The sequence below is a fragment of the Dermochelys coriacea genome, chromosome 3 (assembly GCF_009764565.3).
Source record: "Dermochelys coriacea isolate rDerCor1 chromosome 3, rDerCor1.pri.v4, whole genome shotgun sequence".
In the NCBI taxonomy this organism is placed as follows: Eukaryota; Metazoa; Chordata; order Testudines; family Dermochelyidae; genus Dermochelys; species Dermochelys coriacea.
Window position 1 is genome coordinate 93858802 of NC_050070.1, and position 288358 is coordinate 94147159.

General features: G+C 40.8%; 1 protein-coding gene across 12 annotated transcripts; it reads right to left on the reverse strand.

Moving 5' to 3' along the window:
- Positions 1-16560: 16560 nt before the first annotated feature.
- TBC1D32 (TBC1 domain family member 32) lies at positions 16561-216034 on the reverse strand. Of its 12 annotated transcripts, none has more exons than XM_043510889.1 (35): positions 215878-216034; positions 211595-211749; positions 204964-205125; positions 196844-197021; positions 189786-189857; positions 188253-188378; positions 186133-186211; positions 185893-185996; positions 185746-185807; positions 182624-182768; positions 181389-181448; positions 177951-178050; positions 177418-177555; positions 176634-176726; positions 176364-176372; positions 176136-176278; positions 174913-175040; positions 164841-165042; positions 159400-159482; positions 156721-156859; positions 155898-155985; positions 151041-151159; positions 149644-149760; positions 144910-144998; positions 117335-117457; positions 115855-115963; positions 114803-114896; positions 99707-99832; positions 82594-82677; positions 48369-48438; positions 47078-47193; positions 38828-38982; positions 37004-37144; positions 31389-31577; positions 16561-16886 (listed from the first exon to the last, which is right to left on the reverse strand). In XM_043510889.1, exons 2-35 carry the CDS (start codon positions 211747-211749, stop codon positions 16782-16784), a joined length of 3903 nt encoding a protein of 1300 aa, XP_043366824.1. In that variant the 5' UTR covers positions 215878-216034; the 3' UTR covers positions 16561-16781. The 12 variants fall into 12 exon arrangements, with proteins under 12 accessions (XP_043366824.1, XP_043366827.1, XP_043366822.1 ...); XM_043510892.1 differs by lacking the exon at positions 215878-216034 and adding an exon at positions 215588-215765 and having other exon boundaries at positions 31401-31577; XM_043510887.1 differs by lacking the exon at positions 215878-216034 and adding an exon at positions 215588-215763.
- Between the last annotated feature and the right edge of the window lie 72324 nt (positions 216035-288358).

Below are 288358 nucleotides of genomic sequence, written 5' to 3' on the forward strand. Positions count from 1 at the left end.
TGTACATGGAGCCTTTACCAATAACTTTTTTTTTTACATTGGTATAAGGCTATCAGGTTCCAACCAGTTTTGATTTTTCTGTTCTGTCTGTTCAGGCTGGTTAACACTGTTATGCAATTCAAATCCTACATTTTTTATATACTGTAACTGTTATTTTGAAAAATGTGTATCATCTTTACCATCCAACATAAATCCTTTTGAAAATATGTTCCAGCTACCATTAGCTTCTACCTTGTCCTGCTCCTATTTTGTTAGAATTTCACAAAAAATGTACTGGGAGAATAAGTGTAGACGTCACTCAATCAACTCTAAGCTATTTTGATAGCCATTTTTAACAGATTTGGATAGTTTTAAGGCCATAAAAACCAATCATTATTTAGTCTGACCTCCTGCATAACTCAGGCCATACGCTATCACCTAGTAATTTCTGTGTTACACCTGTAACTTCTGTTTGGCTCTCTCTCTAAAATATACTGTATGCTCTAGCCCAATCTTGATTTAAAGACTTCAAGGCTCAGATCCACAAAGAGATGTAGGTGTTGCAACATGGAGCATTGCAATGCCTAACTTTTAAACGCCTAGAAAATCACTGGAATAACAATAGGATCCATAAAGCTTGAGTTAGACATCTAGGCTCCCTATACAATGAACGAGGAGAGAGAAGCAACTAAATGGGATTCACAAAAGCCAGCATGCTAGGCAGCTCCTTGCCTAAACCAGCCAATGGGAGATGGTAATGAGAGGGTGTATCCTCAGCTCTGCCCCACTCATGGAAGTAGTTGCCTCTGGGCTGCAAGGCTGCACCTATCTAGCGATCCGCTTCTGGCAACCCCTCTCTCTGAGTCAGGCAGCTTAGGTATTAAGTCATTTCTTGGGGGGGCAGGGAAGGTGGTGACTCCCTTATCATTTTTAGCCCACGCAAGAGGGCACTCACCTGGCATGTGGGACACCTGGGTTCACTTTCCCCTCCTGCCTGCTGGGGAGAAAAGACTTTAAAAGGGGTCTTCAACATCTCATGCGAGTGCCTTAACAAATGGGCAATGACACAATCTGAGGTGGGGCTCTCTCAATCTCACCTATTGAAGCTGTTCCACTGTGGATAAATTCTTAGAGTCAAAGGATCAAAAAGAGAAAGACTGAGAATATTTCTGTAGCTTGATGCTTCGGGCACTTACCTGGGAGGTGGGAGACCCAGTGCCCAGTCCCCCTCCTCCAAAGACTCTTAATTATTTATCCAATATGGAAGCAGCTTCAACAGGAGAGACAGAAGGAGCCCCACATCAGACTGTCCTTCTGCCTAGTGCAGGGTTGCCAACTTTCCAATTGCAGAATACCAAACACCCTTTCCCTATCCCTTCCTGAGGCCCTGAGCCTGCCCTGCCCTTTCTCCAAGGCCCTGCTCACTCGATCGCTCACTCTCCCCCACCCTGGCTCATTCGCTCAGTTTCACCAGGCTGGGCAGGGGATTGGGATGTGGGAGGGGGTGAGAGCTCTGGCTGGAGGTGTGGGCTCTGGGGTGGGGCCAGAAATGAGGGTTTTGGAAAGTGGTAGGGGGCTCTGGGCTGGGGCAGGGGAGTAGGCTGTGGGGGTATGGGCTCTGGACTGGCGGGCTTCAGGGTGGGGCTGAAGGATTGGTGTGCGGGAGGAGGTGTGGGCTCTGGGAGGGCGTTTGGGCGTGGGAGGGTGCTCAGGGATGGGGCAGGAGGTTCAGGTAAAGGAGGGGGCTCAGGGCTGGAGCAGGAGATTGGGATGCAGGAGGGGTGTGAGCTCCAGGTGGCATTTACTTCAGATGGCTCTCGGAAATGGCTGGCATTTCCTTCTGGTTCCTAGGCAGAGGTGTGGCCAGGCTGCTTTGTGTGTTGCCCCCACCTGCAGCTGCCATTGGCCAGGGTTCCCAGCCAATGGGAGCTGTGGAGTCAGCACTCGGGGCATGGGCAGCGCACAGAGCCCCCATGGCCACGCCTATGCCTTGGAGCCAGAGGGAAATAGCGGCTGCTTCTGGGAGCTGCGTGGAGCCAGGGCAGGCACAGAGCCCACCTTAGCACTGCTGCGCCACCCAACTAGATTTTTAATGGCCCGTCAGCCATGCTGATCAGAGCCACCAGGATCCCTTTTTGACCGGGTGCCTCGCAACACTAGCCCAGTGGTTAAAGCACACTCCAGCAAGGTAGGAGATCTTTGTTCAAATCCTTTCTCCCCTCAGGCAGAGAGGTAATTGAGGCTGGATTTCTCACATCCTGGTGGAGTATTGTATGCACTGGGCTGAAATTATAAGGGAGGAGGCAGTACCTTCCTCTCCGTGGATTTTAAATGTGGCCCAATCCAGTTGGTATGCTCTGAGTACACTTACTAGATCAGATGGGATAGGCATTTGTCACAACCCAACGGTCTCCTCCCTTAGCGGGTCCCCTGGGGAGGAAAATTAGCATTGTATGTTGCTAACGCTGTTGCAAGCATTACAAAGCATGTTGGGGAAGGGTCAAAGGTGTGAGTGTGGAGTGGAAGATTCCTTTGCAGGTTGTGAGATGCCAAAAGGAGGAGGAAGGAAGAGAGCAGAGAACGGGTTAACTCGACACCTCAGCTAGCTCCGTCTGAAGATAAGACGCTGGCCCCAGTCCAAGGTCCGGGATTCGACAAGAAGTCGGCAGCTGCATTCACATCTTTACCCACCCCTCTGCCAGCCCTGAGAAGTGGAGAACTAAACAGAGCAAGGCTGCAGAGATTACAGTGAGAAAGAATGAGAAGGCAAAGGCCAACGGGCGGGGGGGGAAACAAAGTTTCTGGAGCGGGTGTGTTTTGGGAAAGCCGAGGGGAGGCCACAGTGAGCTGGTTTGGACTGGTACAAAGAACACCAGGAACAGAAGCCACTGAATGAAAACACTCGCCAAAAACCCCAGGACTTAAAAACCCTCCTGAGCCACAAGTCAGAGATCACAGCAGACCCTTGACGACCTGTGCACGGGGCAAAAACTCCCGTCCACCCTTCCTCCCCCTCTTCTCCTTACTTTACACCCAGTCTTGGCCAGCCTCAGGTTGTGCATGTGTGAGTATGAAAGTGGGTTAGGGCTGGGCTTTCTTTTTTTTCCTTTGAGTGATGTGGGAGCAGTCCCAACACTCACCGCTGATATTTTATTATTTTATTAATAAAGCTTTGAAACTTAGACACTTTGTGTGCTCCGTTGTCTCCTCCCGTAAAGATCCTGCGGCCTCAGCCTGATCACCTGATGCCCCAGGCAGATTGTTAATAAAAATCTGTCACACATTCCCTGCCTACTGTCCCCTGGATTGAGGATCGTGCTGTGTCTCAGATGGGAGATAGACATCCTGTCACCTAAAGTGATGCACCTAGGGGATGTTTATGGCAAAAATATAGACACTGAAGGAGTTTAGACCCCCACAGACTTAGTCAGCAGCAAAGGGAGTTTAGGCCCTTCCTAGTGCTTTATGGATCTGGGCCCAAGTGAAGGAGAATCCACCACATGCCCAGGTAAATTATTTCAGTGGTTAATCATCCTCACTATTAAAATAGTTTGGCTTATTTTGAGTCCCAGTTTATCTGGATCTTATTATGCCTTATTCTAGATCAAAGATCAGTCTACTATCAAAAAATCTATGTAGGTACCTGTAGACCATGATCAAGTCATCTCTTAACCTACTCTTGAATAAACTAAATAGACTGAACTTCATAAGTCTCTCATTATAAAGCAGGTGTTCCAACTGTCTCATCAATCTTGTAGCTCTTTTCTCACCTAGCTTTTCAACCTCCTTTTAGAAGTGTAGATGCCGGAACTGGACATAGAAAAGGGGTCACTGATGCCATAAATAGTGGTAATACTCCCTCCCTACTTCTACCTGACATTTCCCTGCTTATATAGCCAAGGATTGCATTCATCGTTTTAGCTATCATACAACACTGGCAGCTCAGGTTCAGTTTGTATACACTCCTGAGTCACTACAATCCAGGATACTTTCTCTTATCTTGTAAGTCTGACCTATATTCTTTGTTCCTTGATGTGACATCTTGCATTGGGTTGTATTAAAACATGTTGTTCCAATTAGTCCACCTTACCAAGTGATCCAGATCAATCTGAATAACCATATTGCCATCATTATTTACCACTCCAATAATTTTTGTGTCATTTTCAAATTGTACCAGCAATGAGTTTATATGTTCTTCCATATCATTACTTTTGTGACAATCCTCCCCATTGAGGCCTAAGAATTCTGTACACATGCTTTTACATATCCTTGTCCATGTGGGATAGATAAGACTGATTAGCTGCCCTTTTCCTTAAGAAATGCAGCTTGAAATAATTGCTTCTAATGAATGGTTCCAGCAGTGACATTCAGTGACTTATGTTTTGCTCTACCACTGACAGAATTCATTTCCTTCCCTTGGGAAGAGCTATTGATCTAACTCATATGGATGATCTAGGGCCCCACTGTAATCTCATCAATGTCACTTTGATAGGGATAGATGATCCAGACCTCTGGAGCCCATCTTAAATCTCGGAAGGAGCCATCTCTGCTCCTCCCACCAAATTCCTTGCCAATTTTGTAATGTCATCTCTATGTATAAAGAAATAGTGATGCAAACAAATAACTAGCATATCATACAGCTCTATTGCTTCTAGCTAGATGAGGAGGAAAGGATGATGCAGAACTTGACCAGATACAAAGGAATTGGAAATGAACCACTATGTCATCAATTTGCAGCATATCAGGGTAGAAGCTTTCCCTGTAGGCTTGCTATTGCAACTCTCTCACTACTGCCAAGGCAGATTTCCCTCTGCCCTCACTTTGAATGTGGCTTGGGCTCCTCCTCTTAGTGAGAACATAAAATAGAAACAAACTGCCCATTTTTTTTTAAAGTGTGTATACTGAATTTAAGCTCAGTAGGTGGGATTTTTGAAGGAGCTCAGTGTTGGCCTAATACTTCGCCTTCTGAAGTCAGTGAGAGTTTTATCAATTTACTGGGAGCAGATTGAGACCAAGGCTGAATGTGCTTTATAATCTCAGTTTCCATTGCCCTAAACAATGCTTACCTTGAACATCTTAAAATATTGACAAATCAGATTTTACAATTTAAAAATCTGACCTCAATGTTATTTTCTCCATTGAATTTAAGCTGCCATTTAAAGTGTTTATAATGATTTCTGTGTCGCCTTCACAATATAATTTGACTAGTGTTTCTTCATTCTAATATTATTATTTAATTCTTTTCATTTATAGAGCTCTCTGGGGTTATAGGTAGGGCAGAAGAATTCATCATACCCATATCCGTTTACCCACCAGCACCTGCTGTTAATGCCTTCATGTCCTTCCTTCTGGATTCTGGGGGCATGACTTCACCCTCTTCTCTGGTTTGAGCCAGAGGCATTTGTCCTGGTCAGCAAACTTCTGTTGCCCCAGCTTTGCAAATTTTACAAATTTTTAATTTTACAAATGTCTTAGTCTCATTTTATAGACAGGGTATCTGAAGCAAACATGGGTGAAGTGACTTGACAAAGGCAAGAGCAAATCTGAAACAGCTGGAGATAAACGTCAGGTGTCCTGACGCCTAATTCTATACCCTCTCCTCATGGCCACACTGCTTCACTAATGTAGTCTTTCAGCCAAAAGGCTGCAAAGAAAGGGCAGCAGACAGAAGCCTACTATTATAGAATTAGGTAGTCCTGTTCACAACTAGCAACTCTTGCATGGAATCCTTGCTGAAGAGGGTAATGTGTTATGCTTTAGGGCCTGATCCAAAGCCCACTGAACTCATTGGAAAGGATCCCATTAACTTCAGTGGGCTTAGGAACAGGCCCTTAAATGGCAAAAGTTGGGAGGATGAGGTAAATTAAAAGATATTTATTATACATGAGGAAGGGGAACATTTCAAGATGTGGACAAACTGGAGATAGTCCAGAGATGAGCAACAAAAATGATTAAAGGTCTAGAAAATGATATATGAGGAAAGATTGAAAAAAATTGGGTTTGTTTAGTCTGGAATTGAGAAGACTGAGGGTGAACACAATAGCAGTTTTCAAGTACATACAGGGTTGTTACAAGGAGAGTGAAAGTGTTCTTGGTAACCTCTGAGGATAAGACAAGAAGCAATGGGCTTAAATTGCAGCAAGGCTGGTTTAGACTGGAGACTCGGAAAAGCTTCCTGTCAGGGTACTTAAGCATTGGAACAAATTGGTTGTGAAATTGCTGTCTTTGGAGGTTTTTAAGAACAGGAGATAAACACCTGTCAGGAATAGTCTAGGTATTATGCAGTCCTGCCTTGAGTGCAGGGGAGTGGATAGAGTGACCAGTCAGCAAGTGTGAAAAATCGGGGCAGAGGGTGGGGGGTAACAGGAGGCTATATAAGACAACGACCCAAAAATTGGGACTGTCCCTATAAAATCAGGATATCTGGTCACCCTAGGAGTAGACTAGATGACCTATTGAGGTCCCTTCCAGTCCTACACTACTATGATTCTATGTCTGGGCCTCTTTATATGCAAAGATGGCTTCCAGTTAATGAGATGTGGGGTTGGTAGGGTTCTGTATTCTTTTTATGGACTTGAACAGTTGATTAATAAAATTGCAGGCTTCTGCCATTGATGTTCATTCTGATGCATATTCTGCGAACAAAACACTGACATAGAAATCAAAACACTTTAAAACAAAACAGTCTTTCTACAATCAAAGGAAGAGTCTGGGTTGGCTAAACATAGTTGTGGGGCAGGAGTGATGCAGGGGACAGGGAGCCAGGAGAACTGGGGCCCATGGGAAGGAAATAATAGAGGTAAAAGCCACTTGGTTAGAAGAGAGGATGAGACAGAGATGAGAGAATGATAAAAGGGGAAAACTGATACAGAAGAAGAAAAAGAAAATATGAAGATGAAAGCGAACAATAGCAAGGGAAGAGGAGAGAGGAGTGGAAGGACGGCACCAGAGAGAGAAAAAAAAACCACAGAGAAAAGGCAACACTCAACTATAAGGTTGGAAAACTGTATTTTATTTCCTTATTTTCCTGCATTTCAGTTCTAGAAAAGGGGAATCTGAGTGGAGAGCAGAACTATTTTTAAACCCACCAGGGCTGGAGGGAGGAATATTGAAGCTGAATTTCATTCAGGGCGTGGGTGTATCTTCTGATGTTTGTGGCCCAGGTGGTGTTGGAGGAGTGTTTTAGGCTGCTCATAGCCTAGAGGACGTATCAGCAGTTTTTCCCCTTAGTTCAAGCTCTGCTTTCCTCTGTCCCATAGTTGGATGCATGTCAGTGGTGCTGTGTCTTATTCATACAGTGCTGTGGAATCTTTTTGATTTTATACTGTCAGATATTAATACTTAGCTCTTATACAGCACTTTTCATTTTCTGAGTGCTCTAAAGATATTTCCTAATTAATAATCACAACACCCATATGAAATGACTTTTATTGTTCTCATTTTACAGATGAGGAAATTTGAAGTTAACTGACTTGCCCAAGGCAACACAGCAGGACTCTGTCAGAATTAGCACTGGCACTCAGGAACTCCTGGATCTTGGCTCTGTACTCACACTTCACCTGTCTTTCTGATTATTTAATGTATTTTTGAAGTACTGTATCTTTTAACTCCTTCAAGTCATCCACTATGTTTTACGAGCAGCTGTCTTTCAATATATAAACCTTATTATTCCTGATGATTTGAAGATGTGGTGGTGATGCTGAAAGGTATTTTTGCATTGGTGGCTTTATGTATAAATGGTGTTTTAATGACCTCTTTGCAATGCCCATTATTTGTGCGTGGGGGTGGTTACTGATAAACTGGTAAGAGTCCCCTGCATGTCCCAATGCCTGTGGCAGGAGACATTAATTTCTGTATTGCATATTTGCCAAGGATATTTGGATTAATAGTTATATAATTGATGAGTAATATAATAGCTATCATCCTCAATATATCCCAAATGCACCACTTTGCTAAATATTCACATTTTAAGAGCCTAGCACTCAACAACTGCCTGGACATTTGCTAGCTGGCATAGGTATTGAACACTGTGGCAATGAAGTTAGGTATTTTTAAAATTAAATTAGAGACAGCACTAGCATTGAAAACATAGATTTGATAAATATGTGGTAGCATTAACTATTGCCATAATTCTTTTATTTCACTCTAGAGTACACATAACTAACATGTGAAATCCATCCAGCAGTTTAAGAAAGACAAACTATTTTAATCAAGTTTAAGAGTTTCAATTTCTTTCTATTAAGCAACCCCTATCAAACACATTTTTATAGACAGAAAAAAGAAGCATTAATGGAAAATGTCAGTAATTTCTGGCACATTCTCAAATTTACATGTAGAAAAAAACAAACCAAAAATTCAAACCTGAAAAACCCAGCACTACTGAATGCAAGTATGTTAATATTTTACCTTTGAGTGTGCGCATATGTATGTATTCATTTCAAACCAGTGAAAATATAGGGCAAAAAAACAAGAGCCATTACGAGTGGAATTAACTGTCCCCAAACAGACAGTACTACTTCATTTACATTACGAGAAAGTGTTGTGATGACATTGGGTAACCTCAAATACAGCACAGACAGTATTTATAGAGCTGAGATGCTTTATTTTTTTCCACCATAGATTTCAATTTTAAAAAATTCTGATGAAGCCACACCTAATTTGTACAGCTAGCTAGCTAGCTAGCTTTATTCATAGGTGGCAATCCCTTAGTGCATTGCAACATGTTCTGTAAAAAGGTACTTCCCTAACTTAAACTTCCCCGAGCATCCCATCTCACCTGGTAATTCTGCCCACGTATACAGGAGGCACTAAGGTAGTTTATATTGCTTTGCTGCTGGAACTAACCATAGCATGCCCTTTGTTCCCAACATTTCTGTTTTCTTAAGGGTGAACTATTATGCTGGATACTTGCACCTATCAAAATAGAAAATCTTTGTGGAAAGCCTCTATACTCTAGCACAGTAACTTAACTTAGATTTCTTATTGCAAAAAGGAAAATGTAGTGGAAACTATCAGACATAATTTGTGCCTTCTTGTTATTTTAGAGACTGTATTAAGAATGGCAGCAATAGAAGCTGCCACCACGAATATCACACACACAATCCATCACTTAAATGGGGAATAAAACCCCATTATAGGGTGCCGACATTAGCCACACACACAGATCGACTTAGACAAGCCACATCATTTTTCTTCCATTCTGAGACATTACTGTAATAGATGGTGGCATAAGAACAACTTTGGTCTCTTGCAGTATACTGAATTCTCTCTTTGTGGTTTTGATTTTTGGCAGATAGTACGCAATTATCTTGAACTGTCTATTCACATTTAAAGTTCACAGTCAATATAGCCCATCCAGGTATTGTAAAGGTTAGGTTTCTACTTGAAATTTTCTTCTTGAAATTTTGATAAACAGATTTGATAGACAACATGGCATCATCCTGTGACCTTTTAATCTTTTCAGTGTCTACCTAAATCCTTTGCTGATTTAGCTAAATGCCCACCTGTTTGCTAACAGTACAATAATTTTGAGTGAAATACAAATCTGATCTGTAACTGTAACTGTTACTAGTGGGACTACGGCAGTGTTCAGCTGGAACATGATGTCACCTAGCTGCTAATGTTTCTTATCGACTCAACATCCTGCTCACTGCTGCAAGACTTGGCTTCAGAAAGGTGACTGAAATTAGTGCACAAAGATGGTACTGCTTTCTTTTTAAAAAAATTCCAATTTTTAGGGCCAGATTATGGCTTATGTGAAGGGGCAGGGGAAAGAGGGTTCTGGGAATCTTTCCCAAGCACACCCACACAATTGTCTCCCAAACCAATTCTTCAAAGTCAATGAAGGAAGACAGGATGCAATTCTGGCCTCAATGACGTCAATGGGAGTTTTGCCACTGATTTCAGTGGAAACAAGATTTCACCAATAACGTGACGGTTTCTAGTAGTCCTTTCACTGATGAGAAGCAATAGGAGATGAAGCCCCTTCTGATGAGATTTCTCTCCATCCTGAAGAAGAGATGGAGAGTGGTGCTGCTTCTTATTGGAGGGGAGAAATTGGGGTGTGAAGTCCCTCTAAATGAAGAGAATCAGCTTTTGTCACTTGATCATAACCCCAGCCAAGAAAAAGTCAGTAGCAGATGTCTCCTTCTCGTCCGCTGAAGCACAGACTTTGTAAAGGGTAAGAGGTAGTTTTCTTAAGTCTGACTCCTTGTGGTTTGATGGATTTAAAGATGTGATTATGCTCCAGATCATCTTTCAACATTTCACATTAGTTGTCTTAGTGTTTAATATGTTGTTTAAAAAAGAATAATAACCTTTCTGCATTTACTCTGTATTTAGCCTACAACAAAACAATTTGATCAAAATTGTTACTGGCTCTGTATTGTCTCAGGAACATCTAATGAAAAAAGAATGCATATACAAGTGCTCAAAACTACAGTGTATAAATAAATAGCTGTGGCTGAGATCACAAATGCACACAGCCCTCACTCTGCTAAAGCAGGGAACAGTTTTTGGAGGTAAACAGGTAAGTACATCATCCATAGTTATAAGACTAAGAGTTGTCTGTCAGGGAAGGAAAACTGGAACAAGATACAAACTATTGGATCTGGAATAAATCAGTACATTCAAGTTACATTTCTGAATTTAAATGTGATAAAATAATGACCTCCTCCTACTGATGATCAGAAATAAAGTTCCAATTGGAGTTCATCTTCTGCATATGCAAGCACATACATGCATATATGCATATTCATCGGATGAAGTGAGCTGTAGCTCACGAAAGCTTATGCTCAAATAAATTTGTTAGTCTCTAAGGTGCCACAAGTACTCCTTTTCTTTTTGCGAATACAGACTAACACGGCTGCTACTCTGCACAGAGCACAAATCTGTATATCCCAAATTCAATGGAACGGCTGAACAGTGCTCTGCTTTGTCTCCTCCCTTTGATATCTGGGACAGCATCCCAGCTGTGAGAGCCTTTGGGATCTTACCAGAATGTAATGACTGAAAATCCAATTCCTTTGCTGTTCCAGGAAAGCACAACCCTTCGTTCATAACTACATGGCACTTAAGTCTTAGAAATCCAAGAAACCACTGGACATTCATTTTTGGTCTTGACTCAGTTGTTAAAATCAGAGACTGTATATGGCACAAAATTAAAGGTGAAAAGACTCTCAGTTGGCACAGCTTACAACTGTTATCAACTAATCAAATTGTTGTATATTTAGTCACAAGACTTTCTCTAAAAAAGAAAAGGAGTACTTGTGGCACCTTAGAGACTAACAAATTTATTAGAGCATAAGCTTTCGTGAGCTACAGCTCACTTCATCGGATGCATTTGGTGGAAAAAACAGAGGAGAGATTTATATACACACACACAGAGAACATGAAAGAATGGGTTTATCATACACACTGTAAGGAGAGTGATCACTTAAGATAAGCCATCACCAGCAGCGGGGGGGGGGAAAGGAGGAAAACCTTTCATGGTGACAAGCAAGGTAGGCTAATTCCAGCAGTTAACAAGAATATCAGAGGAACAGTGGGGGGTGGGGTGGGAGGGAGAAATACCATGGGGAAATAATGACAGGTTTCAGAGTAGCAGCCTTGTTAGTCTGTATTCGCAAAAAGAAAAGGAGTACTTGTGGCACCTTAGAGACTAACAAATTTATTAGAGCATAAGCTTTCGTGAGCTACAGCTCACTTCATCGGATGCATCCGATGAAGTGAGCTGTAGCTCACGAAAGCTTATGCTCTAATAAATTTGTTAGTCTCTAAGGTGCCACAAGTACTCCTTTTCTTCATGGGGAAATAGTTTTACTTTGTGTAATGACTCATCCATTCTCAGTCTCTATTCAAGCCTAAGTTAATTGTATCCAGTTTGCAAATTAATTCCAATTCAGCAGTCTCTCGTTGGAGTCTGTTTTTGAAGCTTTTTTATTGAAGTATAGCCACTCTTAGGTCTGTGATCGAGTGACCAGAGAGATTGAAGTGTTCTCCAACTGGTTTTTGAATGTTATAATTCTTGATGTCTGATTTGTGTCCATTCATTCTTTTACGTAGAGACTGTCCAGTTTGGCCAATGTACATGGCAGAGGGGCATTGCTGGCACATGATGGCATATAGCACATTGGTAGATGCGCAGGTGAACGAGCCTCTGATAGTGTGGCTGATGTGATTAGGCCCTATGATGGTATCCCCTGAATAGATATGTGGACAGAGTTGGCAACGGGCTTTGTTGCAAGGATAGGTTCCTGGGTTAGTGGTTTTGTTGTGTGGTGTGTGGTTGCTGGTGAGTATTTGCTTCAGATTGGGGGGCTGTCTGTAAGCAAGGACTGGTCTGTCTCCCAAGATCTGTGAGAGTGATGGCTCGTCCTTCAGAATAGGTTGTAGATCCTTGATGATGCGTTGGAGAGGTTTTAGTTGGGGGCTGAAGGTGATGGCTAGTGGCGTTCTGTTGTTTTCTTTGTTGGACCTGTCCTGTAGTAGGTGACTTCTGGCTCTCCTCGTGGCTGGATTTTACAAAAACTAGACAAGCCATTTACAAAACACACTTTGCTTCCATATAGAGTGGAAATCTGTCAACTTCATGAAAAAACTCGACTCTCATAAAGAACCAACCTTCCACACAAACTTCCTCGTGGCTGGACTTTACAAAAACTAGACAAGCCATTTACAAAACACACTTTGCTTCTCTACAAAAGAAAAAGGACACTAAGCTATCTAAACTACTATATGCCACAAGGGGCCACAACAATGGTTCCCGTAACCCACCCAGCAATATTGTTAATCTATCCAACTATACTCTTAGCCCAGCAGAAGAATCTGTCCTATCTCGGGGCCTCTCCTTTTGCCCCTCCACCCCCACGAACATGATACAGTTCTGTGGTGACCTAGAATCCTATTTTCGACGTCTCAGACTCAAGGAATATTTCCAACACACCTCTGACCAACATATTAACCCACAGAGACCTTCCTGCCAACACTACAAAAAGAAGGATTCTGGGTGGACTCCTCCTGAAGGTCGAAACAGCAGCCTGGATTTCTACATAGACTGCTTCCGCCGACGTGCACGAGCTGAAATTGTGGAAAAGCAGCATCGCTTACCCCATAACCTCAGCCATGCAGAACACAGTGCCATCCACAGCCTCAGAAACAACTCTGACATCATAATCAAAAAGGCTGACAAAGGAGGTGCTGTCGTCATCATGCATAGGTCGGAGTATGAACAAGAGGCTACTAGGCAGCTCTCCAACACCACTTTCTACAAGCCATTACCCTCTGATCCCACTGAAAGTTACCAAAAGAAACTACAGCATTTGCTCAAGAAACTCCCTGAAAAAGCACAAGAACAAATCCGCACAGACACATCCCTGAAGCCCCGACCTGGGGTATTCTATCTACTACCCAAGATCCATAAACCTGGAAATCCTGGACGCCCCAGCATCTCAGGCATTGGCACCCTGACAGCAGGATTGTCTGGCTATGTAGACTCCCTCCTCAGGCCCTTCGTTACCAGCACTCCCAGCTATCTTCGAGACACCACTGACTTCCTGAGGAAACTACAGTCCATTGGTGATCTTCCTAAAAACACCATCCTACCCACTATGGATGTAGAAGTCCTCTACACCAACATTCCACACAAAGATGGACTACAAGCCGTCAGGAACAGTATCCCCGATACTGTCATGGCTAACCTGGTGGCTGAACTTTGTGACTTTGTCCTGACCCACAACTATTTCACATTTGGTGACAATGTATACCTTCAAATCAGCGGCACTGCGATGGGAACTCGCATGGCCCCACAGTATGCCAACATTTTTATGGCTGACTTAGAACAACGCTTCCTCAGCTCTCGTCCCCTAATGCCCCTACTCTACTTGCACTACATTAATGACATCTTCATCATCTGGACCCATGGAAAAGAAGCTCTTGAGGAATTCCACCATGATTTCAACAATTTCCATCCCACCATCAACCTCAGCCTGGACCAGTCCACACATGAGATCCACTTCCTGGACACTACGGTGCTAATAAGCGATGGTCACATAAACACCACCCTATATCGGAAACCTACTGACCGCTATTCCTACCTACATGCCTCTAGCTTTCATCCAGATCATACCACTCGATCCATTGTCTACAGCCAAGCGCTACGATATAACCGCATTTGCTCCAACCCCTCAGACAGAGACAAACACCTACAAGATCTCTATCATGCATTCCTACAACTACAATACCCACCTGCTGAAGTGAAGAAACAGATTGACAGAGCCAGAAGAGTACCCAGAAGTCACCTACTACAGGACAGGTCCAACAAAGAAAACAACAGAACGCCACTAGCCATCACCTTCAGCCCCCAACTAAAATCTCTCCAACGCATCATCAAGGATCTACAACCTATCCTGAAGGACGAGCCATCACTCTCACAGATCTTGGGAGACAGACCAGTCCTTGCTTACAGACAGCCCCCCAATCTGAAGCAAATACTCACCAGCAACCACACACCACACAACAAAACCACTAACCCAGGAACCTATCCTTGCAACAAAGCCCGTTGCCAACTCTGTCCACATATCTATTCAGGGGATACCATCATAGGGCCTAATCACATCAGCCACACTATCAGAGGCTCGTTCACCTGCGCATCTACCAATGTGATATATGCCATCATGTGCCAGCAATGCCCCTCTGCCATGTACATTGGCCAAACTGGACAGTCTCTACGTAAAAGAATGAATGGACACAAATCAGACATCAAGAATTATAACATTCAAAAACCAGTTGGAGAACACTTCAATCTCTCTGGTCACTCGATCACAGACCTAAGAGTGGCTATACTTCAACAAAAAAGCTTCAAAAACAGACTCCAACGAGAGACTGCTGAATTGGAATTAATTTGCAAACTGGATACAATTAACTTAGGGTTGAATAGAGACTGGGAATGGATGAGTCATTACACAAAGTAAAACTATTTCCCCATGGTATTTCTCCCTCCCACCACACCCCCCACTTTTCCTCTGATATTCTTGTTAACTGCTGGAATTAGCCTACCTTGCTTGTCACCATGAAAGGTTTTCCTCCTTTCCCCCCCCTGCTGCTGGTGATGGCTTATCTTAAGTGATCACTCTCCTTACAGTGTGTATGATAAACCCATTCTTTCATGTTCTCTGTGTGTGTGTATATAAATCTCTCCTCTGTTTTTTCCACCAAATGCATCCGATGAAGTGAGCTGTAGCTCATGAAAGCTTATGCTCTAAATAATTTGTTAGTCTCTAAGGTGCCACCGGTACTCCTTTTCTTTTTGCGAATACAGACTAACACGGCTGCTACTCTGAAAGACTTTCTCTGGTGACATAAAATTTGGCCTCTCAGCATAAGATGAATTCAGATTTCTGCAGTGTAATTGTTACCTTCTTCATCTTTCTTCAGATCCCAATCAAGACAGGGAGACGATGTTTCAAAATTAATTTATAGCCCCTTTTTTCTATTCAGTTTTTCCTGTTATTGTGATGCAGCTTTTTAAAAACAGTAACAAAGCACAGCAAGATTCTCTACATCAAATATAATAACTCACCAGCATAATGGGAAGAAAGGGAACCATAAACTTATATTATACATTGGGAAACAAGTTTGGAAAATGTAATTTTAAAGTAGTTCTTGTGCTTTTAGTACCATTTTTAGGACTCTTCTGTTAAATTCCTATCAGTTGGGGCAAAAAGTCCAGTATGTCAAGCTAACTTACTAAATTTCTTTTATAGACTTGCCATGCTATTGTAATAACAGAACTATAGGTTACATTGTAATGGAATTATTTTTATATACTCCAATTTTTAAGTCAGTATTTTAACTGTCTGAAGTCACAATGAACAGAAAAGATAAAACAAGTAAATGAACCTTAATGAACATTTGTTTTGCAAAAAGTATTTTAGATTACTTGCCATTTTATATAACAATTATTTTGACTTATTTTATGTTTCAGAAACCCAGGCTTATATGCACCAAAACACACATTTAAGAATGTTGAAATCATTTATTTACCTCAGAATTATCTTGCTTTTACAGGTGCAAGTTTTTTATATAATGGCAATATGTACAAATCAAGCCAATCAATAAAATGACTGTACTGAATAATGCATATTTTAGTAATCTGCCTTCCCATTTATCCATTCTGAAAATATAAAATTAGCATATAAGATTGCAAATATACATTTATGGTATAGACATATTTTTAAAATCATTATGGCTGAGGGCAGTATCAATCCCTTGTTCCACTTGGATGTAACTATTCCTCGTCAGCCAAACCACAAGGTCAGATCAGCTGCACACTGAAAAGCTGCTTTGCTTTTGCTCATCCCCATTCACATAAATACAGGATACCCAAGTGATTATTCTCAGTACTGCTTCTTATTGCCAGACCTGTGCAGAATTTTAAAGTTTTAGGTAAGATGGTGTGAGTAGGAGATGACCAAAATGTATTAGTTTGGGAACAGCTTCCAGAGAATACAAACAAGACCCCTAAGTTAGCTAAGGGCAGATTTTCAAGCAATCTACCAAATAAAAATAAGGCAATACATTCAGTATAGCTGGAAAAATTATTTATTTTTCAGTTGATCCAGTTCAGATGATGTCCCCTTGAAAAACTTATATTCTGAAAACCTTTATTATTGATTTTAATGTATGTATATTTCCACAGCATGACTTTTTATGGAGACTGATATAAAACAATCAGCATTCCCTTTCAGAACTTAACTAAAGCTTGAAGATGAAATGCTTGTTTGCTTGATCTATGTGCTCTGCATTCAAATGTTCCTCATGTCTCTCAACAGCACTGGCCTGTAGGTTGCCTCCAAGCTTTTCATGTATTCTAAATAATCACTCACTCGAAATCTATGGAGTGCTTCTTCCTGCACAAATACACACAAAAAATTATTAGTTATGAAAGAAGATGCACTATTACAGTGTAATGAATTTTAGATGTTTGAAGGTAGCTTATTTTACTTTTGCATGTCACTGCCTTGGTGTTTTATGGTGCAAACAGATACTTTATTATCTTTTGTTTAAAAGTGAAAAATCAGTGTGCTCATGTTCAGACAGCTCTTCCTAATTAGAAATTTGATAACAAATGGCTTTTTCTGACTGAACCCATTTCTTCACTCTTAGGAGGGCATGCCATTTGATGATTTCAAGGAATACAAAATAAGCCTTAAATAGCAAATGACAGGTTACAAAAACAGTCTTTTCTCAAAGTGTATACGAGCTCTGGAAGCCCTAAGGTTGTTAATGTGCTAGGTATAATGAATAGGTTCCCAGTACATTGATCCATTCTTTTTGCTAACAGCCAGCTAGGAGAATAGCACTGGTTATATATTTTAAAAACCAATTATGAACACTGATCTTCAAAGTATGCTCTTTTAAAGCAGGCTAAGATACTTTTGCTTCATTGTCATTGTAAACAACGATGAACATTCTATAAAGCTCTGGATTTCATGTCCATATTTAACAGGGCAAAATAAGTCTGACCGCAAAAAAGACAATCAGGCCAAATCCTTCCATGGGACTGACAAGGTAGACATGGGAGAAGAATGCTGGCAGATGTATCATCTGCAAAAAGAAACCAAGAGTAGAGCTGGATTCAAAAGGGAAACCAAGAAAAAACTCTCTGGTACACTTTGATACTCCTTTGAGCAGGAACAACCTGTGTGCTGACCATCTGCTGAGCAGTGTTACTGCTAAAGCAGCATATGCTGTAACAAGCATTTAGGAGCTAGACAGTGCTCTAGGGCACATGGTATACAGGCTGGTGCATTAGCTGAGCATCTCCCCTAACTAGCAGTCTGCTGAGCTTAGAGTGACCAGATGTCCTGATTTTATAGGGACAGTCCTGATATTCAGGGTCTTGTCTTATATAGGCACCTATTACCTCCCAATCTCTGTCCTGATTTTTCACACTTGCTATCTGGTCACCCAAGCTGAGCTCATGGAGCACAATTTCCTACCTTCGGAAAGTCTGCTCATCCCTTTTTGAATGAGGGTCTGAGGACGTCCCTACCCTTTTCCTCTTCTCCTCACAAGTGCAAACAAGGGCACAATTTTGTCCTATTTTGGGGAATCTTTTTTGCATATCTGGAATGGGAGAGGATTGATTACACTAGGCATTGGAGGAAAAAGAGCATGTGGTAGGAGGAGTTAACTCCCGTTTTCAGGCAGCCAAGTTTGTATTGATTAAATGTGTGTATGCTCTATAATGTATGTTTAATAAAAATAAAATAAAATAATTGCATATGTTATTAATTATTCCAGCTAGTGTTTATTTCAGCTATCTTTAAAACAGTCTGCAAAATTGTTCTGAGTTCCTCTGCATATTTTATGTAAGGGAGAATAAGAAACCAATTAAAGTATCTACTGACCACATAGAAGAGAAAGAAGGTGCTACTTCATGGCCATATTTGACTTTGAAAATAAAACGGTTCCTGAGTTAGTTAAACTCCTTTTACATTCCCAAGTAGGAACCCACTTAGTTCCTTAAAAAGACGAAAGAAAAGGTACCTGATATATTGCCTCTCCAGATCCACATTATAGAACCTCTTTGTTGCATGACAAGACCCATGAAACATCCTAAAGCAGTTTGACTATTAGAGGATGCACACACATCAATACAAAGAACCAACATATTGGTAAAAGCTGACCAACTGTGATTACAAAGGCCCCATCCCTGTAACCATTCCCAGTTCCCCTCTGCTTCATCTAAACTAGCTATAATACACCACAGATTTAGAAAAGGATGGAGAGTAAATGTGGATTTGCAGAGGCAGTGGGCTAGAGTACCCAGTCCCTCATGTGATGGATGGAAATAGGAAAGGTACAAGGAGTTTTGCCCCAGCCCCCATGCAAGGACCAGTGATAAATCACAGACCTTGCACTTAAGGAAGCACCACAAGACCTGTTGATTCTAGTAGTTCTGGGGCTGCGAGATACCTCAAAGAGAGAAGAGACATAGCCTTCCCCAACAACATGCTGGCCAGTGGATCAGCTAGACACAGAGAAAGGAAAATGCTGTACTATCCTAAGGGAAAGTGCAGCATGCACAATCCCCAAGTGCTCGCTGGAGACACAATCCCTCTCAAAGCTCTCAGCTTCATAATGCCCCCCCGAATACAGTTTTATAATTATACAATCTTCTGGAGAATTCCAGTTACTAAGTACACTTTGTTTCTTCCTGAAGAACTCCACTGTAGGCAATGGCAAACAGAAGCCATTCCCGGGGGAGGGTTAAGGAATGTTTAACTCAAGAAGGCTGCCTGCTCAAACAAACATCCAATTTAGCTTCAGAATCAGAGAACATTGCTGAATAAAAGTGTAAATTTAACCCCAAATGGTGATTTGAAGCCTTACAAATCTCAGACATACAGCAGCAGCCAATAAAGTCAACATCTGTCACAAGTTACTATAAACTGGTATCTTAGCTACTCAAGTTACTTCCTTGTCTAAATAGGGACAATAACCTCAGTATCTCAGATACCAATGTGTGATACATTCTTGGAAAACACTGATCTTCTAACAAAATGAACCTAATGTGGATATATTATGGAGACGAGCCTTGGAGGGGACTATTCCTCTGACAGAATGGACTCTAAATGGATCTATTTTAGGATTATGTATTGGAGCCCTTCCCCATAATAATCTCTGTCTTTCTGGAATGAACCTCAGCTAGCTAGATTTCAATTTAAGCCTCTCTGTTGGCTAGACTCTTTAAGGGATGCTCCTACGTGACGTCAAGTAGACAGAAAATGAAGCCTTATGTCCCAAGAGCCATAAACAGTAAATTGAACATTAGGGCCTATACCTGAAAAATTTGTTCCCCATATGACTGGGGAAGATTTGGGAAGGATTTGCACATCTTGCAAATGTAAAGAAACTGGAGTCCCTGAATCCTGGGAAGTAGGAGAGAGACTGATCAATATGAATGGCCTTGGTGTTAGGTTGCACCTAAAGAAGGGAAGATTTTCATAACAAAGGCTCTGATTCAACAGAGGTGGTTCTGGATGGATGAAGCAGAAATTAGTGTCTTGGAGCTGAGCAGCTATGCTTTGTCTCTAGATCTAAAAGCATACGTAGGAGCCAGAGAATCCTTCCAGTTTGGTGAGTGTTAGATCAAAGGGACCTCTCAAGAAACCTTCCTGATCTCATTGACAACTCCACAAATGGTGACTAGGGTCTTTAAAGGCATCAAATGCAAAACTTCCTCCCATACCTAACATACACATTGGCACTCTACATTAAACAGTGGCTAAATCCCTCATAATCAATAAAACTGAATGTACTGAACCACTTCACATCCCTAAACCACACCTGCAAAAAGAAATTCCCTGTTTGCCTAGATTTAGAGCTCTTCTTGAAAATCACTTTCATAGTGAAACGGAGTCTTGAGTACTACTTCTTTTTGAATAAAGATTCTAGGTTTCTTTCGCTAATCTATTCACATAGGTGGTAAGTATTTATGTTGGGACCTAGAATAAGTTAGTGGAAGACAAGGTTACTCACTTTGTGTAGTAACTGAGGTTCTTCAAGATGGTTGTCCCTGTCGGTGCTCCATTTTAGGTGCCCTGCGCTTGTAATTGGAGATTTGTGGTAGCAGTACCTGGTTGGGCTGTGCATGTGCTGTAGCCATCTCGTGCCACTCCGAGCAGTTACATAGTGGTGCACAGCCAATCGTCCCCATGTTCCTTCTCTACCTCAGATAATCGGCCTGAAATTCTGAAGTAGAGGGCAGGAGAGGGTAGTGGAGCACTCACAGGGACAACCATCTCAAAGAACCTCAGTTACTACACTAGATGAGTAACTTTCTCTTGTTCTTTGAGGAGTGTCCCTCTGGGTGCTCCACTTTAAGTGACTGTGGAGCATTGCCCCTCAGTAGAGGCGAGGGGCTTCAGAGTTGCTCTATTGATGGTGCATAACACAGTAATTCCAAAATGAGCATCTGACACTGATTGTTGTTCTAAGGCATAGTGTTTAATGAAAGTATGGACTGATGCCCAGGTAGCTGCTCTGCAAATATCAGTGACAGGGACGTTATTGAAAAGGGCCAAAGATGCTGCCATTGCTCTGGTGGAGTGTGTGCAAATTCCTGGAGAAGGTTGTAGATTGTTTTTTTGGTAGCACAAATGGATACATCCTGATATCCATTTGGATAGTCTCTGTTTTGAGATGGTTTGACCCATTGAGCAGTCTGTTATGGAAACAAATAGTCTAGATGATTTTCTAAATGTTTTTATTCTTTCAGTGTAGAAAGCTAATGCTCTGAGAACATCCAATGTGTGGAGTGAGGCCTCCTTTCCATCCATATGCGGCTTAGGAAAAAATACAGATAAGTAAATGGGTTGGTTTAAATGAAAGGGAGAGGTGACTTTATCTTTAAAGAATATTGTATAAGGTGGGTGTGCCATTAGGGCACCTAATTCTGCCACCCGTCTGGTGGACGTGATGGCAATGAGGAAAGCCCCCTTCATGGATAAGTGCAACAAAGAGCAAGTTGCAAGGGGTTCAAGAGGCTTTCCCACGAGTCCTCGTAGAACAAGGTTGAGGTCCCACATGGGTGTAGGGTTTATCATTGTGGGATAAGTGTTTTCAATGCCTTTAAGGAAGTGTTTAATCATCGGGTGAGTAAATATGGTGACCCCATCCACCTTTTTATGAAACGAGGTAATAACAGCCAAGTGTACTCTGATGGAGCTTGTGGATAGTTGGGGATTGGTCCTGCTTTGAGCAGGGGGTTGGACTAGATGACCTTCTGAGGTCCCTTCCAACCCTGATATTCTATGATTCTATGATAGTTTGCCATCTGATGCAAGTATAGGCACCATGCCTGTCTGGGCCATGTGGGCGCTATGAGAATGACCCTGGATTTATCCTGCTTGATCTAGTGAATGACTTGTCTTAGGAGTGGGGTCGGAGGAAAAACATACATCAGTGGTGCCTCCCATTTTATGAGAAGAGCATTGCCTAGGGAGTGGTATTCCAATCCTGCTCTGGAGCAATATTGTGGGCACTTGACATTCTGAGCTGTTTCAAATAGATCTATGGTGGGGAACCCCCATTGTTTTAATATGGATTTGAGAACTTCAGGATCCATCTATGACTCGTGGGTTTGTGAGAAATCCCTTCTTAGTACATCCGCTGTTGTATTCTGACATCCCGGCAGATAGGATGCCAATATCTCTATGTTGTTGGTGATGCACCATTTCCAAAGGCATATCATCTCTGTACATAGGGAGTATGAACATGCTCCCCCTTGGCAGTTTATATAAAACATGCATGCTATATTGTCCATGAAGATCTTGATTGTATTGTTCTTGATTAGAAGGAGAAAGTGATCACATGCATTTCGGACTGCCCTTAGTGCCAATAAGTTTATGTGTAGGTTGGACTCTGCTGGGGACCAGTAGCCTTGGATCATATTGTTGAGTAAATGTGCCCCCCAACCTATTAGGGAAACATCTGTCTTGATTGTCATGGTTGGAGTTCTTTATTGGAAAGGGACTCCTGAACAGATGTTCTTTGGTTGTGTTCACCATGTTAATGAGCCTTTTACTCTGCGTGGCATTATGAGGCACCTGTTGAGAGAGTGTTTGTGCGGTATATACACTGTTCGAAGCCAGGCCTGTAAGCATCTCATGTGGAGTCTGGCATGCTTAACAACAAATGTTGTTGCCGACTTGTGCCCCAAGAGTTGTAAACATGTTCTGGCGGATGTTTGTGGGCTTTCCCTCACCACTGAAATTAGGTTGATGAGGGTGAGGAAGCGTTGTTGGGGTAGCGTTACTATTGCTGTAAGACAGTTGAGACAAGCTCCTATGAATTCAAACTTTTGAACAGGACTTTTGCACATTTATTTGCAATCCTAGGTTTGTAAGGGTTATCGTGCTCTGTGTGGCATTTATTGCTTCTTGCCGTATTGGTGCGAGTATGAGGCAGTCGTCCAAGTATGGAAATATCATTACTCCATGTCTGCACAGGTTAGCTGCAATGACAGCAAGAACCTTGGAAAAAAAACCCTTGGGGCAGTGGAGAGGCCGAAGGGTAGTACTCTATGGTGGAAATGAATCACAGAATATCAGGGTTGGAAGGGACCTCAGGAGGTCATCTAGTCCAACCCCCGTTCAAAGAAGAACCAATCCCCAATTAAATCATCCCAGCCAGGGCTTTGTCAAGCCTGATCATGAAAACTTCTAAAGAAGGAGATTCCACCACCTCCCTAGCGAACACATTCCAGTGCTTCACTACCCTCCTAGTGAAAAAGTTTTTCCTAATATCCAACCTAAACCTCCCCCACTGCAACTTGAGACCATTACTTCTTGTTCTGTCATCTGCTACCACTGAGAACAGTCTAGATCCATCCTCTTTGGAACCCCCTTTCAGGTAGTTGAAAGCAGCTATCAAATCCCCCTTCAGTCTTCTCTTCCGCAGACTAAACAATCCCAGTTCCCTCAGCCTCTCCTCATAAGTCATGTGTTCCAGTCCCCTAATCATTTTTGTTGCCCTCCGCTGGACGCTTCCCAATTTTTCCACATCCTTCTTGTAGTGTGGGGCTCAAAACTGGACACAGTACTCCAGATGAGGCCTCACCAATGTCGAATAGAGGGGAACGATCACGTCCCTCGATCTGCTGGCAATGCCCCTACTTATACAGCCCAAAATGCCATTAGCCTTCTTGGCAACAAGGGCACACTGTTGACTCATATCCAGCTTCTCATCCACTGTAACCCCTAGGTCCTTTTCTGCAGAACTGCTGCCTAGCCATTCGGTCCCTAGTCTGTAGTAGTGCATGGGATTCTTCCGTCCTAAGTGCAGGACTCTGCACTTGTCTGTGTTGACCCTCATCAGATTTCTTTTGGCCCAATCCTCTAATTTGTCTAGGTCCTTCTGTATCCTACCCCACACTCCAGTGTATCTACCACTCCTCCCAGTTTAGTGTCATCTCCAAACTTGCTGAGGATGCAGTCCATGTCATCCTCCAGATCATTAATGAAGATATTGAAATGCTGTTTCCCTAGGATGAATTTCAGGAATCTTTTGTGTGATGGGTGGATAGTAATATGAACATAAGCATCCTGAAGGTCGAGGGCTGAGAGTCAATCTCCTTTCGCTAATGCTGGAATTATTGTGCTTAGAGTCACCATTTTGAAACATTGTGTTCTCAAGAATTTGTTGAGTTTTTGTAAATCCAGGATGGGTCTCCACCTAGTCGTCTTTTTCTGAGTTAGAAAGTAATGTGAATAAATACCTCTTCCTCTGTGTTGTAAGGTACAGGTTCCACGGCACCTAATTGTACAAGGTGGTTTATTTCCTGTTGTAACAGGTGCGTATGAGAGGCAATGGCGTATTAATGGCTAGGCCAACAAAGCCTAGGCCTAGGGCGGCAAATGTGCAGGGGTGGAAAATTTATAAAAGCAGCCAGAGGCTGCTTCCCTTGGCGCTGCTTCGCGCCCTCCGCTCCTGGCCCCGCCCCAACTCCACCCCTTCCCCACCCCCTCCCTGCCCCCTATTGGTCCCTTCCCCAAATCCCCGCCCCGGCCCCGCCTCCTCTCCTGAGTGTGCCGCGTTCCCCCCTCTTTCCACCCCCTTCGTGAATCTCTTTCGTGCACAAGCACTGGCAGGGAGCGGGGAGAAGCAGGACCCAGCATCGCACTCAGGGGAGGAGGCGGAGGCAGAGCGGAGGTGAGCTGGGGCAGGGAGCTGCTGTTAGGGGGGTGGCAATTATTTCAGGACCTACGGGCAACAAAATCATTAATCCGCCACTGGTGAGAGGGGTCCCTGAAGAGGGATGAGGACGGAGGGTGGGTAGGTGGGATAGAAATAAAGGGGATAGAGTAGCTCTTCTGGATAATCTCTGAAACTCATTTTTCTGTTGTGATGATGTTCCAGACTGGGTAGTACAGTGACAGATGGTCTCCGAATGGGTGTGGGACTGTTTCTGGTTCCAGAGTCAGAGAGTGTGGAGGTTTCTGCCCTCGACCACACCTTCAAAATAATCGTTTAGAGGTGGATTGTTGAGATGTCGAAGACTGATCTTGTTTCTGCTGATATCTGTTCTGTCTTTGTTTATGCTGTTGGTCACACTGTCTTTGGGACTAAGAGTATGGCATAGACTGGAATCTCGGATTTTAAAACCTGCTCAGTTTCTTTTTGTTTGCAGGTATGTAAATGCCACAGGTTTTTAAGGTTGCCCTTGAGTCTTTAAGGGTGTGTAATGAAACATTGGTTTTGTTTGCAAATAGTTTCCGCCCCTTGAAGGGTAAGTCCTCAACTGTTGCCTGGACCTCCCTTGGGAACCTGGAGAGGTGGAGCCCATGACCACAGATATCACAATGGATCATGCTGCTGTGTCTGCAGAGTCAAGGGAGGACTGGAGGGCCATCCTGGTGATGAGAGACCCTTCAGAAATGTTTGCCTTGTACTGTTCTTTTTTGTCATCTGATAAATTTTCAAAAAAAGTTGACATTTTGGCGAACAAATTGTGTGTATATTTGGCTAGCAGGGCACATAGTTGGCTATGAGGAGCTGAAGTGTACCTGAAGAATAAGCTTTTCACCTGAAAAGGTCTAGCCTTTTCCAGTCCTTATCATATGGGGTTGTTCGAGACTGGTGTTGTTTCCCCCTTTGGTTGACCGCCTCTACTACTAAGGAGTTTGGTGTGGGGTATGTAAATAGGAACTCAGCCCCTTTTGCTGGCATATTTTTGTCAGATCTTTTACATGAGGGTAGTACGGCAGCACGTGTCTGCCAGACTATTTTTGAAGGCTCCATGATTGCATCATTAATTGGCAGAGCTATCTTTGCCGATGGGGATGCCTGGAGTATGTTTGTGAGCTTGTGTTGGGCTTCTGGTAGCTGAGTCAATGAAATGTCCAGAGATTCAGCAACCCTTATGAAGAGGTCCTGAAAGGATTTGAAATCATCATGGTGTGTGTGTGGGGGGGTGGCATTATAGTTTTGTCTGGTGACAAAGATGAGAGGTGAGTAGGCAGCGAAGTGTCATGTTCGGCTGTGTCTTTAGGTTCCTCAGTGTCTTCCTCTTGTGTTTCTGAGGGTGTCGGGACAGCTGAGGAAGGAGACCAGGATGTTCTGGACTTAGGCAGGCTAGGGGGGATGTGGTTTTGAGCACTATACATTTCCCATAGATCCCAGTATGACCAGTATGGTGGGAATGATATGCGAGGTGGTGCCCATGGGTGACCCTACCATCCTCGTATATCTGCAAGTGTTTGATGATGAGATGGTCTTGGCTTGGGTGAGGAGTCGTGAAGAGTATTTATTACTGCATCATCCTCTACTTCCTCATCACCAACCACCTGCAGATATACAGTGAGGGGGCTGAGCTGCAAGGAGTAGTCAGCTGGCTTACTACTGATCTGGATGCGGTACCCTTGGTGCCAAGTAGAGGAGATTCAGGAATTAAGGCGACTATCAGGTCCACATGCCTCACGAATTGCTGTGGAACTGTGAGGCTTGGTGCCAGAGACGGCGTGGTGGACAGCCCGGAAGCATGAGCTGAAGCTGCCAGTGCCGAGGATTTAGAGCTGTGCAGCACAGATACAGCAGTGGCGCTATTGTAACGCTCAGTGCTGAGATTTTCTTCAGCTCCGTGAGTGCCAAGCTGGAAGATTTCACGTTAGTGTGTGAACCTCCATTACAGCTTGCTGGCATAGGGTCTTTAGCTCTTTGGGAACTCTCGGTGCCAGAGGTTCCCAGTGCCTCGTGGTCCAGTGCTCTTGGTGCCATCAGTACTGGGGCAGATTTTTCAACTGGAGATCGCTTTCTTTTAGGCGATTCTTGGTGTGGGGATGTCTGCAACTGCTTTTTGGTAGGCTTTCTAGGAGCAGGCTCCTTGGTAGCCATTGTTGAAGTGGAGCCCCTGTCAGAGGCTGCCGCTGGCAACCCTTGGCCAGAGGGTGACCTGAACTCAGGGTTGGAGGCTGGCTTGAGGGATTTCTCCATCATGAGGTGATTCAGTTGAAGATCCCTGGCTTTTCCTGTCCTAGATGTCAGTTTTCTGCAGTACAGGCACTTTTGAGTAAGGTGTGTCTCACCAAGGCAGCGGACACACTGAGCATGATCGTCAGAGACCAGTATGGAGAGTCTGCAAATCAGATAGCATTTAAAGCCAGGTGAGCTGGGCATGCTTGAGAGTCGGTCTCTTAGAGAGAGAAAAACAAGGGTAAACCCTGTTTGAGACTAAGACTGTATGCCTGCGAGAGAGGCAGGAGTAGATAGGGAAAATAAAGGAACTCTTTTTTTTAATTTTAAAGAAATTACAGTAATGCAAGGGGATAGGGGAACTAAGTACAACTAAGCTAACACTATCACTATGAACTAGCTATTATAAATCTTATCTGAGGTAAGAAAGGGTGCTGCTGATTGCTCTGACTCAAGCCAACGGAGGTAGAGAAGGAACTGGGGGACGGTTGGCTGTGCACCGCTATGTAACCATTCAGAACGGTGCAAGACGGCAACGGCGCATGCGAAGCCCAACTGGGCACTGCTACCACAAATCTCCGATTGCAAGCGCAGCGCATCAAGGCCCCTAAAGTGGAGCTCCCACAGGGAAACTCCTTGAAGAAGAACCCAGAGTTTTTTCCTTTCTTTTCAGTGATTGATGTACTGGCATCTGTCGTCTCCAGCTTTTTGATATAGACGGTTGAACAAATAAGGCCTCCTCCAAAAGGATAAAGTCTCTCTTGCTTCTTGCCTGCGCCACTTCCCTCAGCTCCCATTGGCCGGGAATGGCGAACTGCGGGCACTGGGAGCTGCGGGTGGCTGTGCCAGCGGACAGTCAATGTAAACAAACTGTCTGGATGGTTGATGTAAACAAATTGTCTCACAGCCCACCAGTGGATTACCTGACAGGCCGCATGTGGCTCGCGGGCTGCAGGTTGCCTACCACTGATCTACTTTATTATTTTATTAATTCAAGTTCAGCAATTTTATGGACTGTCAATAGGGTTAATTAGGTTTAATACCCATAATGCTGTTGGTCAATGATTAGTTTTCTTGAAATTTACAAGTCCAGGTTTGAGTTTTAACTTCTCAGTGCAGGGATTATCCACTTACTGTACTGAAACAGCATTCATAAAATGGAAGTCTAAAAGTTTCTGCATGCATAGTAATTGCAAAAGAAGTTGAATATACATTTTCCCATTTCTTTAGATGTGCTACATCTCCTCCATTTCTTATTAATAGGAGTCATTTGATATGTATAGAATCCCCAACCCTCTCTATCATATACAAAGATATGGTATAGTGCTTGATGGTTGTATATTTTATTTTTTTACCTGCTGCCACTTATATTTTCTAAAGGAAAGGATCATGATTTGTCAGCAAAAAATTATTTATCTTGCTTATAACCACCGCAGTCAGCAAAAAAAAAAAATATTTTGCTTATAACTATCACTGTCTTTCCATACTGACCTACCTTACTATTCCAGTTTAAAAAAAATTCTTTAAAATATGAGGACAATTTCATTTGCACATAAAAAAGAAGCTACAGACAAGCATTACATTCAGCACCAGATAATATTAACCCTAACTCTTAAAATTCTCTAAATAGTCACATGTACCCTTACAGGGTTCAAGAATCTTTTCCATTATACAATAAAAGAATAGGAGCTAAAATGTGAGAGAAATTTTTAAAGTACCTTAGTCCGATGATTTGCCCCTTCTCTAAAACCCTAACCACTTTCTTTATGTCTCTAAATAATAAGATGGACTGTTCCTGACATAAGATTTATTTTTTCTTTTGCCGCTCTCTTCCTCCTTTGTTGTCTTGGCATCTCCTTTTCTTTTCTTCATCCCTTTGACTTTCCCTCAAAGCACTTACAATCATACTCCCCTCCAAACACAAATCAGCACTGGATACCCAGTGTGGCATGCGGGTGGCACTTCTAGTGTATAAGAGAATCTTCATTTTATGAACACCAGTACTACAAATGATGAGTTATATGAACCATTTTTCCTGATTAAAAAAAATGATATAACAAAGGTGATGTTGATGATGAACAAGTCAACATCCCTTCACATTCTAATACCTTTAGTACACTTGAAATGCCTTGCCATGGTTTGAAAAACAAGAAAGCAATTACTCCTGACAGAATTCATATAGCCCCCACTTTTCTGTGCCCCCTGCACAGAAAAATGAAAAAAAAATCTGCCAGCAATACCTGGTTTTTCTGAGGTACCTCAACAGGAGCTAAAATTGTAAGGAAAAGATTGTGCCTGAAACTATTCCAAGTCAACCTATTTTTTGTTGACTTCCAAGTGTTTTGACTTTCAATGACACAGAGAATTCCAGTTATCGCCAAACTGGCCTTGAATTGCATAAGTGCTGTCTCAAATTCTGCAGATGAAGAGAGAAGTTTTTCACTGTACAATTTGATCCTTTCAAGCAGGAGAAAATCACTAAGTGACAAAAACTTGAAGGCTCCATTTTCTGTACTATAATTTAAATGAAAATACTGGATTGCACAGAAATGAGGGATAATGATTAGCAAAACTATACGACTTTCATGTGTGAAAGTCTGAGCAATTTAAAACAACACTCTCTCTTTTTTTTTTTTTCTTTTTGGTGTTCTATAATGTAATTTAAATGAAATTCCAGAATTATAACTGGAATGCAGGGTATTAGTTATTAACTCTTTGTTACTAACTTTCATCTGTTTAAGAAATGCTAAATAGTTATTATGACTTTTTTCTGTTTTGTAGTTGAAATAAATTACCCAAACAACTGAAACTGGTGTGAGTACATTGCATTATTTTGACAAATAAAATATGCAGAATTTTGAATTTTTTGGAGCAGAATCCCTCCAGGAGTAAGCAATACAGTACATCATACTGAAACTTATGTATCATACCTACTGTAATATTGTAAGACCCCTACAGTATAAGTAAATGACAAGTGAAAAAAGGATCATATTGTGAAGCTACCAAAGAAAAGAGACTTCAGTAAGGGTAAAAACTGGGGAAGCTGCTGTCTATTTCAACTAAGGTATTTAAAGGTATTATTCTCGACAGAATAAAGAAAGTGGTAGGGTCACAGTTTCAACAACAGGTATTGTTCAAACAAGAGAAATCATGTATAGATCAAATAGTAACCCTATGTGTCATCATAGAACTGCTGATCAAATGGCATTTACCACTTCATATTGATTTTATAGATTTCCAAAAAGCCATACAGAGGATAAAACTCTTTTATGGAAGTTGCTGTGCCATTATGGAAATTTCCCTTAGAAATATTTGAACATCATTCAGAGCTTTTATGAAAATATGACGTGCCAAGTAATACATAGAAGTGAACTGATTAAATCATTCAAGACTACTACAGGTGTCAGACAAGATTGTTTTATGTCACCTATGATCTTTTTTACTGGTAGGGGACTGGGTAATGAAAAAGACTACAGGATCAGATAATGGACTGTCACACAAGTTAACAGGACCTTGACTTTGCAGATGACATCAACTTGCTATACCATACCAACAGAGACATGAAAGCTCAAACGTACGATTGCCAGGCCTCTGCACAGTTAGTAAGGTTGAAAAATCAACACCAAGAAAACTAAAACCATGAGAATCAACACACAACACGAAACACCAACAGAAATTTCCGAGACTGACAAAGAAGTCTGCTATTTCAAATATCTTGGCAACACTGTAAGTACAATGGGTGAAACAGATGAAGACTTTAAAACCAGAAGAGTAAAAGCCAGACATACGTTTGTAACTCTAAAGCCAATCTGGAGAAACAGAAATCTTTCCCTCCAAACTAAACTTTGAATATATAACACCACTGTACAGTTGGTCTTACTATGTGGCACTGAAACTTGGAGACTTATTATGAGTATATTATTTAAATTCCACATTTTCATTAACAGCTGCCTTAGACAAATCCTCAATATCAGGTGGCCAGAAAGAAAGTCACAAACAAACAACTCTGGAGAATGACGAAACAGAAGCCAATAGGAAAGAAAATTACATTAAAAAATTGAGATGGCTAGGACATAAATGGAGGAAAGATCTGAATAACATAGCAATAGAGGCCCTGGACTGGAATTCCCAGGGGAAGAGACAATGAAGTAGACGAAGGATAACATGAAAATACACAAAAGAAGCAGAACTGAAAGCTATCAGAATGACATGGGAACAAGCTAAGAATGCAGCAGGAGATCAGCAAACATAGTAGGCAGGGTGAAGGCCCTTTGTTCCTCATGGAAAACAGACATGAGAGAGGGGGGAGAGAGAGGAATGAGACTAAAATAAAACCAATACTAGAAATTCAGTTGTTTGGCAAAATAGTATCTCTTTTCAGTCTGGAAAGTGTAGCTTTCCTCTAATCTGGTAATCTAAAGAAAAAACATTACTTTGAGAAAAACCTGTAGATCTTGGGTCTGTGTGTGCTGCAGAATATCTTGCTGAAGATGTTTGAACACAGATATACACATATAGATCTGATAATCAGGACCAAGGAAAATACATGTAGCAATGTAGTGACAGATCTCGCTCCAGTCCACGTAATTCCAGAAACACTGAGCTAGCCACTGCTGACAAATCTAGGGAAATATAAAAACAAATTCAATTTCTTACAGTAATTCACCGATAAATTAATAACTTTTCTATACCACAAACCCCTTTTCAACACCAAGACCATCCTATGCCCCCTTCTCATCCAGCCAGGATCTAGCCAGAACCCCTAAACAACCCATAGGTTGGTGGTCATGACTAACAGGCAGAGAACCCCGGCTTACTATATGCATTTAAAATGGATACACTATGTAGTTGGTATATTGAATAAAAAAATATTATTTACCAGAGTAACTGTGGTTCTTGAAGAGAGGCCTGTGTAGATCCCCACTCTTAAGAAAAGTGTGCCTCTAGTGCACAAACCCAAAAGTTTGTAGCAAGCAGTGTTGGTCTTAAATTCTTCCCTTGTACTGGGATGTAAGAGCATAAAAGAGGTGTGGCTCCCAATGCCCTTTAGTCATTCCCATATATTCAAGACTCCCTCACCTGACGCTCTAAAGAAGGTACACAGTGAGTTTGAATTCCTGTGGGCAACCATCTCAAAGAACTGCAGTTAGCACATGAAGGTCAGTAACCATTGTTCTCCTTTGAGAACTTCCCATATGGCTCACACCTCTTGGGAGGTTTAAAAGAACAAGTGACTCTCCAAGAGGTGGTCTGAGAAGGATAAGATCAAAAATAATTCAAAGCCAGCTACTGGCTTCAGACATGTTGGTCTCAATATTGTGTAGCTTGGAACAATGCAAAAGTGATACATAACAGTGCTGCCCTAACCAACAAAGTCAATCCAACAAAACAAACTGACCCATAAAGTGAAAAAACCTCCAGATTAAGTGTCCTAAACGTATTCTCTTCTTAACAACTATTGTTCTGCTAACAGGAAAAAGGGGTTTCGAAAAAGGATAATGAAGTGAGCTTTGAAGTTTGACCTCACTGCTTACGATAGTCAAAAAGAACTGAGGTGCAGGAGGGAGCATGATCCTCATTTGATATCATTCCTGAAATAATGCATGTTCAGCCCCAATTGACACTGCTATATAGAAGAACCCAATACATGTAATCCAGTAATGTACATCTATACAGGCAATTGGGATATTGTGTGCAGTTCTGGTCTCCCATGTTTAAGAAGAATGAATTCAAACTGGAACGGGTACAGAGAAGGGCTACTAGGATGATCTGAGGAATGGAAAACTTGTCTTGTGAAAGGAGACTCAAGGAGCTTGGCTTGTTTAGCCTAAGTAAAAGAAGGTTGAGGGGAGATATAGATTCATAGATTCATAGATACTAAGGTCAGAAGGGACCATTCTGATCATCTAGTCCGACCTCCTGCACAGCGCAGGCCACAGAATCTCACCCACCCACTCCTATGAAAAACCTCACCCATGTCTGAGCTATTGAAGTCCTTAAATCATGGTTCAAAGACTTCAAGGAGCAGAGAAGCCTCCCTCAAGTCAACCATGCTACAGAGGAAGGCGAAACATGTTATTACATGATGGCTTCATTTTAGAGATGCCAGCCAGCTGGACTTCTTCTCAGGCCATGGTGACCCTTCTCACGTACTCTCTCTCTCAATGCTAGCAGCTCAGAAGGAATCTGGCCCTCATCCGAAGGTTAGAAAGGCTCAGTGACTCTGCTGATATTAGCCCTAGCAGGATGGGACACATATGGCAGTTGGACTGGGAAGAATCAGAGCAAGGGGTTGGTTGTCCTCATGTCTGTTATGAAGATGCCGGGGCAGTGGGGGAAGAGGGTGAAGGGAAATATGCATAGGCTTCTGTGGCTGTGGAGCCAAATTGGACCATGCCAACTACTGTGGAATTTGCATAGTGGAAATAGAAGAATTAACATATTAAGGAAAGACCCAGATCCAGGGTCCATAACTGGGAAATACTCTTAATCGGCAACTGAACATGTAGCTCCAGAATTTGACCTCTAGAGTATAGTTGTTATGAAAGTGGGTCTGATTCCTGAGATATGATTGCCTTCTATAAATATATCAGAGGGATAAATACCGGAGAGGGAGAGGAATTATTTAAGCTCAGTACCAATGTGGACACAAGAACAAATGGATATAAACTGGCCACCAGGAAGTTTAGACTTGAAATTAGACGAAGGTTTCTAACCATCAGAGGAGTGAAGTTTTGGAATTTGGAATTTCCAAGGGAAGCAGTGGGGGCAAAAGACCTATCTGGCTTTAAGATTAAACTCAATAAGTTTATGAAGGAGATGGTATGATGGGATAACATGATTTTGATAATTAATTAATCTTTAAATATTCATGGTAAATAGGCCCATTGGCCTTTGATGGGATGTTAGATGGGGTGGGATCTGAGTTACTACAGAAAATTCTTTCCTGAGTATCTGGCTGGTGAATCTTGCCCATATGCTCAGGGTTTAGCTGATCACCATATTTGGGGTTGGGAGGGAATTTTCCTCCAGGGCAGATTGGAAGTGGCCCTGGAGGTTTTTCGCCTTCCTTTGTAGCAAGGGCACGGGTCACTTGCTGGAGGATTCTCTGCTCCTTGAAGTCTTTAAACCACGATTTGAGGACTTCAATAGCTCAGACATAGGTGAGAGGTTTTTTGCAGGAGTGAGTGGGTGAGATTCTGTGGCCTGCGTTGTGCAGGAGGTCAGACCAGCTGATCATAATGGTCCCTTCTGACCTTAGTATCTATGAATCTATAATTGTTTAAGTTGAAACACAAATTTCAAAGTTTAATGACAGAAAAAATAAACTATTCTTTATGTATTGAATTTTCTTAAGATTTTTTTAAATGGTATGGATGTCTTTGAAAGTATACTTAACGTGTGTTTCCCTTTAAATTAAAGAATTTATGTGCCTTGTAAATGAATGGTAGGTCCTTCCCTGAGGCACCATTGGATTTAATTGAATGGTATGGGAGACACAGGATTTAGCAGCTTGTTTTTTTTTTCCATTTCTAAATCACCATTTGTTGCCTAATCCCTTGTGTACAGCACACTTCATTTAGCTCTAGACCACAAATCCGTTGTTAATCAGCCCCAAAGTGTTGAAAAATATGAAGAAGCAGAAAGTACTGTCAAAAGAAAAGGAGTACTTGTGGCACCTTAGAGACTAACAAATTTATTAGAGCATAAGCAAGAGCATCGGATGCAATGCATCCGATGAAGTGAGCTGTAGCTCACGAAAGCTTATGCTCTAATAAATTTGTTAGTCTCTAAGGTGCCACAAGTACTCCTTTTCTTTTTGCGAATACAGACTAACACGGCTGCTACTCTGAAACCAGAAAGTACTGTGTTACTAATTAGATTACAATGACTATGCTTTAGAATGAGATTGCATTCAGTTGTGTATTCCTATACACTGACATTTATATATGTTAAAGTTGCTTTCATAGTTAAATGAAGCATTATTTTTTGCAATAAAATAACACAATAATGTAGCCAGAGGATGTGTGCGTATTACAGTGGTGTCCATTCTAGTTATGTGTTTCCATTAAAAATTTATTCTTGCCATGGGTATTACTGTGAATTGTGATAAAACTTAGCATACAAATTATATCACATATTTTTCTAAAGACGGATTATTTATTATTATTAAAAGTAAATGCAGTGTTTGTGAGAGTGAGATCCCTGGAGGGAAAGCCTCTATTCCACTTAATAGTGTGCGTTATTCTGCTTGTGCCGTACCTTTCTCTATATGGCCCCATCAGTATGCCTCAACCCTGACCCTGGAGGGACTGTATGGAGGTCTAGTTCAATCTCCATGTTCACTGAGTTTTTAACATCCCTGCTGAGACTTCCAATAAGGGTGTTAATGCCAATATTGATTTATTTAGTTAATAGGTTGTTCAACTGCTCATCGCTGTAGTATTTCAACACCTCACGTACAATGATTTTATCCACAAAACACCCCTGTGGAGGTAGGGCAATATTACTACCTCCACTTAACAGATGGGGAACTGAAGAATAAAGAAATTAAGGAACTGATTTTCAGATGAGTTGAGCAGCAACAACTCTCATTGACTTGGGAATTCTTGATCTCAACACCTTTGATAATGAGGCCTTAAAGTGACTTGCTCAAGATTGCACAGAAAGGCTCTGAATCCCAGTCCAATGATTTAATACTAAGACATTCATTCCCTTTATCTGAGCTTTTCTGTGATAAGAGCATCTGTCCTGTAGGAATGAGAATCCAGTGGGAGTTGGGAATGCTCAGCATCTCTGAAACTCAGGCAATTAACCTTTATTGGGGCCAGATCCTGCTCTCTATGCTTGTCTAAAGGACGATAAAAAGTGTGTTGTAAGGATAGGTTCATTAACAGGTACTAACAACAAATTTTTAATCCTGAACTAGACAAGGACAATTGACTTCAACAACAGCTGGATCAGGCCGTGTGTGAATTGATGCCTTGTGCTATTATACTTCCTCCCCTTTCTCATTTTAAAAAAACAGTCCGTTCCTTTCACTTTGAAAGGCAGCTTTTTCTTATATTTTAAATTTTATCCTTTATGGGTAAGACTGAGCAGTATACATAAGGAAGTAGAATCAAATTCAGACATTGTAAATCTTGATGAGTTCATGTTTTCTCTCTTTTAATCAATTCTTGCATCACATCCACATCCATTCCCATAAAGAACACACTTGAGCCCCCAAATCTTGGCACAAAATGACCCTTTTAATGGGTTAAGCCCAGTGCAACTGTAAGACTTTTTCTTGATCTTTCCCAGCACTTAAGAAGACCCTTCCCCACCCGTAAGGTGGTGAAGAAGAGCCTGTGTGTTTGTTCATCCATAGCCTTGAGTAAATCTCTAGAAGCAACAGCACTTACATGGGACTTTACATCTTCAAAGCACGATAGAAACACGCATGAGAGGACCTACAGTTGCTGTGTTTGAATAAAATCTCAGCCTTAATATTACATTAATATATGGATTTGGGCTTGCTTTTTCACCTAATTGTAATGATTGGTTGTGATATCAGGAACTTTAACTCCAATATAAGCTGAATTGTCTTATACCATACAAATGTACTACAGAATTTAGCCTCCTACTGGAAATGACCATGCCATTGAGATTTTTTTACCCCTTCTGATTTCATTAAAAAATCCAGCACATTTTGGTCAAGCTTTTGCATAAAATAGGAAGGAGCAGCTCCTCAGCTGAAGTTAATTGGCATAGTTCCATTGAAGTCAACTGTTTTCCATTTTAAAATGTTTTAACTGTATACTTTTAGTCCTAAACATAAAAATCTATATTAAAAAGCCTACAAAATGAATAGTTATCTGATTTTCACACCAATTTACTTTGTGTGGCTGAAGACTAAAACTTTATTCTTTAGTCATTTTATTGTGGCTGGGTTTTATAGCTTGTTACATACCTGAGCCATAGTAGCTTCAACCTTCTCTGAATATCCTTGATTTTGTGGATTTAAGTCGAACATTTAACAATGCTTTAATATGCTTTTGTAAATTACCTGTGATGGAGTGAAACCAGACATGTGGAAAGCTGAAAAGACAAGTGGCAACTCAGCCTTCAGCAACATCTCAACGTAGTGAGCACTGCAAAAATAGATGGGGTGGATGCCAGATTCTGCTGTGTCAATAGATAGGTGTACCTGACCAACAAAGCAAACAATAAATAATAATTGTTACTTACTTCAGAAGAAAATGTATGATTTTACTTTAAAAGACACTACTAAATAAGTAAATATTCGTTGGTACCAGAAGCAGGAGAAAAGTGTGGTAAAATGTGTGGAAAACTGTAAAGAGAGAAACTGTTACAAAAAAGTTTACCAGCTATTTCTCTTGGTTGACAGCCCAATTCCTTATTACATATATGGTTTAATAAATGTTAACTTTGTGAGTAGGAAGGGTGAGATTCCCCCTCCCCATTCATTGCCCAAGTAGACACATAGAGACTGTTGTTTATAAATGAGGGAGTGGAGAATAGGAGACAGATGTTTTTTGCAATCCTATATAGTGGATAAAGAATTGGATGGAGCTGTCATGATTTGCCCAGGTGTGGTGTGTGTATGTGGAGGAGAATATATATGGAGGGTAGAAGTGAAGTTCTATTTGAATGGGAGAATGGGGAATGAAAGGTTACCAGCGTGGAATGTGCTGGGCAGATCGGTGTGTGGTTTGTAAGTAATGTGTTTTTGGCTTGGTGAAGACGTGCATTCCTTTGAACTTTTCCTTCTTTTTCCTTTGGGTCCTGGCTTACAGGAGGTTGCATGTATAATACAACCTCCCACTTCATATAGGACACCTCAGTTGGGACTGAGAGTTACATAATGGGAGAAATTAAGACTCCTGTTTGGGGCAAAGAGGAGGTAGAGGTGAGTTCTGGATTGTACATATTAATGTTTTGGTGGAACTAATTAACATTTAATGTGGGGGATCTTTAGCCTAAAACTGCTTTATACTTTTGCCTGGAGGTTTCACACTTGTTAATTTAGCTATGAAGGATGAACTTCAGTATGGAGGATGGTCAGCACAAACAGACTCACAAAATGAAGCCAACCTTCTCAGTGCTGGAACAGCAGCAGAATTGGACCAGGAGCTGTTCATACGGTATGTACTGCAAGTACGAATATACAAACACCCTCTTGAAAAAGAGCTAGAGAATCATCTAATAAGCCCACAATTTTCTAGTGACTGACTATAGCTGATAGTTTAATTTACACCAGTCACAGAACCTGACAAAGTACAATACCAAACAAAAGAGATTTTTTAAAATAGATGACATCATATTTAACAAAGCATGAAAATTATGGAGCTTGTGTAACTAGCTTGATTTAAATACCAGCCATTTGATTTAAATACGAGCCATTTGAAATATGGAATTATTCAGTACTTGGTCAGTACGGAAGTTTCTAATTAATAGAGCATTTTAGTATTTTTCTGTACAACTCTGATATTTTGTGCCTTTTATTGATTTTATAATACAACAAAGCTAATAATCAAAACAATGAACTTGCACAGTGTAATAATAATAAAAAGGCCACTCAATAGTACCTTCTCCCTACACAAAGAATTTAACACAACTAATAAAGTTTATTTTATTGCCAACTTTAACATTCAATAACACTGCCATAAGTCTACCCGTTATTTCACTGCCTTTAAACAACCATTTGAACAAATGTCAAATCTATATTTTTCTGAGAGAATTTTTAAGGGACAAGCAGTTAGTTAGAGGATCTTAATGAAAAGTGAAACAATAACTCAGTGAAACTGATAAACATTCCTTTAAAAAATTTCAAAACCACCTTTAAAAAGAAAAGCTTTTAAAGTCTTACGGAAAGATGCAGTCTTCGCAGCCAGAGAAATGCTGAGATAAGAAGATTGGAAAATCGTTGAAGAAATGTTAATGTTTTCTCTCTCTCTCCTGACATTATTAGAAATACAGAAGACGCAAACCAGTCATAGCCAGCATAACCTTCCTGCAGACAACCTGTAGGAGAACGTTAAGGAACTCTGACAAACAACAAACTATTGCTGGCATAAAAGCATGTTTCTTTTCTCCAAGAAACAAAGAATCAGCAAAATAATAATAAAAATAATTAGATTGTGAATCACAACAAATCAGGTACTTTAAGAAATGGGAATCTGAAAGTTAATATAATAATCCAAACATAACAATGTCAAGATGTGTAGACCCAGGGTTCTATTGTAGCAACTCCAGTGTTGCATCAGTGTAGCTACACTGAAGATGGTTTCATGAACATAAAAAGTCCATTAAATTTAAATCAGTATAAAACTGGAGTAAAATTCATTGTGATAAATTAGGCCCTTAGACTTTGAACTAATTTTCCTCTCTGCAAAGTCCACGTAATTCTTCCATGACCCTTGGAAAAACACAAACAAAAACACCAAAACCTAGGTGCTTTAATGATTATTTTAAGTTAAGACGAATAGCCCAACACCCATAAGTACTTTATAACAGTAAACAAATACGTGCATCTGTTAAGGTTCCTTCCCCACTCTGAACTCTTGGGTACAGATGTGGGGACCTGTATGAAAACCCCCTAAGATTATTTTTACCAGCTTAAGTTAAAACTTCCCCAAGGTACAAACTCTTTTACCTTTTGCCCTTGGACTTTATTGCTGCCACCACCAAGAGTCTAACAGATATATAACAGGGAAAGAGCCTGCTTGGAAACGTCTTTCCCCCCAAAATCCTCCCCAAACCCTACACCCCCTTTCCTGGGAAAGGCTTGATAAAAAATCCTCACCAATTTGCATAGGTGAACACAGACCCAAACCCTTGGATCTTGAGAACAATGAAAAAGCAATCAGGTTCTTAAAAGAAGAATTTTAATTGAAGAAAAAAAGTAAAAGAATCACCTCTGTAAAATCAGGATGGTAAATACCTTACAGGTACCTTTACAGATTCAAAACATAGAGAATCCCTCTAGGCCAAACCTTAAGTTACAAAAAGACACAAAAACAGGAACATACATTCCATTCAGTACAGCTATTTTATCAGCCATTTAAACAAAACAGAATCTAACGCATATCTAGCTAGATTACATACTAAGTTCTAAGACTCCATTCCTTTTCTGTTCCCAGCAAAAAGCATCACACAGAAGAGAGAACCTTTGTTTCCCCCCCCCGCCCTCGCAGCTTTGAAAGTATCTTGTCTCCTCATTGGTCGTTTTGGTCAGATGCCAGCGAGGTTATCCTAGCTTCTTAACCCTTTACAGATGAAAGGGTTTTGCCTTGGACCAGGAGGGATTTTAAAGGTGTTTACCCTTCCCTTTATATTCATGACACGCCCCCCCAAATCACAGATAGGGTGAAATGCTGGCTGTGATTTCTTCCTGGAGCTCTATGAGAAAACAGAGTTAATAAGACACATGCACCTCTAAATATACAACCAAGTATATAAAGACTAACAATATTTTCCACATCTCAAGGACGATTTTTAACCAGTTGATTCTGCGAAACTTTCACAGGAGATTGCATCAGCCACTTTGTTAGAAGCTCCTGAGATGTGTTGGATGTCAAAATCAAAATCTTGGAGAGCTAAACTCCACCAAATAAGTTTTTTGTTATTTCCCGTGGCGGTATGAAGCCACTGTAGCGCAGCATGGTTGGTTTGCTGGTGGAAACGCCGTCCCCAAACATATGGGCATAGCTTTTCCAGAGCGTAGACAATGGCGTAACATTCTTTTTCATTGACTGACCAGTTGCTTTCCCTCTCAGACAGCTTCTTGCTGAGAAACACTTCAGGGTGGAATTCTTGATCCAGTCCTTCCTGCATTAAAACTGTTCCCACACCACGCTTGGACGCATCTGTGGTTACTAAGAACGGTTTGTCAAAGTCTGGGGCCCTTAGTACAGGGTCAGATATGAGTGTCGCTTTAAGCTGGTTAAAGGCCTTCTGACGCTCTTCGGGCCACTGAACGGCAATTGGCTGTTTCTTTTTGGTTAGGTCTGTCAGTGGGGTGGTGATTTGGCTGTATTGTGCCTGTAATAACCGGCCAAGCCTAAGGAGGATTGAACCTGTTTCTTTGACTTTGGGACAGCCCACTTTTGGATAGCATCCACTTTGGTCTGTAGGGGGTTGATAGTTCCTTGACCCACCTGGTGTTCAAGGTAAGTCACTCTGTTTAGGCCTATTTGACACTTCTTAGCCTTAACAGTTAGTCCTTTCTCCCTTATGCGCTCAAAGACTTTTTGTAGATGTTCCAGGTGTTCTGCCCAGGAATCCAAAAATATGGCCACATTGTCAAGGTAGGCAACTGCATATTCTCCTAATCCCGCTAGGAGACCATCTACAAGTCTTTGGAACGTGGCGGGTGCATTCCGCAGCCCAAAAGGGAGTACATTAAATTTATACAGCCTGACATGTGTGGTGAAGGCTGACCTTTCCTTGGCGGATTCATTTAGCAGTACCTGCCAGTACCCCTTGGTTAAGTCCAAGGTAGAGATGAACTGGGCCTGTCCCAGTTTCTCTAATAGTTCATCTGCGCGTGGCGCTGGATAATTGTCTGGGCGAGTTACAGCATTTAGCTTATGGGTAGTCCACGCAAAAATGTATCTCCCCATCTGGTTTGGGAACTAGAACCACTGGAGATGCCCATGCACTGACAGAGGGGCGGATTACACCATCTGTAACATATCCTGGATCTCCCATTCTATAGCAGTTTTAGCTTGAGGAGACACCCGGTAAGGTTGTACTTTAATCGGGTGAGCATTACCTGTGTCAATGGAGTGGTATGCCCGTTCAGTCAGTCCTGGGGTGGCTGAGAATGTTAGCATGTAGCTAGTGCACAGCTCCTTGATCTGCTGTCGCTGCATACGCCCAAGGGTCATGGAGAGGTTCACCTCTTCCACACCACCAGCACTTTTCCCTTCGTAGTAGACATCTTCAGGCCACTCAGCATCATCTCCTCCCTGGGCTGTAAACTGACAAACCTTTAATTCTCTGGAATAAAAGGGCTTTAGAGAATGGTACACCTTAGGCTTTCGGTTTGAGGTGGGGAATGCTATGAGATAATTAACAGCTCCCAGGCACTCCTGGACAGTGAATGGCCCTTCCTACGATGCTTCCACTTTATGGGCCTGGAGCGCCTTTAAGACCATAACCTGGTCCCCTACTTTGAAGGACCATTCTCTGGCACGTTTATCATACCAGGTTTTTTGCTCTTTTTGAGCATCCTGTAAGTTTTCTTTAGCAAGGGCTAGAGGGGTTCGGAGGGTGTTTTGTAGGTTGGTTACAAAGTCCAGAATGTTAGTTCCTGGAGAAGGTGTAAATCCCTCCCATTGCTGCTTCACCAACTGTAATGACCCCTTAACCTCGCGGCCATATACAAGTTCAAATGGTGAAAACCCTAAACTGGGATGTGGTACAGCTCTGTAGGCAAAGAGAAACTGCTGCAACACTAGGTCCCAATCACTGGAGTGCTCATTTACGAATTTACGTATCATGGCCCCCAAAGTTCCATTAAACTTCTCCACCATGCTATTTGTTTGATGGTGGTAAGGAGTGGCAACCAAGTGATTTACCCCATGAGCTTCCCAAAGGCTTTCCATAGTTCCTGCCAGGAAATTAGTTCCTGCATCTGTAAGGATGTCGGAGGGCCAACCTACCCTGGCAAAAATGTCTGCTAGTGCCTGGCACACACTTTTAACCCTGGTGTTGCTTAGAGCTACTGCTGCTGGCCATCGGGTGGCAAAATCCATGAAAGTCAGTATGTACTGCTTTCTTCTGGGTGTCTTTTTTGGAAAAGGATCCAGAATATCCACAGCTACTCGCTGAAATGGAATCTCAATGATGGGGAGTGTCTGGATAGGGGTTCTGACCTGGTCTTGGGGTTCTCCCACTCTTTGACATGCCTCACAAGACTGAACACAGGTAGAAACATCCTTGCCCAGTCCCTCCCAGTGGAATGACCTCACCAAACAGTCTTTGGTCCTGTTCACCCCAGCATGGCCACTAGGATGATTGTGAGCTAAGCTCAAGAGCTTGACCCGGTACTTAATTGGAACTACCAGCTGTCTCTGAGGATGCCAGTCTTCCTGGTGTCCACCAGAAAGAGTTTCCTTGTATAAAAGTCCTCTTTCTACAACAAACCCGGATCGATTAGAAGAGCTGAGAGGTGGTAGGTTGCTCTGGGCTGCTGTCCAAGCTCTCTGGAGGCTTTCATCTGCTTCCTGTTTGGTCTGGAATTGTTCCCTTGATGCTGGAGACATCTGTTCCTCATTGGATTGTGGACGTAGGGTTGGTCCCTCTGGAAGCGATATAGGGGGTGGAGCTGTTTCCGTTGACTATGAACCGCTCTCCGCCGGTGCACTATGTTGAGGTTCAGGCTCTGGCTGAGCCTCTGGTGTAGGGTTATCGGCTGCTGCCAGTTCAGGTTTGCTGGGGCCCTCTGGTGTTGGGGTTGCAAGAACTGGATTCAGTGCTGGCAATGGGTCTGGTGCTGGTTGTTCTGCCGGTTCCGGTTCTGGAATTGGCTCTGTCTGGGTCTCTGGGACTGGATCCACTACTGTTGTTGCAGACATTGGCCTGGGGTCCAGGTCCATCACTTCTGACCGGGTCATGGTAGAAGTTTCCGGAACAGAGCTAGGCGTGACGGCTTGTTTAGCCTGGCTGTGGGTGACCATTCCCACCCTCTTGGCTAGCTTCATATGATTGGCCAAGTCTTGCCCCAACAGTATGGGGATGGAATAATCATCATAGACTGCAAAAGTCCACGTTCCTAACTAGCCCTTGTACTGGACAGGCAACTTGGCTGTAGGCAAATCGAAAGAGTTTGACTTGAAGGGTTGAACCATCACTTGGATCTCTGGGTTGATTAAATTGGGGTCCACCAAGGAAGCATGGATAGCTGACACTTGTGCTCCGGTGTCCCTCCACGCGGTGACTTTCTTCTCACTCACACTCACAGTTTCCCTCCGCTCCGAGGGTATCTGGGCCTGAGGACCTCTGGTGTGATTCTGGTGCAATGAACTGAAATTTGTTGGGGTTCTTGAGGCAGTTGGCCTTTACATGCCCCGGCTCATTACGTTTAAAACACTGTCCAGCTGACAGGTCACTCGGGCGAGGTGGGTTGCTGGAGAATGGTGTGGCAGGACGATAAGTTGTCTGGAAGGTTCCTGGGGGGTAGTTGGGGCCTTGGGCTGCCCCCGGTAGTAGGGTGTGGTGTGAGGTTGTCCCTTCTGGTATCCACTCCAACTGCAACCAGTTTTTTTCTTTTCTGCCACCTCCACCCATTTGGCAGCAATCTCTCCCACCTCAATTACAATTTTGGGCTTCCCATCTATGATGCATCTTTCTATATCCTCAGGAACACCCTCTAAGAACTGCTCCACTTGCATTAGGAAGGGCAAATCCTGCTGGAGATTTAACACTTGCTCCTGATATCCAGGTGTCCCAATGTTTCACAATGTGGTAGGCATGTTGGGTAAATGGCACGTCTGGTTTCCACCTTAGGGCCCTGAACCGCCGACGGGAATGCTCGGATGTTAGCCCCATTCTGACTCTCGCCTTGGTTTTAAACAGTTCATACTTGTTCATGTGTTCCTTAGGCATTTCAGCCACCACCTCAGCTAAGGGTCCACTGAGCTGCGGCCTCAGCTCTACCATGTAGTGATCTGTAGAGATGCTGTACCCAAGGCAAGCACTTTCGAAGTTTTCTAAGAAGGCCTTGGTATCATCGCCTGCCTTGTAGGTGGGGAACTTTCTGGGATGGGAAGAGGTACTGGGACAAGGATTGCTAGGGTTTGTTGGTATATTCTGCTGAGCCTTTGCCTTCTCCATCTCCAGTGCATGCTTCCTCTCTTTTTCCTCCTCCTCCAGTTCTTTGTCCCTTGCCTCCATAGCTCTCCTGTGGGCAGCCTCTTGGGTTTTTTTCTGCCTCTTTCGCTGCCTCCATTTCTTTGTCCTTTGCCTCCATCGCTCACCTGTGGGAAGCTTCTAGGGCTTTTTCTGCCTCTTTCACTGCCTCCAGTCTGATTAACTCCAATTTGTGTTGTGTCTTGGTTTCTGTCATCTTTGCCTCTCTGTTTTTAACTAACTTTACACCCGAGAGTTAGAAATAAAACAAACAAACAAAAAAACTTGGCTTGTAAAATTTTGCTATGCTGTAATATGATACCTATATTCTCTGATAATGATTGTCAGCCAACAGAAAAATCCTTAAAAAAACCCAAACAAACCTAACACGTCTGTCTCTAGGCAAATAGACAGAAAACCCCTCTAGTTGCTCTTAGGTTAAAAAAAAAAATTCTTAAGGTCTGTGAAGACTTGTGAATTTCCCTGCAGGAGGTTAACTACCCTGCCTCTAGGTAGAGAAAACTCCAGCTCACAAAAGACAATTCCCTTTTCTCTCTGCTCTGGCCCTCAAGCAGAGACCAAAAACAACCTCTAACTGCTTTCAGCTTAAAACCAGCTTTCCCGCAGCCCAAAGGAAAAAAAAATTCCTTTTAAAATCTGTGCTTCTGGTTCAAAAAAATCTCAAATTGATCTCAAAATGATTTCAGGTTAATCCCACCGCTCTGCCACCATGTCAAGCTTCCTTCCCCACTCTAGGGTACAGATGGGGGGACCTGCATGAAAACTCCCTAAGATTATTTTTACCAGCTTAGGTTAAAACTTCCCCAAGGTACAAACTATTTTACCTTTTGCCCTTGGACTTCATTGCTGCCACCACCAAGCGTCTAACAGATATATAACAGGGAAAGAGCCCGCTTGGAAATATCTTTCCCCCCCAAATCCTCCCCAAACCCTACACCCCCTTTCCTGGGAAAGGCTTGATAAAAAATCCTCACCAATTTGCATAGGTGAACACAGACCCAAACCCTTGGATCTTGAGAACAATGAAAAAGCAATCAGGTTCTTAAAAGAAGAATTTTAATTGAAGAAAAAAAGTAAAAGAATCACCTCTGTAAAATCAGGATGGTAAATACCTTACAGGTACCCTTACAGATTCAAAACATAGAGAATCCCTCTAGGCCAAACCTTAAGTTACAAAAAGACACAAAAACAGGAATATACATTCCATTCAGCACAGCTATTTTATCAGGCATTTAAACAAAACAATCTAACGCATATCTAGCTAGATTACATACTAAGTTCTAAGACTCCATTCCTTTTCTGTTCCCAGCAAAAAGCATCATACAGAAGAGAGAACCTCTGTTTCCCATCCTCCACCCCTCCAGCTTTGAAAGTATCTTGTCTCCTCATTAATCATTTTGGTCAGGTGCCAGCGAGGTTATCCTAGCTTCTTAACCCTTTACAGATGAAAGGGTTTTGTCTCGGGCCAGGAGGGATTTTAAAGCTGTTTACTGTTCCCTTTATATTTATGACAGCATGTAATAAAGAGGAGGGTGGATACAAAAATTTCATTAAAAAAACAGGTTGTCGCTTTCAAACTTCCAAGGAGGTATAAAACAATAGTAAACATAAAAAAATTAAAGGCTTTGAAAATGAAGTATAGTTTGCCAGCATCCTTAAATATTGTATAAAATAATAAACGAAACACATTACTAGGTAGGATAGCCTGTCAAAGGGCTTTTTTGTGTTTTTTTTAATACAAACAAGTAAAATACACGATTATATGAAAAAATATTAGTAAAAAACCGTAGTGCAAATCAAATTATAACTGCAGATGACTAAATGATCAATATTAATAATATTATCATCAATATTATAGAAGAAACTAGCAGACCTAATGGGGATCAGAGCTAATTGCTCTGGGCACTGTACAAACATATTGAAAGACATGATTCTGCCCCAAAGTGCTTAAAATCAAAACCAGAGAAGACACACAAGCAAGTTTAATAATCAAATGAAAGGGAAGGATGAGGGTTACTGTCAAAGACCATATAGTTATTCTGTCAAGTACACATTTTAGTGATATAAAGGTTTCAGAATAATGGATTTTTCTTTTATGTATGCACAAAATGTAATGAAAAATACTATGTAGTCTGCACCACCACTAGGAATTCAAAGAACAAGATAAATGAAAAATTTCTTTGACAGTTCAACTGTCACTAATGTCTTGGTCAATCTAACTTGTGTCATCTAAAAAGGATACGAAGTGAGGACTTTACAGATGTTTGCTGTTGTTTCAGAAATTTGTCACAGTGCATTAACACCAGGCACAGATCATTTTCAGCACCATCTTTCAGCAAATTTAAATATTTACCATACCTAATAAAATAAAGTGTAAACAAATTTAGACACTTAAGTTTAAATAAAAGTAAAACATAAAAGTCTGTTCTTTAAAAATAAGAACACATTTTACTGGATGCATTTAATACAGTTCTAGGATTTATGAAAAGTTAAGAACTCATAGCCCTATATGTAATTAAGCGTATACTGTGGTTAGGGCTGGGGATTCAGTCTGGTGACAGTTCGGGAAGCAACTGGTGAACTGGTTTAGATTCTACTGAAGGAGCACAGCAGACATTTGTTACTAAGGTTTGCAACCTGTCATAGGAGTCTTATTATGTCCTCAGCTGTCCCTGGACATTCAGACTGCAGCAGATGCCAACACTGTATTTTTTTAAAATCTGCACTGTGCTAGAAGGCCTCAACCATTTCTTTCAGACACAGACCTTGCTTCCATTATCCATGTCTTTGTGATTTCAAGATAAGATTATTGTGAAGTCCTACATGTGAGGCAATTCTTTAAGATCATTTGGAAATTTAGGCCTCAAACCTGCACACACTTATGCAACCTCACTCACATGAGCTCTTCTGTTGACTTTAATAGGATTACATGCATTTAAAGTTAAGCATGGGTGTGATCCTTTGCAAGGTCAGGGTCTGAAATTCCTGTAGAAAGTGATATAGAAATTTGGTGAAGAAATAATCTGCTTAATCTGCAACAAGGAAGATTTAGGTTAGATATTAGGAAAATATTTCTAATAGAAGGATAGTTAAACATTGGAATAGGCTTCTAAGAGAGGCTGTGAAACCTCCATTGTTGGAGGTTTTTAAGAACAGGTTAGACAAACTCCTGTCAGGGATGTTCTTTGTTCTATCTCAGAGCAGGGGATGGACTAAATAACCTCTCGAGGAACTTTACAGGTCTATATTTCTAAGATTCTATAATGTATGGTTAGCTGTAAATCTTGCTAAACAAGTTGCAATTATCCCTTAGAACAATAATGAATAATAACCTATTTAATTTGTTGCAGATAATTTAACCATGTACTAATACCTTTTTCATCTTTAAAGTAAATATTCATTCTCTCAAAAATGTTCTTTAGATTTAAATGGTACAAAACGTTGAGCTGATGGATTAAATATCATTAAAGTCATTGCAAGGAAATCAAACAAACTCTAGAAATACACAAGAGAAATATTTTAATGCAATGTACCTGACTGTCATTTTAATGCCAAGCTGCTGCACAGATGAAAGGCTTTCATTCTTCACATTTGCATCATGAGCTAAAAACAAAAGCAAATATAAATATAAATATGTAAAAAGTCTGCATTATAATGATGATTTTAATTGAAAATGGGATGAAGGTAATATTTTTACATATTTTAATGCCAAATCCAGAACATTGTTTGTATCTGAAGTGCTGTCACTAATCTCTGCAAAGATTATTACAGGAAACTATATACAACTGAACCCTCAGCTTTTTTAAAAGATGTTTGAAAACAAAAAGCAATTATGCACGTTTCTCATGGTCACAACCAGCCTTCAGCACAACCAGAACAGGCAACTAGCTGGGGCCTCCATTCTCAGCATAACATCTTCTCTCTGGCAGGTGAAACAGACAAAACTGTAACTCCTGGCCCAATTCCCTCCTTTCCAGCAGTTTGGACCTCATGAGTGTAAAGCCAACCTTGTTTACATATACCGTTTTGTAAATCTCATCAAATATATTGAAAATATTGAACTGAAAGGGACCTAAAAGTACTTTCCTCACTTATTGTTCTGTATGACTGTAATGTATGTCTCTACTTTACACACTTTGTATTGAATTTAAAAGCTGTAAACTAGACTGTGGCAAGCCTCAGCTGTTTTTACCCTTGGTGACACGGGTTGGGGTAAAACAGTCCCTCTTGGCTGCACAGGGGCATTACGTCCTTCCCTCAGCCAGTGTTTTGGGCTTGTTTTTCTCGATTATGGGAGGAAATACAGTCTCCCCTCCTGGAGAGGCTTGCTCCCATGCTGCTACTCGCCTGGTAGCTTGACTCCTTTCCAACCAAGGGTGGCCTGGGACCTTTTTAAATTCTCCCTGGCGGGCGGAATCAGCTGATCCTAATTGACCTCAGGTATCTCCCTCTCGGCTGATCCTAACTGATCTCTCGTAACCCCTTCTCAGCTGAACCTGATTGACCTGTAGTTACCCCTCCCCAGTTGATAGGGAGGAGAGCCTTTTAACTTTCTGGGACTGTTTTCTACCCCTCTCCCCCTCGCAGCCATTTGTCCTGAGTTTATCACAAGAGCAAAAAATTAATAAATCTGATGCATTAAAACTAAGCATCCTCTATAAATATTTTTTATCACACATTTAAATCCTAAATGCAAAAGACGTAACAAAAGGATATTATCTCTCATACACATTATATTCAAAGATAAGTATAGAGTCCTCAGCAAATTATTAACACATAATAAATGTTCTGAGTTGTCGGGGTCCAGGGTCTGACAGGTTCTAATTTTCATTTTCTAGTTTAGTTTCTGGTCCTGGCTAGTAAGTACTAATAAATTGACACTAAGCAAGTTTTTGTCATCTATCTAGTGGATGGCACGATTTTGTTAAAATAAGTGATCAGTTTTCACATTTTTAACATATATATTCAGCAGAAACCAAAATATACCATTTTCCCAGGATGTAAGTGATAATTCTGTGACAGATCAGCTCACTTTCTAATTTAATGGTATTTTCTCCCATCCCACTTGAACAGACATAAGAAACCAAACTAAAGGAACTACTTACTCCAATTCAAGTGAGCTCTCTAGTTTCCTTGTTTGCATACAAGCCATGGATACCATTGCACTAAAGATAAAATATTTACAAGCTGCGGGAGGTGAAGTCCTGGCTGGAATGAAAAAGGTTAACAAAAGCAACTAAGAGAACAAGCCCTCCATTTGGATCACATGAAATAGATCAAAATGTTATTGAAATAATAAAGAAAACAATAATACATGAAAATTACATTTAACAAAGAAGAGAGAAAGTTCAACAGTAGAACAGTGATAAGAAAACACAAGCTGTGTGTGACGGGTTGGATCACAGAAACCCCTTTGGGGCTGCCAAGTGATGTGCCAAGACTACTTCTGCCCCTGCCTTTCCTGCCAGCTTGGAAATCCAGAACCCTGCCTGATTGTGCCAGATATGCTTGCCGCCACAAACACAGACCCAGGTCTGAACCATGTCCCACAAACTGCAAGCTTAACTGAAAGCAGCTTAAGCTTAAGAAGTGTTCCTGTCTTTAGCACTCAGATGCCCAACTCCCAGTGGGGTCCAAACCCCAAATAAATCCATTTTACCCTGTATAAAACTTATACAGGGTAAACTCATAAATTGTTCGCCCTCTATAACACTGATAGAGAGATATACACAGCTGACCCCCGGTATTAATACATGCTCTGGGTTAATTAATAAGTAAAAAGTGATTTTATTAAATACAGAAAGTAGGATTTAAGTGGTTCCAAGTAATAGCAGACAGAACAAAGTGAATTACCAAGCAAAATAAAATAAAACACACAAGTCTATGCCTACTCCAGTAAGAAAACTGAATACAGATAAGACCTCACCCTCAGAGGCGTTCCATTAAGCTTCCTTTTACAGACTAGTCTCCTTCTAGTCTTGGTCCAGCAATCACACACACTCCCTGTAGTTACTGTCCTTTGTTCCAGTTTCTCTCAGGTATCCTTGGGGGTGTTGAGGCTATCTCCTTATCCAGCTGAAGACAAAATGGAGGGGTATCCCAGGGGTTTAAATAGACTCTCTCTTCTGGGTGGACACCCTTCCCTCCCCCTGTGTAGAATCCCAGCTACAAGATGGAATTTTGGAGTCACATGGGCAAATCACATGTCCATGCATGACTCAGAACTTACAGGTAGCAGCCATGCTTCAAATGCTACCTTGAACATACTCAAGCAGACTTCTTATGTGGATTGGAGCCTTCCAAGATCCATTGTTCATTAAGTGTTTCTTGATTGGGCACTTAATTTGACCATTCCTTTCTCAAGAAGCTGACCAAATCCTTATATTCATAATTTCAAATGCAAAAATGATACATGCATACCAATAGGATGAATAGATTCACTAGATCACAACCTTTACAGATATGTGTTACATGGTATATGTAGCATAAAACATATTCTAATTATGTCATATATACATTCATAAGCATATTTCTATAAAGCCTTCTGGGATGCACTGTCACACTGTGTATTAAAACATTAATAAGATATAACCATCAAAGAATTAAGGTAATTAGAAACTGACCTTGTCCATCTGAGAAACACCATTTATAGATAAGAAAAATCACTTGTTCTCTGAGCAAGACAAGGTCTTTCTCTAAGGGCTCTAAATAGCAAACCCACAACAATATGGAGGAATTATTTTTCCAGGCACCCAAGTTAGAATGCCTTGTGAAATGAGAGGCTTGTATGAAAGACTAACTGCAACTTACAGATCTGTTAAAAAGGAAGCACTTGCTTACTGAAGATAGGAGGGTGGCCTTTACTCCTCAGAGTGAGCTCTGATCCCCATCAGGAAAGTATGATGCGGAACAGTGTAGGAATCATGGTGTTGCATTTTGATTGTTTTGGATAATGCTTTCTCCCTTCCAAGCAAATGATCATAGTTTCACGGAAACTAAACTCCTGAACATTCATAACCTTTCATTAAGGGAAAGGAGTACATTTTTCAGTTTTGAAAAATTTCTTTGTGGACAAGGAGCAGGATCATCATCAGCGGAAGAGCCCCAACTTCTGGGCACCGTGGTTTGGACCTATTGGATATTTTCTTCTATGGAACAAACTGTCCATGATACAAAAAGCCTGTTTCACCTAAATGCCTCGGCTACTTGAATAACCAATGGCAAAGCAGTTTCTGAGCCGACAGAAAATCCCCTCCTCCCCTCCCGCCCTGTAATGGGGTGAAACTCATCTGGCTGGTTGTGCTGGTATTAGGACCAGAATCGGCCAATGATACTATGAAAAATGACTGCATCACAGCCCACAGTCCGAGACTCTTTTTCAATTTTACAATACTGAGTTGTTATTGTCCACTTGGTATTCAAAGAACATAATTGATTTCATTGATTTTATTTGCCTTTTATTCTCCATTGTAATAATTTCTTAGTTGCTGGAAAATATTTTTCCCTTTATCATATTCCCTTTTATATTTTTCTCTGCATTTTGAAGGAAGATAAAATTAACATGGGGTTTGAATTTAATAACAATTCCACATTATGCAGTACCTTGTCAAGCCAAAAACTCTTGCTTTTTGGCTTCGGAATGCATCCGATGAAGTGAGCTGTAGCTCACGAAAGCTTATGCTCTAATAAATTTGTTAGTCTCTAAGGTGCCACAAGTACTCCTTTTCTTTTTGCGAATACAGACTAACACGGCTGCTACTCTGAAACTCTTGCTTTTGTGTACTAGTATATCTGATGTAATCATAGCTATGAACATAGTGCAGGTTAACTGCAAATCCAGAGCTAGCAAAGGAAACATAAAAATTGTACTTTTCACCTTATGTAAAGAGTTATGACTTTTCATTTTGTTTTTCAATTAATGGACTGGAAATGAAGATTTAACAAAACAAAGCAAAACAAAATATTTAGAATCCAGAGGAATATTACCATGTACTTAAAAAAACTGAAGCTACAAAACCTTAGTGTTCCTTTAAGATTACCAAAAAATGTTATGGGATATTTAAATATTGTAGATCACAATCCATGGAAAACAGGTGGATTTTTGTTCTTGGGAAGAAAGATTGACTGTGATTGTAATGAATTCCAAACTATGTCTGATTCAATATGCACAATTTAATTCTCCACAAAACTGATCTGACATTTATCAATAAAACTGTAATGTTTAATTGTCTTGAAACATTATGGTTGTCAATACTCAAGCACAAAAGATCAATTTTCTCAATAAGAACATGATTTCTCCTCAAACAAAAGGCAGAACATCTCTGAACTGTCAATTAGATGGAGAGGTGATGCAGGTACCGTAATTAAACAGAAGAAAATAGGCTATGGCAGCATTTTCCCATATGTCAAATCCCGCAAAAGAATTAAACGTAAGGGACAGAATCACTTTCCTCTCACAGCTCACAGGAAACAAAGAAGTATACTGAACATGTGTAATCCTATTTTTAAAAAGAATGAAATGCAAAATAGATGTTTCTTAATTCATATATAATTTCATGATTTGATGGATGTCAGGAGTCCACACATTTACCCTTTAAAAAGTCATACTGAAAATAATACAATATATGGCAATAAAAAGAGTAAGATAATCTTTCCCACTGGAAAAGACACAGACTGAACAATTTAGTAGTAGGGGAAAGAGATTTTTTTAAATATATATGTTACCTGCTCTTTGGTTGAAAATATCCATTATTTAATGCAATCCAGTTCATTAAAAAAATACAGTTTTCTTCAGAATATCTTTATAAGCCAAGGACAAAAGTCATTCTGGCAACGAATAATTTAGCAGCAACCAGAAAAGAGGGATAAATTCTAAAAGAGAATTTTTCCTGCCTTTTTTAAAATCTGAAAATACTTTTAATGTCTGGACCCCTCAAATTTAATTTCTAAGAATACTATGTCTTTTTCTTTCTCACTACAGATTCCATTCTTTGGATTCCCAAACCTTTCCAATATATTTTTTTTGTTGCCTTAATTTCTTTACCTCTTTCTTTTCCGGGGACTTCTGAGTGAGCCCAATTTCTTTTCTTTTGTCTTCCATTAGCTATTTTCTTCTCACTATTTTAGATCTCTTCCAATTTACTGCAGAATATTTAAGTAATGATAGAGACAAAATATAGCCATTTTGTGATAACAGAAACTGGCTAATAAAGTGATGTAACTGTGCAAACAAAATAAAAAACATGAACTACTAGCAACAGTCAGATAGAGAGAGAAAGCAGGATGACTGTACTTACAGGTCTGGCATGAAAAAACAAGCAAGAATAGTTTGTAACAAAAATTCTTGGTGATTTAAGGATTAAACTGATAGAAATGGCAGTTTGTGCCATTAAACTGCCTGAACTGGAGACCTAGGCTGAAGACCTTGAGATTTATCTCTTAGTTTAGTGGAAACTAATCAAGTTATAAAGGTGCCAACCACCACATCCCTTTTTAGCACACTGCAGAGGTCAATTAATTGAATATGAATAAATCCAGTTATTCATTAAGTTATGCATGCTAGTTTTCTAAAGAAGCTGCAACAGCAGTCAGGAGCCTAAAGAGCTACAGAACCAAGTAGCAACGGAGATCATGCTTGGATACCAGTCTCCTTGCTGATAAAAATATAGTTAGTAAAACTGATAATGATTGAAAGACAAGAACTTTGCAAAATTATAATAATAATTTCTGAATGAAACTGTGCAATAAATATGGACGAATTGTATTTTAGTGCTGTGGAAAAACAGAAAGTTTACTGTTTAACTTACATTAATATTAATTTCCGTTTCATATCATTCTGCTTCATAACATCTTCACTAGTCTATCTCCTCTAGAGGTAAACTGGAAAAACCTCAAGTTCAACAAAGCTGTTCGTTGCATTGACAGCCATTGCTAATGCAACTCAGACATTCTGAACCAGATTATCACATAGTGTAAACTGGCACAGCTCCACTGATTTCAGTGGAATTACACCAATTTACCCCAGATAAGGATTGGCTCTCTTTCCAGCAGGAGGACCACATGGTGGCAGCAAGCTTACTGTTGCTGCTAGCAGGCTGGCTCACAGGACAACTGAAACAGTTGCTGGTAAAAAGCACTTTATTTCCCTTCCCACAGCCATATATATACAGCACTTGTTTATTCCTTTTCTGTTGTTTATCACCCAATGTTCTCATCATTCTTATCTTTGGGTTCCATTATCTTGTGGTGGTAAAGACTCTCAGGTGCTGCTTATATCATTAGTCCTTAGTTCAGCCAAAGTTTAGTCCTCAGTCCAGCCAAAATCTTCTGGCCTTGTCCTTCAACTTGTTACCCGCAGCCCCGCCTCTTGTACTGTTCTTTTCCATTACTTGGTACACATTTCTAAAACATCTGATACTCAGCATTTCCCACATCTCCCCCTTTTTGTTTAAAAGCAGCTTGAATCATCCGTGACATTCCCCAACGCATACATTGAACTATATATGGACCACACAAACAAATTATACCAATACAGATACCAATTAATAAAAGAGTGTGCTATAATGATGTTATTCATATTTTGTTCTAATTTTGCAAGTAACTCATGAACAGAGTGAGAATGATCTGACAAATTAACACAACACATACCCTCAAAATCTTCACATCCGTGTCCATGTGCTAATAACAAAAATTCAATTGCAGCACTATTGTATAAAACTGCATGAAAATACTATCTATATCGATTAATAACTCAGTTAATATTTCAAAAGTTAGATTAAACTGTTTAATACTCCAACACACTAACTTCTCTAAATTAAAAGCATTTTCCATAATAGCAACACCAAGGGCAAAAAACGCTGCAAATGGGTCAGCCTGTAGCTACCTCTCAATAGTTCACCAAAAGTTCATTAAAAATTCACCGCGGTCCCAACTAGCTCACAAATACACCATGTTCCCACATCTCGCCCCTTATTATTACATGACACACGAACCACCGGCTATTTGCATAGTTCCATCCAATTTTCATTCATCAGCAGGGGCGACCCAACAGGAGCGGAGCGATGCATTTCACAGAACATATTGAACAAGGAGGGGAGACATTGCAAACAGCAACATAGGCAAATAAGGCCAATACATACAAAAACTATAATTCCAAATAATTGCCGAAGCCACCCCAAAGAAGGCAACCACCCTGTAAGCCAATCCCAAAATCCCGCAAACCCGGTATCCTGACGAATGTGCTCAGTGAGGGAAGTTAACTCATCCAGGCGCTCCTCAATGGATCGGCTATTATCCGTAAGATTAAAACAACACGTGTTTAAAAGATTCACATCCCATATGATACTTAAGCAATAGAAAATCAATCACAGCTCGATTATCTAAAATGGCATCTCTTAATTCCTGTTGTTCCATACTTAAAAGAGCAATTGCCTGTGATGTAGCATTAAGCGCTTTAACAGCAAAACAAGCTAATGCATTCAAAGTTTGCACCGTATAATACGTTGAAAAGCCAGGAATGCCTGCAACAGCATTCAGCAAAGCCAAATATTCTGAGTGACTATATAAGGTAACATCGGCGGAACACGTATTTTGCAGGGCCGTGCTTCGCCGATTTCGCTGCTGATTCTTTCCGGGCAACAAAAGGGTCATTCGGCTAAGACAGCACAAGGTATTATCACTTAGATTAGCAGGAATATAACTAAAGGTTCGTGCGCCGCAGGTAAAAAACCAACCAGACAGCAAAATAATATGTCCATAATTAAAAGAAACATTAACCGCATTAGTACAATTCAAAAGGGGGGCACTTACGGTTTGGCAGCCCATGGGTATTTTTGCGCGTGTGCAATTAACCACTCGCGCACACGTTACATTATCTGCCCCGGCTGGGTACGGGGTATGTAAAGATAGGGCCCCAGGGGGCAAGGAGTAATTGGCAGGGCCCCAATTTGCCATATTCGAATACTGTAAAGACAAATTGGCATAAGCTGCAAGCATGGTGTGACTGCCAATTTCTTCGGGATGATGACATATGGGCACAAGACAAGTGCCCAGTAGTTCCCCGGCTGCCACAGAATCAGACAAACAAAAGTGTGTGACATTGGCTATCAATGCTAGACGTTCCCATAGGTTAAACGTCATTCGCACGCGTAGGGGTACAAGGAGTCCCCCCTGTACCCCAAGCAATAACACTATAACAATATCGATAACCCACATCCTCATTCTGGAAATAAACAGGATATGGCTGCAAGCACAACCTCCTCTGCTGCTCCCTCTCCAAGCGCGGGATCTTGTTCTCCAAGCGCCGGGTTCAAGGGCGAGCGAGGTTGCTGTAGCCACGGCTGCACCCACTTAGCAGGTATCCACCGAGGACCTTCATCAAGGGAGACACAAGCATAACCCCGTCCCCAGGTTAGCAATTGTGCTGGCCCCTTCCATTGTTGAGAGGCATAATCAAACCATTTCACCTTAGGTTTCTTCTGCTCATGTTCTATCCTAATACTTCCTAGATGTCTTTGCATTGGAACATGATTGTTATCAGCACTACTAGGTTGCAACCAATTAAGGACATATACCGCTTTAGCTGATCGCCCAGCTGGTGTCTGAACTACTGCATCCTGTCCAGTTTGTGCCTGCTTATCCAACATTCCTTTCAAAGTACTATGAGATCGTTCAATAATGGCCTGGCCTGTCGAATTGCCTGGCACTCCTGTTTTGTGTATTATCCCCCACATTTGCAAAAAGGTTGTGGTGCGCCTGGCCACATACCCAGCTCCATTATCTGTTTTTATCGATCGGGGCACCCCTAATGCAGCAAAACATGCCTGCCAATGTTTTATCACATCCTTGCTGCCTGTGGACACGTGGGGTGTAGCCCAGATAACTCCAGAGAAGGTGTCTACTGACACATGGATGTATTTCTGCTTTCCGAATTGGTTATATTGGATGACATCCGACTGCCATAATGTTAAAGCCTCTAGACCTCGGGGATTGACCCCGGCGGGAAAGGTAGGTGTCAACCTATTACATTCTGAGCAAGAGGCTACAATACTTCGGGTTTGGGATATAGATAGAGAGAATTGTCGCGCTAGGGCTTTCGCAGATTGATGGAAAAATCCATGAGACAGGCGAGCTTGCTCAAACCGATTGGGTACTACCACGGATCCCACCAGTGCATCCGCCTGATCGTTGCCCGTGCTTAAGTATCCAGGCAGGCCAGTATGGCTCCTTATATGGCCTACAAAGTATGGATACTTTCTTTCATTGAGTCGATGCCAAAGGCGCAAGAGTATCTGTTGCAATGCTGGATTATGAACCTTTCCCAGCATAGCTCTCTCCAACCTGTTTACTAACCCCACGGCATACTTAGAATCGCTCATCACGTTGAGCGATTCTTGGTTCCAGTGATCAAATGCCAAAAGTATAGCTAGGACTTCTAATATCTGTACCGACCCCTCACTAATAACCTTATGGGCCCAAGTATGTCCATCCCACCAGACTACCCCTGCTCTCCCTGTTCGCCCCGCCGCATCGGTAAATACTGTTATTCCTGTCACTGGATTCTCCTGTCTCATAAGGTGTTTTTCCAACTGCAACGGGGAAGAAAACAGGTGGTGGGGAGGGTAATGACAACTCAATTGTCCCTGATAATTTGCTAGGGCAACAGCAAACACAGTGTTATACATCAACAGATGTGCAATCATCGTTTTTGAAAATGGCAACAAAATCTGATGCGGATCAAGTCCTGTCATTACAGTTACTCTTTTCCGTGCTTGCACTATTAGCATGGCTATTGCTTCAATTCTGGAAGTTACCGTACGCACATTTTTACACGGTGGAAATATCCATTCCAAACTGACTAGGGGGTCTTTATCCCTTGTATCCCACTGAAATAACAGCGCTTCCAATACTGCATCTAGGCTAAAGACCGCTACCACGAAGGATAAGTTTTCCCGATATCTCCCGGAATAACCCTCCCACACCTTCTGTCCTATTCGTTGTAATGCTTGCTTCTGTAGTACCGACAGTTGTCGTTTATCTCCAGGGGCTCTCCCCCCTTCTAATAAGGGAAGAAGAGGAGTTATATCCTGATTTGTGATGCCACAAAGGGGGCGAAGCCATTGCAGTTCACCTAGCAGTTTCTGTGCATCATACAGTGTGCGCACATGAGGAGAGATTTTCAACTGCTGGGGGCGTACGGTGCAGTCAGTGATCCGAAGTCCCAAATACAAAAAAGGGGCTTTAGTTTGAACCTTTTCTGGGGCCACAAACAGACCAGCTTCTGCTAACGTGGAGGTGATCTGTGTTATAATCATGGGTTCAAAGGCTACGGGTGCCGCAAATAAAAGATCATCCAGGTAATGATACATTTTCCATTGGGGATATTTCACTCGGATTGGGCGTATTGCCCATGCAACAAAGAGCTGGCAGATGGTAGGGGAATTTTTCATTCCTTGGGGCAAAACCTTCCACTGATACCGTACGGAAGGTGCTTCACGATTTACCATCGGAATAGAGAAAGCAAAGCGCTCTCTGTCTCTCGGGTGTAATGGAATAGTAAAATAACAATCCTTCAGGTCAATGATTAGTAATGGCCACCCCAATGGGAGCATGGATGGGGCAGGTAAACTGGGCTGTAAAGCACCCATGTCGACCATAATAGCATTAATGGCACGCAGATCTTGGAGCAAGCGCCATTTTCCTGATTTCTTTAGGATAGTAAATACAGGTGTATTCCATGGACTAACTGAGGGTTCTAGATGGTCAAGACGTACTTGCTCCTCTACTAGTTTTGTTAATGCGGCAAGTTTTTCTGTTGGCAGCGGCCACTGAGCAACCCAAATCGGCTCATCGGATTTCCATTCCAATGCCAGGGTTGGCTGCTCCTCAGTGGCCGCTACTAGAAAGGGGGGGAGCTGATCACCACCCCCCATTGACTCAAGCAATCCCTCCCCAACAGCCAAATAGTCATATCGACAAGGTAAGGGCGGACTGACCCCTTCAATGCATTGTCGGCAGCATCAATAACGTCAATAAAAAATTCACTTAGCATAGGCTCACACCAATGCCCTGAAGAGGTGTAGTTACCGGTCAAAGTGGCCATGTCACCGGCCAACCCTGCAGGGGCAACACCGTCACATCTGCCCCAGTATCAATAAGGACCTGATGCTCGAAAGAATCACCATCTGGGCCCTTAAATTGAACTAATCTAGTGGGACGATCTTGTCCCACTGACAAAACAAATGCCGTTGTTAGTGGTGTGGGGTCTACCTGACTGGACGACCCGAAGCCCCCAGTTCCTCTTATCTGGGGTGACTTCACAGGAACATTCGCACGAAAGGGTATTAATTGTGCAATTTTGGTTCCGGCCATTATTGTAATAGGCGGGCATATAGCTCGTACCATAATCCCAATGTTCCCTCTATAATCAGCATCAATCAGCCCTGGAAGCACAAAAAGCCCCTGTAAGGAGGCGGATGATCTACCTATTAACAATGAGCTTAACCCATACCCCAACGGTCCAGATGCCACCGATGGAACGAGCGTCACCCTATCATTTTCTAGGGAGATGGCGGTGGCGGTGGCCAAATCAACTCCGGCACTGCCGGAAGTTGCCCCGTGGAGGCTGTCCAAGCAGCCGGCGTATTGTTTGTCCTCACGCCCTGCCGGCTGGCACTCCGCGAGGCATTTCCCGACCCCGACAAAGGGTCCCATCTTTTTTAAACCGGGAGTGACACTCAGTAGCTTTATGACTGAATTTTTCACATCGATTACATGTCCCGGGAAATGGGGAGGGAAGTGCATTGTTGTGTGGCTGACCTCTTTTCTTGGGGCAATCCCGTTTTAAATGACCCATCTTTCCACACTGATAACAAGCCCCGTCCCTTCCTCTACGCCAATTTGACTTAGAGGTATTCAAGGCTACCGCCAAGGCGCGTGCATGAATCTTTGCCTTATCCTCCTCCTCCACCAAAGGAGCACGAGTGCAGGCTTCAATCATGTCGACTAGGGAGGCCGATTTTGGTAAAGTCACCAAAATCTTCTTACACATGGGGTTAGCATTTTGAAGGGCTAAATCTACCCCCAATGCTGATCTGGCGTCTGGTGTTAAATTAGGGGCCCTATCCAATGCCGTCCTTAGGCGGTCCAAAAAGAGGGCAAAAGATTCACCCACTCCCTGCGTGACTTTTAAATAGGGAGGTGACGGGGCGCTCAAATCAGGGAGCTCTTTGAATGCCTCCAATGCTAGAAGCTGAGACTGTTGTAATATTTGGGGTACCAATCGCGCCTGTAGCTGAGGCTCTTCAAATCGCCCCTGTCCCAACAACATGTCTATAGTTGCTACATGGAGAGGGTCGTCCTGGGGTCTATCTAAATTAAGCACTGCCGCGTGCTCAGCCTTCTTTCTCCATGAATCCTTCCATAATAATCTCTGTGTGGGTGTTAACAACATATCTGCAAATTTCTGGGCGTCAAAGGGACACATCGCTTGCCCCGAGAATATTTGTTCTAATAACGCTTGTACATACGGATTTTTCAAGCCGTACGCCACAATAGCTTTCTGAGCCTCCCTCATCAATTTCCAGTCTAATGGCACCCAAGATTTAACCCCCTCCCTTGATACCGATACCGGGAAAGTAGCCGGCATGGCATCCAAAAATTCCCCTTCAATTATAGCATCCTTTATCAATCCATGCCAGCGCTTAATTGGGTCAGGAGATCCCGCTCCTCCCCCCCCATTCCTCCAAATCACCCCCGTTCCCCGTTCTTCTTGCCCTCGTCCAATTGAAGAACACGTAGGTGGCGGAGGTTTCACTTTTGGTCGAACCGGTTGCATAGCGGAGGCATAAATCTTGTGATATTCTTCTTCTGCTGTCGGTCGCAACTCTCCCTCGGGAGTGAGGTGCTCCGTACAACCATAATACCCACACAACCTACAAATATGGGGCAAATGTGAGTGGTCAGGTATGCCGTGCTCTTGAAGCTGTTGTAGCAGATGTGATCGTGACGATCCTTGCGGTCTGTTTTCCTTTCTATCCAGCTCATCCATCATCTGTTGAGCTGCAATACCTTCCTTATATAACCACCGAATTATCTGGTCCTGCGTCAAGTTATCAAACTCTCCAGTTTTAGGCAAGTCAGTAATCCGAACGTGTCGGGGAGGGGCTGGTGGCACAACCGTGAGCGGCAATCCTGACCCCCCTTGTAACGGGTTCTTTGGATTGCCCGATGACGATTCCCCCGACACCGGCTGATCCACGGCCATTGGTTCGCCCCGATCTGAGTCGTCATCCTCCAAGGGCAACGGTACCTCACTGGGGTCCAACGGCGCCAAAGGAATCATAGGCGTTGTTTTATCAAAAAAGTCTTTCGCTCCTACCGTGAAGGCCCCTTTCGCTGATGATTCTAATGCCTCGCGTAAGGCAATACGCGCCCCTGCCTGAGCCGCTGCGGTGGTAACGGCTTGATGAACAGTCCGCCAGATAGAGCTCAAGGCAGTAGCTTCTTTATTTCCGACCCCCACAGAGTCCCACAGGTCTTCCCCCACTGTTTTCCACACCGAGGAGTCAAACACATTCTTTGCATTAACCAGGAAACCCCGTCGCTTTCCCCACCAAAGCAATTTTTGCAGAGCTTCTGGGGAAAATTTTTCTCCCTGGTTATTAGGCAGATTGCTTAAGACCTTAAACACGGCCTGCTCATCTGTTGATGCTGCCGCTCCCATTATGAGAGATATTCCCCGCCGCTCACCTTTCAGTGGCAGCTCCCCCGCCTCTTGGGCGTCCCGGTTCCTCACCCGAACGGAGGACACCGGCAGCGGCGGTCCCTGCTATTTCTTCCTCTGTCCGTGGTACCAAATTCACAGAATTCTATCACGTCGGGGTCACCATTTGTTGCTGCTAGCAGGCTGGCTCACAGGACAACTGAAAAAGTTGCTGGTAAAAAGCACTTTATTTCCCTTCCCACAGCCATATATATACAGCACTTGTTTATTCCTTTTCTGTTGTTTATCACCCAATGTTCTCATCATTCTTATCTTTGGGTTCCATTATCTTGTGGTGGTAAAGACTCCCAGGTGCTGCTTATATCATTAGTCCTTAGTTCAGCCAAAGTTTAGTCCTCAGTCCAGCCAAAATCTTCTGGCCTTGTCCTTCAACTTGTTACCCGCAGCCCCGCCTCTTGTACTGTTCTTTTCAATTACTTGGTACACATTTCTAAAACATCTGATACTCAGCATTTCCCACAGCTTACCACTGTGGTTTATTAGTACAATTTAATATTGATAGTACAGGAGTGCCAAGATAGCTCAGTCAGAAACCGGGCCCAATATCTTGGTTCTGTATGTAGACAAATATGTTCATGGCCCTACCAAATTCATGGCCTCAAAAAACGCGACACAGTCCATCAAATCTGCTCTCCCCCCGTGATATCTCATCATTTGTGTGTGCTTTTACCTTATACTATACAGATTTCATGGGGGAGACCAGCGTTTCTCAAATTGGGAGTCCTGATCCAAAAGGAAGTTGAAGGGGGGTTACAAGGTTATTTTATGGGGGACCACAGTATTGCCACGCTTACTTCTGTGCTGCCTTCAGAGCTGGGTGGCTGGAGACCAGCGGCTGTTAGCAAAGCACCCAGCTCTGAAGGCAGCACCCCGCCAGCAGCAGCACAGAAGTAAGGGTGACCATACCATACCATGCCACCCTTACTTCTGTGCTGCTGCCTGCAGAGCTGGGTGGCCGGAGAGTGGTGGCTTCTGATCGAGGCCCCAGCTCTGTAGGCAACAGCACAGAAGTAAAGATGGCAATACCTTACCATGCCATCCTTATTTCTGCACTGTTGCTGGCAGTAGCTCTGCCCTCAGAGGTGGGCTTTTGGCTAGCAGCTGGCACTCTCCAGCTGCCCAGCTCTGAAGGCAGCACCGATGCCAGCAGCAGTGCAGAAGTAAGGGTAGCAGTATCACAGCCCCCCAGCCTCCGCAATAGCCTTCTGACCCCCGTCCCCACCCCCGCACAACTACTTATGGGTCAGGACCCACAATTACAACACCGTGAAATTTCAGATTTAAATAGATGAATTAATGAAATTTACAATTTTTAAAATCCTATGACTGTGAAATAGATCAAAAAGGACCGAGAATTTGGTAGGGCCCTAGATATGTTTCCTGACATCAAGAATTTGTAATCTAAGACAAACAACATAAGAAAGTCTGTGCAGTTGCAGTTTAACATATATTTGTATTTTTTATTTTAAACAATTATAAATAAAGGGCCAACCCCCTTCCCAATCTGTCAAGCTATCATTAATTGGCTGATTTCTTATAGACATTATTACATAATCCATATTCATGTTTGAATTTTACCTCTTGTAATACAAATAGAGATTTTATTGTATATGTGGATTGATTATTTTGGTGGGTTGCTGGAACTCTCTTTATTGACACCCCTCCTCTTTTCCCACTATGCAACACCATGACAGAGCTCACAAACAAGCACAACTCTGAGGCAAATAAGAGTTCCATTTGTGAGGCAGCTACTGAATCCTCAGCGAACACAGAATTATGCCTACCCTGTTCTCAGCTCATGAACCCATAATCTGCCAAAGAAAAGAGTCCCAAGTTTGATGTAGAATAGGGCCTCCTCCATGCAGCATAGCCAGGATTCAACAAAACAGTACAAGGAACACTCAGGGCAGTCTCTGCTCAGATTGGAGTTACACATAGGACTAGTCTACATGGGGGAAAAATCCACAGTAGGTGCTGTGCAGCAGCTCCCTGCACAGTCACAGTGTGCACGTGGGGAGTTAGTGCAGAGAAGCTAACAGACTTAAGGGCACTGAGGGCACACTCCAAAGTGCCTTAAACTAATGATTTAAAGTGCATTTCTGCGAAAATCTCTATACAAAAGTACAGCAAGGAGCAGAAAGATTCCCCCAGATCTTCAAGTGGGTACTATGTAATCTTGACAAACAGACAAGCATCCACTCTGAATCCCAGAAGGAACTGCCTGACTTAAAAGGTTTTCCACCAATATTTGTTAGTTGCATATCTCACAATAATTTAAGAACTAAGCAAGTCTCTTCTCATTTCAGATCTGGGGTATTGGGACACTTTTAGAAAACACAAAGCCTGCCCCATCTCTGAAAGGTCTGTGGTACCACTTAAGACATAAAAACAAACAAACAAACAAAATCTAAAAGCACCCATAAAATAAGAAAAAAAAATCTATAGAACTATTCCTCCTCAATTAGCTCCTTCCCCAAAGTGGACAGCTTTTCCAGTTCTGAGCATAAGCAGATATAACTAGACAGAGGATTTTTTCCGCTCCCAAACTTGTAAACAATATGCTAAATGGTGATTGCTGCTTAGACATCTTGCTGGCAACATTAAAAATCAAAGGGAAGAAGAGAAAAGATTAAAACCAAAATGAAAACAACTAGGTTTTTTAGGTAGTTGTTTTTGTAGTTTTTATAAACCATTATTTACTTCAAAGTTAGAAAACCTAGATCAAAACCAAAAGAGAAAAACAGTTAATTACATTTGATAAGTTTCAGGATCTCAAACTCTGATGGCCAAGGCCACTAAGGTCAAGGATCAGTTTCAATGGAAAAGGAAATGACCAATACCATCTGAAAGAGATTTTCCCCCAACCATATCTCTTGACTGAAAATGCTAAGCATACTCTGAAGCACAAGTGACTGGTATCTCTGGCAAGAATCAGATTCACAATTTGTCCTGATGCAATGACTTAAAGAACACAAACTTTGAACCAACACGAATTCCTATCAGTAGTGAAGGAAATTGGTTGTATTCTTACTAACTGTAAAGGTTTATTTACTAAATTAGGTTAACATTAAACATAAAACTGAAATTAAACTGATGTTAAATTTTGTGCAAGGATTATGTTTAGCTGTCTGAGTATTAATAGGACGTGACAGGGCTAAATGGACAAATTGCTAATCAACATCTTCAGACACTCCCATTCACCTCTACAGAAGGGAGGCAACCAAGTATTTTGGACTAATGGACTATGTTAAAAACAGAAAGAAATGATTAGATAATAAACTTTACCTCATACTCTATGGGAGGGGTGGGAAAACTTTTTGGCCCGAGGGTGAAAAGGTATGGAGGGCCAGATAGGGAAGGCTGTGAAAAGGTATGGAGGGCCAGGTAGGGAAGGCTGTGCCTCCACAAACAGCCTGGTCCCTGGCCCCCATCCGCCCCCTCCCACTTCCTGCCCCCTGACTGCCCCCCTCAGAACCCCCAACCTATCCACCCCCCTGCTCCTTGTCCCCTGACCACCCCCTCCCAGGACCCCCTACCCCAACCGCCTCCACAGGATCCCACCCCCTATCCAACTCTCCCTGCTCCCTATCCCGACTGCCCCGACCCCTATCCACACCCCCGCCCCCTGACAGGCCCCCCAGACCCCCAACCCATCCAATCCCCTCCACTCCTTGTCCCCTGACTGCCCCCTCCCGGGACCCCCCGTCTCTAACTGCCCCCTCAGGACCCCACCCCCTATCCAACCCCCCTGCTCCCCATCTCTAGACCACCCCCCTGAACCTCTGCCCCATCCAACCGCCCCGTCCCGACTGCCCCCTGACACCTCCTGCCCCTTATCCAACATACTTCTCTCCCCCACCCCCTTACTATGTCACTCAGAGCATCAGGATAGGCTTACTGGAAAGCCTGGGAGGTGGGCGGGTGGAAGCTGTGCTGCCAGTGTGGCTGCGGGGAAGGGGGGACAGCGGGGGAGGGGCCAGGGGCTAGCCGCCCCGGCCGGGAGTTCAGGGGCCTGGCAGGATGGTCCCATGGGCCGGATGTGGCCCACGGGCCGTAGTTTGCCCACCTCTGCTCTATGGTATTCACTCTAACGTCTCCCTTAATCATTCAGCATCAAATCAGGTCTATACAACAAAACTTATGTTTCTGTTTCAATATGCCCCTTCCCTTTGCTCCATTTTGTTTTTCCTTCATTCTTTTCACTCACCATAAAGAGATAAAAAGGCTGTTGTTGCAGCCACTGCATCATTATTCATGTTTTATTTTTCTCCCCAATGAAGTTGACTAGACATCTAAAGGGCATTTTTTAATTAACAGTAAAATAATTCAAGTTTAAGAAAAACTATTTAAAGTGTTGGCAGATTTAATACCACATCAGATATGTATAGATTTCTGTAGTTTAAGATGAACATTGTTCTATCTACACATCTCTCATTTAATTAGATATGGGATTATGAGATATGCCATGCAGTTTAGAAGTTAACCTTTAATTTTTGGATTACTTAAACTCCACCGACAACTCTTTTAGTAAAAATACAAGATTGCCCATTTTATGGCTAATCTAAGAACTTGCTCTAGAAAAGAAAAAAATGCATAAAGAAACAAACGTATAAACTGACAAATGGATTTTAATATAAAGCCAGGTGTCAGGCTGAAGCCTTGTCAAATGTGAAATGAATTGTACGTTCTGCTTTTGTATGATTGAGCATTTGTACGATTGCTATCAGAAGGCTTTTGCAGTTGTACATTATTGAGCTTGGGCAGCCCTCTCTGCATATTCTCACTTGTGGGATGCACCTTCTGTGCTGCTGTGTTTCAAGAACCTTCTTGCGAAGCTTGGACCATTGTGACTCATGGCATGAACATTGGAGTAAAAGCTAGCACAAATGTCCACCCTCCACCCCCTTTCACAGCCTCAGAGGTAGGGAAACATTGTTCCAGCAGTGGAAAGAAACCCCTGGTGCCACTTTAAGGATTGCTCCCTTTTCCCTCCCTCTCCTCATGGACTTGGAGTGGAGGAACAGTGGGGAAAAGGGGACTCCCTAGATGATTGGCAACACTGAAGGGTGCAGCTCTGTGCACCCAAGGTGAGGATTGAAAACCTCTTTACCATTCTGGGGCACCATTCTGCACCCTAGTTCCAAAGTTTCTCCTCATTCCCCTGTTACAGTCCTTGGGTAGGATGCCTCTTCTGAGACCCTCTCCTAGTCCCATGAGTGAACATCTTTCAAGAGGTAGGCCCATGCCTCCACTTCTTTTTGGGGTGGATCCCTAGAATCCAACCAAGCTCCAACTGCATCTCCAGCTTACACTTCCCAAGTTGCCAGCTGTATTACCTAGTAAGTCTAAGTGGGGTTGGACCAAAGTTCTACGTTAGGAGCCTCTGATCAGTAATAGTAACCAGTGACACAGAAGCAGTTTCCCCAAAACAAAATAAAATTTATTTTGTCAGAATGGTACACAGAGCTTAGAGAATTAGGTTTAAAATAACAGAGACCTATATGCATATTGTCTTACCTATGCTGTCATTCCCCTCAAACCCCTAGGTAGTAACAGCTGTACCTTGGTACCCCTCCATTCTCTTTGGGCATCAAGTTACAGCTTGCAAGTTGCAGACTCTGATTCTCAGGCAGTCTCTGTGTCAGCCTACAGCATTCTGATTCTATCTCTTTCTGCCAACTTGCGGCTGAGCTATTTCCCCCCTCCCTCTTTGCCAGAGGTACCTTTTAACAGACCCCCCCGTGTCTTTTGATCTCTCTTCTCAGCATTGGCTGAACAGCCCTGCCACAAGAGTTGAGTCTCAGGGCTATAAACTTGGCTAATGCATTTGAGGTGATGTCCTTTATCTGGACATTGCTTTATTCTTCTTGCCTGGTTCCTTAACAACCCTGTTTTACAGCCTCCTTGGAATGCACTATATGCATTAAGGCATGTAACAATATCAAATTGAACAGGGAGTTGAGGTCATACATAATATTAATAAGAAATAACACATATTTTCTTGATTTGTAACACTTTGCAATTTGAGTAGGGCCAGATTTCTGGACTTAACCATTGGCATCACACTAGTCATGCTTTTGAGGCTGGGAAGGATTTTTTTTTTTTCCCTACTGGCCTGGTTGGTATGGGTTTTTCCACCTTCCTCTGAGCAGTCCAGAGACCTGGTAGGAGGTTGGATGGTTAGGTGTTCATGCTATTCCAATCTAGCAAATGTCTGGTGCAGATTAATGTGAATAAGGGGTCCAGTTCCTTGATAAACTGGAAGTGGAATTAGTATTAGAGAGCATCCCCAAAAGTAGGGGTGGGTATAATGTCTGGTACAGCAAGAGGCCACACCTTTCTCCCATTGTCTCAACCCTCATATGGAGGACTGACCAGTGGTATCCTAGCAACTATAATGGAACCAGGTAAAGGGCTTGGAGCGGAGGGGTTGGGGGCAATTCTCCCCCCAGGTAATATGGCTCACAGAAGGAAAGCTGGCCCACACTGGATGAGTTATTACTAGCTAGTTTCTCAGATGTGTGAATAAAGTTGTGACTTGTTAAACCACATTCCTTGTGTCTTGTCTTGTTTCCATTGGTGTCTGGGACAATAGTACATCTATCTTGCAAATAACCTTTTCCAATGGCCTAGAATCAATCCATCTAAACTAACTAAAGAAACAACTGCAACAAACATAAACAAATTAAACAGAACATTTGGTCAGAAAAAAGTCTCTCTGGGCACAGAGCAAAAGGTCCCTATGCTAGCAGCGAGCCATGAAAAGGAAGCACATACCCACTATTTATCACACCTCTGGAAAGGTCACCCTTTGGGTTGTTCTTCTACCATGCCTTCACATCTAGCCCAAGTTATGAAGCTTGAAGTTATGTATGTCGTGCATGCACAGTGCATTTGTAATGATAGCTTGATATGTAACAGCAATCTGACAACATTGCTCTTAGAATGCATCTCAGGCGAACTGAATTGTGTAGAGGACAAGCTGATCAGTTAAGATGTATAATGAACGACGCAATACTCCATAAATTCAAGGATTTATACCTGTTTACAGGGACATATTTAGGTCTAATCTACACTTCTAATTTTAAACATATTGTATCCATGTCAGGCAACTATTGTGGTGTAACCAAGGCCATTCTCTCTGTTATATTTTGTGACAAAGTTCCTCCTTTACCTTGGTGGGTCTTGCGCTTATTGGCGGAATTGCTCGCCTTGGAGCTTCACAGCAGCCCTCAGTTTGGCCGTTTTCATGAACTCACAATCCAGGTCAACTCCTCCTGTGTCTGACCAGGAGTTGGGAGGTTTGGGGGGAACCTGGGCCCGCCCTCTACTTCGGGTTCCAGCCCAGGGCCCTGTGGAATGCAGCTGTTTAGAGTGCCTCCTGGAACAGCTGTGCAACAGCAACAACTCCCTGGGCTACTTCCCCATGGCCTCCTCCCAACACCTTCTTTATCCTCACCATAGGACCTTCCTCCTGGTGTCTGATAATGCTTGTACTCCTCAGTCCTCCAACAGTATGTGTTCTCACTCTCAGCTCCTAGCGACTCTTGCTTCCAGCTCCTTACTCGCGCACCACAAACTGAAGTGAGCTCCTTTTTAAACCCGGGTGCCCCAATTAGCCTGCCTTAATTGATTCTAGCAGCTTCTTGCTTGGCTGCAGGTGTTCTAATCAGCCTGTCATCTTAATTGTCTCCAGAAGGTTCCTGATTGTTCTGGAACCTTCTCTGTTCCCTTACCCAGAGAAAAGGGACCTACTTAAACTGGGGCTAATATATCTGCCTTCTATTACTCTCCTGTAGCCATCTGGCCTGACCTTGTCACAATTTGTATGTTGGGCTTTAGGTCTTAATGCAAAACGTGGTGAAGTGATTTTTTTTTCTCTATCTTAAAAAGTAGCATATTCTATCTTGCATTTGGACACTAGGAATATGTAAGAACAAGAATAGAACAAGAAAAATAGGACAGATGTAAAAAAATGGCTGTCATCGTATCTATCTAAAAATCAGTCAAATTACCTCCTCCCTTATGTGACTTTTTAATTAATAGGACACTAAGGCTATGTCTCCACTTATGGTGGAGCATTGAGTTCAGGCACTACATGTGTAGCTACACACCACAGTGAAAAGCAGGCTACCTATAGTATCACTGCAGATGGGAAAGTCTCCAGCAGGGAGGAGGTAGCACGGAACTCTCCAGGAGCAGGGAAGCAGCAGGGAAAAGCTTCCCTGTACCAGAGCCTTTCCTCGCTGCCTCCCCACTGCCAAAACCTTTCTTTGCTGCTGTAGCCTTTGGCTGAGGCAGGAAAATGCTTTGACAATGGGTATGCAGAGGGATTTAAATAGCCTGTTAGTGTGGGAGACACTGCTTGAGCATGTAGAAAGCCATGTAGGGTACATCCAATAAGGGTTCAGATGTTTCCACTCCACTCACCAAGCTGTCTCTCACCCTCTAGGTTGCTATTTATACCCAAGCTAGCTGTCTGCACTCTATAACTGTAGCCTTTTGCATCAAATTGTATCTGCTTCTGAGCACGTAGGAGAGGGAGAGGAACAGAGGACTGGCTCTCAACTCCTCAGCAACTGTGATGGAGACAGCTATTATGAGGTTGCTTGTACTTCCCGCATGTAAGGAGAGGCTGCTAGAGCTACTGGCATATTCCAAGAAGGGCACGTGTGGTTGGGCTGGGAAGACAGCATTGGGACAAAGGGAAAACTACATCTGTACTACAAGTATAGGAAGTGTTTATTTCAAGACTGGGTCTCCCTTCCCTTCTAGAGATGCTATACCTCCCCCTCCATCACCACTGTAGTTTCCCATTCCTTGCCCTGCTCAGTGCTCCATTTGCTATCAGAACCATGGTTTAGCTTTAGGACTATTCCTTTTTTAGGTCAGACAAAAAATAAAAGCAAACAAGAAAGTACCAATGGCAGGAGGCAGATAGAGAGAATTCATTAACTTGAAATGCCCACAGTATGTGCATGTGCTCTCATCTGAGTACAAATCAGAGTCAATTTTCAGTGCTGATAACAGAAAGTTAACTTCAGTTAAGATTTGTGTTGCTGTTCATAATTAAGTATTGCAGCTGCATAAAGATTTATCAGTTATTTTTTCTCCTCTGATCTTTAAAGGGATAACAACCCAATCTAATTTGATTTTTTTCAGATTTGCAAATTTTACAATAGATTGAAATCCCAAGGGAGTCTACAACAGATGGATGATTGTGTTATTCTAATTTCAGCTACCTAAGGGCTGTCATTTTTTTTTAAAGATAATACATTTCTTATTTCAAGGAACATGATAAACACTGAGTATCCATGCATTGTACTGAAACTACTTTCATACAAATTATAGCTTCTGTTTATTAAAATAAAACATCTGGCATCTGTTAAAGCCTCTGTTGTTCAAGAGACTGTTCAAATCACAAGGAGTAATGTCAGAGGGAGGATGGAGGATGCTCTGTGAGCTTCTTTGGAGGTGGATGTGGGAGAGGTGCTGGGGAAGAGATGTGGTCCTAAAATCTACTTATACATTATTGGTTAAATATTACATATTAAATCATGTAGAAGGTCTGTCTTATTATATTTTTGTTTCTGTAGATTGATTTGTTTTTGTTTTGGGCTGATTCTGTAAAACATGGGCTAATTCCTTAATAATGCACGAGCTGGTAATTTTTTTTATTAAATATTAGTATTTATAAGACTTGGCTGAGATTACATAAACAGGCTAGTGAAGGAAAGCCAATATCATGTAACACAAGCAATACAATTAGTCTTGGTCAAGAATCAGTTGTCCTCTTTCTTAGAGAAATCCTTTCATAAGACTCTTGGATAGAAGATCTTGGAAAGGCTGGGTATTAAGGCAGTCATTCATTATCAGATCAAAAATCAGAGAGTGACAAACTTGATATCCAAGAAATAAGGAAACTCAGTTCCTATTGATCATGGGTTTCTATTTTTATTTCATTATTTTGCTGCTGGAACCTAACATTTAAATTTGGCCTGGAAGCATAGATCCTGATTTCCATTTCATTCAGTACTGGAACAAGAACAAGTTCAAAATCTTGCAAGCTTTCAAGAAACAGAATTGTTTCTGGCTGGCCCTACTCATTTCACAGCATATGAGGGGGAAAGGGTTTATCTTTATTTTTTGCCCTTAAGAGTATTCGTTTGTAAGAAGGCTCTGAAAGAGTTCTCCCCTAACAGCTAGTTGGGAGGGGAAGAGAATTCAGGAGCAAATTGTATTTATGAATGAATCCCACCTTTCCAACAGAATCTAGGACTTACATCTAGCTCTGAAAGATCTTGAGACAAAGAACTTTAAATTCATGAACATACCTACTCTGCCTAGACATCCAGCAGATAGAGCAGTGTTGCTCAAAGTGATCAACTTTGGCTGGTGTTGGGTTACAAATCATTTTAGTACCGAATGCAGGGATAGTGAAATGTTACGAGGGTTTTGTCTTTACGGTATGAATAAAGTGGAGCAGAACTGTGCTTAACCTGTACCAAAGGGGGGGGAGGGGTGTCACCCTTAGCTGAAAGGACCTCATTAAGCAAGGTGCTCTAATGCCAGACCCCATGAAAGTAAGAGGGGTGGGGACAGGTATCCCAGCCAGGAGGAGCAGTCTCTGCCTAAGGATCTCTGGTCTGGTTTTACCTGTTCCTCTCCACTGTTCAAAGATAGAGCTAAACAGACTCCATTAGGAGCCTTCTTTTATTTTAAGTGCTCAAAAAAGCTGACAATCACTTGTGGTGGAACAGCATATCTGCCCAGCCTAAGAACTGAAAATCACTGAGAGCTGGGTGAAACCTCAAGAGACTGACCTGCAGAGGTCATAGCAGAGAGGCAGCAGGGCGGCCAGCGGAGAGGAACTGCAGCTAGTGGGGTGGTCAGCGGAGAGAAACCATGGCTGGCTCAGATGGAGGAGCAAGCAAGTTGCCTTCTTCCCCAAGTGGAAGGTGAACTCACACAGATGCACCTTTGACTCCTGGCTCCTCACTGACCAAGGACAACCATTGTGAATGAGGCATGAGGAGGGAATAGAGAGGTGCACAGAAAAGGAACTTTTGGCTGTAGATCTCAGGAACATGAGGCAGAAGACACTTCCCTACGTACTCTGGGGTGGGTGTCCCGCTCACAGTTTTATGATTATGAACATGGTTGTGGCATTTTCCCTAATTAATGTCAGGTGACTTCACTCCTTTCAATTAAAAGTTTCTTTTCTACACTTAGACTCTGTGCTTGCGAGTGAGAAAGTATTGTCTCTCAAAGGCACCTCAGGGTGATGTGTAATTTTCCCAGGTTACCGCGTGGTGACTGAAGCTGGTTCTGTGTTGTACTGATGAAAAGGAACCCCTACATATTGAACCTAGCCCTGGTTGCTGCCCGCTCCACCTGGCAGAAGGGTTACACGTTACTTTCAAACTTCTGTATGTCACAATACTGTCTAATACTAGCTTCTTCATAATCATAACAAATATATTTGTTTTATGACCTAGATTGAGTGGAGGACTTTATACAGGGCAAGAATAAAAAATCTAGTAAGATTAGGGATATCACTATTTGTGACAATGGCACAAATACAACTGTGGAAAAGAGACTGATAAGAACTAATGCTTTACCGATTAATGAATTCTCAGAGGGCCTGCTACCAGTAATGTCAAGAAACAACACAATATATACTGGAATGTTTATTCTGAGAACTGAACATTCAGTCATGTTCCAATAATGTGTGTCCAACTTTGCTTTGTTAATAAGGATGATTGGGTTAAAATACTGCTGAAAAATTCTGAAAAGGGCTATCATGCAGCCTAAGTTGTTTACCATGGAAAGAGGAAGTGTAAAACCCAAGGTAACCAAGAAAAGAGGCCTTTGCTTTTGTCAGTTTTGTTTTGTTGCTGTGTCCATTTCTATGTCCATGTCCACTTCTTTACTTTTTCCAGTTCTGAGAAATGAGGCTAATGGGTATAAAGTCTACTGAATATTGAAGCTGGGTGTTTCCCAAGCCTAACATGTATCCTAACGTTTTCCTTGCCTATTCACGCTTTCTGCTGTAGTTGACATGTGCAGGAGAAACTCCAGCTTATCTACAAATTGAGCAGAATTGGGCTTGTCTTCTGATCTGGCTTTCTAGCCTCCCACACTTCAGAGGGACCAGAAAGCAGTGCCTGCTTGAAGGATCTCTCTCTCAGGAGGAAGCTGGTAACTATTATTCAAACCTCTTTCATTCACAGCTTTATTGTAGGGTTTTGAAAATAAAGCTTAAAAGGTATGATTTTGAGTGGATAATTAAATTATGTTGCAATCCTGGTATTTCTGTTCAAAGTAATACAAAATCATGCAGTAATTCCACATGCCTTTACATAATTCTATTCATCATTAAAACTGTGTTTGGAATCCAAGAATATAATATATTTATATAGACAATACAAAAGTGATAAATTGGTTAGGCTTGTACAATTTTTCACATGCTTATAGCTGTATCACTTGCTTACTAACACCTGGATTTATTCTAACATTTCAAACTCCTAAGCAGCTTTTAATGTGTGTCATTTAAAAAAGAAAATCAATCCATCAAGGAAATATTTCTTCTTTCTCTCCAGAAATGTAAAACAACCCTCTCTTCTTCCACCAGCCCAAGGCGAGAACAGGCAAGATTGGGTGTGTCTACACTGCAATTAAAAACCATAGCTGACCCGTGCCAGCTAAGTCAGGCTTCCAGGGCTCAGGCTAAGGGGCTGTTTAATTGCGGTATAGATCAGAGAATCATAGACTTTAAGGTCAGAAGGGATCATTATGATCATCCACTTATATATACATAAATATATACATACACACACACAAATGTACGATATAAATATATGCATACACATGCGCATGTGTGCACACACACAAAATTAGAGATATTCATATAGAAGTCATAGAATATCAGGTTGGAAGGGATCTCAGGAGATCATCTAGTCCAACCCCCTGCTCAAAGCAGGACCAATCCCCAATTTTTGCCCCAGATCCCTAAATGGCCCTCTCAAGGATTGACGTCAAAACCCGGGGTTTAGCAAACCCTAATGCTCAAACCCTATCGTTATCCCTGGGAACAGATTTATAATACAAGTGAGGAAGAAAAGTAAGACCTTCAAATCATGTAAAGATTTTATATTACCCTATATACTATGTGCATATGCTGCCCTCATGCTGCACGCAATAAAAAAATGTAAAAACAACTTTAAAATCATAGACTTTAAGGTCAGAAGGGACCATTATGATCATCTAAGTCTGACCTCTTGCACAATGCAGGCAACAGAATCTCACCCACTCACTCCTGTAACAAACCCCTAACCTATGTCTGAGCTACTGAAGTCCTCAAATCGTGGTTTAAAGACTTCAAGGTGCAGAGAATCCTCCAGCAAGTGACTCATGCCCCACGCTGCAGAGGAAGGAGAAACACCTCCAGGGCCTCTGCCAATCTGCTCTGGAGGAAAATTCCTTCCCGACCCCAAATATGGCGATCAGCTAAACCCTGAGCATGTGGGCAAGACTCACCAGCCAGACACCCAGGAAAGAATTTTCTGTAGTAACTCAGATACCACCCCATCTAACATCCCATCAAGGCCATTGGGCATATTTACCGCTAATAGTCGAAGATCAATTAATTGCCAGAATTAGGCTATCCCATCATACCATCCCCTCCATAAACTTATCAAGCCTAGTCTTGAAGCCAGATATGTCTTTTGCCCCCACTGCTCCCCTTCGAAGGCTGTTCCAGAACTTCACTCCTCTGATGGTTAGAAACCTTCGTCTAATTTCAAGTTTAAACTTCCTGATGGCCAGTTTATATCCATTTGTTCTTGTGTCCACATTAGTGCTGAGCTGAAATAATTCCTCTGCCTCCCTGGTATTTATCCCTCTGATATATTTATAGAGAGCAATCATATCTCCCCTCAGCCTTCTTTTGGTTAGGCTAAAGAAGTCAAGCTCTTTCAGTCTCGTTTCATAAGACAGGTTTTCCATTCCTCGGATCATCCTAGTAGCCCTTTTCTGCACCTGTTCCAGTTTGAATTCATCCTTCTTAAACATGGGAGACCAGAACTGCACACAATATTCCAGATGAGGTCTCACCACTGCCTTGTATAACGGTACTAACACCTCCTTATCTGTACTGGAAATATCTCTCCTGATGCATCCCAAGACCACATTAGCTTTTTGCACAGCCATATCACATTGGCGTCTCATACTCATCCTGTGATCAACCAATTCTCCGAGGTCTTCTCCTCCTCTGTTACTTCCAAGCGATGCGCCCCCAGCTTATGACAAAAATTCTTGTTATTAATCCCTAAATACATGACCTTGCACTTTTCACTATTAAATTTCATCCTATTAAAATTACTCCAGTTTACAAGATTATCCAGATCTTCCTGTATGATATCCCAGTCCTTCTCTGTATTGGCAATACCTCCCAGTTTTGTGTCATCTGCAAACTCTATTAGCACATTCCCACTTTTTGTGCCAAGGTTAATAATAAAAAAATTAAATAAGATTGGTCCCAAAAACGATCCCTGAGGAACTCCACTAGTAACTTCCTTCCAGCCTAACAGTTCACTTTTCAGTATGACCTGTTGCAGTCTCCCCTTTAATCAGTTCATTATTCACCTTTCAATTTTCATACTGATCCCCATATTTTCCAATTTAGTTAATAATTCCCCATGTGGAACTCTATCAAATGACTTTGAAATGGAGGTAAATTAGATCCACTGCATTTCCTTTGTCTAAAAAAATCTGTTACCTTCTCAAAGAAGGAGATCAGGTTGGTTTGGCACGATCTACCTTTTGTAAAACCATGTTGTATTTTGTCCCAATTGACCTCAATGTCCTTAACTACTTTCTCCTTCAATTTTTCTTCCAAGACGTTGCATACTACAGATGTCAAATTAACAGGCCTGTAATTACCCGGATCACATTTTTTCCTTTCTTAAAAATAGGAACTCTGTTAGCAATTCTCCAGTCATACGGTTCAGCCCGAATTTACAGATGCATTAAAAATTCTTGCTAATGGTCTTGCAATTTCATGTCCCAGTTCCTTTAATATTCTTAGATGAAGACTATCTGCGGCCCCCGATTTAGTCCCATTAAGCTATTCAAGTTTGGCTTCTACCTTGGATGTGGTAATATCTACCTCCATATCCGCATTTCCATTTGTCGTCCTAATCTCCTCATTAAAGAGTGAGGCAAAGTATTTGTTTAGATATTGGGCCATGCCTAGATTATCCTTAACCTCCACTCCAACCTCAGTGTTTAGTGGCCCCACTTCTTCTTTCTTTGTTTTCTTCCTATTTATATGGCTATAGAACCTTTTACTATTGGGTGTTAATTCCCTTTGCAAGGTCCAACTCTACTCGACTTTTAGCCTGTCTCACTTTATCCCTACATGTTCTGACCTCAATAAGGCAGCTTTCCTTGCTGATCCCTCCCATCTTCCACTCCTTGTAGCCTTTCTGCTTTTTTTTAAATCACCTCTTTGAGGTGCTTGCTCATCCAGCTTGGTCTACGACTCCTGCCTATGAATTTTTTCCCCTTTCTTGGGATGCAGGCTTCTGATAGTTTCTGTAACTTTGACTTGAAGTAATTCCAGGCCCCCTCCTCCTTTAGATCCACAAGTTTTTCAGTCCAATCCACTTCCCTAACGAATTTCCTTACTTTTTTAAAGTTAGCCCTTTTGAAATCAAAAAGCCTTGTCACAGATCTATTTTTGTTTATCCTCCCGTTTAGTATGAACTGAATTAGCTCATGATCGCTTGAACCAAGGTTGTCCCTACCACCCTACCACCATTTCTTCTATGAGGTCCTCACAATTCACCAAAACCGAATCTATAATGGCATCCCCCTTGTTGGTTCAGCTTGGTGAAGAAATCCATCAGCTATTGCATCCAGGAAAATCTGAGCCCTATTATTGTTACTAGCACTCGTCCTCCAGTCTATATCTGGGAAGTTAAAGTCTCCCATGATCACACAATTCCCATTAGTATTTACTTCATTAAAAACATTGAAGAAGTCTCTATCCATATCCAAATCAGATCCCGGTGGTCTATAGCACACCCCAAACACTATCCCAGGGGAGGCTCTAGTAGCTTTCTTCCCCAATGTGATTTTTGCCCAGACAGACTCTGTCTTATCCATTCCATCACTTCTTATTTCTTTACAGTCTACGTCATCACTGATATACAATGCTACTCCACCTTTGCCTTTCTGTCTTTCCTAAACAGCACATACCTTTCAATACCTGTACTCCAGTCATGACTATTATTCTACCATGTTTCTGTTATACCTATAATATCTGGTTTCACTTCCTGCACCAGTAGCTCCAATTCTTTCATTTTGTTACCTAGGCTCCTCGCATTAGTGTACAAACATCTTAATTTTTGCTGTTTGGCTTTGCTTGCATTCTTTACCTGATTAGACACAGATGTTCTACCGCCAGTATCACCTATTAGACTGGTATCTACACTACCCTTCCTCCTTATGTCCATTCTCCTAACCACGACTGTATCCTTTCTTATTTCATTTTCTTCCCTTTCAATGTTAAAATCCAGAGTAGAGATTACCTGGACAACTTCCAACCATCTCCCCCAAATTCCTGGTTTAAAGGTCTCTTAATCAGTTGTGCCAGCCTCCATCCTAGAAGTCTATTTCCCTCCCTACTCAGGTGAAGTCCATCCTGAGAGAACAGTCCTCTGTCCATGAATGCTTCCCAGTGGCCATACATACCAAAATCCTCCTTATAGCACCACTGCCTGAGCCATCTGTTGAGCATCATAATCTTGTCACACCTTTGTTGTCCTTCTCTAGGAACAGGCAGAATCCCACTGGAGATCACCTGAGCCTCAATTTCCTTAAGCGTCTCCTCCAGCCTGGCATAGTCTTCCTTGATACGTTCCAGCGAGAATCTAGCCGTATCATTTGTTCCCACAAAGGACAATCTGTGGATTCCTTTCCTGCTCCAGTTAGGATCCTCCTCAGCCTCAGGTCCACATCCCATATCTTAGCAGCTGGCAGACCGCACACCCTTCTGTTCTCTGGATCAGCTCTAGTTACAGGCCTGTCCATTCTTCTCAGTAAGAAGTTCCCAATCATGTAGACCTGCCTTTTCCTGGTGATGGTATGATTCTCCAGTCTATCCCCTGTTCCCTCTGGCTGCAAGTCCTCTCAATTCCTATTGTCCCTTGCAATCATCCCGTATCACATCCCCTATCATCCCAGGAATCATATTTGGTGTTGTTATCTCCATTAACTCTTCCCCTCTTCCTCCAGGACTAGCTTCTTTTCTCTTCTTCCTTGCCCTCTCACCTTCAGTGACCACCTGCTGTGCCCCTTCTTCATTTTCCAACTCCGCAAACCTGTTCCTGAGCACTATTTCTCCTTCACTAGCCTGTCTTTTCCTCTGTCTGATTCTCTTAGTCACACACTTCCACTGTCCACTTTCCTCACCCTGCAGTCTCCCCTCAGAGTTCTTTGGTCCTGCTTCCATCTGCAAGTCTGCGCTTTTCCCTTCAGCCTCCTCATGTCTTTGCTCTATCCCCTTTCTAAACTCAACCAGTTTCCACCTGCATCTCCAATCCTTGGATCTTTTCTTCCATCAGCTCTATCAGGCAGCACTTCATACAGAAGAAACTCTTTTCAGGTACCCCCTCCAGGATCATGTACATGCTGCAGCTTCCACATCCAATCATCTTCATTGTGTCTTCCACTGCTTGGGTCACTACCACTACTGCTTCAGTATCTGTCATAGCCTTCTCACCTAAGTCCTGTTAGTCTGGGAAACAAAACAAACCAAAACACCACCACCTACAGCAAAACAAACCCCCAACGAGCACCAAACACTGCCAGGACACCACACACTTCTTTCACAAGCTTGTCTGTTCCTCTGCAGCCCAATGGGATTCTCCCATCTTGCAGGGTTCTAGAGCCCAGGCTCCAGCCTGAGCCTGAACGTCTACACCACAATTATAGAGCCCCTTAGCTTAAGCCCGGGAGCCCGAGTCAGCTGGCATGGGCCAGTCACAGGTTTTTCATTGCAGAGTAGTCATACCCATTAAGACCTGGCCCAGGTTTTCTATACATACAAATGTCACAACTCTGAATTCTGATACCTTGCATCCCTACAGGGCTATACATGTAAGTTTTATACCATTAGAAAGTAGGCTGAATCCCACCTTTTCAACAGAATCTAGGACTACATCTAGCGCTGAAAGATCTTGAGACACAGAACTTTAAAATCATGATATTTTTGATCTAGAAAAAATATTTCTACTTATGTTTAGAAATGTTTTACATTTATTATTTTTTATTTTCCTCAATCTCTGAGCCAGCACAGTTGAACACGTGGTAAATAAGAGAATAAGAAACAATCTCGATGTGTTTTAAAAATCTCAAAAAACCCCCTCCTAAAGTAGTTAGTATATGTAAAATACATGATAATATGACGTGGAAAGAGATTTGGGGCCAACTGGAGCTAGGGAAATTTACATTAACCAAGTATCTGTTCCTTTACCTGCATTGATTTGGGCTGATGATAAAATTTTCCGAAAAACCTAAGTTTCTTAGGAGGCTAAGCTAGATTCATTTTCAATAGGACACAGGCACTTTTTAAAATTTTACTTCATAAAACTCATTCATGAATAACAACTACCTTAAGCTCACAAAAAATAAATGGAGCTGGGCAGAAAATGGTAATTCAATTTCATGGAGGATCTGAAGTTCTGTAAATTTAGCTTTGCTCTAATTTGGAATAAAACCAAACATTTTCAAAATTCTTTGAAAAACTTTTCTCCACACAGCTATACAGGGAGCCCTAGCTCCAGGGCAGTCTGCCTGGGTTCTGTCAGAATTTAAGCAAAAGCAAACCATTTCTGCAACATATTTAGATTTCAACAAGTTGGCAAATTCTGATACAAAATGTCTTACTTAATTTTTTCTGACCAGCTCTCAATCAACCTTTATGCTATACTACATATTTTGTAATGATAAAAATGCTGTTAATCTGGAGAGCCAGGTGATAAATTTTATTTATCCTTTATCTTTGACTAACTCACCTGCACTCTGCTCACTAATCTATATGCATCAATATTTATTCAAACATTAGTAACTTCTGAGTAGTTTCCGAGAGCTGCAATTAAACAAAACAAAACCCCTTATAAAAAAAGCCTTTCTTCCTTCAGTAAGTTCTCCCTATGAATTTGTACTGAGGTTCCAGATGGACAACATTGCACAAGAAACAGATTTAAGATATCTCCTGATTTAGTAGGGATAGAAAAAGGAGCTTAAGACCATTCAAAATGGGAAGATTACCAGGTTTCCAATAGGACACAAAATATTTCCTTCTAGTATGGAGAAAACTGAATTATAAAGTGTTGGCATGTACGGGAAAGTTAGTTTGGGTCATTCTTATGAGTTTTAAAAAGTGTGTTAATTGTATTTTTAGTTCCCTGACACATGTAGAGGGACTCACAGTAACTAAAAGGGAGGGCTGGCATTAAAAAAAAAAAAAAAACAGCCCTCACTTGCAATTAAACTAAGACATTTCTAAAATAGCTGTTGGTTAAATGTGTAACTTATAAACAATACATAATGGGTTTTACTGGCATTTGTTTGGGATGGCAGTATTACTCATTCACCTATGTAATTAATTCCTAAATAAGCATCCATAAAACCTTTATACCATACCATCATTTATTATGTATCTCTCTTTATGTACCATACATATATTACAAGAAGGTTCAAAATTCCATTAACATTAGTCACACTGTGCTTCAACAAAAAGGCCCTGTTCCTGAAGGACACCAAATGTTCCCCATGATTTGAATAATGAATACATGAACTGTTAAACAAAGAATATTAAAAACGTCTAGCTACTTTTTTAATAGTCAAAAAGCTATGGATATATTATTATTTTTCTAAATTCAAATATGAAGTGCCTGCAGACTTACCTTCATATTCTCCAGTGCTGAAGTAACATTCTGATGGGTTTTCAGAAAGATGCAACACAAACTTTTCTATTAATTCTGCCAAAACTGTAATAAGCAAAAACCCATTAAAACATTAGCGATAATGAATGGAATGTGGAACTACACTACCCAACAAAATTACAACATGTGGACAACTAAAGCAATTTGAACTCCTGAATGTTTATGCACATTTGTATGAGGAAACAATTTAAAATATTGTGTTTTTGTATTCATAACATTCCTGATTCAAATTAAAATTTTAATAGCTTCACTGAGAATCTATTTAGTGTTAACTGAAAGGGAATTATTTATCATCTCTAGATCCTCCAAGGATTACTTCAGAATTTGTTACATGGTTTCAAATTACAAAGAAAATTAACTCTAATTAGGCTACAATACCTTACCTTACTGCATTTACATATTGTGTGAATAGACCCATCGAGCTAACAGGTGGTGGAGGCAAACCCTATATTATCACAACAGAGGAGGAAATTTTTAATGTTCATTAAGTTGCACCGGAGGGGGCAGGAACTAAAATAATTTACATTTTAGCAGACAACTCCAGGAGGGGAAGAAGCAACAGAAAACTTCCCTCAAGACAGACTCCATGTAGCCTACCTCACGGCTGGGAAGAGACTTATCTGGACATATCCTTCAGAAGAATCCATTTCAAAGATTTATTGGACTATAAAAGAGAGGGGCCAAAAAATCCTAAGTTATCTATCACCTAAGAAGACAAAGGTACCAGCCCTTTGACATGTGGGGAGATAGATTCTGGCCCAAGGGTTCGGTCAGCCATCTTGGTGAAAGCGCATGGTGAGGATTTTACCTTGAATCAAGTCTAGTTTGTTAAGTTTTAGTTGCCAGAAGGCATTTTATCTTTATTTCTCCTGTAACCATTTTTGACTTTAATCCTTGTACTCATTTAATAGCCATCTCTTTGGAATTAAATAAACCAACCCAGTGCTGTGTTTGAACTGAACTGTTTGGTAACTCCAGTTAAAGTATCAAACTGTTGTATACTGACTCTTCAAAGGAGCAACAAACCTTATCATTGCTCTGTTGTTCCATGACAAGGTTGGGCATTCCAGAACACCTTTTGGGGAAAAATTCAGGGCAGGGGAGAGTGTGAAGTCACCTTATCAGTTGTTAACCAAGGCAGGTGGGGACCAGTGGAAGTCTAGTCAGGCTCCAGAATCCAAACCATTGGACCGGGCTGCCCAATACATAAAGTACATGCTTGTTGCTGTCTGTGGGCATCCCAGGCAGAGGGCTACAGTAGCAAGACATTGTGAGGCACTCTGGGTTACAGGGTAAGAGGTGATAATTCCTCACTGATCTGTATTTCACCCCAGAATGTGACACTACACAAGGAATTGTACCTACCTCCTTTGTAGGATAATAGCCAATAACTTAGTGCTTACCCTGTCAGCATTAGCTTTCCCTACTTTTCTTGATCATGTAGAAGGCGTCCTGAAGAACAGCTAAGGGATTGAGAGCCACTGCAATTGCACAGGCTCTTCTCAAACTTAAAATTACCTGTAGGTTTGGGGATGCTGCATCCCTTTATACTTCTGTAGCTGGGCAAAGAACATCACTACTTTAAACAGAAGAATGCAAATGAAGCCTTCCCATCTCCTCTATGGGAATATCCCATGTAGGGAACAATAATGACCTAAATTCAGAACTCAAGGTAGCACCAGTGAAAATGTAATAAAGAGAACATGACCCAAAGTCAGGTATCACCACCAAGACAATTCAGATTTCAAAAGGCTCTGATCTTGCCCTCAGTTTACAATACCGCCTCACCACACCTAAGAATAACAATTAAAAATGCATAAAGACAATCATGTTTACAGTTTCTCCAGCCACTGTTTAACCTAATCTATTGTCATTAAATTATACACACTGCTGGTTTAATTGTCCAAAAGGTTCACAGGAATCACATTTTTACAGATCCAATCTATCAAAAATGCCTTAATTAAGGAAGAAAAATGCCACTAAGAAAGACCGTAGACTGTCTATTTTTGCATACAGAAATCTATGTCTTGTCAATCCACAGTTGTAAATATTGTAGGAAACTGCTGGGAGATTACAGACTCTACTCTGTATTCCGGAGTTTTCCCCACTGGGGAAACAGAGACATAAGGAACTGTTGGATCACATTAAAGAAGTTCTGTATTAAAATCACAAATGAGTTTGATTCCCCATAGTTTAAATTCCAGGGTATTACTAATTAAAAGGTCTCTTGGTTTTTGGTACTGTTTCTCTCCCTCTACGTGTGAAACTTGCAAGCTGCTAATTGTGTTAGTAAATTCTCAGACAGAGTCTGTTCTCAAAGCAATTCTTTGTAACAACAACTACTCACACAGAGAAAGACTCAAAGCAATACTCTGTAACAACAGAAACAGCACCCAGAGACTCCCCGCCCTTTTGTTGTATTCATCTCGATTTGTTAACAATTGTGATTAAAATAGAGATAGAGGATGTATGTGGATGGATACTTGGTGTGGATAATAACTGAATGATCAGGGAGGTGCCAGCCTAAGAATCCAGTGTCCATCGGCTGAAGAAGGCGTCAAGTGGAAATAACCAGAGGACCCCCAGAGGGCAGACTGGAATCCACCCAACAGCCTCAAGAATGGGAGAACCAAAGTACAAGATAACATCTGGCAGCACGGAGCCCTCAGGAATGTGCCATCTGTTGATTGATTCAGCAACAGCATGATGAAGCAATTCCCATAGACTGGCATAGGAAGAAATTCCTATAAAAATGGACTCTAGAAAGTGAGAACTTTGGGGTCTGATTCTGCAAACCAACTTCCAGGAACATCAGATGAGCATCTGAGGCCCTGCTCCCTCCTCATGTCCAGGCCACCTGGCCAGTGGCTTGGCATGAGCAACTCTAAGGCTGGTAACTATGATAAAAACCTTGCAGAATCTGTGTGTGTGTGTGTGTATATGAATGAATGTGTGAATAATTGAATTTGTGTGAGTAAATGAAATTGAATGGAATATTATAGCTATAACTAACTGCTTACTATGATTCTTTCTGTATTCACAATAAATGTGGCATTTTGCCTTTCCCCCTTTAATAAGATCCTGCTGGTTTTTTATTTTATTGGTATAACAGAACTTTAATGCATAGGAATCAGCTCAAAAGAAGTCTTCAAGAATTTTAATTATACCACTATTGATTTCACTGCAGTAGTAATAAGGAGAGTATATGCAGTGGCAGTTGGTATAGAAAATGATGATTGTTGCAACACCAAGTTCACATTGAGAAGCATTACATTTTTACCGAGAAAGATCAGTCTCTTGCTACATCAAAGCAATAGAGAGATCACAGAAATTGGGTTATTTCCCTCTTCTGTTTGAATAGGACTGTTGAATATATTTAATACCATTCTTTTTTTCCCTAAAATCTGTTAGGATATAGATAATCTAGCCTATCTGTAAAAACCTATACTTTAAGAATTTAGGTATATGTTTATCATTTAGCTAGTTATAGAAGTATAAAACAAAGAATCTGTGTAAGGGCCTTCTCACACTGTGACAGTCTGAGGCCCTGTTCTTAGGCTAAGGCCTTTGGCTAAGCAGCAGAGGCAGTCATAAGCTGGGAAGCGACCGGTCATATCCTCACATTCCAAACTAGTCATATTGAAATACGGCAATCTGGGGCTGTTGGAAAGGTGATCCTATCTATCACCTCCCAGAGAAAGGGAAGAGCCTAGAAGATGTAAAAGGAAATTTAATTTGATAGTTTTCTGTCTGGTAAGAACTCACTTATCAATAGACACAGCTGGGAAACCCTTATGTCTTTATAGATGTACTTGTAAAATCCTCACTTCTGTATTGTTTTGTTATTATAGGTTCCCCCTTTACTATTGTTTATTTGCATGGTCTCTGTCTGGTTCTGTGATTGTTTCTGTCTGCTGTATAATTAATTTTGCTGGGCGTAAACTAATTAAGGTGGTGGGATATAATTGGTTAGCTAATCATGTTACAATATGTTAGGATTGGTTAGGTAAATTTCAGTAAAATGACTGCTTAAGGTATAGCTGAGATTGCTACTATATAAATTCGGGGAAAACAGGAAATAAGTTGGGATTCAAAAATAAGGAAAAAGGAACTTGGATTTAAGCTTGCTGGAAGGTCACCCCAATAAACATCAAATTGTTTTCACCTTTGGACTTCGGGTATTGTTGCTCTCTGTTCATGCGAAAAGGATCAGGGAAGTGAGAGGGTGAAGGAAGAAGTCCCCTAACAAAGTCATACCTTTATAAAAATTAATGTAGATAGCACAAGCATATTTATTCTATGGGACTCATTAAAGCACAACCTTATGTTCATTTTGTCGGTACCTGAAAAAAAATTAGTTTAGAGACTGCAATATTTTCTAGTCCAGAGCAGAGGAGTTTGGATCCCTGAGGATGGCAAACTCTGCCAAACTGTTGCTTGTTCAGGATATTTTTCAAAAGAAATACTATTTTCATAATTATCATATAAAAGCCCCTTCTGCTGCTGTCACAGTTCAGCCACTCTGTGATGCAGCATTGCTGTTGAAATTAGACATTTGTAAAAGTCTTCTTCTTTTTCCTCTTCTTGGATTCAAGTAAATCCTCCGTATAGATTAACATGTTAATATTTATGTAGCAGCATGGCCCCACTCTTGAAAAAATATATGCATGTGTTTAACTTTACATTCTGAGAGTAACGCTACTGTTGTACTTAAGCCTTTGTATAATTGGGGCCACAATTAGCATAACATAATTAAAACAAGAAAAAATTACTGCTTAGACTAAGACATGGAAACTAAAGAGCTTCTCTTGGGAAAACTTGCAGTTCACTTGTAACAGTACATTTAAGATATGACTGTTCACATTCAGATCAATGAAATATGTCATGCTCGAATAATAAATAGGAGCAATGTCACAAGCTTAAAATATTGCATAATTCACAAAATTTAAAGTCAATACGGAATATTTTAATTTGATCTTTTTTATTGGAAGGCATCCACATGCTTGACCCAACAGCCAAATACTTTAGTTCAGTAATTGAACTAATGGAAAAAGTGACAGTTCAACTGCTAAGCAGGTTTTTTTTTTTTTTTTTTTTTTTAATTCTAGAACAAAATTGATTCCAGCCATCTGTAAGTATTCATCTAAGTGTCCAGCAGGGGTCTGTGAAAACACAATCAAGTTTATGAGAGAAAAAAATACCCAAGTGGAGTGTATTGAAATAAACTTGGTTGTGAAGTAAATTGAGGGCTTTCACAGGACAAGACATTTCTTTTGAGATATTATTTATGTAAAATGATAGGCTGTTCTAAGTTGCTGTAGTTTGTGTGCTTTAATACCTAAAAGTTTACTTTAGCTACATATGCTGATGCTACTTTCAATTGGGCTCTTTCTGGAATCCAGAGCTCTCTAGTTTTGGAAGTAAAAAATATTGCAGAGCAAAGTAAATCTTCATTAAAATGAAAATCAACTGAGTGATTGGTCATTTTTTTCAACCAGATCAAAAAGAAAATTGTGGCATACTCATGGCATACAAACTCAGGATTGCTACAGTACTGCAAGTAATGCAGTCTACTGCAAGACACAACCATTGTTCCATTGCTGTCCGTCATGGTACTGTCCGTAGAACTATACCTGGACAGAAAGTTTTATACACTCCCTTCTCTAAATTCACTTAAAAACTCAATGTTTGTGGCTCTTGTTCACCTTCATAAAAAAAAAAGGAAAAAACAAATAATCCTAATAAATTTATCTACTCATAATATACATGCTGAGCAAACATCATACCAAGTCTCCCATAAAATATATTTTATTAAAAACCAAGCGTTCCCAAACCAACGCAGTTAGCTGGAATTTTGCTGTTTCTGAAATAGTCCCATTCAGATCTACTGCATTTGAACGAGAGCTTTTAGCACCTTGGGGTTAGCAGTACCTTCCTCAGTTAAAGTATTATTTTGTGGTAGTATTTTTGGGAATAATTAAATTGCTTTTCAAATCATTCAGTTTCCATTGCTGTAATGCTCTCTTCCTGTACCATAACACTTCTTTATGCTTTTCCAGAATCCATGTGATATACAAACATGCTTTTATGGGTACTTTCTTGCTTAGCTATTCCCCATGCTGTTCAATGCAAATATATTTATTCAATAAACATCTTTTGGATTCATGTTAACAAAATGCAATATTTGCTTTAAATTCTCAGTTGTCACTTTTGATATCTTTTCAATGATGGTATGGAAAATAATGCACATCAGCTTTTGACATTGGATATGGCCCACTACAAAGCACAAAAGAATAAATCTCTGTTCTTTCCTTTGGAAACTCACTGTTTTAAACATCAGGTGTTCTGTTTTCAGATTTAAATTGTTTTTCTTCACAATTGCTTGTTTCTTTTTATACTCGGTAGGATACACTGACAATTTTCAACACTAATTTCATAATGCCCAAGCAAAGAGAGCAAACTAGTAAAAATGCTGCATACATATAAACTGATTATGCACACATTCTAATTATTTCATATTCTGCATGATACACAACTTTTAAGAAAAATTGTTTAGAAGGTTGGGAGGTCAATCTGAGAGATGCAAGAAAGTAGGTGTGAAAAAATCAGCATATTTTTATGCTAGAAAAAAATCTATTTTAAAATGTATTATATTTCAATTTATCTTTATTATACTGACAGAAGTTCATATAAAATACACTTACTGGTTTGAGTTGTGGACCTCAATTTGTTTATCCTTTCTACAGAGTGCTTGGGAAAGAAAAACCCTGACTCTCAGTGAACTACAGTCATCAAAAACTATAAACTCATTACACAGAGTTTATGAGAATAAAAAGTCCTGAGAATTTAGCAACTTTTGCTAAATTGGCTGACTTGAGCCACATTAACACAAACTAGTAGTAGAAAGTTCCTTATTTCATAATCTTTACACTGAATCTCTTCCTTTACAGATTACTTACTAAGTTTTCTGTTACTTTGGCACTAAAGCCCCTAGATTACTTTACCTTATAAGTAAAGGTGAAATTCTGGTCCCCTGGGTTGCACAGTCTTTCTGTAAAGGGAACGCATATCGGCTTTCCTCTAAGCTTTCTTATGTTTGTTAGTTATATTGACCACCTTTCTAAAGTATGACATACTTTGAAAAGTGAAAAGAAAAGGAGTACTTGTGGCACCTTAGAGACTAACAAATTTATTAGAGCATAAGCTTTCGTGAGCTACAGCTCACTTCATCGGATGCATTTGGTGGAAAATACAGTGGGGAGAATTATATACACACACAGAGAACATGAAACAATGGGTTTTATCATACACACTGTAAGGAGAGTGATCACTTAAGATAAGCCATCACCAGCAGCGGGGAGGGGGGGGGGAAGGAGGAAAACCTTTCATGGTGACAAGCAAGGTAGGCTATTTCCAGCAGTTAACAAGAATATCTGAGGAACAGTGGGGGGGGGAGAAATAACATGGGGAAATAGTTTTACTTTGTGTAATGACTCATCCATTCTCAGTCTCTATTCAAGTGCTTCCGCCGACGTGCACGAGCTGAAATTGTGGAAAAGCAGCATCGCTTGCCCCATAACCTCAGCCATGCAGAACACAATGCCATCCACAGCCTCAGAAACAACTCTGACATCATAATCAAAAAGGCTGACAAAGGAGGTGCTGTCATCATCATGAATAGGTCGGAGTATGATCAAGAGGCTACTAGGCAGCTCTCCAACACCACTTTCTACAAGCCATTACCCTCTGATCCCACTGAGAGTTACCAAAAGAAACTACAGCATTTGCTCATGAAATTCCCTGAAAAAGCACAAGAACAAATCCGCACAGACACACCCCTGGAACCCCGACCGGGGGTATTTTATCTGCTACCCAAGATCCATAAACCTGGAAATCCTGGAAGCCCCATCATCTCAGGCATTGGCACCCTGACAGCAGGATTGTCTGGCTATGTAGACTCCCTCCTCAGGCCCTAGGTTACCAGCACTCCCAGCTATCTTCGAGACACCACTGACTTCCTGAGGAAACTACAGTCCATTGGTGATCTTCCTAAAAACACCATCCTAGCCACTATGGATGTAGAAGCCCTCTACACCAACATTCCACACAAAGATGGACTACAAGCCGTCAGGAACAGTATCCCCGATACTGTCACGGCTAACCTGATGGCTGAACTTTGTGACTTTGTCCTCACCCATAACTATTTCACATTTGGGGACAATGTATACCTTCAAATCAGCAGCACTGCGATGGGTACCCGCATGGCCCCACAGTATGCCAACATTTTTATGGCTGACTCAGAACAACACTTCCTCAGCTCTCATCTCCTAATGCCCCTACTCTACTTGCGCTACATTGATGACATCTTCATCTGGACCCATGGAAAAGAAGCCCTTGAGGAATTCCAACATGATTTCAACAATTTCCATCCCACCATCAACCTCAGCCTGGACCAGTACACACAAGAGATCCAATTCCTGGACACTACGGTGCTAATAAGCAATGGTCACATAAACACCACCCTATATCGGAAACCTACTGACCGCTATTCCTACCTACATGCCTCTAGCTTTCATCCAGAGCATACCACACGATCCATTGTCTACAGCCAAGCTCTACGATATAACCGCATTTGCTCCAACCCCTCAGACAGAGACAAACACCTACAAGATCTCCATCATGCATTCCTACAACTACAATATCCACCTGCTGAAGTGAAGAAACAGATTGACATAGCCAGAAGATTACCCAGAAGTCACCTACTACAGGACAGGCCCAACAAAGAAAACAACAGAATGCCACTAGCCATCACCTTCAGCCCCCAACTAACCCAACCCCAGCCCCCTCTCCAACGCATCATCAAGGATCTACAACCTATCCTGAAGGACGACCCATCACTCTCACAGATCTTGGGAGACAGACCAGGCCTTGCTTACAGACAGCCCCCCAATCTGAAGCAAATACTCACCAGCAACCACACACCACACAACAGAACCACCAACCCAGGAACCTATTCTTGCAACAAAGCCCGTTGCCAACTCTGTCCACATATCTATTCAGGGGACACCATCATAGGGCCTAATCACATCAGCCACACTATCCGAGGCTCGTTCACCTGCGCATCTAACAATGTGATATATGCCATCATGTGCCAGCAATGCCCCTCTGCCATGTACATTGGCCAAACTGGACAGTCTCTACGTAAAAGAATGAATGGACACAAATCAGACGTCAAGAATTATAACATTCAAAAACCAGTTGGAGAACACTTCAATCTCTCTGGTCACTCGATTACAGACCTACGAGTGGCCATCCTTCAACAAAAAAGCTTCAAAAACCAGACTCCAACGAGAGACTGCTGAATTGGAATTAATTTGCAAACTGGATACAATTAATTTAGGCTTGAATAGAGACTGGGAATGGATGAGTCATTTCACAAAATAAAACTATTTCCCTATGTTATTTCTCCCCCCCACCACCCCCCACTGTTCCTCAGATATTCTTGTTAACTGCTGGAAATAGCCTACCTTGCTTGTCACCATGAAAGGTTTTCCTCCTTTCCCCCCCCCTGCTGCTGGTGATGGCTTATCTTAAGTGATCACTCTCCTTACAGTGTGTATGATAAACCCATTGTTTCATGTTCTCTGTGTGTGTGTATATCAATCTCCCCTCTGTTTTTTCCACCAAATGCATCCGATGAAGTGAGCTGTAGCTCACGAAAGCTTATGCTCTAATAAATTTGTTAGTCTCTAAGGTGCCACAAGTACTCCTTTTCTTTTTGTGAATACAGACTAACACGGCTGCTACGCTGAAACCTTTGAAAAGTGACTTTCTGAAAATGCCACCTTTTTACTCAACAGTTCTGTTCCTCTGTGAGTTGTATCCATTCCTACTTTAGTGGCAAAAATACTCCTCTTTAATCTCATCAGCACAGAATGAGATGGATTCCACTCCTTTTTGTGCATTACCAACACAGATGTTTATATTCCCATCAACTCTCATTCATCAGCCTTCTGAGTTCGTAATATTTCCATGGTGGAGAGAGATTTCATCGGGTTCGAGGCTTTCTTCCATAGCTTCACCAGGCCATTGTTTAACAAGCCCTAGTGATCTACAGCTTTGTGGACTGCAACCATGGCTTGGTAAAAATGACACAAAAAAAATCCCAATGCTGAAGGTCACGGTTTTGGGTGCAGCACCATGAGAACAGCCTACCTTCTCTCCAGCCATCATTATTTCCAACAACAACCTTTTGTGCTGAAGGTAGGAGAGACAGCCAATTACCTGGTCAGGGTGGACATATTTTTTTCAATTGCAAATGCTAATGTATGGCCAGAGGAACATCTCAATGCTGAAGCTTGAAGAATTTGTAGCCTAGTGTGACTTAGCTAAATTGATGAGCACATATTGCATCTGGAATCACTGTCTCCAACCCAAGAATATGAATGAACAATAGGAACACCCATTACCATCAACTTCCAAATATTAGGGCTCAGTGTGTTGAGTAGCTTATATTTGACAAAGACCTTGACTTCAAACAAGGAAGTGTGGAATATTTCCATGAGAAAGCTGCTCCATTACTATTCCCAGAGGGAAAGTGGGGTTTGGTAGTGACACTGACTTACAGGTAATCGGGTGTCTGGGCTGACTCCTACTTCTGTTTCAAGGATTTATCCTTCAAAATATTCTGGGGCAGCTTCATCCTGGACATAGTGGAAACTGCTTGGGGTGTCCTGAAAAGGGATTGGAGACATTTATCATTCTTTCATGAAGCTCAGGATCACATCTGGAAGCGAACCTGGCATCCTTTGATTTTGTGGTCAATTCCCAGATGATAATGTAATGATTTTGTAGTCAGTCATTGGCATAGTCTGCTGCCAAACACAGGCACCAAAGGCACTAAGGCAGGCTAGCACAGTTACAGGTGAGCTGCACTTTAGATCTCTTTTCAATCCTTCTCAAATGCACTTGCCAGGTGACAGGCTTGGCTTCCTTCACTTCTTTTAAGGGTCGAAGCCACTCTTAGACCAGATATCTCAGTTGCATCTCCCAGTTTCCCAAATGCGGCTCCTCTGGCAGGTACTTTTGACCTTGGTTCCCCACAAGATTTCGCTTTTGGTCACCAGCAGCTGATTAAAGTGACTCAAAATAGATTCAAACAAACAAACAAAACTTGTTTCATCACCCAAAGGAACCACAAACCTGGGTCTTACCTAAGCCTTATTCTTTCCTTGCAAGTTTTGTAAATTCCAATTAGCTAAGCCACTCCTATATCTGGACTGGGATATTGTTTCCTCAGCTCCCTTGAAATTCTTTATCTAGAAATGGATTATCACTGACTATTGTTTAATTTCCTGCTTCTTTCCTAACAGTCCCTTATTAAACTGAACTAGTTCATTCACACATTTCAATAATCTAAAATGGCTATTGGAGTGGGCATCTGCCCCACTCCAGTAAAACAGAGGTTAAAAGCAGACAAGCTAGGCTGATTGGGGAAGCAGCTACAGCTGTGGCCAGCTTAATTAAGGCCCAGCTGGCCTTGATAAGAGGACTGTGGGCCAGAAGCTGGAGAAGTCTCACTCTATCCCTGGAGTGGGAAGGGCTAGCTGCCTGGGAACAAGGTACCTGAAGCGTAGCAGTGCTGGGGAAGGGCAAAGGAGCTGGGGAGCTCCAGCCTGGTAAACCTCCAGGCTGCAGGCCTTGTTGAAAGCCTATCAAGGGTACTGGGTCTACAGAGGTACAGACCAAGATAGGCAAAGACAGCAGGTCCTAACCCCTTGCCAATGATGAATGGCCATTACAGACTGCAGTCTGCCCCAGTGAGCAAGGGCTAGATGATGACTGGCAGTAGCCACTGAAGCGAGGTGGGTTTAGAAGGTTGGGAGGTCCCCTGGGAGGGGAGACCCAGGTCGTATGGGGGTACTGCTGGGGCAGAACACTGATGTAAAGGGCACTTGAGTCTGGGAGGGTCACGGGGCCAGCAGCAGGCGAGACACTGGCCAGCAGAGAGCGCTCCGTGCGCTGGAAAAGAGCTAATTCCCAGATGACCAACCGGAGGCGCCGCACCGGTGAGTCCTCGCCTCACTACACTATACATGATTACCTTAATAACTAGATCACATATTCATAAAAGTATTAGAAATTTTAAACCCATGTTCTTCACACAGGCACTGGAAAACCCTCATATCAGAAGTGCAAGACAGATGTGGGAACTCCTTGAAACACTGGTATCAAAACATCATAAAAAGTCAGAAAAAAGAGCCTGGTCCCAAACATTGAAAATGATCACAGCTAGTGCACTGAGGAAGGTATTGGAGTTAACAAAACTGGAAGAAGAAGATTAAGACGGATATATATGCAACAGAGCACTGACAACACAGGTACCAAAGCACAGGAAGAACTGAATGACCTTGAAGACTGAAGTAATGCAAATGGGATGAAATTTAATAGTAGTGCAAGGTCATCCACTAAGAATCTCATAATATCTCCCTGACCCTGGCTCTGCTATAAAACAGGGGCTCATCAGTTGGAAGTTACTGAGGAGGAGAGAGACCTGGCTGTGTCGGTTGATCACAGCATCACTATGAGCCACTATAATGTGGCTGCGAAAAAGGCAAATGTAATCCTAAGATACATCAGGTGAGGCATTTCCTGTAGAGACAAAGAAGTATTAATGCCATAGTACAAGGCACTGGTAAAATCTTATTTGGAATACTGTGTACAATTCTGGTCATCCACTTTCAAAAAAGATTAATTCAAACTGGATAACTGCAGAGAAGAGGAGATCAGGAGGACTTATTTTATTACACTAAAAAGAGATTGTTTGGCTTAGCAAAATGAAGGCAGAGAGGGGATATGCTTGCTCTCTATAAATACATCAGGCTGATAAACATCAGGGAGAATGAAGAGAGAGGTATTTAATCTAAAGGATAATTCTGGCACAAGAACAAGGAGTCGTGGGGGCAAACAACTTAATTTTTTTAAAGAGAGAACTGAACAAATTTATGAGTGCAATCATATAACCATGTTGCTTGTAATGGTGAGAGAAGGGCTCAGCAGTCCTGGGCCCTTCTGGTTCATGTCAGATGTTCCTAAAATCTTATGCTTCAGGGGTTCAGTCGGTCACCTGCAGGGGTGAATCTGATGGTTCTCAGGGTGCCCAGAACTGAGAATCACCTTGTTACCTCCCTGACTCCAGACAGAGAGATTTGCTGGTGCTTAACTGGGTGTTAGCTCCCTGACCCTCCTGAGGTCTGTTACCCAAACAATCTTCTCTGAGCTATGCCAGCCCTTACTTTGCCTTGCAAGTTACCAAACGGTGCACCCCAATTCCCTAGTCCCTGTGAAGCATTCCCCCTGTAGTGTTCAGCCCATTATGCAGTGATCACACACAGTAAAACCAGGTATGCTGTTCCCAAAGGAACAGTGTACTTACCAGCTTGAATGATTCAACATAGGATCAGCTCTTTGTATAAGACCAGAGCATTGAGTTACATTTATAATGAAAACAATCATAAATTTATCATCAGAGATTAAGATTTAAGAGATAGAGATTAAGGATAATGGAAACAAAAGGGTTGCATATAAAACAATCATAAGGTTCTTAGATACTAAACTTAAGCTACTTTAGACAGATGGTTAGCTTGTTAAAGTTATCTCACCCCAAATGTCCTTTGCAGCATTTTCAAGCAGGGCTGGATGGGATGCCCTTTTTGTAAATGTAAACATGTTATCCATTTACTTGCTTAGTGCAGAACTAGGTGCTTTTTTGTCTCTCTTAAATTCCCCAAAGTTCACTGTCTGCCTCATGAGACAGGGCAACCCCCTATGGTTCAATTTCATGCGTCTTGTCTCCCTATTGACTTCCCACACTCCTGTTGACTTCCCATGTAAATGGGGCTTCACTGTGCTGGCTTACAATGCTTAATTTACATTTTGACAGATACACATTTTACCTCCTGTCTGGAAGAAAGCTATTTTTCTCTTTGGTTAGTGATAGACTTTAAATCAGATTTTTTAGTACATATACACAACTTCTTAAATATTATTTGTACATGCAGCTTGTTATGATTATGAGGATCAGTATGATAAAAGCTTTTATTAGAGACTTCACATGACAGAGCCTGTAAGAGTGAGCTGTAGCTCACGAAAGCTTATGCTCAAATAAATTTGTTAGTCCCACAAGTACTCCTTTTCTTTTTGTAATAGGGCAGGACTAAGCGGTCAAAGCCAAGGGTAGAATCAGGGTCATGGTTGGGAGTCACACCAAACTGAAAACCAGAGTCAAGAGGCCACACCAAGTCTCAAAGCCAGAGTCATGCTAAGGATTAAGCTGTAGTCAGACTCAAAAGTCACATCAAAGGTCAAGGATGGAGACAGCTGCAGGGGTCAAGGAAAGGAATCAGAAACAAAGAGCAGGGCATGGAAGGAGAGGAGATGAGGGGTGGTGAAAGGAACAAGGAGTAGAAGCCAAGCAAAGAAGCAAGAACTTGGTCTCAGAGAGCTCGGTGGTAAGAGACCTAGCAACTAGTTGTTCAGACAAAGGGTGGGATAGGAATAAGATGATTTATGCCAAGTGGGGTCAAAGCAGTCTGCTTCTAGTCACTTGATCCCACTGATTCAGCAGGTGTAGCCTCTGGTAATGAGGTCTCAGTTGCAGTTTCCTCATCTGACCTTGCAATGTTATGGCACAGAGGGTAAGGTTTTCACTCAGCAACCTTGTAGGCCTAGGTTCAAGACCTAAGGAGTCTGACAACATCATTTATGGGCAAATACCATGACAGTGATACGTCAGGTACAGTGAATTTGTCAGGCCCATTAGGAGTTGCTGTTTGTGTTAGGAGTTGTTGACCTACTAAGTGTGATATGTAATCTATCACTTAATTCAGCCTCTGCACCAGATGACTGGAGGATAGCTAATACCACCAATTTTTAAAAACGTCTCCAGAGGCAATCTTGGCAATTACAGGCTGGTAAACCTAACCTCAGTACCAGGCAAACTGATTGAAACTACAGTCAAGAACAAAATTATCAGACACACAGATGACCACAACTTGCTTGGGAAGAGTCAACATGGCTTTTGTAAAGGGAAACCATGCCTCACAACTCTATTAGAATTCTTGTAATTAGAATTCACGTAGACAAGGGTGATCCAGTGGATATAGGGTAATGGATTTTCAAAAAGCCTTTGACAAGGTCCCTCATCAAAGGCTCTTTAGCAAAGTAAGAAGTCAGAAGATAAGAGGAAAGGACCTCTCATGGATCAGAAACAGGTTAAAAGACAGAAAAGAAAGGGTAGGAATAAATGGTCACTTTTCACAATGGAGAGAGAGAAATGGTCAGGTTCCTCAGGGATCTGTACTAGGACCAGTGCTGTTCAACATATTCATAAATGTTCTGGAAAAAAAGGGGTCAACAGTGAGATGGCAAAGTTTGCAGACCACACAAAACTATTCATGATAGTTAAGTTCAAAGAAGACTGTGAAGAGGATCTCACAAAACTGGGAGACTGGGCAGGAAAATGGCAGATCCAATTCAATGTTGATGAATGCAAAGCAGTGCACTTTGGAAAACATAATCCCAACTACACATACAAAATTATGGAGTCTAAATTAGCTCTTATCATTCACTAAAGAGATCTTCGAGTCTTTGTGGACAGGCCCAACAAAGAAAACAACAGAACGCCACTAGCCATCACCTTCAGCCCCCAACTAAAACCTCTCCAACGCATCATCAAGGATCTACAACCTATCCTGAAGGACGAGCCATCGCTCTCTCAGATCTTGGGAGACAGACCAGTCCTTGCTTACAGACAGCCCCCCAATCTGAAGCAAATACTCACCAGCAACCACACACCACACAACAGAACCACTAACCCAGGAACCTATCCTTGCAACAAAGCCCGTTGCCAACTCTGTCCACATATCTATTCGGGGGATACCATCATAGGGCCTAATCACATCAGCCACAATATCAGAGGCTCGTTCACCTGCGCATCTACCAATGTGATATATGCCATCATGTGCCAGCAATGCCCCTCTGCCATGTACATTGGCCAAACTGGACAGTCTCTACGTAAAAGAATGAATGGACACAAATCAGACGTCAAGAATTATAACATTCAAAAACCAATTGGAGAACACTTCAATCTCTCTGGTCACTCGATCACAGACCTAAGAGTGGCTATACTTCAACAAAAAAGCTTCAAAAACAGACTCCAACGAGAGACTGCTGAATTGGAATTAATTTGCAAACTGGATACAATTAACTTAGGCTTGAATAGAGACTGGGAATGGATGAGTCATTACACAAAGTAAAACTATTTCCCCATGGTATTTCTCCCTCCCCCCCCACTGTTCCTCTGATATTCTTGTTAACTGCTGGAATTAGCCTACCTTGCTTGTCACCATGAAAGGTTTTCCTCCTTCCCCCCCCCTGCTGCTGGTGATGGCTTATCTTAAGTGATCACTCTCCTTACAGTGTGTATGATAAACCCATTGTTTCATGTTCTCTGTGTGTGTGTATATAAATCTCTCCTCTGCTTTTTCCACCAAATGCATCCGATGAAGTGAGCTGTAGCTCACGAAAGCTTATGCTCTAATAAATTTGTTAGTCTCTAAGGTGCCACAAGTACTCCTTTTCTTTTTGCGAATACAGACTAACACGGCTGCTACTCTGAAACCAGTAATAAAAATGGTACTGAGTGCATTAGTCCACCAGTATTTCCAGTGCTGCAGCATCTTTCCCTGATGTTATATTTTAAGGTGTGACAAAGTGGTAGCCTTTACATCTGAATGTTAATGTATGACAATGCTAACCTGAGATCACAAGCAAAATACCAATCCCTGTTCTTCCTAAACAGTGTTGTTAAAAGAAATGAAACTTTTCTCATCCATTTGGTCCTTTTCTAAAATGTATTGGCTGAACCTTGAGAAACAGTAATTTGCTGATAGTAAGGGAAAAAAAATAACCAATGTCAATGCATAATTAGATACGGTAAAAGCAATGCAGTCCTCAGTGAAAATGTGAAAAACAGTTGTTTACCAGTGCCTAATGGGAAAAAATATATACTCACTGGTTCCATTGATGACATCAGGTTTGGCTTTCATGATTTTGCAAAATTGTCTTCTACAGTTTTCAATCCATACTAGCTGTTTATCTGGATTTTTTAAGGATGCCAACAGCTTGTTGAGATCACTATCTAAAATAAAAATGAAACACACATTGTGTTTTTTGTAACACAAATCAGCTTTATCATAGCAACATTTTTTAAAATAAATAGTAAAAAAGCTACAAGCTACAGATAGGCCTGAGGGCTATTGCTCCTTAGCTGCACAGGGAATGAGTACAGACACTAGTACTGTTCAGAGAGGAACAGGAAACTCAGCTGACTCCTCCATCTCTTTGCTATCATCTTAGCCAGTGTTTGAGCAGTCCTCAAATGCTCTCATGAAAAGAAGATTGTTCAGCACTCCATAAATAACAATCATGAATATCCCATGCTGGCTGTTCACCATCACATGGGGGAAGTAACCAATCCAACTGTGGAGATAGGAAGCAGGATTTTTTGTGCTTTATCCCAGGTCTTTATACCCACCACGTCTGATGGGGGACTCTGGGTCATGTCTCACCTCCAGAATTCCCACACCACCTCCTACTGAGAATGGGGAAGTGCCTTGATATTGGCATTCATAAGTGCTCCATGTGGCTACACTTTGTATATTTCTGACAAGTTATTAGTACATGACCGCTCTTTCCTTCCCAGCAGCAACAGTACTACCACAGTTAGGTATCTGTGGTCCAGTAGACCTGAAGTACCTAAAGAACAGGAACTGAATAGATATTCTAATCTACAGCAGCACTGCAAACCCCAACATTCAAAAATCAAAAGTCATGTTCCAAAGAATAATAAGGTTGGCTTAAAACTCATGAGGTTTATATTAATTAATTATTATTTGGGGTTATTTTTATTTGCCTTGTGTTTTTCTGAGTCTTTTATGTGCAGTTGGATCACATTTTAAAATCTTTTTGCACAACCATGAAGGCTAGAAAAGAGAGAAAGAAAAATCACAGAACTGCATGATTCTAACACCAAATATTGTCAGACTCATGCTATAATTATGAGAGTTGGCAGCACTGATATGGGTTTGTGGAACACTTAACAGTACAACAAGATGAAGCATGTGAGGTGGCACAGGCTGCAATGCCTGTAGTTAAGATGGACTGTCATTTGCTATTATAAAACCCTGTTTTCAGCTCCTAATAACTTTGCCAAACTTTTTGGGCTGAAATTTCACCTGATGGGTATGTGCCCCATGATTAATTTGAAAAAAAAAAAAAATCAGCCATTTCTGAGAACGAGATTAGGGAAAAATATATTGTTCTTGCCCACGTTAAAAAGAATTCCTACATTCATTTCATAGGGAAGCGCTAGCATGTCTGTGCTTTAGCACTAGGGCTTGAAATCTGGCAGGGAGGGTTGTGCTGATGCCTTTTGCTAGTATGAAAATATGCCCAAATTTGGCCAATTTATGAGCTTCTGGAAAACTGCAATTTGCACGTTGTCAGTAGAGACTTGTTAGAGTTTGGCAGCTAAAGTCTCTGAACATTATATGTGTACTGAGTATGCTCCAGTCCAGCGCTGCATGACTTTCCCTGCAATTGATGCTCTCAGATACTGGGAGCAACCTTAATTCTCACATTCCTAACTTCTGAGTGCTTGATTTGCAACTTAATGTAACTTTAACATAGATTTTTCCATAGAATATTGGTATATGTTAACTAAAATCATAACCAGGTTCAGCTTTCATTATGAATTAATTTTAGCTTTAAAAACAAATTTGTACAATAGTTCACAGATATTTATGCAAGAATTCTTCCTAATGATAAGAAAGGCAGTTCCAAAGACTGTTCTTTACTGTTCCTTTTGGCTTGTTATTAAAGCCAATTTCCCTCTCTCTACTATACAAAGGAGAGAGAGTCTCATTAAAATTAAAACTGACAATTTGTGTCATGACAAAATAAGATTAATTGTGCTCTATCTATGATTAGATTCTCTCAACTGTAAAATGCTGCTTCTCTTTACTTTTTACAAAAAGTTATGGCAAATTACATCGGTTTTGCCACTTTTTCTACAGTGCAATAGCACAAACTGACAGCACTTCCATATTTCACTAGTAATCATTTCTAACTTTGGCTTCAAAAACTGAAGAACTAGAGTGATAAATGTTCCCAACATGAAATATTTACAGCAGAAACTCTGTAAGGGTTAGCCACCTTCAGTGTCATCCCAACACTCAAAATTCTATGATTTTTTTTCTTTAAATATGGCATCCTCTGAAAACCTTTAGACCAGGAAACAAAAATTATTTCTTGGGATTTAGGCAGAGTGATAAACAGTAGAAAGCCAGTCTGACACACAACACAGTATATCTAAGCAAAGCAGCAATTAAAAGAACAATGGATATATACACCTGAGCAAAATAAAGGGGGGAATGATTTCTTCCCACAAGTGCAATTTGTTAAAAGATTGGGTTCTAAACAGCTGTTTACAGGTGGTTAAACTGACTGCCATTTCAAACATAAGGTCATGTTATAGAAAAATTATCAACTACCACTGGCTGAAAGTTTACTGATGAAACAGCCTACCTGCTTATCTAGCACCCTGCCAGCCCATTCTGCTCCCGTGCTCTGCTCATGGACTGCTACACTGCCCATCTCCCTGGCTGACTAGCTTGCAGACTGCTGTGCTGCGCTGCTCCCAGCTTCCTTGAGCTGCCTGGGTCATGGTTTGCCAGGATCCCCAGCAGCTGGCATGGTGGGATACCGGGTTCCATCGGATTTCCAGTCCTCTAGGAGACCTCCTACCTGGGTCGCCAGCTCCCCAGGCTGCCTGAATCCCTGGACAGCTGGCTCCCTGGGCTTCCCAACTACCTGGGCAACCAGCTCCCCAGGCTCCCCTGTGGGAATCAAGCTGGCAATGGTGTTTTTTGTTTTGTTTTTTTAATTTTTTTTTCAATCTAAAATTTTCAAAAAGATGTGAAACTGTGTTTTCCAGCCAGCTCTATCACCAATCTTATCAAAGTTATTAGAGGCTAGTTAAATCCCCGATCATGCCATTAAATGAGCATAGGCGCATGTGTGTGTTGAGCCCTGTTGAAGACTATTTGTTTTTTTTTCCAGGAGTGCACCTGAGCCTGGACACATCTTACTAAAGGATCAGGGCCTTGATAATCCCCTTTCGAGGTTTTAAAAGTAACTCTTCAGAAATGAAGTCAAGCAATTGCAATTGACTTTTATTTTTAGGAATCAACAAGCTATCTTGTTTCTTTTAGCAAGAAAATTACCTTTTACGAATTTTCTTATTTTTTACTTCTTAATAAGATCTTAATATTCAAATTTAAATGATCCTACAACAAACACACCTCTTGCAAGTAACCTTATTGCTTTGAACTGAGCGAGAATATTTTCTTTTTGGTTTTCACAGAATTATTACATTGTACATCATTTATTTTAAACCAGTCTCAGGATTTTAACAGTTTACTCATTATAAATTGTTTCCTTGTCACTGGGATTTATTTAACCAATTCAGAATAAATCTGAAAAGCTGATTACACTACTTAACTATTAACATTAATAATTCTTCCAAATTAATTAACAAGGAAATTCCCTTGTTATCTCCAAATAATTAAATCCTCAGTCAATGTCTTTCCGAATAATATGTGCTGACTTTAATAGTTTCTCAATATTTAATATGAGGCAGGATTATAGGACTTACATTTGTTTCTTTCCCCTTTGCTGTAATATATTGCAAAGGCTAGGTTTAAGATCATTTCAGAACAGTGCCGAAGTATCACTTTACAAGTTAATTAGTTATTTTGCTTTACAAAGTCCTCTGGTGGAATTAAAGTTGGCAACTAAGGATTAGATGTTATGTAGTTATACCCAGATGTACAGACGCTCTTTTCTTAACCTGTGTATTATGTAATCTTTTAACATTAGCTTTAATAACAATTTTAAATCTGAGATTTTTGTTGCAGGAGAACAAAATAAAAGATCAAGGTGAAATCCTAACTCCATTGAAGTCAATGGCATAATTCCCAATTACTTCAACAGAGCTAGGATTTCATCCATTTCATCATCTCTGCTGGTTCCTCCTGGTCTCAATCTGATCTTTTGTCTTTTATCTCTCTTCACATAGTTACTCAGTCAGTCTCAATGGCTTTTTCAGTAATGTTTTTCCACTTTTTTGTTTTATTCCTGTCTCTCGCCTATAGTCTTTACAACAATTGGGTCTTCACTGTGCTTAGGTTATGCCTCCCAGTACTCTGCCTCCACTTTATATCCACACAGTCTCTTCACCAGTCACATTCAATCATGCAGATAAAGTTTAGTACCAAACTCATCCCTGGAACTTCATTCCCCAAAACACTTCATCTGATCCTGCAAAAGCAGCTAGCATCTGGCTTGCTCATGTCTCATACAGCTGATATGCACAAGAAGTACCAGTGGAGTCAGTGGACACAGGGCCTTGCAATGTAACTTTTTTGGGGGTGTAACATTTTGCAATTCTATGTCACATGATCAGGGGGAAAAAAAGACCAGATTCTAATCAGCATTCCTGTATATAATACCCTTATTTCTCTCAGTGCTTGGAAAGAGTCCGTACGTTGGACAAGCACCTTTCTGAAGATACTATCTTGTTCTCTAGAATATCAACTTTCTTTATTTTATTTTTTTTTAAAGTAAATCTCCAACTGGAAAGAAAATCTCAAAAATGTGAACAAAGTGTAGCTGATGTAGAGATGCCTACTTGAGTCTGCAGAGGGTCTGGAAAGGTGAATGGCTCTGAGAGGTGTAAATTGCCCCATTTCACCTCATTGAAGTGTTAACTTGGACAAAGATTATAATTTATATGTCAACATTGTAAAAACTGTCATTTCTCATGTAATGAAGGACAGATCTGAACAATTCATTGTGAGTGACATCTAATTTTGATGCTACAAATGGATGGTGTTTGGGGGATACCCCCCCCCCCCAAATAAAACAGTGAAGAAACCAAACCCAAGGAGGCTAGCACAGCTCAGAGGCATATTCAGGTTCCACCAATGGGGAGCCAACCTCTAGGAGCCAAGAGGCACACACAATCATGTTTTAATATCTGCATTATATACTGTGAGAACGGTCTCATTTTGGCACATGGATGGAATTTATTTTATAGAAAGATTTCAAGGATTATCACGGCCTCTTTTCCTTCACCCAGGCTTTTCTTAACAGTTTGTAGTTCAATAGAGAATGTCATTTCTTCCAACCTAGAATGTAAAATATATTTCAGTTGATTCTGTAATAAACCAATGTATCTTGATTTAAATTTTGAATTGCAATGGTTACCTCCAACAGAACTTGTGAGAAAATAGTTAAGTTTCAGAAGTTGCTAGGCAAGAATATACTGCCCTAAGGGTATGATCAGTCAGTTAGAACTCCAATTACATAATGCATCTATGATGTGCTCTATTGGTTAAGTGGGTTAGTACTTAATTTCCTGCAGTGCATTTGTATATGTACCGTTTCTCTGAAACTGGTCTGAACCAGAACATTGTAGCTCTTCTAAAGTTAAATTAATCTCTCTCCATAAAAGAAACTACTTTCTCATTCTCCTCCAAACTCTACTATTACTCAGATAGCTTTTGTGTCTAAAGTGTCTTGGCATGAACTAGGGAACATAAATGCCACAAGCCTTTATATCTGATTGCTTTTATTGTGAAAATCTGAATGAGTTTCTATTGCATTCCAGGGACAATAGCAAATTCTCACTGTGATCAATTTAAAACCTGCAAATTCACATGGATAATAACCAAAATAAGAAGCCTAATGGGCAAAGTGTCCAATTTATAATTCACAAGCTACTGAATACAAATCCTATTAAGGCTATATATTTTAATTAAAGACTTTATACAAGGTTTTTCTCTCAGTGTCAACTGAGTCATCATTTAATTATTTTTATCAGTGTTCTTAAAATGGTGGACAAAGAATGAAAGCAGGGAAAGAAGACCAAGTCATTGAAGAGAAATGCAGGTGAGAAAAACAATTGTGTCCAGCATTTTGAGCAGGGCACCAGGAAGACAGATGTAGCTGGTAACTGGAGTGAGGGAGGAAAGGAGCAGGACAGCTTGATGATAGGATTGAGGAGTATGTAAAGGATGGGTAGAGAAGGGAAGCAGAATCCAAGAATGGCAAGTCCTTGGAGCAGTAGGTGCTCCCCACCCGAAAAGATGAAGGAAAAGCTCTAGATAGAGGGAGGGTAAAGCTCAGGGAACAAGGGCTGAGGGGGTGTACGGGTAAAAGTTTCTGAGTGGAGAAACAGGGTTGGGAACAGGGTCTGAAGAGGTCTGTTGTGGGGATTCTAGGCTTTGGGAGGCAGAAAAAGAAGGAAGCTTTGGGAGCAGGGGCTGATGAGGTCAGTGTACATGGAAGGTCCTGAGCTGTGGGATTGCTGCTCTAGGAACTTCATGAACTCTATATGGCTGAATTTCCAGTCTTGCACAGGTCCTGAACTATACTTGAGGCCTTAAGCTCCCATCTTGCATAGTTCCTTAGCTAGTGAGGAGAAAGTGGCAGTGGGGTCTTTCAAGCAATAGAGGAGCAAATGTTACTGTAAACAACATGAGGATATTGTGTACTCACAATGGAAAAACAGGAAAGTTGGGAGAGGAGGTGGTCCACACAATTCTAAATAGAAAAGAAGTTTCAAAGAGATAACCTCCTCATGGAGAAACTATCTGCACTCAAGAAACTTTGAGACCCCCTGATCTTTATCATCAAAACACACTGCTCTTGAAGATTAGACAACAATACATTTATTAAATGTAATTTTGCATGCGACAAGAAATACAAAATGCAAATTAAAAGAATAAATCATGATAAGTTAATTTCATTAATATAATTTTGCTTTGAATAACCTATGGTATTGTTAATACCACAGATAAAGAAATCTCACTTATTTTTAATATGATATTGCCCCTAAACAACAAGAGGACTGTGTGTATCATTCTTTGAAGGGCACTAACCATTTACCCCTTAGCAGTTCTACCCCAAATTGTATTACTGAAATATAATTTAACACTTAAGGTAAAAGAAAAGTAACAGGGTATCTTGCTGCAGTGTAAACAGGTGGAATTTACATCATTTATTTCCTCATGCAAATAATGACCTTCCTAAGTCATCTGAAGTTTCATCATACATTATGTTTCAAATTCACACTAGCAGAAGAGACACACACTCTATTATTGGCCAGTGCTTCAGTCTGTAGGTCTCCAGCTCTTAGCTGTGATAATTCATGTAAATAAATCACATCCTATGATTTTATTTTCCACATATCCTTTCCTAACAAAAGAGAAACCACATGGACAAACGCCTAGCACCTGCCAGAACAGAGTAGCTTCTTGGAAAGTTTTAAGCAATATGTCCTTTGGGTAAATCCTGCCATCTCAAGTTTCTGCCATAAAGGGGAGATGGGTGATATTTCTGCCTGCATCACAAGAACCTCATTTTCAATCCAGTGAACAAAGATGTCTGGTTGCCATGAAGGGCTCATTAAGAGAAAGGGCTCTCTTCCTTTATATTCCCCATTTATTGAAAGGATATGTTCTGAAGTCACAAGCCAGTTAAAACCACTGGAAATTGGTTTTTGACTATAATCTTTCCATGCAAAGCTACAGATCCACGATGGCATGAAAATGCTTTCACTTTTCACAGAATGCACATGTATTTATCTTTTAACAGCTTCACAACAGCTACAAACGAGTTCAGGGTGACAAGGCTTGAATATTGTAATTCCCTTTTAGTAGGGCTTCCATCAGCGTTTTCACCTTGCAATAAATACTGAGTCCAAATGTACACCTGCTGAGTAGCTATGATAATGTTACGCACATCCTGCACTCTTTCATGATTGTCTATAAAGTGACAGAGTGACTTTAAATTGTCTTTAGTGGTCTATAAACTCTTACAACAGGGGAGAAACCTAACCATGTTTGGGAACTCCTCTGTGAATCTGACAGGTATCTACATTCTGACACTACCCACAATAGCTTTGCAGATGATTTGGTTTTACTGTAGCAACAACAAAATGCAGAACTTGCTCCCCTGGACATACATACATCTTACCTTATTCTGCACTATAGAATGGTATCTCATAACTTTACTTTTTCAGGCACCTTCAGCTTTAAATAATTTTGAATTCCCACATTCCTTTAAAAATATCATCAAACTGTTTGGCTTTTAAAATAGTTTATCCAGTTTTCTTATATTTGTTTTACAAAATTATTAGTCACAATTTCTTTAAAATGGTTGTGAGCACCTATGCAAGGGGGGAAAGTGGTGATAGATGAGTAACTACATTATTATTACAGTTATCAATAGTTACTGGATGTCAAGAACCTTGATATCTAAAATGTGTCTGATGTGATACAAGGCTCGCTGTGCTAAGTAATGAATGAGCTCAGTGACTATGGCAGACAAATTTCGTATAAGTGGATGAATCACAGAAATAATAACCCATTTGAATCATTCTGAAAACTGTTATTTTAAAAGGAATCTATTTTCCATTTTTTGGTGTTTTTACTCCCAGAAGGCACAAGCTTGTCTTTAAGAAGAGAGTTGTGAACTAGAAATTCACTTAATGTGTACCGTCCATTCAAAGGATTTATAAACTCATACCTGAGAGTTGACAACTAGGATTCAGTGACCCCAATGGAATTCCATTAAACTTATTCTATTTATTTATTTATTAAGTAAATACATAAATAAATAAAATATCACTGCATTCTCGTCCCAGAACTTTCACTGTCTTCCACCCATGCAAAACATATGTATTTTAACAAGTAAACAGCATCAGGCTGCTGTCTGCAACTCATAACATTGCCATCCTTGGAATGTGCATGGCAAGAATGGTCAGCAGTGCTCCCTGTATTATAGGCTTTAAGCCAAAGCACTAACAGGAGTTCCTGATGCACCACAGGCTTCTCCAACAAAAGAAGAACAGGAGCCACTGCTCTGTTTCTTCCAGTAGGGAAAAAGGGACTATCTGCCCTTGAGGTTCTTGCCCGAGGAGACAGCGAAAAGGAGACACTGGTCCAGGCTTCTTCCTCTTCTCCATAGGGGTGGAGAGAGAAGTGGAACAGACCATCAGTGAACTGCAAGCGATGTGAGAAAACAAAAATTTTGCACTCTTGGCTGACGGGTGATAACATTTCTCTGCCCCTTTGGGGCTAGAAGCATAGGTGTGTGTGGCGGGGGGGGGGTGCCAAACTGTCCTAGCTGGCTCCAGAATGGCTTCATTAATGGGGAGAGCTATTCTGTTGGGTCTGGGAGCATGCAGGATGCCTACGAGTTTGTGCTGGGAGTCTTGGATCTCGTTGAAAGGAATCTAAAGCTCTCCAGCAACTCTGCAGAGAAGGTCCTGGAATTTCCTGAAGTGCTTGGGGGTGAAGTGGGGATGTAGAAGTCACCACTTTGTCTGGGGATAACAATGCCAGTCTTGCAGGTTCTGGCCAAACCGCTGGATCTGGAGCTTTATGTTCCTCCTCCTCTGTCAGGCCTGGGGACAGATCTGACCATTCCCTTTGTGGGAGAGGAGACAAGAAGTGACTCCCTGGCATATTGGATCGACTCTGTAGGAGGGAACTCTTCCCAAGGCCTCCAATATGGCCAGTTGGAGGGGTCGATAGGTGGTCATGGGGGTCCCTATGGCATGAGGTACCAGCAGCTCCGAGTTAGATGAGGCGGAGGTTAGTCTCAAACCAGTGTAGGTCTTTTGGGTAGTAGAGGACATGTAGGGTAAGGGAAGAATGTTTCACTGGATATTTCAGAATCTCCCAATGAGGAGAAGGCTGATTCTGGTTCCAGTGGCAATTGGTGCTGTTGAAGGGAAGGTGTATTCTGTGTATGGGCCGGGTGATCAGCTTCTTCCAGAAGTCAGTTCTCTCAGATGTTATATTATCCCTCTGGAAACGTCCTGCGGGATGACCAATGCGAGAGGGGTTCTGCTTGTCCAGACCATTGGAGCTGGCAAGGAGGATGGTATCTGAAGTTGGCAGTGATTGGATTCCATTGGTGCTGATGGATCCTGGGTTTGGGAGGAGCTGGGGATAACAGTACTGACAGAACATGGGCTTGTGCTTTCTGATCATGCATATGGAACGTAGCATGTCCTAAGTCCTCCTGGGCTGAGTTGGTGAGCTTTTTTACAGCCGAGTCCAATTTCTTTGAAGTGGATTTAGAGGAAAATTCATGGTTATGAGAGTGTTTTCTAGCTTCTAAACAAGACCCCACCTTGTGGTCTATGGGGGTAATTCTCCCACACCAGAGTCAGACTTCACAGCAGGAGACCTACTTCTTGCTGAATCAGGCCAAACCAGCCACTGGGAGCTGCAGCAGCCATGCCTGAGGATGGTCAATGTAAACATTGTCTCGAGGCCCGCCAGTGGATTACCCTGATGGGCTGCAGATTGCGCACCACTGCCATATAATCACTTAAAATCTATCTTTTGTAGGTAATAAACTTGTTTTATTTTGTCTAAAACCAGTCTGTGGAAATCATAACTTGGGGAAGAAAACTGTGTATATTCCTCTTCACATTGAGGGAGGGGGGAAAATTTCATAAGCTTACTCTGTACAGTTCTCTGTGCAGCACAAGACGGTATAATTTTGGGTTTACACTCCAGAGGGGAGTGTGTGCCTTAGGAACTGGGAGGTGCCTTAGCTGAGCCTTCCCATGAAGAACTGATTTCAGCCTCTGTGTGGTTAGCTAGGGGTGCCCCTACCTGTTTGTGAGCTGGTAAAGTGTAATGTGACGCCTGGGGGAGGGCTTGGCAGGCTGCACAGCAGAGCAGTATAAATGGAGCCCAGGCTGGCGGGTTAGGTGGGCTCAGTGGTACCCCAGTTCCAGGAGGCACCCCTGGAGGCGGAACCCATCACAGTATTTACAGAGACAAAGTTCCTACTCTTCTTAAAATCCAGATTGGGCCCAAAATATTTGTTGGTCAGTTCTAATTTGTGCTCAACAAGGACTCTTCCATTTGACCTCAAGCTAGAGAAAGGGGAGAAGTGGATCTGCTATCATAGTAATCTTTGTCAACCAGCTCATGGGCTGGAGAGAAGAAGACCCTGTCTAAAGTCTGCCATAACATTTGAGCAGCCTTGCAAAACAAATGTTTGCCATTTCCAGCACCCACTCACTCCATAAATATAACTATTTTGGTTTCAACCTTAGAAACTGGCTTACATCAGTTTATGTTTTCAAAGCTAACATAATAAAAAAGGGTGGTGGTGCTAGAAACTATCTGAAAAATACAAAATTGAAATTTTTATCAACTATATTGGGGAGGAATGAAGGGAGGCGGGGGTGCACAGCTGCAGTCTGTGGGTTCCAAAAGCCAACTTCTGCTATAACAAAATCTCAGGTCAGGAAATGAAGAAAGCAATTTCCATGGCCACTTCTTCCCATTTTATCCAAAAGGAATTCTACACTTTTATATATTAGAATTCCCATCAGTGTTAGTTAGTTATGTATAAGCCATAAAATCAAGGGAAGAAACCTATACCATGTGAGTGATGCAATTATTTTGCTTAGTCTAATTTCTGAGTATTCACAATTTGAATATTTATGAATGACCAAGAGAGAAAGAATTATTTGCTGAATAAATTTACAAATAATTTCTCATCATGAATACATCTGAGTATGTTGAGATCTGCTCAGAGACAAACGAACTGTCAAATTCCACATGAGAAATTACCGTATATATATCGTTCATTAGCCCGTTCGTTTATAAGCCGACCCCGCAAGATGGATAGATAAAAATAGTAAAAACTGTATGACTCTTTCATAAGCTGACCCTATATTTCAGAGGTTGGCAAACTTTGGCTCCCAGCCCATTAGGGTAAGCTGCTGGCGGGTCGGGATGTTTTGTTTATCTGGAATGTTCACAGGCACGGAGCCCCTCAGTTCCTAGTGGCCGCGGTTTGCTGTTCCCAGCCAATGAGAGCTGTGGGAAGTGGCGCCACTTCCTGCAGCTCCCATTGGCTGGGAACGGCAAACCATGGCCACTGGGAGTTGAGGGGGCTCTGTGCCTACAGATGCTCCATGTAAACAAAACGTCCCGACCCGCCAGCGGCTTACCCTGACAGGCTGAGAGCCAAAGTTTGCCAATCCCTGCTACATTTTAAAAGCTGGTGTCACAAGAAACACTCAAAAGTTTTGCTAGAATTATTTTAATGTAATCTAATCTAATGAAAAACCTGTTGTTGTTGTTATAATAATAACTGAACAAATATGTATTCACCTTCAAAATTACAGTCAACATTTAAAACCAGTAAATGGATATTTAAAACAAGTAACTTAGAACAATATGAGACTTTAAAAAGTCTTAAAATACTTCAAAGTCTGAATCAGTCTCTGATTCACCAAACAGTTCATTAAACTCAGCTTCAGTCACAGCTGCACCTGCATTGTCATCGTAGATGTCGGCAGTTTCGTCTTCAGACTGAGATTTCTTCTCATCATCAGCCTCTGTTGTGTTATCATCAAATATGGCATCATCTTCTGGTCCGTCAAGTGCATTGCTGATACAGCATTTCTTAAATGATTTTTCTATCATTTCAGAGGGAATGGTCACCCATGCGTCCTTGATCCACTGGGCAACCAGACTGATTTTGGGCTTTATAAGATTCCCGCCTTTTATTAATTTCACCATGCCTGAGCACATCCATTCAGACCACATTTTGCGTAGCCTGTCTTTAAAGGGTTTGTTCAGGCAGACATCAAGCGGTTGTAGAACTGAAGTTAAGCCTCCAGGTATTACAGCCAAAGTAGTTTTCATATTTTTGGCCACATTTTTCACCTCATCCATCTTGTGTGCCCTGAACATGTCTCAAACAAGCATAGCAGGTTTCTTGAAAAGTGCTCCTGGTATCTTATTCCACACTTTTTCCAGCCATTCAATAGTCCGACTTTCATCCATCCATCCCTTTTCGTGTGCACCAGCTGGAAATTTCATGTTTTTAGGCAAGGTTTTTCTTTTAAAAATAACAACAGGAGGGAGCTTTGATCCATTTGCCAAACATGATAAAACCACCATAAAATGGATTTTTTCATGGCCAGTGGTTTTAATTAAAAACTATTTTTTCACCAACACCAGTTACCGTTCTGTTGCTTGGGAGATCGAATGTCATAGGTGTTTTATCCATATTTCCTATTTGTGACAGTTCAAATACATATTCCTTTCGATATTTTATAATAAAACTTCGGAAAGATTCAATTTTTTCTTCCAGATCTCTCAGCAGCTTTTGCACTATCTTTGTTCACTGAAGAAGACAGAGACTATGACGGTTCATGAAGCGAGTACACCAACCTGCTGATACGACAAACACTGATGGCTTTACTGACTTGTATTTGTCATCTTTCGACATTTGCAGAGCACGCAGACGAATTCCAGTTCTAGTGAAAATATACCCATTTTGCTGACATTCAATAACCCAATTACTGAGATGTTTCTCCAGCTCAGGAAGTGAAGTGCACCTCATTGGACATTTTTTCTTGCTTCTTGGCATGTCTTTTAGTGTTGTTTTATTTTTTTGACATTCTCTTACTTGCTTCTCATTGATACAGAATTCACGAGCAGCAGCACAATTATTGTTTGATTCTGTATATTCAACAACTTTAAGTTTGAATGCTGCTTGATAAGCAGACCTTTTTCTTTTGATTTCACCATTGTTCTTTTTAAATACTAGTATGAAAATAGATTATTATTATTGTAGTTATAGATTTTGTAGGATTTTATATAGGAATGTCACCTTCTTTATCACTGTCAACTTATTATTGTTCTTTGTTTATTTCAAAGCAGCCCTGTAGATTGGCAAGTCTGTGGGGATAACACGCTATCAATTTTACTAGAGATTCCATCGATTCTGCATGTTATATTTTCATATTAGCTCGAGACTTATGAGGTCCATTGGTAGAAAAGCATGAAGAGATCAAATTACACAGCAGTGGACTGACACCGGTGCTATAGTACTATTGTTCATTGTATTTTTCTGATTGGCTTGTAAGGCATAGCATTTTGTAAAATGCATGGGTCAAATTTCATGCAGATCTGCAGCACTTCTCTTTTAGTATTCCTTTCAAGCCAATCTAGTCCACTAAAGAAAGCCTTTGCAACTTTAAAAGGCTGCAGTATTGACATCAATAAATGGGTCGGCAAACTTTGGCTCCCAGTCTGTCAGGGTAAGCCGCTGATGGGTCGGGACGTTTTGTTTACCTAGAGTGTCTCGCCATTCCCAGCCAGTGGGAGCTGCGGGAAGTGGCACATCACTTCCTGCAGCTCCCATTGGCTGGGAATGGTGAACAGCGGCCACAGGGAACGGAGGGGCTCCATGCCTGCAGATGCTCCAGGTAAACAAAACGAAAATGCATTAGATATTGAATTCAATGATTTCATAGAGTTTAAAATAATCAAATTTTGGTGTAGACCCGTTTATAAGCCGACCCCCGCTATTTGATGCATCATTTTTTTATTCACCAAGTTCTAGTGAACTATGTGCTCAATAAGAAAAGGAGTACCGGTGGCACCTTAGAGACTAACAAATTTATTATTTGTTAGTCTCTAAGGTGCCACCGGTACTCCTTTTCTTTTTGCGAATACAGACTAACACGGCTGCTACTCTGAAATATGTGCTCAGTATAAAACCTTAAAATGGTTTCTCTATATACTTTGTCTAGACGAATCTACAACAGACTACTCACTTTGCACATATTTCACACTGATTCTCAGTGCAAAAACCAACTGTTATAAACAGTCTATTTCACACACTATCAAGCTCTGAAAACCTAAATAAAAAAAACAGTACACAAGAAATCCTATAGCTTAAGCATATTGTTTTACTCCAGCTGCCAGACAAGATGATATGAGATTAACCAAAAGGTTAATCTTGAAGTTCACACAAGAAATGGATTACTAAACAGAGCAACACAACTGAAAAAAAATTAACCCATTTGGCCACAAATGGTTCCAATAATATAAATCCCAGGCTATTTATAAGATTTCACTCTGAGAAAAGAATGAAAATAAACTGACATAAGATATTTGTTTGGCATCTGAACTATTAATATATTTAGTACCTTGTCTAAAATCAGCTTTCCTAGGAGCTTCTGAAAGATAGCACCTTGGCAAGGGATATGACGAAAACATTGGCCAGGGATATGGATCAGTTCCCTAGAAAAAAAACCAGAACAAAGTGATATTAGGAGGTAAATTAATAGCAGTTTACCCAACTCGTCCACGGGTAAAGTTTGCTTATTGTATAATCTCCAACAGATTTGTCAGAATTATTGACACTACAATTTAATTGTATAATTTTCTATAATTAAAAGAAAAAGTAATACAAAATCCAGTACGTATATGAGCCAGAAGGTTTAACCAACTTGCTCTGGTAACTATTGTTAACAATTTTGAATTTAATATTTTTTCATTGTAAGGAAAATTATAGCTTTCAAAAGAAATACTGTATTTCCAATTTTATATATTGATCTAGTTGTTTTTTCTGTGCTGACAGTAATTTCCATCTTCTCCTTATAAGTGACAGTCAGTAGAAAACCATAGCACTTAAGAAAAGAACCTGCTTAACAAATACTGCACTGTGAGAATACTGATGAGAGATAAAAGTATTTGATAGTGCAGATGAAATGCAAACAGGGTAAAATCATAGGCATATATTTGAGAGGGAAGTTCCAGCTTGGCCAACGGGACCGCGCATAGGGGGCAAATTCCGTACCTGCCCAAGGCTTGCAGTTTCGAGGGGAACACGCCCTCCATGTCCCTCCCAAACTATGCCCACAGGTAAAAAAACATCTGATAAAAGGAAGATGTTACAGATAGAAATCTATTAAAGAATTTAAAAAATCATTCCCACAGTTAGAGAAACAGATTTTTAATTAAAAAAAAAGATAACCTGACATGGTATTACCTGAGCACTTAGTAGCCTGCTGACACTAGAAATAACATCTTTGCTAAGCAAAATCTCTTTTCCTGCAATGGAAAGCGTTAACACTCTTAATGTGCAGGCAGTTGTCTTTTGATGCTAAATAAAATTTATATTGTGAATTAGCAGTAGGAATACTTAAAACCAAGGATCAGCACAAGAACAATTTTTCAATAAACTTTTCTCTCTAACCTTATTTAGTACTCTTTGAGGCAAAATCCGTTCCACTGGTCCTCCTGTAAGATTTATCCTAACAAGAACATGGTTTCTCTCTACCGATAGACCATCAATTATAAAATGTCTGAAAAAACAAAACAAACAAACTTGATTTACCATTGAGTGCTGCTCTCAGAAAATATTCAAGGATGCTAATAAGTCTAGGGACACACTATAATTATAGAGCTAGTGTGACTAGTACTACATACTTGTGTAAGGAAAAATCTACATAATAAGATTCCAGGATCGTCACTCTAAGCCTAGAATGTCTGTTGAGTCAGACTGAAGCATCAGCTACAAGCATGGTTGAGAGCTCTTTTTGTTCAGAATATTCCAAGGTTCAATCATCACTGGGATCTGCAGTTCATGTCTTTTTTTTTTTTTAAAGTTCTCAGCCATTTTGACTTTATGAATTATACCTACGTGATAGAAAGGTATGTATCTATTCCTTGCCAAAAGTCCCAGATCATTGTGATATCAGAGGTAACTCAATAAATCACCACCTTACAGCTAATTTGCATGCAATAATTTCATTGGCTGTATGTGGGAGACTGCACAGATGGTGGATTACTTGTCCCAACTGCCACATGGAAAGCACCCACCCACACAACAACAAAACCAGCATTCACTATAACTCCAAACACACATAGCCCCTCATGACAGCATACACCCCTCATAGTGATTCAGAGCTTACATGTCACTCCTTGGTCAAGACTGTGCCTAAAGTCACAATCTAACCCAAAGTAAATTTGTTTTAGAAAGGAAAAGCACTTTCACTTTTCATATACAGAGTCTGCTATAAGAACCGCGTGTAGCCATTATTCAGAAAGATAATAGGCCCAATCCTCACTTGGTATAAATCAGCAATATACACCAGTTGAGGATCTAGGCCGTAATGTTAGAGTCTCAGCTGTATACCGATCACATTTGTAAACACCGTGACAAGTTCTTAATGTGCAACATACTGAGCTGCACTACAGTCCTCTCTTTAAGGAGAGCATGGTCTATTTACACAAGGTAATTTTACTTTTGTAATTAGCAATTAGAAGTCATAAGAGGAGGAGAGAGCGCTGAGGTTACAAAGGGGAAAATTCAAGGTATATTTATTTGTACATATCAGACCTTTATAAGGGTCCTTTTATAATACAACTTGACAATCACATTTACATCAGAAAATATTGTGCCTACTATTATTACAAGTAGCCTTTAGGATTACTGTATATTAAAGAGACTAAAAACAAAATATTTCTCTTTTTTCAGTATGTTAATTTTGCATTTTTTTATTATTAGAGATTAAGGCCTCAATCTTGAAAGCATGCATTTAAATAATTTTACGTATGTTAGGACTCTAGTTGATTTCAGTTGGAGTATTTATATGAATAAAGCTATTCAAATGTGTAAGTAGTTGCTGGACTGAGTCTAAAATAACATCATATTTATATTGATCATTTCTTACCCAGGTCCTTCAGAAGTTTCTATGATGTTCTCCTTCTGGGCATTTAGCAGCATTTGTGATACTTTATATTGAGACTCTAAAAGCAGAAGTGTATCTAGATCACAGCACAGCACACTTAACAACCTGTAGAAGGAGACACATTGAAATTGCAGCATGATTTAGGAATCTGTTAATACAGACTAAGGCAGACCAGAATAAACATGAGATCTCAAAGTAAAAAAAAGTGCTTTAAGACAAAGGTGCTGGAACTAGGAGTGCTGGGGGAGCGGCAGCACTCCCTGGTTTGAAGTGGTTTCCATCATTGACAGGGTTTACAGTTTTGTTTTAATGGCTTTCAGCACCCTCATTCTAAAAATTGTTCCAATAACTATGCTTTAAGAAACCCAGACAGAACTAAGAGACAAAGCATTCCTTTGTATCCCGTTAATAGACATTCTGCTAGCTCGGGGTTATGCAACTAAAGACTAGCTCCCAATAGATTTTTAATTTATAATGAACAATTGTAAAAAAAACATTCACAAACATATGCTGGTCAGCTTAGTCTGCTGACTGCACCTCACAGAAAACAAACATGATGTGGAATTAATAGAACAACCAATACTCTGAAATATCAAGAAATGATACAACACTAACTAAGTTGCTGATGTAACTTCTAATTAAGTTCTGCTGGAAAAAGTCAAGATAAAAAAACACAAATTTATATTCTCTACTGTAAATACTCTACTGTTTAGTCAAATTTAATGCAAAGATCAAAGGCAACACAAGATTTAGCATGCAATTAAAACAATGCATCTGTTATTTTTTAAATCAGAACATTTTGGTAGGTAAAGGTAATAATCTCCAGAACACATGACAGCAAGCTAAATACAATTTTATTTTACAACATCAGCCAAATTCACAATGATAATGCTCTCTTTCTAGTTTAACGTTACCTGTTGTAGAATCTGAGGTATCGTCAGGTTAATATATGAAGCACTGAAATTGTAAACTATTTTGTATTTTTTGCATAAATCTGGTTACTGTAAATCACATCAAAAATTATTTTATCGAAAGTGCCCTATTTATGGAAAAATATATCAGTAAAATTCTTGTTGCTGCTTTCATTCTTTTATCGTAGAAGTAAAACACATCACGAATAACATCTGATTAGCATTACATTTTGCATTCACATAATATCTGCTGTAACCTAGAGAATACATATTATTTGACATTTGTATCTGTTAGTCAGTGTTTTCAATGTTTCTATTAAAAACAGGAAAAATTCAGGAGTCATACTCACAGTAATTTAATACCTGCATATTCAAGTAATCATAACTAAAGAATGCATAACCAAAATGACTATTTTAACTCAGATCTGCTTAATTTAAAACCTGTTTAAATTGATTTTCTATTTATTTTCTATTAACTTGTGCCTATCTATGAGATCAGAGGTTCATTCTTAGCACTTTTCTAAAGCACAAAAGCAACAACATCTGGACTGTAATATTTCATGTGTTTAAAATAGCCAAGTTAGAAAAAGAAAACTTCAACTGTTATAAAGATGTCGAGCTGAATTTAGTCCAGAATGGAGGGTAGCTTTCACCAGCATATAACCTAACTGAACTCCCCAATAGAGAAAAATCTACCAGGAACAGAGTTTGATAGTATACAACAATCATAACAGCCCCACTTGTGCGCAGGAGAGAGTAACAACCCACAAAGTGGGCAGATCTGGCCTAGGAAAGAGAATGGCATTGTGCCGATTCAGAACATCCCATGAGTAATCTCCATTGGGGCATTCATCCAGAACTTGGCTATATTACACAAGATTAGCCATTAAAAGGATCAAATTAAACAATATACACTTCAAACTAACGTTCCCCTCCTCTAACTCTCAAGTTGGAGTCACAGGTAGTCTGGGTTAGTGGGTGGAGCAAGTGTCAGACCTAGTGGATCGCACAAATAGGGATTTCCCTATATCCCTCCCCCCCCAAATTTTGTGAACTATTTACTTGCAGTGTTGCCAATTTAGTGATTGTTTGGAAATCTGAATTGAAATTGAAACATTAATACACACTTTAAAAGCATATGAAGTATATTTTAAAATACATGTATCTGAAAAAGTAGAATAGATTTGAACAGTATGAACACAGACTAGCTTCCTTATACAGCCCTTGTTTTTTGTGACAATGTCAGTGCATTCATTTTGGTGATGTTGGCCAACCTAATAATTTCAAATTCTGATTTGTAAGCAAAGTCAAAATGAGCTCTCCCTGACAGCTAGTAATGAGCTGTGGGGGAAAGGCTTCAGGACCAGATTGTATTTACATTCACACCTAATCTACCTAGGTATCCAGCAAACAGGACTGCATTGCCCAACTGATAGATTTTGGCTGGGGTTGGATTACAAATCACTTGAATGCGGGGTGGGGGGGGGAATGAAATGTTGTTGTTCTTATTGTGTGAGTAAAGGGCAGTAGAACCGTACTCAGCCTCTGCCGATTGAGAGCATCAAGAGAGAGGCTGGGGACAGGTGTTTTGCTTGATGGTTTGCCTGAGTCACAACTACTATTTGACATGCTCCTCTCCACTGTTTAAAGACAAAGCTGATTAGGCTCCACAGATAGTCTTTTGGTTTGTTAAAGGACCACTACAACTGAAATCTCTGATAATCAGGTCTAAGTGCTTAGACCTATTGTGGGACAGTGTTTCTGTGGAAGAGACGGCCCAGACTGCACTAGCAGCGAGGTTCCCCCACTGAGAGCTGAACTCACTGAGAGTCAGGTGGAACTGTGAGAGACCCACTCACAGAGATCACAGTGGCAGGTGGCAACAGAAGGTGACAGTTCAGGGCCATTGGGCCAAAGCAATAGAGTGAACAGTGGCATGACAAACAACAGCGGCCAGAGCATTGGACCATGTTTTAGTGACTTTTCTCCAGAAGCTAGATTTGTGACTGGGAAACGTATATAAATATGTTTCCCAGAAGGCCAAGATTTTTAAAATGCATTATTTGCCAAGGTCATTATCTCACATCATCGCTATCTCAAGAGGTCATTATCTTGGGGAGTTTTTGTACTAAACTTTTTTATTATTATAATTATTTTTATGTAAGAATGGCTATATTGGATCAGATCAACGGTCCATCTATCCCAGTATCATATCTTCTGACAGTGACTGTTCCAGGTGCTTCAGAGGGAATGAACAGAACACGGAATCATCGATTGATCCATCCCCTGTCGTCCACTCCCAGTTTCTGACGAACAGAGGCTAGGGACACTCAGATCATTATGTTGCATCCCTGCCCATCCTGGCTAATGGCCATTGATGGACCTATCATCCATGAACTTATCTAGTTCTTTTTTTAATCCTGTTATAATTTTGGCCTTCACAACATCCCTGGAAAAAAGTTCCACAGGTTACTGTGCGTTGTGTGAAGAAATATTTCCTTTTGTTTGTTTTAAACTTACTGCCAATTAATTTCATTGGGTGACCCCAGGTTCTTGTGTTAAGTGAAGGGGTAAATAACACTTCCTCATTCATTTTCTCCTCACCAATCAAGATTTTATAAGACTATCGTATCCACCCTTAGTTGTCTCTTTTCCAAACTGAAAAGGCCCCAGTCTTTTTAATCTTTCCTCATATTGAATCTGTTCCATACCCCTAATCATTTCTGTTGCCCTTCTCTGTACCTTTTCCAATTCCAATATATCTTTTTTGAGATGATGTGACCAGAACTACACGCAGTATTCAAGATGTGGGCATGTCATGAATTTATATAGTAAAAGTGGAAGAACTTGGTTTGCCAGACTGATCAGCTAAGCCAATACTGACAACCTACATGAAAAGGCTACAAAACACCAGGCCTCTGGATGGCATCAACATGTAAAAAGCCTTATAAGCCAGTCACTGTCAAAGCCAATTTTAGAAGAACTTAATGAGGCTGTTAAGAATGCTGGAGACACAACTTAGTTTATGTGAACCAATATGGCTATTGCATCATACTTTCTATTTAAGCAAGAGATACCACACATTACAAACTAGAGGACTATGTTAAGTGCATTGTCACTTGTTAATCCTGAAGTTGGACACTGGTTCCGAACAAGACTAGCAAATACTCACTATCTTTCTACAAAAAACTCAGCTGACTCTCTTGAAACATATGGTGCAACAGTGAAAGATTCAGGAGTTGAAAAAGTGAAGAACTCTCTCATCATACTCAAAATATGTGCATACATGGCCGACGAATGCACCAATGCAAATAGACTTCAAGTATTAAGTCATTGCATATGTTATCTTGATGTCTGTGGCAGGCCAGTAGATGCATTTTAGATGTTCAGATTATAGAAGACACATCAGCAGCATCCGTGACATCTTAGAGGAGTTAAATGCTTGTAAATTGAACCCAAAACAGATGTCTGCTTGTGCATTTGATGGAGCTACAAACTTCTCTGGAAGACATAGTGGACAAGCTTTGCTCAGAGAAAAGTGTAACCCTAGCCTCTCCTATATGCACCGTAGAGGCCATCTATTTCAGCTAGTACTAATACAAGCTGCAGAATCTTCAAAAGACATTAAAAAGCAATTAAATTTGTGGCTTTTTTATACTCTTTTTTTCAGCAAGAGTCCAAACATTTTGGAAACAAACAGAAGATACACAGGGATTGAAGTTCAACTGAGTCCAACTTGGGAAAACCTGCTGGCTTTCTCATTAGTGATTCTTGGCAGTTGTCTGAAAATTACTGCAACCGTTATTACTGGCTTTGGAAAGTATCCACCAAGATAGAACAGATCTAAGTAGTGAGGCTGGTGGACTACTTTTGCTATTAAGTTCAGAGAAGACTATTGCCATTCTCTCTCTTTTAAGTCTACTGTTGAAACCACTTGGGTCATTAAATAATGCCATCCAGGTATCTGCTACAACACTAGTAGATCTTTGTCCAGGAACAGAAGCTATCCTTCGATAAATCAGAGATATCCATTGAAAATGTACTGGAAGAAGCAAAGACTTCAGTCCAGAAGTCGACTAATGAAGGTACTTATATTGACTCCATAAGTGAAGAGGACGAGAACTGTTTGTTAAGCCATCTGAAAAAGTACACAGACTTGATTCTTACAAATCCACAATAGAGATTTCTGGATTCTATTCAACCTCCACATAGCTTTTACAGATGCCTGTCTTATAAAACACCTACAGTTGAGTGGACTCAGGCATTACCAGCAATGGGGATGCTATATGATCAGGACAGAATAGAGAATTTTGAACACAGAGTGGAATATCATATGACAAATAAATGAAGATTTGACTTCAACTTAGTTCGACCCAATCTTTGTGCTATGTTTCCTTTGATGAAAGTAGGAATTCATCTCTTGCTAATTCCAGTCACAACAGCTACAGTTGAGCATATTTTTCCCTCATTGAATAGAATTTTTTGTTCTGAAAGAAGTCACATTTTGCCTGATCATGGGCATATTATGAAGGACTGGAAGTAACCAACACACAAGAAGACACCAAAGAGTGCAAAATTACAACAAGAAACCAAGATGCATGTAGAAGTAATGCTCTACAGTAGGCTTGAGTAGCCAACTTTCATTTTTGTGATGATTTTAAAACATAAGTTAAATCTAATAAAATGATCATGAAACATTTTTCAGTTTTTACTATGATGCCATACAGCCCACCTTTGCCCTCACAGTCTCAGCCCTCACCTGCCCCTGGATATTCCAACAACCCCCTAATTTCAATTCCTAAAGAAAACATTGCACAGGAGTCAGAACCAGGAATCAGAACCAGAGTCAGAGTCCAAATACCAGAGTCAAGGGTCAAGACAGAGTCAGAACCAGTAATAGGAAACAGGGGTCAGAACCAGATTACCTGAAGTCAGGGAAGGCAGGAGCAGGGCTGGGAGAGGACTGGAAAAAGGCTGCGTGCAGGGCAGGGTCTAGGCCACATCAGGACAGAAGCAAGAAAGTAGCAGGCTTGGAGTGCGGCAAGCACAGAAAAGCAAAGAATCCACAAGTGTGTGCTTTTAGCAGCCAGAGAGCTACTGCTGCTACTGGGCGTAAGAACCAGCCTGCTAAGCTTCCACAGCCAATCAGGCAGGGCGGTCTGCCAGGCAGCTTAGCTGATTTGTAAGGCTGCCAGGAGATGGAGTACCTGCAGGGCCTTACTCCTGATAGAAGATGTAACAATTTGGGGAATCTGTCTGTACAACTCATGAATTCTGTGTGAGATTAACAACTCTCTCTCTCTACCAAGCTGCAAACTCCATTTTGAATGTACAGCCCTTTGCCTCATCTGTTTTCCTTTTACCTCCATGCTGAACTAAAATTCCAAGCACTAGTGATACAGAACTGACAACAGAGGGTTGTTAAATTGGGATGATCCTCTATTCAAATACAATCATACTAGACAACACACCGGTGAGCTAGAGTGAGAAGCATTGCATTCAGAATGGTTTTTTCCCATAAGATCTGTAATTTCTGTGCTTTATTTGATTAGTAAAGATCAATAGTGTGTTAGAATCCTGTGCAAAGGCTGTGTGTGTTAGTGTGTGCTATGTGCTACACCTCCCATATGTCCTTGAAGAGTTAATCTGTGTCCTCAGAGTGCTCACACAGCTGGTATGCTGACAGTGGATGTGTTTAAACTACACGGGATTCTGAGTGTTCAGAACTAGTCCCAGGTGTTAGGCAGTTGTATCTCAGGGTCTAAATTCAGGAGGGGAATGCTATATAAAGGATCTGTACCCTGACACTGTGCTCAGAGACCCTCAGGCCAGAAGCATTGCCTGGATTCTATTAACCACTGGAATAATTTATGAAGGATCATGGTAGATTTTCCATCCATGGCAATTTTTAAATCTAGTTTGGATTTAAAAAAAGATATGCTCTAGTTCAAGGAATTATTTTGGGAAAGTTGCATGAGCCGTGTTATACAGAAGGTCAGACTAGATGATCACAATTATCTCTTCTTGCCCTGGGATCTATTAATATTTGTAATGTTTTGTCTCATATCTAGCGTACTGTATACCAATTTCTCCCTATGTAGTAGCTCCTTACTCCTAATGTAGCTTATGTATGAGTTAAGCACATGTTTAAGTACTATCCTGAATAAAAACAGGTGTAAAGGCATTAGCATTAATGTTTTATTGAGAACCCTAACTTTTGCAATTATCTTTTTGCTAAAAATCTCATTGTTTTCTTTGTTTTTAACTTGAAAGATATATTTCCCTTTCCCTCCAGCCAAACTCGAAACTGCATTAACAGTAGACTCCTACTGATATTTTGGTATGTACTATACCAGAGGTTCTCAAACTGTGGTCCGAGCTCCATTCAGGTGGTCTGCGGATAGTGCCCTCTACGGTGCATGCCTGGGTGGTCACACACGAGAGAATGAAGGGCCAACCACCTAATTAATGGAGCTACACAGGCGCTGCTACACTAATTAGGTGCCTCGACCCTGGAGAAGATGCACATGTAAGGTGAGGTTGTGCCTTGGGGGGAATAGAGGATAAGTGGGGTGAGAAGCGGGGGTGGGGGGAATTTGGGACATGCAGGGCTGCAGCACCCAGAGAGACGACTTTCCCCAGCTCCAGGGCTGTGGCTGCTGGGGAGAGATGGCCCCCCTTCCCAGCCTCAGCTTTGTAGCTGCTGTGGCGGGGGAGAGACGCCCCTCCTTCCCAGCTCCAGCATGGAGGCTGCTACGGTGAGGGAGAGGGCACACCCATCACATTAGAAAGATAAGACTACTGAATATTAAAATATGAGTTGTGTGCTTTTATTTGTAGAACAATAAAACGTGAATTATTATTAAGGGGTTTTTTTATGCAGTGCTTTTATCCAAAGTGCTTTGAATGCTATGTCTATGAATGCAGACATGCTGAGGATATCAATATTTATATCTGATGTTTTATAAGGATTTATTGAACCAAAAGAAACAAGAAAATCATATTTGTATTTCTTTAGCTACTCCTGTAAAATATTTGTGCTATGAAAGTTATTACCTTGGATTACTTATGAGTAATCAAAGACATTTTATTGCAATGAATTCAACATCAATGCTATATCAAAATCATTTTTTATGTACAGGTTTGCTTACATTTATTAGGAACTTATTAGAATTCCTTTGACAATTTGCTTTGAAGGTTGTCAAAAGAGTCAAAACCAACCAAGACTACAGTAACTTTGTGTATATGAGATTGTAACCTATTAACCAAAACAAATGGCTACATCCAAAATTGTTAGTTGACATTCTGTAAAGACATGGAAATGTTCTGGACTCAGAGCAGAAGAATCTGCCTCTGAAATTTGTGAGGTGGCCACTTGGTCGTCTCCTTATATTTTGATCTGCCATTGTATCTGTTTCTCTTCTGCTGATGTTTGTTGGCTATTAGGTGTTCCAAAAGCTACTATCAGGCAAGCTCACTCCTCTGACTCTCTGCTCTCAACATCTATTTTCTATAATTGTCACTTTGTAGGATGGGAGAAGAGGGAATGAACAAGGGGAATGAGTAACAAGGGATGACTAATTCTGTTTGTTGCATCTCCTCTCTTCCCAGCCTATATCACGTCTCTCTCTACTTGGAAGCGTCTCTTGGTTCTACTCTTCCTGTCCTGTTCTTTTTTTCTCTTTGGCGTCAATGTTCCCATGGCTGAACTTCTTTGAATTGAGTTTATCTGCAACTGGGGCTTCTTCACCTAGTGGGCCCTCACTTGTCCATTAGACATCTTTGAACTGTACTTCAATAGATGTTCAAACAGTCACTCTCTCTACTCATTTACTGTAGGTCATTTGTGGGTGGGCTTCTCATTTACCGTTGGATCTGCTTTCATTGAACGCAGCTTTTTGAGCAATTCCCCTTTTCACCAATTAATTTCCTTTCAGATTTTTCCCTTTATACACTCTACCCAATATATCTGTAGATTTTATTTCCCTCTACTTCCTTTCTCTCATAGTGCCTACTCACATACCTATTTTTTCTACTTCTCTGAACCTGAAACCTTTCCTATTTTCCTTCCTTCCTCCTTCTCGCTTCCCAGTCCTCTACTTTTATCCTCCTGTTCTTCTTTTATTTTATTGCATCCTCTCCTACACAGGCACCAGTGCACACGCTACCTCATCATCTATATTCATAGATTCATAGATACTAAGGTCAGAAGGGACCATTCTGATCATCTAGTCCGACCTCCTGCACAACGCAGGCCACAGAATCTCACCCACCCACTCCTACGAAATACCTCACCTATGTCTGAGCTATTGAAGTCCTCAAATCGTGGTTTAAAGATTTCAAGGAGCAGAGAATCCTCCAGCAAGTGACCCGTGCCCCATCCTACAGAGGAAGGCGAAAAACCTCCGGGGCCTCTCCAATCTGCCCTGGAGGAAAATTCCTTCCTGAACCCAAATATGGCAATCAGCTAAACCCTGAGCATATGGGCAAGATTCACCAGCCAGATACTACAGAAAATTCTTTCCTGGGTAACTCAGATCCCATCCATCTAATATCCCATCTCAGGGGATTAGGCCTATTTACCATGAATATTTAAAGATCAATTAATTACCAAAATCACGTTATCCCATCATACCATCTCCTCCATAAACTTATCAAGTAGAATCTTAAAGTCAGATAGCTCTTTTGCCCCCACTGCTTCCCTTGGAAGGCTATTCCAAAACTTCACTCCTCCGATGGTTAAAAACCTTCGTCTGATTTCAAGTCTAAACTTCCTGGTAGCCAGTTTATACCCATTTGTTCTTGTGTCCACATTGGTGGAGAGCTGAAATAATTCCTCTCCCTCTCCTGTATTTATCCCTCTGATATATTTATAGAAAGCAATCATATCTCCCCTAAACCTTCTTTTAGTTAAGCTAAACCAGCCAAGCTCCGTAAGTCTCCTTTCATAAGACAAGTTTTCCATTCCTCGGATCAGCCTAGTAGCCCTTCTCTGCACCTGCTCCAGTTTGAATTCATCCTTTTTAAACATGGGAGACCAGAACTGCACACAGTATTCTAGGTGAGGTCTCACCAGTGCCTTGTATAACGGTACTAAAAGCTCCTTATCCCTACTGGAAATGCCTCTCCTGATGCATCCCAAAACCGCATTAGCTTTTTTCACAGCCATATCACATTGGCAGCTCATAGTCATCCTATGATCAACCAATACTCCAAGGTCCTTCTCCTCTTCCGTTACTTCTAATTGATGCGTCCCCAACTTGTAACTAAAATTCTTGTTATTAATCCCTAAATGCATAACCTTACACTTCTCACTATTAAATTTCATCCTATTACTATTACTCCAGTTTACAAGGTCATCCAGATCCTCCTGTATAATATCCCGATCCTTCTCTGAACTGGCAATACCTCCCAGCTTTGTATCATCTGCAAACTTTATTAGCACACTCCCACTTTTTGTGCCAAGGTCAGTAATAAAAAGATTAAATAAGATTGGTCTCAAAACTGATCCCTGAGGAACTCCACTGGTAACCTCCCTCCAGCCTGACAGTTCGCCTTTCAGTAGCACCCGTTGCAGTCTCCCCTTTAACCAATTCCTTATCCACCTTTTGATGTTCATATTGTTCCCCATCTTCTCCAATTTAACTAATAATTCCCCATATGGCACGGTATCAAACGCCTTACTAAAATCTAGGTAAATTAGATCCACTGCGTTTCCTTTATCTAAAAAATCTGTTACTTTCTCAAAGAAGGAGATCAGGTTGGTTTGGCAGGATCTACCTTTTGTAAAACCATGTTGTATTTGTCCCATTTACCATTGACTTCAATGTCCTTAACTAATTTCTCCTTCAAATTTTTTTCCAGGACGTTGCATACTACAAATGTAAAACTAACTGGCCTGTAGTTACCCAGATCACTTTTTTTTCCTTTCTTAAAATAGGAACTATATTAGCAATTCTCCAATCATTCAGTACTACTCCTGAGTTTACAGATTCATTAAAAATTCTTGCTAATGGGCTTGCAATTTCAGGTGCCAATTCCTTTAATATTCTTGGATGAAGGTTATCTGGGCCCCCCGATTTAGTCCCATTAAGCTGTTTGAGTTTCACTTCTACCTCAGATTTGGTAATATCTACCTCCATAGCCTCATTCCCATTTGTCATGCTACCATTATCCCTAAGATCCTCTTTAGCCTTATTAAAGACTGAGGCAAAGTATTTGTTTAGATATTGGGCCATGCCTAGATTATCTTTAACTTCCACTCCATCCTCAGTGTTAAGCGGCCCCACTTCTTCTTTCTTAGTTTTCTTCTTATTTATATGGCTATAGAACCTTTTACTATTCGTTTTAATTCCCTTTGCAAGGTCCAACTCTACTCGACTTTTAGCCTGTCTCACTTTATCCCTACATGTTCTGACCTCAATAAGGTAGCTTTCCTTGCTGATCCCTCCCATCTTCCACTCCCTGGATGCTTTCTGCTTCTTCTTAATCACCTCTCTAAGGTGCTTGCTCATCCATCTTGGTCTACAACTCCTGCCTATGAATTTTTTCCCCTTTCTTGGGATACAGGCTTCTGATAGCTTCTGCAGCTTTGATTTAAAGTAATCCCAGGCCTCCTCTACCTTTAGATCCATAAATTCTTCAGTCCAATCCACTTCCCTAACTAATTTCCTTAATTTTTGAAAGTCAGCCCTTTTGAAATCAAAAACTCTAGTTGCAGATTTATTTTTGTACATCCTTCCATTTAGTTTGAACTGAATTAGCTCATGATCACTTGAGCCAAGATTGTCCCCTACAACCATTTCTTCTATGAGGTCCTCACTACTCTCCAAAATTAAATCTAAAATGGCATCTCCTCTAGTCTGTTCAGCAACTACTTGATGAAGGAATCCATCAGCTATCACATCTAGGAAAATCTGAGCCCTATTATTATTACTAGCACTGGTCCTCCAGTCTATATCTGGGAAGTTAAAGTCTCCCATGATCACGCAGTTTCCATTAGTACTTACTTTATTAAAAACCTTAAAAAGGGCTCTATCCATATCCAAATTAGATCCCGGTGGTCTATAGCACACCCCAAGCACTATCGTAGGAGAGGCTCTACTAGTTATTTTCCCCAATGTAATTTTTGCCCAGACGGACTCTGTCTTATCTATTGCATCGCTTCTTATTTCTTTACATTCTACCTCATCGTTGATATACAATGCTACTCCACCACCTTTACCTTTATTTCTGTCTTTCCTAAACAGCACATACCCTTCAATACCTGTACTCCAGTCATGACTACTATTCTACCATGTTTCTGTTGTCCCTATAATATCTGGTTTCACTTCCTGCACCAGTAACTCTAGTTCCTTCATTTTGTTACCTAGGCTTCTCGCATTGGTGTACAAATATCTTAATTTTTGCTGTTTGGACTCGCTCACATTTTGTACCCTATTAGGCACAGTCATTCTACAGCCAGTATAACCTATTAGATAAGTATCCACACTGCCCTCGCTACTTATATACATTCTCCTACCCACGGCTGTATCCTTTCTTACTTCATCTTCTTCCCTCTCAATGCTAAAATCTGGCATGGAGCTTACCTGGACATCTCCCAACCATCTCCCCCAAATTCCTAGTTTAAAGCTCTCTTTATCAGTTGTGCCAGCCTCCATCCTAGAAGTCTATTTGCTTTCCTACTCAGATGAAGTCCATCCCGAGAGAACTGTCCTCTGTCCACGAATGCCTCCCAGTGGCCATACATCCCAAAGCCCGCCTTATAGCATAACTGCCTAAGCCATCTGTTGACAGTCATAATCTTGTCACACCTTTGTTGCCCTTCTCTAGGAACAGGTAGGATCCCACTAAAGATCACCTAAGCCTCCATTTCCTTAAGCGTCTTCCCCAGCCTAGCATAGTCTCCCTTAATACTTTCCAGCGAGAATCTAGCCGTATCATTTGTTCCCACATGAAGGATAATTAGGGGATTCTTTCCCACTCCCTTTAGGATCCTTTTCAACCTCAGGTCTACATCCCGTATCTTAGCCCCCCGAAGACAGCACACCCTTCTATTCTCTGGATCAGCTCTAGTTACAGGCCAGTCTATTCTTCTCAATAAAGAGTCCCCTATCACATAGATCTGCCTTTTCCTGGTGACAGTGCTATTCTCCAGTCTCTCCCCTGTTCCCTCTGACTGCAAATTCTTTCCTTTCCTATTTTCCCTTATAATCCTCTTCAACCTATCCTGTATCCTCTTGGGGCTCATATTTGGTGTAGTCTCCCTTGACTCTTCCCCTTTTCCTATAGGACTAGCCTCTCTTCTCCCTTGCCCTTCCACCTTCAGCAACTACCTGCTGAGCCCCTTCTTCATTTTCCAACTCTGCAAACCTGTTCCTAAGCTCTATTTCTCCTTCACTAGCCCATCTTTTCCTCTGCCTGATTCTTTTAGTCACATGCTTCCACTGACCACTTTCCTCACCCAGTCTCTCCTCAAAATTCCCCAGCCCTGCTTCCATCTGTGAGTCTGAGCTTTTCCCTTCAGATACCTCATGTCTTTGCTCCATCATCTGCGCAAACCCCTTCCTAAACTGAACCAGACTTTCCATCTGCATCTCCAAACCTTGGATCTTTTCCTCCATCAGCTCTATCAGACAGCATTTCATGCAGAAAAAACTCTTACCAGGTCCCCCCTCCAGGATCATGTACATACCACAGCTTCCACATCCAGTCATCCTCATTGTGTCTTCCACTACATGAGTCACTCCCACAGCTGCCTCTGTATCTGTCATAGTCCTCTCACCTAAGTCCTGTTAATCTGGGAAACACAAGCCACACCAAAAAGACCACCCCCCGCAACAAAAACAAAACCCAAACAAGCACCACAATACAAACTCCCCTTGCAAATTCCCACTCAAACTCCCCTGTTTACAGCTCTGTTTGCTAGCTCCTGTGCCACGGCAGCTGTCTGTGCCGCTGCCTGCCTTCCTTTATAGGACCCCTAGTCAGAAAAGCTCCGCCCCCTAATCAGGGCTCAGCTTCTCTCCCAGCACAAAGCCCCTACAAGTCTCTACACACACACACACACACACACACACACACACACACACACAAATACTAAAAATACAAAACCAAGTACAAATACCTTCTCTTCCAACAAAACTCCCCTTGCAAATTCCCACTCAAACTCCCGTTTACAGCTCTGTTTGCTAGCTCCTGTACCGCTGCAGCTGTCTGTCTTCTCCTTGTCTAACAGATTTTATTTCAACTGCCCCTTCAGGTGGATTCCAAGCACCCACCCCAGCTTGAGCTCCCCTCTTGTTGGCTCTCTCTCCCCCCAAGATAGCATTCTGTGATGCTGAATCACAGCTGCAGCAGGTGCTAGTGCCAGGGTGTGGGTTACTACAATGCTATCTGTAACTACTGTTGCTAGCTAAAATGGGAGAAGAAAGAACTATGACAAAACAGAATTACTGGTGAATAATTTTTCCATATGAAATCTAGCTTGTCAGTTTTGTTCACTGGCCCTTCATTTAATTTTTTTCTCATCTGAAAAACAAAATTGGAAGTACAGTCAGATTACTTAAAACTTGCTTTGATTTATTAAATGAGGTTATCTGAGACAGCTATACAGATAACTAGTTTATAAAATAGTAGCTTGACTTTTTTGTCTAATTTGATTAAGTATCAACAAATGTGACTTGGAAGGATTAAGTAAAGCAACAAGATTTGAAATAGTATTTGCCATGTTAAGATTACATTAACCCTCAGGGTCACTTGTGATATGAAAGAAGCAGCCATCTATAGTTCACTGATTGAAAAGCTGCATTATCACAGTAAGTCACATATCTTTGAAAGTCTTATAAAATTGACCCAGAATGTATTTTGCTTTTCTTAAAAAGATGCAACTATGCATTACTTTCTAGACAGAAAACACATTTACAATAATAACCAGAATATCTGACAGTAAATAAACAAAATACTAATTAGGAATGGTTGAATATTAATTGATTAATAGTTGAATATTAACTGTCATTAAGAGGCAATTGTGGACAGAAAGAGTGAATATTACAGTGCAAAAGAACAGAGAATCATCTTTAAAGCACAACTGAAAAGCACGTTACAGTGTTCAGTATTTGGATCTCCTAAACCCTCAAAGTGATATCAAATTTATAACATTTGTCTAACAAATGTATGTCTGCACAGCTCATAGCTTCTATGGAATTTGGTGCATTCATTTGAATTTGAAATAGAACGAACTAGATGAAATGTTGACTAACACATACTGCTCTGTGGCATATTTCAATAGGCTGGTTGATTTTCAGATAGATATACACTGTCAGCCGTTAAAGCTCCCATTCCTAAATCTTTTTCCTGACTTGTTCTATAGACCATTGGAAATATAGATATATGAGATATCCTTCTGTATTATTCAGAATTCTTGCCACCAAAAAGGAAATGAATGAAAAGGAAAAAGCATATTAACCATGATATATTGTATGACAAACTTGTATATTATATATATATATATCTGGACCCATGGAAAAGAAGCCCTTGAGGAATTCCACCAGGATTTCAACAATTTCCATCCCACCATCAACCTCAGCCTGGACCAGTCCACACAAGAGATCCACTTCCTAGACGTTATTACGGTGCTACTAAAGCGATGGTAACAAACACCACCCTATACCGGAAACCTACTGACCGCTATGCTTACCTACATGCCTCCAGCTTTCATCCAGACCACACCACACAATCCATTGTCTATAGCCAAGCTCTATGATACAACCGCATTTGGTCCAACCCCTCAGACAGAGACAAACACCTACAAGATTTCTAGCAAGCATTATTACAATTACAATACCCACTTGCTGAAGTGAAGAATCAGATTGACAGCGCCAGAAGAGTACCCAGAAGTTACGTACTACAGGACAGGTCCAACAAAGAAAACAACAAAACGCCACTAGCCATCACCTTCAGCCCACAACTAAAACCTCTCCAACGCATCATCAAGGATCTACAAGTATCCTGAAGGACGACCCATCACTCTCACAGATCTTGGGAGACAGGCGAGTCCTTGCTTACAGACAGCCCCCCAACCTGAAGTAAATACTCATCAGCAACCACGCACCACACAACAAAAACACTAACCCAGGAACCTATCTTTGCAACAAAAGTTGCCCGTTGCCAACTCTGTCCACATATCTATTCAGGAGACACCATCATAGGGCCTAATCACATCAGCCACACTATCAGAGGTTCGTTCATCTGCCAATGTGATATATGCCATCATGTTTCAGAGTAGCAGCCGTGTTAGTCTGTATTCTCAAAAAGAAAAGGAGTACTTGTGGCACCTTAGAGACTAACAAATTTATTAGAGCATAAGCTTTCGTATGCATCCGATGAAGTGAGCTGTAGCTCACGAAAGCTTATGCTCTAATAAATTTGTTAGTCTCTAAGGTGCCACAAGTACTCCTTTTCTTTTTGATGCCATCATGTGCCAGCAATGCCCCTCTGCCATGTACATTGGTCAAACTGGACAGTCTCTACATAAAAGAATAAATGGACACAAATCAGATGTCAAGAATTATAATATTCAAAAACCAGTGGAGAACACTTCACTCTCTCTGGTCACTCGATTACAGACCTAAAAGTGGCAATTCTTCAACAACAAAAACTTCAAAAACGGATTCCAACGAGAGATTGCTGAATTGGAATTAATTTGCAAACTGGATACAATTAATTTAGGCTTGAATAAAGACTGGAAGTGGATGGGTCATTACACAAAGTAAAACTATTTCCCCATGTTTTCCCCCCTCTCCCCCCCACATACACACTGTTCCTCACACGTTCTTGTCAATTGCTGGAAATGGTCCATCTTGATTATCACTACCAATTTTTTTTTCTCTCCTGCTGGTAATAGCTTACCTGATCACTCTCGTTACAGTGTGTATGGTAACACCCATTGTTTCATGTTCTCTGTGTATATAAAATCTCCCCACTGTATTTTCTACTGCATGCATCCGATGAAGTGAGCTGTAGCTCACAAAAGCTTATGCTCAAATAAATTTGTTAGTCTCTAAGGTGCCACAAGTACTCCTTTTCTTTTTGCTAATATACTGTAGCATTTCAAAATATTTACTGTACAAACTTGGAAATAATTATCTAATTCCTCTTTTCATTGTAGATCCCTACTCTTGAGAAAGATATTCCTAAACATGTGACTTTTGAAAAAAAAAACTTTAGTAGTTTTCTAGAATTCAATATAAACATAACTGTGCCTAAAGGGGAAAAATGTATATAGGGCACTGTAACTGTAAGGAGAGCTCACTCACTTTGTGCAACAACTGTAATTATTTGAGATGCATGTTGCTGTGGTGGCTTCACTTCAGGAGTGCATGTGCCCTACATCTTTGACTGGAAAATTTTGGTAGCAGTGCCCATTCAGCACATCCTTGTGACCCATACTGAGGCTATATGGGATTGAGCATGTGACCAGCCCTCTTTTCTTTCTCTACCACAAAGTCCTACAGAGGAAACTCTGAAGCAGAGGAGAAGGAAGGCAGGTAGTGGAGCACTCACAAGGACAGAGATCTCAAAGAAATCCAGTTACTGCACAAGGTGAGTAACAGCTCCATCTTCTTCGAGTAGTGCCCCTATGGGTACTCCACTTCAGGTGACTCCCTAAGTAATAACCCCCTTACGGAGGTGGTAGATTCGGAAAAGAGTCCAGCACTGAAGAGAACTATGTTGCCTACTGCAGCATTCAATCTAGCAGCATGAACCAAAATGCAATGGCTGAAAAAAGTATGCACCGAAGTCCACATTGCAAGTTTGCAAATCTCAGCAACTGGAATGTCCTTGAATAGGGCTACAGAGGTAGACTGTGATCTAGTAGAATGTGCAATCACTCGTAGGGAAAATTGAGGATCAGACAAACCATAGCAAGTCATAATACATCGAAAGATCCCTTTAGAGAGTCTTGTGTGAAGATAATGGATCCCCTAGACCTAACCACAGTAGAAACAAAATATCTAGGGGACTTCCTGAATGGTCTGGTTCTGTCCAAGTAAAAGGCCAATGCCCTCTAAACATTTAGTATATGGAAGGTAGCTTCCTTTGTAGACTGATGCAGCTTAGGAAAGAAAACTGGAAGATGAATAGTCCGGTTAATATGAAACTCAGAAGAAACTTAAGGTAAAAATTTTGGATGGGGTCATAATGATACCTTCTTCTGGGAGAACATAGTAAATGTAGAGCCTACTAATAGAGCCCCAATCTCCCCAACCCTTCACACAGAAGTGATGGGCACCAAAAAGGCTGTTTTCATAGACAAATGTAACAGAGAACATGTAGCTAGTAGCTCAAAAGGCTTTTTCATGAAACAATTAAGAACAAGGTTTAGATCCCAAAGCGGAGCAGGATCTCTAACCTGCAGAAAAAGAATCATAAGACCTTTCAGCAAAAAGAAAAGGAGTACCTGTGGCACCTTAAGAGACTAACAAATTTAATAAATTTGTTAGTCTCTTAAGGTGCCACAAGTACTCCTTTTCTTTTTGCGGATTCAGACTAACACGGCTGCTACTCAAAGACCTTTCAGGAATCTCGTTGTGGTCAGATGTGTGAAAACTAAGAAACCTTCCGCTAGCCAGCAGTAACTTGTTATTGACAAGTATCAGAGGGGTAGCTGCATTTGCTGCTTTTACAGATCCAGACTAAGAGTCATGTGGCATTTTATAGACTAACAGACGTATTGGAGCATAAGCTTTCATAGTTGCATGTATTTTCATCCGATGCATGTATTCACCCACGAAAGCTTATGCTCCAATACGTCTGTTAGTCTATAAGGTGCCACAGGACTCTTTGCCGCTTTTGTTATTGACACCAAGTGAACGTTGACTGAACCTTGATTTGAGACACCTGATTTTTCAATTCCAACAGATAATCCAAGATTGTAGAAAGAGACAACTGGACAGGTGACATATGACAACAGTTATACTAAAGATGATATCTTCTTCATTACTGAAGGAAAGTGAGTCTTGTAGATTCCTTCCTGTTATTTAAGAGCACACACTCCTGATGAACAGGATGCCTTAAGACCCAAGAACTATTGAGGCCCCATGATTGGAGTTGCAGAATGTTCAAATTGGGGGTGAAGTGTTGGACCCGCATTCTCAGACAACAGTTGAGAACTGATCAGGAGCGGCCACGGAGGGCAAGAGATGAGTCCGATGATGTAAGGAAACCAAACTTGTCTTGGTGAAGTTGGTGCAATCAAAATGGCCCTGGCTTGGTCCTGCTTGATCTTGTTGAGAACCTTTAAAAGCAACCTTAAAAGTTGATAGATATGCATAAAAAATCCCACCTTTGTCCATGTAATAAAAAAACCCATCTACAAGAGACTGGAGATTGAATCCTCCTTTGGAACAAAATTTTCTGCACTTCATGGTGGCTGCAGTGTGATGTGGTTGGCCTCTGGAAACCCCCTAGTTAGGAATATTTTGTTGAGGACTTGAGAATCCCATTCATAATTTAGGGGGAAATGTCTGCTGAAGTTGTCTGCCATGGTGTATTGTATACCCGAGAAATAAGCTGAAATAACTATCTGGTTGACTATGCACCAACTCCAAAGCTTCACTGCTTCAGTGCAGAGCAACAGGGAAGAAGAAGTTACTCATTTTGTGCGGTAACAATGGTTCTTTAAGATGTGTGTCTCTATGGGTAATCCACTGTAGGTGTGCTTGCATCCCTGAGCTGCTGATCGGAGAATTTTGGACAGCACATGCACTACCACTCCTCGTGCCATCACGAGGTTAGCCAATGCACGTGGGCTAACCCCTCTATTCCCCCCAAGCTCCTTATCTACCACAGAGTCATAGACAAGAACTCTGAAATAGAGGAGAGGAGGGTGGGTTGTGAAACACCCAGAGGGGGACACATCTCTACGAACCATTGTTAGTGCACAAGGTGAGTAACTTCTTTTTTTTCCCCGAGTATTGTCCGTAAGAGGCCTCTCCTGTAGGTGACTTCCGATCAGTATCCCTTCTGGAGGGCTGGGGCTTTGGAGTTTGGTCAGTTACAGATGACAGTACTGTGGAGCCAAAGATCGCATTGTATCACATAGTGATCACATAGTGTTCTGTGAAGATATGGACTGACATCCATGTTGCCGCTCTACAGATTTCTCATATAGGGACATTCTTGAAGAAAGCAACGGTGAGGAGATCGACCTCATGGAGTGTGCACAAATCCTATCTGGAGGGATCACTCTTATGCAGTTTGAGACCCATTTGTGGAGTCTCTGGGCTGAAACTGCTGAGTCCTTGGATCTTTCCGCAATAGAGAAGAAAAGTTTAGGAGACTTCCTGAAAGCCTTTGTCCTATCCGGGTAAAAGGCTAAGGCTCTCTTTACATCTAGTGCATGTAATATAGCCTCCCTATTCTCTCGGTGAAGCTTGGGGTAGAAGGCTGGAAAATGAATCAATTGGTTCGCATGGAATAGGGAGGTTACCTTAGGGATGAATTTGGATGTGGCCTGAGTGTAACCTTGTCCTGAAAGAATATTGTGTAAGGAGGATGTGCCATCAGAGCTGCTCTTTCTCCTAGCCAAGGTGATTGCTATCAGGAAGGCTGCTTTCACTGAGAGATGTATAAGCGAACAGGTCTCCATAGGTTTGAAGGGAGGCCTAGTCAGTCCTCTCAATACCAGGTTTAGGTCCCATGTGGGGCTAGGAAGTCGGGGTTGTGGGGAAAGGTTAACTCTATCTGTGAGGAATCTTTTAGTAATCTGGTGTGATAACACTAAGTATCCCTCTACCTGCTGGGGGAGGGCTGCTACAGCTGCTCGGTGGACGCTGAGAGATAGTCCCAATCTTTTTAGGGTCAGTATATAGTCAAGGATCTTTGCAGAGCCATGGATTTCGGGGAGATTTTCTGGGAAGTTCACCAAATCTGGAACCTGGACCATTTTTGCAAGTAAGTATGGCAGGTTGAGGACAGTGTGATCTCATCGGCGATACACCAGTTCCATAGTCTCATCGCTTCCACACAGAGGAAGGGTGACCTGGCTCCCCCTTGTCAGTTTATGTAGTACATACATGCCATATAGTCTGTAAGGGCTCTAGTGTGTGATCTCTTGATTAGTGAAAGGAAATGGGCAGAGGCATTTCTAACTGCCCTTAGCTCTAGGAGGTTGATATGAAGGGATATCTCCATTGATGACAACCTGTCTGGTGTTCTGAGGTTGTTTAGATGTCAACTCCATCCTATGAGCGTTGTGTTGGTGTTGAGAAGCAATGATGTGGGGGAGGGGTTGTGAAAAGGGGATCCCCCTACAAACATTGGCTGGGTCTTTCCACCAGTCTAACAAGTTTTTGATCCTGTGTGTAGTGACAGATTTGTCTAGTGTGCACTCTGTTGCTGTTTGGTCTGTAAACTGAGCTGAACCACATCTGGAGGCATCATATGTGAAGCCTGGCAGGTGGTATTCCTGCTGTGCCCGCTGCTATATGCCGAGGGTCCTACCAAATTCCCAGCCATTTAAAACACATCATGGACCGTGAAATCTGGTCTCCCCCGTGAAATCTGTATTAGGGTAAAAGTACAAAAAAAGACCAGATTTCACGGGGGAGACCGGCATTTCTCAAACAGGGGGTCCTGACTCAAAAGGGGTTGAGGGTGAGGGGGTTGCCAGGTTATTGTAAGGGTGTCATAGTATTGCCATTCTTCTGCGCTGTCTTCAGAGCTGGGGGGACAGAGAATGGTGGCTGCTGCCTGAGGGCCCAGCTCTGAAGGCACCGGTGCATAAGTAAGCGTAGCAACACCATACCACTCCATCCTTACTTCTGTGCTGCTGCTGGCAGTGGCACTGCCTTCAGAGCTGGGGTCCTGGCTAGCAGCTGCTGCTAGCTCTCTGGCCACCCAACTCTGAAGTCAGGGCCGATACCAGCAGCAGTGCAGATTTAAGGGTGGCAATGCAGAGACCCCCCTACAATAACCTTGTGACCACCCCACAACCCCCTTTGGGGTCAGGACCCCTCCAGTTACAACACCATGAAAACAGATTTAAATATCTGAAATAATGAAATTTATTATTTTTAAAATCCTATGACTGTAAAATTGCCCAAAATGGACTGTGAATTTAGTACATATGCCCCAATAGTAGAAAGCAGTGTCTGGCTGATATATGTGGGCTCTTTTGAATGGTCTCTACAAGTGTGGCCAAGGAGAAGAATCTGTGTTGAGGTAGGAGAGCTCTGGTCCATACCTAGTTGAGGTCGACCCATATAAATTCCAGGCACTGTATTGGAAAGATGGTTGATTTCTGGGCATTCTAAACACCCAGCTCCATGAACAGGTTGATTGCAGATTTGGTGACTTGGAGAGCCTCTTGGAGAGAACAGGTTTCAGAGTAGCAGCCATGTTAGTCTGTATTCACAAAAAGAAAAGGAGTACTTGTGGCACCTTAGAGACTAACAAATTTATTAGAGCATAAGCTTTCGTGAGCTACAGCTCATTTCAACGGATGCATTTGGTGGAATGCATCCGATGAAGTGAGCTGTAGCTCACGAAAGCTTATGCTCTAATAAATTTGTTAGTCTCCAAGGTGCCACAAGTACTCCTTTTCTTTTTGGAGAGAACAGGCTCTGAGGAGGCAATTATCCAGGTAGGGGGAAATCATGATCCCTTGGGAGCATAAGTGTACTGCCATTCCTGAGAGAACTTTGGAGATTACTCTCAGAGCAGATGATAGTACAAAGGGGAGTACTTTGTACTGGTAAAGTTCTTGTCCCAGAGGATATCTGAGGAACCATCTGTGAGACGGTAGGATTGAGATATGCAAGCAGGCGTCCTGAAGGTTGAGGGCTGAAAATCAGTCTTCCTGTTCCAACACTGGAATACTCATATCTTGTGTGACCATCTTGAATTTTTGAGCTTTGACAAATTTGTTGAGTGCTCTGACATCTATTATGGGTCTCCAACCTCCCTCCCTGTTGGGTATTAGGAAATAATGAGAATAAAAAGCTTCGCCTCATACATTTTGAGGTACTGGTTCCATGGCTTCTAACTGGAGGAGACAATCTATCTCTTGTCGTAGTAAACTCTTGTGAGAAGGGTTCCTGAAGAGTGATGGGGAAGGGTGTTGTGGAGAGGAAAGGGAGGTAAAATGGATGGAATACCCATTGCAAACAATCTCCAGGACTTATCGGTCCGATGTTATATGTTACAAGTGCTGCAAAACATTACAAGACAGTAGCCGAATGGGTGGGAAGCAGTGGTTAGCTGTAGTGGTCGAGGGAAGTAGTCCATTAACGCCTTGACCAACACGTTATAATTGGTGCTTGGAATTAGATTGTTGTGACATGGAAGACTGTGGGCCAGATGGTTTACACCTAGGGAACTTAGATTTTTTTACTCTGGGGTTCGTAATAGCACTGAGTTTGGTATTGGGAGGTGCATGGCTTGTGCTGGGGCTGCAGACTAAATTTCCTCTTATGTCCAGGTGTGCAGATATCCAACAAATAGAGAGTGGCCCTGGAATCTTTAGAAGTATGTAGGGAGGTGTCTGTCTCATCCACAATGAGCTTTGTGCCTTCAAAGGGAACGTATTCGATGGTCAACTGCACTTCTTTGGGGAAGCCCAAAAGGTGTAACTATGACATATGCTGCATAACCACCACTGTGGAGATGCACTGGGATGCTGTATCAGCTGTGTCGAGAGCAAACTGTAGCACTGTCATAGCCACTAGCTAGTATATCTCTTGTGCTCTGTATGAGTAAAGGGTGATTGGGTTAGAATTCGTTTCGCAAAGTCTGTCTTCTTTGGTTCATAAGAACATAAGAAGGCCATACTGGGCCAGAATAAAGGTCCATCTATCCCAGTATCCTGTCTTCCAACAGTGGCCAGTGCCACGTGCCCCAGAGGGAATGAACAGAACAGGTAATCCTCAAGTGATCCATTCCCTGTTGCTCATTCCCAGCTTCTGGCAAACAGAAGCTAGGGACACCATCCCTGAATTAGCAGAATAAAAGTTTTGTATTTTCAAATTCTAAAAATATTACCAGTGAAATAGTATGTATGCACCTTCCAAAACTCATGAAAAGCCATTAAAACAATAAGAAAACATTTAAGCTATTTACTAACAATTTTGAAATTTAAGGTACAAAAGGGAAATGTAACATAAAGCTGGATGCTTCAAACACACTCAAAAATAGACAGTATTCAGCTGAAATGTGTTACTGATGTTATAAAAATGCAACATAAAACTAGAGGATATTAAGTCAACTATCTCAGATGTAGGACTAAGAATATTTCCACTTTTTCCTCCGTTTTAACACACTATTCTTTACACTTCCTTATGAGGAATGCATTTTGTGGTCTGATTTTTAAAAGTATTAAAACATCAGTGACCATCAGTACAGCAAGGGGACAAGTTTAATCAGTTTTGAAAATATAGTTTCCAAAATATTACATATATTGCTTTAATATATATTTGGGTAAGAAACAGCAGACTGATTTGCGATGCTTTTGATCTCACCTAAGCTATTCACTTAAGCCCATAAATACAGAAGAAAGTTTTGTAATAAATCATAATGATATTTGTTATGAAGTGTTTTATTGTGGTAAAACACTTGTCAAAATACCCTTCAAATTAATCTTTTCATAAATATTGTAGATATTGTTTGACAATAATATATACAGTTTTCTCTTTAATCAAACTGGTGGCTTAAGAAAGCATATTTAAGCCACCTGAGATGTCACAAAGAAGGTAGACATCATAGACTGCTAATTTTTCTTGGGTACCTATTTAATGGACACTAAATGCCAAGCTTACTACTATGGATAAAAATAATTGAAAAGAAGGTGACAAGTCACATAATATAGGGATCATGTACTCTCACCTCTGACATTGTATACCCTTATATGGGGTTCAGAATTTGTTAGAGATAAGAAGACTTCGTGCCTCGCTTTGGCATTCTAATAAATGTAATGAGCAGTGTTAAAAGACTCTAGAGTGAGTTGCATCTTACCTTCTTCTAATAGAAAGAAAGTTCGCAATAAATCGGGCCTTTGAGGGAAGACAGGGGAAGGGGGGATGTTTGTGGGAGGCTGTGAAATGGTATATTCGAGGCATCACTGAGGTTATAAAAGGAGCTTAGATGGGTCCCACAGAAAATTAAGGTTCAGTAGTTAAAATATCTTTCCTTTGATTTCCTGGTGTAGCAGCCATTTAATATTATGTTAAAACATTACCTACTTTGATATGCAGGACATTTTCATATTGTGAATAGCACATTATTTATTTTTTCCCTAAAATAATAATAGCAACAACAACAACACCACCACCACTATCTAGTTTATATAGAACTTTTCATCAGTAGATCTCAAAAGAACTTTACAAAAAAGAGTTCAGCATCATTATCTTAATTTTACAGGTGGGGAAATAAAAATGTGTATGCTTGGAAGAATTAAAATGTTTATCAGCAAATGCTGATAAATGTTGAAATCACTATATACACATAAACCAACGAAAAAAATATTTCCCATCAGTAATAACTGAAATTAACAGATAGGCAAAGCAAGAAAAATTGCTGCTTGAGAATTAATTAGAGTTTGATTTAAGGCTATTTACTCTGTACATTTTGACATGTGATGTTGACAATTTTTTGGTTTAATGGTTCTAAAAATAACTTTTTGAATATCAGTGTTTCCTGTCATTAAATAATTATTGTCTGACTCCCTCCCCCATTGTCTGACCACACACAATTTCCAGGAACTGAGAAAAATGTAATTAACAAAAAAAATTCTTAACACCATAATTTTTGACAACTGTGAAAATTTATAATTTATAAATATAGAAAAAAGACTTAAAACTAATCATTGATATCTGTCAAAATTATAACAAATAAAAATTGAGTTCTGCCAAGCCTAAAAATGAGGCAGTTTGTCTCTTTACATGAATTGAGAAACAGAACAATTTCCCTACCCTCAGAAATTTTCACTTGCTTTCTGTCCTTTCATAATCCAGTGCAAAATTTCTTTCTATGCTTCAAGTTTTTCAGTAAACTTTAAGACCCCTCTAATCTACTTAAATAGATGTTTATAAAATGGTTTCAAGTGTCATGGTTGTGGTGCCCATGTATACTAGGTACAAGCTTGTTAAACACATTTTTTTAAAGCATTCACAATCAGGTTGGAATATGTGTACTTGTTTAATTTTGTCAATCTAAAAGGAATCAGGGAGTCAGCTGTGTACCCATTCAAAAGAGATTAGCTGAACGTTTTATCTCTGTGTATAAAACATGTATGATTTTATGGTTCAATGAGCACCCCATTTATTTATTTATTTATTTTTTCTGTGTACACAGGGCCTTATTCATAGATACTAAGGTCAGAAGGGACCATTCTGATCATCTAGTCCGACCTCCTGCACAACGCAGGCCAAAGAATCTCACCCACCCATTCCTACGAAAAACCAATAAAAACCTCAATATAAACACACAGACAAAACTCATAGTTCCTTTTCAGAACAGTCTGCCCAACTGGGGGTGAAATCGTGGCTCTACTGAAATCAAAGGGAGTTTTGCCATTGACTTCAATGGTGCTAGGATTTCACAGTTGTGCCTAAGTAACTACTAGCTATTTCAAATGCTATTTGCAGACTCATTACTTCTACCTAACTTAAGACTCCTATAGTCCTATATTATTTTATGAAACAATCTCTGACTCCCTGTTTCATGGTACATTTAATGGTATGTACTTCTCATATCTCAAAACTTTGACACTGTACATCTCATACCTGTCCTGCCAGATGAAAAATGTTACCTGGATTATTTGATGTAATCTACAGTACATAGTTCACTATTATTTACATGTACTATACAGATTAATTTACTCTGATAGTTTGATAAAAGTGAGGCTATAGAAAACTAACTTTGGACTTTATAAACAATTCGGACTGTTATTCTGCCCAATCAGACATTATCAAACTTTTTCACAGTATGGATCACATCTTAGTAGAGATATTCTTTCACTTATACACACGAATATATAAACTAAGCAAACTATTTATCATTCAGGCTAGAAAAGCAGAAAGAAAGATAGATAGACTGTTACATTTATCTTTAAATACGTGGAAACTATGCAGACCTTATATTGATGAGCATCATATTCAGGAGACACATTTAAAATGTTCATTCAAGTTCTAGACATATTACTGGTTCTAGTGGTACCTTCCATTTTAAGCACAGGGAATATTGCTGGAATTCATAATATAATTAAAATAGAATGAATTTCTGAAATGCACTCGTAGATAAATTAAATATGTAAAGCTTCACATGGTAATGTAAAATCCTCAATTTATCACAGTATTTTAGCAGGAAGTTTGTTTTACATGTCATGATGGATGTACTACATTTGCTTTTCAACCATCCATGCTAAATAACCTTGTGCAACTGTTTTTATTGCATCAGATACAGGAATATTAAATAAAGATGGTCTTTGCTCTTTTCCTAATTCCGCATTCAATCTTTCCATGTTTTAAAAAAAAATAACCAACTGAATTTCACTTTCATGCACAATAAGAAGCAATAAAATAAGTTTATTGGAAACCAATAAAAACTTGCCGTACTGTATTCTCATTTTGAACAGAGAGTGGATCTTACCTCAGACCAAAGATGTGTGATTGTTCATAATTGAATAAGGAGTGAATTTTAGCTTCTGAATTCAAAATTATAAGTCTGTCAATTATATCCTGCAAAAAGAAGGCATTATTGTAAAATTATCAGGTTTCAGAGTAGCAGCCGTGTTAGTCTGTATTCGCAAAAAGAAAAGGAGTACTTGTGGCACCTTAGAGTAACAAATTTATTTGAGCATAAGCTTTCGTGAGCTACAGCTCACTTCATCGGATGCATCTGATGAAGTGAGCTGTAGCTCACGAAAGCTTATGCTCAAATAAATTTGTTAGTCTCTAAGGTGCCACAAGTACTTCTTTTCTTTTTGTAAAATTATCATGCATCTTCTTATATTTCTTACACTTAAGGTTAATTTATGTGTAAAAATACAGCATTATTTATTCTAAATGTTACAAAAATACATTAATTTTTTTAAAGCGTTAGTGCTTAATGTTCTTGCTCCCATTAAAGTCAATGGTGCAGAATCAAGGCCAATATATACATAAAAAGCCACAAACACATAACTCAGCTAAATACATGTCAAGGCACTGAAATAGTAAACATTTTAAATTACTATTGAATGTTAATATTGGAGTAAAATGGTAAAGTGTATTTTTAGTGTTTTTGAAATATGTACAGTTCTTTACATTTCAAGCTAATTTAGTCAAAATTTCAGGTATTAAATAATTCTGTGCACAGAAACATAAGTACCAACTCAGACTAAACAATGGTCCATCTAGTCCAGTATTCTAGTGCTAACTACTGTGAGTACCAGATGCTGCAAAGAAAAGTTCAAGAAACCTGATATTGGACAATTATGGAAAAACTTGCCCAACAAGAAACTTCTGTGGATTATTTTTGTTTGTTTTAGTTTTTTGAAAACCCTGTCAAATCATCAGTTTGTTTACGATGTGTTTTATATGGGCAATTTTATTTTAAGCCTACAGTGCTTGACAAAACTGTAAATGACCAGTGGGCTACTTACTGATTTATGCACAGTTCAGATTGTATTATCCCTCTCTCTAGTTTGTCTCAGATATTGCTTCCAAAGTAATAATTACATTTTAAAGAATGCATAAAATGCACAAAAATTCCACTGACATCGTTCTCTTGGACTCAGATTGGTGTGGTAAATTCAAAGAACTAAAACCAACAAAATCCTTAGAGGCTTTGTTTGTGTCAGATGAAATCCATTTATTTATTTAATTAATTTATTTATTAAATTCTATTTGAGAAGCATGGCCTCAGAAATAGCAAGGAGAATTATTGTCTGATTCTTTAGATCAATGAGTCACTTCAAGACCACATCAGAGAGAAAAAAATATAAACTTAATTTCATAAAATCCATAAGAACTTGTACTTCGTATTTTATAAAATAAAGTTCCACTACCAGTAAAATAACATTGGTCAAAGCAGATTCTCCTTTATTTAAAATGCATTCTTATTTAAAGATAGTGGAATCCTCTGACACCAAATATCCCGCCCCTCCCCACCACCATAGAATAACTTTACTGTAAGTGAAGCTGCTAATTTACACTGCAATGCAACTGAACAATTCAACATTTATTCTAAATCACTGGAAATTCCATTTTATTGGATCATTTGTGTATACAAAGATTCTTTTGAATATCATTTCCTTGAACCCCAAGATTGCTGCTGCCTTTTCAGTCAGTTGGTTGGCCAGGAACTCTGTAATGTAAATAATTCATAAGGGACTGTCACAAATATCAAGGGAAGGGTAAACATCTTTAAATCCATCTTGGCCAGAGGCAAAACTCTTTCACCTGTAAAGGGTTATGAAGCTAAGATAACCTCGCTGGCACTGACTAAAATGACCAATGAGGAGACAAGATACTTTCAAAGCTGGAGGGGGCGGGGGAAAACAAAGAGCTCTTTCTATCTGTCTGTGTGTTGCTTTTGCTGGGACCAGAGCAGGAATGCAGGTCAGAACTCCTGTAAAGAGTTAATAAGCAATCTAGTTAGATATGCGTTAGATTTTATTTCGTTTAAATGGCTGATAAAATAAGTTGTGCTGAATGGAATGTATATTCCTGTTTTTATGTCTTTTTGTAAACTTAAGGATTAGCCTAGAGGGATTCTCTATGTTTTGAATCTGATTACACTGTAAGTAAAATCATCCTCATTTTACAGAGGTGATCCTTTTATTTTTTCTTCAATTAAAATTCTTCTTTTAAGAACCTGATTGCTTTTTCATTGTTCTTAAGATCCAAGGGTTTGGGTCTGTGTTCACCTATGCAAATTGGTGAGGGTTTTTAATCAAGCCTTCCCCAGGAAAGGGGGTGTAGGGCTTGGGGGGGATTTTGGGGGGAAAGACGTTTCCAAGTGGGCTCTTTCCCTGTTATTTTTGTTAGACGCTTGGTGGTGGCCGTAATAAGGTCCAGGGACAAAGGTAAAATAGTTTGTACCTTGGGGAAGTTTTAACCTAAGCTGGTAACAATAAGCTTAGGGGGTTTTTCATGCAGGTCCCCACATCTGTACCCTAGAGTTCAGAGTGGGGAAAGAACCTTGACAGGGACTTAATGCAAATTGGCTATTTGTGTGCTCAAAGAAAGAGATGCTGCGAGATGTTTGACAACTGCAGCCTCTTCTGCCATCTGCACATTTTAGCCCAGAGCCAAGAATGAGCAGTGGAGTACTGCAGAGACACAGGGGTTCTAAAGAGTGACCTGGGGACATCTGAGCCATGGATGGGGGTTATGAGGGAATGAAGATCTGGAGAGTAACATGGGAAGGAGCGCAGGTGTACAGGAGCCAAGAATAGATTCTGGGTTGTGGAGGGACTTGGGCAAATACCGGGGCTCTGAAGGTGGAGAGAGCATAATTTGGAGAATATATATGAACTTTTACTACTATCCATGTGAGCAACTATTAGCAATGAAATAACACTTCTTTACAAACTTAAGAAATTCCTCAAACAAAAAGCTTTATTAAAAAATCAGTTAAATGGGCTCCAGAGCATATTACATCAACCCAGATTTATAAAGCTATGAAATCACTAAAGTCTCACGCAACCTATAGGAAACTTCAAATATGATTTTGCTTTCTTCATATTACATCACTTGCATAAACTACCCTCAACAAATGACTACTCCCCTCCTATGCCTCACAAAACATGGAATTTTGACTCTGAACACAAATAACTACTGAAAACAGAAAATAGCACCACACTGCTTCATTATCACATAAATAGTTACAAGATTTTAAAATAGTAACTTCCAAACATGACAATTTTATAAACTATTTCCACTTTTAAAAATATTCCCTGCACTAACTGTCATCCAAGACTCTCATGCATAACTAAAAATCTACACCATAAACTACTCAAATATTTTAATACAATATTCAACAGTTTGACCAATTAACATACATCCAATTGTCACCACTTTGTGTGGTTAGAGTTTAAGTTTACATGTGACGTGTAGAAGAAAGAAGAGGGTAGGGAATGTGGATAAAATAATGTGGAAAATGAGCAACTATTAGCATAGCTTACCAGGACTGGGTAAGCATTTACCTATTAACTTCCTGACTTTTTATGTTGTATTGGTAGTTTATGGACTTCAGAAACTCTAACCCATTTTAAACTAATTTTTTATTAAAAGGTTAAATATTTGTCACTACAATGGGTGTGGTATAAGACTATATATATATATAGTCCCTCCTCCCTCTACTTTATATATATGAAGATCTGGAGAGTAACATGGGAAAGAGCGCAGGTGTACAGGAGCCAAGAAAAGATTCTGGGTTGTGGAGGGACTTGGGCAAACACCGGGGCTCTGAATAATGTATGATACAAATATATGCATACATATGTGCATGTGCGCGCACACACAAAATAAGAGATGTTCATATATATTGTTATCCCTGGGAACGGATTTATAATACAAGCGAGGAAGAAAAGTAGGACCTTCAAATCATGCAAAGATTTTATATTACCCAATATACTATGTGCATATGCTGCCCTCATGCTGCACACAATAAAAAATGCAAAAACAATGTTAAAATCACAGAATCAGACTTTAAAGTCAGATGGGACCATTATGATCGTCTAATCTGACCTCCTGCAGGCAACAGAATCTCACCTACCAACTCCTGTAACAACCCCCTAACTTATGTCTGAGCTATTGAAGTCCTCAAATCATGGTTAAAGACTTTGAGGTGCAGAGAATTCTCCAGCAAGTGACCTGTGCCCCACACTGCAGAGGAAGGTGAAAAACCTCCAGGGCCTCTGCCATTCTGCCCTGGGAGAAAATTCCTTCCCGACCCCAAATAGGCAATCAGCTAAACCCTGAGCATGCGAGCAGACTCACCAGCCAGCGACCCAGGAAAGAATTCTCTGTAGTAACTCAGATCCCACGCCATCTAACATCCCATCACAAGCCACTGGGCATATCTACCGCTAGTAATCGAAGATCAATTAATTGCCAAAATTAGGCTACCCCATCATATCATCTCCTCCATAAATTTATCAAGCTTTGTCTTGAAACAGATATGTCTTTTGCCCCCCAGGGCTTCCCTTGGAAGGCTGTTCCAGAACTTCACTCCTCTGATGGTTAGAAACCGTCATCTAATTTCAAGTCTAAATTTATCAATTGAGCAGAAAATAGAGCATGTCTTTAATTATTAACACAATACTTGCTCAGGCAAAATGTCTAACCACATTGTAGTATTTTGAAAAAAAAAGAAAAAAAAGAAAAAATTACTTACAATAACATTTGTAGGAACTTCACGGAGAGAATATTCTGGTTTATTTGGTATCTCCTGATCACCTATCAGTTCATAAATAGCAGGATAGGATAGCAAATTTACCAGTGCTAGAAAAGACTTTAAAAAAAAGTTGCTCCTGTTAACTTTTGAATTTATATAACCAACCATTTGATAGCATTTAATTGGCAGTTAATTAAAACAATGTAAAGAAGTTTGGCCCAGGTCTCAGTCTCACTCTGCTCTGCAGTGTGAAGTTTAAACGGGCAGAGCGACCCAGCAAAACAAATGTGGAACATTACTCATATCCTAATGGGAGATACATCTATGCTAGCCTAAGGTAGTGCCCATGCACCTTGTGAGAACTGTGTGAACTGATGGGCTGATACATTGCAGAAACGAATAGCCCAGTGAAAGTTGAGAATTCTTCCATGGGTCTGAATGAAGTACAATTCTGGCAATAAATGTTGAATGATTTTCGAATGCTATACTGCTTATAACATCACTTGTAAAATTTGGTGGTTTAGATCATCTTGAACTAGTAGTTGTAACTCATTCTAAGACAAAGTAACCGCTATCAGACAGAGAGTTTTCCACCTGAAAGAATGTAACCTCATGAAAATCAAACTAACTGAAAATCAAGTATAAAATCAAATCATATTCCATCTAAAACATTAGCCAATTTAGGTATACATTTATATGCTGTTCAACCACACTGCTCATAAATCTCAATTTATACTATTATAAGACCTCATTTCATCAAGACGATCCTCTATATCACTCTTTTTATGATATACACAGGACCCTCGCTAGATCCATGCACGGGACCACATTATAGCGGGGATCGCATTAAAATGAATTCCAATTAAAGTAATTAAATTTGGGATCCAAGGCCACGACCGCGTTATATGCGAATTCGCACTATATAGGTGCGTGTTCTAGCGAGGGTCCAGTGTACTTTTTAATTGACTTTAAGTGACCCTTGCAATTGTGACCCTCCATATAACACATTTCAGAGTAGCAGCCGTGTTAGTCTGTATTCGCAAAAAAGAAAAGGAGTACTTGTGGCACCTTAGAGACTAACAAATTTATTTGAGCATAAGCTTTCGTGAGCTACATCGGATGCATCCGATGAAGTGAGCTGTAGCTCACGAAAGCTTACGCTCTAATAAATTTGTTAGTCTCTAAGGTGCCACCAAGTACTCCTTTTCTTTTTTCCACATAACACAGGAACCTATTTCATTCAGTCATTGTTTTGCTTATTGTACTACTCCAATTTTGCCTTCAGTGCCTAAATTAGAAACAATGCTGATGAAATGTCACATTTAGGATATTAATGAAACCACCTGTGTATTTATACACAGTAGTAACAAATTGCACAAAATAAGATAATTTCTCACCTTCTGGCAGTTTCGGTCAATAGGATCTACTGGAGTAGAACTGGGGTGAGTTACTCTATGATCATCTCTTCCACACTCCAAAACAGCCCATAATTCAGTTATAAGTGATTTTATAAACCCTAAAATTTAATATTTGATTTAGTCACAAAAACGCTTAAAAAAACCAAGTAAAATAAAACTCAAAACTCTATACAGCATGGACCAAATCTTAAAAAGAGACTGCCTCAGGGACTACTCTCCTCTTCTAGCCATGATAATATGGTACACCACTGTCCTTCCCACTGATGATCATTTTGACAACTACAGCAATGGTTTACAAGGAAAAGCAATATTACTGTAGGCAATATATTTTTCCATTTTTGTTTGTTTGTTTTGAAGCGATTAAGTAGCTGGAAAGAAAGAAGACCCAGTATTTTGGCACAAGCTAGCTCTTATAGACCACAATTTGGGAACCATATATGTTATACAATATCATTGATTCTAAAGACACAGGATTTAAGACAACTTGTCTGGAAACAACTGACTTGCACTTGCATAATAAAGTAAACTAGATTTACCTAAAGAGAGAGAGTAGTTTTGCACACCTGCCTATGCCAGTCTACTGTAATATACAGGGTCGGATTTAGGGGCAGGCGATCCAGTGACCATCTGGGGTGCCGGGCTTTGGGGGCACCGGGCATGGGGTGCTGTTTTTGTTGTTAGCAACAAAAGGGAAAATATAATGTTTGAAGTAAAATGTTTCAGGTATTCTGTATGTGGATTCATTTTTCGCTAACCACCTAGAATGTTTTGGACCCCTGTAGAATCTCATGGAACCTTCCAGACTTTCTGACAACTACATTTTCCTTGACCCTCCTAGAATGTTGTCAGCCATGCCCTCACAGGTATATAATAGACAGGGCATCAGTCAGTCAATGAGATATAAGAATGAAGTGAGAGCCCAGTTGCAATATTGCAAACCATGTTGTATTGTGTATTTGTGAAAGTGTACTTGTGTTTTAAGACTTGAAGAGTGTAAGTAGTGACTAATAAAGGACATATCTAATTAGATGCCAGAAATATCTATCGAACCCCTATCTATGCAACAATATAAAATAAATATTGCTACTTCTTTTGCCATGCTTAATACGTAATCTTTCATAAGTGTTCTGTTTTTGTTGCAAAATATTTGACAAGAATGTAAAATCGTTGCTTGCACTTTTCAGGTACAATTACTAGCATAACTTAGCTGATACTTTGAAGTCACCCGGCTATTTTATGGCCCACTCCAAATGGATGGAGGTCGAGTCCAGGCTAAAGCTGAATAAATGCATAGATGCAGAAAGCCAGCACATTATTAATGTAGAAATCCAGCACTGGAGGAATACACTCGAGTGTTTGATCTCAATTATCCTCTTCCTTGCAAAGAATAATTTGGCTTTCCGGGGCTCGTCCGATAAGTTGTTCATTGAACGCAATGGTCATTTTCTCAGTTTGGTAGAACTCCTGGAGAAATATGATAATGTCATACGTGAATACCTATGTTGAGTAGTTTGTAAAGAAGATGTGGACCGTTCCTGCAGCAAAACAATTCAAAACTGATTGATTGACTTTATGGCAAGGTAAGTGCTTGATAATATATTGATGTGGCTTGGCAAAGCAAAGTACTACGCCGTAATAATGAACTGCACTCCCAACATTAGACACAGTAAAAAGATGTCATTTACAGTAAGATTTGTTAACAAGGATGGCTGTATCCAAGAAAAAGAATGTTTTATCCGTTTCTGGCCTGTGGACGACTCTACTGGAAAAGGCCTAACAGAACTGTTTATGAACATTTTGAACAAGAAAAAAGTTTCAGAACTGTCATAACCAAGGCTATGACAATGGCGTAAACATGAAGGGAAGAAACAGTGGCATCCAGGCAAAGATCCTTGTGTTGAATCCAAGAGCTTTCTTCGTGCCTTGTGGCTGCCATTCCCTCAACCTGATTTGTCAGATGCAGCATCATCTTCATTAGATTCAATATCTCTTCGGAGTACTGCAAAGGATATACGTCTCATTTTCAGCATCAACTATCAAGTAGTAGATCCTCACAGACAATGTTACAAATCTGACTGTGAAGATGGTAAGTGACACTCACTGGGAGAGCCATATTGACAATGAGGTACAAAGTGACTGAGGTTTATGATGCTCTGAGGGAACTGGTGCAGTTGAGTAAAGCTGAAGCCAGAATCCAACACGAGATGCAATGCCTGGCAAACCAGACTACTGACTTCAAATTAGTCTCAATTATGTTTTGGCATAATATCCTGTTCCAAGTAAACACTGTAAGCAAGACATTAGAATCTCAGTTGATGGACATCATGACAGGTACTGCTTTGATGAGAAGTTGCCTTTACTTCGTTGTGGACTACATAGATAACAGATTTGAAGATGCCATCACTGCTACCAAAGAAATGGCAGAAAACTTAGGAGTTCAGCCTGTCTTCAGATATACTCGTATTGATCAGAAGAAGAAACAGTTTGGTTAGGAGGACAAAGATTAGGTAATGGAAGCTTGGAAGAAAAATTCAAGAGGGAGCTTTTTTGCTCACTCGTTGACACTGCTACAGTATCCATCGAAGAAAGGTTTGGACAAATGAAGCACCACTAAAAGATGTGGGGATTTTTGTATGACCTTAATAAGCTGCTGGGGGACAGGAAAACTGTACGGAGCTTCACCAGATGCTGACACACGATGAATGTTCGGACGTCATTGATAAAGTTCTCTATATCGAATTGGACAACATCTGTGAAATTTGGCAACCTGGGAAGCCCTCTCCACTACAAGTTCTCCAATTCATCATGATGCAGAGTTCAAGGACACATTTCCTAAATGTGTGGATAGCTTTGAGGATTCTGCTCATGCTGCCAGTCACAGTTGCAAGTGGTGAGTGCAGCTTTTCAATGCTCAGACTCATTAAAACGTGTCTTTGACCGATCATGGTTGACAAGAGATTGATATCATTTGTTATTTTATCACTTGAAAATGCCCTTGGCCAGTCTTTGGAACTCTCTAACACTGTGCTTCAGTGCACGAAGGCAAAGGCGAGAAAAGCTACCTTTTGAACTAAAGGTCTAGAGTTAACATTCTAAGGCTGTCACCTACAGTAACACTATTTAATACTGGTCCATCCAGTGTTGGTGCACAGTTCAATTTCTTGATGTTAGTATATTTCAGTTATTCTTAAAGTTAAAAAGTGTCTATAAGCTCAGAGGAAATGAATTTATTTTTTATTTGCTTATATATGGCATGAATAAATACAGATTTACAGTGTGCAAATTTATCTTCTTATATGCCAGGGATAAATCACGCATGCAAATTGTGCATCAAAGTCGTGAAATAGGCTACAACTGCAATAAAAATAAGATATTCAAAAGTTTAATAAATGGAGTGGGGGCGGGGCGCCAAAGATGCTCCTCATCTGAGAGGCCATATGGTCTAGGGTTGGTCCTAGTAATGTATATTGCTAGCTGATTGTAAAAATATGTTAAGAAATCTTATCAATATATATCTTCAAATGAAAATTAAGGGAAAGATAAGTAGAAATACATATCTTCTGAGTACTGTCTACTGTAAATGATAGGCTGATAATTATGACCTCATTCATGTTTGTATAAATGCCTTCTGGTAGGGGTGAAGATCTGGGCTGATTCTTTCAGATATTTCACCTGCCTTCAATACCATTAACCATAGGATGTGTCCTGGCTGTGGACCATAGTAGGACAGAAGGAGTCACTCAAGTTAATCTGTTCCTCATTTCCTGAGAGACTCTAGAAGTAGTAGTAGACTTTTTTTTTCCCAGTCAGTCACAAGGTTTCTCTTATGTGACATACCATAAGGCTCCATTCTGTTGTGCAGGAGCTGAAATATGTATACAGATCATTTTAAAAGATTAGTGAGAAAATTGAAACTGTTGTGTCTTCACTATGAGGACTAGCTGGTTGAAACTGAACCAAGAAAAGACTGAAATAAAGCTTGTGGTTAGGGACAGAGGTCTGAAGAACTGATAGTGGTTATTTCAGCTTCATTCATTGGTGGAGTTTGCCTGTCATACCCTTGCCATCTTAATTATATCCCCGACTGCTTCTGGATGAACAAACAGAACAGTTGCCAGAGAGTTCCATAATCAGCACTGGTTGCCATTCAAGTTATCAGTTTTAATCTTTGAAACACTACATGGTTTAGGTGCAGGCTACTTGAGCTGTGGTGCCAGTCCCTGGTTTAACTTGGAGAAGCTTTCTGGCACAGCATTTTTAGTGAAGAATCCTTGATTCTGGAACTCATTTCTTCACCAATCAGTGGTCCTAAAGAGCTAGAGTCTGTTGATGTTCAGACCTATCCATCTTCCCAGGCTTTTGAGAAGTGAGTGGGTTATGAAGATGGTAAATCAGTTAAAGCTAGTATTTATTAATTAGGATTTGTTGATGAATGAGGAAGGTTTGAGATTTATTACTGGTTTGTTTTGTAACATTCATTAATGCATTCATGCATTTAGGTGAAAGGATGCATTTCTTTGAAAACAAAACAAATGAAATAAAAATAAAAAGAACATTCTTTTACAATTCTATCTTTGTTTTGTTTCACAGAGTATACAAGATCATATTCTTCCATCTGCAAAAACTTAAATTCATAAGGCATTTCTATACTTAAGAAAAAAAGTATTTAAAGAATAATTTTCCACCAAAAAATTCAGCAGGCTCCAAAGTAGTCATTGCTAGTATTGCATATCTATGTTAATCACATCTGACTTTATTTTGTTTGGAATTATATTATTTTAATTCATAACATTACAATATATTAGTACTTATGATAAAGTTCATCCTTAAAATTACCTGAACGCTGCAGAGCTACTGCACCTGGAGATGTCGCTGCCATTTGTGTAACTATCACTCCATAACCAAACCTTTCACATCCACTCACCTATTCATAATAAACGTAAAGAGATAAAAGAAGTTTGGAGAATACAAACAAAACACTCATATTCTCAAATGTTCTCGTATGTATTTTTAGTTGTTCCCTGCAGAACTTTAAATTCTGCAAACAAATGTATCTAGACCAGTCAGGGTCAGACTACAACACAAGCATGTTTGTTTAGCAAGTAAAGGAATCTCTCCCTTTGCTAGTTCAAAGTATAAATAGCATAATATAAAGCACATGCAACTTCTGCACACAGAATAACAACTTTTTAAAACTATAACCTCCCAAATCCTTTGCACCTACCAATTAAGAGTAGGGGACACAAAACCTTTTAAAATTCCATATGATAACATACTTTGCCTCCATAATTGAGCGCATAATTCCCTATGTAATTTGATGTCTGGCATGTTAGATCTTGCCGTTTTACTGGAAATCACTGTACATACATCACTGAGCACTGGTCTGACTAAGGATTAGGTCCCAAAATTAAATGTAGGGTAAAAAGTATCCTTTTGCTTAACATTTTGAGATAAAAAGTAACAGTGACAATATCTGACATTATTATTGACATTTTACAGACTAACGACTGAAATAAAATCAATGTACCATGCATTTAGAATATTAGATTACATTTTAACTCAACTCTTCAATAAGATAACAGATAAACAATGGTTTATGGTTTTCCCTTCTAATTACCTTAATTAAAAAAGTGATTGTACTAGGCTCTGACATGCCTACCTGGAGTTTTTTTGAGAATCTGCTGAACATAAAGGTTACACATTCATTGAGGGCTCCTGTATTCTGAAGAAGAAGAAGACCTTTTGGAGTGGCAGCAAAGTTTAATAAATCATCTAATAAAGTCTCTTCCCATACCATACTGAAAATGATAGAAAAATAAAATGAATCAAAAAAGATTTAAAAATAAAAGTAGTGAAAAGGAAGAGAAAATATAAACTTTTCAGTTTAAAAAAAATCTTTCACTGGAGCTATGTGTATGGTAGCAAGATCAACTACTTCTTGGGGGTTAAACTATGTACAGAACAGTGGCACAGAATACAAATATTGCATCGAAATTTGAGATCACAGAAAAGATCTCACATGGTGAGATTGGATGGTTTAGTGAATAGATAATATGACCAGGAGCCAGAAGACTTTTGGCTCTAAATCTCAAATCTACTTCTGAGTTACTGTGTGACTTTGAGTAAGTCACCTCTCAGTGTCTCAATTTCCCCATCTGTAAAGTGGGAATAAGATTGCTTTTTCACCACTGTAAAGCATATTGAGAGCTACAGAAAAAAAGCATTATGTAACTGCAAAATATTATTAAAACTGCTTTGTAGGTGTTATACTACACGTGAAACAATGCTAGAAAATGGGGGCAGTGTTTATGAAAATGAGGCACTGTTACATACAATAATCCACATGTGGGCTCAGTAAGCATATGTGCATTCTTTCCAAACTATTCCACTTTTGAGGTGGATTAAAATGTGTCCAGTGGAGTCCAGATACTAGTAACTCCATGTTCAGTGAGAAACATTCTGTGTGTGTGTGTGTGTGTGTGTGTGAGTGTGTGTGTGTGTATATGAATTGGTAGGGTGACAGGGGAAAAGATGGCTTTTAGAAGCAGAGGTGAAAGTAAGCCGGTCCGGTCCAGTACGGGGTACCGGCAAGAGACAGTATGCCGTGCCAGACTGGACCAGCTTCTCCAGGCTGGTGCTTTAAAGGCCCCCGGGCTCCCCGCAGCAACCAAAGCCCCATGCCCTTTAAAGTGCCCCCCGACCCCCACTGCCAGAGCCCCTGGGGAAGCAGCGGCAGGGCTCCAGCCGCTCTTTAAAGGGCCAGGGGCTCTGGCCGCTGCAAAGACACCCCGAACCCCGCTGCCAGGGCCCCAGGGTAGCGGTGGCAGGGCTCCGGCAGTGATTTAAAAGGCCCAGAGCTCCACTGCGGTAGCAGCAGCTGGAGCCCAGGGCCCTTTAAATCGCCCGAGCTCCCAGTTTCCTCTGCAGCTGGTAGCTCTGGGGGTGATTTAAAGTCCCAGGGGCTCCCAGCCGCAGCCAGAGCCCTGGGGACTTTAAATCTTCATTTAAAGGGCCTGGGTATTTAAAGGCCCCGACTCTTCTGGTCAAGGCCACGCCCTCTTCCGGTCAAGGCCATATACCCCTGCTCAGGACTCCAGAGTACCCGGTAAATCCTTTAAATTACTTTCACCCTGATTAGAAGCAAGTGTGAACCATCCTCTAACCAAGAAAGAGAAGCCCAGCATTTAATCGATCTCTCACCAGACACCATCCCATCACGATTGATTCACCTTGTAATCCTGCTTCCCTGAACACATCACCTTACTGGATTCTCACATCTGGGTCTGAGTTCCCTTGGTGGATGTTTGATTCCCACCAGTAGCAGTGACAGTTATAAGCAGAAACCACACTTCCAACCATGGTCAAACACCACCCTAGACTTTAGCCCCTGTACCTAGAATCTTGAAGTCATTTCTTGTTCAGGGGGAAGCAAAAGCTTTATCTAAAAATAATTTCTCGGAGTCTCTTATTCCATAAAAAACTGTCAAATTCAGCAGTTAGGAAGGGATTGTAGTTTATAATTCATTGGAATTTACTATTGATAGGCATTTCCAGCAGAGCACTTCATATAGGGTCACATTCCTTCCTCAACACTGATTTAAAGTCACTACAGTCACTTCACAAAAGGGAAAAAAATAAACCAAAAACAAATATTGTAATTCCTACACAAATTAAGTATGGACATTTTTTTAGAAACCATCCCACACAATTAAAAGCAAAGAAAGATACACATAAGTCTATCAATAGTGTTTAATTATATTTTTAAACACCCCACATTCACATGCAGTATAGAGTTCACATATTTCTCACCAATGTAAAACTTAACATACAAACATCTACAGGGGAAATGAAGTTTGTATTAACATCAAAGGAGAGATGTCTTTTCTCTCACTGTGTGAGTGGCTTTCAGCCAGTATTCTGATAATCTCACTATATGATGTTTTGAAGGCATTGATGGTATTCTACAAAACAGGATTTTTAACTAATAACACAATCAAAACCATGAGAGAAAAACTGTGTCAACTATTTTGTTTTATGTCTTTTAATTCATATTTTACCCAACAAGTTTTGATCCACATAGACAGCAAATTATGAGCCAAATCTACATAGAACTTAGTAAAACCACACAGAGCTGGGAAGAACTTTATAACTCTATGAGCCCTGTGCTAGGGAGGTCTAAAATGAGAAACCTCAGCTCAAGATATGTACCTTCTTGTAGCTACCAACCTGCTCCTGGCAAAAGCCTAAGAAAACAGATGGGCCTAATAAGGTCAACAAATCTGGGCTGCAGTGGACTTGTGTATTTTACCCAAATATGAATAGACGCAGCAGTACTTACATGTTTTGTGACTCTTGATTTCCTGATGAAATGGAGTCTGCCCCAGGTACAGGAGTAGGAAGCCTTTCTGAAAGTGAACTAGCCTATGAAATAAAAAATACAGTTATTATCACATCATTCTTAGAAGTTCTGACTACAATAAGAAAAAGGAAAACAACAACTGCACACTGTCGTACGTGCTACTGTAGTGGATAATTATATTGTAATTCTGCTTCTCTAAGTATGTCATTCTGGTAGGAGTCTCACTCCTGGGTCTCAGCTCCTTAGTGTGAGAACAGGCAAAACTTCCCAAGTTTTTGAGGCTTTTTTTGGTCAGTGGTAAGTGATGGAAGCACAAGTCACTACCCCAGCTACTAATGACTAAACATTAACTCTTGAAACCTCCTAGTCAGTTCTTTCTTGACCACGGTCAGCAAATGAGCAACTCACCCAAACTGTGTTACTCCAATCACCATTCCAACTTCAACCCATCCAACATCATTTGGATATGATATCCTGTACTCTGAGTGCCTCCCTTCAATGTTATGTCTGTTTCTTTTTATTATATTTTTCCCATAGCTCTTTTGTCACAATTGACCCAGAAATGTAAATGGCCCTGGTCTCCAAATAACCTTTGACTCTCCAGTCAGGCCTTTTTTTATGTCTTGTAAATGTTTTGGTACCTTTTTTCCCCTCAATGCTTTCTTTGGTTTTCTTTTAAAAAAAAAAAATCTCCTATGCTTTCCTTTGGCACTGTATAATTCAAAACATGATGACTGTCACTATACTAAGATTTTATCAGTACCCTTTTATGTGAGGTAAGGAAATTCAGTGTCAGGAAATAATACCTAACATTACAATATACAAAATAAAACAAAATTAATAATCTCCAAAATAAATGCTTAAATCCAGAATATCCTGGCATAGTGTGCCAGGATTCTGAATCAGACTAGTTCAATTACATTAATAAACACCTATCTGCCAAGTTGTAAAATACTGTGGAATATTTATCAGAGGTGTGAAAATATTAAGGTTGTTAAGTAAATATTTTCTATATCACTTATTTATCAGCAGAGCTAAAAAATCCTGAAAAAAATCTGAAAAATTGTAATTCTATTTCCATATCTTATGTGGTATAGAAAGAATTGCAAATATATTTTTCCAATATTACTTAAAAGAAAACTACACACACTCTGAAATTTTGTAGATAACTTTGTTTTGTTTTTAATTACAAAATTTCACACACAAAGAGGAAGAACTTTTTTATTCCATTTGCATCTACAGAGATCAGTGTTCTTAACTGTAGGATACTGGTCTCTTTACTGCATATTAGCTTTGATCTGATCTGAAGTAAGAAGTACCCTCTGAATCATCTATACAAAATTAAATATACCAAACAACCCTATCAACGTTCAGAAAAAAAAATCAACAACTTTGATGGGGATGCTAACGTAAAAGATATCTGAAAAAAATATTTAAGAAAATACTTTATTTAAGATCAACGATTTAAGATTTTTAGGTTTTAAGCAATGATGGGGACATTACACTACTTAATCAAATGATAGTGGATGTTATAGATTATATAATTTCAGATGTGTAGTTTCAATGAGCATAATGAAGTTATATTGCAACATACACAAGATCATATACATCCATATCATCATTGTGTAGTATGTTGTTGCTTTTTCTGGGTCTGTCAACTCTCTTTTTATCTTCTTCTTTTTAATCATGCCACCATCTGCCCCAGAATTCTACTACTGCCATATACTTGATCATGAGCACTTTTTAGTGGCTTTGCCTGCAGAGTGAAACCGTTTCTTATCTGTCTTACTGAAAAGTGCTCATGTTCAGAAGTACAGTGCTAAAAGAGTTACTAGAGCGAGAAGGTCCATTTGTTGGGAAAGAGATACCCTGATCAAAATATCTGTAAGTATAAAAAGTTGAGATTTATAAGTGTCCCAACGGTGAGTCCACATATTAGTATCAAGAAAAAGCTGACACATTTGGGTTATATTTTCAAACTATTTTTACAGTTTTTATTTTGGAGGGTAGTAATGGGATTCTCCCATTGCCCTACTCTTAGCAGCTGTCGGAATCTTGCAAGTATCTACAGGTTTCTTACTGCTCACACACTCTGGAAGATACTCTACATCAGATTGCATCATAAACAGAAGGGAAAATGGAAGTATTGCTCTAGCCAGGAGAACTAGGGTTTGAGCCAGACAGGTCCTGAACAAGAAAACCCAGAAACAGCCAACTCTGGGAAAAAGTGCTTAGGTTGAGGGGTGGCATCCACTGTTACTTTGGAATTACCTTTTAATAATAAACCACTCCACATGATGAGTAACCTTTTTACACTTCATGAGTAAGTAACTTATGTTTGTTGCTGGGCGAAGACTCCAACACCTTACAAAATGGCAATGTGCTTGCCTCTGATACTTCTAGAAACTTTTTAAAATCATCAGATTTATTCTTTAAAACTAGCAACTCCTAATTTCAGAGATTTATCACCTGCTCAAACACTTTGTTACATTACCAGTGTCTGGAATTTGTAAAGCTTTTTATAAGTTGAAGCTAATTTTAAGAAACCAGGAATGGAAAGCTACTAACAAAAATACCCAAGATGGCAAAGCTGAAAACTCAGTTCCTTTACTAGTTCATTCAGTTCATTAGGGATGAACATAGGACACGTTCACACTGTAATCTCAATTTGGCCTCTGATGTGGGATACAGGAACAGGAGCAGTATCACAGTTATATGTTTGATGGATTTTTCATTTTAATTCTTCATATTCATCTTCTGTATGTCAAATTTAGGTATTTTGTCTAAATTATGTTTTGTGCTATGACAAGAGAATTTAATGTGCATACAGGTGTGTATGTATGCCTAGCTATATCACTTGTAGCACTTCATCACAGCAGGTAATTGGAAATGCCCATCAAAAGCTTGTAAGCTTTCATATGTCGTAAAAATTAAATGAAGTAAGACGGACTGTTTAAGCTAGACTGAACAGCATCCTCATCACAAGGGCAGACAACTTGCTGAGTTACATAAATTATAGCACAATACATATAAACTAGTTAACTTAAGTCAGCAGAATTCTAGTCCAGCGTTCTCAATGCAACAGACAGCACTAGCTTCAAGATCAGCTTTGTTCAATTAGAAATCTAATTTATCATTATAAAATTGAGATTCTGGTAATTACTTATTTTATTTTCACTATTTTGAATAATTAACCTTTGATTTTCACTGCAGTACCTGTGCGCAACAGGGGCAGGAAATATCCAAAATAAACTGATGATTCAAAGTATCTCTTTTTCAGACTTTAGATTACTGTAAAGGAATTCTTAAATTTAGATTTGTGACTGTTTATATTACTTTAAATTATTACTTAATACTGTACATACATATATATATTATATTCACATTAATCACAGGGTATATATACAGTAATGTAGTGGAAGCCGTAGCTATTCCGTTCTAACTCCTCCCTTCCCAAGATTTCAGTATCATATCTTTCTGAAAATTTAACCTTAAAAGACTTTTCTTTTCTGGGATGGGCTGGTTTCTGTCTGTAAGTTAATATTTTGGGAATATTTGAGCTAAAATATTCCATTCATTTTTGAGCATGAGGGAAAAGAAAAAAATCCACCACTTTCCCAATTGAAATATTTTAATGACTTTCTTGAAATCAACTCTAGCCTCAAATTGCTTGAGGGAAGAAAATTGAAATTTGGCATGAAAATCTTCATCCTCTTAAACATTTGTTTTGATTTGACTAAGTTATGAATTGTTTGAGAATTGCACTCTCGGAATGTGCAACACCTGTTTTTTCTTTTCACAATGACTATGCTAAGCTCACAACATGCTTATATAAGAACATGTTGCTCATGTGTACAAGACTAGCCTATATGAGCAATGAAAATGTTAGTGAATGAAATAGGGTTGCAAAATGGTTTAGTCACTGAGTATATTGTAAAGTAAAAGCTGCACAGCTCTTCAAGTTTCAGGAGAAAGGCTCTCTAGGACAGGCTTGTTGCTAAGGGACACAAGGTAAGAGCTTCCTTGTGCAGGCCTCACAGGTGCAAGTGTTAGGGAATCTCAGTTGGGTCTAACTAATAATTTCATAGTTTGAAATTCCCTTTTTGTGTGACTTTCCACTCCCCCAAAAAATAGGAAAATTCATTTTAAAAAAATGACTAAAGCATTTTTTGTTTGTTTTAATTTTACAAGCCCAGGAACCAAGAGTGGCGATTAGAAAAGGTTGGCGATAGAAAGTGAGACTTTGGAATCTTCCTTTGACATGTGATGAGCACTGACCAGTGGTAAGACACAACCCCAGAGGTTTCAGAGTAGCAGCCGTGTTAGTCTGTATTCGCAAAAAGAAAAGGAGTACTTGTGGCACCTTAGAGACTAACAAATTTATTAGAGCATAAGCTTTCGTGAGCTACAGCTCACTTCATCGGATGCATCCGATGAAGTGAGCTGTAGCTCACGAAAGCTTATGCTCTAATAAATTTGTTAGTCTCTAAGGTGCCACAAGTACTCCTTTTCTTTTTGCGAACCCCAGAGGAGATCTTTCATGGACAATCGTCAAAAATAAATTAAACCTGTGGAAAACTGAGGGCAGCCTATGTACTTCATCAGGTATGGTATAAAATTTCCCAGTTTAATACAAAGGCATAAAACTTCCAAGTTGTAAATGGGATCCTGCCATGCCCACATGCAGATGCATAGATTCAGGAATGGGAATTATCTGTTGAGCACAAGTGTTGTACAATAAAGGGTCTTCTCAAGCATACCAAGAGGGGTAGCTGTGTTAGTCTGGATCTGTAAAAGCAGCAAAGAGTCCTGTGGCACCTTATAGACAGACGTATTGGAGCATAAGCTTTCATGGGTGAATACCCACTTCATCAGATGCATGTAGTGAAAATTTCCAGAGGCAGGTATAAATATGCAAGCAAGAATCAGGCTGGGGTAACGAGGTTAGTTCAATCAGGGAGGATGAGTGCCTCTTCTAGCAGTTGAGGTGTGAACACCAAGGGAGGAGAAACTGCTTTTGTAGTTGGCTAGCCATTCACAGTCTTTGTTTTATCTTGAGCTGATGGTGTCAAATTTGTAAACGAACTGAAGCTCAGCAGTTTCTCTTTGAAGTCTCATCCTGAAGATTTTTTGGTGCAGGATGGCTACTTTAAATCTGCTATTGTGTGTCCAGGGAGACTGAAGTGTTCTCCTACAGATTTTTGTATATTGCAATTCCTAATATCTGATTTGTGTCCATTTATCCCTACATAAAATACATCTGTTAGTCTAGACGTTGCCACAGGACTCTTTGCCGCTCAAGCATCCCTACTACACTGTAAATTAAATATAAAGGATTTCATCTGAAGAGCAATATAATAGTAAAGATATATTTTTATTGTTCACAAAAAACTTATGTTTGCAATAAGATGGTTGTTTACCTTCTTCCAAGCGTCAGCAACGGATTCATGCAAACCATAAGGAATCAGCACCTGCAGACCTTCACAGGTACTATACATCTGACGACACACAAAAATGAAAGCTCCTTTAAGGGCTGGCAACATCTCGGTTCCAGACAAAACAGAAATATTTTCATCAAGGAGTTTCTTTGTAAATTCAACAATTGTATGAGCTGCTGTAAGGCTAGAAACAAAATAGCCCTTTTAAAACATTGTTTTGCAGTCACTAATAAACAGCATTAAATTAACCATTTTGATTAGCTCATGCAATGTCTACAGCAGAAGTGTAACTGGACTGCTGGGAAGTCCTAGGGGTTGAAGTCATGGCATCTTTAAGTTAGGCCCCCAAAAAAGAGAAAAAAAAATTGTTCCAACCTCAGTCAGAGGAAAATAAAAATCACTGGGCAGTTTCCTTTGGGTTACAAAGGATCCAAACAAAACAAATGTGGAACAGCTTCCGTCCACCTAGTCCAAATAAGGGTGGATAAAAATTGATGATTTTTAAGACAAAAAATGATTTTTTAAAAAACGTAAATTAAATTATCTTAATATAAATTAAATACATTTTTCCTCTTTAAAATGCTAAGGACTTAATTTACTATAATCTATTACAATCATTTGAATTAAATTTTAATATGTATACATTTAAGCAGTACGTTTGCTGATGAAATTTTAAAGAAAGCCAAGTGACTGAACTGTTGGAAATCACTGGCTAAGCATCTGGAACCAGGTTTATTGAAGTGCTAACCCAGCTTTTGACAGTAGCTACCTCTGCTGCAGGTACAGCGAGACTATTTACCTCATTTCAATTTATTCTACTAGTTCATTTCAGTGACTAACTCATTCAAAGTTAAGAAGCCAGCTGGGAGTTGAAAAAGAAGGAAACCTAATTTTCCTCAATCAATCTATGAATAAAAACAAATTGTGAGACGATGAGATCTCCTATTCCTAAAATCTGAAAGGACATAGTGACCAGAAACAATCAGTTCAACACACTAACTACAGATTATATATATTTTTTGTTTCATAAATCAGTTATCTTAAAATATAAAACATGTTTGGTAAAGTTATTTTGTTTTTCAAAGTAGTTTTATTCAACTAATAAAACCATTTTAAAATGCAGTTTTTGTGCATTTGCATTGAATTCCAATGTACAGACAAATGCAGCTCGATTCAAATAAGTAAAAAACTAATCTAGTAAATAAGTGCATCATTCACCATTTTTACATAATAAAATGTAAATATTAAGAATCTGAGTAAGAGGAGGTTACCCACTCTGTGCAGTTCTTCGAGATGAGTGTCCCTGTGGATGCTCCACTTCAGGTCAAGGTGCGTCCCAGCGCCTTTGATGGGCGATTTCTACAGCAATACTCAGATAGGCCACGCATGCACTGTGCCTGCCTCACACGCTGTCAGTGTTTGAATAGCGCGTGCATGGCCTGGGCTCTTCAGTTCCTTCTCTACAATGGAGCACGTTCCAGATTCTGAAGTAGAGGGGAGGAGGGCGGGTAGTGGACCATCCACAGGGACACTCATCTCAAAGAACTTCAGTTACTGCACAGGGTGAGTAACCTCCTCTTTGAGAGAGAGATGTCCCTGTGGGTGCTCCACCTCAGGTGACTGAAAAGCAGTATCCCTTAGGATGGTTTGGACTTCGGATCAGGTAAGACGGTTGTTGACAAAGACAGCTCTAGCCATCCTGGTGTTGGATGCTGCCGTGTGCACGAGAGCATAATGATTGGCGAAGGTAAGGTTCAATGCCCAGGTCGCTGCCTTGCCTATGTCAGAAAGCGGGACATTACAGAGAAAGGCAGTGGAAGTGGAGACAGCTCTAGTAGAGTGTGTCCTATTTGATGTAGGGGGTTGTATTTGCTTCAGTTGGTAGCAGAGACGTATGCAGTCTGCAATCCATTTAGAGAGTCTCTGGGTAGAGATAGCTTTTCCCTGTGATCGCCGAGTGGTAGAGACAAAAAATTTGGGGGTTTTCCTAAACAGTTTTGTTCTATCCAGATAAAAGGATAGCGCTCTGCGCACATCAAGAGTGTTCACTGCTGTTTCAAAAGCATTAGTGTGGGGTTCGAGGAAAAATGTTGGTAGGTGTATTGGCTCATTGAGGTGAAAAGAAGAGTGCATCTTAGGCAGGAACTTCATACATGTGCGGAGTGTGACCTTATCATGGAAGAATGTGGTATATGAAGGTTCCACCATCAGTGTTCCCATTTTTCCCACTCATCTGGCAGACATGATTGCTATCAGGAAGGCGGTCTTCATACATAGGTGGAGAAGGGAGCAGGTAGCCATTGGCTCAAAGGGTTTATCCATCAGGGCTTTGAGGACTAGGTGGAGGTCCCAGGGCGCAGCAGGCGGTTTTACGTCTGGATATAATGTTTGGATGCCCTTCAGGAACCTTTTGCTTACTGGATGGGCAAAGACCACAGTGTTGTCAATCTTATGGTGAAATGTGGTGATTGCCACAAGGTGGACCTTGAGGGAACTCATGGAGAGACCTGATGTTTTAAGGTCCAGCAGGTAATCCAGTATCAGTGGGAGTGGGGCAGAAACTGGGGAGGTCTGTTTGGCCGTACACCAAGATGTGAACCTCTTCCATTTATGTAGGTAAGTACTGCACATGGTGTGTGTCCTGCTGTGTAGTAGGACTGTCCGACTTGTTCAGAACATGCTAACTCCTCATTAGAGAACCATTGATTAGCCAGGCCCTCAGGTGGAGTCGCTCTACGTCGGGGTGAAATACCTGGCTCCTGCATTGTGACAGGAGGTTGCTGAGCGGGGGGAAAGAGAATCGGTGGCTTGACCGACATCCGCATGAGGAAGGGATACCATGGTTGTCTGGGCCACGATGGGGCTATTAGAATGATGTTGGATCTGTCTGTTCTTATCTTCTGTATTACTCTGTTCAACAGAGGTATTGGTGGAAATGCATACATTAGAGTGTCGGTCCATGGAAGCATGAAGGCATCTCCTCGAGAGTGTTTCCCCAAGCCGGCTCTGGAGCAGAATGTTGGGCATTTTTTGTTTATTGCGGTGGCAAATAGACCTAGTTGGGGATAACCCCAGGTCTGGAAAATGATGGAGAGAATAGCGTAGTTGAGTTCCCACTCGTACTGTATGGGGAAAGGATCGACGGAGTTCGTCTGCGGTGGTGTTCCGAGAACCAGGAAGGTATGAGGCGGAGATATGGATATTTTGTTGAAGGCACCAATTCCATAGTTTTACCGCCTCTGTGCAGAGGGAGTGGGACTGGACTCCCCCCTCTCTGTTCACATAGAACATGGATGTGATGTTGTCTGTCATGATCTAAATTCTGCGGTTTTGGATAATGAGAAGGAAATGGAGGCAGGCATTGCGTATGGCTCGGAGCTCTAGTAGATTTATATAAAGCTGGGTTTCCGTAGGGGACTAGAGACCCTTAGTGGTGAGGTGACCCATGTGCCCTCCCCATCCTGTGAGGGATGCATCTGTAGTGATGATTAGTGAAGGGGGTTCTTGTCAGAAGGGAATCCCAGCACAGATCTTGATAGGAGAGGTCCACCAGAGGAGCGAGTCCTTGACCTTTGGAGGCATAGTTAGCAATTTGTTTAATCTATGGATATTTGATTTGTATACCATGGCTAGCCACCCTGAAGGCATCACATGTACAGGCAGGCATTTGGGACCGCAAATGTGGAGGCAGCCATGTGCCCTAACAGCTGCAGGGAATCTCGGACTGTAACCCATGGGCTGGCACATATCTGGGTAATTAGGGTACCCATTGTGTGGAATCTGTCCTGGGGAAGAGAGGCAAGTTGCAGAAGTTGCTTGGATAGCCTCCAAGTGAGTGTGCGACTTGAGGAGACAATTGTCCAGGTCAGAAAAAATGAGGACCCCTTTTGTTATGAGATGAGCTATTACGACTGCTAGCACTTTTGAGAAGACACGTGGGGCAGTGGAAAGGCCAGAGGGCAGGACCCTGTATTGACAGTGTTTCATTCTCACAGCAAATCTGAGAAAATGTCAATGGGCAGGGTGGATAGTGACATGGAAATATACGTCTTGGAGAGCAGGGGTTCAAAACCAATCGCCCTGATCCAGCGTCGGAATTATCGATGGTAGAGTAACCAACCAGAATTTCTGTTTCTTCACAAACTTGTTTAGATATCGAAGGTTGAGGATAGGGTGCCAGCCACCGTTTTTCTTTTCTGTCAAGAAGCAGTGGGAGTAAAACCCTTTCCCTCTGTGTTGAGCTGGTACCCGCTCTATCATTCCTAGCTGTTTGAGGTGTTGTACCTCTTGACGGAGCAACTGTTTGTGAGAGGGGTCCCTGAAGTGGGACGGGGTGGGAAGGTGGATGAGGGGGGTAAAGAGAAGAAGGGGATGACATAATCTGATCCGATAATTTCCAGGACTCATCTGTCCATCGTGATAGCTTCCCAATTAGCAAGGAACAGGCACAGACGGTGTCCAAAGAAATGGATGGCTGAAATCAATGCTGAAGAGGGTGGGAGGTTTTCTATATCCTCGACCAAGGCTTCAACTTTGTTTGTTTAAGGCACAAGGGTGGGTTGCCATCGTTTGTGGAGGGCGATGTCATTGGGTTCTGGGTCTATGGCGTTGTTGTTGCTGCTTATCATATTGTCTCAAATGTTGCATAGTAGCGTGGCCATTGGTATGGCTGATATGTGTATTGTCTCTTTTTTCTGGCAGGTGGCTGAATGCCTAAAGATCTGAGTGTAGCATGTGATTCTTTCATGGAATGGAGGACCTCATTGGTTGTAGAGGCGAAGAGCTTATCCCCATTGAAGGAAACATCCTTGACAGTGCTCTGTATCTCCTTGGGAAAGGAGGAAGTAGTAAACCATAAGGCACACCATATGACAGTGGTCGTGGCCGTGGATCTGGCAGCTGCATCCGCAGCATCAAGGGCAGCCTGAAGAGCTATGCGGGAGATCAATTGCCCATCAGACCCACTGCTTTGAATTGTTATCATTTGTCTTCTGACATGTTATCAATAAATTGCATTACTTTAGCATAATTTTTGTGGTCATATTTTGCTAAAAGCGCCGCGTAATTCACTACTCAAAATTGCAAAGTGGAAGATGAATACACTTTGTGCCCAAAGGAGTCCAGTCTCTTGTTCTCCTTGTCAGATAGGGTAAATTGGGAAGGCTGGTGTTTATTTTTCTGGTTGGCCACCTCGACCACTAGCGAATTGGGTGATGGGTGAGTAAACAGAAACTCCGAACCCTTTGACGGGACAAGATATTTGCGGCCCAGACTCTTGCTAGTGGGGGTTATTGTGGCCAGGGTCTGCCAGATAATTTTAGCTGGTTCCATGATAGCCCCATTAATTGGTATGGATATTTCGGATGACGTGGTAGCTTGTAATATGTTAGTGAGTTCATGGTGGGTTTCTGGTATCTCCTCTAGGGTAATCTTGAGTTCATTAGCTACCCTTTTAAATAATTCCTGAAAGTGAATGAGCTTATCAGTAGTGGGTGGTGGGGGCACTGTGACCTCCTGTGATGCTATCACTGTAGGATGGGGAGCAATGTCCTGTGCAGACGGAGCAGCTACTTCAGGTGTTATCTGCCTATCCGTGTAAGAATGCATCAGGGAGCGCCTGACAGCTTTTCTACGGGCGGCACAGTGAACACTGGATTGTGCCGGGGTGTAGTTCCATGGATCCCAGTGTGGCCATTGCCCAGGAAAGGGGATAGGTAGTCCCATCCAGGGGTTACCATACCAGTGTGGGTAGTCACTAGGCTAGGAGGAGCGCGGTATAGTGCATCTCCCACTTGTAGGTAAGCGAACCTGGGAGGAACATTGGAAGGAAAACATGGTCATCTATCTCCTCCTCCTCTTCTCCACTTGAGAGGCTTGAAGCAGTAGGGAAGTACTGCAGATAGGGTGCTGAAGGTCCTGGTGATAGATCTGTGCCAAGTAGCGGAGATTGAGGGGTATGTGACACTCTTAAGTCCCCTGGATGTAAAAACTGAGGTGGTGCAGTGACTCCAGGTGCCGAATGATAAGGCAGGAGAGGAGTAAAGGTTAACTGAAGTGGAGCTGGTGCTGCTGCTGTTGGTGCAGGCAGAGTCTGCGGAGGCATCTGCTGCGCTGAAGGTTGCACTGGGGGTGCATACTGTGCCGCAGGAGTAGGTGACCCAGACGTGGGCCCTGTTGGGCAGGCAGGCAACACGACGCAGCTTGGTGCCGGGAGCGTCGGCTGCAGCGAGTGAGAAAGCGGCACTGCAAGATCAAACGGCGGTGCCGCGATCTCTGCTTGTGCTCTCGGACCATGCTGTCAAAGGTTGCTGAGGGAGAGCTGTAGGAGGCGGGCAGCTGAAAGCCCTGAGCCCCAGCACCAGGAAGCTGAACAGCTGACTCACAGTCAGTGCCTGCACACTTAAAAGTCCTGAGCCGTGGAGTGGCGGTCACTGGTGAGGGGGGAAGTCATTTGAGACTTCTTTGTCAAGGAGTGGCTCCTGATGGGGGAGGAAGCTGGCCGTTTCTTTGTTTTACCTTTCTCCCTTGAGGGTTTTAAAGAGCTTTGTTTGCAAGGGTCAGACGCCGGTCTGAGGGAGTTTTCTAAGAGGAGCAGTTTCAGTCTTCGCTCCCTGTCCTTGCGGGTTCACGCTTTAAGCTTATTACAGTGGATGCATTTTTGGGGTACGAGACCCCAAACAGCATACACATTGTGAATGACCATACAAGATAGGAATAGCCTCGTTGCAAAAGACACATCTCTTGAAGCCAGGGGAGCAGGGCATGTCCGTAGACGAGGAGTTTTTTTAATTTGTTTTGGGGTGGGGTGTTGTTTTTGTTTTTAAATAACTAAAAAATAAACTATTTTTCTAAAATAGTAACTCTCTGACTAAACTATCTAAATTAAACTGAGAAAACAGAACAAGCTATGAGTAAATCTGAGAGGACTGATGAACTCCGTCTCTAGCCAGGGACAGTAGAGAAGGAACTAAGGAGACCAGGCTGTGCACAAGCTATTCAAACACTGACAGCTCGTGAGGTAGGCACAGCACATGTGTGGCCCGTAGGCATACTGCTGTAGAAATCTCCGATCAAAGGTGCTGGGATGCACCTTGACCTGAAGTAGAGCACCCACAGGGTCATCTCTCAAAGAAGAAATATATGTTAAACTATATAAGCAAATAAATGTCTATAGATACAGAGTATCTTCCTGATTAGCAAGAAGTATCAAATCAAGTGTAAAGTGCAGCTATATCTAGTTGCAAATCAGCACGTTTTAATGGTTACCAAGCAACTAAAAAGTGCAACGGTTGTAAAGCAAGATTAAAATCAGTGATTTAAACCACTTTGCTTTAAGTACCCACAAACCACACAAAGCTGCTTTCTTCAGCTAAGAATCCAGTTGGGAAAAGCAACAAAAGACAGTTCTTATAATGGTTACAGTCTGAGCATCTGTGATGGAGTGAACTCACCCCACACTGGATGGAGAAGGGTTAACTCCTCACTGTGGGCAGAAGAAGCCATGCCCCTATGTTCCTACCGGGCATGCTCCAGGAGTAGCACCAGCATAAGAGGGAGCAGCCCAGCTCCGTCTCGGCTGACCCCTGGACCGGAAGGATGTTCCTTGCTGGCTCCTGCCCGGGAGCAGTTGGAACTATGGATGGTGGAAGCCAGAGGCACTGAGACCCAAGAAGACATCCAGCTACCTGTGGATACCCCAGGGAAGTTTGAGCTAGAGGGATTTGCACCAGCTGAGGAACCCGGAGACCCCAAAGATGCACAGACCACCACCACAAGTAGTATAGTAAGAAGTAGCCCAGGAGGGGGACTAGCTATTGTCCGAACGATAGTCAGCATATTGCATACAGATCCCTGCTGACTCAGTGGCAGGCACCCTCACCCCTGACCAGGGCCCTGGGCTGGGACCCAGTGGAGCAGGGAGGGCCCAGGTCCCCCAACCCTGGCTGCCACCATCCCCCTGGGTGGTGGCCCCCACACCCTAACTGGCTGCCAGGCCATACAGCCCCACCAGCACCCTGGAGGGCAACTCTATTGACTCTGGGAGGGATAGGTCATTACAAAAACTAATTTCGCCATACTAATGTCCCCCTACTGTTACTCGCTTTTTTACTATTCGCAAAAAGAAAAGGAGTACTTGTGGCACCTTAGAAACTAACAAATTTATTTGAGCATAAGCTTTTGTGAGTTACAGCTCACTTCATCGGATTTTGAAATGGGCCACCCTCATTACCACTACAAAAGTGATTTTTCCTCCCTTGGTATTCTACTGTTATTTGAATTGTCTCATTAGCACTGACCCCTCCTCCCCCCTTGGTAAGGCAACTCCCATCTTTTCATGTACTGAAAAGATTTTCATATACACCTGCTACTGTATTTTCAACTCCATGCATCTGATTAAGTGGGTTTTAGCCCATGAAAGCTTATGCCTAAATAAATCTGTTAGTCTCCTTAGTGCCACAGGGACTCCTCGTTGTTTTTGCTGATTCAGACTAACACAGCTACCACTCTGAAATCTATTGACTCTAGCCACTAAGCCATACAGCCCCACTCCAAGCAGCCACTCTATTGAATGTGACATCTAGACCACACTGCCCTGCAAACCCAGGGTATCTCTACTGACTCTGGCTGCTAGGCCTCACTACGGAGAAGGGCTTTCCCATTGACATGGATCATGCAACTCTACTGCCCTGCGGATCAGGACGATTATATAGACTCCGGCCACTGGGCATTACAGCCCTGCGGATCAGGGCATCAGCCTTTAGGTCCCACTGCCTAGAGACAGAGGGCAGCTCGAAGGACAGAGTGAACTCACCCCACACTGGATGGGGTCTCCCAACCCCGTCACGGTATCACTATAATCCTCATCAGTACAATCCAGGTAAACAGTTATTCCTTTCCCTTAGCTGGGGTCTGGGTTCAGAAGTCTCCCAAGTTAGAAGACAATGAGCTCCTCTCCCTAGTCAGAAATACTTTGCTCTTACTCTACCTTTCTCCCCACTACACCCCCAAAAATTGCTACCTTTTTATGACTTCCCTCACTTTGGAGGCATAATTATTAGTTCCATCTCCAAACAGCCTAACAAGCCATTGCTGTTAGCTCTTCTCTCCAGCTCAGTCTTTCAAGGCTAGTTTCCACTTCTCTGCCCAGTAGCAAGGTTTCAGCCCTACCACCCATTATAGGGATGGAGCACATACAGCCCATAACAGGAAAATAATAATTATGTAAAACTGCTGATCAAAACTCTATAATAACTTATTTTGTAGGGAGAATGGAAATAATTCATTTTGCAAAATAGATCAATATGTCAAAGAGAACACAGGCTGATGACCTATGTGGCAACGCAATACAGGGGATCTACGTTCAGATACCAAGACCTCCAGAAAAGGAATGCTGTGGAGGTAGTATGCACTGCACTGGAAAGAAAGCTTGCACTTTGTGTCAATCTCCTATCAATATATACTACATTATGTTTGGGTAATCTTATTGTTGATGGACAACAATTCAGACAGTCAGAAAACATTCTTTTCACAAGGAACAGTAAATGTAAACTACATTTTTATCAATCAGCTGTTTTTTTGATTATGCTAGGCCAATAGCTGATTTTAGGTGAGAGAAAGATGCAAAAATGTAGAGCTGGCACAGACAGACAAATGGGTGCAGGGGGCATGTGACCGACCTTCCCAGAGCTGGCTCTGTTCCAATACTATTTACTCCTCACTTTCATGAGCATTAAATTGACCCAAGAATCCTCCAATTACTTTTTTTTAAAAGTCTATTGAAAGGACAAAGCCCTCATGTTACAAAGGAAAATTTTAAACAATCAAAATCTGCTTCTTTGCTTTCTATAAAAGTGCCCCTTCACCTTGCCATTCACACTACATTGTCCTGTCACAGTTCATTCCACTGATACACTCCCTTCATGTATCTGGTAATTAGACTTTGTTATTTAAAGCAAAAACAAAACATATGTAATTTATAAATAACAGGGGGACAATGAATGACTTCAAGCTCATATTTAGTGGAGTAAAATATTTTTTTAAAGTACTCTCTTACCTATCCTTTTTGGCAGAGTTCATGTTTCCTCCATAAAGGAGAAGAGAAAGGCCATCTTCTACAGCAGCAATCCTTGCCAAAATATCAGCTATATGTATTAAAGAGGTTTCAGGGCAATTTATATACATCTGTTTTGTTAAAAAAATACATTAGTTTTTTAGGTAAATGGCTTATAAAGTTTCTTTTTACATTTTTAATATGTTTCTGTAAAATATGCATGTACAAGTCTGACTCAGGTCTGTAGTGACCAATGATCACCCTTACGATAGCTGTTCAATAGCCTAAATCAGTGATACTCAAACTGAGGCCAGGTCTACACTATCGGCTAAATTGGCACTACTGCGATTGATTCAGCGGTGCCAATTTAACAGGTCTGGTGAAGATACAAAGTCGATGGGAGAGCGTTCTCCCATCCATGTCTATACTCCACATCCCCAAGAGGCGGAAGCTATGTCGACAAGAGAGCATCTTTTGTCAACATGGCACGGTGAAGACACTACTGTAAATAGATCCAAATTATGTCTACTTCAGTAACATAACTTACATAACTGAACTAGTGTAACTCAGATTGACTTATAGTGCTAGTGTAGACCAGCCCTAATGCTTACGAGCTACAAGTGAATCTTTAATGTATCTTCTTTGGCTCTTTGCAACACATGATATTAAAACACTGTGATTTAATTATTAACCAATTTAAATTATTAACCAATCAGGATGCTTTTGCTATGCTATTAATCAATAAAGTTATTAACTTATTTGCTCTGAGTGTGCGCGTGTGTGTATTACTATAGTAAATGAAACAATGAATTCACACTACCGTGGCTCTTTTGGGTAATGCTGATAGATAATTTGGCTCCTGAACCACTGAGATCTGAGTATCACTGGCATAAACAAAATTAGCAAATGGCCTCTGTTCAAATTGAAGCACGTACATATCCTCATCATAATTATCACCTTTAATGATACTGCCAGGAAAGAGTCCATGGACTGAATCAGCATGGAGAATGGACTACCCATATACTAAAGGTGATGCTGTAATGAAAATAAACTATACCAATTAAGCACCTTTATAGCGGATAACAACATCCACACTATCAGGTTGCACTGATTTCCAATACCACAAGAATACACTTTAACAAAAGTATTGATTTTTCTCACACATCTCTTTGATATGGTAAGATTTAAACAAACATTTAAAATTTATTTGGGGGAACACTACAAACCTCTGTTTCATTCAGTAAATTATGAATGGGATGAAGAAGTGCATCTATCACCGTATTAGTATATAAACATTCAGTAGCACATTCAGTTCGGTCACACAGAATTTGTAGCACCTCTGTAACAAGGATTGCTGGAGAATAATTGCCTGACAAACACAAGAAGTATTAGTTTAAATTTTTGATATTAAATGAACATTAATATATTATCATAACTTTTATCCAGATGCTTACTTGAGTCATCTTCAGTTGGGTAATATCCAGTCAAGAAAGAAAGAAAACAAAAGAAAGTTTGCAAAAAGAAAAGGAGTACTCGTGGCACCTTAGAGACTAACAAATTTATTAGAGCATAAGCTTTCGTGAGCTACAGCTCACTTCATCGGATGCACAAAGCTGTTATTTAAAATATCCAAATTAAAAGTAACCAGATACAAAAGGTATTGAATTCTTCCTCTAGTCACAAAGTGACACAATTAAGAAATTAAATAAAAAGGGCAATATTACCTGTGTGCACTGTCAGAGTTGTCTTTGGGCAAGTGGGAGAGCAATAAATAAATTGAATAAATAGTACCAACAGGTCGGTTAGGGATATGAAATCTACAAAAATCACAAAGAAAAAAAGGAGTCTATAAAATAAAGCACGATATTAACCTAATAACAAAATGAACTTTCTAAACATAGGTAATCAACTTCTTGTTTTATTGTGATTAACGGCTTTATCTACAGATGACACACTACAGTAATTTTGGACTGTAGCCACTTAGCTAACCACTGTAAATATTTCCAGATCGTCTAATATGGATTGATCCTCTCCCATCTAAATCAACTGGAGTTTTACCACATCTTCTGTGGAAGTAGGAGGCGGCCTATAATTTAAAGGTATTGAATACATGTATGATATTTATTAATAGTTGGACAAACTTCATCAAGACTATTACAAGTTGAAGTTAATTGTAAAGGGAATTTTCCATAAATTTGCAAACAAGACTGTGGATTTAACTTATTATCTCAATCATTGTCATAATTTAACCATTCTTAGTACATTAACTGCTCCATTACTACTTTCACTACTCAAACAACAATACAAATCTACTCATTATCAAGGATGAAGAAATTAGGCCCAATGCTCAGTTTTAGCCACACTATGTCTAACAAAGACTCCCAGTTTCAGAAGTGCCAAATAATAGGAACAATCTCACGTAACATCTACAATACCACATTTGAAACACAGCTTAACAACAAACACATTGTCATTAAACATCTTCCTCTTTCCTCCACTTGCCCATACCTTTTCTATTTTCCAGCTGTACAGGAAATAGGTTTCTGCCTTGTTTATATATCAACAATCTTCCTAAAAGGCACAGTGAATGAACAAAATAGATATACTGTAATTCTTGTCCTGAGTAGAAAGTCTTCTGGTTATTGCCTTAAAAAAAAAAAAACAAAAACACCATTTCTCATAATTCAGTTATAGTTTTCAGTACCATACCTGTCTATTATGTATTCCTGTTTGAACCACCAATAAATGTGTAATACTACATTTGTAAAGGAAGTTTCCCAGACAGCATAAATAAGCAAATATCACTGAAATATACATTCCCCCCCCATTTCAAGTTAAAAATACATAAAGAGCTATTTCAAAAGATTAAACATAAAGAGATTTTTGTGGGTCATATAGCTTGATGGTGTAATCTTCTTTTGCCATGTGGAGCTCAGATATCACAGTAATAAGCACAGTATAAAAATCTAGATTTATGTATGTATAAAAATATAAAATATATAAATATATAAAAATTGTAGAACACATGATAAAATACTTACTGCTGTACTGCTGGGGCAAAACATTAACTTTAGAAGTTGCATCAACTGCTGATTCACATGATTCAAAGTAGTAAACACACTGTTGAACAGATGCAGTAATCTGAAAAAAGCAAAATACAATAAAACTTCCAATACCTCACAATAAATTAATTCTCCTTTAGATCCAAGTACTGCCTTTTAACAACAGGGTCTGAATTTTCATATGATCGCACATAGTTTAAAATGAATCAGCCATTTACCAAAAGGAGGGAAAATTTTCCAAAGTAATGTAAGTGCCACTGCAAAGTCCATAATGTTTATCAATAGAAACCTCATATCTAGAGGTATCAAAAGGATTATTCTGCGAAAAATATATTCATAGGTATTTGTGAAAGCTAGAAGAAGTACAGTATTTAGTGTTATACAGGAACATTGATATGGAAACTGTGTGGTGGGAATTATTTTGGGATGTCAAGAAGTTCAGCAGGCCAATCTAAACCACAACATTGTCCAGTTATACTGGAAGAAGGACAGAAGACACCGTATATGGTTTAATCAGCCCACAACGTTATTATTAGATGTCTGAGATAACCCGGCAGATAATATAATATAGTGCAGGTAACTCCAAGTTCATTTCAATATCTACCTGGGGGCTTCCGCCAGCCTCCCTTTTTCCAGCCAACCCATTGCTGCTCCACCTGGTCTGGTGAAAAGGGGTTTCTCTTGCTGAGCTTGCCGTTATCAACTCCCCAGCTCTTCCAGTCTTTGGGGGATGAGTCAACTGACTCCCAGTGCTTTTGCAGCAGGGTCTGTGCCGCTCTTCCCTGCACTTAAAGTGATATACCCCTTCTTTCGGCAAGCCTCCCCTCCCATTGGTTAACTAAATAAAAACATGTTGCAGGGTAGCATTGTAAAGATGTCAGGAGAATAAGCTACGTATGTCCAAAAACGCCAAATGTTTTCTTTAATTTATCCCACATTTTAATCATCCTTTTAAAATAATTTCACTCATGGTCTCTTTTCATTTTTAATAGCTATGTTTTAAAGTCACGTTGCCCACTACACATGTAGATTTTTTTTTTAAATTCTACTTCAAAAGGACACCTAATCTGGTCTTCAAAGCCTCAAACTATTTTTTCTTTTTCTTCCCCCTCCCAATGTACTATACAATAGTGACTATATCACTGAATGTGACTGATCAAATTCAGCACTGGCTTAAATGCGTATGGTGCTATAAGCTAGATATTTGATTAAGATGACCTGAAAGTTTGTGGTCAACATTTTCAAACCTATGTGCCTAACATTAGACTTCTAAATTGATGTTTAATCATTTAAATAAAAGTGGTCTGATTTTCAAAGGTAGAGAGCACCTGCAGCTCTCATTGATTTTGATGGGATTAGTTGGAGGCCAGCAATTCTGAATATCGGCTACTTTCATGTAGGTGCTTAAATATGAATTTAGAAGCCTAGGTTTAGGAATCCAAATTTTAAATGTTTGATCAGAGAATCCATCTATACTAGTCAAATGTATCAGTGCCTTAACAATATTGCTAGCACTGATGGTCTCTGCAAAGGGCAGCGTGTTTATGCTACAAAATAATTTTTTGTTTACAAAAAAGGGTTTTCAACACACAGCACTCTACTCAAACAGATGCTGCAATTAAAACTGCAGATGTACACCTCCCCAGAAACGTGTTTTTGAAATTAGCAAATAATGAAAGAGATGGCCTGAAGTTATATTTGCAATTATTATAATACTGGGGTACCATGTCTCTTTTACTATTGACCCACGTATTGCATATACATTGAAGAAAAGCAAAATAAATGCACAACTTGGTACTGGACCTAACTTATACTTATGGATCCTGGATGTTTAACTGTACTGTGTGTACACTTTATATTATGAACTCTTTGGGGCATGGACCACATTTTCCTCTATGTTTTCACCAAGCATGATGTTGGTGCACAACTAATAAACCTAGATGCACCTGATATAAAAAGGTATTTTTATGTTTTTTCTGTATTTTATTTAATATATTATAAGGTTATCAATTATATATATATTTTACATCAAATTTCTTCATTTGTAGTAACATATTTTATAAAATATAACCTCGATCCTGCAACATGTTCCTTACGGGTGGACCCCCACTAGCATCTGCATGGAGCCCCACTGAAATCAGCAAAGCTTTTTGCAAGTGCAGGGGACACAGTTTCAGAGTCAACTGCACCTTTGACTCTCCTCCTGGTCTTCCTCGAGGGCACCCACTTAAGGGTTTAGGCTTCTCAGCGGTCACCTCTTTTAGGGTGTCCTGCATCTCTCTCCCATGATACTGGGGGTTTAGGTTTGCAGTCCCTTTGCAACTTGCTGTAACTTCCCAGTAGGTCTGACCAGGATCCAGCACCTGAGGTTAACTCTTTCTCCAGGTGCTATAACAGTAAACACCAGCTACCAACCGGCCTTCACAAAGCAAACTGCATTTATTCGAGCAAACATATTATTAGCAGTTATTATTATTATTAGAGAAAACATATAAAACCAAAAAAGAACCTACCTGAATTAGTGGTCACCCCTAATTCAAACACAGGGTTCTGGTAGGTGTCATTCTTTCAAACCCCACAGCTGGGTTTGCCCCCTGGATTACAAGTTCATGTCAGTTTTTAGACCAGGAACCACACCCCAGTGGACAGTTCAGCTGTTTCTTATAGAGCTTGAGCCAAGGTAACTATTCAGCAACCATCTTTTTTGGCTTTTGCATAGCCCAGGCTGTGGCATTTGCATTATACACTCCCCAAAGATTCCCCAGGAAACCCACTTATCACACTGTGCCAAAAGTCCATGCCTGCTACCACATTTCAATATAGTCGTCTGAACTCTTTACACTTCCCAGGTCCCACAACTGCCACACAGGGGTCTGCTCAGGTGGAACAAATTGCAGTATTGGTACTTTACATATGTGATATGTTCTGCCTTAGCCTTACAATTTTTGATTGATGATGCTTGATTTCATAACCTTAATATTGCATTAGCAGGAGGAGTCTTTTTTCATCAAACAGTTGAAAACCAAACTCAAGATGTATGTTTTTATGACAATTTTCCACGTGTTTATCCTCATCTATATGCATGTCTTATGCAACAAATCTATAATACAACATGTATAAACAGTATTAAACAACAGTCTCATTTATTAAATAGCTGATACAAAACTTTTCAATTTCCCCTTATTCAAATCTGCTCACATGCCCCATATTGCATTTAGCACTGACAAAAGACTATTGGGTTCTGAAATAATTTTTTTAAACCAAAGACTTGACCAATTTAAAAAACTATCACATGGTCTACCGAAGGAAAAAAGACCAGGCACAACAGAAGACAGGAACAAATAACTGCTCAAACCACAAGGAACATAATGGAAATAAATTCCAAGCAGAATACGGTAACCACAAATATAGACTTACCAGAGATTTATATTTCTTTTCAAGGAGCCTGAGCACCACTGTTCTGCTATAATTTGCATGCTAAAATTGTAAAATAGAAATAGTGTGAACATCAAACATTTGATTTAATTTTTACTTTGAAACACAAAAATCAAAGTTCTCCAATTCTATTCCAATAATTATGGCACAGAATTAAGTTCTAACTCATGTTAATCACTGTTGCATGCAGGTATGTTTTTCTATTGGCATTAGATTAGGGTAGCAATAAAAAAAAGAGAGGATTATAATAAAACTACAGTAGTTTTAGAGATAGGCCAGAATGAAAATAAACACAATGTGCAGTTACACATGTGTCAAACTAGAAAACCAGTAACTATGCTTAGATGACAGGATGTGGCTTCATACAGAGCTATGCAAATCCTGAATGGCACAGTTCTGAGGGGAAGAATGCAAATCGACTCTTTTGTGCTCCCTTGGAGAACTGCTAATTCTAACCTTAAAGGAACCTACACCACACCTTCCCAACGAAGCTATTCTCTATCCTTTCAGCTGTATCCTTCTCTCTAACCTGGCCCAGGACTATTGCCACACACAACTTTTTATATATGTTTCTCATCGTTTTATGATGTTTAAATTTTAACCCTTAATACACTATAATCACCTTTACTTAAAAACTGTCACAAAAGATGCATTTTAAACTACTTCTGCAACAATTACTTTCTGCCCCCAAAACCCTTTAGCAAGTATATATACACCATATGTTATAGTCTACACCAGTGGTTCTCTAAGCCGGTCCGCCGCTTGTGCAGGGAAAGCCCCTGGCGCACCGAACCGGTTTGTTTACCTGCCGCGTCCGCAGGTTCGGCCAATCACAGCTCCCACTGGCCGGGGTTTGCCACTCCAGGCCAATGGGGGCTGCGGGAAGCGGTGCGGGCCAAGGAACATGCTGGCCGCCCTTCCCACAGCCCCCATCGGCCTGGAGCGGCGAACCGCAGCCAGTGGGAACGGCGAACCGCAGCCAGTGGAACGGCGAACCGCAGCCAGTAGGAGCCGCAATCGGCCGAACCTGCAGACGCGGCAAGTAAACAAACCAGTCCAGCGCGCCAGGGGCTTTCCCTGAACAAGTGGTGAACTGGCTTTGAGAACCACTGGTCTATAGAACTGGTTACAACCTAGAATCACTGTTTCCAAGCTTTATGAGTTAAACATTTTGAAATCCATAAAATCCATGAGCAGATCCTTCCATTTTTCCTTACCATCCATTTTTTAAACCACACAGCTTTGATATCAAGCAGAGCCAAGAAGTAGACTGGATCCAAAAGTTTTGGAGAGACAAGGTGTCTTTGCTCACGTTTTACTGACAACAGCAATAAAGTACTCTCAACTATTTCTTCCACATACCTCAAGAGATTATTAGAAAAAAAATTGGTTAAGTGTTAAATCAAATTAAATTTTATACTGGTACCAGTCAAAAATAATCTTGTTTATAATATGGGAAACTTTTTAAAATTGGAAATATACATTCACTAAAAATGGAAACTGAATTACATTTAATTTGATCTTTTAACGTTCTTTTTTAGCCCTTACTGCGTTACTGTGAATAAAATGGATAACAACATGCATATTTTTAGATAGCATCTTCCCAAAAGAATCCATAACAGTATATAAAAGTTGGCTAGTAATTATTATTATTATTATTAATTGTTTACCCCCACTGAAATGCAGTCTCCTCCAAGACAAAAGAAGGTAAATGTTTAACAATGCATAAAAACTACTACCCAAATTGTTAGGAAAAAGAATTTAAGTAGGTAGAATGTAATTACAGGTACTTAGATTTGGATTTGGCCAGAATCCTGGGGGCCAAAGTCTCTGACTGTTGGGGAAAATGCCATTGATCTTTTAATTAAAAGTGATTAGCCACTTTTCTCTCATCTGAAAGAGAACACCTCCAATAGCAAAGCACCTCTGAGATGCTGCGGCACTGGACCATCAATGACTTGGAATTAAGAGTGCTACATACTCAATCACCAACACTTCCTGCATCACACAGTCATACTGCCTGAGTATTGGAGATCCTGACATCTGTTGGCATATGCTAGAAGATGCTAGGAGAGGATAAGGTTTCCAGAGAGTCTGGAGAGGAGGTACATTATTTTGAGTGCACTGATGGGGAATTGATGTCATGCAGCTGATGCCAAGCTGCAGTGGAACTAGCAGGAAAAACTGTTTGCCTGCTTCCACAAAAATAGGGAGCCTGAAGGCTGAAAGACAGTAGGAGGAAAGGCTGAAAGGCACAGAAGACTGAAAACCAGCAGTTGAACTAGCTATGGAGAGAAGAAAGCTAGGGTTATTAGTGTCAAATGGTTCTTTATGACTGCAAAATAAGGGTGGTGGTGTACGCAGAGACTTTGGCAAACCAGTAAAGTGCCTGAAACCACTATGACTTATTGCTAAAAGCAGCCAAGTAAGCAGGCTGTAAATTGGCCATTCAGCAGTCTCAGTTTAACCAAGGTGGCTGGGGGGGGGTGGGGGAGGGTTGGGTGCCACAGAAAGGGCAGCTGGATCCAGTTTCCTTCCTGATAAGAATTGTGTTGAAGTTGCTGATACATACATTTTAGAAGAGCAGGATGTGCCCCAGGAATGTCTATTGGGGTCTCAAGGCTGCAAACTCTGGAAAAACCCACCCCTGATTAATCAATAATCAGAAGAAAACCTCTTGCTTGAGCATTGAAACTGCTTTAGGGGACATGTCATTTTCTTACTAATGTATAAATAAAGGGGGGAAAGTTTGAGGTGGTGAGACTCTTCAGGACTGGACTCTCCCTCTGGATGTATCTTGTGTTCCTCACCGGCAGATGGGCTGCCGCTGTGCCACTCAAGAGCCACACTCAGCTTTGGTAATTATCAAGGGTTGGGGGTGTTTTACTAACCTGTTGCAGATGTGTGTATAAGTGCTTGAAACTAAGTAAAGTTTAGCTTTAAGTGAAAGCACTCTTGTGTTGTCCTGTTTGTGCCAGCCATCTATCACGGTCGGACGGCCGTGTCTCCCCTGATTTATTTCCTGACACCACCTCGCACAGAGTAAAAGTTACCAAGAGCTTTGAGCTGAAAGAACCGCGGGTAACAGGGGGGAATGGAAAGAGTATATATCGAAAAATATATTTACACAAAGACACCTGCATAGTTGATGGTAGTTGAGAGGGCTAATGAAGTAGTAGCCCTGAACTGGCAGATGGGAAATGGAAAGGGACTTTCTCTAAGACTATGACTAATTAATTAGAAGAAACCAATATCTTTATATGAGTAGTATATTAAATTAAAGAGAAAAAGAATATGGTACCCAAAAAAAGGTATAGTGGGGCACAAAAATGATGTTTTGTATATACAGTAATCATCCTACATGTTTATTCAGAGAATCACAAATGTTAGGGCCAGAAGGAACCACAATGATAATCAAGTCTGATCCTCTCTATAACATGGGCTATAGAATTTCACCAAGTGGTTCCTGAATCAAGCCCATAACTATGCAGTGAAACAGCTGACAATGCAGATCACTATGAAATCCATCAAGGAAGGCCTGACTAAAAGGGTTACTGAAATTATGCAGAGACTGTAGAGTGAATTCATTTCCTCAAGTGTCTACACAGCTGGACTGCACCCAGATGGATGCACCCCAATGGATAGCATCGCTCCTTTAAACTAATTTCTTCAACACAGCCTTTTAACTCCTTTTTCCTCATTCCCATCCAAAAACTGCTTTCCTTATATAGACCCTTTGTATGTGCACAAGAGAAAGAAAACAAGGAACAATAATAGATACACTGAATATCACTACTAGTTCCACCAATTCCTTTGTCACCCTCCACCCACCATTCCTCGTGGAAGCGGCGGCCAGTATGTTCCTCGGCCCGCGCCACTTCCAGCAGCTCCCATTGGCCTGGAGCAGCGAACCGTGGCCACTGGGAGCCGTGATCAGCCAAACCTACAGACACGGCAGGTAAACAAACCAGGGGCTTTCCCTGCACAAGCGGCGGAACAACTTTGGGAACCACTGGTTTAGGTTTTAAAATTCTCAGCATAGGGGCCTTGCCTCTTGATTTGTAAAGCATCCAATAAAATAAAATAGTAATGAAGGGAAGGAGGAGTAGACCACTGTCCACAGTGAGCCTCTAAGTAGTTTTGTGATCCAGTGGATCCATGCCATGACAGATCCACAGGCCATTCCCCGTCCCATGCTCAACCAGCTCTCAATCCCTTGCCAGCGCCCCCACAATCCAGACATTTAGATACACATTACTAATCTTCTGAAAAAATTCTATGCCTTTAACACTAATGTAAAAAATATTTATCTTAGAAATACTGATTGAAGGTGACATACTTTTCTGGATGACGAATCCAGAAAGAGGGAACCTCTCTTTGGTACTCATTTAGAAGACGCAGCTGTGAACATAAAGGTTATAATTTTTTTTAAAAAAATTAATATTTCAATAATTAAAAAAATAAAAGACAGAAAACTAACTTATACCTTTTTAAGTAAACGAATTATTTCTGCGTTAGTTATGTCTATACCATCTGAAATAGTAGGAACACAGTTTTCTCCAGAAAGAAAGTACAATTCTAAGTGTTTTGCTGAAAAAAGAAAGGAAAAAAAAACAGTATTACTAGTAATACAGACCTCATTAGGTTGTGATTTTTTTTTAAATGTGATTTCCGAAAAGCATATGGAACATGAAAAACTCTTAAAACATGATTAAAATGCACATACCTAGACTTGTATAGACTTCCCTTGTCATAGTTAGTGGAGAAGATGAAAAGGTTTTTGCATAGAATCTCAAAATTTTGTCCTAAGAGGAAAAAGAAATAAAATTAGTAACCTATGCTCAAATAATCTTATTAGCATGGTGCAAAATATGGTACAATTAAAATTTATTGTGTGCTATGCTCAATATTACATATTACTTAAATAGTACTAAAGATGCACCTGGTGCATTACAAGGGAACAAAACAGGTCTGTGGTCTCAGGAACCTACAATCTAAAAGTAACAGTGCCCTGATCTTGCAATTTGCTGCTCCCTAATGGAACTGTATTGATCTATGCAGGCACAGGATCAGGGCCTATATTAGTATATTTTAATTGTTTTAAATGTCATACAAAATGCAAGTAACTTACACAATAACACTAATGATATGAAAATTAATCACTGCTTTTAAAACCAATGAAAGCACTACTTAGTAACAAGGAGAGAGATAAATGACAGCACTTGGCGCAGCTTTAACTACTTTAGTTTTGGCAGATATGAAGGGCACCTCCAGACTGAAAAAAACCCATATCACTTCATTTGCATTGCTTTTTCCACAAAAGATGTGCCCCAGAGATCAAGTCAAAAGCAATAAAGAAAGCATCATATTTTTTTTCTGAAAGTGCATATGCAACACTGTATCTTCATGATGTATTATATCTTTTGTGACAATAAGAAAATACACCACTTTACTGTGAGAGATTACCATCACATTTTATATAGTAGTTAGGCAATCTTTTTAACAAAATGATAAATACATTTTATTTTTATGCTACTGCAGAGAACAAAGCAGAGGATACAACTTAAATAACATTCCATGCACTTAATAATTTTTAAAGTGCAAATTTAATATACCACAGTCAGCACTATAATACAGAAATAATGAAGTTCTCTTCTGAATAGAAAAAAATCCTTACTATATTCATTTTAAAATTAGCCCTGTCAAAATGAGTCTACACAAAGCAATATTTGGATGTCAGTCATATACCCACTGATTTAAATGTGAATTGAACTGGATGCATAAAGCTTGTCTGAAAAATGGCAACTGAATGCAAATACTGCATTATATACCTGTGAGGTTCCAACAAACATATGTAAACTCTATGCTGAGTACTTTGTCGGGTCTGATGTGAATTGCAGTAATCTCTGCCAATCTGTCTCACTTTTTAAGGTCCTTTATCTCTTCACACTCTAGTCGAAGTCATGGCCTCTTAAACAATGATCTTCAGGTTCAGATAATCAGAATTTGACCCAGCTTGTACCACATTCTACTAGAATGGGAAGCATGGTACGTTCTCCAACTGATTGATATTATAACATGTAGATTAGTTTTCACAGAAATTCATTTGACTGTCTAAAACTAATGTAGGTTGACATTTTCACAAGGACCGAAATAAATTAGGCACCAAATTCCCACGAAAAGCCAATGGATAATGGGCATGTTGCTCAAATTTATGCCTTTGAAAATTTCTTCCATTAATAGCTCTTCTAAGAGTTGTGACACTCCTCAAGGCTATACTGGAGTGAAATTACTGAATAAAGCAGTGTGCACTACACTAGATAGACATAGTAATTAAAAAGTGTTACTTTTTACTTTAAAAAAAATGATCTCTATCTGTTTAACTTCAATGACTAATGAAATAAGATTAGAGAAAGGAGGTCTTTGTTAAAGATACAAGACAAACACTCATACCCCTTCAATTAAAGTATGAGAACACACAAAACACATCCTCTGAGACCTCTAGCAAAACCAGGAAAAAACAGATATTTCTAAGGGCAAAATAATCAGAAAAAAAAATCTATAAAAACCAAAAACAATATTTAGGAAGCTTCATACATTATAAAAAAAATCAATACAGGGAACAAGTCCAGTTATTACAAAATCCTGTGCCAGTCACCTTTAAATCAAGTGCTGGAGAAACCTGGTAAGTTGTTTTACCTCAAGAACAATTTAACTAATAAATATACAAATTAGTTACCTCCTGCCAGACCACTGGACTACCATGTCACAAATGTACATGTTTATTCCTGTGAACTGTTTAGTATGGATAAACATCTGATTGCTACATATAAACCATTTGCTTACACTGAACGTGGAATCAGGATCCGAGAGAGAAATTGTCAGATGTTTACGCAAATTAGACCAACTCTCACAGTTAAGTACATCAGAAGGAGGCACAGAACATAATGTCTGCATTGCTTCGTGGCGCACCTGAAATAATCAAGAAATATAAACAAAATAATGCTGTTAACAGCACCATTACAATGAAATACTTAAAAATGTGATTATTGAGTCCATAGTGATAGGACACAAAAAGCCTAATTAAAAAAATCAAAAACAAAAAACAAACTCATACCTCTTCTGCTAGTAGACTGTCAAGATAATTTGGACAAAACAGTGAGGACAACACAAAAGCATATATTTTTTAAAATACATAATTAAATTAATCTAAGGATTATGTTGATTCCTATTACTATTTTGCTCTCCTATAGCAACTATATATTTTATCAAATACAAGATTTATACAAGATCATTAAATTGCTTTACTTTATTACTCAAATGCCACAACCTGGAGTAATAGCATTGCAAAAAATAAACAACAACAAAAATGAAGCAATTTACTGCCAGACATCTTTCAGGGACATGCTGGCCGCTGCTTCCCACAGCTCCCATTGGCCAGAAACAGCGAACTGCGGCCACTGGGAGCTGTGGGGGGCCATGCCTGCAGATGGTCAATGTAAACAAATATCTAACAGCCCACCAGCAGATTACCCTGATGGGCAGCATGCCAAAGGTTGCCGACCCCTGTGTGGGGGAAAGTATTGTTGACCTGACCCTATCCCACTTTGTGACAAGACCTATGCACTATATGCAGCATAGGCAAGAGCAGTAACGCAAGAGACCTACAGGCCTGCATCCTGTAAGACTTAGCTTAAGCTAAGAGCATATGCTGGGCCGTGGTATTTTGACCCAGATAACAAACTAAGCCAACCTTCCACCTCGCTCAAGTCCCTGCTCTCTATTATGTACAACCCCTCCAAACCTGCAAAAGCCTCTAGACAAAACACTGCCACAAGCAAACCGCAGATCTTTATCATAACAAAGTGCATCAGCACAATGGTAATTATAAAACTGTTTACCTTGGCTCCTTATAAGGCTTTATTAACAATGCTTGAGTGATAAAAAAAATTAAGGAAATGTATCATTTACTGAAATGTAAAAAACTATATAAGACTGGTATTACAGGGGCAGGACAAAAGGAGACCAAGGTGGCATCTATGTATGACCATCTCTGTCTCCTTCTCCCTGCATGCTTGTATTCAAAATAAAAAACCTCAGACTGTTTGAACCAAAAGAGATGGTGTGACTCATTTTCCACAACACCTGAAATGGAATGATGGCTGCAACTGTAACTATCATTATTATTTGTATTATTGTAACTATAAACTTGAAGTCCATAGGATGAAATCATGGACCCACTGAAGTTATTCACAGTTTTGCCATTCATTTCAGTGGAGTCAGGATTTCACCCATGTTTACCTACAGATGCCATATTCTCAAATATACCATAAGTTTTCATATTTATGAGTGATAAAAATAGATATTCTTTTGACTTACCTCCTTAGGCTGAGCAGGGTCAAGCCTTTCCACAAGTAGCTGTAATTGTTCTTGATTCATGAATGTATAACTCTGTAACACACAATGTAAAATGTTCACTTGGTAAATCCTATTAAAATGCACCATTAATGACTAAAATCATCAGACTTTATGGATATAAAATTTATTTTTGAACAATTAGGATGTTAGCATTTATCTTGATGAAACATTAAAGTTGAGATTTTAAATGACCAAAGTTCAGAAAATGCAAACTTGAAGTTCCAGTAACAAGATTCTATCTTCTCCATTCTGCCTCTGTATTACAAAATTATTATAGAATACTAGGTAATGTGGCATGCAGTTAATAATATAGCATATGTGACAAAGCTCTGACCTTGCCTCCATGGTCTCGCATTTCCTGGCGGATTTCGCTAGCCTCAGAGGCTCACTGTGACCCTCCATGTAACCCTTCTTTCTCTAGAGACAAGGGTCACAGTCTACTGAGCCATTTTTATCATAAGCCAGCGAGGGAGGTGAGGAGAAGTTATCCTTCCTTGAACAGTCTCTGTTGTCTTCCAGTTTCAGTGATTAAATAGGGGGCAAAGGTGGGAGGGGGGGAGCCCGGCCCACCCTCTACTCCGGGCTCCAGCCCAGGGACCCTAATAGTATCAGTATGGTAGCTGACCTTTTAGAAATGTGACATGTACAATTCCCTGGGCTACTTCCCCCACAGCAGCCCTCACTTCCTCAAGCTCCACTTCACCCTTACCTCAGGGCCTCCTTCCTTGTGCCTGATATGGTGTGTACTACTCAGCCTCTCCAACAGCGCAACTTCTTCCCATAGCTCCCGACATGCACACCCACCTGACTGACTGGGAGGCTTTTAACTAGTTTCAGCCAGCCCAATTGGCTTCAGGTGTCCCAATCAACCTAGCCTTCTCCCTGCTTTCTGGAAAGTTCTTAATTGGCCCCAGGTGTCTTAATTGACCTGGAGCAGCTGCCATTTCACTTATCTTGATACCAGGGATTTGTTTAGCCTGGAGCTAATCTATCTATCTGGGCTGTTAAAGTCCGGGGCTATAAGTATGGGGTCATTACAGAGGGCCGTCCGAAGGTCTGTAAATGCCCCCTCTGCTGCATCGGTCCACTTTACCATGTCTGGACCTCGGGCCTTCACCAGGTCCGTTAGGGACTTGCCCTAGTGGCGAAGTGGGGAATAAACCATCGGTAGTAGCCTACCATGCCTAGGAACGCACGAACCTGCTTCTTTCGGGTCGGCCGGGGCCAGTTTTGAATTGTCTCTAGCTTGTTTGGGGCTTCACTATGCCCCTTCCCACAATATATCCCAGGTACCTAGCCTCTGCTAGCCCTATGGCGCATTTTGCGGGATTAGCAGTGAGGCCAGCCCGCCTTAAGGTGTGCAGTACTGCCTCAACTTTCTCCAAGTGGGTTCCCCAGTCTGGCATATGGATGACGACATCATCTAGGTATGCAGCTGCATAACTAGTATGAGGGCGCAGCAGCTTATTCATGAGACGCTGGAATGTGGCAGGGGCCCCATGTAGCCCAAAAGGGAGGACGGTGTACTGGAATAGCCCATCCGGGGTGGAGAATGCTGTCTTTTCTTTAGCTTCAGCTTCTTTGCTCAGAGGAATCTGCCAGTACCCTTTTGTCATATCCAGTGTAGTCAAGAATCGGGCACTATCCAGTTGGTCAACCAGTTCATCGATGCATGGTATGGGGTATGCATCAAACTGGGATATTTCATTCAGTCGGCGAAAGTCATTACAGAATCTCATGGTACTGTCAGGTTTAGGCACTAGAACAATTGGACTGGACCACTGACTGTAGGATTCTTTAATAACCCCACATTCTAAAATTTTCTTTATTTCGGCCTTGATTTCCTCTCTTTTGGCTGCTGGGATTCGGTAGGGTCTCAATGTTACCTTGGCTCCGGGGATCGTGCAGATATGGTGATAGGTCTCAGTCGTCCGCCCTGGTTTTGTAGAGAACACATTTCTGTTGCGATTAATCATGTCGGCTGCCTCGATCTTCTGGATCGGCGTCAAGTCGGATGAAATCCTCACTTGCTCGTGTAAGTTATCCTCCTGGGGAAGGGTCTCCTGCATGACTATGCATGCCTCTCAATCGTGCCAAGGTTTTAGAAGATTGATGTGGTAAATTTGCTCCGATTTCTGGCGGCCTGGCTGCCGCACCTTATAGTTCACCTCTCCCATGGCTTCGATTATTTCGAAGGGTCCCTGCCACTGGGCCAACAGTTTACTTTCTGCTGTGGGCACCAGTACCATCACTCAATCCCCTGGTTGGAACCGCTGAAGCTTCGCTTGGTGGTTATAATGGGTTCGTTGGGTCTCCTGTGCTCTCTCCAAGTGTTCCCATACAATCGGCATAACTCGGGCTATCCGATCTCTCATCTGCAGTACATGCTCAACTATGTTCCTTCCGGGATTTGGCTCCTCTTCCCAGGCTTCTCTGGCTATATCCAATATGCCCCGAGGGTGGCGCTCATATAGTAGTTTGAATGGAGAGAAACCCATGGAGGCTTGCGGAACCTCCTGGATGGTGAACATGAGGTAAGGCAATAGGGTATCCCAATCTTTCCCATCCTGGTTCACAACTTTCCTGATCATAGCCTTGAGGGTCCTATTGAACCTTTCCACAAGGCCATCTGTTTGCGGGTAGTATACAGAGGTCCGTAGGGCTTCTACATGGAGCAATGAACAGAGATCTTTCATCAACTTGGACATAAAAGGTGTCCCCTGATCAGTCAATATCTCCTTGGGTAGCCAAACCCGGGCAAAGATCTGTGCTAGCTCCTTAGCTATTGTCTTGGAAGCTGTGTTGCGCAGGGGAACAGTTTCTGGATACCAGGTTGCATAGTCCAGTACAACAAGCACATGTTGGTGGCCCCGAGCTGTCTTCTCTAGAGGGCCTACCAGATCTACGGCTATCCGTTCGAAAGGAACCTCTATTATTAGAAGAGGTATCAAAGGAGCCCGCAAGCGCGGGCGAGAGCTATGTAACTGACACTCCGGACAAGAGGTGCAGTATCGCCGGACATCTTCATGTACTCCTGGCCAGAAGAACCTCCACAGGATCCGTGCCTAGGTTTTCTCTATTCCTAGGTGTCCTCCAAACAGGTGACTGTGGGCGAGACTCAATATGGCTTTTTGATGTTTTCTTGGCACCAGAAGTTGTTGTATCTCTTGCTCCTGCATTTGCACCACGCGGTACAGGAGATCTTTCTTCACTATAAAGTAAGGTCCGGGACCTCGGACCTTCCCATCCACAGGTATCCCATCGATCTCGGCCACCTCTTTCCTGGCGTTATTATATCTGGGGTCCTCCACCTGGTCCCGCCCAAAAGTCTCTCTCCCAGGACTAACCTGCCCAAGCTCCCAGGGGCCGGCTTCTGCTTCTTCCAATGGCTCGCTGCCGTCATGGCTGGGGGCAGCTTCTGGCTCACCTGTTGGAAGTTTTTCTGTTGGCTGTTCATGTCCATCTGCCTACTAGGGAGGTCTTCTGGCCCTGGGTCAGGATCCGGGTTCCCAAGGCCTTCGTGGCCTTCCTCTCTTTTTTTTGTCTTCCAGGTCTTTTGGGGAGCTGAGAACGGATCCTGAGAAATCTCAGCGAACATCAGGGGTTGACATTCCCCCGATGACGAGTCGCTGTCCTCCGGGTCCCCACCTCCCTCCAGCCTCTCCGGGGGGAGTAAATTATCAAACTCTGGATAGTCCCACCCAATGACTACAGAATATGGGAGTTTAGGAACTATACCCATGGTCACCTCAATGGGGTTTCCCTGAACCTCTATCTCCACTGGGATGGTGGGGTAATGGCTCACAGCCCCATGCACGCACGTCACTGCTACGTATTTGGCTTGTAGCAGCTGACTATTTTTTTTTACCAGCTTATCCCATATGAGGGTGATAGCACTCCCAGAGTCCACAAGCGCTGTAGTCTCTGTTCCATTTATCCTCACTGGCCTGGTGTAATTATGCGGGGCTAATGGGACTCCCACGAGGTGGATAAGGGAGCATGGGATCTCCCAATCCCCCAAGTTACATTGCATAGGCTCCTCGGTGCTGGACACTGTACTGCTATGTGTCCCCACTCCCCACATGCATAATATCTATAATTGCTTTTAATCATTCCCCTATCCCCGAGGTTAGGGGGTTTAGTCCCGGGGTTCCCCCCACTCAGGCCAATCCCTTCCTTCTGGGGTCCCCGCTGGTTTTCAGCCCCCCCCTTCTTCCACCAAGGACTCCCCCGGGGTTTGGCTGCCCAACCTTCCAGGGTTGGGGTCGGGTGCTTGCTTCAAAAGGGGCCTTCCTTGGGTAGTCGGGTCAGTTCCCTGGCTGTCATCCATCTTTCTACCAGTGTGATCATCTTGTCGTACGTGGACGGATCATTCTGGCCTACCCATTTGCAGAGATCTGGCGGCAGTCCCCACATGTAATGGTCTATGACCAGGGTCTCCAAAATCTCCTCCGGCCTGCACACCTCAGGCTGTAACCACTTCCACGCGAGGTGTATGAGGTCGAATAGCTGGGACCTCGGGGGTTTGTTCTCCTGGTATTTCCACTCATAGAACCTCTGGGCCCTTACCGCTGCTGTTACCCCTGATCATGCTAGGATCTCTGCCTTCAGACGGGTATAGTCAGTGGCATCCATGGCAGGCAAGTCAAAGTAGGCCTTCTAGGCCTCTCCACACAAAAAAAGGACGAGAATGCTGGCCCACTGCTCCTGGGGCCACGCCTCACGCTGAGCAGTCCTTTCAAATGAGAGGAGATATGCCTCTGTGTCATCTCTTGATGCCATCTTTGGCAGACAACCAGTGGCCCTCAGGGTTCGCGTCCCGTCAGACCCCCGAGTCTGGATGGTGAGGATCTTCAGCTGAACCACCACCTCTCTCAGGAGGGCACGATCTTGGGTCGCCTGGCTCATCAATAATTGATTTCCTGCTGTAGCCGCATAGATTCCTGTTGTGCCATTGCCTGAACGCGGGTGGCCTCCTGCTTAGCTGCCATGGCTTGTACCAGAGCTCTTACCACCTCCTCCATTGTGGTATAAAGCAAACAAACAAAAACCAAAACAAAAAAAAAATCCAAAACCCCAGTGCACTTTTTTTTTTTAAAACCTCTTTCTTCCGCCACGCGTGAACAAAGTCCCACTCCTGACACCAGTTGTGACAAAGTTCTGTCCTTGCCTCCGTGGGTCCCGCATTTCCTGGAGGATTTCGCTAGCCTCAGAGGCTCACTCTGACCCTCCATGTAACCCTTCTTTCTCTAGAGACAAGATATGATTTTTATCATAAGCCAGCGAGGGAGGTGAGGAGAAGTTATCCTTCCTTGAACAGTCTCTGTTGTCTTCCAGTCTCAGTGATTAAACAGGGGACAAAGGTGGGGGGGGGAGCCCAGGCCCACCCTCTACTCCGGGCTCCAGCCCAGGGACCCTAATAGTATCAGTATGGTAGCTGACCTTTTAGAAATGTGACATGTACAATTCCCTGGGCTACTTCCCCCACAGCAGCCCTCACTTCCTCAAGCTCCACTTCACCCTTACCTCAGGGCCTCCTTCCTTGTGCCCGATATGGTGTGTACTACTCAGCCTCTCCAACAGCGCAACTTCTTCCCACAACTCCCGACATGCACACCCACCTGACTGACTGGGAGGCTTTTAACTAGTTTCAGCCAGCCCCTGATTGGCTTCAGATGTCCCAATCAACCTAGCCTTCTCCCTGCTTTCTGGAAACTTCTTATTTGGCCCCAGGTGTCTTAATTGACCTGGAGCAGCTGCCATTTCACTTATCCTGGTACCAGGGATTTGTTTAGCCTGGAGCTAATGTATCTATCTCTCACTTCCATAGCCATCTGGCCTTGGCCCGTCACACACAGCATTATTGCATGTTGGAAAAGAAATACATATATAGTATTTTACTGTTCTTCCAGTACAAATGCAAAAAGTTAAATTGAATATTGTGTTTATGTAAACTTTACCTTGTTCTCACATTCTTTGGACATATTTTGCAGATTATATATGTCCACACACTTGCATGTTCACAGACATTGTAAATGCAAGGAACCATGTTTTCTATTGCTCTAAGGCAACAGAACTGCGAAAGAATCTACCCTTTGCAGAAGAATCTGGCTGCAGAATCTAAGCTTTCATTTTTTAAAAAATGATTCAACTCTGCTACTGCTCAACTGAAAAGATTCTTCAGACATCATCTTTAAAAAAATCACTTCAAGGTTGAAACCATATGTGAACATATTCAAACAAAAGGGTAACTTTTTGAAAAAAAGATATAATTAATTGAAAACTGGGGTTTACAGTGAAAGTGCCATCTCATCCTTAATTATAACATCACTACTCACCACTGTAATGGAGAACCATAAACATCAAATTAATCAAGATCACAAGTGTGGTTAAATGTTGATAGATATTTGGCTGTGTGTGTGTGTGTGTGTGTGTTCCCTTGAAGTGTTGCCCCAGCCCTGCACAGACAGCTTGCATGGCAGTCTTCGAGCGAACCACCCAATAACTGCAAGATCCCTTAAGGGATGAAGGACCCAGCCATGTTTATCGTCAATAAAGCACAGTACTAGTATCCCACAGACTCTACCAGACCACTAATAGATGTATACCCATAACAATGGACCAGCTCAGTGAACAGTAGGACTTTCCGTTCCTTCCTAGGTTAGACGAAGATACTCCGTCAGATATATATTCATACCCCAATACAAGCAAACTAATACTGACCCTCTGACATAGTTAGTTACTGTCCCCTGACGTGGCTAGTTATCATCCATCATCTTGTACATATTGGTGTGATTAAAACATTTAAATTCTGTATTGTCATTCTGACCTTATCTTTTAAGAGGGGTCAGTGTGTTCCTGTTAACCTTGGGGAATGTTTTTGTACCATTCTCGATATTTTGATGTTCTGGTTCTGGTACCACTTAATATCGGGATGTGTTTGCGTGAGTACTCTGTGACTAGCACTTCTTAAGAATATTACTTATTTCACAATACAGGTCCAGATCGTAATATCATACCTGATTGAATGATGAGTCACTATCAGAGCAGTTGTCTGTATAGTAAGCACTATGTTGCTCTTTCTTGGTTTTCCTATGCATCTCCTTATTACGCATCTGATCTTCTTCAAATTTGTTAATCAAAGATTCCACCACCACCACCATGACATTCTTCAGGGAATGCATCATTTCTCTGTACCTTCAAAGTCAAGGTTTGTTAATACTAAACAACATAAAAATCACTAATTAAATTATAATGTAATAAGGCATGCCATTACATTTACATTTCACTCAATTTACTCAGTGAACTAAAAAGGTTTTAAAATAAATACAAAACGCTATATAAATCCCAAGTAATTGTGTGTACAAACTTAAAAACTACAGATATATACATTTTAAAAATAAACCAAAAGGCTTTTAAATTTTATGGCTCTCCTACAACTATTCAAATAACAATACTAAAATTTATAACAAACAACATAGGGACCTGCATTCTCAGTTTTGTCACTAATCTGTATTCTGCACTCAGATGTCCTTTAATAGGAATAATGTGCAAGCCAACAGCAGAATACAGCCCTAGCAAAATACAAGAAACCAAATCTGATCCTCATTACAGTTTCTGTCTCCGCAAGTTTAATTAAGGTTTTTTCTTCCACAAATGTCCTCTGCAGAAGCAACAGTAGAGAATGCATGGACAGAGTAGCCCTCAGATTTAAGATCTTAATAACAAGTTCATGTAAAATGTATGTTTAATAAACAGAAGATCCGCATGGCTATAATGTAGCTAGCCATGGAGTTGCGCAGAATGAACTTTGACCTCAAATATTCTCTTGCAAGTCTTCTTCCTTCATCAAGAGTCAGTATGGGAAGATTTAGGCTTCTTAAATCCCTCAAATTTCATCTTCCAACCTCATTTGTTGTTAACCTCCTGTTCTGCTTCCTTTTACCTAAGTTCCATAAAGCTTCTTTAGAACTGTACCCTCTTCTGTATGTTGGGCATGACCCCACCATTACAGTTGTCTTGTTCTCAGCTGGTACAATCTGCAACTTACCAGGATTGTCTGTGACAAAAATCAAACTAGAGGGGTGTTAAGAATACACTGTAACTTCTGGTTTCAGAGAAGGAGCCGTGTTAGTCTGTATCCGCAAAAAGAAAATGAGGACCTGTGGCACCTTAGAGACTAACAAATTTATTTAAGCATAAGCTTTCGTGAGCTACAACTCACTCCATCGATGAAGTGAGCTGTAGCTCAAGAAAGCTTATGCTCAAATAAATTTGTTAGTCTCTAAGGTGCCACAGGTCCTCATTTTCTTTTCACTGAGACTTCTGACACTGAAAACTATTTAGTTTTCTCTCCTCAGCTGTTTCTAATGGACACATTTCTGCTCCCTGTAAAGGGTTGTTGTGATGGGGTGTCCACCCCACACTAGCATGTAAGGGGTTAACAGAGCCCTAGGGAGGCTGCACAGGAAGCGGCCAATAGGAGGCTGTAAGGTGCAGCCAATCCTGGCCCAGGAGGCCCATATATGAAGAGCTGCAGAGGAGAGCAGGGGCAGTTACTCCCTGGAGCTCAAGGAGGGAGACCTGGGTGCCATGAAGGTGGATGGTACCTACCACCATGGACAGAACAGTGCTGGGCAGGAACAGGGAAGCAAGAGGGAGCTCCTGGCTGGCCATTAGGACTGGTATGCTGAGGCCTTGAGGTAAGGGCAAAGAAGGGGTTAGGGGGAAGTGGCCCAGGGAAATATCCTGAGGACTTGGAGGGGATGCAGCACGTGGCTGAGCATCAACAGGGTCCCTGGACTGGGACCCAAAATAGTGGGTGGGCCCAGGTCCCCCCCTGCCACCGAATCATCACTGGGCCAGTGGAGAAACAGTTGACTGCAGTTGCCACTGGAGGAAGTGGCTGGACAGTTGACTGCAGGGCCCCTGGAAGGGGGAAGCACAGATTATGACACAGCCGGACAGCTGTATTGTGAAGAGGACGCCGCGGTCCTTGGAGTAATGTGGGTCCAAGAGCAGATGTGACGGGGCGAGGCACCATCAAAAAGGCATACCGACATGCGGAGCAAATCTCCAAGATGGCCAACAGGTGATGCCACCATGGTGAGTCATACCCATCACATTTGTCATTAATACAACTGCATTAAACACTTGTATCTTTGTTGTCACAGAAATCCTGCTGCCTCAAGACAGGCTTTGAAGATGCTGAAACACCACTGACGTAAAACCAATCCAACATGTGACTTCAGTTATATAGCCGCTTGCTGTCAACCAAATATTTGAATAGATAAAACTATTCACCCATTTGTTGTGATTACCATCATCTACCTGCAGTGTTGGCAAGACATTTTATAGGCAGAGTGCATAACTTCAGTTTTATCACCATTGATCTTAAGTTCCATTGATTCTACAATTCTTCACAGTTTTTCCAGCATTAGATGGTCAGTAGTCTCTCCAAATAAGGCAACTGCATTCTCAAGATCCTTTAAAAATGAATCTTTAAATTTCACACCACCTATTTTGGCTTCCTTCAGCTTTGTCATCAGATAGTCTATTAGAATATCAAATTATGTAGGTGAGAGAATGCATCTCCTGCCTATTCCTGATTCTACTGAAAACTAGTCTGTAATAATTGTTGACCCTTGCCCAACAAAGTGTACCATGGAAAAGTGTTCACTAGGCACACTAAATCATTAAGTACCCCATACTGACATAGCAGTAACCATAGGGCTCATTGATGCACCGAGTCAAAAGCAGCTGCAAAGTCAATAAATGCAATATTAACTTCCTTTTTTGCTCTAGTCATTTTACAAAAGCATTCCACAAGGCATAAATAGAATGGATTGTATATCACCTTTATTGAAATCACACTGGTTGCCTCTCGTTAGAGTTGAGACAATATTTGATCATCAAATACGGTAAATAAGGTAATATGATCATAAAAGCATTCCCTGGGACTGATAACATTGCTATTCCACAATAATTTGAGCAATATGATAGCTTTTCATTTTGGGGGTGGGAGGGAAGGAAGGCATGATGCAGCCCCTTTTCCAATCTTCTGGAATGTGACTGGTTTCCCAAACTTTTTAGACAACTCTATGAAGCCAGTGAACTAAAAACGGACAACCACTCTTTAGCAGTTCTTCTGAAACGTTATCCAGGTCAGGTACTTTACCATTTGTTAACTGTTTGATCACAGGTATCACTTCCTCTAATGTCACTGGCATATTTTCTACTGAGCTCATTTTTGGGTTAAGTTGTAGTTTACGTCTTGATAGGGATCTGTTCATTAATTCTCAAAAATGCTCATACCAACACTTAAATTGTGCATCTATATCCTGGCAATATTTTCCATTTTTGTCCTTAATTTGTGGAAGTCATGAGAATGGATGTCTTATTATGACATTCGAAATCTCAAATATGCATTTCTGGTCATGTCTTTCAGAGGCTTCCTCAATGTGCTTTGCCATACTATTCCACCATTGACTATGGTCATTTTGATGGACCCTCTTAACTATTTGATCAACGCATTTCTTCTCCTCTATTGTCCATTTCCTCCTTTTCTTCATTAACTTGCCTCAACTTCTATTGCACCCATTCAACACTGCACTTCTCTTTTTTCCCCATAATTTGATATTATCTGTAATCCTACGTTGCTTTTTCATACTCCTTAATTCTAGCTGTTCTCCAGTGATCTCTGTATCAAATTCCCAAAATAAAGCCCACTCTTCCTCTGTGGTAGACAACTAGTCATCCAAGATAGAATATTTATTGGAAATCGCCACCACATAACTGTTAGTGATAGCTTTAACATGAAGTTTATCAACACTTAAGCTTTTGGATGCAGTAGGTACTAAAGCAGAACATCGTTTCTCCTATTAGGAGTCAATGATCAGATTCCAGAGCAAGATCTGTATTCCTAAATACCTGTACATCCGAGATGAGTTTAGTCATGGGGTTCCAAAGTAGAATGTGATCCAAGGCTACACTGTTGCCCGATACTGAAATATATACTTATGATAATTCCTGTCATGAAACCAGGTAGTCATAAAAATAGTTCATGTGGGGAAGCAAATTAAAAAAAAAAAAAAAAGACTGAGATCTTTGGTGCCTCTACACAGCAGGCATAGCTTGTGTATTTAAAGTTTGCCCAAAGACCCATAGACAGTAAACTGCACTACGTTTATATTCACCTCACAATGATAAAGAGCTTGACTACCCAGAGACTTAGTGAATGGCACATTCATACCATGGCTTGCTGTACACTAAGTCACCATGTGAACCCTGCTACCATGCACTAAAAGTTCCATAGTGCACTTTGACAAGCCACATGGCAAGTTAGTGCATGAGAAGCTAGTGCACTGTAGATTTGCATCCTGGCTTGCTGTACACTAAGTCTTTATGCAGAAAAGCCCAAAAGAACTGAGTTAATGCTGCTGGGTTTTGAACCTAGGAATTCAAGGAGTTTGGGTATTTCAAACTTAATGCTTAAAGCATTAAACTACTCCCACTGGAATTATGCTAATGTAAACTAGTATATCTTTTGAGGGAGAGACAGCTAAAGAAACTCAGACTTCACATTAAAGAACAAAGCTGGCATTGCAACTGCTCAGGTAGGCCCTGGGCCCTGACCCTGCACAATTAAAGTCAATGGGAGCTTTGCCATTGACTTCAGTGAGTGTAGGATCAAGCCCTAAAGCCCAGATCCTACAAGACTTAGACACATGGGTAACTTTACACATATGAAGTTCAAAAGCTTAGTTCAAAAGCACGTCCCACAAATGATTATATTTAGTGCCAAAAGGAAAGCCAACAGTGGTTGGATAAGAACCGATTTGTAGTCTCTAAATGTAAATGATTGACTTAAAAGATATTTTTGCTTAGGGTGACAAGATGTCCCAATTTTACATGGACTGTCCCAAAATTGAGGGCTTTTTCTTATATAGGCACCTATTACTCCCCAACCCCTTAATTTTTTACACTTGCTATCTGGTCACCCTATTTTTGCTATGTGTTTCTAAAGTAATTTGTGCACAACAATTAGGCACTAATTAATGAATTTGCTCATGCCAAGATTTTATTCTGCAATAAAACTTCTAATTTCTTCCTGTAGTATGACCTATCCATATATTACCAAAATTATTTCAGAAGTATTGTCATTAAATCTATAGCTCATAATCAAAAGGTCAAATTCCCAAGACAGACCCCCGTCCACTTAGTTATATATCCAGCTAATAACAGGGAGACTATAGTTATCCTCAATAGGGACTAGGACAGTCTTGAAAACATACCTATTAGACTGTAAAAAGAAAAGGAGTACTTGTGGCACCTTAGAGACTAACAAAGTTAGCTGTAGCTCACGAAAGCTTATGCTCAAATAAATTTGTTAGTCTCTAAGGTGCCCCAAGTACTCTTTTTCTTTTTGCAAATACAGACTAACATGGCTGCTACTCTGAAACCTACTAGACTGTGAGACCCAAACAGAAGATTATCAGAGCACTGATTTTCTTGCAGTCATAATGTAACAAATTTTGGAACAGGTGACATGTACAAGACACTATTTAAGCATAGTTTAAAACTTCAGTTGTTTTGTTTCCTTCTAGATGTGAAACATTTAAAAATGAATTTCTATTAACACGGAAACAAACTTTGATTGTGTTCACTTCCTACTGAACTGAGAACTTAAAATTAAAAGAAATGGTTTTGATAACAAAATCACTTTATATTCATAACACAACAAATACAGATTAAATTTATACTGTGCAACAAATGTGTATACACAAAAATCATTTTATCTGCCTTACATAATATAAAGACACATTGTTTTGTTCACTAAAAGTAAATTGTGAAACAAATAGAAGGTGTTTTTTCTTTTCATGTTGTATTAAATATGACCTCAAAAACTGAAAATAGTAATTTCTGGTTTTCAACATTTCTCACTTTCCTTTCTTTGTTGGCTTTCAAGCACAGTGATATTGTAAATTGAGATTCAATATTCCCTCCCCCCTGAGATTGGGCTGGAGAAGAGGGAGATTTCAGTGAAACATCACTATTCAAAGAGCCTTGTGTAACAACATTGTTCATGTTCCCCAAGACCTAGTCTAGGTCCTCTGGCAAAAAAGGGAAAGCAAGGATCTGATGTAACAAAAACAAGCAGAAAAAAGACGGGCTTATTTGTTGTTGAGTTTCTTTAAATGTTGGAACAGCTTTATACATCATAAAGTAGTAATAAAGAATTTTTTAAACTCTTTTTATGCTTTGCAGATCGCTTTTGATTGAGAGAAGCCAGCATATGGAATCGTGATGAGGCAAGGATTCAAGTCCTAACACAACCAGTAAATTTTGGAACCACACCTGCTGTGACAAAGTGTTTCTCAATTTCAAGATTCAAGGCAAATAGGTTGTTTGAAATATCAAGATTCATCAGTACTGAACTAGATTTTAACTTTGCACTGAATGCCCAAGCTACAGATAAATTGACTTTTTTTTCCTCCAGTTTGTTATTTCACCTGCTTTGAAACAGAAACTCCAAGGATGACTACACATGGATTAAGGTTGTGTAGTTTCACCAGGACTTCTGGAAATACAATTCCATACACTAAAAGCCATTTTGTATCACTACTCACCAATGCTCTAATTCAGTGGTTCTCAAATTTCTTTTTCCGCGGACCACTTGAAAATTGCTGAGGGTCTCAGCGGACTACTTAATGATCTTTCCAAATGTTGTTTGTACCATTAGCTAACTATGGTAAAGTGCTTTGGATAAAAGCGCTATATTAAAAAATCTTAACAAAACCTTTTTTTCTTCTAAAAATAAAAGCACACAATTCATATTTTAATATCAGTAGTCTTAACTTTCTAATGTGATCGATTTGCCCTCTCCCCCACATCCCCCCACAGAGCTGATGGTGGGAAGGAGGGCCGTCTCTCCCTGGCAGCCACAGCCCTGGAGCTGGGGAAAGTCACCTCTTCCTCTGGCCGCCACAGCCCTGCAGGTCCCAAATCCCCTACCCCCTCTTCTCACCCTACTGCCCTCTCCCAGCTACCCCCTATTCCCCTCAAGGGCACCACTTCACCTTACATGTGTGTCTTCTCCAGGATCCAGGCACCTAATTAGTGAAGCCACGCCTGAGCAGCTCCACTAATTAGGTGGGTGGCCCTTAATTCTTTTGCTTGCGGCCACCCAGGTGCGCAACTTAGAGGGAACTATCCGCGGACCACCTGAATGGAGCTTGCAGACCACAGTTTGAGAACCTCTGCTCTAATGAATCATAACAGCTATATCTTACAAAAATTTGAAATTTGCAACACAAAGGCTCATTAGAAAGGCCTCCAGTCCTAAAGGATTCCTTCCAATGCCATTTTCAAGTCTATGGGGAGGGAGGGAAATCAAGAGAATCTGCAAAGAAGGGATGGCTAACCAGGTTGTAAGAATTATCTGGTATATACATGGGCTTTCCATTTAAGGTCATGCCTTCACTAAATAAATCACTATCTCAGGAAATGGGCTACAACTCACATGTCCCCTAATATGATTATAAATATGATTCTGATGTGTAACAGACTAGAGAATTTGTATGCAGACAGGATTTAAAAGAAGCTCAACTAACCCAGTTGAATTACAGCTTTCAACATATGTATATCTAGATAATCATGTTCAATGCCCACTTAAATCTATAAGGAAATTAAAAATTTTGCATGAACAAATTATTTCTCAGATACACACATTTATATTTGACAAAGACCTCATTTCTCACATAGCACTATTTGTAAATCAAGTGTGGAATTTAAAATACAGCTATTTGAGTTTAAGTGCCACCAAAATCCTAAATAATCCCCTAACCCTACAAAGTCAGAAATCTTAAATAGTTCAATGGATTGTCTTCAAACTTTCCTAGATAGCAATATACTTTCATTTCCAAGATAAGATAATCATGGGGAATTTCAACCCAAAAGGCAATCTGTTAGGAAAGTTATAAATGACAAAAAAAAAATAGATTTTAGAACCAAAGTACCTTCATCCATAAATATTCCAATTAAGATATGAAAGGAAAAAAGACTAAGTTGGGCCAGACAATCCTGCCAACTGCATATTTTTAAAAATGGAATTTTATATGTATCCTGTGCATATACTCACTCTTTTGATTCACGAGTCTTCTTAGTAACATGTTGGACAAGAGTGTCATAACCAGATCCTTCACCCTGATTTTGAGCAGAGGTACATTTTTCTGTTTCTTCTTCAATCACAGAGCCCAGAGTGCTACATATGTATTGTCTAAGGTATTTCACAAACTCATAGCTGCAACAAATATCCAGAAATTAAAATGCAATGTATTTCATGATATTCATCTTCCAAATATTTTCAACATTACATATGCAACATTTTTCCAGCAGACATATCTCTTTAAATATCAGTACTTTTAAGAATTAAAGAGTTTTTCAGCCGAGTGAAAAGTTCAGAAACCAAACCGGGGGCGCTGGAACAATTTGTATAGGTGGGGTGCTGAGAGCCATTGAACCAAACTGTAAACCTTGTATATGATGGCAACTACTTCAAAAAAGCAAAAATGCATCCGATGAAGTGAGCTGTAGCTCACGAAAGCTTATGCTCAAATAAATTTGTTAGTCTCTAATGTGCCACAAGTACTCCTTTTCTTTTTGTGAATACAGACTAACACGGCTGCTACTCTGAAATACTTCAAAACTGCCTTTCATATTTTATTGTCACTGCTTGTAGAGGTAACATAAATGCAGCCCAAGGAAAAATGTAACTCTTTAGCTTCTCTGTTCACTTTCTGTCTCTTTCCCCTTACTGATAAGGGGTTGATAAGGATAGCTCAGCCATTACTATTACTATAAAAAATAGCACTGTGGCAGTCTGCTGAATGAAAGTTTTCATAAGTCTTTTTTCTCTCTTTTTTTTTTTTTATGGCTGGGGTGTTTGCGGAAAATGTATTTTTGAAGTAAGTGCTTCATTCTCACAAATAATAATAATAATTTAGAGATCACAGCACACTGTATTTGCTGCAGAGAAAGACGGTAGTCCTAAAGAGAGAATAAATGTATTTGTACAATTGACACTACAGTGTTGCTCCTTGCAGCATTCTTTCATCTTTTTCACTAGTTCGTAACAAAATAATGGAAAAGTCAAATTTCTGCACAGGCTTGCAAGTTCCATTCAAGCTATATTGTTGGTGTTCCCCAAATCTGAAGAAAACAAGGTAAATATGCAAAAAGAAAAGGAGTACTTGTGGCACCTTAGAGACTAACAAATTTCTTTGAGCATAAGCTTTCGTGAGCTACAGCTCACTTCATCGGATGCATTTGGTGGAAAATACAGAGGGGAGATTGATATACACACAGAAAGAACATGAAACAATGGGTTTTATCATACACATTGTAAGGAGAGTGATCACTTAAGATAAGCCATCACCAGCAGCGGGGGGGGGGGGAAAGGAGGAAAACCCTTCATAGTGACAAGCAAGGTAGGCTATTTCCAGCAGTTAACAAGATCAACTGAGGAACAGTCGGGGGTGGGTTGGGGGGGGAGAAATAACGTGGGGAAATAGTTTTACTTTGTGTAATGACTCATCCATTCCCAGTCTCTATTCAAGCCTAAGTTAATTGTATCCAGTTTGCAAATTAATTCCAATTCAGCAGTCTCTCGTTGGAGTCTGGTTTTGAAGCTTTTTTGTTGAAGGATAGCCACCCTCAGGTCTGTAATCGAGTGACCGGAGAGATTGAAGTGTTCTCCAACTGGTTTTTGAACGTATTAATTCTTGACGTCTGATTTGTGTCCATTCATTCTTTTACGTAGAGACTGTCCAGTTTGGCCAATGTACATGGCAGAGGGGCATTGCTGGCACATGATGGCATATATCACATTGGTAGATGCACAGGTGAACGAGCCTCTGATAGCGTGGCTGATGTGATTAGGCCCTATGATGGTGTCCCCTGAATAGATATGTGGACAGAGTTGGCAACGGGCTTTGTTGCAAGGATAGGTTCCTGGGTTAGTGGTTCTGTTGTGTGGTGTGTGGTTGCTGGTGAGTATTTGCTTCAGACTGGGGGGCTGTCTGTAAGGAAGGACTGGCCTGTCTCCCAAGATCTGTGAGAGTGATGGGTCATCCTTCAGGATAGGTTGTAGATCCTTGATGATGCATTGGAGAGGTTTTAGTTGGGGGCTGAAGGTGATGGCTAGTGGCGTTCTGTTGTTTCCTTTGTTGGGCCTGTCCTGTAGTAGGTGACTTCTGGGTACTCTTCTGGCTCTGTCAATCTGTTTCTTCACTTCAGCAGGTGGGTATTGTAGTTGTAGGAATGCATGATAGAGATCTTGTAGGTGTTTGTCTCTGTCTGAGGGGTTGGAGCAAATGCGGTTATATTGTAGAGCTTGGCTGTAGACAATGGATCGTGTGGTATGATCTGGATGAAAGCTAGAGGCATGTAGGTAGGAATAGCGGTCAGTAGGTTTCCGATATAGGGTGGTGTTTATGTGACCATCGCTTATTAGCACCGTAGTGTCCAGGAAGTGGATCTCTTGTGTGGACTGGTCCAGGCTGAGGTTGATGGTGGGATGGAAATTGTTGAAATCATGGTAGAATTCCTCAAGGGCTTCTGCGATGGGTACCCGCATGGCCCCACAGTATGCCAACATTTTTATGGCTGACTTAGAACAACGCTTCCTCAGCTCTCGTCTCCTAATGCCCCTACTCTACTTGCGCTACATTGATGACATCTTCATCATCTGGACCCATGGAAAAGAAGCCCTTGAGGAATTCCACCAGGATTTCAACAATATTTTTGTTTTGCGAATATAGACTAACATGGCTACTACTCTGAAAGGTAAATATGATTATTTAAAAATAAAAATTCTAAGGTCCTAGATTATTGATGTGAATCAGCTTTGACTGAACTTTGGAAAGAGAAATGTCATCCATTCTGTCCTTCTGCAGCAGACTCAAATTAAGGGCTCCATGTTTCCTGCTAAAAGAAAAGGAGTACTTGTGGCACCTTAGAGACTAACAAATTTATTAAAGCATAAGCGTTTCGTGAGCTACAGCATCCGATGAAGTGAGCTGTAGCTCACGAAAGCTTATGCTCTAATAAATTTGTTAGTCTCTAAGGTGCCACAAGTACTCCTTTTCTTTTTGCGAATACAGACTAACACGGCTGCTACTCTGAAACCTGTCATGTTTCCTGCTGTTCAACATCAAGGAAGAAGAAAAGGGTAAAGGAACACCTCAAAACTTAAAGGCACTGGGGGAGCAGAGTCTCCATGGCATATTGTCACCCGTTTGTGAACCAATGAAAGCCCATCTAGACCACCAGGGATCTATGGTTCAGTTGAAAGAAGAATGTCACAGGGGTACAAATCCAGTGCAGTGACTGTGATGCACGCTCCCTTCAAGCATTACGAAATTCATTGCAACAGTTAATTCTGGTCAGATTAGAATCAAGTATCTTTGATTCCAAACTGTATTACAGCACAGGCACAAGAGATGGGGGACAGTCAATAGTAGTGTGACTCACACAGAAACTTGCTAAGAAGAGGGAAAAGCTGAGGATCCCCAAGAAGGCTAACCCTCATCTTTGGCTGCTCCAGATTGAGACTGCTTTTCCCATAGCATTTCTAGGATCATCTCCTTTCCTCATTTCCAATCCCTCAACTCATTTTCTTTGAGCACAATGAGCTCCAGAAGATGAACCTTGTAGAATGTTCTATATACTTTTGCACCATTTGTGGAGGGGAGTATGTTGCCAGAAGCTACAAATGCTTCTTCAGAAACATCAGAAACTTAGTTTCACGTTTTATGATGTGAAAGGCACCTTATTCTAATGAAAATGTGTTATTGTCCAGAAATTAAAATATACTTTTAATACTGATATCTGCAACCATTTTTCTACTCATGTTCAGTATCCGCTGATTAGAGCGGCAGTTCTCAATTGTGGGTCTAGGGCCCCTTCAGGGGCTGCGAACAGGGAGTCCATCAAGCAGGATCAGCATTAGACTCAGTGGGGCTCAGGGCAGAAAGCTGAAGCCGGAGCCCCGTCGTAGCGGGGCTGAAGCCCAACCACAAGCGCAAGCAACTTAGCTTCATGGGGCCTCCTCCGGCATGGGGCCTCTTGCAGCCTGTGGCCACACACAATTTCCCTGCTTGATACACCCTAATGCTGGCCCTGGATTTTATATACAGAACCGTTGTGGCACAGGTGAGCTGTGGAATTTTTATAGCATGGTGGGGGGGGGGCTCAGAAAAAAAAAAAAGGTGAGAACACCTGATCTAGAGCTCAAATTCTGAGTGGCTGCAGAGATATTAGCATTACAATGGCATTAACAATTGCATAATACAAGTTACAAGTGAAAAATAAACTTTAAAAATAAAACCATTTAAGACATAAATAGCCTTGGAAAGCCAGTCAATTGACCAGTTAAATAATGTCAGATAACTGCCTATTATTTGATCATGGTCAAATATTCCAGCAAGAATTCCTCAATGTAGGCAACGGCCTACCTTTTTTATTGCATCCTGGTGCCCGTCTTTCATTTTTTAGAACTTCATTTCATTGTTTTTCACTTTTTTCTCAATTAAAATAACTCACTTAAGTAATTTGGTTTTTGTAATTAGACATAAACATCTAAGACTAAGCCTGTTGGACGCCATAATGTGACAGATTTCTATTACCAATCTGCCTAGGGCGTCAGGTGACCAGGCTGAGGCGGCAGGATCTTTAGGGAGGAGATGATAGAGCACACCACGTAACTCAGTTTTAAAGCTTTATTGATAAAATAATAAAACAACAACAGAGAGTACTGGGGGAAGGAAGGGGTTCCCAACATCACTCAGAGGGAAGGAAGAAAGCATTAGTGGCCCAAGCCCTAACCCACTTTCATACTCACACACGCACTATCCGATGCTGGCCAGGCCTGGGTGTAATGCAAGAAGAAGAGGGGGAGGGGTGGACGGGAGTTCTGTTCTGTGCACACAGGTCGTCCAGGGTCCGCTGTTGATCTCTGATTTGCCTCGGCTCTCAGAAGGGTTTTTAAGTCCTGGGTTCTTTTGGGGGCATTTTGTTCAGTGACCTCTGTTCCCCATGCTCTTTGTACCAGTCCAACCCGGCTCACTGTGGCCTCCTCGGCTTTCCCAAAACACGCCCCCCCACCATTGGCCTTCGCCGTCTCATTCTTTTTTCACTGTAATCTCTGCAGCCCTGCTCCACTTAGTTCTTCACTTCTAACGGCTGGGGAGGTGGGGGGAAGGGGCGTTGGGTAAGATGTGAACGTAGATGCCGACTTCTCATCAAGCCTATGACCTTGGACCGGAGCCAGCGTCTTATCTTCGGACTGAGCTAGCTGAAGCATTGAGTTAACCTGTTCTCTGCTCTCTTCCTCCCTCCCCATTTGGCCTCTCGCAGCCTGCAAAGGAATCTTTCACTTCACACTCACAACTCTGACTCTCCCCAAAATGTGATGCTTGCAACAGCGTTAGCAACATGTAGTGCTGATCTGCCTTCCCAGGGAACTCCCTTGGGGGGGGGGGCTCGGGATGTGACAATAAAGTCTTGATTTTTGTTTATTTTTTTCTGTTCTAATTAATCAGCGCTTTAAAATATTTTTGACGAACATTTGACTGGTCCACTGACCATTTATTTTTGGACTGCTCAAATGCACAACCCTAAATCTAAAATCATTAACAGAAAACATACGGAGGCAGTAAAATTCTAAATGTAGTTTTAAAAATAGCTTAAAGTAATTTCTATTTTTTACTTTACTTACTTGCTATCACCCAAGTTCAAAGACGTCGGGTAGCTCGCTACTACTACTGACAACACATTACTGACAGCTAGTTAAATTATAAGAAGTGCAGATAATGCACTGCCTTGCATTATTTAAAAATATTTTTGAGGTCATCAGCTTTTGCAGAAGAAATGAAGGTCACAGAACCCAGCTTTTAACAATTAAACATCTTTCAGTTCATCTAAGTTAGATGGCTTCTCTCAGACCTCACAACTGTGTCCTAAAATCTGCCATGTAGCAAAATACATTCCATTGGATGGAAGCCTGAGCACAAAACCATTACAACATTGTGTTTGTGTAATGGAGGTGAAGTGCAAAGATGAGTGTGGCCTCAGGAGAATTTGAGCACAGTACGTATGTAAATATTTGAGTGTGCATTAGCACACGTTGGACATCCAAAAGTCATTAGAGATAATAGAGAAGATTTTCAGTTTTATTCAAAATGTAATAGGATTTCTGTTGTAAACTAGAATGCATCTTATCAAATGTATAAAAAGATAGTTGGCTAAAGACTAATTGTGAAAGTTGCCTGTAAAAGATCATATTTTAGCCATCTTGCTTGTATTTCACCTACATGAGGAACAATAATAAGGACCCCAACAGCAATTACAAATATTGTCTGGCATCCTTCAGTTGGGATTTTTTTCTAGCTCGTTTGTCTCTGAATGTAGCACATTTATCAGAGTTAATTAAGAGACAATGGATTTTCCCTGAAGAATCATTTACTCTATTGATAATGTTTCAATCTAAGAAGAAAGAAAATACCAACAGAATTAAAAAAAATAAGAACTAGGAAAAATATAGTTTTAATAAATCTCTGAAGTAACATTCTTCTGGAGATCATCAGTAATAGGGAAGTTTAAAGTATTTCTTAATATATGCATCAATATAGGTAGCAAACATTTTCCCTTCACAGAACAGTTGACAGCATTTAGATGACTCCATAAAATTAAAACAACAAAAATATTTTTACTTGTGAAAATTTTCATCCGTTTCTTCCAAATGTAAAAGAATCTCTTCTGCACATTCCACTGATGGTGCTCCTATGATTTTTTCCTTCACACTCTGCAGTAATTGTCTGAGCATAGACTGTAACAGAGCTTCATCTTCACAAGAGAAATGAGACATCTGTGTGAAACACATGAAAGTACTGTAACTGTACATTTCCCATGTCTGTTTTCTCAATATCCTAAAATAAGAGTACTAATCTCTCATACAAATATCACTTTTTTCCCCTCTGGTCACCAATAATATGAAGTTATACCCTCACTTTGCCAAAAATTGTAATACACATATAAATGCATTCATACACAGAAAGGATTAAATAAGTTTATTTCTATTTATGAGTGCCCTACTTCAAAATGGCAAATAGATTTCTTATCTACTTAATTTAAATTGAAATAGGACACTCTTAATCTGAAATAAACATGCCCACACACAACCTTACACTGAAATAACTAAAGGTGAAAGAACTACAACCGATTTTTTTCCAGTTTGTACGCAGACAAGCCCTTGAACACTTACTATTCTGAGGACTAAGCCTGTTTGAAAGCAGCAGATATAAAAATATAGGGGCCTCCTCACCAATAAGATCTAGAGATAGTACCTGGATGAGAAACCCAGAAGCCATCTCCCAAACCCTCATATACATAAGTATGGCTGAAAAATGAAAGGGTGTTATGAGTCTTATTAGGAAGATGCCCTGGGACTGGAACCCCTCTTATAAGCACCTTCTTTCATACCAGCCTCTAATAGGAGCTTGATAAATTTACAGCATGGACCAGTTTGCATGTTAAAAGGGAGAAACGACTTTCTTTTCTCAGTCCACCACAGAGCCTTCTATAGTCCGAAGGATCTCTCCTATTCAACATCCTCCCACAACCTCTGATTTTTGGATTCTCCTCCCCAATGGCCTGAATTGGCTGATGCTCATAGTTTTCCCAACATCAAGAGCAAAGTGAAATTGACATAATTTTTTACTGTCCAGATGGCTGTCAATATCTCAGTGGCCTGACCAGAGACTTGTCAATTTCACTCTACACAGGCCTAAGAAAACTATGAGCAGCAAAAGTAAGGCATTAAATCTGTCATACATAAATCTGTATGCCAAATCAGCAAGACATCCTTGTGTCAGCTCATGTTGTGAGGGTTTACTCTTCCATTTAAAAAAAAAAAAAAAAAAAAAAGACTATTTCTGCCTCAAGTAATGGCTTAAGCATCTCATTTTCCAAGGAAAGTTTCCTACTCCCCAGTGGTGACTGGATTTGTCACCATCTGTATCAAGGAAGGATGATTTTGAGATTATTAGTTTTTTCAAATCTCAAAAGCACTAATCTTAAAACCTGTAACCACCTGTATATAAATCAGATATGCAAAGTTAATACAATCTGTACAATGAATAACTGCTATTAACAACCACTATTAACAAATCCAAAAAACAACTACCCAGAACAATTTAAGGACCCACTTTCTGCAAAAGATTTCTAATATTTAAAACCTGAACAATATTTCAACAACAGTCAATAACGTTCACAATTTGAGGCATTTATCTAATGATAGTAGAGATTTTTATATTCCAAAAGTGAAATCAAATTGTGGCAAAACATCATTGATTAGTGTCATATTTAATACAATCCAGGGCTTGCAACTCTACTAAAATATTATTTTCAGGAATTATTTTAATTGGTTTAACATTTTCCTTTGCCAAAATAGTAAACTTGTACAGCAACATTTCATTTTGATCAAACACAATTCAAAATTAGCTCAGGTTTCTTTCCATCAAAAAAAAGCATGTCAGAAATAACTTTAAAATAGACAGGCTGTATTCCCGGTCATATTCTTACAATTCCATGGTGTCCATTCCCTATTATTAAAAATCTCAGTCTTTCTAAAAATTTAATCAAACTCAATGCATTCCAAGAAGGTAAATGACACTCTCTGTTATCAGTTTGTGAATTTGATATCTCCATATGTAATCTTGAACCCCTTAGTAAGAGTCATTTAACATTTTAATGGTTTTATAGCTATATATCTATCTATATCTAAACATTTTAATCTATCCACACACAAGCGCACACACCACAGTGTGTTTTGGTATTTTTAAATTGTGTAAAAATCTGGAGTATTGGTTAACAGGCACATCTAAAAATTAAAATAAAAGAAGGAAGAGACCATTGCAAAGTATTTATAAAGACATCATGAATATTGTCTCTAGTGTGTTCTGAATAAGGTCATTTGGTTTAAAACACCATCAGCTGAAAGGGGCAACATAAAGGATTTTTTTTTTAAATTGACACTTTGTTGGTTTTTTTTTTGATCCCTTGAAAGATTTAGTTTCAGAGTAGCAGCCATGTTAGTCTGTATTCACAAAAAGAAAAGGAGTACTTGTGGCACCTTAGAGACTAACACATTTATTTGAGCATAAGCTTTCATGAGTTAAAGCTCACTTCATCAGATGAAGTGAGCTGTAGCTCACGAAAGCTTATGCTCAAATAAATGTGTTAGTCTCTAAGGTGCCACAAGTACTCCTTTTCTTTTTGTGAAAGATTTAGATCTACCTTTTAACTGAAGACAGATCTGAAATGTCAAGTCTAGTTTTCCCTGGTTTTGATATAGGATCTCTCAGTTGTCTATGACCTGTCCTGTAAAATGATCCATGTAGTCAGATCCCTATTCACAGCTCCATAAGAATAAGGGTCCATCCATGAGAAAAAGCTTGTAGGACTAAAAAGTTTAACATTCTAAATGAAGGTACAGAGGTAATAATTTTACCAGAGGCCACCTTAATCCAAAATGTTAATTTATTATTGAAGCTAAATTAATTTTAATTGCATTTTAAAATAGTCTGACTAAAAATTCCTATTCCATTCAATTGCTCAACATTTACTCTTGACTCTTTTGCTATAATCATTTTGCTAGGACTCCAGACTATAAAGGACCTGAATTTCGAAAGGAAACAAGTGGAGGCAATGGGTGGGGAGGGAGTTTTTTGAGGGGCAAGGCAGCTTTTCAGGTCTTTCTTATATATGATAAAGAAACATAAATGGGCACAGACCCATTATTCATTTTGGCAAGATACCTTTGAAAATTTTGAGAGAATAGCCTGATTTTTAACGTACAGGGGTTGCAAACAACAGTACTCTGTGCCATGTCAATTACTTTCATCCACATCAATTGCTGAAATCAGAATACGGGCCGTTGTCAGCCCCTAAAGAAAGTGACGGTCAAACCTTCGGATTTGAAGCAACTCAGCCGCTTTAAAACAAAAACAAAACAAAACAAAACACTGCCCCCAACTGAACGGCTGGCTGCCCCTGACGCGGACGCTTCTACCCCGTTAATGCGAAATGCTCTAGAGGCCCGGAAACCCAGGGACGAGTTTACCCTGTCGGCTCGCGGCCGCCTCGCCCCTGCCAAGGGCGGAGGAAACACCGTTGATTCGTGGGGCTGGGAACGCGGCGCTTCCGGCCTGGCTAAGGCTCCGCAGCGTCCCGGAGCCGCCTCGACTGGGGCTGGCCGGAGAGTAGGTGACAGGGGGCGGCTGGGGCCTTAACTCAGCGCGTTCGTTTCAGCGTTAGCGGGGGGGATGTGGGGGGGCTGACAATCACCAAACTACGCGCCACGCACGGACCGCCCCCGGGGCGGGGCCCGGCCTGGCAGCGGGGCCCTCTCGCCGGATCCAGGCTGGCCCCGCCCCGAGCAGGATCGCCAGGTTGGCTCGCACAGGAGCTGGCCAGGCGGGGAGTGGCTGCCGGTCTCCGCTCCCAGACACCCCGTTCCCCGCCAGGATCCCAGCGCGGGCTGGGACTGGGAGGGAGACACTGAGCCAGGCCCCGCAGAGGGGCACGTGCCAGGCCGGGAGGCGGGGTGGGAGCCCGGCCCCGGGAGGTCTCCGGGGCAAAGGAGCCGACAGGGGGGGGGGGGGGCCGGGGGTTCCCCGCGCCGCGCTCCCGGGGGCGGGAATCACCTTGTGGCGACGGCGGGGACTCCAGCCTCGCTTCTCCCCCAACTGCTCGCCGCGGCCGCTCGCGGAAGCTCCGGCCCTTAGCAACTGGCCACGCGCCGGCTGCACCGTCTCGCGGCCCCTTAGCAACGTCGCGAGAGGCCTGGCGGGAAGGGCGGGGCGCCGGGGCGGGGGCTGGCCCGCGTGCAGCCGGAGCTAGGTGAGATGATGGCGGTTGAGGGGAAGTCACTGCTGAGTGACACCTGCCCACCCCCTTTCCTCCCTCGCCCCATCCCGCCTAACACTCTGGTTACCTTCGCCAAGCGTGAGGAAGAGCTCTGTGAAGCTGGAAAGCGTGTCCCTTCCAGCAGAAATTGGCGCAATGCAGCACATCACCTCTCTCCCACGTGTCTCCTTCATATCCTGGGACCAACAGGGCTACAACCTCGCTGCACACGTCTGCTTTCAGCCACGCTCTCTCACGCTGTCCGCTTTCTCAGGGACTCTCCCAATAGCCGTCCTGGAGCAGTGGTTCTCAAAGCCGGGCCGCCGCTTGTGCAGGAAAAGCCCCTGGCGCGCCCGCAGGTTCGGCCGATCGCGGCTCCCACTGGCCGCGGTTCGCCGCTCCAGGCCAATGGGGGCTGCGGGAAGGGCGGCCAGCACATCCCTCGGCCCGCACCGCTTCCCGCAGCCCCCGTTGGCCTGGAGCGGCGAACCGCGGCCAGTGGGAGCCGCGATCGGCCAAACCTGCGGGCGCGGCAGATAAACAAACCGGTCCGGCCCGCCAGGGGCTTTCCCTCAACAAGCGGCGGCCCAGCTTTGAGAACCACTGTTCTAAAGCATTGTGCAAAGCAGAGGAAGTCGGAGATCGTACTGAGACAATCTGCTTTCTTGCCTGTCTTCCCTGTAAACACTTAGGGAATTTCTCGGCCCCATACACCCACCCGTTATCATAAAGTAGTGGCAAGAGAGCAGAAGTCATGGGTTACTTTTGCCCAGTAGTTTGGAGAACTTTCCAGGGAAGGCCAGAGTTTATGGAAGAACAACCAGACACTACCTAAAACAATTTCAGAAAAATCTGCTCTCTGCATCTCCAACATTAAGGAGAAAAGTCCCAACCCTGCCCACCCTCACTCAGATGAGAAGCTAGTGGATCTGATTATCCTGTCCCTTTGCTTTTACATTGGTGTGATTCGTTTGACTTTAGTGGTATTAGTACAGATTTACACCAGTAGGAGAGCAGATTCAGGTACAAAGGGGCTACCTGCATGTGCATGGATTTATAGTGTAATAGGACAACAGAATTCTCCATGAGAAGAGGGAAATATTATAAAAAATGCATTAAAGTTGATACCTACTGAGATTTTCCTTCCTTCAAATAAGTGAGTACCAAGCAAGAGTGAAAGCAGGATTGCACCATAAGTTTTAATTTCCATATCATTTTTCAACAGATGGTTGCAATAAATAATACAGTGATATGGTACAATACATGTATATTATATAGAAAGAGATAAAGTTGATAATTATGTGTTAAATTTCATGCTATATAAATATAATGATTATAAAAGTTTTTAAAATGGCATTTTATTGGTTATCAAATTATAAGTGTTACTGGTATTCTTTTTAAGACCCTGATCCTGCAAATGACTGGGCAAGCTTTGAGTCAATAGGGCTCTGCACGTTTACAGGGATTCACCTGTATGGACTCACTTGCAGGTTGGGGTCCAAGTGAGCAGTATGTACTTACTAATTTATCAGATTGAAAAATCCACTTGTCCTATCAAGTAGGGTATAAGAGACTTCCTCAGGTGCATGGATGACTGCTGTCATCAGTGAAAGGAAATTGATAATATTTTGGTCATTCACACTGCCTGCTCCTAACAGGCTTATGAAAAGCAGTAAAACTAACTGAAGTCTTGTCCGTTTCTGGCTTTTAATCTGAAGTCATTTAAGAAGCTAGATGAGCTCCTGCAGAAGTTAGAAGGATGAAACAAACTAGGCAGGAGGGAGAGGAAGAGTCTAGAAGGAAGACCCTAAAAATGAAGGAAAGAGAATATAGTTTCAAAGTTGTGACAACTACCAGTCAGCTTAATAGGGAAGGTACAGGCACCTAACTCACCCACTCTCACCTTTCTTAGCAACTGAAAAAGGATGCTGGGCTTCTTAATTGCTCACTGCCCTTGGAGGCTTGCAGGCTTTCTCCATATCTTCCATACTGTCCATGCTTACCAGTTTCTGATAGACTTTTTAAGCCTTGATAATAATATAGAACTATATTGTACCGTCCTTCATTAAAATCTGTGGGTGAGTAAGCTTCACAAGGTTCAGTTTCAAGATTTTCTTTGGAATGTTCTGATCAAAGTGTTGCCAGAAGATTTTAAACCAATTATATCAAACAAATGAGTCTGCCTAAAAACACTCCTGTTAATTTAAAACCTTTATTCTTAATTTATGTATACTGGTAATTAAGGTTGTCGTCCGCCCTAAAGGAATTTCCAGGGAAAGCCATGGCTAGCTAACTTCCCTTAAACAGACACGGATACAGCCTTCTGATCAAGAATAGACAGTTAAGCAGTAAATCTTCGAAAATAAAAGTAATATTTATTTAGAAATGGGTGGTTACAGTGAAAGAGTATATATAATAGGGTTACAGTTAAAAAGGGAATGAAGCGGCATGATAAATAAAAAATGCAACACTATAATAACAATTTCAATTAACTCTATGGCATATAACAATATAACAGAATCATTCGCTTACTCCTCTGTACCTTATATCAATATAACTATCAAGCATGTAACAATAGATTAAGTAAACATTCAATATTAAATACTTAAACTAAGTATCTAGTAAGCAATGGCCTGGTGGTTACTAAATGGGTGGGAGCAGATCTCAGTCAGACCACAAACATCCAGCTTTATTTACACTTGAGGCCCATACATTCTAGGATGGTAAAATAAAAGAAAGATTGGACTTATAAGGGCTTTCTTAACAACCCCTCTGAATCATGTTAGAGGTCCTTCTGCTCTGTCTATGCTTTGGGAGTAATGTTTAGGGAGCGCTGATAGCAATCTGTGCTGTTATTCAAGGGGCTGCATACTTCCACTAAAGTAAAGTTTCTCCTCAGGGAGCAGATACGGAAGCCTGCTTGGCTGCTGCTGAGGTACAGGGGTAGCCTGTATATATTGGGGTTGCGTTCTTGAAAAGAGAAAAAGGATACCGAAACAACATATATCAGGGAATTGTTCCCCATAAGAAATAATGGAATAAGGGGGGGATGCGTTCACAACTTCACTACACTCGCCTATGACAATGCTCTTTTTGCCTAAACAGTGTACCTTTTTGCAATGACAGGTTATATAGTACACATTTTACACATAAAATATTGAATAAAAAAATGTAAAACCCTACTAACACCATTCAAACACATAGAACATTTTAATACAGTAAATACAGTACTGTAATATTGTATAAAACAGTATCAATTACGCTAAACTTACGCAGGGGTGGTGGCTGGATTTTCTTGGGCTTGCTTTTCCATGGCTGACTTTTTGGTTGCAGAAGTCTTTAAAAAGGATTTTATCAACGTCTGCTCTCCTGCATGAATCTTTGAACTATAGATCTCCCTGTAGCAAGCCACTGTAACATTGAGAGTCCTAGGGACTTTGGCAGACTGTCACGAAAAGGATTGCCGCTCTGTATGATTTCCATCATCTCATCCAGCAATCCAAATAAACGGGAGAGATTCTTTATTGTCAGACTCCTGGTTTCCTGCCCTACACCATCATCATCATCGTCCTTGCTTTCTTTGAATGTCCGTTGTTGGTCCAGCTCAATCAGTTCCTCATTTGTCAGTTGCTCAGTGTGAGAATCCAACAACTCCTGTACATCATCCTCCTCCACCTCCTCGAAGCTGACATCCTTCATCAACTTGACAATTTCTTTCTCAAGAGCAGGAACGGCATCAAATCCCACAAAGCTTGGACAGCATCTAGCCATGCATGGTGCCAAATGCCATTCATACATTACAAAGTGCCCTCTTCACATGACGCATCAATGTTTTCCACACTGTTCAAGATGTTGAAGGACTTCCAAAACTCCCTTACACTGGGATTTCTTTCACCTGCCGTCTCTTTAATCAGCATGGAGAACGTCCTCCGTAGGTAATAAGCCTTGAATCTGGCCATTGCACCCTCGTCCATAAACTGCAGCAACAATGTGCTATTGGGTGGCAAAAATAGGACCGTGACATTTGGGCAGAGGATTTCATAGTCCAGTTTCTGGGCACTTGCATTATCCAGCAGAAGGAGAATCTTAAAAGCCAAATTTTCCTTCTGAGAGTAAGCCTTAAATTCAGGGACAGCATGGTCTACAGACCACTCATGGAAAATATTGTGTGTCATCCAGGCCTTTCTGTTTGACTTCCAAATTACGGGGAGATGAGACTTGACTTAGCCCCTCATTGCTCTTGGGTTTTCACTGTGGTAGACAAGCAAGAGCTTCAACTTGTAATCGCCTTCTGCATTTCCCCTAGCAGAAGGGTTAAGCGGTCTTTTGAGGCTTTGAATCAAGGGGCAGTCTTTTTGTCATGAGAAATATAAGTCCTCGTTGGTATCTTCTTCCAGTAAAGGCCCATCTCGTCAACATTAAAACCTGGTTTTGGAGAGTAGCCCCCTTCCAAAACAATGGCGAATAGCAGCATAGGAAACATTTCAGCTTCTTCTTCATCTCCATTAGCCGCTTCTCCTGTGACTTTTACATTATGTAGATTGGCACGCTTCTGAAATCTGTGGAACTACCCACAACTAACATTGAAGGCCTCCTTTTCTGATGTTGAGCTCTCTCCCTCTCTTTCCTTTAAATCATTATATAGGCTTTTGGCCTTCTCCTGAATCAAGCTTAAACTCACAGGCATTTTCTTTTCATGGAGGTCACCAATCCAATCAGCAAACATTCCATCTTCTCCATTGTACTGCTTCTCTGTTTCGTTATCTTCACTGATGCCAATTTCGTAGCACTTCTAGTGCTTTCACGAATTCAAACAGCACTCTTAAAAATTGAGCGTACCATTGAAGCAGGCAAACAGAGAATATGTCAACTGCGTGCTCACCTCTTTCAATATGCTTTATAACGTCTAATTTCACTTCTAATATTACACTCTTGGTTGCCTCTTAGACACAGGCCCACTCTTAACACTTTGAACACGTTTTGCACTCATGAGTATTATACTCTGGGCCGCCCCACCTCTTCCTGCCCCCTTAACCCACGCCCCGACTCTTCCCACCAGTTCCACCTTCTCTGAGCACCCCATGCCCGTTCCTACCCCTCCCTCCCGCGCCTCCTGACTGCCACCCTAACAGGCTGATTGTTGCAGGGCAGGAGGCACATGAGGGAGGGAGGGGGAGGAGTTGATTGACGGCCCTGTGGGCCACTGGCAGATGCACGTACTGTACTGTACAATAGGGGAACATGTTCCAATTTACTTCAGTCCCGATCCATGCAAATGACGGATATGCAGATCAGGACCAACATGAATCAGAATTCATTCCCTTATTGATTAGCGACGGATATCTGAAACAATGGAAAATGGGGAGATGTATACCAGGGACCCCCCATAGCTGCTGCAGTGGCCTCTGCTGCCTGGGTGGCAGAAACGGCCATTGCCGGGGCAACCTTGGAACCCTGCGTAGACTGCTGTTGCTGCTGCAAGAGCTGCTTGGGAACGATGCTAGCGAGTGTGGGTTGCAGTGCTGTTGTAACTGCTTTGCAAGGGTGGAAAGGCCATTAGCTATTTACAGAATCCGTTGATATGACTTGTGATACTGCTGCAGTAGTAGCTGCTTTGTGAATGATGGCCGCTAGTGAGTGTTTTCTGTGGCTTGTAATCATGGGTAGCTAGCCATTCTGTTGCTTTAAGGCAATAGTTAGCTTTCTTACACAGCAAGGTTCTGCTGGTATGGTTGCAACAGCTCTGTGAATGCCTTCCATCTTCCAGGTGTCCTGCAGCGTTCTGATCTCCCTCAGGTCCCTGTCCCCTACAAGGTTTTAGCTTGCTGGCTGTCTCCTTTATATATGATTTGCGGCTCATTAGCTATAATTTATTATCATAATTCAGCCAATCAACTTTCAGGGATTTTGCCTATGCTAATTTATGACACATGTACCGACATGTGACACTCAAGCTCAGCCAATCAGCATCTAGATATTATTATATGGCAATTATATGCTAATTAGACATGTGTACTAATAGCTCCTCCTCCTCCCATACACTTTTAGGGCTCAGCGTATTCCTATGGAGTTTTTCAGCTGACCTTTGGATGAACCCTAACTACCTCCTTTTTGAAAGCCCCATGTATTCCTATAGGCTTCAATGGATGTCTATGGAATTTTGCTGAGTCAGTCCCCACAGGAAATGGAATTTACCATTGCATCATAGGAAATTGAATCATTACATCATAAGCAATGGACCCCCATGTGCCCTAGAAATAGGATCTCCTACTATATTACATCACCCAATAGCCACCATTACTAGATGTTCTAATTTAAACTACTCTTAATTTTTATTTAATTAAAGATTTATTCCTAAAAGTAATTACTGTTCTGAGGATCCTGATACTATCATTACTCATTTTATGTCCAATTAAGCACTTTATAATTTTTCCGAATTGAAACCCTTTCTCAAGGTTTTTCTGCAAATCTTCAATTTAAAGTATTGTAAGGCATTTCGGGCATCTGAGGCAAAATCTCTGGTCACAAAAGGTAAGAGACAAGGCCTGAGAGCAAGACTTTCATCCCTGCAAATCCTGGGGATCAATGGAGAAAGCTCTCTTTGAGACTGCAGTGTCCTTTCTTGGGTGATAATTGGTCCTCATCAAGGAAGTGCAGGAGAGTTCTCCCTTCACCAGAGAGGTTGCATACTTGGAACAGAATTTAAGCTTCTAGGAGCAGTATTAATTTTTGTGCAGACGACCACCAGGCTTGGAGGACAGGATGCAGCAGAGAACAGCTGCTCTCTGGCATGCTTCTCCCAGTATATAGAGCTCCTATCCTACAGTCTCTGGAGCAGACACTTCCAGGTTCTCATGGAGAGCCTGAAGAGGAACTGATGTTTTCCCTCTCATGCCTTCTACACCAATTCTGTGGGCTTCTGCTCGTGTTAGTTAAAGGATACATAGAGTAAATCACTGTACAATGCTTACTATTCTTTCTTCACAAAATATCCACAGCAAAACTTCCTATAAAATGTATGTGGCAAAATCACAGATTGTGAACACATGAACCTACATTTTTATCAATAAAGTTCATATTTGTGATCTGACTTGGTGGCTCTGAGTTGGTACTCAGCACTGTTATGCAAGAGTCCTTTTTGATTTGTTGTCCCAATCTCTAACCTCTCTCCCTTGGAGTAAGAGGCCAGGAATAGCAATTTTAGGCCTGGTCCACATACAGAATTGTACTGATATAACTAAAGGTGTGATTTTATATTAATTTAGTTAAGTTGGTGCAACTTTTGTTTGTGGACTCTAGTATATCAGTTTGAACTTGGTTTGTGTATGTTTAGCTATCATCAGTGAGATAAAAACTGAACTGATATTAGCCATTTTAAATGATACACTAAACAAAAGTGGCACCAGTTTAACTAAACCGATCTAAGTTAAACTGGTGCAACTGCTGTAGACAAGCCATAAGACAGGCCTTCTTCCAAGTGGCAATGGAAAACACTATCACTAGGCTATCTATGGTAGGCTTCCCCTTAAAAACAAAACAAATACAATTCGTGTTTATGCATTCACCATGAGTTCTTTTTGTATATGTTTTAACACAGAGTCTTTGGATATAATTACATTAGTGCAGATATCTAGGAACTGATTCCAGTGTTTCCTCAGGATTTCAGGTAAAGGTGAAATAAATGTTAAATAAATAAATGAGAAAGGCAATGGCAGATGGAAAAACTGTGGTCCGTGAAAGGAAAAATTCCCTTTGGAGTTGTTTTAAAGAATCTGTTTCCCATAAATAAATAAATACATTTATTCCATGTGTGAAAATCTGTGACATCATAGCAGAAATTTTGGAAGCCTTCATGATCTATTACTAACTTTGGGCAATCAGCAGCTGACCTTCCAGTGATCTGCTGCACACCATCTATCCATCTCCTCTCAGGTTTTACCCTGCTATGATGCCCCCCACCATTCCTTCCATGCTAACTTTCTCAATGTTATTTTCCTTTTTATGCCTAATGTGACCAAAGTACATATGTTTGTGCCTCTTGATTTCTGACTTCAGGGTATGCTTCTCTCCAATAGTATTTCTAACATAGGCATTCATCTTTTTTTTTCCCCCACTCAGAAGATACACAAGAGTCTTCACCAGCACTACTTTTTAAAAGCTTCAATTTTCTTCTTGTCAGCAGCATTAATTTCCCATGATTCACATCCATAAATGATTATGGAAAAAATTAGGCTTTTCAGCAGTGAGACCTTCATACATTTCGAGATACTCTAGTTTTTCCACACTTTCTTAAGGGAGGCCATAGCAGACGGAGCCATCCCTAGTCATCTTCTGATTTCTTTGGAACAGCATTCTTGGTTGGATATAGATGATCCCAGATATTATAATGAATTACAATATTTTAGAATAGTTTTATTTTGTATTCTAATGGGTTACCAAAATAGTTTGATTGTTCATCTCTAAATGTGGGTATAAATCTCAGTGTTAAAAGGTTTCAGGCATCAGCATTAGGTCACTTATTTGGCCTTTTCTCTTTTCTCCCATCTTATTGAATTATTGCAGTACCTAATAATGTGTTTGATTACTGCTTATTGATTTGGTTGATGTTTAAGATAGTTTAAGCTATTCTATTTACTGCATTACAAAATAGGTAAGAATGAAGGATTAAAACGTTTTATCACCATTATAGCGAGTAAGAGGCAGAGCCAAGATTAAAACACAGAACTTTCTTGCTCCCAGCTTGGGGCTTAGCCCTTAATAACACCACACATCAAGTCTTTCACTCTGTACAGTACAGTACAGAGAATACAGTCTGCACTTAAATAATGAATAACAATCTCAATAAGTCAATAGCAAAACAAGTTTCAGTGACAGTAGTCCATGTCTGGATGGCCAAGGCAAAGATTTAATGGGCCAAATTCTTCTTTGGCATAACTTCAAGGGAGGCAAGAACTTAATCCTGGGTATGTAATTGTTTCTGTATGATTTTAGGCAAACCGCTTAATATTGGTTTCTTAGTTTTCTCATGGTAAAGTGAGAATAATAAAATCTAATTCAATTGCTAATATGAAAAGTACTATGAACATGTAAAGCACAATATAAGTGCTAACTGGCAGTTTTATCATAATTCTCCAATATAATCTGTAAAGCACAATATAAATGCTAACTAGTGGTTTTACCATAATTCTTCAATATAATCTAACAGTAATTTCTCTTATTAGTTTTTGTGGTTTATACCATTTGCAACCTGAAGGTGGCAGCAATATTTAACTACTGCCCTGCACATCTCTCTGACTTTTGAAGCTATTGACCTGGAATCTGACATTTGTTTAAGCATTAGTTTATTAAGGAAAAGAATATGACAGTGTGTTGTTGTTTTTTTGTTGCACTTACTACACATACATATTTCCCATTGAGATTTTTTTCTTTTGTGGTGGAATTACTAAAAGGTGTGATTTATATTCATTCTTTTGAGTTAATGTATGCAAGGTAAAGCAATAAATATAAATAAAAATAGAGTTGTACCAATTGTCATGTCACTTGAATGTGGTATATTAAAACCACAGCTTGATATCGCAGATACCAAAGTGAGCACATTATACAAGCATGGAATAAATACAAAGTAAAGAATAAAACACAGATTATTATTGTTTGCTTGTTTTTAGAAAATCTCTGATAGAAGTTCACAGACTAAAGGGGTTGATTTCTGGAGACATTTCCTAAAGTACTAAAATGTTTCGTGTTAGTAAAACACTCTGCTCTCACACGGAGTTAAATTTATTCATTCCATTGATTTCAGTAAGTTTTGGATTACTGAACATTGTCGGGTGAGTTGCCTAAACAATGTCTGGGCACCACTCCCATTAACACTACAAAAGTTATCTATGGACAGCAGTTGAGAATAAAAATGGTGCTATGGAACCCCACTCAGTCCCTTTTTGCAGTTTGATTTTGCACCATTTATAATCACTCTGTTTCTAGTCAGTAAGCCAATTTTATCTCCACACCAGACACCGTAGTATTTTAATACAAACAACATCTTTTTGACCTACTTCCTCACATCACATTTGTCTTGAACTCAATATACTTCACATTGTTTTTAAGCATTTTTGTTACAGGCTGGGGCAAAGCAGTTATTGGTGATTTCATCCATTGTAGAGTCATCTGATAAATCTTATCCCCATTTAGAGACTTGTGTGCCTTTCTCCAAGCAGAGTGGATTGGGACCTGCAGATCCCAGCTGCAGTATAGTGGGAGGGTCATCATGGAAGAGAGAAATTATACTCTCCCCATTTGCCACTCCTTAGAAGTCACTTTTGTAGTGCTTTGTGGAGTTCCAGCTCTGCAGAAGGGAAGGGGCCATATTGCTAAGGGTGGTTTGGTAGCAGTACAAAAGCTGAGGGTTTCTACATGGATGCTTATTGCCTCCAATAGATCCCTTGATAGCGTCACTTCTTTTGGCAGTTGAGCACCCACAGCTGATGGAAAAATAAGGAAGAAATTCCATGGCTATAAATTTACATACTCCAATGTGAGTTATCCCCATGTAGGGACCCATGGGGGCCTCAGATTTTTAAATAAATCTTTACTACCCTTCAGTTTTATAAAGAATCTGCTGGATGGTCACAATGGTTTTTTTGTACTTCTCCTGTTCTTTTACTGAACTTGAATAATTTTATGTTTTAGAATCCTTCATCTTTCCTCCCAGTAAGTCCCTATTTAGTATCCATAAGACCCTGCCCCACTGTCCTTTTAATTTCAGAAGGTTTGCCTTTCAGAAGCTGAATACCTTTATAATTGCCTGCATTTAGTCTTGTCTTCCTTACAGTGAATGAGTACAACTAGTCCATGATCTCTTGCTCCAGATTTTTCTTAGTGCTAAATACTAATTCCTCTGTGAGGGTCAAACTGGTATGTTTCAAAAGCAATTAATCAACTCCCCCTCTTTCCTGATTGGTGTTCTGCAGACACTTCTATGAATTCCCTTTTGTTTTCTATCTGTCTCAACTTAACCTGTACAATGTGTCGTTGTTATCAATTAGATAACATTTATCATTATCATTGTTCCATCTGAGTTCCAATGCTTTTGTATAGAGAAACCACACCCTCTCTTCCTTTCCTCTGTCCCCCATCCTTAAACAAATTTTATTCATTAATATGAACAATAACATTCCATGCATAGGGTTTCCCACTACAGTTCTGTAATACCAGCACCCAACAAGACAGAATTTCCTCTCTCTAGTATCACCTCAAGTATTTCCCACGATCCTTGCATTTGTATGTAGAGCCATACACTTAATATATTTCGTTCCTTAGCATTTAATGTATAATGTTCCTATTAATGATTTGTACCCTTCCTTTCAGGGAATACAAAGAGGGGGGGGATGGGAATCTAATTAGAAATGATAAACAAGTAGGTTTGCTTGGTTCATTTTTGAAGTGCTTCAAAAATGCTTACTGAGATTCTCCTTGGGACTGAATTCTGCTTTCAGATGCTCATGCATAGCTGTAATTCACTTTAATAATGGCCACATGTGTGTGCATGTGTGGGCAGAATTTGGCCCTTAGTTTTCCGGACTATATCAAACTATATCAACTTTTTAGTGGAAGTGTGTATATATAGTACCATGAAAGAATTGTGCTTTGTTTCTCAAGTATTCTGAATGACAGTAAACTAGCTATGACGTCTGCAACTGCCTAAGTGCTGTTAAAAAATTAAAAGCATTACAAATAGTAACGCCAGTGTTTATTTCAATTCAGGAAGACAATATTTTGTACTTTTATTTTCTTTTAGTTGTTTAATTTCTCTTGAAGACTGATGTAATTTTACATCCAGAAAAGTTTTTGGAACTCATGTAAACAGCTGCTGGTGTAAAGTAGTGGAAAAGAGAGAAGGAATTTTACAACAAAAATAGCTTCTCACCATGACATTTTGCTCTTTTACCTGTACACTGAAGTTAGTATTTGGTTCCTAAGTGAATTATGCTGTGTAATAAAAGGTAATTAGAATACACAAAGACATATATGGTGTTAATAGATAATTAATACTAATCTCTTGGAGAAAAAAATAATGCATTACATGTATGTCTTTTCTAAAGTTAATGGGTATAATTCCAATAAATTCATTGGAATTATGTTAGGGATGAATTTGGCCTAATAAATCTGCAAATATATTTCACTACCATGCATCATAAAATAAGCTCCAGGTAACAAAGAGAATAGTTAATATTTTACTGATAGTTACTGTTGCAGTTTGTGACATAAGTAAAGATCCAGCAGTCATATGGCTGTATCCATCAAATTCATTTCCACTTGTGATCTAATTCCAGATTTGATTCCAGGTGCCTACAAGAGAAAATCAAGTCCATTAACTCCCTTGTACACCTGCCCACTTAGCATTCTCAATGTTATGATGCAGAGTTAACCCCTTTGCACAGTATTTCTCAGGCCGAAACCAGAATGTTGACAAGGGAAGTAAAACAATGTTTTATTTTTAGTACTTTTAAAAGTAAATATAAAAATGCCACATGTATACCACTGCAGAATGAAGTCCCTTGTTAGCTACAGAACAAGTATAGCATAAAAAAAGGAGTACTTGTGGCACCTTAGAGACTAACAAATTTATTTGAGCATAAGCTTTCGTGAGCTACAGCTCACTTCATTGGATGCTCACGGATGCTGTAGCTCATGAAAGCTTATGCTCTAATAAATTTGTTAGTCTCTAAGGTGCCACAAGTACTTTTTTTTTGCGGATACAGTCTAACACGGCTGCTACTCTGAAACCTGCCAAGTATAGCATAGAAACTAACAGTGCAAACTTCCCTGCCACTACCTTACAAATGTGCTTCCACCCTGACTTAAATGGACTATGAAAGGGTAGTTTTTATTTTCTATGAACTCTCAGTCCTTGACCTTGAAGCAGGAACAGCCAAAAAAGATTGCCAATTTGAGAGTTTGTGAGAGGGTATCATATCAGCTAGGAAGTGGTTAATGTGATATTTTATGTGCACATCACAAAAGTCACTATCACAGCCAGCTCTGATTGGCATTTTTGTTCTCACTCTCAGCAGAGTAACCCCATGGAAACTGAGCTGCCTGCTAGTTAATGTTTGCAAAGTGCATTGAAGATGGAAAGCTTGGTATAACATAATTTATTGGAAACTCTCAACCTACATTACTAGGTTATGCCACTCAAAAACAATGGCACCGTTGGCTCTAGGGGCAAGAAGTATGAATCATCTTGAGGTTAAGGTGCGGCAGTGAGAGTCAGCTGATCAAGGTTTATTCCTGGCTCTCCTACAGATTTCTTGTTTGATTTTAGCCGAAACTTTTAGGTCCGGTTCCTCAAAGGTATTGATTTCCATCAGCGCATAAATAATTTTGAGGATGTGGGTTTAATTCCTCTATTCCTTGGTTTCCACGTCTGTAAAATGGGGACACATGGATGTTGTGAGCTTTTTCATTAGTTGCTTAATGTTTATAAAGCTCTCAGGATTCTTGGATGGGAGGGGCTACACAGGAGTGAAGTATGATTAAAATTTCTGTAAGTAAATGAATATTTTTTCTCTATTCCTCTTCGAGTCTTCTCTTCTTTGCTCAGTACTGTTTTCTTGCTTGAGCACTGTGCTTGCCTTGGAAGGTGATGGGCTCACTAAAGGGATGAAGAAATCCTGTGAAGAACCTCAGCTGATATAAATTGCTGTAGGTCCAGTAACTTTAATTAGTACCCTCTGGTTTTAAGAAGCATGGCCCAAATCTCCAAATTTGATTTCAGTGGGAGTTAGGCACCTAAATACCTTTGAGGATCTGGGCAGTTGTGCATACTGCTGAAATGTACTTGACTCTTTTCATTTAGTATCTTGAAGATATTCTTGTTAACTGCTGGAATTAGCCTACCTTGCTTGTCACCATGAAAGGTTTTCCTCCTTTCCCCTCCCGCTGCTGGTGATGGCTTATCTTAAGTGATCACTCTCCTTACAGTTTTCAGAGTAGCAGCCCTGTTAGTCTGTATTCGCAAAAAGAAAAGGAGTACTTGTGGCACCTTAGAGACTAACAAATTTATTAGAGCATAAGCTTTCGTGAGCTACAGCTCACTTCATCGGATGCATTTGGTGGAAAAAACAGAGGAGAGATTTATATACACACACACAGAGAACATGAAACAATGGGTTTATCATACACACTGTAAGGAGAGTGATCACTTAAGATAAGCCATCACCCCAGCAGGGGGGGGAAAGGAGGAAAACCTTCCATGGTGACAAGCAGGTAGGCTAGTCCAGCAGTTAACAAGAATATCAGAGGAACGTGGGGGGGGGGGGTGGGGGGGAGAAATACCATGGGGAAATAGTTTTACTTTGGTTAATGACTCATCCATTCCCATCTCTATTCAAGCCTAAGTTAATTGTATCCAGTTTGCAAATTAATTCCAATTCAACCGTCAGTCTCTCGTTGGAGTCTGTTTTTGAAGCTTTTTGTTGAAGTATATCCACTCTTAGTCTGTGATCGAGTGACCAGAGAGATTGAAGTGTTCTCCAACGGGTTTTGAATGTTTAATTCTTGACGTCTGATTTGTGTCCATCATTCTTTTAACGTAGAGACTGTCCATTTGGCCAATGTACTGGCAGAGGGGGCATTGCTGGCACATGATGGCATATATCACATTGGTAGAATGCGCAGGTGAACGAGCCTCTGATAGTGTGGCTGATGTGATTAGGCCCTATGATGGGATATCCCCCTGAATAGATATGTGGACAGAGTTGGCAACGGGCTTTGTTGCAGGATAGGTTTCCTGGTTAGTGGTTCTGTTGTGTGGTGTGTGGTTGCTGGTGAGTATTTGCTTCAGATTGGGGGGCTGTCTGTAAGCAAGGACTGGTCTATCTCCCAAGATCTGAGACAGCGATGGCTCGTCCTTCAGGATAGGTTGTAGATCCTTGATGATGCGTTGGAGAGGTTTTAGTTGGGGGCTGAAGGTGATGGCTAGTGGCGTTCTGTTGTTTCTTTGTTGGGCCTGTCCTGTAGTAGGTGACTTCTGGGTACTCTTCTGGCTCTGTCAATCTGTTTCTTCACTTCAGCAGGTGGGTATTGTAGTTGTAGGAATGCATGATAGAGATCTTGTAGGTGTTTGTCTCTGTCTGAGGGGTTGGAGCAAATGCGGTTATATCGTAGCGCTTGGCTGTAGACAATGGATCGAGTGGTATGATCTGGATGAAAGCTAGAGGCATGTAGGTAGGAATAGCGGTCAGTAGGTTTCCGATATAGGGTGGTGTTTATGTGACCATCGCTTATTAGCACCGTAGTGTCCAGGAAGTGGATCTCTTGTGTGGACTGGTCCAGGCTGAGGTTGATGGTGGGATGGAAATTGTTGAAATCATGGTGGAATTCCTCAAGAGCTTCTTTTCCATGGGTCCAGATGATGAAGATGTCATCAATGTAGCGCAAGTAGAGTAGGGGCATTAGGGGACGAGAGCTGAGGAAGCGTTGTTCTAAGTCAGCCATAAAAATGTTGGCATACTGTGGGGCCATGCGGGTACCCATCGCAGTGCCGCTGATTTGAAGGTATACATTGTCACCAAATGTGAAATAGTTATGGGTCAGGACAAAGTCACAAAGTTCTGCCACCAGGTTAGCCGTGACAGTATCGGGGATACTGTTCCTGACGGCTTGTAGTCCATCTTTGTGTGGAATGTTGGTGTAGAGGGCTTCTACATCCATAGTGGCTAGGATGGTGTTTTTAGGAAGATCACCAATGGACTGTAGTTTCCTCAGGAAATCGGTGGTGTCTCGAAGATAGCTGGGAGTGCTGGTAACGAAGGGCCTGAGGAGGGAGTCTACATAGCCAGACAATCCTGCTGTCAGGGTGCCAATGCCTGAGATGATGGGGCGTCCAGGATTTCCAGGTTTATGGATCTTGGGTAGCAGATAGAATACCCCAGGTCGGGGCTCCAGGGGTGTGTCTGTGCGGATTTGTACAGGAGCAAACTGTATTTACATAATGACAGGTTTCAGAGTAGCAGCCCTGTTAGTCTATTCGCAAAAAGAAAAGGAGTACTTTTAGCTGGTCTCAGCTAATACCCAAATAGTAGATGTAATTTGGAGCAGGACTAATCCTCTATATCAGGCCCAAAGTTGGGCCCCCATAGGCAAAAGCACATGCTGCCCCTTTCAAAATGTAGAAGAGCTTTCATTCTAGCTTATGCTAAATCAGAGTCCCAGGAGGTACTTCCACACCCCATCAAAATGCAGATTGTGTCTTAAAGCACTGACCAAAATGTTTATAATATTTATATTGCACTTTGGAACTTTCTATGGTTAAGTGCCTTTTTGCTCATACTAAGGGTGTCGGGACCATTCAACTTCATTTTGTGGCTCTCTTATACTAACAATGCACAACAGACACCCATAGCCATAAAATCTGCTTAACACACACATAAACATAAAGCCCCTCCAGCAACATAGTATTACACTGCATGCAAGATTGCAGCTATAACATTCACTCACACAATTTCCATTTAACACATCCTCAACAAAAACCTTCAAACAACTCATTTTAAACTCAAATGTACACTGTAAAAGATTGTGGAATGATACAATACTGTGCTATAATATAACTGCTAAGTACCAATTTCTCTTTGTTATCATCCAAATATACCTCATTTAGAAAGACACTAACAATGTTTAAGTATCAGTATGTTACACTTTTTAAAAAACTAAGGCTAAGGCACGAGCTATGCTACTAAAACTTACAAGAAATGTGGCAATGCTTATCTAATGAAGGTTTTAACTCAGCCTCACATATGTTCCTCACATCCATTCTGTACCAATGTATACTGAAAGTAAATTAGTACCATAAGAGATGTATTAGGGAAAACAGAAGGCATAAGTTCATTTCACACCTAAGTATTAATTAATTTGGTCAGGCTCTTCTGGAACAATCAGCACTTAGAATCATAGAATCATAGAATATCAGGGTTGGAAGGGACCCCAGAAGGTCATCTAGTCCAACCCCCTGCTCAAAGCAGGACCAAGTCCCAGTTAAATCGTCCTAGCCAGGGCTTTGTCAAGCCTGACCTTAAAAACCTCTAAGGAAGGAGATTCTACCACCTCCCTAGGTAACGCATTCCAGTGTTTCACCACCCTCTTAGTGAAAAAGTTTTTCCTAATATCCAATCTAAACCTCCCCCATTGCAACTTGAGACCATTACTCCTCGTTCTGTCATCTGCTACCATTGAGAACAGTCTAGAGCCATCCTCTTTGAAACCCCCTTTCAGGTAGCTGAAAGCAGCTATCAAATCCCCCCTCATTCTTCTCTTCTGCAGACTAAACAATCCCAGCTCCCTCAGCCTCTCCTCATAAGTCATGTGCTCTAGACCCCCAATCATTTTTGTTGCCCTTCGCTGTACTCTTTCCAATTTATCCACATCCTTCTTGTAGTGTGGGGCCCAAAACTGGACACAGTACTCCAGATGAGGCCTCACCAGTGTCGAATAGAGGGGAACGATCACGTCCCTCGATCTGCTCGCTATGCCCCTACTTATACATCCCAAAATGCCATTGGCCTTCTTGGCAACAAGGGCACACTGCTGACTCATATCCAGCTTCTCGTCCACTGTCACCCCTAGGTCCTTTTCCGCAGAACTGCTGCCGAGCCATTCGGTCCCTAGTCTGTAGCGGTGCATTGGATTCTTCCATCCTAAGTGCAGGACCCTGCACTTATCCTTATTGAACCTCATTAGATTTCTTTTGGCCCAATCCTCCAATTTGTCTAGGTCCTTCTGTATCCTATCCCTCCCCTCCAGCGTATCTACCACTCCTCCCAGTTTAGTATCATCCGCAAATTTGCTGAGAGTGCAATCCACACCATCCTCCAGATCATTTATGAAGATGTTGAACAAAACGGGCCCCAGGACCGACCCCTGGGGCACTCCACTTGACACCGGCTGCCAACTAGACATGGAGCCATTGATCACTACCCGTTGAGCCCGACAATCTAGCCAGCTTTCTACCCACCTTAGAGTGCATTCATCCAGCCCATACTTCCTTAACTTGCTGACAAGAATGCTGTGGGAGACCGTGTCAAAAGCTTTGCTAAAGTCAAGAAACAATACATCCACTGCTTTCCCTTCATCCACAGAACCAGTAATCTCATCATAAAAGGCGATTAGATTAGTCAGGCATGACCTTCCCTTGGTGAATCCATGCTGACTGTTCCTGATCACTTTCCTCTCCTCTAAGTGCTTCAGGATTGATTCTTTGAGGACCTGCTCCATGATTTTTCCAGGGACTGAGGTGAGGCTGACTGGCCTGTAGTTCCCAGGATCCTCCTTCTTCCCTTTTTTAAAGATGGGCACTACATTAGCCTTTTTCCAGTCATCCGGGACTTCCCCCGTTCGCCACGAGTTTTCAAAGATAATGGCCAAGGGCTCTGCAATCACAGCCGCCAATTCCTTCAGCACTCTCGGATGCAATTCGTCCGGCCCCATGGACTTGTGCACGTCCAGCTTTTCTAAATAGTCCCTAACCACCTCTATCTCTACAGAGGGCTGGCCATCTCTTCCCCATTTTGTGATGCCCAGCACAGCAGTCTGGGAGCTGACCTTGTTAGTGAAAACAGAGGCAAAAAAAGCATTGAGTACATTAGCTTTTTCCACATCCTCTGTCACTAGCTTGCCTCCCTCATTCAGTAAGGGGCCCACACTTTCCTTGGCTTTCTTCTTGTTGCCAACATACCTGAAGAAACCCTTCTTGTTACTCTTGACATCTCTTGCTAGCTGCAGCTCCAGGTGCGATTTGGCCCTCCTGATATCTTTCCTACATGCCCGAGCAATATTTTTATACTCTTCCCTGGTCATATGTCCAACCTTCCACTTCTTGTAAGCTTCTTTTTTATGTTTAAGATCCGCTAGGATTTCGCCATTAAGCCAAGCTGGTCGCCTGCCATATTTACTATTCTTTCGACTCATCGGGATGGTTTGTCCCTGTAACCTCAACAGGGATTCCTTGAAATACAGCCAGCTCTCCTGGACTCCCTTCCCTTTCATGTTAGTCCCCCAGGGGATCCTGGCCATCTGTTCCCTGAGGGAGTCAAAGTCTGCTTTCCTGAAGTCCAGGGTCCGTATCCTGCTGCTTACCTTTCTTCCCTGCGTCAGGATCCTGAACTCAACCAACTCATGGTCACTGCCTCCCAGATTCCCATCCACTTTTGCTTCCCCCACTAATTCTACCCGGTTTGTGAGCAGCAGGTCAAGAAAAGCGCTCCCCCTAGTTGGTTCCCCTAGCACTTGCACCAGGAAATTGTCCCCTACGCTTTCCAAAAACTTCCTGGATTGTCTATGCACCGCTGTATTGCTCTCCCAGCAGATATCAGGAAAATTAAAGTCACCCATGAGAATCAGGGCATGCGATCTAGTAGCTTCCGTGAGTTGCCGGAAGAAAGCCTCATCCACCTCATCCCCCTGGTCCGGTGGTCTATAGCAGACTCCCACCATGACATCACTCTTGTTGCACACACTTCTAAACTTAATCCAGAGACACTCAGGTTTTTCCACAGTTTCGTACCGGAGCTCTGAGCAGTCATACTGCTCCCTTACATACAGTGCTACTCCCCCACCTTTTCTGCCCTGCCTGTCCTTCCTGAACAGTTTATAACCATCCATGACTGTACTCCAGTCATGTGAGTTATCCCACCAAGTCTCTGTTATTCCAATCACGTCATAATTCCTTGACATCACCAGGACCTCCAGTTCTCCCTGCTTGTTTCCAAGGCTTTGTGCATTTGTATATAAGCACTTGAGATAACCTGTTGATCGCCCCTCATTCCCAGTATGAGGCAGGAGCCCTCCCCTCACAGACCTTCCTGCCTGTGCTTCCTCCCGGTATCCCGCTTTCCCACTTACCTCAGGGCTTTGGTCTCCTTCCCCCGGTGAACCTAGTTTAAAGCCCTCCTCACTAGGTTAGCCAGCCTGCTGGCAAAGATGTTCTTCCCTCTCTTCGTAAGATGGAGCCCGTCTCTGCCCAGCACTCCTCCTTCATGGAACACCATCCCATGGTCAAAGAATCCAAAGCCTTCTCTCCGACACCACCTGCGTAGCCATTCGTTGACCTCCACGATTCGACGGTCCCTACCCAGGCCTTTTCCTTCCACGGGGAGGATGGACGAGAACACCACTTGCGCCTCCAACTCCTTTATCCTTCTTCCCAGAGCCACGTAGTCCGCAGTGATCCGCTCAAGGTCATTCTTGGCAGTATCATTGGTGCCCACGTGGAGAAGCAGGAAGGGGTAGCGATCCGAGGGCTTGATGAGTCTCGGCAGTCTCTCCGTCACATCACGAATCTTAGCCCCTGGCAAGCAGCAGACTTCTCGGTTTTCCCGGTCAGGGCGGCAGATAGATGACTCAGTCCCCCGGAGGAGAGAGTCCCCGACCACCACCACCCGCCTTCTCCTCTTGGGAGTGGTGGTCGTGGAACCCCCAACCTCAGGACATCGCATCTCATGCCTCCCAACCAGCGGAGTCTCCTTCTGCTTTCTCCCCCCAGACATATCATCTGGTCCACTCTCCGCAATGGTACCTGTGGAGAGAACATGAAAGCGGTTAGTTACCTGTGTCTGTGTTACTGGAACCCGGACATTCCGCTTACCTCTTCTGGAGGTCACATGTTGCCAAGCTTCTTCACTGGCCTCTTGGCACCTCTGTGCAACCTGCTCTATATCTTTAGAGCTTTGTGCCCCTAGAAGCCTATCCTGAGTTTGGTCCAGAAAATCCTCAGTCTCTTGTATACAACGCAGGGTCGTTACCTGTTGCTCCAGACCTTCAATCTTCTCTTCCAATATGGAGACCAGCTTGCACTTTGTACAGACAAAGTCGCTTCTGTCCTGTGGAAGAAAGACAAACATGGCACATCCAGTGCAGGTCACAACAGCTGAACCCCCCCCTTCCATATCACCTACCTACTATGAGCTTCCTCAGAGACGTTGGCAAGATGTAAGCCTCACTGGGCTCACTCCAGGCGAACTCCCAGGCAAACTCCTGCTGTGAGCTGCTCTGCTGTCCCCGCTGCTCAGCTGGTTCGCTGCCGCTCAGCTGGTTCGCGAGGCTCTGGCGAACAGCTTCATTTATTTTCAGTGAGCCTCTGCAGTCTGTCTGCTTAAAAATCCAGGGGGGCCATAAATGCACCAGCCTGAATAGTAATGATCATAGAGCTCTCGTGCAAGTCTTTCACACTATAGCGCATACACTGCACTTACACTAAAAGTTCTAGGTCTGACTCTCTCACTAACACTAGCGTAAATCAGGTGTAATTTTATTGACATCAGTGGAGTTATGTTGGAGCGAGAGGAGAACAAGAGTGGGTATCTCCATTAGTCTCACATTGCGATCCATTTATGAAAAAGCCAATATTAATGATGTTGCAAGAATTATTCAAGATAGTAGAATCTACATAATAAATTATACACCAATGCTTTCATACCAGGACACAAACAACATACTGTTCAGAGATGACAGGTTAAACTGACTTTTTGAGAAACATGAAAACTCACTTTGCTAGAAAAATGACATAAAGGACTGGCTGAATTTCAAGCGTCCTTCCTATCAGGCATATAAAACCTCTAAATTCCAATGCATACCCACACTGAAGCAATTTCCCATAAACTGAATCCATTTTGTTCCATATGGTCCAGTAATGCTTTGCTTTCAATTCCTTCATTTCACCATTTTGGTTGTAATTTGCTTTACAGCTATCTGACTCAAAGCCTGTCGAATGTGCAAAACAAAAGCCAAGTTAGAAAAAAATAGCTTAGACATACACAGATATGATAGAGTGGTTCTTTATTATTATTCATAAGAATCACCACTGACCTTCTGTTAAAAAAAAGTATGAAAAATGGTAGACATTTAGGTCCCAATCTTGCAAAGACTTGCATGTATATTTAACTTTATGTATGTGCGTAGATTTCAATGGGACTACTTACATGAGTAAGGTTAAGTACACCTGAGGTCTTTGCAGGATTGGGGATTAAAATGGTCCAGTTAAACAGGACATCAACAAAAATGGTAAGTATTTTAGAAATCATTACCTCTGAGGAAAGGTTGAAAGAAATGGACATGTTTAGTCTAGAGAAGAGAAGGCTGAAAGGGGACATGATAAGACTTCAAATATGTTTGAAGGGGATGTTTGTAAAAGGACAGTGATTAATTGTTCTACCTGTCCACAAAGGGCAAGACAATAAGTAATAAGGTTAGTTTACAGCAAGGGAGATTTAGGTTATATATTGTTAAGATATTTCTAACTATAAGGATAATTAAGTACTGGAACAAAAAGAAAAGGAGTACTTGTGGCACCTTAGAGACTAACAAATTTATTAGAGCATAAGCTTTCGTGAGCTACAGCTCACTTCATCGGATGCATTTGGTGGAAAAAACAGCGGAGAGATTTATATACACACACACACAGAACATGAAACAATGGGTTTATCATACACACTGTAAGGAGAGTGATCACTTAAGATAAGCCATCACCAACAGCAGGGGGGGGAAAGGAGGAAAACCTTTCATGGTGACAAGCAGGTAGGCTAATTCCAGCAGTTAACAAGAATATCAGAGGAACAGTGGGGGGTGGGGTGGGAGGGAGAAATACCATGGGGAAATAGTTTTACTTTGTGTAATGACTCATCCATTCCCAGTCTCTATTCAAGCCTAAGTTAATTGTATCCAGTTTGCAAATTAATTCCAATTCAGCAGTCTCTCGTTGGAGTCTGTTTTTGAAGCTTTTTTGTTGAAGTATAGCCACTCTTAGGTCTGTGATCGAGTGACCAGAGAGATTGAAGTGTTCTCCAACTGGTTTTTGAATGTTATAATTCTTGACGTCTGATTTGTGTCCATTCATTCTTTTACGTAGAGACTGTCCAGTTTGGCCAATGTACATGGCAGAGGGGCATTGCTGGCACATGATGGCATATATCACATTGGTAGATGCGCAGGTGAACGAGCCTCTGATAGTGTGGCTGATGTGATTAGGCCCTATGATGGTATCCCCTGAATAGATATGTGGACAGAGTTGGCAACGGGCTTTGTTGCAAGGATAGGTTCCTGGGTTAGTGGTTCTGTTGTGTGGTGTGTGGTTGCTGGTGAGTATTTGCTTCAGATTGGGGGGCTGTCTGTAAGCAAGGACTGGTCTATCTCCCAAGATCTGAGAGAGCGATGGCTCGTCCTTCAGGATAGGTTGTAGATCCTTGATGATGCGTTGGAGAGGTTTTAGTTGGGGGCTGAAAGTGATGGCTAGTGGCGTTCTGTTGTTTTCTTTGTTGGGCCTGTCCTGTAGTAGGTGACTTCTGGTGGCAGAACTTTGTGACTTTGTCCTGACCCATAACTATTTCACATTTGGTGACAATGTATACCTTCAAATCAGCGGCACTGCGATGGGTACCCGCATGGCCCCACAGTATGCCAACATTTTTATGGCTGACTTAGAACAACGCTTCCTCAGCTCTCGTCCCCTAATGCCCCTACTCTACTTGCGCTACATTGATGACATCTTCATCATCTGGACCCATGGAAAAGAAGCTCTTGAGGAATTCCACCAGGATTTCAACAATTTCCATCCCACCATCAACCTCAGCCTGGACCAGTCCACACAAGAGATCCACTTCATGGACACTACGGTGCTAATAAGCGATGGTCACATAAACACCACCCTATATCGGAAACCTACTGACCGCTATTCCTACCTACATGCCTCTAGCTTTCATCCAGATCATACCACTCGATCCATTGTCTACAGCCAAGCGCTACGATATAACCGCATTTGCTCCAACCCCTCAGACAGAGACAAACACCTACAAGATCTCTATCATGCATTCCTACAACTACAATACCCACCTGCTGAAGTGAAGAAACAGATTGACAGAGCCAGAAGAGTACCCAGAAGTCACCTACTACAGGACAGGCCCAACAAAGAAAACAACAGAACGCCACTAGCCATCACCTTCAGCCCCCAACTAAAACCTCTCCAACGCATCATCAAGGATCTACAACCTATCCTGAAGGACGAGCCATCGCTCTCTCAGATCTTGGGAGATAGACCAGTCCTTGCTTACAGACAGCCCCCCAATCTGAAGCAAATACTCACCAGCAACCACACACCACACAACAGAACCACTAACCCAGGAACCTATCCTTGCAACAAAGCCCGTTGCCAACTCTGTCCACATATCTATTCAGGGGATACCATCATAGGGCCTAATCACATCAGCCACACTATCAGAGGCTCGTTCACCTGCGCATCTGCCAATGTGATATATGCCATCATGTGCCAGCAATGCCCCTCTGCCATGTACATTGGCCAAACTGGACAGTCTCTACGTAAAAGAATGAATGGACACAAATCAGACGTCAAGAATTATAACATTCAAAAACCAGTTGGAGAACACTTCAATCTCTCTGGTCACTCGATCACAGACCTAAGAGTGGCTATACTTCAACAAAAAAGCTTCAAAAACAGACTCCAACGAGAGACTGCTGAATTGGAATTAATTTGCAAACTGGATACAATTAACTTAGGCTTGAATAGAGACTGGGAATGGATGAGTCATTACACAAAGTAAAACTATTTCCCCATGGTATTTCTCCCTCCCACCCCACCCCCCACTGTTCCTCTGATATTCTTGTTAACTGCTGGAATTAGCCTACCTGCTTGTCACCATGAAAGGTTTTCCTCCTTCCCCCCCCCTGCTGTTGGTGATGGCTTATCTTAAGTGATCACTCTCCTTACAGTGTGTATGATAAACCCATTGTTTCATGTTCTCTGTGTGTGTGTATATAAATCTCTCCTCTGTTTTTTTCCACCAAATGCATCCGATGAAGTGAGCTGTAGCTCACGAAAGCTTATGCTCTAATAAATTTGTTAGTCTCTAAGGTGCCACAAGTACTCCTTTTCTTTTTGTATTTACATAAACACACCCAAAGTCTCTCCCCCGCCCAGTTAGCTGTCAGGGCAGCATTCGTTCAGACCCTGCTTACACAGATTTCCATTTTGGTCCACTTTGCCCAGAGAATAGTGAGAATATCTTAACATCTTTCGGCAGCAGCTTTTGATGTAGCCACCCTCTTATAAAGTGAAAATAAAGCCTCTCGCTTATTGTATCTACTATGTAAATCATATTAATTAGGTCAACATAGCCAGTCTTATATAAATTAGCCTTGCTGTTAAACCTGTCAGTACTTAAGCTGAGTGACCTTTCTGGTCCCAGAGCTTGTTTCTTTTATTGCTCTAATAAAAGGCAACACATTCTGTACTTTGGCTGCTATTTAGCATCATGAAACATAGGAAGAAAATAAGGTGAAAGGTAAATAATTACGTAATCATCGTGTAAACTGTACTAAGCAGCGATGAGAAGATGGAATACATTCCAACAATTATAATTACAAAGGGGAGTATGTATATATATTAACCCAAATAACAGCTTATGCAAAGATTTTTGAAAATCTGGTTCATCAAAAACAAGTTACAAAAATAGAGGCTAGAATTAAATAACGTCAAATATTATGACTAGATTTAAGCTATTTGCTAATAGTTGAAAACGTCTGGCACACTATTTCCACAGTCCTAATGACTTAATTTCTCTTTGCTCCTAAATTAGTTTCACTAGCTATGCATTGGAGTAAATATTTTTATAGGGCCAAATCTGCTCTTAGGCAGGGAAAACTCCCACTGGAATCTCATCTTGCCAAATCCTAGTGCAGCCATTGATGCATGGGACAGTAATGCAGTTCTGACAGAGGAGGGGCCCTCAGCCATAACCCTGGAACTGCCCTTTAGCTACCTAGCCTTTTCACCTTCCATGAGGGCAGATTTCCAGACTGTGCTGGTGTGGGGAAGGAAGAGGAAGACTGAGTAAGAGCCCGGCCCCATCACTACCAACACCAGAGCCAGCTGGCATCTGTGAAATGGAGCTGTCAGCCAGGGATGGTAGTCCACCCAGAAGGAAAATAACTCCATACCGCAGGAAAAGGTAAGTAGGGGAGAACAGCAGAACCTCCGTCAACTCTCACATTCTCCACCCCACCAAGATTAACTCTCCCTCCCTTTCTGTGGATGCTATTTCTGCCACCAAACAACAGTATTCTCTGCAGTCCTTGAACAGAAAAGAGAAGGATCAGGAGCCTTCACAAGTCAGTGAAGGAGATGTGAGCTCATTTATATGAGCTCCCAGACACATATTAGATTAAACAGGTTCCTACCACAGAGCAGCCTAACTTCCTTCCTAAGTATTGGTCAGTCTGGTGTACATGACTTAAAGCCATGCCAGAATACTGCTAGTTTAGCTGTAGTGAACACTGCAGGATTTGGCTCTTCGGCAGCAAATTACAAACTTTTACATTCATTGCTAACTTGTGCTAAACTCTATAGCACAAGACAGTGGGGAAATCCTCTCCCCAAGACACTTTTGTCCATCCAACATTACAGAATGCTACTTTGAACCAGAGCCATCCCATGATATGAGAAAAAGTGATGAGCTGTAATAGAGCTATAATAGAGCTGCTCTCATGGATGTCAGTTCCTGTATCTAAACTTCAGTTCCTTCATCCTCCTGTAGATTAATGTATCAGTTATTTTTTCCATGAACCAAAATGAGCTTCTGTTTTAATATAATGGTGTATAATGTTGTTTCCTTGTGTTACTACAATTTAAGTCTTATTATTATGTGACTGGACTTCCGATACTCATGTGTGTTCTTTCTCCCTCCTATTACATTTTCTATGCTTAAAACTCTTGCTTATGACTCAAGGTCACATATAAATGGCCTGGTTTTGCTCCTCTTATGTGCATATAAATTGTAATACTCTAACTCAGCTGAAAGCAGAAGAATTGAAGTACATTAGTGCAAGACCAGTGGTAACAACCTGATCCAATTCCCACACTAAAGATAATGGGGATATTTCCATTGACTTCAGTGGGCTTTGGATCAGGCCCTAAGTGAAAGCAGGATCTGTCCCATGTCTTCAGCAAAGTCAGAAATAAAACACATATCTGCTTACTCCCAACCCTGTGCTTTCATCATAAAACCATCCTTCTTCATATGTGGGACCTGTAGTATTATATCTTCATAAGCAACCAACTCATCACATATTTTATCCTGCAAAAATCAATGGGTGTAATCTGGTAGAAGTTCAGCAGCCATAGTACAACTAAAATATCTGACAAAATGTCCAGCTCAAGCATTCTCTTCCTCCATAAAGGACATTATCTACCCTTAAGGACCTAATTTAAAGGAGCAAAATCAGAGTAATTCAGAATTGCATCTGTTGAACCATCCACAAAAAATTATACAGAAGATGTGGATGAGATATGGAAAAATCATTGGAAGCAGCAAATGCAATATCATTAAGTATGAAATCCTCAGTGTTAGGTACCACCCTATACGAAGGAAGCCATTGTTTCCATGCCATATTTAGTAAATCTTTTCCTGGTTATACAGAGTCACTCAGGTCAGCAAGTTGTCTATTGTAGTAAGTTTCACCTTGATAGTAAACTTTTTGGGGGAAGAGACCTTGTCATATTGTGTTCATCTGTATTATGCATATTTACAGGAGTGTAGAACTAATAATTCATATATATTTTTTCAGATTCTGTGAGGAAACACCTAGCAAAACTTGCTTTCACATGTGACAAGTACAGACTGGTCATTTTTGCTGATGTTCACTTTCTGTAGGACAGGCTGTGTGCAAATTAGCTTGGCATAGGGATAGTAAATGTGAGGTATATCCTCCATTTGGCTTTGTCTTACCTCATTTAGTAGATCTGGTGGAACTGTATGAAAATCAGAATTTTGCTTGTCAAAGTCTAAATCCTCTTGAAGGGGAAAAGTAAATTACTGAACTCATTCATCGTACTTATCGTATAGGATAACTGTACATCTTATATATCTTAGATTGTATCATAACAAATCTTTGGCCATCTAGGATTTCATGACATGATGCACACGATAGCTTTAAGGTAGCATCACTTACAAAACTCAGATCCTCTTCAGTGAGCACAAGCCCCCATGCCACTGAAACTAAAGAAAAAATCTCTGTTAGCTGTTAGCAGGACAGGACCTATGACCCATAGTTGAATCGTTCTGATTCTATCCAGTAGAGGGCAATAGGATATATACACACTATCCAAGTTCATTACATTATTCTTGATGTTTTATTTTCAGTGGTTTGGGGATTAGCTTAACCAACATTCTGGGGGCTGGTTTTCTTTAAAGTGCTCAGCTAACTAGACTGTCAGTGAATGTAAAACAGGACTTTTCTGTAAGACTCTGCCCACTGAAAATCATTGCTAGTCTGAGAAGATGATCTTCTGTTGAAATGAGAATTTTTTTTCTCTCTGTAAGCTTATTTAGTCCTATCATTTTAAAGGAAAAACCACTAATAACTTTGTTCAACTGTGCTAAATGTGAGATCTTGCTGTGATGGGAACAATAGTCTCTCAGAAAGGGAATTGAGAGCACTAAACTTCTTTCCTTAATACTGGCCAGAGTTGAATTTAAACTGGCTGTCGAGGCAAAAAGCCAGGAACATGTCTTTTTTTGACACCCAGCTGTTAATACTTTCAGTCCTTGAATCGGAAAGAGAAATAAATGATCTACTGCAAACAATCAGATATCAGATGTATGGTTCTTTTCCCCACTTTAAATACGATTGGTGGTTTTTTTCATATGCATTTCCAGCACATTCCTGTTTGTGTGCAGCCTAAAGCAGTCCTAGGTTTTACAAGCTTTGAATGCCAGGAGCATAAAATTATATACTGTATAAAATTGTATTAGTGTAGATCTGTATTATAATTATATGTGTCTGTAGCATACATTATTATTAGTTTTCCCAACTTTGTCCCAGATCCTTCCTTTTTGACATAAAAACAGTGGAAGGGGAAAGTTATTTAGGAGGGGAAAAACTTTCTTTGTTTTTGCCTCATCTCCTGCACAACCTCCTTTTTTTAAATTTGGAATAGTGGCCTAGCAGAAGGAAAATTGGGAGGGGATTCATAGGCTACTCAGGACCTGACCTCAAAGATCTCTGACCAGACACATAGAGCTGCCCTACCTATGGAAGCACCACTGGCTTGTGCTATTACTGCCACTAGCTTCTTCATTCCAATCTGCTAACTTCCATGATAAAACTGGTGAGGGATTTATTCCTTTCTTTAGGGGATCAGGGCATATATTTGCCTCTTTGCTTGGCAATCTTGCAAACTGTCCCACCTTCTACCCCCCCTCCAATTTCTAGCAGATCCCCAGCATATTGTTCCCAAGAATGAGCTGCATGAGAGAGGGAACATGCAGTTTAGCTTTTACTTCCCTTACAAGGTCTTCCCAGCTCACTTCTTCACTATTTTAATTCCCCTCTTAGTAAACAATGTTCAGATCTAACTTCTTGGGCTTTCCTGATCCTTGGGCATTGGTTTGGGTTTTATTTCATTATGAGATGATCAAGAGCCCATTGAAGTCAATAGAAAGGCTACCATTGACTTCAGCAGGGTTTGGATCATTGTTTAAAAGGAACATAGGATTAGTTATACTACATCAGGCCTTCAGCCCCACATGAGAAATCTGCCTCTGGCAATGACCCATATCTGATGCTTCAAAGGAAGGTGAAAATCTGCCATAAATCTCCAAGCCAATTGTGCAGTATTATAATTGAAAGTGGTGAGGGATATTTTCTTGACTTCCGTTTTGGTCAGTATGAGATCTGATTACCCACATGATGGTGATAAAATTGAGGACTTTGGTCCCCCTTGCCAATTTAATTCTAAAACAAAAATGCTGTGACTTAAATTTATAAATTACAGAGGGAAAAAGCCAATACATTCATGCAATCCATCCATCTTCCAATGCAGGATTACTCCCTAGAGTACATTTTCTAATGCTTTGTCTCATCTAGTTTCAAAACTCTGAAGTTATGGAAATTTCTCTACTTCCCTTCAGAGAACAGTCCATCATTGGCAGGACTTTCCTCCATATATTTAGTCTAAGTTTTCCATTACTCTTACTTTTACCCATATGTGCCACCATGAAGTCTTCAGATATCAGGCTGTTACGTTGCCACTTAGTCAGCTGTTTGCTAAATTATACATATTAACTCCCTTAATCCTTCTTTATGAATCAGTCACAGCCCTCTGACTATTCTTGTTGCTCTTATCTGAACCTCTTTTTAATTCACTAATATTTTTCTGATTATAGAAATTCATTAAAAAAATCCCCATGGACAAAATTTACAACTGACAATATAATTACACAGACTAACACGGCTGCTACTCTGAAACCTATAATTATTATGTATAACTTAATTATAATTATTTGAATTATAATTTTAAAATAGCAAACTGTGTGTATACTGTAGTCTTACAACCACACTGTGACTTTTTAATGGCCTTTTCAAGCAATTAGTTTGTAAATCTTAAAACACAAAACTGGCTTTCTCTCTGGAATGTGACTTTTAATTTGGTGCACCTGAGTATGTGTCATTGGCTTAACTTTCATAGCCAAGATACTAGCTTTATCCTCTGTAAAGATCTTTAGCAAACTATTTTTGTCCTCCAGACTCAACTTCGGAATTTTTTAAAGACATTAACTGTAGGCAAAATATCCTCTCTGACATTTTATTCATTGTTAATAACTAGAATTTAGTATATGGCAATATACTGTGTCAAACAAATGGAGAAAACAAATTATATAGACTAAATCACACATTCTGTTTTGTTGCATTTTTATAACCCCTTTCTCTCTCCTATTTCGTCAGAATGTCTTGAGTCAGCAAGAGTTTTTCACTGCTGTATCATTCCCAAGTAATACATTCAAAGTAATTTGGTTGCTGGAAATAAAATCCAACATCTTCCTTCACCCAGGAGAAAAGGGGGACTGTAGTGAAGATGATTTTGTTATTTTAAGCAACCAGAATATACACAGAGAATCATCATGGGTGTTGGATCAGCAGTCTGCTCAGTACTAATTGTGAATTTCAACTAAAAGGGAAAGCTCAGTCATTGTCAAACCCAAGTGCTCAAGTAATTTACAACTGATAGCCTGCCCATGAAAATCTGAAACTAGAATGAGACAAACTTAGAAGATAACCATTAATTTTGGTGAGGTCAAATAGATCTGTTTTCTCTTTCAGGCATGCAAATGGTGAATTGCTTCCAAACTTCAATTTTTGATGGGATTCATACAGTTCACTGCATATACAAGGCTGTCATTGGATTCATATAGTTCACTGCATATACAAGGCTGTCACACAAGACTATGCAGACCAGCTGTATCCAATTCTGAGCAGTGGAGCTAAAAGAAATCCATAGTATGAAATCAAGCAGAACTGAGACCCGGTATTCCACTGACATTGACTGAACTGCACCAGAGATGAATTGTCCCCCTCTCTTCTAATGTACCCCCCAAGAAGTCTTTGGTGCTGTGTTTTCATAGTATGAAGTATAGTTGCTCTCTGTTTTGATGATAGCTCTGCTTTCCAGGAACAAGATTGACCATGTGGATGATGGCTGAAGCAGGAGAGCCCTACACTTATTATGCAAATGCACTTAATATGTCTCGTATTAGGTCAGCAATGGCAGTTCCCATTCCCTTTGGTGCCTACACCAGATGGAAAATAAGTTCAGCAGGTTCTGATAGTTGAAGAATTAGATAAATTCATGGAGGACAGGTCCATCAATGGCTATTAGCTACAATAGTGAAGGATGTAACAATATGCTCTGGGTGTCCCTAAGCCTCTGACTGCTAGATGCTGGGACTGGATGACAGGGGATGGATCACTTGATAATTGTCCTGTTCTGTTCATTCCCTCTGAAGCATCTGGCGTTGGCCACTGTCCAAAGATAGGATACTGGGTTAGATGGACCATTGTTCTGACCCAGTATGACCATTCTTATGTTCTTGATTATGCCTGGCTCTTAAATGGTTGTGAAAGAAGAACTAAGGTTTCCCCTCCCACTTAGCATCACTACTTAAGGGCTACCTGGATTACAACTCTGTGCTTGCAGGAATCCTAGGACTGCACACCAGAAGCACCCCCAGGAGCAACTGGGTGGGGGTTGCATGGCTCTGCCACCGACTCACCATGTACACATGCCCCACCCATCAACACAGTAGGGAAGCCCCAAGCTATATAACTGAGTAATGGTGTCTCCCAATTGTCTTTCTGGGATGGTGTGCCTGCGCACCAGCCATTACTATGGGCAGCATGAAAGTAGCCTGACTTAGCCCGCAGTAAGTGCATTTTATTTTATCTTTAAAAAAATAATCTGCTCTTTCAGGGCCTGATGTAAAGCCCAGTGACATCAACAGGAGTTTTTCTACTGGACTTCAGGGGGATTTGTATCTGGCCCTGTAGGTTGTATGTATATCTAAGAAAGACTTGCAGAATGGTCTTGTGAAGAAAGCAATCCTACCAAATCACATGGTACCACTCGTTGCTTTAAGAACTAGAAAAATAAATTACCAACATTCTCAAAAAGTAAAAGTTCTGACAGCATGTGCACTGTGGCCTGCAGCAGTTTTATGAGAGAGAGAAACCAAGACTATTGAACCGTATAAGAAAGGCAATAAAAATGGTTTGGAAGACAAGAAAGCCACAAGGAGTTTGAAAGCTAAACATCCTAAATGATCCATCAAGGTGGTCTACCCAAGAGCACAAGTGTACAGGAATTTGTAGCATTTTGTTGGGTTTTTTTTGTTTAATGCAACTTTCTTGCACAAATTTGAGAAAGATGAAGGAATGGTTAGATGGAAGGTTGAAATAAATGGAAAATGAAAGTTTCTGTCTGCTGTTTAAAGCATACCTTTTCTTAAGGCCTGGCCATTCATTTTTACTTTTGTTTGGTGCTCTGGAGAGTGTCAGTGCTCCTTGGAGGCACTATATATTTTATACAAAATGTTATAAAACAGCATCTTTCACAATTTTGTCAGATTTGTGTTAAAAATAGTGTGGAGAAAACATCCTCTGATGCAACTGAACTGCCTTCAATTAATTTATACTACGGGATGAATTTGACCCACTGTCTCATAAATTATCATCTTTTTATCAACTCCTGTTGGACTTTCAGCCGAGAAATGTGACGGAAGAACAAAGTAAATTGGTTAATGAATTGAATGCTGAACATTTCTTGCTGGGCAAATTTGAAGGTGACTTTGTAGAAACCTTAAAAAATATCTCAGGGTTCAGTTTCTTAGAAGTCACACATTCATTTATGTTGGCTAATGGCACTTCCCAGGTTTGTTACAAAAATCATGCTGGGAAAGTTTAGAATACGTTTCCAAAGTTGTGCATGGGTAGTTATTAATACAACTTCAGTTATCAGCTGAAAGTGTGTTACTTCCTGTGCTCCTCTATTAACTTTGAATAATCTTTTTCTTTCTTTCTTTCTTTCTTTCTTTCTTCTTTCTTTCTTTCTTTCTTTCTTTCTTTCTTTCTCTTTTCTTTTTCAGATTATTAGCTTTTTTCTTCATCATATATTCTATAGGGAGCTGGTAGTGACCTCTCTAGATAGGTTGCTTTACGCTTTCATTATGAGACATTCTTGCAGCCTTTTCTCTGAGAAGTTTTCACACTTCCATTGTTTACAGCAGGCCTTCAATTGTTAGCAGTGGGCTATCCCTCTTATTTGTCCTATGAAATTCTCTTCAGCATAAGGTTCCAGAAGTCCATGCACCCTTTTGGGTGCATTATTTGGGGCAGGAATCCCCCAACTTCTGTGGAGCTGGAGAAAGAAGGAGCCAGGCCAATCTCCCCACCCCAGACACTACCTATCAGTTGCAGAACATGGCCCCAGCAGCCCATTGCCTTCTCCCTCCAATTCTGGTGGCAGCACCTTGTGGCATCACCTACGGTAGGCATGGCAAGAAGAGAGAGTTGACAAAGCCAAACTGGATTCCTCCTAGCCAACTACTGCCCCCTCAGATTCCAGGACATATACCCAGCTATCTATCCCTCTGCCCCCTTCTCGAGGATAACAGCCTCCTCTTGCTGCCACTTAGTTCTATAGCTCAAGTGCGGGAAGTCTGTGCTGTTATGCTAAGGTTTGAAACTTTGCTGATGATGCATGATGAGGAGCTTATTATAGATGCACACAATAGAATCTGTATTTACCTTTTTCCTTTAAAATAATTGGGCAATTACATTTGAAAAAAGGAACCCCTCAAATGTTATTTACATTGCAAACACAAGCACCCAAAATTTTAGAAATGTCAGATTTTCAGTTGCTCATGAAAGTTTAATTCAGTCCTCACCCCCCCTTTATACCTGTGTATCACAATACAGTCTTCAATTACATGCTCACATATTATTTCTTCCACAGAACCAGTGCACAAGCTAGACACACAAAGGATCAGAATTAAAGCTACAGCAGCAGCAACTGCCATAGCGGTATTTGTATGCTTGTCTATGAAACCTAAATAGTGTTTTTAACACAGATTATTTTATGTAATATACATGCAAATTTTATTACAAGGTGAAACTGAACACATAGTTTCACAAGGGCCAACATAGCAAATACAGTAGTGTTACACTACATTGTTTAGATGAATAAATGGCCAGTTTTGCCCTTAGGTGCATTCATAGGGCTTCAACAACAGAGGTAACCTCAGTGGTAGAAGTCAGTATACCTATATCAGGGTAGAATTTGACCCGAGGGCCAGAAAAACAAGATGGTGATCAGACTAACATGAATTCCAGTGGTGAAAAGATATATGCCCTTACCCTACTACCCTTCTCTTTCTCTCTGAGGATCTCAGTGCCCTTTACACGTGCTAGAAATGAATGAAGTGCAGTATATATCACTGAGACCTTTGAAATCACAGCTTTCTGAGGATGAATTTAGCTTTGATGATTCATGAAATCATAGAATCATAGAAATGTAGGGTTGGAAGGGACCCCGAGAAGTCATCAAGTCCAGTCTCCTGTGCTGAGGCAGAACCATGAAAACCTAGACCATCCCTGACAGGTGTTTGTCCAACCTGTTCTTAAATAACCTCCAATGATGAGGATTCCACAAGTCCCTTTGAAGCCTTTTGCAGAGCTTAACTATCCTCACAGCCAGAAAGTTTTGCCTAATATCTAACCCAAATTTCCCTTGCTGCAGATTAAACCTTCGGTGGACCCAAAGAACAATCAGTCACAATCCTTTTTATAACATCCCTTAACATAGCTGAAGGTTGTTGTCAGGTCCGCCCTCAGTCTTCTTTTCTCAAGAATAAACATGCCCAGTTTTCTTAACCTTTCCTCATGTTTTTTAAATGTTTTTTAATAATTTTTGCAAAAAGAAAAGGAGTACTTGTGGCACCTTAGAGACTAACAAATTTATTAGAGCATAAGCTTTCGTGAGCTACAGCTCACTTACTCTGAAACCTTAATAATTTTTGTTGCTCTCCTCTGGACGTTCTCCAATTTGTTCACATCTTTCCTAAAGTGTAATGCCCAGAATTGGACACAGTATTTCATTTGAGATCTCACCAGTTCCGAGTAGAATGGGATAATTAGCTCCTGTGTCTTACATATGACATACCTGTTAATACAATCCAGAATGATATTAGCCTTTTTTGCAGCTGTATCACATTGTTGACTCATATTCAATTTGTGATTCACTAGCATACCCAAATCTTTTTCAACAGTCTTACTGCCCAGCCAGTTGTTCCCCATTTTGTAGTTTGGGCATTTGATTTTTCTTTCCTAAATGTAGTACTTTGTACTTGTCTTTATTGAATTCCATTTTGTTGATTTCAGACCAATTCTCCAATTTGTCAAGGTCTTTTGAATTCTAATCCTGTCTTCCAAAATGCTTGCAATCCCTCCCAGCATGGTGTCATCAGCAAATTTTATAAGCATACTCTCCACTCCATTATCCAAGTCATTAATGAAAATATTGAATAGTAACAGACCCACGGCCCTTAAATCTGTGACTGGTCCAGGAGTGAATATAGCAAATCCTGGATCTCAAGCTATTAATAATTGCTCTGACCTGAATCAATTTCCCACATCCTGTGGGGAATGGAGCAGCATTTTGTGATACATCATTTTTGTGGTATATTTTGTGGCACACCTAACTGTTAGAGTAGAGCTCAGAAGTTTGGAATGGATACCAGCAACAAGAACACATATTGTGAAAATCATGGGAGCTTAGAGTCTGTTTGAACATGGCTAGTATCTCATCTTGCTTAGGTTTTAAATGATTTATCCAACACATCAGATGTCTCTGAAATCTATTAAGGCTCAATACTATATATTTTTTCCCTTGTAAAGAGAAAAGCTAATCTGGTTGTATGATATGAGCAGCTCTCAGAAATGTGGTTTTAATTTTTTTCTTTGATTTAAGAAAAAAATTAAACTAAACTTGAGTAAAAATGAATTAATTTGTTCATTAATCAAGAATTGTTTGTTTGCTTATTCTTAAAAAACAACACAAAACAAAAAAAAAAAACAACTCCCAATAGCCAAACTAAGTGCTGAGTCACAGAAATCCATTCTGAAACAGGATCAACACAAAGGGCCAAATTTGGCAGTGAGATACATGCACATAGCTAGCACTGACTGGGAACCGCATTTGGCTCAGAGGATGGAAATATGGTACTCTCTGCCAAATTTCAGAAACCGCAACACAGAAACATTTCTTGAATGTGACTGTTGTTGTGGTCCAGTGGTCTACAAAAGTGAAAGAGAACAGAGAAGCATGAAATCAGCAAAACAGATGTGTTCACAAGGCATTGAGTATCAAGAGGGATGTAGCACAGAGTCTAGGGAGCCGGTAAACCATACCTTACTGTTTGTATGACTTTCTGAAATGGTTTGAAAAGCATTAAAGGAAAATAATTTTGTTCATCAGTACCATTTAAAGAATTCAAACATACCCTTACTATAATAAAGTTTACATTTTTGTTTATTGACTCCTAGAGGCATTGACTATGAATGGATGCCATCCTATGCTTATATTTTTCTATACACATGAATGTATTAAAGTAAATATTATGGTAATAGTCATTCCACATACAGATGCACATTATATTTTAAATGTTTTGCAGAAGGTCATTATTAGTTGCTTGGGTGACGACTGTAAAAGAAAAATGAAAATGTCTAATTGTATGTTAAACTGATCATACCAAATTAATATTTTAACATACTTTTTAGGGTATATTTGGTATTATTTTAGCCTAATTTGAATTAAACCAGCCTCAGTGAAAACCTCTCAAAATGTGTCCAAATTCTGAGGACAAAGCTGTAAATCTAAGCCAGATTTGTTTGTTAAATGAATATTTGGTCACATCTTTTAAGGGGGGGGCGGTTGGAGAATCTTGGGAAACATGATTATTGCTCAAAGTAACTAACTGTATCTTTTAGACTGAGATAATTTTATTCATGTTTCTACATTATTTTCCAGCTGTTTTCCATGGGGCTAGAGAAGGAAAGATGGGCACCCTCCTTGCTCCAACAACTGCACCCCTTTCCCTGCGCAGCCCAGGCCCTGGAGCTCTCACAAGGTTTCATGGGCCTGGGGACTGTGCCACTGAGATAGTGAGCCTTACTGCTATTCAGAAGGTGAGAGATCTATGTGCAGAGGTCCCTTTAATTTGTAGTTCTCACTTAGGGACAATCCAGACACAGCTTTGGCAGTGCTAGTCCATCCTGAACTGCTAAACTGTTATCCAATCTAGCAACCCAATCTAATATTGCCTTACTCATTTGAGCAAAGATTACTCATGGAAATAAAGCTTTACAGGACTGAAATCATAGTCGTGGGCATCTCCTTAATGCATCCGATGAAGTGAGCTGTAGCTCACGAAGGCTTATGCTCTAATAAATTTGTTAAGTCTCTAAGGTGCCACAAATACTCCTTTTCTTTTTTCCTAAACATAAGACGCTTGGAATGAAATTTTGACCCCACTGAAATCAATGGCAAAACTCCCACTGACTTCAGTGGTGCCAGGATTTCTCCCCGATTGTGACAAACTGTACGTAATTAGTATGAGGTAGGTTTAATCTATCCTTTTTTCATCATGTGTACAGTATACAAGTAAACTCATACAACCATCTGTACAAGCAACAGTGAAACGTGATAAATTGATGATTTTCAGTGTTTGCTTTTAAAATCCATTAAGGTACCAGGGACACATTATTTGAAATAATGTTTAGAAAAAGTCAGGTAATACTTTTTGTATGTTAACTTAAAAATAAGTGCTAAAGACATTACATTTTAGGGTTGGCGTGCAAAAGATCCATTTTGGAGATGTTGTAAGGACAGACAGATAGCTTTTAATGTCAGGCTGGATATCAGAGGAGTCAAAGATGATGCCAAGGTTGTGACAGGGGGAATGGTAGACAGAGATAGAGAAGACAGGGTGAGGTGGGTGAGAAGCTCAATTTTTGCAATGTTGAATTTGACTTGACAGTGAGATCAGATTTGGGAGAGACAGTTGATGATGTAGGACTGGATAAAGCAGGAGAGTTCTCAATAAATGTCTCTAGAAACTGGGTAGATTTCTCAAGTTCTCCTACTAAACAATAACAGCACTCATCAAAGCAGTAGGCACTCTCTCTTAACTGCAGAGAGCCAGGTTGTAACCGTTGTGTTCACACTGATCAGAACCTTATGCCACAAGCAACCTGAATGACTGCAGTAGGACTGCTCATTGTGCAAGGTGCTGTTCAGAATGTAACCTGACCCTTCAGAGTGGCTCTGTCACAGTACAATAACACTCTGTGGCTAACGTTTTCCAAAGTGATAAGTGTTTTTGGGTGCCTCAGTTTTTGGATGCCTAACTTAAGAAAACTTAAAGGGGCCTAATTTCCAGGAAGTGCTGAGCATCTATCCTCTGGAACTTGATGTACATCACATTGGGCACCCAAAAATGCTAGTCGCCTTTGAAAATCTTGTCCTACATATTTACGGTCCTATGATACCAACATCAGTTCTAAATGATGGAATAAAAAAAAAGCTTACAAAAATAAATAAGTTAAGAAGTTACTGCAGCAGCATGAGGAAAACACATTTTACAGCTGAAATTCTCCAGCTCTTTCTTTTTTTTACCTGTGATGGGGCGGCTGCTCCAGCCCTATGAGAGACAGGGCTAGAGTAGGCCAGAGCGGCTGAGCAGAAGGGAAGCCAATCAGGAAAAGGCCTACTGGGAGGCAATCACTGCCAGTATTACAACCAGTCAATCAGTGCTAGGCTAGGCCTTATATAAAGGCAGCCCAGGAAGGGAGCAGGGAGGGAAGGTCTGTCTCCTGAGCAGGAGACAAGCACCTCAGACAGAGCAGTGCTGGGCAGGCTCGGGGGAGGATAGAAGGAGTCTGGCCCAATACCTGCCAGACTGTGTGCCCTGATAGAAAGGGCCTAGAGGGTGCGAAGGGCCAGACGGGAAGTGGCCCAGGGACAGTTAGACAAAGGGAGAGAAGGAGGGCAGGGAGGCTGCCACTGGAGAGTCCCTGGGTCGGGACCCAGAGTAGTGGGCGGGCCTGGGTCCCTCCCTTTCTCCTTGTACAGCACCTGGCAGTGGAAGGGTGGCCGTGACAGACTGCAACCGGCCCTTGAACAAGGGGCTAGACTCGAGGGGTTATGGTTGGCGGCAGGAGCAAACTGGAAAGACTGCTGTTAACCCCCCGTCTCCTGGAAGAGGGCGAGTGTGGACTTGGGGGCACTGCTGGAGGGCAGTGTCCTGAAAAAAATGCCGCGAGCTGGGAGCAACGCAGGTCAAAATGCCAGCAGGGCAAGAGATGGATGGGACACCACCAGCAGAGGGCATGCCGCACTGGACAGAGCTAATTCCTGGACTGAACAGCAGGAGGTGTTGCAGTGGTGAGTCCAGACCCCATCACATTACCCTTCCTTTCTAAGCAATGGCATGTGCTCTTTGAATCTGCCAGTATATACTCTTGTGCTTATCAATAGTAGCAACAGATTTAAAGTTGCAATTTCTATTTAAGGAAGCTCAACCAACAGTTTTAACACTACCACTTCAGTATTTTTGAATATAAAACCACTTTAGAGCTGCCAAAAAACGGAATAGAAGCCTGCAGCCAGTGGCAGACCAAGAACCAATACCTTGGACTGGAGCGGAACAGAGAAATGAGAGAGGCAGATGAGGATGGGAAAACAAGAAGAAAGGAGACAACAATCAGGGACAGCTGAGAAGAGGGAAGTAAGAGAAAATAAAGCATGGTAATACAGCTATGAAAACTCATTATTTATCATAGTGTAAATAATGGCATATTCTTCACCAAACAAATGAGCCCAAGGTTGTAAGTCCACCTTAGGCGTTCAGATGATACTAATAAACCCAATGATATTGATTAATATCTCCTGTTTGATGTTATGAGAACTCATTGATGGAAATACCATCTTGCTGTTTGCAGAAGCTGGACAGTATTTAGTATGTTAATGTTTGTGAAATGTTTATAGATTAATATACACTACTAGAAAGTCATTAGAGTTAGAGAAGGAAGTGATCTGTCATGCCTGCTTTACAAAGGGGTATTGATAGCTATTTGTATGTATTGCACACAGTCAGGTGCTTGGTGTTTGAAGATCTAATAAAATCCATTTTAAAGCAATGGGACCTGTTTGTGCCTACAGATTGCATATTTAATTTACACTCAAAGCTGAAACCTTTTTGAAGGTTTGGTCCTTGAGGTCATGTTGTCTTTCTGCATGCTTGTGCAGGTTTTCTTTCTCATGGGATATTTCACATGGTTTTTCCAGTCCACAATTTTTTGTTTTGTCTAGTTTGTTCTCTGTGTGGTTTCTGTCACAACACATGGGAAAATATTCTGCATTCTACTAGACAAGGGCATTGTGAAAACTTTTCTGATAAACAACCTACATTCTCCTTTGCCCAGTTTCATACAATTACTTCTATGGTGGTTATAGCTCCTAAATCTAATCTATCTGTTTTATACCGCTGCCCATTCTTGTAGAATCTGTGTGTCTAATTGACGAGGTCGTACATTGGTAAGTGGATGTAAAGGTGTCTAAATGAGGCTAAAATGGCTTGATTCTTCTCCCGCTTATCCCTGTTTTACACCAGTGTAACTCCATCAGGGAGTCACTCTCCATTTATACTGGGATAAGTGAGAGGAGAATCATTCTAAACGAATATCTAGGAGTCTAAGTGAATGGAGGGGTGATTAAAATGGTGTAAGTCATATGACCCAAGGATCAGAAGAAAGTGCAAGAAAAAAGTAAAATAAATAAGGGGTTATCCATGTAAACTTATTGTGATGTTGAACTCCATATGATTTTATGAAAATGTGCTAATGAGTGAATGTAATGTAACTGGAATGTGCTTCATGCAGGAGGACTCTTTTAAGATATCTTTACAGAGTTTGTGGTCTGCTGAGTGTGGTCATCCAATTTGTATGGATGTATGATTCTTGTATCTGAAACTAGAAATGTGGGATATAACTCTGAGGTCCTATTGTGATTATGCAGAGTGTGGGCCATTGATGGTGGCTTGGAATCTTGATGGCTCCCATTGGCCAGGACAATTGATTGTAGATGGCTCTGTTTGCTTGCAGGCCTTCCTGTGAGTCAGGCCTGGAGAAGTGAGGGCTTGGGGTCTCATAGGACACGTGGCCATGTCTCCTGGTGCTGGAATCCATCTTGGACCTGGTGCTTTTCCATTTAGAGAGAGGGTGGGAATCCAGAGAGGACCAGGGGATTCCTGCCTTGTGCAAAAGATATATAAGGGGGTGGAACAGAACAAAGGAGCTGCAGTCATGAGAAATCCCCTAGCTACCACCTGAGCTGGAACAAAGACTGTACCAGGGAAAGGATTGGGCCCAGACTATAAAGTGGCTAGTCTGTCAAAGAAGCGTATTGGAACATCTCTGAGGGTGAGATTTGCCTGCATTTAGTTTCCTACTCTATTAACTTAGACTTCTGTGCGTTATTTTATTTTGTTTGGTAATTTGCTTTGTTCTGTCTGTTGTTACTTGGAACCACTTACATCCTACTTTTTGTATTTAATAAAATCACTTTTTACTTATTAATCAACCCAGAGTAAGTATTAATACTGGTGGGGGAGGGAAAACAGCTGTTCATATCTCTCTATCAGTGTTATAGAGGAAGAACAATTTATGAGTTTACCCTGTATAAAGCTTATAAAGGTTAAACAGATTTATTTGGGGTTTGCTTGTGGGGCCGTGGTTCAGACATGGATCTGTGTTTGCAGCAGGCTAGCGTGTCTGGCTTAAACAAGGCAAGGTACTGAAATCCTAAGCTGGCAGGAAAAACTAGCTCAGAAGTAGTCTCAGCACATCAGGTGGCAGTTCCCAATGGGGACTCTCATAGACTCTCATGTGAGTCACTTTTTCTGCTACACCCCTATTGATATGTGAGTAATAAAATAGACAATACCTCACCCTTAATTAAGGTACATCTACACAGCAGCTGGGAGGAGTAATTCCCAGCTGAGATAGATGAAAACATACTAGCTCTGCTCAGCCTAGTGCCTGAAAATCAGTGTGGCCAGAGTGGCTCAAGCAGCAATTAGCTGCCAAAGTATGCACCCAGGAGGGTCAGGCAAGATTGCACTCAGGCAGTTAGCCTAAGCTGCCACTGGTGTAGTTGAAGCTACACCCCAGCTGCTGTGTAGGCATACGTTTAGACTTCCTGTGACTCATTTACATCCACATACATCATTTCTGAGTCTGAGAATTCACTGACAATATGGTCAACTGCTCTCAGTAACTTCCACTGGTTACCTTCAGGAGCTCTGCCAAGGACAGGAAATGAATCATTGCATGCCCTGACCCATTCGTTCTTGCCTACTGTTCTGGCAGCAGAGGCTCTCTTTCTCCCCCGCAGTGGGAGGTTGCAAGGCTGCATCAGCAACAGCAAACTCCCACTGTGCATTATCAATCACTGGACTCCACTGAGGTTTAGACTAGCATTGACTGGCATAAATTATACATAAATCTGGACTATTAAATGGCAATCATAAAATTATCAATAAAATAAAACCAGAAAAGGCAGAAGTGTTCAATAAATATTTCTGTTGTGTATTTGGGGAAAAACAGGTGATATAGTCTTATCATATGGTGATAATAACATTCTTTCTCTGGGAGATGTTACACAAAAGCTACTGAAGTTAGACATTTTTAAATCAGCAGGTCCAGATTAATGTGCATCCAAGAGTTTTAAAATAGTTGGCTGAGGAGCTCACTGGATCATGAATATTGATTTTTTTCAGTAGGTCTTAGAAAACTGGGGAAGTACTAGAAAACTGTAAGAAATCTAATGTTATGCCAATTTTTAAAAAGGGTAAATGGGATGACTCAGATAATTGTAGGTCTGTCAGCCTGACATCAATCCTGGGCAAGATAATGGAGCAGCTGATATGGGACTCAGTTAATAAAGAATTAAAGGAGAGCAATGTAATTCATGTAAATCAACATGAGTTTATAGAAAATAGATTCTGCCAAAATAACTTTATCTTTTTTTGGCTGAGATTATAAATTTGGCTAATAAAGATAATAGTGTTGACTTCTGCTTAAGACTACTATAAGACATTTTACTTAGTATTGCATAACACTTGGATTAAAAAACTAAAACAGTATCATAACATGGCTCACATTAAATGGATTAAAAACTGGATAACTGATAGGTCTCAAAATGTAATTGACATGAGGAATTTCCATTGAGTGGGCATGTTTCCAGTGGGGTCCTGCAGTGCTAGGTTCTTGGCCCTACGCTATTTGACATTTTCATTGGTGACCTGGTAGAAAACATAAAATCATTACTGATAAAGTTTGCAGATGACACAAAGTCGGGAAGTGGTAAAGAAAGAAAAGGACAGGTCACTGATTCAGGGTGATCTGGAATGATTGGTAAACTGAGTGCAAGTAAATAATATTTGTTTTAACATGGCTAAATATAAATGTATACATCTAGTAACAAAGAAAGTAGGTTTCAGAGTAGCAGCCATGTTAGTCTATATTCGCAAAAAAGAAAAGGAGTACTTGTGGCACCTTAGAGACAACAAATTTATTTGAGCATAAGCTTTCATGAGCTACAGATCACTTCATCGGATGCATTCAGTAGGCCATACTTATAGGATCACTCTTTTCTGGGAGCCAGTGACTCCAAAAATATTTGAGTGGTCGTGGTGGATAATGAGCTGAATATGAGGTTTTAGTGTGATGCTGTGGCCAAAAGAACTAATGAGATCCTGGAATGTATAAAAATGGGAATCTCGAGTAGAAATAGAGGTTATTTTTACTTTTGTATTTGGCAAGGCTGTGAGCGCTGCCGGAATACTGTGTTCGGTTCTGATGCCTACAGTTCAATAAGAATGTTGATCAATTGTAGAGGGTTCAGAGAATGATTAAAGGATTAGAATACGTGTTCTAGTGATAGACTCAAGTAGCTATTAAGTTTAACAAAGAGAAGGGTAAGCTGTGAATTGATTAGTCTATAAGTATCTACATGGGGAACAAATATTTAATAATGGGCTCTTCAGTCTAGCAGAGAAAGGTATTACACAGTCCAATAACTGGAAGTTGAAGCTAGACAAAATCAGACTGGAAATAAGGTGTACATTTTTGACAGTGAATGTAATTAGCCACTGTCAAAGGATGGTGGTAGATTCTCCACTGACTATTTTAAAATCAAGATTGGATGATTTTTTAAAAGATTTGCTCTAGGAATTATTTAGAGGAAGTTCTATGGGCTGTGTTATACGGGAGGTCAGACATGATCACAATGGTACCTTCTAGTCTTAGAATCTATGTATCTACGAATCTATTAACTAACTAGTTCTCACCCACCACTGTGAAGATTCATTCTTAATGAAGTCTTCACTAAAGTGCCAAGCCTGTAGACAGTTTCTTAAAATTGCCAGAATCATCTCTCCTCTTGCACTGCTCTTAACAGAGAAGCTTCAGCAAGTATTAATTAGTCATTCATTGGGCTATTTGAAACACACTGCTGTGAAGAATTGTGCAATGCAAAGCAATCCTGCTTAGTATTTGCAAATTGTCATTGGCAGTGAGGACTGTAAATAACCCTGAAGATGTACTAAACATGCTTTGGAACAATATTAAGATAATTATTGAAAATCTGTCTGTTAATAAAATCCAGCTTTTAAATTGGGTCAATTTAACTTAAAATATACTGCTTAAGTACTGTCTTCATGATATTTTATTGCTGTAACAGAATAGTGTGGCAAGTAAATTCAAAACAATTTTATGTATTTAATCTTCCTGTTCATACTTTGTTTCTATATTCCTTATGTGCTCTAGCCTCTTTTGCTAGTCTAAGTGGATTTTTCTCAAACATCAGAGGATATATATATCTTTAAAGTTTACTGGAGAAAATAGAAAAATGCCAGAAAAAAATGGAACACTTCATTTGGACAAGGCTTTTTTAGAAAACCACTCAACAGAATGTAAAACTATGAGATAAATCAGTTCTAGTTTTGTTTAAAATCATTATTTGTTTTTCGTACTGTAGTACGTAGAGAACTCAACCAATATCAGTGTCCCATTGTTCTAGAGGCACTACATACACATTATGAGAAACTTTAGTTACCCCAAAGTTTATAATCTAAATAGCTAAATCAGACAAAGGCTGCGAGAAAGGAATTATTATCCCCATTCTACAGATGGAGAACTGAGGCACAGAAAGATCAAGTAACTTGCCCACGATCACACAGGAAGTCTGTGGTGGAATTCAACTCAGATTTCCTGAGTCCCAATGCAGTACCTTAATCACAAGGCCATCCTTCAACTTTAAATCATATTGTTTTAACATTTATGGAGAACTTTGCCTTTTGAGGAATCCTATAGTGTGCAATTGTAAAGACTAAATACAGGGATCACTTCATCTAAGATGCAGCCACTTAATGTATGAAAAGCAGTAGCTATTCCATTCCAGACACATTACATGACAATGGCATTAGGACATGTGAATACTAATTTATCTGATTGAAACAAAAGGGAAGACTTAGACAGAATTATTGTAATTGAAATTTGGCTAGGGCCTGTACTGTTCTCTAGCGATTATTATTTTATTTTGGTACCATCATTTTATGGTTCCCATGGATTGATACAAACATAATGATCCTGACCATTAACTAGTAACTCTTTGTATGGAGGCCATGCAGATGTGGATCTACTGTGATGAATAAGATTTCACAAAAAAACAGGTTAAATAAAGAACTGTTTGGCATTTAACAATATTTGACTAAATTTTCATCTCAGTGGAATTACAACTGAGAGAGAGGGAAATTTAGTTTGTGCTATTTTTACTAAACAGCAAGGACCGTGTACAAAGCCTTAGCCATTTAGGCCCCAAACCTACAATTGGAGCTGTTATATGTTCTGTACCCATGCAGAGCCTCACTGATTTCTAAGCCACTCCATGCAGACATAAGAGCCTGCCCAAGCAGATCTAACCGCAGGATCAGAGCAATGAAAGGTAAAGTCACATGCAGCAAAATTAAGGCTAATTTTCCAAGTCAGAGCTAAAATGTATATATTTATGGATCATGGTAGGGGGATCAGTTTATCCCACTATCTTTTTAAACTTGACCATGGACCACAGCAAGCTTTTACTAATATAGCTTGTGGCACCTTAGAAACTAACAAATTTATTAGAGCATAAGCTTTCGTGAGCTACAGCTCACTTCATCGGATGCATTTGGTGGAAAAAACAGAGGGGAGATTGATATACACACACAGAGAACATGAAACAATGGGTTTTATCATACACACTGTAAGGAGAGTGATCACTTAAGATAAGCCATCACCAGCAGCAAGGGGGGGAAAGGAGGAAAACCTTTCATGGTGACAAGAAAGGTAGGCTATTTCCAGCAGTTAACAAGAATATCTAAGGAACAGTGGGGGGTGGGGTGGAGGGGGGGGTGGAGAAATAACATGGGGAAATAGTTTTACTTTGTGTAATGACTCATCCATTCCCAGTCTCTATTCAAGCCTAAATTAATTGTATCCAGTTTGCAAATTAATTCCAATTCAGCAGTCTCTCGTTGGAGTCTGTTTTTGAAGCTTTTTTGCTGAAGGATAGCCACTCTTAGGTCTGTAATCGAGTGACCAGAGCGATTGAAGTGTTCTCCAACTGGTTTTTGAATGTTATAATTCTTGAGGTCTGATTTGTGTCCATTCATTCTTTTACGTAGAGACTGTCCAGTTTGACCAATGTACATGGCAGAGGGGCATTCCTGGCACAAGATGGCATATATCACATTGGTAGATGCACAGGTGAACGAGCCTCTGATAGTGTGGCTTATGTGATTAGGCCCTATGATGGTGTCCCCTGAATAGATATGTGGACAGAGTTGGCAACGGGCTTTGTTGCAAAGATAGATTCCTGGGTTGGTGGTTCTGTTGTGTGGTTGCTGGTGAGTATTTGCTTCAGACTGGGGGGCTGTCTGTAAGGAAGGACTGGCCTGTCTCCCAAGATCTGTGAGAGTGATGGGTCGTCCTTCAGGATAGGTTGTAGATCCTTGATGATGCGTTGGAGAGGTTTTAGTTGGGGGCTGAAGGTGATGGCTAGTGGCGTTCTGTTGTTTCCTTTGTTGGGCCTGTCCTGTAGTAGGTGACTTCTGGGTACTCTTCTGGCTCTGTCAATCTGTTTCTTCACTTCAGCAGGTGGGTATTGTAGTTGTAGGAATGCATAATAGAGATCTTGTAGGTGTTTGTCTCTGTCTGAGGGGTTGGAGCAAATGCGGTTATATCGTAGAGCTTGGTTGTAGACAATGGATCGTGTGGTATGATCTGGATGAAAGCTAGAGGCATGTAGGTAGGAATAGGTGTCAGTAGGTTTCCGATATAGGGTGGTGTTTATGTGACCATCGCTTATTAGGACCGTAGTGTCCAGGAAGTGGATCTCTTGTGTGGACTGGTCCAGGCTGAGGTTGATGGTGGGATGGAAATTGTTGAAATCATGGTGGAATTCCTCAAGGGCTTCTTTTCCATGGGTCCAGATGATGAAGATGTCATCAATGTAGCGCAAGTAGAGTAGGGGCATTAGGAGACGAGAGCTGAGGAAGCGTTGTTCTAAGTCAGCCATAAAAATGTTGGCATATTGTGGGGCCATGCGGGTACTCATTGCAGTGCCGCTGACTTGAAAGTATATATTGTCCCCAAATGTGAAATAGTTATGGGTGAGGACAAAGTCACAAAGTTCAGCCACCAGGTTAGCCGTGACATTATCGGGGATACTGTTCCTGACGGCTTGTAGCCCATCTTTGTGTGGAATGTTGGTGTAGAGGGCTTCTACATCCATAGTGGCTAGGATGGTGTTTTTAGGAAGATCACCAATGGACTGTAGTTTCCTCAGGATTCCACCATGATTTCAACAATTTCCATCCCACCATCAACCTCAGCCTGGACCAGTCCACACAAGAGATCCACTTCCTAGACACTACGGTCCTAATAAGCGATGGTCACATAAACACCACCCTATATCGGAAACCTACTGACAGCTATTCCTACCTACAAGCCTCTAGCTTTCATCCAGATCATACCACACGATCCATTGTCTACAACCAAGCTCTACGATATCACCGCATTTGCTCCAACCCCTCAGACAGAGACAAACACCTACAAGATCTCTATCATGCATTCCTACAACTACAATACCCACCTGCTGAAGTGAAGAAACAGATTGACAGAGCCAGAAGAGTACCCAGAAGTCACCTACTACAGGACAGGCCCAACAAAGGAAACAACAGAACGCCACTAGCCATCACCTTCAGCCGCCAACTAAAACCTCTCCAACGCATCATCAAGGATCTACAACCTATCCTGAAGGACAACCCATCACTCTCACAGATCTTGGGAGACAGGCCAGTCCTTCCTTACAGACAGCCCCCCAGTCTGAAGCAAATACTCACCAGCAACCACACAACAGAACCACCAACCCAGGAATCTATCTTTGCAACAAAGCCCGTTGCCAACTCTGTCCACATATCTATTCAGGGGACACCATCATAGGGCCTAATCACATAAGCCACACTATCAGAGGCTCGTTCACCTGTGCATCTACCAATGTGATATATGCCATCTTGTGCCAGCAATGCCCCTCTGCCATGTACATTGGTCAAACTGGACAGTCTCTACGTAAAAGAATGAATGGACACAAATCAGACCTCAAGAATTATAACATTCAAAAACCAGTTGGAGAACACTTCAATCGCTCTGGTCACTCGATTACAGACCTAAGAGTGGCTATCCTTCAGCAAAAAAGCTTCAAAAACAGACTCCAACGATAGACTGCTGAATTGGAATTAATTTGCAAACTGGATACAATTAACTTAGGCTTGAATAGAGACTGGGAATGGATGAGTCATTACACAAAGTAAAACTATTTCCCCATGTTATTTCTCCCCCCCCACCCCACCCCCACTGTTCCTCAGATATTCTTGTTAACTGCTGGAAATAGCCTACCTTGCTTGTCACCATGAAAGGTTTTCCTCCTTTCCCCCCCCTGCTGCTGGTGATGGCTTATCTTAAGTGATCACTCTCCTTACAGTGTGTATGATAAACCCATTGTTTCATGTTCTCTGTGTGTGTATATCAATCTCCCCTCTGTTTTTTCCACCAAATGCATCCGATGAAGTGAGCTGTAGCTCACGAAAGCTTATGCTCTAATAAATTTGTTAGTCTCTAAGGTGCCACAAGTACTCCTTTTCTTTTTGCGAATACAGACTAACACGGCTGCTACTCTGAAAACTAACATAGCTGTTTTTCAAGCAATGCTATCTTTATTTACCTAAATTATTTTTAGCTGTTTTGAATTCAGTGTTGTAAACAATGATTTGTCAATTTAATGTGGTGTTATCATTCAAATTAGAAGTTGCAGTTGTTTGGTTTTTTTCCCGGGAGGCAAGTAAGTGGGCAGCTGGTTGCAATGGCTCTTGATATATCAAGAAAATACTCCTTCACAGATGACAGGGAAAACAGGCTTAGCTGTTTGGAATATTAGAAACTGACTATAGTTATATTTCAAAGAATGAATAGAGAACGCATAAATGTGATACTTGTCAGGTTCCTAATGCAAAAACATATTTCAAAGTAACACATCTCAACTCACCTTGAACTGTTTATTCTGCTGTAGGAAGAGAATTGTCCCAGTGAATATCAAAAATTATGGTGTGATAGGGCAATTTCCCATCATATCCTTGAAAAACGTTATTAAATTAAGTGTCTTTGAAGTATGTTGCATTGAATGCAAAGTTTATGTATTATTATGGGATTAGCTGTAACTTCCGTAGGGGGGAGATGTGGCCGATGTAAACCCAGCAATATGTTATGAGCTTCAAAGGACTATTTTAAACAATGTACCAGACAAGAAGGAACTTTTGGGACAAAGTTAAATAGGTTTCCTAGGAAATACCTGGGGGGTGGGGGACAGAGAGATGCATGAAAATTCCCACCTCCAGACCCAACCTTTTGAAGCTATCCTTGAAGAGAGAACCATTGTCTGCAGATTCCCTGTTCCCAGAATTTGATTATCAAAGGCCCAAGATGTATAAAAGACAGTCCTATTTATTCATGTGGGTATTTGTTCTGAGCAGAGGCTGTTATGAACTTGTAACCACAGAAACCCCCCCTGGTGTGGTTTTGAAGGACTGCCAGAGACCCTGCTGCATGTGTTTGTATGTGTGTGGGTGGGAGGGGGAGTGATCTCTGGCAAGTTTATTGGCATGTGTGTAGGTTCTTTTAGTCTTTGTAATATGTTTTCTCTGCAATGCTTCCACATTAAGAATAAATGTGCTTGCTTAAAAAGGGTGATGAGGTAACTTATAACTGTGGAAAATCACAGCTGGTCATTGTTTCTGAGGAGAAAGCAAAGCACAGACAAAAGCCTGCTTAGGCAGCCTAGTTTGCTGGGAATAACATCGTATAGGCAAGGAATTATGCAGTCTGAACAAAAGCCTGTTAGAAGGGAGATAGACACAGATTTTCATCCACGAGTGATAATGGCTGCGGAGCCGGAGCCTAGAGTGGGTGCCCTTAGTGCACCGCAGAGGGGGAATATAGGTTCAGTTGCCATTAACTTGACAGGTGGAAGTTTCATAATGGATACCTAGAACTTGATTCATCCTTCTCCAAGTTAGAGTCAGGATATATGGATATATAAATGATAGCAATTTGCCATGACACAATATACTAGAAATAATTTAGAGGTAGATTGTGAACTCCTTACTCCTTAATTGACTTCAGTCTGACTATTCATGTGAGTAACCAGACACCAGTAAGACTAAGAGGGTCATAGTCTGGTCCATAATTAATGAAGGATCAAATTCTCTTCACTGAGATCCAAGGGGTTTCATTAGATCTGTAGAGTGATCTTGGAATGAGAAAGGAAACTGTTACCCTAATTTTATGTCGCCCAAGTGTGGATTATTTGTCCTGTAGATCACAAGTTACTGCTGGTATGGAGTGGTAACTTGGCATGGATATTTGAGCATGAAAACCTTATTTTATGGAGAGTAACAAATATTGCATATTACCTTTCTGTTGACTTGTCTTACTTTTGCTCCTGGCATAGCCCTCATTTTCAGCCTAATCCTGCCACTTTCAGCCTAATCCCTGTACTCACTTTGAGTAGTACCTTAACCCAGAAGTAGTCCCATTTAATTGCAGTAGGACTTCTTGTGCGGTATGATTTTACTCATTTATTTGAAATCAGTGAGACTACTTGCAGAGGAAGGTATTGTTCTGCATGAGAAAGGGTGGTAGAATTAGGCTTTTTAAGATCAGATCCCACAACCATTATGCAGACAGCAACATATGTGGCAATCTGACAATGACATTATACCATGCACCCTGTTCATTCATGTGGATGCCGTTAGACCAAAATTGCTCAACTTCAGACTATTTTCCAGTTGTGCAGCGGTTGGGAACATATGGGCCTTAATGTTCTGTTACTTAGTGATGCTTCTCTCACACACAGACACAGTCTGGCTTCCCCTGTACATACTACAAAATATATTTGCGTTAGAAATGGGATAATGATACACTGGACTTCCTATAAATATTTAATAGCTCCATTGGTTTGGAACAATTTGAATCTGTTGCCAACTCTCTTGTCTGTTTCTTTGGTACTGTTTTAAGATTTTTCTCAGCATATTCACCCAGGAAAATGGGAGAGTCTCTAAACTCAGCAGGAAGAGCCCTATTTTTCTGAGCAAAACTGACTCTCATTTCTTAATTCTATAGAATGGTTTCCATTTACCCACAATTGTTACATTTTAACTAGCTATGATAATCCAAGGGATTATTGACATTGGTGAGGCCTCATCTGGAGTACTGTGTCCAGTTTTTGGGCCACACTACAAGAAGGATGTGGAAAAATTACAAAGAGTCCAGTGGAGGGCAACAAAAATGATTAGGGGACTGGAACACATTACTTATGAGGAGAGGCTGAGGGAACTGTTTAGTCCATTGTTTAGTCTATGGAAGAGAAGAATGAGGGGGGATTTGATAGCTTCTTTCTACTACCTGAAAGCGGGTTCCAAAGAGGCTGGATCTAGACTGTTCTCAGTGGTAGCAGATGACAGAACAAGGAGTAATGTTCTCAAGTTGCAGTGGGGGAGGTTTAGGTTGGATATTAGGAAAAACTTTTTCACTAGGAGGATGGTGAAACACTGGAATGGGTTACTTAGGGAGGTGGTGGAATCTCCTTCCTTAGTAGCTTTTAAGGTCAGCTTGACAAAGCCCGGGCTGGGATGATTTAGTAGGGGGTTGGTCCTGCTCTGAGCAGGGGGTTGGACTAGATGACCTCCTGAGGTCCCTTCCAACCCTGCTATTCTATGATTCTATGATAATTAGTCATTCTGAAATTAAGTTTTTATCAAAGTAGTGAAGCGTGTGTTTGAAATCTATAGGACTAGTCATGCCAGCTGTTTAAAGTCACAATGGAAAATAAAGGGAAAATATCATGTTCTATTTCTCAATTCAGTTGAGATTCAGATCTGTCTACAGAATTACTTCCATTTAATTTTTAGCACAACAGCCGTATTGTTTATAGAACGATGTGCCTCATCTTTCAAACACAGGATAAATCCAACCCACATTTTAGAATTGTGCCCCAAGTCGGGCTGCTAAAAGATTCTCTGGAATGTAAAGAACAAGTTTGTATCACTAAAATATTTTCCTGCTACCAAAGAAGAAATGATAATGAACTAAAATAGAATCTCACTGAAGGGGCAGGGGTGTGTGTGTGTGGGGGGGGGGAGGAAGCTGGGAATGGAAATAGCCTTTCATTACAGTGGTTTCCATATTATTTTTAATCTGTATTATGAGGAATATAAAGCCATCAAGGGCCTCACATCTATTTTGACAGACTGTCCTGATTTATAGTTGGCCACTTATAGGTCCCTGATCTGAATTCCTATAAAAACTTTGAAAAAGTTGTCAGTGTCTTTAATGGCAAATCAGGAAACACAACATTCCCCTGTATCAGTATTTCATAATTTGCACTCATTCAAAATTATAGCAATAGTCAGAATGTTAGTAATGAAGCTCCAAAGTAAAATACATATGCATGCCAGCTGTTTTTGCATCACCAGATTCATAGTAGTGAGAAAATCCAACAATGTTCCTGTCAGGGTTCCCTCCCCACTCTGAACTCTAGGGTACAGATGTGGGAACCAGCATGAAAGATCCCCTAAGATTATTTCTACCAGCTTAGGGTAAAACTTCCCCAAGGCACAAACACTTTGCCCTTGGAGGTTTTGCTGCCACCACCAAGTGATTTAACAAAGAATCGGGGAAAGGACAACTTGGAGTTCCTATCCCCCCAAGCCCTTACACCCCCTTTCCTGGGGAGGCTTGAGAATAATATTCTAACCAGTTGGTTACAAAGTGATCACAGTCCCAAACCCCTGGGTCTTAGGACAATAGAGAAATCAGTCAGGCTCTTAAAAGAAACAGAACTTTATTAGAAAGAAAAAAGGTAAAAGAAGTACCTCTGTAAAATTAGAAGGGAAGCTAATCTCACAGGGCAATCAGATTTAAAACACACAGGATTTCCCTCTGGGCAAAAACTTTAAAGTTACAGAAAGAAAACCAGGAATACACCTTCCTTTCAGCACAGAGAAAATCACAAGACAAAACAAAAGTAAACTAATGCATTTCCTTGCTAGTATTTACTGATTCTAATGGAGTTGGATTGCTTGCTTTCTTGATCTCTCTCCAGCAAGCACACAGAACAGACAGACCAAAACCTTCCCCCCCCCGGCCAGATTTGAAAGTATCTTGTCCCCTTATTGGTCCTTTTGGTCAGGTGCTAGCCAGGTTACCTGAGTTTCTTAACCCTTTACAGGTGAAAGGATATTGTGCCTCTGGCCAGGAGGGATTTTATATTACTGTATACAGGAAGGTTATTACCCCTCCCTTTATATTTATGACAGTTCCCCTTTGACAAACAATGCTTTGCATGGCAGAAAATGAAGGACTAGGAAGGGATTGTTAATATGGTAGCTGACTGATTACTGAAAAACCTTATCCATATTTACTCAAATCTAAAAATGGCTGTGACCCTTTTTTGTGGCAGTTCTTTTGCCCCGTTTAGTGTTTGCTTTCCAACTTGATTTTTTTTAAAGGAACCTAAGAGTTAGGTGCTCAACTCCCATTAAAATCCAGGGGCAGTTGAGTGCCTAATTCCCTTGAAGATCCCTGGTTCCAAGAACATTCACCGGATCAAGTTTTACTCACAGGAATGTTCATGCAAGGTGAATGTTAAGTTTTCATCTTCAAATACCAGTACTAGCATGGATATAGTTTGTATGGAATACTACAGTGTGTGATAACAGGGGGATAGGGTTTCCAAAACTCTGGCACACAGACAATTAAATGAGCTAGACAAGGAGCTGCCCAAACCATCCACTGCAGATGTACATGCTATCACATGAAATTGACAAGTGAAAGCTACATTTCCACTCTCTTTGCATCCAATTGCTTGCAGTATCCTAATGCTTCTAGGTATGATACTTCAGACAAGGCCTATCTGACCCAGAAAGAAAGAGGTTGCAAGTGTTCTAAACTTCCCTAAACCTGCGTGTTTGCTGCTTCGCCCTGAGAAATTCAAAACCCCTTTAGCTTGTGCAAGCCCTCCATTTGATTTTAAGAGTTATACCCATGAATAGACAGAAACAACACTTGTGACTTACATGATCTACCAAAAACACCTAATGCAGTTCAAATTTTAACCCACCTACTGTTTTGGGGGTCTATCTGACCCCAATGTGTACAAAAGTGTAAATAAGATTTTTACTGTCAAATCTGTGCTGCTTCATATATCAAGTATTCTCTGACTAGGATGAGGTCAGTTGTTCTACATTGGTTTTATCATCCTACCTGTTGTGGTTTTTGTGTAGCAAAAAAGTCACTAAAAAGGTAGTGGGATGAATTAGACCCAGGAATCTTAATCATTGGGGAAAATTAAAGTACTACACTTCCAAGGTGTTTGAGGGTCTCTTGGACCCCAAACTCATATAAACATTTAAGTAAAACATGTTATGCAAATGGCTACCTCTTCTTTCTTTAAGAATTCCCAATTTTTGATGAGAACAACCTGTTAGTGTTGGTTTTCTCTGCATATCTGTTGTGGTTTTAGTGTAGTGAAAAAAATCACTCAAAAGGTATTGGGGTCAGTTAAACCCCAAATTAATTACTCAGGTATTCCAGCATCAGATTATTTTTGTTTTGAGGCCACAGTTATGATTTGATTATATGACTCTTTCAGTATTATTTTTATCATTGTAGTTTCAGTGATTTGGGGTTTTCCACAAAATGCACCAAAAGGGTCTTGGGGGGGTGGGGGTCTCTGAAACCTAGATAACATATGTGTCATATATCATAACAGTTGTCCAGCAAATTGAGTTTCTTTGAAGATAATGACATCATATTATTTTCTCAGAAGCCTACACTTGCTAGAAAGAGTTTCTGGGGAAGCCCCAATTGTCAGATACCTCTTCTGGCAAGCCCACACTTGACAGATGCTATTGCTAGGGCAAAGTCAGTCAGCGTTGCTGGGGAGAAGAGTCTGTTGCATTGCACATATGCATGGCATGTCTGAATACATATATTTGCATTTTGTTGAATTGCATATGGCATAATAAATCTTTGAGTAAGAGATGGCTGTTTCTCAGAGACCTGGGTACAGAAATGGTGAAGCCACTGGTATAGGAAAGGAACATTGCAGCCTTGTCTCAGGCTTCCAGGGAAACAGTGTCTAATGTGCTGAGTACTGATGCATAGTCTAAGAAATGGGGAAGATGTTACATCTGCTCCAGAGAATTAGACAGAAAAACACATACAAATGTACAAAGTGTATGAACCTTGTACATTCAGAACATGCCACCTATTAACTCCATTTGTTCAAATTAGACCATTTACTGCTACTTTGCTTTGTTTGTGCCTTTTATATTGTTGCTATGTATTTTCATTATGTAAACATGGCTTCAGTCAGACCCCAACACCTGTATAGTGTGTAGCTTTTTAAAAAATGTTAGGCTGCAACACAAGTACTGTGTTGTGTGCTTCTTGATATAGGAAAGATTTGACTTCTTCATAGTTTTATAGTTCACTGGTTAGAATAAGTCAGCATCCCATTTGTTTTTGTTTTTCCAATTTTGAGATACAAAGGGTCTCCAAGACCACATTTCGGAAATAGCTGGGTGATTTTTGGTCCAATATGAGAGTTAATTACTGAGTAGTGAATACCTGAAGTTAACTGCTTACAATCAATCCAAGTAGAAACCAAAACAAATATTTTTCAACAAGCTAACAGAGTCAATATGAATAATGACTACAACCAAGGAAATCTCAGTCTGATTACAGACATTCAGTGAGCACAAAATGAGGCTAAATTTGTCAAGTATGTTATTTGCTGTGAATTATTGCTTAGAATGTCACTATTAGGCCATTTTATTATTATTGATGCCTAATATACATTTAGGGGTATTTTTAAACACACTGTCAATACAAACCACCCACATTCATATAGCATCCATCCTATTAGGTGTAATTCTTTATTGATTTACTAATGGGAAGTCTTGACTATATATAGGCTGTCTTCTTCCAGAGATTACAGTTTACTAGTGTGCTGAGCTTTGAATGAATCTATACTCATCCATCACACAGTGCATGGCTTTCAATAAGAAGTTTTCATCTTTATCTGATGTTTCTTTTTCAGGTGAATGTTTCATCTTCTTTGCATCAATGTTTAAAAATCACCCACTGCTTTGACAATATCTTGTTCCACTGTTCACTTCATGGTAATAAATCTCTGCAACGTTCAAAGAGGACATAATCAAAACACAACCTAATCTGATTTTCCTGTGACTACATTTTACATTCACATCCCACAATGAATGAACATAAAATAATAAGAATTAGAATGGAAATAACTTATTAGGTCATCTCATTTACCCCTTTGCCATTGGAGGGCTTGTTTCCTACAGCGTAGTATCTTATGCTTTGTCCGGTTTAGTTTTAAATAACTCAAGCTATGAAAAGAAAGATATGGTAACCTAGTTTATGTGACATGATTTTTTTCTATTTTGGTTTTGAGCTCCTCAATAGTTGATTTAAGAATGTTTTCATTCGTGAACTGCTTCCTTCAATACAGAAAGTCCTTGGCAGTTTGTCCTTTTTCATTTCTTGTATCTGCACTAAAAATTCTTTTGCTGCTACCATCTTCATTCTCAATTTGTATGTCTTGAATTGTAAATTCCATTGACCTTCCTACCTTCTTGATCTATCTAGATTTCTAACACACCCACCACCAGAGTTGATGCCATATTCTTAAATAAACGCTGCAAGAAAGTGTTTGTGAAAACTTACTTCAATAAAAAACACAAATCTGCTTCAACAGCATTCACAATGAATAGATTCATAGTGTTTAAGGCCAAAAGGGACCATTGAAACATATGGTCTGACCTTCTGCATATGACAGGTCATTACATTAAATCGAGTTACCCTTGCATTGAGCTTAATAATGTAACATGTTTGATTAAAGCATAACTTTATGTTTAACTAATGCATATTCATAGCGCTTTACAGCTTTTTGTGGATATTGGTGAAGGGAAAAAATTGTTTGAAAGAATACTTGTTAAAAGGCAAAGTGTCAAATATGCACATGAATGTGCATTTGCACAAGTATTTGTACCAGAAGTTTTCATTTAGGTGGCCATCTGCAAAGTTCTTTATGGATTTAAGACTCATCCAATCAGAGAATATAAATAATACCATATGACCTATGTGTTCTCTCACACAGCTCAAATAATAATTAGACACTAAATACTAAAAGCAGCAGTCATAGTGAATAGTTCATGATGGGCATTCCTTTAGCTGAAATATATTCACATAAACCTTTAGCTGAATCATTCTGAATAATGAATACATTTGTAACAATCAAAGTCTGTTTGCAGATCAGTTATGCACAGGAAAAGGAGCTAAATTCATCAAATATAACGTTAATGGTGAATATTACAGCCAGCTCAGCATGACTGATACTACCACTTAAATTCAGTGGTGGAAATAGTACAATTTCTGGCTTTCCAATTTCCTGGTTTGTTGTCCTTTATAGTAACTTCCATTTTCCTCAATAGAGTTGGACAGATGCCCATTATTTAACTAAACGGTATATTTTCTGTTTCATTAATAGAAATTAATAGGATTTGAAATTCCTGTCATCTACATGTACCAAGGATGCCCCATATTATTCATGTAGTCACTGACCTCAAATGTATAAAGTGGTATTTTTGGAAGTGATGTCACAACTCTAGCAAATTAAGCTTTTCTCTTCTGTGACATTAAATCTCAAAATATCAGTATCCAGAGGTGTTGCTTCTATTAATTTACTTTAAAAGAATTGCAGTATCTTTGTAGATAGACAGAGGTGCAGGGATCTAAGTCCTCAGCCTTCTTGCAGAAGAGCACTACCCCCGTATTGAAACTTCAGCACTTGTCAGAAATTCTTGTGAGATTTAAACAGTTGGTAAAGCAACCAGTTCCACAATAGTACAAGTACTTCCCAATTGGAATAGATCAAATCAGTTGTGAGTGATCTCTTATCAGCTTATTATATATGTATCATTGACAGATTAGACCACAGATGGCAATGCATGATGTGTTTTTATTGATGCTAGAGTACAGCATGATGCTAAAAGCTTGAATATTTGTATGAATTAAAATGCAACCATAGTAAAGAACATACAATGCAATGGATATGATTGTTTCGCAACAAGTCATTGGAAAGATTTGGGTGCAAGCCCAAATGGTTGTATAATATATGTAATGTGCTTTGTAGATGTTGCAGAGATGCAGTGACAAGAGGCAAATTAAGAGGATTGCACCACTGAGTCACAATATATGGTATTATCATTCACATTCTTGGCGATCCCAGAGTGATTTTGCAGAGTCGCCACAGTGAGTTGTAGTAGAGCAGTGAAAAAAATTCAAAAACTCATCTTAGGTTTCTTTGGAAAATCAAAACTGAGTCAGCTTTGTAGAGATTTGTCAGGGTCTGTAAATCTTTTGGCAAATGTATTCCATAGTTCCAACAAGCCTGGGGTAAGTTTCAAAAAAATTGAACCGAGTTTCAAGCAACTTGGGGTCAATTTATAGTTTCAGGGGGAAATCATGCAAGACATTTTGTGGGTTTGATTTTAGTTTCAGTCAAACCTAAAGGTCAAAGTGAAATGAAAAGAGGGAGAATCTACCTAAAGCACAACGATGCACTTCTGCAAACAAAAAGCTGATGAGTTTTGCTTGTCAATAGCTGATATCCGCAGCCATGTATTTCTTGCAACAACAACAAAATACTTTTAAAAAAAGCATTTGCTGAAGATATTGGGTTTTTTTGTTTATCTCAAACAGGGATCAATAAATAATAAAAAGTGTGGAGGCCATGAATAAGTGTTTTTGTAACTCACAGTAAGTGGACAGATTTCAAGCAGATGTGCTGGGACAGGGAGGGATTTTGGGGGTGGGAGGAGAGGGAGGAAGAGCTTGTTATGTAACATCTCCCCCTAGTGGGAAGTGACATGAAATGTTAACATCCAGCAGTTTCTAGAGAACCCAAACTTTCTAAACTTCACTTCTGTTCCTAAACCAATAAATACATATCTTTTTCTTTTAAGAAGAGCCTCACACTGGGGGAAAGCACCTCACTGTTTCACAACAATTTGACTCTTAGTGATATTTTAAAAAAATGGAGGAAAAATCTAATTTAATGAATTTGTTTTATTTTAATAACTTAAAATTGTGTTTTAAAATCTGAAAAGAGACTGTAAAAACTGCATTGTGGCATTCTATGCTTCCTTTCTCTGTGTATTTCCTGTTACGTTTGCTCAGTTTGCAGTGAGGTTTTTTTCTAAGTGCCAATGCAGCAAACTGAGTTTGGGACCTAAAAGTCAAGCTGTGCTTCATGCATTATCACTAGGAATAAAGATTCTGTGGGGTAACCTCTATCCTCAGTTATACTTGTCTCTTTAAAAATCAATCAACATCTGAAAAATTTGTATAACAATCTAACTTTTTATCTGTGAAGTTGTATGGAAATTCCAGTTTGTATTAATTGACAAATTTGTAATGGCATAAAGATAGACCATACTGTAAGGCATAAGTACAAGGGACAAAGTTAAGATTCAGAATTAACACTGTATGATTACTAGCCAGTGTGAATGCATTTTCTAAATTATATCATGAACATAAGAAAAAGTACTCGGGTTTGTAGTTCACTCTAACCTTTCCTTTCTTCTGAGATAAAAATGTTGCCATCCAGTCTTGGATGCCATGGGAGTAAGGCCCTGAACTTTTCTGCAGGACAGCCTATAAAATAAAAGGGAAAAAAGTGCATTATTATTCCCTGGACCATCAAGCCTACATTTGTGAGATTATAGAGAAGTCAAAACTGTACATTGTTTAGTGTACAGTACTGTTTAGAATGTGTTTTCCTAAAGTTAATGTATATTTAGACTAGCTATGAAAGGTTATGTATATCCACCTTACTCACAGTTGCCTGTCTTTTGTTATATATATTTATACACATGCCCACTCAAAGGGCAAAATTCTTCTCTCTGAACCACAGTATGATTTTCTACATCATAGACCCTGTTTGTTCTGTATGTAGCATTCTTGTTGACATCACTGGGAATTCTGTGCATGGAACAAATGTTGAATATGCAGTGGAGATCTGCCAGTGGGGATTAGAGAAAATAATTTTGCCCTGTGTATGAATAGGTATCACTTTTCAATAAGTGGATGTTGAGTCATGAAATGATTTGATATGTATATAACATAGCCATATATTTGTTACTGAAATAATACAAATAGGATTCATCTTGGTTTTTAACACTGGGATTCCAGCTGTTGCTTTGTGTTCTCACTTTCCTAGGATTTAGGCTGTCTTTAATCTTTCTAGCTCAGTGGCATGATTCCTTTTCCTTTATCTAGAAACCTTTTTGGCAATCTCTTTCCACCCTTATCAGGCTAACTGGCTCCACCCCTGAGACTAATTTCTATATTTCAAGAAAGGAATCTACTCTGTGAGGTGCCAGACTATTAGTAAGCATAAACAGAGACTTACAAAGATTGCCTCTTTTGGAAATGGTGAATACTTAAGATATCTCAGGAAGTTAATATGTGATCTCAGATACATCTGAGAATTACCAGATATATACAGATTGTACCTGTTTGTTCTGTGCACATCTTCAAATGTCAGAGATGAACAAAATATTTTATTCAGACACCTTTCTATGGTTCTGTATCTTGAATTTTTTATTTTATGTCTGGAAACAGATGTTAAAAAACAAGTATCAATGTTTTGGCTTCTTGGCATATTGCCAAAAATTAAAAGCAATCATCACAATACGCAAGACAAAGATCTTTAGTTATAGCTAGTGTATAGCTTATACACATGAAGCTGGGAAAAATAACTCTAATAGATATTACAGTTAGAGTTGGTCAAAATTTCCCCAAATATGATGTTGTATCAATATTTGTATTTATTATTATTGTATTTGTTATTATTATGTACTATGTGCCAGCAATGTGTGCTGCATAGCACATAAAGGAAGACCTGTCTCTTGTTTATAGGTTCACATTGTCTGGAACCATTATTTGCCCTTTTTGAAAGAGAAATACATTGCTTGGAAGAACAGACAACCAACCTTCTTTCATCTTTGAAACCTTCTCAGCTGTAAGGCATGCAAGAGAAGAGACTTACTCTCTAGTTCACCCTGGGACCAATATAATATAATTAGGTTAAAAAAAGAATTAGATAAGTTCATGGAGGATCAGTGCATCAACGACAATTAGCCCAAACCCAAGCTCTGGGTGTCTCTAAACCTCTGACTGCCAGAAGCTGGGACTGGATGACAGGGGATGGATCACTCGATAATTCTGTCCATTCTGTCCCTATAGTCCCAGAATGTCCTCTTCTGTCCATTCCCTCTGAAACATCTGGTACTGGCCACTGTCAGAGATACTGGGCTAGGTGGACCATTGGTCATTCTTATGTACCAACCACAAAGTAAATACCTATTATAGAGACATTAAAAGAATACCATAATTTAGGCATCTATACTAGGCACACAAGTAATTCTTTTTAGTAGGATTTCTACAGTCACACTTTAGGGGTCTGTGATGGGATGTCCACCCCTCAAAAGGCAGAGCAGGTTAAATTAGGTCAATTAACTTTATAAGCCACACCTGGAAGAGATTCAGGGACCAGTAAAGCTTACTAGAACATGAAGTCCTGTTGAGAAGTAGCAGCCTGGGCTTGTATAAAGGGATGAAATGGTCTGCCTTCACTTCTTGTGAGAAGGGAGATTTGTTTGGGGCTACAGAGTCTGACAAGAAGTCAGAGCTGAAAGTAGTCTTCAGTTACTCACTGGTAAGAGGGAGTTTGGGTTAGTAAACCCAGAGAGGGGTAGTAGTGGGGGGGCAGGTGGAGGCAGAAGATAGAGAAGTAGGAAGGAGTCCAGGGAGATAGTGGCGTGGTCTGGGAGCAAACAGACCATAATTACTTGAATCCAGAGTAGTGGAAGGCCCAGGTTCCCCAACCAACCGCTGGGAAAATGGCATAGTACCTGGCCTCGGATTGGAAATCTGTCTGGAATGGCATGTGGATGACTCATCCAGTGGGACTTCGATACCCCAGAAGAGGGCTGGGTCACAAAGAGGAAGCATTGTGAGGGGGGGAGGGTGGGGGTGGTGGTGTGGGGGGGGGATGCAATGTAAACAACCATCAGAAGGGAGGCACCAGCCCTGAAAGGAGTTAATCCCCAGACCCAGCCACAAGAAGGCACCCCAGTGGTGAGGGAACCTACTACAGGGTCATAATTAAAATATAGTCAAAATACTGGAGAAACTAGATGGGCATTAATGTTGAAATAAAGCAGGTCCTCATGTCTGTTTTTGAATAGAGTTGGCTGGAAAATGGAAGTCCCTTCCCATGAGAAATTTCACTTTTTTGAAAGTTTTCCATCCTGAATCAAGATGAAAAGTCAAATATACCAAAAAAAAAATCCATTTTGGGAGACCTAATGCAGAATTTTTGTGCTGGCTGCTCTTCTGCCTTCCTGCAGGCAGAAAGTGCAATTGTCAAGAGCCTTCCAGGTGGGCTGCTGAAGGTTGAGAAATCAGACTTTCCATGATCCTGGCTGTCCGCTTCACGCCCATCCCCACAAAGCAAGTTGTTTACTGCATTAATTTTGATTAAAGTAAAAGTGTTTAATTTGAAATGGCAAAGAATATTTTGATGTTTGGAACTGAAATGTTAATTTGATACTGAGCCTTGGAAGTTGTTTAATGTTTAGCAAACTTGGGGGATAACATTTCCTATACTTGAGGCTGGAAAAGATTCATAGATTCATAGATTCATAGATACTAAGGTCAGAAGGGACCATTCTGATCATCTAGTCCGACCTCCTGCACAACGCAGGCCACACCTTGAATTTAAGTTAGTTTTAAGTAAATGAAAAATGAACTTTAAGCTTCAAGACTGAAGGAGTTTAAGAGTATTGTACATATACCACAGAATGCAAAGAGACTGTTACAGCTGTTCTTGAATGTTAGAAGACAAATTAACAGCAGAAAACAGAACTAAAAGACCTCAGAATATTACCATTGGCATAATAATTTAAATTCTCTTTTAGATTTGAGATTCTAGAAAGCACCTTTGTGAGGTCTGAATGCCAGCTACTGGATGGGTGGAAACAAGTCAGTGACCCCTGACTAGTCTTAAGCGATGGATATTATCTATAACCTGAAGAAGGGTCATCCCAAAAATTTTCTCTATCCAATGGTAAAAGTGCTGATATCAGAACATGGTGCACAAGGAGATGGCCCAAACCATCTATGCAACTGAATGGAAAATTTGTGCATAAAAGAAGATCCTCATCACCACAGGTTGGTGGAGTAGCAGCAGCACCTGAAGATCCACACATCCTGAGTGAAGAGTTGTCTTGATCCTGATCCAGAGACTCTCCACTCACTTCTTATAGTCCTGAAAAGGTAATCTTCCTCTCCCCAAAACAGAGGCATTTCTTTAACCAAGTCCTCCATGGACAAAACATTTGGAGGATTTGAGTACTAGGATCCCATATCCTAATCAAAGTTGCCTTGGGAAATAGACAGGTTTCAGAGTAGCAGCCGTGGTAGTCTATATTGCAAAAAGAAAAGGAGTACTTGTGGCACCTTAGAGACTAACAAATTTATTTGAGCATAAGCTTTTGTGAGCTACAGCTCACTTCATCGGATGCATTTGGTGGAAAATACAGAGGGGAGATTGATATAAACACACAGAGAACATGAAACAATGGGTTTTATCATACACACTGTAAGGAGAGTGATCACTTTAAGATAAGCCATCACCAGCAACAGGGTGGGAAAAGGAGGAAAACCTTTCATGGTGACAAGCAAGGTAGGCTATTTCCAGCAGTTAACAAGAATATCAGAGGAACAGTGGGGGGGGGGGGGGGGGTGGGGGGGTGGGGTGGGAGTGAGAAATAACATGGGTAAATAGTTTTACTTTGTGTAATGACTCATCCATTCCCAGTCTCAGTTCAAGCCTAAATTAATTGTATCCAGTTTGCAAATTAATTCCAATTCAGCAGTCTCTCGTTGGAGTCTGTTTTTGAAGTTTTTTTGTGGAAGGATAGCCACCCTCAGGTCTGTAATCGAGTGACCAGAGAGATTGAAGTGTTCTCCAACTGGTTTTTGAATGTTATAATTCTTGACGTCTGATTAGTATCCATTTATTCTTTTATGTAGAGACTGTCCAGTTTGACCAATGTACATGGCAGAGGGGCATTGCTGGCACAAGATGGCATATATCACATTGGTAGATGCACAGGTGAACGAGCCTCTGATAGTGTGGCTGATGTGATTAGGCCCTATGATGGTGTCCCCTGAATAGATATGTGGACACAGTTGGCAACGGGCTTTGTTGCAAGGATAGGTTCCTGGGTTAGTGGTTCTGTTGTGTGGTGTGTGGTTGCTGGTGAGTATTTGCTTCAAATTGGGGGGCTGTCTGTAAGCAAGGACTGGCTTGTCTCCCAAGATTTGTGAGAGTGATGGGTCGTCCTTCAGGATAGGTTGTAGATCCTTGATGATGCGTTGGAGAGGTCTTAGTTGGGGGCTGAAGGTGATGGCTAGTGGCGTTCTGTTGTTTTCTTTGTTGGGCCTGTCCTGTAGTAGGTGACTTCTGGGTACTCTTCTGGCTCTGTCAATCTGTTTCTTCACTTCAGCAGGTGGGTATTGTAGTTGTAGGAATGCATGATAGAGATCTTGTAGGTGTTTGTCTCTGTCTGAGGGGTTGGAGCAAATGCGGTTATATCATAGAGCTTGGCTATAGACAATGGATCGTGTGGTATGATCTGGATGAAAGCTAGAGGCATGTAGGTAGGAATAGCAGTCAATAGGTTTCCGATATAGGGTGGTGTTTATGTGACCATCGCTTATTAGTACTGTAGTGTCCAGGAAGTGGATCTCTTGTGTGGACTGGTCCAGGCTGAGGTTGATGGTGGGATGGAAATTGTTGAAATCCTGGTGGAATTCCTCAAGGGCTTCTTTTCCATGGGTCCAGATGATGAAGATGTCATCAATGTAGTGCAAGTAGAGTAAGGGCATTAGGAGACGAGAGCTCAGGAAGCGTTGTTCTAAGTCAGCCATAAAAATGTTGGCATACTGTGGGGCCATGCGGGTACCCATCGCAGTGGTGCTGATTTGAAGGTATACATTGTCCCCAAATGTGAAATAGTTATGGGTGAGGACAAAGTCACAAAGTTCAGCCACCAGGTTAGCCGTGACATTATCGGGGATACTGTTCCTGATGGCTTGTAGCCCATCTTTGTGTGGAATGTTGGTGTAGAGGGCTTCTACATCCATAGTGGCTAGGATGGTGTTTTTAGGAAGATCACCAATGGATTGTAGTTTCCTCAGAAAGTCAGTGGTGTCTCGAAGATAGCTCGGAGTGCTGGTAACGTCGGGCCTGAGGAGGGAGTCTACATAGCCAGACAATCCTGCTGTCAGGGTGCCAATGCCTGAGATGATGGGGCGTCCAGGATTTCCAGGTTTATGGATCTTGGGTAGCAGATAGAATACCCCAGTTCGGGATTCTAGGGGTGTGTCTGTGCAGATTTGTTCTTGTGCTTTTTCAGGGAGTTTCTTGAGCAAATCCTGTAGTTTCTTTTGGTAACTCTCAGTGGGATCAGAGGGTAATGGCTTGTAGAAAGTGGTGTTGGAGAGCTGCCTAGTAGCCTCTTGTTCATACTCCGACCTATTCATGATGACGACAGCACCTCCTTTGTCAGCCTTTTTGATTATGATGTCAGAGTTGTTTCTGAGGCTGTGAATGGCATTGTGTTCTGCACGGCTGAGGTTATGGGGCAAGTGATGCTGCTTTTCCACAATTTCAGCTCGTGCACGTCGGTGGAAGCACTCTATGTAGAAGTCCAGGCTGCTGTTTCGACCTTCAGGAGGAGTCCACCCAGAATCCTTCTTTTTGTAGTGTTGGTAGGAAGGTCTCTGTGGGTTAATATGTTGGTCAGAGGTGTGTTGGAAATATTCCTTGAGTTGGAGACGTCGAAAATAGGATTCTAGGTCACCACAGAACTGTATCATGTTCATGGGGGTGGAGGGGCAAAAGGAGAGGCCCCGAGATAGGACAGATTCTTCTGCTGGGCTAAGAGTATAGTTGGATAGATCCTCTAGCTTTCATCCAGATCATACCACACGATCCATTGTCTACAGCCAAGCTCTACAATATAACCACATTTGCTCCAACCCCTCAGACAGAGACAAACACCTACAAGATCTCTATCATGCATTCCTACAACTACAATACCCACCTGCTGAAGTGAAGAAACAGATTGACAGAGCCAGAAGAGTACCCAGAAGTCACCTACTACAGGACAGGCCCAACAAAGAAAAGAACAGAACGCCACTAGCCATCACCTTCAGTCCCCAACTAAGACCTCTCCAACGCATCATCAAGGATCTACAACCTATCCTGAAGGACAACCCATCACTCTCACAAATCTTGGGAGACAAGCCAGTCCTTGCTTACAGACAGCCCCCCAATCTGAAGCAAATACTCACCAGCAACCACACACCACACAACAGAACCACTAACCCAGGAATCTATCCTTGCAACAAAGCCCGTTGCCAACTCTGTCCACATATCTATTCAGGGGACACCATCATAGGGCCTAATCACATCAGCCACACTATCAGAGGCTTGTTCACCTGTGCATCTAGCAATGTGATATATTCCATCATGTGCCAGCAATGCCCCTCTGCCATGTACATTGGTCAAACTGGACAGTCTCTACGTAAAAGAATAAATGGACACAAATCAGACGTCAAGAATTATAACATTCAAAAACCAGTTGGAGAACACTTCAATCTCTCTGGTCACTCGATTACAGACCTGAGGGTGGCTATCCTTCCACAATAAAACTTCAGAAACAGACTCCAACGAGAGACTGCTGAATTGGAATTAATTTTCAAACTGGATACAATTAACTTAGGCTTGAATAGAGACTGGGAATGGATGAGTCATTACACAAAGTAAAACTATTTCCCCATGTTATTTCTCCCCCCCCCACCCCACCCCACACCCCACTGTTCCTCAGATATTCTTGTTAACTGCTGGAAATAGCCTACCTTGCTTGTCACCATGAAAGGTTTTCCTCCCCCCCCCCGTTGCTGGTGATGGCTTATCTTAAGTGATCACTCTCCTTACAGTGTGTATGATAAAACCCATTGTTTTATGTTCTCTGTGTGTGTGTATATCAATCTCCCCTCTATATTTTCCACCAAATGCATCCAATGAAGTGAGCTGTAGCTCACGAAAGCTTATGCTCACATAAATTTGTTAGTCTCTAAGGTGCCACAAGTACTCCTTTTCTTTTTGGGAAATAGAATCTTTCCTAAAGATTGAGGACATGAAGAACATCTCTAGGCAGGGAATTCAAGCTGAGAGTGAGATTGTCATATCCTGCTTCAGTGTAGAGAAGTTGAGCAAAACAATGTGTCACTCATATGCTATAGGTGAACACTGTGCTCTGAAGGGAGTGTAAGATTTTGACCAGGGAAAGAGGAGAGTACTGTCTTCTTAAACAGTTAAAAAAACTGGAATTAGAATCTTTGTAAAAGCAGTTTTCAGTATTCAGTTTGGTTTTAACTGGTGAGACCTCATCTGGAATACTGTGTGCAGTTCTGGTCTCCCATGTTTAAGGAGGATGAATTCAAACTGGAACAGGTACAGAGAAGGACTACTAGGATGATCCGAGGAATGGAAAACTTGTCTTATGAAAGGAGACTCAAGGAGCTTGGCTTGTTTAGCCTAACTAAAAGAAGGTTGAGGGGAGATAGGATTGCCCTCTATAAATATATCAGAGGGATAAATACCGGAGAGGGAGAGGAATTATTTAAGCTCAGTACCAATGTGGACACAAGAACAAATGGATATGAACTAGCCATCAGGAAGTTTAGACTTGAAATTAGTCAAAGGTTTCTAACCGTCAAAGGAGTGAAGTTTTGGAATAGCCTTCCAAGGGAAGCAGTGGGGGCAAAAGAACTATCTGGCTTAAAGATTAAACTCAATAAGTTTATGGAGGAGATTGTATGATGGGATAACATGATTTTGGTAATTAATTGATCTTTAAATATTCATGGTAAATAGCCCTAATGGGATATTAGATGGGTGGGATCTGAGTTACCCAGGAAATAATTTTCTGTAGTATCTGGCTGGTGAATCTTGCCCATTTGGTCAGGGTTTAGCCGATCACCATATTTGGGGTCGGGAAGGAATTTTCCTCCAGGGCAGATTGGAAGAGGCCCTGGAGGTTTTTCACCTTCCTCTGTAGCATGGGGCATGGGTCACTTGCTGGAGGATTCTCTGCTCCTTGAAGTCTTTAAACCACAATTTAAGGACTTCAATAGCTCAGACATAGGTGAGGTTTTTCGCAGTAGTGGGTGGGTGAGATTCTGTGGCCTGTGTTGTGCAGGAGGTCAGACTAGATGATCAGAATGGTCCCTTCTGACCTTAGGATCTATGAATTGCTCTAATAAAGGTTTCAACTACCCATGTGTAGATAAATATTAGCATTGAGCTATATGTTTGTTATCTGATTGAAAGCTGTTGCTTCTGAATACTGTATTAAGCTTTAGAAACTTTTTATTTCATTTTAAGGCAGTATAGAAAGTTATTAGACTTAAACCTACTTTGGTTTAATAATGTTTTTATGGTATTAATATAGTTTAATATAGTTTTTCTCACTTTATTTTTTATTTCTTGTGCTTGTTTCTAGGATGATTAGGCTATGCTTTAGGTTATATTAGAATATGATTTAAGTATATCTGGCTTGATTACAACATTCAGCTAAATAACTATTATTCAAATACGCAACTATGATTAAAAATGCTTAAACACATAAAGAAATATAAATTCAATCTTTTTTGTTTCTTTACACATAGTGCTACTTTGACTCAGTTATTTACCTTGTATACTGTGTAATTCCATTGTACATCCTTCACAGTTCAGTTACATTTTAAAATTTTGTTTAAATAAGTTTTGTTTCAAAGTTACACTGTTTTGTCTATTTGGTTGGTGTGTCTTAAACTCAGTTGAATAATTTGGGACCACCTTTTTGGGATAGTCTCACCAATTACTGTTTCTCGCAGTTGTCAATCTTGTCAGGGGTTTTTTTGGTAATTTTAATTAGGTCATGTGATGTTACTCTTATCCGCACCCCAAACAAGTTATAGTGTGGCATATTACCAACTGTCTTTCCTGTCGTGGTTTTTGAATAAGAAGAAGGCATTACAGTTACCAATATACGCTGCATGCTGGTGAGTGCCCATGTTTAGCAAGTTACATTTGGATGAGCTAGTCAATCTAAACATTGTGTGCACACAAGTGCTGCCTAAAACTTCTTTCTAATCTTGATATGATAAAAATAAAGCTAGTAATTGAGTTAGATCATGCTCTTCCTGTAGGAAAGGAATAACAAATGCACAACTGACAAATGATTGACTCTCACTGTCTCTTTTCTAATTTACAGCATGGACTCAAAGAAGAAATGTATTTCCAAACACCTCTTGGTACTAAGTCATTTGAAGAACACTATAATTAAATTCTCTAGTTTGATGTTGTGGATAAAACACTTTGTCTTCCACCTTCACACTCGTACCTCCAGATGCCCAAATGAAAAACTTGATTTAAATAATATGAAGGATTTGAATGAAATTCTAAATTCAGGATGAAAAGAATCAGTTCTCCTAGGCTCTCTTCCCCTGGCATACTGTTAACACTCTGTAGAATCATAGAATCATAGAATCATAGAATATCAGGGTTGGAAGGGACCCCAGAAGGTCATCTAGTCCAACCCCCTGCTCAAAGCAGGACCAAGTCCCAGTTAAATCATCCCAGCCAGGGCTTTGTCAAGCCTGACCTTAAAACCTCTAAGGAAGGAGATTCTACCACCTCCCTAGGTAACGCATTCCAGTGTTTCACCACCCTCTTAGTGAAAAAGTTTTTCCTAATATCCAATCTAAACCTCCCCCATTGCAACTTGAGACCATTACTCCTCGTTCTGTCATCTGCTACCATTGAGAACAGTCTAGAGCCATCCTCTTTGAAACCCCCTTTCAGGTAGTTGAAAGCAGCTATCAAATCCCCCCTCATTCTTCTCTTCTGCAGACTAAACAATCCCAGCTCCCTCAGCCTCTCCTCATAAGTCATGTGCTCTAGACCCCTAATCATTTTTGTTGCCCTTCGTTGTACTCTTTCCAATTTATCCACATCCTTCCTGTAGTGTGGGGCCCAAAACTGGACACAGTACTCCAGATGAGGCCTCACCAGTGTCGAATAGAGGGGAACGATCACGTCCCTCGATCTGCTCGCTATGCCCCTACTTATACAACCCAAAATGCCATTGGCCTTCTTGGCAACAAGGGCACACTGCTGACTCATATCCAGCTTCTCGTCCACTGTCACCCCTAGGTCCTTTTCCGCAGAAAAACTCAGACTTCCCAACCCAACCTTGTGAGCTATTGTAGATATTGGTGTTACCAGCTATTGTAGATATTGGTGTTACCAGGTATTAATTAATATTTGCAATCCTTGGAGAAAAAACAGCTAAGTAAACGCTATGGTAAGTATTATTATTTACATGTTAATCATTTCATTTATTATAACTACCATGGGCATGCAGATTATTGTGCAGACTAATAGTACATCAAATAATAAGAGTATTCAAATGATAACGAAAGCATTTTTAAAATAAAAGTTCAAAAATGTCTTAAACTGCTAAACCTTTAGGGTTTTTGCAACCTCTTCTCCTTTTATTCAAATATAAGGTTCTAGATAGGGTTCTGACTGTGGAGCCCTTGCTGACTATAATGAGCAGTTACTCATGGGCAGAGTCCTAAGAAATTCAATGGGATTACTAATGTGAGTAAATACTTGCCAATGTAAGTAAGCACTACACAGTCTGGTCTTGAGCTGTAGCTCATGAAAGCTTATGCTCAAATAAATTTGTTAGTCTGTAAGGTGCCACAAGTACTGCTGTTCTTTTTTTTTCTAAATTCTAACATACCCTAACTGAATCCTCTACACACCAAAAAATCTAAAAGAATCTAAAGATCACACCTTTAAATAGTCCCAGCTGCTACCCTGACTTCAATTCCCTAAAGTAATTGAATTAAAAATACTTCCATATAAAATTATAAATTATAAATAAATACTCCCAAATAAAAAATACTCCCACTCTTTGGAACTGAATTACTGAAAAACCTCTGCTTCAACACGTGGAGATGAAGATTCACTAAAACGCATGAGAACCTATCTGGGTAGGCTTTTGAAACTGAACTAGAAAGTAAAAACAATAATAAGTGAAAATAGCATTCAAGACACAATTTAATTCATGTTTATTTTCACTCTGTACAGAAGATGGAGCCAAATTCTTAAGTATCTATAGACACAGTCTTCGTTCCCTGCTTGAAATGCTCTTCTGACTGGCTTTTTAATTTATATGATTGCTTTGATG

Excerpts from the sequence above, each read along its gene's own strand:
- TBC1D32 (XM_043510889.1), bottom strand. The coding sequence starts at position 211,749 with ATGTCTCATTTCTCTTGTGAAGATGAAGCTCTGTTACAGTCTATGCTC. Across the intron at positions 188,379-189,785 it reads ACCCTGCTCAGCCTAAGGAG|GTGCGCCACGAAGCAATGCA; the intron begins GTAAGTCAAAAG and ends TGATTATTTCAG. Across the intron at positions 182,769-185,745 it reads TGGATTCGTCATCCAGAAAA|GTATGTGGAAGAAATAGTTG; the intron begins GTATGTCACCTT and ends TAATCTCTTGAG.